Source organism: Lemur catta, chromosome 3 (assembly GCF_020740605.2).
Source record: "Lemur catta isolate mLemCat1 chromosome 3, mLemCat1.pri, whole genome shotgun sequence".
Classification (NCBI taxonomy): Eukaryota; Metazoa; Chordata; class Mammalia; order Primates; family Lemuridae; genus Lemur; species Lemur catta.
Window position 1 is genome coordinate 6048857 of NC_059130.1, and position 288358 is coordinate 6337214.

The following is a 288358-nucleotide window of genomic DNA, read 5'->3' on the forward strand; positions in this document are numbered from 1 at the left end:
TATTCATCAGTTTTATTACTTAAACAATAAAAATTCAGACCCTCGATAAAGAGCACAAAAGATAAAACAACATTACTTTGGTTTTGGTCAGGGGTTCTATTTTGTGTTTAGAAATTCATTCTGAAGATCTACAGTGAAAAGCAAGAGCTGGGAGATGGTCCTTCCAAGCTGCCGGAAAGGAAATTAAGAACAAACATTTGGCTACCGCTTAGCTGGAAGCTGGGGAGAGAAGTGGAAAGAGTTTGCTGTGGAGGTTACTACCTAACCAAAGATTTAAAATATAACACAACTCTGAAGGAAAAGGAAGATCACAGAAGTAAAAATAATGATGAAATGCTTTATTTGGTAGTGATCTTTCCTGTGACTAACGCTGCCAACTCCAAGGTAGAATATCAAAGGCAGAATATTTTAGAATATCACTATTATAATAGCTAATGATAATAATTTCATTATAACCTGGAAAGATATGAAGAATCAATTTTGTAGATTTATTTTTCAAAGTTTAGTTTGGAAGGTGACCTGCTTATAGATAAATATTATTGTATGTCTCTTTTTTTGTTGGTGGTGGATATGATGGTTTTTTAAGCCATGAGGGAACTGCTCAATAGTCAATTATGTTTCTTAAGGAAGTTTAGGAGATTAACCAGATTGCTATAGAAAAACAAGGTACACTTGTATAGCTAAACCACAAAGTTGTGTCATGAAAAGTGTAAAGAAAATTAGGAAAGTGTATAACACAATTTAGAAAGTCTTAGTGAGGGATCTTCTTGAGGAAGATGAGAGAGACCAAATTTTACTCAAGCTTTTGAAATAATTTTTCAGAGTACAGTTTCTAAGTGTGGGTTAACTTGATCTAGCCTGCATTATGTACAGATCATCTGAGAATGGGCTAAAAATTCTGATGCTATTTTGTATGTATTCTAGAATTAAGAAAGTAAGTAAGTACTTTGTGGGTACGAAAGCCAGTGTTCTCAGTGTTATAGAATTACAAATATGGAAAGGAAAAAAGCCTAGAATAAATACTATAAAGTTGAATACAAATTGGAGGGTTCATAGGGATTTATGGTATACCTTTCCAATAAAAGGAAAGAGGAGAAATAGATGATTCCAAGGGTAGGGGAGAAAAGTATAAGATGATTCTGGAATATTTTATGGTGGCAGAAAATAAGAACATGCTCAGAAAGTGATGGGAATATGTCGAAAGGATGAAGAAAGCAGCTTGAAGTATATTCCATCGGTCAAATCTGGGTAATCTGAACTACAAAAATAAATAAATAAATAAAGTGACATATTACAATCCATAGAATAAAATAAGTATGCATGAGCTTATACTGACATAAAAAATAAATGAGGATCAAGTATGCGCTTGTAGAAAACATGGTAAAAATAGAAAATTATCATTTGGAGACTCCTAAAGCAGTGTTCAGACCAGAATCATCAATGGATGCTAGCATTAGTGGTGAAAAGTATGATTTGAAAAACAGAATATTTGCATATTTTTAAAAGATCTCCCCACAATATACTTATTTATAAAAAGAAAAATAGTAATTTTCCATTGGAGACAGAGAAAAGACACCAAGGTAATGGAATCAGCACATGCAACGTTACCGGTGATAGAGCAAATCCACACAGGGCTCCTTCTGAATGTTGTAGCTGAAGGAACACCGCATCACTTTTTGGTCTTCCTAGCAAATATCCCCAACCTAAATCTCATTACAAAGAAAATCAGACAAATCCAAATTACAGGACAGCCCAGGAAATTATTGCCCTGAACTCTTCAAAAGTTTAAGATCACAAAAAAATGTAGAAGGATTATTCTAGACTAAAAGAGACTAAAAAGACAAGACAACTGAAGCACTTTGTGATCCTAGACTGGTTTCCAGAATAACTGGTGGTATTTTAATAAGGCCTGCAGATTCCATAATAGTAATATCTCACTGTTAATTGCCTGAATTTTAATGATTTTGCTGAGATATGTAAGACAGTATCCTTGATTTTTAGGAAATCATTCTGAGGTGTGTGGGGGTAAACATGTTTGCAGCTTACTCTGATGGAAAAAAGCTAATGCCTACAGAGAGTTAGAGGATGAACGACAACACAAATGTGGTGCCCTTGGCAAATCTGGGTGAAGAGAATTCATAAATTCTTTGTGGTATTTGTGTAAGTTGGAATTGGCTTTTAAAATGTAAAATACATCCCAAACCTGGGAGAGTGTAATTTGTGTACCTTCGGCTATGTTCCCTTGGCAGGGTTAGGGAGTAGCTGAGGAAAGTCCTGGGGGGAAACTCTCCCCAGTAGCACAGGTATGCAGAAGGAATAGTGCCTGATGGAACACATAAGGGCTGTCATTGACGAGTGGGGCAAACGTCACTTCTGAGGCCAAATAGCAAATGTCTCCCACAGAGAGAATGTCTTTATTTCAGTTATTTGATAAACGCTTACAAGATCAACTTGCGGATGAGGTAATCATATTTAGAAACCACGAATATATAGTTATAGTTTATGAAAGATGGAGCTGTAAAGAATATTGATTCTTAGAGATTTTTTTCTAATTTTAGTGTAAATTGAGAGGAAAATTCTTGTACTATGACAGAAAATTCTGAATTTGACACAGGGCTGTTCAAACATTTTGCTGCAAGTTTCATTTTGAGAATTGTGTGGCTGTCACAGACAATATTTTGGTTGACACAGCTAATATCTTGGATTACATGAATTTAAAAGGATCATAATTGAAATATTGTATAAAAATATAAAGAGCTCTGATAATAGAAATAGATATAATCATTCTTTTAGGTTCAAAATAAAAATTGAATAAATACAGAAATAGGAATACTCACAGGACACTGACCCAGAGACGACCCAGAGAGAGAGAAGAGACTTTAAAGAGGCTAAACACCCACAAAACTCCCTTCAGAATATCCATCCAGGATGAAATGTATTTCTCTTTATTTCTCCTACGTATAATCATGCCCTCCTACATTCCTGGAATAGCTCAAGGGAAGACTAAGACCCCTCTGATCTACTAAAAAGAGAGGACTTTTATTAACCTTAGCATTTTTACGGACCTCGTGGAAACAGTGTTTCAGAATGACTCTTTGCTTCTGAGTTCAGATGGGGCAAACTTTATAACTCTCAGTTTTATTTTCTCTTCATCTTCTATGGGACTGCTCATTTAAGAGCTTTCGTCACTCTGGCTGTCAGAGCAAGGGTGTATATATTTGGAAGCAACACACAAAATAGGAAGCAGGTGGTATAATTTTTTGTCTTCCTATCTCATTTCTTTACATTAACACAGCATCTCCAAAACTCACAAATATTTCTGAGGGAATAGAGTGAATGTGTGGTAAACATCAGAGTAAGCACCCACTAGACATTAGTTTGGAGGAATTACTGATGAGCAGACTCAGCTGTCAGCTGGAACACTGGGATGATCAAGGAACACCTGTCCCCGCCATCAAATGGGGCTAGATATCTGGTTTGGCATATTTTCTCTCAGAAAAATGAGTTGGCCTATGAATGTGACCTTCAAACTAAATCAGGAACAAATGCCTTGTCCACTCATCCGTGGACTCATCTTCTGGTTCTCGATCGTATTTCTTAGCATTAAAACAGTGCCTGAGTAAATCTAACCACATATTAATTAAAATTGTGTATGCCATTCTAATAACTGTCAACACTCAAGTTGCTTAATTCACATAATTCTAATGCAAAGAATTAGATTGTGTATTTCTCATCTAAGAGGTGTAATAGCGTCTTCCTGGGAGAGTTCATACTTAAACATGACTTTCCACAAGTTTCTTAAAATAGAAGATCGGGTTAAAAAAAGATCGTGTGGCTCGAAAACAGGCAAAGACTGAAGCACTTTTAAGCTGAAAATGGATATTCCATACTGTTCAATGTAACTGCATTTCAATATTAATCTGTTTAATTTATTAAATTCACCTAATAAATTTATTAAATTTCACCTATGCATCCAATGGTGTCTACGCCAGTGATGTGTACACGGGCGCGTGCACACACACACACACATATGAGTCAGCATCAGAGAACCCTGTACAAAGGAAATCTTTGTTCTATCACACTAGGACAAGACATCTCAACTGATGCACAAGGCCTCTTTAAAGACAGAAAATTCTGCTCCCGTATGCAACTGCCGTTCCTGCCGTTATCAGATTGTAGCAGAAAGTCCTGGTCAGCATCTTTTAACCATCTGGGAAATACGTTATTTATTTCTTACCTTTTTAACTTCTTCAATGCCAATTCTAGCAGCTGAAGCCTACACACACACACATACACACACACACACACACACACACACTCACACAATCTCATCTTATCAGGAAATACTCTGCGAACCTAGTGTTTATTTGATGTTCCAATTTTCTTTAAATATTCAGATTGTCTGATTCAGTTTAAAGGTACAGAGGTATTTTATACTGCAGATCATTAGCCGATAAATGGAATAGAAATCTATCCACTGACCACTTACAGGCATTAACATTTGTAAAAATCTAATAAATAAACGCCAGGTTTTAACAAGAGGGCTCACCTTTGAAAGCGTAATTTATGGAAATTCATACATCTCAAGCTTTGAAACCCGTTTGTGTACCTAAGAGCTAATTAATGGAAATAAGATAAATGAGTATAAGATTGATATTATTTTAACCTAATGCACTACAGATGTCCACTCAAATTCATTAAAAAAATGTTCCACCCCAAGAAAATACATCCAATGATATAAGTAAAATTATGATGAGGAATAGTTATTCTGGAATTATGTAACAATGTGTTCTTGTTTTGCTTGTAAATAAAAGATACCATAGCACAGTTGATGATTGTTTAAACTTTGCATACAAATATGCATGTTGCCAACTGGATTCAATTTATCCTGTCGTAATTTGAATTAACTTGACGGGTCTTTTGACACATGCTGAACAGACTAATTGTTGCTTATTTGGGTGCACTGAATCAGTGCACAGGGCAATCAGCATCCAGGCAGATGTTCATAGTTTCTTTGATTGCCCAGAGCCTGAGGTTGCAAAAGAAGAGGGAGAATCATTTTGCTGATTTACTTTTGTTAGTATCTGTCAAGGCACAGACTGCATTACAAATACAACTGTTAAAATAAGCAAAGTCTGCTAAAGAGTTGTGAAGAACAGATAGGAATACTAATTAAAATTTTATCTTTTGACACATTTGAACTTCTGTAGTTCCTGTTATCAGGATTTGGAAATGGTAAAATTGCAGCAGCACATTTATCTACCGCTTCCCTTATTTTTTCCAATATCACCATTTGTTTTAATGTTGCTATTAATTTATTATGATCTGTTTCAAGAATACAGAAAACTTTAGAGTGATTAAAAAACAAAAATGTAGCTGCCACCTTTACTGCCCACTTTGTTGAATTTTGTATTATGTACTATTTACAACATGATTTTTTAAAGAACTGAACATTACAGATTCCATTGTTGACTCCTGTGAATGAATGGGAAAGATAAGTACAGGTTAACCAACTCTATACACCCATTAAATTCTTGTTTCCCTATTATTTGTGTTATCAAGTAAGAGTAGAATTGGCTGTACAAATCAGAAGAAAACAAAATAACAATGAATGACATAAAAAGAGTAAAAGAAGTCAAGAGTTAAATAGTTCTGAAGTTATAAAGTGACTTTTTAAAATCGTCAGGGATCCATTTTGTCACTTGTTCTGGTTCATTTATATTTCCTATTCTATGATTTTTTTCTTCATGCTTTGACTATTTTTCTATTAGAGATTCCATTACTGTATTTCAAACTGACTTGTAGAAGATCTTTACATTATACATTTTGGATACCAGTCTTTTGTTGGTTTAATGTATTGAAAATATTTTCTTACAGGTAATGGCTTGTTTTTCACCTATAAGACAGTAGTCCTTGCTGAATAGAGATTTTTAATTTTTAATGTTGTAGATTTTGGCATACATTTCCTTACAGAGGTCCTATATTTAGTCCTGTTTTCTTATAAATGTTTCCAAGTTTGGTTTTCATCATTACAGTTTTTTTCACACTGAGAATTGACATTATGTGTGATGTAAGATGTAGTTCCAGTTTTTCTTTGCATAGAAATAATAAATTATCCCATCTCAGTTTGGTCACATTGTTCTCAACACTGTCTTTTTGCCCTCCTTTCTATCTTCCCCTTACATTTCCTATTAGACATATATGAGATTTTCACAATATTTTTCTCCATATCAATATTTTTGTTTTTATTTTTATTTTTATTTTTATTTTTTGAGACAGAGTCTCACTCTGTTGCCCAGGCTAGAGTGCCATGGCATCAGCCTAGCTCACAGCAACCTCAAACTCCTGAGCTCAAGCGATCCTACTGCCTCAGCCTCCCAAGTAGCTGGGACTACAGGCATGCGCCACCATGCCCGGCTAATTTTTTCTATATATATTTTGAGTTGTCCAGCTAATTTCTTTGCATTTTTTTAGTAGAGACAGGGTTTCACTCTTGCTCAGGCTGGTCTCAAACTCCTGACCTTGAGCGATCCTCCTGCCTCAGCCACCCAGAGTGCTAGGATTACAGGCGTGAGCCACCACGCCCGGCCTCCATATCTATTTTTTTCTCATCATTTTACCTGTTTATTCTTTATTCTGTGTAATATTATCACACTTATTTTCTGGTTCATCAATTACATTTTAAGCTGTGTCTATCTAATTATCTATTTCTATGTAAATGTATTATACAATTATATTAAATTATGCATTTAATTCTAGTGAAAGTGTGTGTCTCTTGAACTCCCATAAAGTTTTTTCAAAAGTTTTTGGTCTTATATTGTATTTTCATCTTTTTGTGGACATAATGTTATTTTTAAATATAGTCCTGTTATCTTTAGTTATCATGGTGCTAATTCTGCTATTCATTCCTTCTGTCTCTTACAAATCTTGACTTCTTTCAAAAAGTTTTTCTAACTTTGGACTGACAAGTCCTCTCCAGCAGATCTTGGTTGTAAGAATCATGCATGTCTTGAGTTGTGAATGTGTCCCACGAGTCAACTATTGAATTTGTTTTTGCTTTTGCATCCAATAGGGTAGGTGAATTGCTGGTCTGGAATAACATCACATTAATAAATTTCTAGTAGGGAAGGTCCATAGTTAAAAAGTTTCATAGGGACTATTTTTTTTTTTTTTTTTTTTTTAGCATGTAAAGAGCTCAGGTCAAAAAAGCCAAACTTTCTTGTTTTGACATCTGCTTTTCACAGAAAATGTAGCATTTCAAGGTCTTTAAGCATATGTAGTGACCTCAGTTCTAAATTCCCAACCCATGTAGATACAAGGCTCCATCTCCTGATCCCAAGTGAACATCAAAACAGTGTGGATATTTTAAAAGAAACAGACACCTTAAACTTGATGCTAACAGAAAAATGCCATGAAACAATAATGTTATTTTCTCTTAATCCATTTATTCTGGGGGGAAATAGGTAGCATAACATAATGTTGATGTTTTTTCTTTTGCCAATTATTCATGGGAAGTTAAAGTAAAGGTTTTGAAACAGTGAGAACTAAGTCATCCACATTTTTCACCTTCAGTATACAGTTGATCCTTAAACAACGTGGGGTTTAAAGGTACCAACTCCAGCACAGTTGAAAATCCTCATAGAACTTTCCACTCCCCCAGCACTTGACTAGTAACCTACTGTTAAACAAAAGCCTTATCGATAACATAAATAGGTGATTAACAAATATTTTGAATGGTATAGGTATTATATATTGTATTCTTACAGTAAAGTAATCTAGAGGAAAGAAAATGTCATTAAGAAAATGTCATCATAAGGAAGAGAAAATATATTTATTATTTATTAGATGGAAATGGATGATTGTAAAGATCTTTCTCCCCATCATCTTCCTGTTCAGTAGGCTGGGGAGGAGGAAGAGAAAGAGGAGAGGTTTGTCTTGCTGTCTTGAGTGGCAGAGGCAAAAGAAAATCCAAGTATATGGGAATCTAATGCCTGATGATCTGAGGTGGAGCTGAGGTGGTGATGCTAGTGCTGGGGAGCGACTGCAAATACAGATTATCATTAGCAGAGAGGTTTGATTGCACAATAAATGCAATGCACTTGAATCATCCCAAAACTATCCCCCACCTCCAGTCCATTGAAAAATTGTCTTTCATGAAACTGGTCCCTTATGCCAAAAAAGTTGGGGACCACTGGTTTAAGCCACACAGTCTGTCGTATTTTGTCATGGCAAACCTGGTAAACTAATACAGAAAGTACTAAATAAGAATATTGTATAAATGGGAAGTTAAGGAAACAGGATGAGGTGATGATGAATAGTGTCTTGAAACCCTCAGAAGTCTTTTGTAGCCGATGAAAAGTATCAAGGGCATTGAGACAGAGAAAATTGCTTACATAGGAATCTAGACTTTATTCATTTATTCAACAAATATTTATTTAGCCTATAATACTGCCTATGCTGTTAGGATGCAATCGGGTGCAAAAACATATACGGCCTTAGCTCTTATGAAGTCTGCGATTTGTGGAGAAAGGTATTTAGTAAATAAATCATTGCAAAAATATGTTCCTATAAGCCAAAATAAGTGTATATAGCAAAATAAATGTATATAACATAGAACTAATGCCTTCTCTTGAGTTGAGTTTTTAAATTCTACTTTGTTTCCACTACTGAATTATTTATAACTTTAAAAAATTATTGATTGTCCTAAGGTTTAAAATATACATATTTAATAAGTCAGTCTCTACTCACAAATAATGTTATATCTCTTGATGTGTAGAGTAAGCTGCCTGCAACTGAACATATCAATTATTCCCTTTAATCCTCTGTGCCCTTGTGTTTATACATTTTACTTTAACATAAGCTTTAAATGTATGTTATATAATGTTGATATACATATTGTGTGATGTGTTATAATATATCAATACTTTTGCTTATACAAAATTATTTTAGAGAAATTAAATTTAAAAATAAACTGAATTTTGTGCTTTTCTTCATTTATTCCATATCCAGCAATCTTTCTTCTTTTTTGTATGTCCAGAATTCTGTCTGGTATCAGATTCTGTCTGCCTGAAGAAATTCTCTAATAACTCTTTTAGTGCAGATCTACTGGCCAATAAATTATCTCAGGTTGTGTGTGTGTATCTGAGAAAGTAGTCATTTCTCCTTCAATTTAAAAGGAATTAGGGGAGGTGTATAGCATGTTTTGTTTGGAAGATCCTTTTTTTCTTAAAGTTCAGCACCTCAAAGATGCCAATCCATTATTGTCTGGTCTGCATGATTTCAGATGAAAAGTCTATTGTAAATCTCACCTTTAGTCCTCTCTATGTGATGTGTCTTTTTTCTCTGGCTGCCTTTAAGTTTCACATTTTCATTTATTTTCAGCAGTTTGGATATAATAGGCCTAGGTGTGTGTGGGAGTATGCATGCATGCACATGTGTGTGTTTAATGTCTGTCACTAATTTTGGAAAATTTATGGCTATTAATTCCTCAAATATTCTTTTCCTCATTCTCTTTTCTTCTCCTTCTGGAATTCCAAGAATAAGTTCAATACACCATTTGATATTGTTTCACAGCCTTTGGATTCTCTGTTCTATTGTCTTGTCCTTTTTTTTTAACCTATCTTCAAAGTCACTGAGTCTTTAATTGGCTGTGTTGAATTTACTTTAGTGCACCTTGAAGACATTCCTTATCTTTGGCACTATTTTTCATTTGTTTCTAGCATTTCCATCTGATCTTGCATGCTACCCACTTTTTCCATTAGGGTCCTTATTATATTTATTATGCATATTTTAAAGTTCTACTGAGAGCTTTCCAACACCAGTGCCATATATCTACCTGGTTGTATTGATTATTTTTTTTCTCTTGGCAATGTTTTGTGTATTTCTTGCTTTTTATAAACCTTGTAATGTTTTTTGGAAGTATTCCAGATACCCCATATAAGACAGTAGAGACAGAGATAAATAACTTATTTGGGGAGTGGGCTACCTGATACCCATTAATTTTTAGTCTAGTGACAGAGTGTAAGGGAATATTCTCCATTGTTCGTACTAAACCTCCATCATATTCAGACACTGTGTCCCTGACTCTCACTAGTTTTGCTTTCTCAGTGTCTTCACTCCTATGCCAGCTGTAGTTCTTGACCATTATGTATTCCTATGTCTCCCACATGCCTTCCTTCAGCAATTTTCATTAATGTCCAAAGGCCACAGTGTTTGTTGCATTCTACCATAGTAACTTCTGTAGAAGAAATTGTGAAGTGTCTGAATGGGACCTTGTGCCCCTCCTGAAACTGTTGCCATTCCTCTTCTCCAAGCCTGCACCTTCAGGGATCATTTCTCACAACTTCAGTCTTTTTGGGAATATCTTGAGAGGTCTATGCAGAAGAACCTGCAAGGGAATGTAAATTCCCCCAGAGATCTCCAAATGCTCTTACTAAAGCACAGTCAACCTCTACCAATTTTTTAACAACTCCAGCTATATATAGTCGTGTTACCCAGGCCTGATTATATCATCCTAGGTAAGGACGTGTTTGCATCCTCTCTTTCTCTTGCAAACTCCAGTATCTCCTTAGATTTTGGACTAGCTTGTTGTCCTACCACCCGAGTTTTCTGATTCAAAAAAAGTCATGAACTTTCAATATGTCTTAATGTTTGTGTTTATGAAAGGGTGAGAGTGACGCTCTTTCCAGCTCTCTGCATTTCAAGAAGTCAAAAAGCCAAATTTTTTAAGATAATATTTGAAAGATGAATTAGAGTTTACGAGATGAAAGGGAGTATGCCGGAAGAGTTTTCAAGTTAAAGGAAACATCATGATGTGACGGAGCATGATAGTATCAAGGAAATGGAAAAGGAGCAATGAGAGGAGGGAGACTGAGCACAGGTAATGAATATGAAGGTGTGAGATTAGAGAAGTAGGGCAGGTCCCATCATGCCAAGAGCTTGTTTAGTCCTTATCCTGTGAGCAATAGGAATTCCTTAAAGTATTGTAAAAGCAATTTTTATAATTTTGTTTTGAAATATTTACCCTAGATGCACTCTAGAAAACTAATTTAAAGGCATATAGATTAAGCAATTGGGAGATACTGCAGCAATACAGGTAGAACAAGATGGATTCTTGGACTAGGGAAATAGCAGTGGATGTAGGAGGAGGCAGGCAGATGATCCTTTATTTGGAGGATCTGGCACATATAGAGAATGGCAAGGCTATTACAGAGGTTAATGGTAGGGGTCATAGGAGATTAGGCTGGAAATGAGTTAGGATAAGATTGTGGAAAGCCATGTAACTCATGCTAGGTAGCCTGTGTTGATTTATTCTATAGGTAATAATGAGATAACAGTGTTTTAAGCTGATCAGTGACATGATCAAATTTGATTTGAGGGGAGATATATCATTAAATCATAATTTATACAAATAATTTATATTCTTAACAGTAAATGCAATATTTTAAAGCCTATGTTAGAATTAATGTATATTACTATAAAACTAGATAAGAATTGTCTTTACAAGGAAATGAATGTGCTATTAAGACAAATAAAATTTAGTTTTATTACCACTCCTCAAACAATAAGTCATGAAGTAAGAATCATGGTCTACATAAAACTTGATCCGAAGGTGATGAAGATGAAATGGTTGCTAGATAAAAAAAGAGGTTATATTTGTGACAATTTATCCTTTTATTTTGTGGTTCAAATAAAATCATAAATACAGAATACATTATACTTTATATCACAAATTTATAAATCCTGGTTTACAAAGTAAGCATCCATCACATGCCCTTTTGCTAAGGTTTCAAATGTTAGCTTATTAATATATTCAACTATCCATCTATTTGTTTATCCAACTTTTCAGTAAACGCATATGGAGTACTGAATATTGTGTTAAGTACTTTGGATGCATGGATTCCAAAAAATTCAATGGCAAACATTGTGTTATCAAAGTATCCACAAATGAAACAAAGACATTGCAATGCAGCAGGGTACAAGCAAATGAGTACAAAGAAAGGATTAAAGTGCCAAAATGAGGCAAGAAAGAGACAGTATAACAAAGTAAGGCAAAATTGCTTGATATGATTTGTAATGCATTTAATTTAAATCAAATCAGCAAAGCATTAGTAAGTTCTATATACCAGGCTTTGTGTTCAGTGCTTGGGCCACAGATAATGATAAGATATAATCACTGATTTCAAGAAACGAATAATCCAGAAGAAAAATGGACATATTAAAAACCCACTGTAACGTTAAATACTAATAACAGAAAAAACTAAGTAAAACTGGAATCTAAAAGGAGAATGGTATCACATACAAATTCAGTAGAAGTAATTAGGAATGAGATAGGAACGGTAAACGATACTTCACCAGACACTTGCTGGCAGAGGAAAGAGCACGAGAAAGGGCACAGAAATTATGTTTTACTGAGCACTCACTGTGTACATACTTTGAATCAACATAATTCAAAGGAATAGGCAATACAACTTCTTTTCAGAGGTGTTGAATTTCTGGCCCAAAGAGCTAGGTAGCTTTTCCCAGATATCTCAGGCTTTTAAAGCTGAAGCTATCTTGTGTAAATGCCCATACTGTTAAACATGATTCTGTAATGAGTGAAACTATATGGCATGACAGGAGACTGTAAACAGCTCAGCTTGGGTAAACTGTATGTCAGAATAAGCATATCTCTCTTCTCGTCATAGCATATTGTTCTCACGAAAATCCATCCATTGGGTTTTCTGGTTTAGTCTCCCACCACTTCTTCCTTCAGACTGGTCATTGGAACTCCATCTCCACCATCTTTTCACATACCGACAGGTAGCAAAATTCAGCTATTCTACCTTAGTTGGGGATGGGAGCAGTTGGTGGGGACAGCCCAGTAGGACTGCTTCATGGGTTCCAAGTGGCCACACCACTGCTTCTGGCCTATCTGGATGGTGCCTTCTCTGGCACTGTTGAAACTTTGCTCTTCAGATTTGGAAATGCTTCTTGCTGCAGACTCGCTGTGGGCCACTCTTGTTAATCCTGCTATTTCAGATCCTTCCCCCTACTAGCCTGCTGCCTACTGCTCTTCCTTTCTCCACTACTTCTCTGACATTGAACTCCATCTACTCATTTCCCAATGGAAGATTGCCCCTCTAATTATGTCATCTCAATAGGAAAAAGAAATATTTCCATTTTTAAACCGTGAATTAATGGTAATACATCTGAGGTATCACATTGATTATCAGGCTCTGTTTTATTCTACTATCATACGCACACTTACCAACCACAATTTGATCAGTAATTTTAACATCCACAGCTACCTATACATTGTCCAAAAAAAAAAACCCAGTATTTTTAAATAACAATTTTATTTGTTAAGATTTTGAAGTCTGCAATTTCCCTTTCCTCATTTTGAAACCTATCCCATCTGTCTTTCAATTGACTCTAGAGCTTGCAGAACAAGATGATACCCAGTACCTTGAAAATGAAAGAAAAAGAAACTTCAGTAATCCCCCTTCCAAGAAAATTATTTTTCCCTACTAAATGAGATCATCTGTCATAACAGAGTCCTCAAATATTTAATAAAGATTCTCAAATGTTGTTTAAAATTAGATTCTGCCTGCATCTATTTGAAGTGCACCCTTGTATTTTAATTCAGTTTTACTTTCCACATTGCATTGCTTTTTCCTTAACTAGGGTCATTGGTTATTTCTTTGTCACTAGCAGTTTTATTGTTTTACTTCAATATATATAGATGTTACCCAGGTTTTCACAAGCCAATTCCCCTAAATCTATCAAAAGCAACAGAAAATATAAAAAGATAATATTATGGATAATAAAAATTATTTCACGTATTATAATTTTAAATTTTCTCATAAAGTTTGTGTAAAACAATCTATATGCAACTTATATTTCAAATGGTCCTATTCTTTATACAAATTCATATATTATAAAATCCCAGTTAGATTCAGCATATATTTGTTACAATTCTGCAAGCACCTCATGTGGTGCAAAATTTCAACTATTTGAATCAAATAAATTTGAAGGAAATAAAATATGGCTAGCTGAAACCTTCAATTTTGAATCTTTATAATTGAAATATTATCATATAGATAAAAGACTACATTCACTCAGGAAAGATTAAAGCTACCAGAAAATAACCTCATTTACAAAAATTGTTTTCCTCTATTCCACTTTTAAGTATTTTTGTATACTATAACTTTCTCAGTAATGTAATATATCTCTATTATATTATTAAAATATTTAAATCTATATATATATAATCCCTCAAACAGAAAATGCAGCCAATTTCAATCATAAATCCAGAAAAACATCTTTCTGTTAGAAAAAGTGGAAGGCAGTCTGTCAGGAACTGTGAGCAATTCAGAGGCCTCAAAACCTGTGGTCTTCTGATAAAAATTTGAATGAAAAATTTTTTTTCAAACCTTTTAGCATTGAGGAAGAACTACTTGATAATAATTATTCAGATTATATTGACATTCTCTATTCTGTCCTCCTCCACTCTAATGGATCTCTATTATTTCTAGAAAAATCATCTCTCACTAATCAATTTTATGTTGAAAAAGAAAAGTGATTTTAAACAACCCATTTTATAATGACACTTTAATTCAATTTTGTCAAAACTGATATCATTCTGAATCCTCAGCCATTATGGCTCATCCTGGAAGCAAGGCTCATATCTGTATCTGTCACAAACTGAGCAGCTTAAATTAACACATATTTATTGCCCCATAATTTCAGTGGATCAGATGTCTAGGTGTATCTTAACTAGGTCCTCTGCTTAGGGTCTCAGAATTGCTGCAATCAAGGTGGTGGCTAAACTGCATTCGCATCTGGAGGACTGAGGACTAGCTGGGGAAGAATCCACATCCAAGTTCATACAGGTTGTTGGAAGAATTTATTTCCTTGCAGTTGTATGACTGAGGGCCGTGGCCCTGGCCCTGGGATCCTGGAGGCCACTGCAGTTCCCTGCTATGTGGTCCTCTCCATAAGCAGTTCACAACATGGCTGTTTGCTTCTTAGAGCCCAGCAGAAGAATCTCTGGCTCACCAGTCTGCTAAAATGAAATTTCATATACCATAATGTAATCATGGGATACATATCTTACCATCTGTGCCATATCAAGTATTCTAATCAAGAGAGCGATATCCTAACACTTGCACTGTACTGTAACCTCTGCAAGCAAGGCAGAGGTCCTGCCCACACCAAAAGGGATGGCATTATACTTGACATAACAACAAAGGGTAGAGATTATTAGGACTGTTAGAATTCTCACCACCACACTTCTCCAATGTTCCATCCTGGGTAGGTCAGATCCACCTACCTATTTTAAGGATTAATTTTAAAATTTTAGTTACTTATAAATGTACCAGTAGAAAGGTTACATTCTGAATATAAGTAACCTCTGATATTTCTAAATACAAATTTTGCCCCACTTGGTCTTCATGTATTTTTATAAACAAAGAAATCCAAAGGCCAAAGCCTTTCTCTGCAAAGAAGTAAATTTAGCAAGGCTATTTTAGAAAGGTTCTCACTTTCAAACTTTAACTTTGGACAATTCTCTCCCTTGGTCAATTTTTCATGGGAGTTTAATGAAAAAGAAAAAAATCTTTTGCAATGGCATTTCCTCTTACACTGGGAATATTTGGCATTTCTCCAGTTTCCCTTGGTTTGCATGCCCTAGAGATCTAACCCTTTCAGGTAATTTCTTCTATCTTGGAAGGCAGAACTCCTTCGGTAGAAGTACTAGTTGGCTTTCCTAATTACTTTTTTATTCTCTTTAGTCTCTTTAACCTCACCAAATTTCTCAACTGAGAATTAGAAGCAGGACCCAGGTCATCTTTCAGAGATTTTTACCTTAAGGGTTGTAAACTCTTTGCTAATATATTTAGCTATCATGATTTTTAATGTCCTGAAATATAGGATTGGCTGTGCTAATCAAAAGAGGGGGTTCTGCCTCCAATCTCTATCACCCTAGTAAGATTTATAATCACTCTGTTCATTAACAGTAGATTAAAATGAAGCCTCTCTTCTTCCTGCCTTTGTAGGATTCCTCTTTGTCTTGGCAAAGATCCCACTCTAATTATATTAACTATGTTAGATTCACTTTCATTTCTACTTGCAGAATGGCCTGGGCAACAAAGGCTTAGTGAAGGACTGTTAAAAGTTGTTCTCTTTGGCTTATTCTAATTATCCCAATATTTTAACCATAAATTTGGTAGCATCCTGCCTAAAACAGGTAGCATCCTGTTTCATTCCAGCTTCCCAGCTTCAAACAAAATCTTGCAGAAGAACTCTGCTGTCCTAATACCCCAACTTGTAAGATATTTCCTTTTTCCTAAAGGTAAATATTTCCTGCACTTGTGATTTAAATTCTTTCAAGGAAAAGAGAGGTCTCTCCTTCCAATGTCAGGGAACTTTTCAGGAAGTCACAAGTACACAGACATTTTGAAAGAGTGGGAAACAGAGAGAGAGAGAGATTGAGCAATATCTCACTGGGGGAGAAGAGTAGTAGTTCTGTGTGTAAGCTGAGTTGCAAAAAGTTATGTGGTAAATTTATGTAAATATTTATAATACTCAAAATGATGCTACACATATGTGTGTGGGACTAATGTAAAAGGGGATGGACTACAAAGGGGCTAAAAGAACGGCTTTTATCAAAAAGTCCCAAGACAACAAATGTTGGTGTAGCTGTGGAAAGATGGGGACACTCACACTGCTGATGGGACTGCAAACTAGTACAGACTCTATGGAAAGCAATGTAGAGATACCTCAAAGAACTAAAAGCAGAACTATCATTTGATCCTGCAATCCCACCACTGGGTATTTACCAAAAGGAAAAGAAAAAACATTCTATAAAAAAGACACCTGAACTCAAATGTTTATTTTTTTTTATTTTTTATTTTTTTTGCAAAGATGAGGAAACCACCCAAGTGCATATCAATACATGAGTGGATTAATAAAATGTGGTGTATGTATACCACGGAGCAGTACTCAGCCATAAAAAATGGTGAACTAATATCTCTTGCATTAACCTGAATGGAGCTAGAGCCCATTCTTCTAAGTGAAGTACTACAAAAATGGAAAAACACCACATGTACTCACCGTTAAATTGGAACTAATCAATCAACCCTTATGTGTACGTATGGAAATAACATTCATCAGAAATGAAGCAGATGGGAGGGGGAAGGAGGGGATGGGTAAATGCACACCTAATGGGTACAATGCACATTATCTGGGAGATGGGCACATTATAATGTTGACTCAAACTGTACAAAAGCAATTTACATAACCAAAACATTGTACCCCCATAATATTATGAGGAAAAAAGTAAAAGAATTGTTTGGGATCATAGATATGTTCCGTATCTTGATTAGAATGTTGGTTACATAGGTTTGTTTATTTGTCACAGCTCATCTAACTTTACATTTAAATTGAGTGTATTTTATTGTTCGCATATTGTACCTCATCAAAATTGACTAAACAGCATTCTCTATAGTTTTTAATTACCTATATTTGTAAACAAATGTATACCCACGTGTACAGGAAAATTAGAAAGGTAGAGAAATGGGAGGAAGGAACATAATATTTCTGTATCTATATATTAATATGTATTAAAACTGGGATACATAATTACTTTCTGCATTATTCTGTTTTTCATAAAATGTTTCAAGTTTTTAGTTTTTAACTTTTCATCTTGCTGTAAGTGTAGATTCATATGCAGTTGTAGGAAAAAATACAGACATAGCCTGTGTACCCTTTACCTAGTTTTCCCCAGTGATAAAATTTTGCAAAAATATAGTTTTATATCACAACCAGGTTATTGACACTAAAACACTCTAGGTAATATTTCCATCACCGCTCTTTTATAGTCACATTCATTTCCTTCCCACTTCTGCTCTTTCCTCCTTGTTATTTCAAGGCTGTTATACAAAGGTAAATATATAATATAGATCATCTGGAGTTGGGTTTTCTTCACTCAGAATACTTCTCTGAATATCCAGGTTCTTTTGTGTATTAATAGCTTGTTTTTTTTTTATTGGTGAATAGCATTCCATGGTATGGATGTACTGTAGTTTGTTTAAACCTTCATCCATTAAAAGATGTCTGGGTTGTTTCCAGTTTTTGTCTATTATGAAAAAATCTGCTATAAACATTAGTGCATAAGTTTTTATGTGAACACAAGTCTGAATTTCTCTGGAATAAATGCCTACGATTGCAATTTCTGGGTTGTATCATAGTTGCATGTTTAATTTTTGTTTAAGAAACTGCCAAACTGCCAAAATGTTTTTTGGAGTGGCTATAAAATTTTACATTCACACCAGCAATGTATGGTTCATCCACTTACTCTGAATCCTTGCCAGTTTTTTGGTGGTGTTATTTTATTTCATTTTATTTTTAGTTATTCTGATAGCTACATAGTAATAGTTCGTTATGGTATTAATTTGCATTTTAACAATAAGTGATGTTGAACATATTTCATGTATGTATTTCCACTCACATGTCTTCTTTGGTGAAATGTCTCTCGCTGTTTTCTAATTGAATTTTTTAGTTTATTACTACTCAGTTTTGAGAGTACTTGATATATTCTAGATACTTGTCTTCTGTTGCACAAATGACTTGCCATTTTTCCTCACACTTTTGAGGTGTCTTTTCATCCTCTTTTCAGGGTCTTTCACAAACAAAGGTGTTAATTTTTGTGAGGGCCAATTGTTCAATTTTTCCTTTTTTATACTGTTTTTGTTGTCATACTTAAGAACCTGATGTCTAGCCCCAGATTTCAAAGATTATCTCCTATATATGTTTTTCTTCTAAAAGTTTTATAGTTTCACATTTTATGTTTTAGTCTCTCATCCAGGAGGAATTAATTTTGTATAAAATGTGGAATTTAGGACAAGGTTTATTTTTTTGCCTATGAATATACAATTGCTTCAGCATTGTATGTTGGAAAGTTTATCTTTCATCCTTTGGCTTACTTTTGTGCATTTGTCAAAATTTGCTAGGCATAGTTGTGTCTATTTCTGAGTTCTCTATTCTTTTTCATTGATCTATTTTTCTGTTCTTTTGCCAATATCCCACAGTGTTGATTACTATAGCTGCATAATAAGTTTTACAATCAGGTAGACCAATTTTCCCACTTTATTCTTTTTCAAAATTGTTTTACCTTCTAGCTGTCTTAGTTTTCAATATACATTTTAGAATAATCTTGTGTGAATCTGCAAAAAAATCATGCGTGGATTTTTTTGTTTCTATATTATATATTTTTAATATAATAGACATCCAAAAATCTATGAGTGCAATTCTTTACATTAACAGATTAAAGAAAATGCTATATGATGATTGTTATTAAGGTTTCTTTTTTATTTCAGAATATTATAGGGGTACAAAGGTTTTGACTACATGGATTGCTTTTGTACTGCTTGAGTCAAAATTGTTAGTGTTCTCATCACCCAGGTAGTGTACATTGTACCCGTTAGGTGTGCTTTCACACATTCCCTTCCACGCCCCCACCTGCATGATTTCCACTGAGTTTTACTTCTATCTGTGCACATGAGTGCTGATTGATCAGTTCCAATTTAATAATGAGTACATGTGGTGTTTGTTTTCCATTTTTGTGAAACTTCACTTAGGAGAATGGTCTCTAGTTCCATCCAGGTTGTTGCAAAAGGTATTAATTCATTTTTATGGCTGAGTAATATTCCTTGGTACACATATACCACGTTTTATTAATCTACTCATGAATTAATGGGCACTTGGGTTGATTACACTTCTTTGTGATTGTGAATTGTGCTGCAATAAACATTCTAGTGTAAGTGGCATGCTTGGATTTTTGTAAGATTTAATTAGACTGATATAGCAATTTTAGGAGAATTGGGTAATTTACTATGTTACTACTTCAATCCATGAACACAATATGTCTCTTCATTTGTTTAGATCATCTTTGATTTCTTTAATCAGTGTTGTGTAATTTTCACCTTACAAGTCCTGAAGTTGTTTTTTTAAATTTACACATAGTTCAATTTTTTAGCAATTTTAAATGATACTGTATTTTTAATTTCAGTGTCCATGTGTTTATTGCTAGTATATAACAAAAGAATTGATTTCTGTATGTTCAATTTATATACTTCAACCATGCTGAATGAATTTATTAGCTTGAAAATTTTTTATTTTTGTAGATGCCTTTTGAATTTCTACATAAGCAATTATCTTATTTGCAAATAGGAACAGTTTTATTCTCCTTTTCCAATCTCTCTCTGTCTATGTAGACAGTCCCTGGGTTACAGATGACCTGACTTACAGTGTTTGGTACTTACAAACTAGTTTCCAAGGCTCCCCATAAAGATAATTTATAATTAAATACCTAAATTAATAATTTGAGAACTGTTTTTTTCTGCTAATATAAAACACCTGTACCTGTGTGTTCTCTTCGTGTAAGGACTCTGGTCATATTGGATTAGGGTCTACTTTAATCCAGTATGAACTCGTCTAAATTTGATTTCATCCACAAAGATACAATTTCCTAGGAAGGGCACATTCTGAGGTTCCAAGTGGACACGGTATTTTGGGAGACTATTCAACTCATTACACCTGAGTTTTCTTTTGCCTCATATATTCCAGACTTGGAGTTGAAGAAGCTGGCAATCCAGAAATGCCAACAGACATAGATATAAAAAGCCCAAACACAAGCCTGCCCTCCCTACCCAAAGGGCCAGGAAAGGAGAAGCCTAGCAAGGCAGAAACTTCCTTAGATAATAACTCCTCTACTGCAACTGAAATCCTGTGGCCCTACCTTACTGACACCAAGAAAACCTCAGTGAGGAACATGAACTTCTACCCCTGTGAGGTTTTAACAAGGCTCCCCAACATCCCTGCTGGGGTAGTATCAGAGAAGGACAAGTAAGGTGCTGGGGCTTTCATCCTCACTAACTGGTAATGAGCTCTTCCTGCTGGTATCAATGGAAACCAAATGGAAGCCTGAACTTCCATCTCCAATTGGCAGGGAGATAACAAGGCACCCATTTCTCTCCCCTGGAGTGGTGTTGGAGGCCCCATAGAAAGTCAGGACTTTCACTTTTGCCCAGTAGTAATAAGATCACTCTCGCTGTGGTATCAGTAGAGACTCAGGGCAGGGAAGGAGCCCACCTCCATTCCAGTAATGAGTCCCCCCACCCACCTGATCTCCTTTTTCTTTTGACCTTTCAGAATCTTCTATGTTTGTTTTACATAAAAGGTACAGGGTTTTTTAAGTTGTACTGAGTGGGCGGAATAAGGAAAAGTATGTCTACTCCATTTCCCTAGTAGTAGAAGTCATCCTACATTTGATTTTAAGAGGAGTTTTAGAAAGTTTTCTTGTTTAACTTCCTCATAAACATTTTCAAGATATCTTTAAAAGAGACATAGTAAAAAAAAATTAATTAAAGGCCAGGCGTGGTAGCCCATGCTTGTAATCCTAGCACTTTGGGAAGCCAAGATGGGGGGATTGCTTGAGGCCAGGAGTTTGAGACCAGCCTGAGCAACATAGTGAGAACCCCATCTCTACAAAAATTAGAAAAATTAGCCAGCAGTGGTGGTACATGTCTATAGTTCCAGCTACTCAGGAGGCTGAGGCAGGAGGATCACTCAAGCCCAGGAGTCTGATGTTGCAGTGAGCTATGATGATGTCACTGTACTCTAGCCCAGGCAACAGAGCAAGAATGTTTCAAAAAAAAAAAATTCAATAAAATAAAAATTAGCAAACTGAATGTAGCACCCCCTCCAGATCTTCAGCACAGGTGGTTTTGTGGAGCATGGTTCCAGCCCAGGGGCATAATCGTCAACAACAGTCAACCAAGCTGTTTCTCCTACTCTAGGCAAAGATAGTTGCTTTTGTCTGTGCTCTTCTCAGACAAGTCAGCTGTTGAGGATGAAGGTAAGGACAGAGAGAGTAGTCTAAGCAGTTGTCCCTAGATTGCTCCAAAGTTTTACCCAAGAATCCAGGAGAGTATCTGTCTGTTTTATTCCAGGTCTGAGTTCTAGATTTCTGAGGCTTCTTTACAAATAACAATGATTTTTAAAATTTATACTGACTTTACCAGAGCCTGAAGGAGTGACAACCATTCAGCAGTACCATGAAGCCCTCTAGAGTACAGTAGCTCAGGTTACCATATGAATGGAAGTCATATTTTCTCCTTCATAATGTCACACTTGGTCTTTGCTACAAATCTTCCCACATTCTTCCTCAGACATGTGATGAATAGCTAACTAAACCAGGGATGATCCAACCTCAAATTACTGATAATTTCATTTGCAAAATATGTTTTTTTTTTTATGATCCCATTTTATGGGTTTAAGGCAGAGAGATCCTAGATACAGATTAAGTTTGACAGAAACTTTTACTCTGATAAGATCTTACTGTGCTCTTTGTTGGAGTATAAGCCATCCCATGATATAGCCTGTTTTATTGCCTTCTTTTTGCTCCTACTTCCATGAGATCTGATTCCCTTTTCTCAATAACTGGCTAATCTGCCCAATTGCTTCTGAATTTATTAATATATCTCTTGTAGACTTTTGCTTTTTTCTGGACAATAAATTTCCTCTCTAGTCAACATTTCCTGATCTTCATCCTCTTTTGCTCCTTTTTTTCATGATATCTTTTCTGTTGTTATTGTTTAGGACTAAAATACCTAGAACGGCCAGTCAATATGAAGCAAACCAGATATAAGCAAAACCACAGGGAGTGCTGGAGGACAAGGCAATTAGAGAATGCATGCTCTCATCTAAAAGATGCAGCGGGCACTTATTTTCATTTTATCAGAGCCTCCAAATTTGCAAGAGAAGCCAAAACTTTGGGGTTTTAAAGGTTAGCAACTAATTAAAACAAAACAAAAAAAAGGATATATGTGTGCCAATATTATTTAGACCAAACAACATAGGTTTGAGAGCCAGATTTGGCTCTTTGGTCCCCAATTTAGGATTCTACTGCAATTTCTTTAATGATTTCTCCAAGGGGTACCAGGGGTTATCATGCAAATAGTCCTTCTGGAGCTTATATTAATATTCCTTAGGTGGCTTTGGAGATCAGGCCAATTTAAGGCCTACTTATGGTGGAATCATGTCTCATGTCTTTTTTCAGCTCCATCTGGCAAACAGCTCCCCCTGGCTCAAAGAATCATTGTCCAGCTGACTGCTGGCAACAGGGCAGGGCCCCCTCAAAGAACAGAGCCCGGGATATCTGCCCAAATCACTCTGTCCTGGGGATGAGTGTCTATGCTGAATGGTTTATTATGCCACAAGCTGGTATATAGCTGTGCAGCCGCCTCTGCAGTGGCAGCTGAGTGCATCTGTCATGCGGAATATGCAGGCATCAATACCATTGTTATCTTAGGCACTGGGATTTTATTTTCCTCAATGCTTTATTTACTTCATCGAACAATATTGAATTTTCTTCTGCCTGAGTTAGGCTGTGAGACTAAATCATCAGCAGGTGTTTTAAATCGTTCTCTTGATGATTGCTTGTTTCTATTTCTGGTACCGTTTTATCTCTGAAGCACTGCTTTGGATTTTCAATTTTGGTGGTCAGACCTGTGTTCCTTCTCACTGCAGAAGTTTAAGCAAGTCTCTGAGGCATGTCTTATTATTTTATTCCTTGTTTCTAATGTGTCAGGCCAGGCTGGGCAGCAGCTTGCCAGAGCTTCAGCCTGTTTAACAGAAAGTTTCAGAACTGTACTCCAGAACTTTTGGGTGTGATAAGAAAAGGAAGGAAAAGAAAGCCTTTTTAGCCATACTACACAAGGAAAGGAATTCTACTCAGTCCTTTTGTTTGCCAAGATTTTTCCCCAGAGTTATGATATAATCATTATCTTCCCTTCTCTTCATGCATTTTCTCTCTCTCACTGACATTGAGATGGAAATTTTCTATATATTTTTGGGATCTCAGACTAAAGGTTATTTTCTCAGAGATATTTTCCTGGGTTCCTAATCAAGGTTAGAGCCCTTGCCATAGATTATCCAGGGTCCTATATGTTGCCTATCATAAGATCCATTGCTCATTGTTATTATTATTGTAATTGTTACGATCTGTGTTGTTGCTATTACTGCTTCTCCATTTTGTTAATTCGTGGCTATCTTAAAGGTGAGGAATTATGTCTATCTCATTCATCACTGGATTCTCAGGAGAAGAAATAAAATAAATATATGACTCACCAAACTTAGTGAACTTTTATACATCCTTATTCACATTCAATTTATAATTTCATACACTTTATTTACGTTCAGCACCAGTTTGCCAACCACTATTTTATAGTTGCACAGAGCAAAATTGCCCACTTGACTCTCCAAATACAATAGCTGATGGTCTTTCTCTTTCTTGCTCTGTGTGTTCTCCTCATATCTGAGATACAAGGAAGAGAACACAATTAGTTTACTGGTCAATAGCTCAGTTTCAGGAGATAAACACTGGAAGCAAAACCTCTCTTGTTTTATATATTGGAAATATGAGATTCATAAACTTTAAGTTCCTAGCAATTCAGTCAAACTTTCTCCTCTTTATGAACATAGAATTATTGGTTAATACTCATGAGTCTTTTATCTACTCAATCAAATAATAGCAAATATTTATTTAATAGCTTAGGGCTGTTCTAACAAATTAACACAAACTTAGTAATGTAAACAATCGAAATTTATTGTCTCACACTTCTGGAGGATAAGAGTTAAAAATCAAGATATTAGCAGGGGTGGTTTTTTTGAGGGCTGTGGGGAGAGGGTCTGTTCCAGACCTCACTCATTGGCTCATATATGGCTGTCTTCTACCCCTGTCTCTTCACGTTGTTTTCCCTCTACCTATGTCTGCCTCTGTGTCCAGATTTCCCCTTTTTATAAAACTTCAGTTGTGATGGATTAAGATCAACAATTTTGATTTCATTTTAAATTGATTGTCTCTGTAAAGACCTTATTTCCAAACAGTCACATTCTGTGCTACTGCAGTTAAGACTCTGACATAAAAATTTTTGGAAGACGCAGTTCAACCCATAGCATAGCTACTATATAATTAGAACTAATATTTAGACTGCAAGAGATGTGTATCTTTACTGTTGTTGATTAGACTAAACTAACACTCATTAAAGAGCAGTATATGATACAAGCAATTATACAACCAAGGGCTGAAATTGTTTAGAACGCACGTTTATATTGCAGGAGTTCAAAAATAAAAATAGCAACATGCATTATTCAGAACCATTTAAGACTTTAATAAAATATTGAATAAACATAAACTGGACTTTAATAAAAATATAATTCAGATAAGTATAAAAGATAGAAAAAGGCATTTAAGGGAGGGAATATGGGTGAGAGCACAGCAGCAACATGCAAGGGATGTTCATGTCAGAGTAGATGCTCTGACTCAGGGAGAGGAAGCACATTGAGGAGAAATAGAAAAGAAGGTTAAGTTAGACAAAAAATGAAGCTTAGGCTAGTTGGAAGCAGTATTTGGATATGAAATCTTGGGAGCAGAGTTTGTACTTGATCATAATATGAAATAGGTAGTTATTGAAAGTTTTGAGCAGGAGATTGACAGAGATTGTGGTAGAATTGGGAAATCAGCACAGTCTTTCATTCTTTCCTATATCCATGTACTTTGCAATGTAACTTTTCAGTTCCTCCCGTTGGGGAGGATAAAGAGGATAGGGACTAGTCCTCTTTTCCAGTGACTTGCTTCGGCCAGTAGAATGTGCCCTAGTTAACAATGTAGCAGGTTTGACCCTTGGCTTCAAATGAAAGATTGTGTGCACATCTCTTTTTCTTTCTCTCCAGAGGCCCCTTCCAATTGCAGTCACCATTTGAAGAAGTGTGGTCTATGGAGTATGAGAGACCATGGAAAGGAAATCCACCACAGGCAAGACCCTTCTGGCCTGCCAGCTCCCCCGGCTGACCATCCAACTGCCTGCAGACACACGAGTGAGCCCAGGCAAGATCAGTCTAGTCTGGTTCAGACCAGAAAAGCCTCTCACCTAACCCACATAGACCCATAAACAATAATAAACATTTAATATAGGCCGGGCGCGGTGGCTCACGCCTGTAATCCTAGCACTCTGGGAGGCCGAGGTGGGTGGATCGCTCGAGGTCAGGAGTTCGAGACCAGCCTGAGCAAGAGTGAGACCTCGTCTCTACCAAAAATAGAAAGAAATGATTTGGACAGCTAAAAATCTATATAGAAAAAATTAGCCAGGCATGGTGGCGCATGCCTGTAGTCCTAGCTACTCAGGAGGCTGAGGCAGGAGGATCGTTTAAGCCCAAGAGTTTGAGGTTGCTGTGAGCTAGGCTGACGCCATGGCACTGACTCTAGCCCGGGCAACAAAGCGAGACTCTGTCTCAAAAATATATATATATATATATATATATATATATATATAGAAACCACTGAGCTTTACAGTTGTTTGCTAGGCAGCATTATTGTGGTAGAAGATAACTCAAACTGTGATATTTAAGTAATTAAAGGAAAATAAACGTGGCAGTAATATTAGTAAGAGTTGAAGTGTTTGTGTGCATATTTGGAAATGAAGGTGGGCACTTACAATAAAGAAGACTAGTTAGGAAATTGATCTAAGAAAGCGCCCAGACTAGAATACTAATAATTGAGTTGTGCAATAAGGGAGTCATGAAAAACATTTTGAAGAGAAGGCTGGCAAACCTTGTGAATAAAAAAGAGAACAATGGGGAGAACTAAGGAAATATTTGGCTTTTTGTCAAGTATTATAGCTAACCTTTTGCCTTTCCTTTAAAAATATTTCTAAAGTAATTTCTTATGACTCAAATGAAATATTCTTAAACCTTTTTTTTTCATCAGTTCATCAAAATATACCTAGTCATTTGTGGTTCTAAAAATGAGAAATTAAAAAGAAAATCTATAAAGCATGTGGTCACTGTTAAAGCGTTCAGAAAAATAAAAAGGCTTTGCTTGAGATGACTGGTTAAAATATAAACACCAAAGACACCCTGCTGCCATACAGAACAGCTTAGCTCTTTGATAAGAACTTGCATAAGAAGATTTTGGTCTTTCAGTTAGTGAGATTTCCACATGCTCCAGTTCCATGGCCATATCAAGGATAAAGTCAGATTAAACATTTTCCTGTCTTGTTTCTTGGCTTTCTGCCAGTCTCACAGTGATTTCTTACACCTGCCCTCTAATTTAAACTAAATCTTTCCCATGATTGCTTTAAAGGATGTGCCCTCCAAGGGGGGAATGATCTTATAAAACAAGTGTAGGGAGTGCATCTGTTAGGTAGATAGTGAGGGACTCTGGGTCTCTTGGGGACAAAGGCGGGTGCCCTGCTTTGCCACCACCCAGAGCAATTGCCACACCCGAAGGAAGAAGGAACGCCCTGTCAATGGGAACTCAGCGCTAACCACAGGGGATGCCACAGACCAAGGACCAAGGAGCGCAGGCACAGCTGGATCCGGAAGGTGACCTAGAACTGCAGCCCCCACAGCAGAAGGTGGGCGACAGGCAAGGGAGCGAAGCTTCATCTGTATTTACAGCTGCTCCACATTGCACACATCACATCGCTGTCTGAGCTTCGCCCCACCCCTCCATCTGTGGAAAAATTGTCTTCCATGAAACCAATCCCTGGTGCCAAAAAGGTTGGGGACTGCTGACCCAGAGTAACCAAAGGCTAATTATCATGTCATTAGCTTAAATCTCCATTGTGGCTTTACACTGCCCCCAGTGGTCATGTGCGGTAAGACTCGGGTTATATGACTCCAAGCTGTCCATCAAAATGGTTCCATGGTGATGTTTCCATCATGTATAGCAGGAAGAGCCCAGCCTCGGCAATATAAAACAGGACCTCAGACCATAGTTGAGGCCTCCTGATTATGACAGGGGCCCATTTGCTGTCTGTGGCAAAAATATCTTGCTTTGTTCAATAAATTTTGCCTCTTGCTTGCCTTGCTATCAGTGTGTCTGGTCATTCTTCAACCAAGAGTGCTTGGACAGCTAACACATTTTACATATGTAAAAACTAAGAAAACATGGATAAAATTCCAAAGATTTTTTTAAAATTTTGCTTTAATTGTTATGGGTAACAAGAAATGAAGATAACATTTTGAATATTTGAATAGGTTAATGTTCATGGTTGTATATTTGTTAAGGATAAGAGAATGGCAATCTTAGGTCATTTTAAAAATATCTCTTATCAGTAACCAGGTAATTTTATTTTGTCTAGGTTTATGTTAATATGTATAATGCAACGTTATTTTACTAAAGTTTCTTTAGAAAATTTTATTTTGCTCATAAAAAGCTCTTCTCAGACACAGCATGCATTAAAATGGAAGACGTTAATTTTAGGTAAAAATTAGTGAGTAAAGAAGAATAGAGAAAGTATAAATGGTGTCTTCCTTTTCTCCCTTTGGTTCTTTAGTTCTTATAATTCTCCAAAGATCTGTACATCTGTACATCCGCTTTCTTTTGTTAAACAGATGTGTTACTTAAAGACAACGAGGAGACTTCAGGAATCCTAATGCTTCTGATAACAATGCATGTGATTTTGATACAGATTGGCATCCCTGTGAAGGATGCTGGCTGAGAAGGCTCACAGATTAACTGATGCACTATACAATACTAACCTACCACTGAGCCTGCCTCCAGCTGCTTTATTTGAATGAAGTTAACTAGAATTAGCCTAAAGATCTTCTGTTTTTAGCTTTTTATTTTATGATTCAACTCTTCTTTTGTGTTACAAATGAGAATTTTATATGGAAATAACTAATTTCCATGACAAGACTAGAATATTTGTGCAGCTTGTTCCCAATGACATGAGATGATTAAAAAAGCAAAAGAAAATGAAATAAACTGAAGCAACATTTATCTTCTGTATATGCAAAATCACCTATGAAACATGATGTTTTCTAGACTTTTTGAGTTTTTTTCTCTTAGAAGTACATTAAGAATAATATCACGTCATTTTATTTTCTAAACCTGACTTTAACAACTTTATCATTCACTCTACAGATGTAACATATCTTTTTAAAGCCAATTTGCTAATAGTAAGAGTTTATATTGTTCTCATTTTTTAATTGATATTGAATAGAGTATTGCAGTGACCTACTTTTAGGTAAAATCTCTGTACATACAATAGGGCCATGCAATTTAACTTACATTGTAATGTCAAGTTACAGACTTATGAGACCTTGGGCAGAGCTAAGTTATCAAGTTTGGCAGAACTTTGCTCTTCGGTATGAATTTATCCAAGGATGATCGTAAAAATATAGTCAGGAAAGCATCTCAAAGGACCTTATTCAACAATTTCAGGTGTTTGATATATATTCCATTGTTTTCAAGATTAAATAATTTATCAGCTTCATAAGTACAAGTAATATTTTCTAAAATAAAACACAGTACCATAGAATGGAATATTACATGTTAGGGTGCATCACAAACAGTATGTTTACGAAACATTATTGCAGTTTTGTGTGTGGTGCCTGTGGATAAGAAAAAGAGAGGAAGGAAAGGTTGTGTAATGTATTTTTATATATATGGTAAAATTTAAAAAAATGAAAGTCAGCATAGTAGGAGGGAGGAAGCCATTGAGGACATTTCTAAAGGGGAGTGACCAGCTTTCATCTGCATTTCTCATAGAAAAGTCTTTTTCTTAGTATGGAGGTTAGATCTGGGAATAAGGGAAGTGAAAATCATACAGAGCTGTCAAAATTGTGTAGTGAACAATCACCACTACACAAACCTGGTCGGTGCTAATGAACATAAAGGAAAAGGAACAAGTGTGAAGGGTATTTCAGAAGGAGAATTGAGAGAAATAGATGACTACCTTGAAAGAACACCAACAAGCAAATAAATGTCTTTGGCCTGGGAGAAAATGTGGATGGCGATGTCATTAAATGAGAAAAGGAGCACAGAAAGGGGAGCACGTTTTGACATGATGAGTTGTCATCTCTGAGAAAATGCACATTAAATTTGGGGAATATTTCATTATTTGCAATGTTGAAAATTTTCAAAATAGTGGAGGGGATTAATTCAATTGTACCAGACTGAAGAGTAAATGGTGAGTAAGAAAATAGGGGACATATAGATATATAGATATAATTTCTTCATTTACTCATTTAGATATGTAAATATATATTGAATGACTATAATACCTGAATCTCTTTCTAGCTAGATAATACTTTTCATGTTATGGATAATTATTGCCAAGACTGCCAATCTATTATATTTAATTATTCCTTATGTGCCAATTTTTACTTATGAAAATTGCAACATTAGCAGACAAAAATATATAGCTAAATTTTAGCTATTAATTTTTCTATAAACATACGTCTTCTGTGGTTGATAATGTACATACACTTTTATTTATACGAGAAGGGCACTTGCCTACATCATAAGCATGTATTTGTTTAAACAATTACAACTTACTTCTATATATAATTTCTGCAATAGTATATGAGATACAATAGGAGATACAAAGCCAAATGACAGTATTGGACCAGATATCATTTATGTCACTGAGACTTGTTGGCTCTTCAAATTTTAGTAAAAATAAGATTTCTTTTCTATCTTGTTATGATACATGTTCTAAAAGGCTGGTCAACTATAACTTATTTTAAAATGTACCCAGTGAATGACTCTGGAACATTTAAAAATGATTAAAAATGTCATTTTTTTCTTAAATTTATTTTATACTTGTCCCTTCATCCTAAATGATCCAGGTATCGTTGCCATAATCCAAACCTGCATTATCACCCGCTTAAATTTCTATAACAGTTTCTTGGTCCATTCAACATAGGATGCCTACTGTGTAGATTCTGGAAAATCTGCCGACATAGTGATTCTAAACATGACTTTCATTGTGACTTTGCCTTACTCAAGAACTAGCGTTCATTATTATCTGCTGCATAATATCCAGACACCTTTGAGTGATTTTCAAGCTCTTGTAATCCACACTTAATTACAGATCTTGGCAACACAACACCTCTGCGTTCTCTGCTGACTGGTACTTCATCAGACTCCTTGTCCTCTTCACGTGCTATCCCTGAATGTGCTTCTGGAATTCTCTCACAGATTTTCTATTTAAAGTGGTCTTCCTTCTCTCCTCCACACACACCCATCCAAACCTTACAAATACTCGGCTACTTACCGTCATCTGCATGAGGTACACTTACAAACCAGCACTTACTGCTCTTTTAGTTCTCTGAATCTCTTTATAGTCAGAACTTTGATAATAAACTGTTATTTTAGATCTGATGGATTTATCTATTAGATTGCAAATAAGAATATAATGTACATAGTTCTTTTGTGAAGTTGACCTTTTTTTGTAGAAACCTGTACTCATCATGATGCTAAACTATATCATTAATCCTGGATTAATTGATGATTAACTGACCATCATGTTTTCTGGCATTAGTATTATGTAATTCAATGATCCAAACCTACTGATTCTATCTTTAGAAAATATTTTCTTAAAAATATTGATGAAACTTTCAACTATTTAGCCAAAATCTAAAATGAAAAATCAACATACACTAGTCATATCACTTTTTCACTTTTAGTAAAATAGTTAATACTGCTAAGGTTTTTTTTTTGTTGTTGTTGTTTTTGTTGTTCATTGTTTCTTTTCTCATTCTTATTTCTGTCAGTAGTGATGGGAAAACATCTAAAGCTCTGTGGAGACAACTAGATAGTTTAATGTTATCTAACAAATGAACTTAATTTCTTCCTACATAGGCAAGAAATTTTAAAGATACACAAAAACATAGGTCAGAGTTTTGAAAATATGTTTTAACATATTGAATGGTAGCTATGAGAGAGCTTTTTATTCATTAATTTGTAAAACCTATTTATTTATTTTTATCTTACTTTATTTTATTTTATTGAAATAGATGAGATACTAAAACCTGTGTTATTAACGAATTGTTTGCACACAACTTTGCAGTGTTTTGACCTGAGGGATCTGCAAACAAGTTTCTTTCTTAATGAACTTGTTTGTTCCACTTAATTCAAAGTCTGGACATCCCACATAGGGTGAGCAAAGACGTTTCTGTCAATTCAATTCATTGAATTTTCCTTTGTACCCCAGAAAGAGTCATTTCTCTCTGTGAGGCAAAATATAAACAAACATTTTGCTAGCACCAGAGACCCTAATATGATTGCGAATTAAGCTAGTAGGCTTGTAAGCTTAGTTTGTGCTGTAAGTTATCACTGGAATAAGATTGCTAGTGAGACATAGGGTTTACTTTTTAGTTTTGGCAAAAAACAAGTATTTCAATTTTGGAAAGAAGGCCTACTTTATGTCCTTATAGACATATAGAGGTATTTTAAAAATAAGAATCAGTGTTGTTTTTTTTTTTTAACTCATAAGTTGTATTATAGGCAGAAACTATAGGTAGAAATGCCATCATTAGGTTATTATAAGTCCCAGTTACTGTAACATGAAACATTTCGGAAATCATTTCAACTTGTGGTTTTAGAAGAGAAGAGTTAACAGTGGGTCTATAACTCTTTGCTCCTACTTGTTTTTTACCCTGACCAATCTCCTTATAATTATTGACTGATGGATTTACTAGATAGGTAATAAATAAGAATCCTGCAGGAGATGTTAGTTACTGATTACTGAGCTTGGAATGCTGTAATCAGGATATTTTTCTGTAAAATATTTTATTGTAAATAATCCTGCAATCTCTGTATCTCTGGGCTGCAGCTTCACTGAGCAATGATTAATCATATAGCCAGGATGGGGATATGAAACTAGCAAAGTATCAAAGTTGAGAGACCCCAAAACTATTAAGCTCATCCTCTGGGGAGCAAAACACATCCTGGTAAAGAAAAAGAAGACTAGAGAAGCTACATGTGATGAATTTGGATGGCCTGGATATTACAATGGCTTACGTTAGTTCTCCTTTTTTGTTTCCCCTGCAAATCATTTTTAAAGCTTGTACATAAATCTCTTTGAAAATTTGGGCCTATGCGATCATGAAATTTGTGTAACATCTTATTTCTTTAAATTGAATTTTAATAAAAGTTTTGTGATGTCAGTAGCACATGTATTATTGGCTACATTTTAGAAAGGAACTTATACTATGGTGGTAATATTAGCAAGTAAGAAGTCTAGCAGCTATTTCTTTAGCCCTTATCAACACCAGAGATTGTGCTAGGCCCCCAGTTACCTCATGTGTTTTGCAATTGCCCAGCATTCAGCAGACTATTTAATAGGAAACTAATAAAGCTTACACTTTAGGACACTCTTTTGCATGAGATCCATTTAAGACCCCTAGAAGTGTTCTGGAAATATGTTCACCTGGTCCTATAATTGGTAAAATTTGCCAAAGTAAGATACTTTGACCATAATCAGTTAAGGACATTGTTTTTCCACTCCAACTTCTCTTGTCATTTTTTGGTTTTGTTGAGTGGTTTGGAAAGAGCCAGTGAGAAAGAATTCAAATAGGGATTCTTTTATTTGGGGTTTGTATACTATATTTACATGGTGGGGTATAATTATATGGCTTGAAATTAATTTTATGTGTAAATAATGTCAGCAATCCTAATGTAGACATGGCTTTCTGAAATAACCCTATCACCCATTGTTATGACGACCAAAGTTGTAAGAACAGAGTTTGTACCATGGCATGCATATGTTTTATGGTGCCCTGAATGTGAAATCTATTAATATTAAGAGTGGAGGAGAAATAAGGTTTAAAATGTACAGAATCAGATTTTAGTCTGTGGAAAATTCTCACGATTTTAATAGTGTATATGTCAAAGAAATGTAATAGAGCTTTTCCTAAATTTTAATATAATCTAAAAAATTTATAATACCAATAAAAAGATGTGAAAATTGAAATATTTCTAAGATATCAATAATAAATAATACCAATAAAAAGATGTGAAAATTGAAATATTTCTAAGATATCAATAATAAGAAACTTTTTGATCTAGCATGTTAGAGAAACTTACTTACTGCATTGGAAATTAAATTCTCTTATAATGAGACACTCAACAAGATTGCAGACAAAAAATATAAATATAAGATAAAAGCATCACAGAAGTGTTCCAGAAAGTTAATTATTAATAATAACATGTTATTTTCCCAGATTTTCTGATATTTTTCATATGGGTCCATTCTTTTAAAAAAAATAATTTATTGTAGTATATTTACTCATTCTGAATAATCATTTCTGTACTTTATTTTGTATTTGTAATCTTTTCTTAAAGAGAGTTATATCAAATTTTATATGCATCAGGTTCACGATCCACCCCTATCTTCAAGGTTAGTATTATTCTCCATATTTTTCATATAAATAATTTTATCTGCTGGGGCCAATAAAGAAATGTCATCTAATACGCTTTTTCTTTCTATTGAGATTTCTTTGATCCTTTGTCCAGATCAAATCAGTCAAAAGGGAGAGAAGAAAATCTGATGTCATATACAAGACCATATCCATATATGAAAAGAAGAGAAAGGACATTCAGTTATCCATTCATTCTATTGAGTGCAAAATTTAAAATTAATTTTTTAAATGGACACAACACTGCATCCCTGATGTGGGCTAACATGCAAATTATTCTCTTATTGCTATACATTCATTAAATTGTCTGGTGTATAGAATCTCTTTATAAAATAATACAAATATTATTTTATGTATGACTTATACACTATACATCAAATGAAAAGTTCCAGGTATACTTTTACTGCTGAAATTATAAAAACATGTTTGAGACATCATAAAATATTTAATTATGATATGTTTTTGAAATTTTAACTATAATGTATATTTATTTTATAAATGTAGAATTACCATGTGTTGTTTACTATTTTACTCATGTGGGGGATTTAAACAACTTATCTCTGAATGGTAATATGTTCATTCAAAAGTGTAAAACTGTTCTAATCTGGATGGTCAAGAAAGAGAATCAAAAGCCTTTTCTGCAATAGTGAATAATTTGGAACCTATTTAAGAAAGAGAATGACCAATCCAGGTAGACAAGACTTGAGTTTATTTATAGGATTCATATCTCCCTTCTTAAAAGGACATTTACAAACTTGATTTCAAAAATAAAAGAAATTCTGAATGACAAATGTTCACGTTTTAATTTCAATATTACAGGTATGCTCTTTTGTGATAAATTACCAGTTGAAAATGTTCCAGTGGAATCTGGTATCAATTAATTTAACACTTTATATAAGAAATAATAAAACATTTATTTTCAAGTCTTACATATATTACTTAAAATAGATACAAAGTTCAGTTTGTAACTTTTAAGTTTTACTGCTATTTCAAACTACCTGAAAGAAAATACCTTAGTGGAAAAAAATGTTTTGATTGCCTTGAATAAGTATGACTTTTAAAACAAATACTGTTAGTAACAGTCCACCCATGTTATTTAGCAATTAGGTAGGTCAAATGATTCATGAAATTATCTTTAAAGGAAAGAAATATTTGTTGGGCAGGTAAAATAATATTTGAGACTATTATAATATGCAACTTAGAATCAAATTCAAGAAGTTGATAGATTTAAAAAATTTAACATTGCACAAATTCATAAATAATTGCTTAATTTCCATCTTTAATATTAACCTGCATTATTGAAGCACACTGAAAACAATGAGATGAAATAAGGTAGAAAAAATTGTACATATGATCATTTGCTTGGTGGAAGCATTGGTTTGTTAAAATTGTTTCTCATACATACTTCCCTGTCCAAAAATATAAACTTGCTTGTTTTCCATATATACAAGTATCCTGTGAAATCCTGGAATCTGAGGAAAAAAAAAAGTTTGAGGTATAGCATTGAATAAAGCATCACAATGCATGATATTTTTGGCTGAAATTCAGCAAAGTTACTGTTATCAGAGAAGAGTTGATCGTAGTGTGCTTCCAAAAGTCTTCCAGGTTTTTGCCCTCTGAAAAATTTGTTGGCGACATCAAATAATTGAACTCTTCAACATCAATATATACAAAGGCATTTTATTATTAACCAAAGAAAGGGAATTAGAGTCATCAGAAATTACAACTTTATTTTTTCATAATACATATATTTATTGCCATGATAGTTCTGCAATTGTCATAAAATTAAAGTCAGATGAAATTTAGAGACACGTGCAAGTTTTGGAAATGGACACATAGATAACAGTATAGAACTGTACATAAAATAATTACAATTTATCAAACACACTGTTTTAGCACATCCTTGATGGATGGGAATGAGCACCATATTTTTTACGAATATATATTTTTTTCTCTTTTTTTTTTTCTACAGCACCAAAGAAATCCAAATAGGAAAAGGAGAGATGAGAATTGGGAGTCAAGAAGCAACTCTGTTTCCATCTCAGCCACACTATCTTATATTTTTATAATTTTCAAAGCTTTTGTCATGTGATTCTGCTCCCACAAGGACATCAGCACTTCCTTAAATGGTACATATATATGCAACAAGTTGTTTTCTATACCATCCTTATTCAAAACTTGCATGTGGCATAAAATGGGCTGGTGGCACCAAGGTATATTTTCTGTTGGTTTCATATGTTCTTTGTCCTAATCTTAGCCAAGAAAACAAACAGGACCAACTTCAAATCCAAACTTCTGATTCTGATCACCAAAGTCATTGATCATGACATCAACAATAGGTACTTGATCAATTTTTGGTGTGTTGATTTCAATCACAGTTTTTTCATAGCCTTTTCTGGACTGTAAAATTAAGCAGAAATAAAAAGTTACGCAATCACTTAACATTTTTCAGTGTTATTTTTTCTTAAGCTTCTGAATAGAAGTATGAAAGTGAAAGAGAAAAGAGTAAGAAAGCAAATTTGTCGTTATCTATGTAATAACTCTTCTTGTCATCATTGACATAGTTTTAAATTTTGAATGTCGAAAATTATATTTAATATTTAGCTGTATCAACTATGATACTCCAATAAATTTCACAGCTAAACAGAATCTTATAGAGTTGATAAATACAATTTAATATGAAAATTGATGTTGGTATTGGATCCTCCTATATAAATACTACATCTTTATCATTATATCTATAATTTAGATACATATGCATAGTTAAATTCTTATGAAAAATTTGAGTATACTATCAGAATTATAATACCGAATATCAAAAGTCAAAAGCTATGTATTAATTTTATGAATATTTAACAATATACTAATATTGGGAATGCTTTCCACAACTTTTGTTCCATCATTAATTTGCTTTATTTTCTTTCTTTGTTCTTCTTGTACTCTGCTCATTTTGTTCAAAGCATGGAATCATTTATTTGTAATTGTGACTTCTCTTCAGTTATCAATACTCAGCTAAAGCAATGAGCTGTTTAGGGTGCTCTATGAAGCATTTTCTTATATGGAATTCCTATGTGTTTGAAAAAGATAGTTCTAGAGTAGAAATGCAACAAAAATCATAGTAAACCCCAAACTGTTGTACTATAGTACCAATTAACAAACTCTTTATAAACAAAATACAGGGGTAAAAATTATCTATGGTATAAACAGTATGATAGTGATTCCTTTATCTGTAATTTCAGAATCACTAATTAAGAAGGCAAACGGCATAAGGTTTTTTATTTTCTTTTTCATTTCAAGAATAACTAGTTGGAATACAATTCAAATGTAGGGAATAATAACATATGATCCAAGAATACCTTTTGCTATGGTTTTAAAAATGTGTCTATGTGTATGTTGCAGAGTTTCTGCATGTGAACATTAGTAGTTTCTAATATACCATAGTTTAACATGTCAGTGTTAAGCATCAAATCTTTATAACAACTGACATCCATTTTATGAAGAGAAATCTGGCTTTGGACCCAGCCAGGATGGTTACACACTGCCTCTCATGGCTGGGAAGGAAGGCAAGCAGAGGTTATACTCACCGCACAGCCATCATACAGTGCTTTGATGTAAGGGTTATTGTCATAGGACATCTCCTCATCATTTGATCCCAAGAACCGAAGTGCTTTGTCATAACTTCCTGATGATACATCATACCAGGCTGCTGACTGATGGCAGTTGTAGGTGAAATTCTGCCGAGCAGAGGCAGTCAGAAGTTTCAGGAATGTCATTTGCACCATGTTAATGGCATTTCCTTCAACGTCTAAATATGAAAGCTGGGAAAAAAAGAATAAAAAGACACATAAAAAGTCTTTTTCTCGTTTATGCTGTAAAGAATAAAATCACTGTCAACAGCGAACTGTGATGACAGAATCATGTAGATGAATCAACAGACCCATTTAATTAAAAAAGTGAATATTGAAGCCAGAAGACCCAGAGACAGAATTTTATGAAATCAGGATTACATCCCTACCTGAGTAACTAACCACTGCTTATCTTTGAAAAAAATCACTTTATCTCTATTCTTTCCTAAACAGCAAACATTGCAAAAACAATGCCTTAGATTCCAAGATGTTTCATTATATTTATGTATCTTTTTAAAAAGCAAGATGGTACAGTATCAAGACAATGAAACCTGGGGAAACTCAGAGAAATGTAAATGTTAACTGGTTTTATGTTGTAGTTTGATTTTGCCTACTCCTTTCAAAAATTTCATAATGTATCTACTTTATCCAGATCTTTAAATATGTTCCTGCACTTTTGATTTTTGGGGCTATAGACCTCTATGGTATTTTTGGCCTTCTAATTTTCAGTACAAACATGCCTGTTTGTCCATTCTTAGATGACATGTGTATTTATTATTGTATTGCCAGCACCAAGCATAATGCCCAAGACAACAAAAGTAAATATTTGTTAAGTCAATACTTATTCTGTAGATGAAGCAGGAAAACAGTCCTAGTTGTAAATTATTAAAAAATGTCTCATAACATCTTCATAAATTGTTTTATTTGATATAATTGAAATATCTGGGCTCAGCTGAAACACATAACTTAAGAAAAAAAGGTAAGGAATTCACCCAGATTATAGATTAAATCAATGTAAAGGCAGTTAGTTATCTGTGATTTTCTTTCTTATAATTGATTTTACGTAGTCATACTGAATAGCAGGTCAGATGATGAGGATTCTTGTAAGGCTTAAGAAAAAAGAAAACCTATAGGAGAAACTCAATCTCAGGCAAACAAAACAGAACAACAACAAAAAACCCCAAAACCATACACATATACAGTTCTGTGTATGTGTTTTTAAATTCATACACAAATAAGAATATAACATGAATATTTAATATGTAACTTGAAGACTATACTAAAGAATTAGAAGTGGAGAACTTCACAATGTCATTAATTAATATGTGTAGGTGTATATAGAAATAACAATATAAATAATCATCAGTGTAAAATAATAGCTTTTTAAAAACATTAAACAATTGAATAATTAGCTGAATAAATGGGAAACACTCCAATTTGAATAAATCCTAGTTAAAATACTTTAAATACATGTATATTTTAAACAGCTTTTAAATATGACTTTAGTTTTGGCAGGTAATCTTAAAATATCTTTAGAAAATTAATAAATGAACTGGCAATTGTATGAAAATCTTTAAGTAAATTTATGCTATAATACAAATTAAGGGTCAATAAGTTCACTATATTTCCAAATGTAACAATCAGAAAAAAAAATTGCACTTTCCTAAAGTTCTTACTGAAATGGAAAACAAAGAACAAATTAGGTTTAACCTAGACAGAAAATGAAATAGGAGCCACAGATACTAACTGGATATTATATTCTTTATATCTTATATTTTTAGCATAACCTATTTTTAGGATATCTATGTCAGGTACTTAGTGAACTGTATATGTTATTTGATCATATTTATTCAGTAAATTTAGTACATTTTCATTTACTTAAAAAAAATTTTAGACTACTTTAAGATACCACAGTTGTCTAAGAGATATTAAGTGGAGCAAATTAGAGACCACATGGAATCCTACTTAGTATAATTTAGACTTTCACCGTCAGGGTGTAGAGATAAATAATTTGAGCTTCACTTAGGAAGTCTGAGATAAACCATTTCATGTTGAGGTAATAACATACCAGTTTTCCTCTCTTAAATTCACTATACCAACTTCCTGGTTTCTCCTTAGGCCATGATGAAATTCTTACCTGTTTCAAAGGAGCAGAAAAATTAGAATGTAGGTGAACATTATGAACAGTATTGTTTCTGTAGATATCTGTCATTTTCAGTATGACTAGGAAGCTGAAGAACTTTTAAATTAATTTTAAACCTATATAAAATAAGATTATATAAAACAATTACACAAAATTATACAAAACGAGATCATACAAAATGGATTATACAAAATTTTAAGAATGATCCTTTGAATTCCATGCAGTGAAGACTGAGTCATTTTCCTTCCCGTTCTCTTTACTGGCTCAAAAAGAGGAAGGGAGAAAACAACCTGGAAAAGACATACTAAGGGCTAGAGAAGATACTGCTAGAACTGAGGGAGTGTAGAGAATTTCACTCCAAAATATGGCTCCTCAATATAATGGGTATTTTGAATTACAGGTTTGTAGAAATGAACATATGCTGGAAGAGACTTTCCTCCTGTCTACATAAAGGACTTGAGGGACCCACCAAGGAGAACAATTGTTTTTCCTCCTCCTCTTGTTTCTGAATTTCTGTGTCTCCCAAAGAACAGGACCAAGTTCTCTGAAGTTCCTTTATCTGCCTGAAGTCTGGACCCACCAAAGAAGAAAGCAATTACCTCTGGTCTCTTCCCTGAGTTTTCATTAACTGAACTTACATGGCAGGAAGAAAGACTGAAGTCTGTCAACACACCTGGACAGATTTTTGTCACAAACCACTGTCTACTGTATAGGTCCTACACACTGTCTCAGGCCATTGTATGTTCTTCAAGCACACTGAATTCCTCTAAAAATCAGTTACTACACTCCCCAAATCATTCACATTTCCCCATCTCCCTTTCCCTTGAGAAGTAAGGTATATAAGCCTTTATTCCCCATTGGGATATTGGGCAATCACTCTGTGATTCTCTCCCAAGGATGCTAATAAATTTTAATGCCATTTCTCCTATTATTAATCTGTCTTTTGTCAGTTGATTTTTCAGTGAACTTTCTGACGGTAAAGGGGAAATTTTCCTTTCACCCCTAGAGATCACCTAGTAATCCCTTGCAAAGAAAACCCTCAAAATACCAGTCATCATTAGCCAGCAAGGCAGGTGTCATCTGCATTCCACAGCCAAAGGAAATATTTGAAAATATTTAGCCAGTAACTAAGGAGGGGGGACACTATAGAAAAGTCACGGACAGGAAGCAAGCCTAATCATTCCCTTCTGGGAAGAATATTGAGAATCCTTTATAGACTTGCATTTATTGTTTTGCTATGTAAAGATCAGCAAAATATAAGGGTATATAAATCCTCACTATTGGGAATTTGAGTAATCAGTGTAAGGGGAGGCATTTTCCATTTTCCCACATTTCTCTGGGGGCTAGAGGAGCTTTATTATGCTTCACCACATGCCAAGTGGGGTTGGGAAATGGAAGTTGCTTTTTCTCCTGCTCCTACTACCCACTCTTTATTCACAAACTTAACTTTTCCCCTAAAAACATTAGCCACACATAAAGCTACTTGCTTTGCCTTAAGGAGCTCCATGTGTCTCTGTATGCCCACATCACTTATTGGGAAGAATGGGATTTATTACATGAATGCAAACAAAGACAAAATGCCTCACATAAAATGTTTGAAGAATATAATTATACTAGTGAAAAATATTTTCTTATATTAATGATTTGCATTTAGCTTTAAAGATAGAATTCAAGTATTAATATTGATACTGTTGGGTGAAAATCAAGGAATCTGTTTAAAGAGACTAAATATTCAACAACATATAAGTACAGGGAATACTCTTATATAAAAGATTGATTCTTTATAAAATTGGATATTTTGGCATAATATGCAGCTGTGACTTCTACCAGGTGTCAATTGGACAGAAGAATACTATATACATGCACTAAAATTTGAGATTCAGCTGTGCTGCACCATGGAAAGCCGTAGAATTTTAGAGAGCAAGCAGGTGCACAAAGAATACATCTGGGTAAAAAATAAAGGAGAGAAGTATTTTTTAACTCTGTGCATCTCGTTGGTGCTTTATTCATGTTTATGCAAATGAAATGCTCTAATTACCCTGTAAGAAAAGCAGATAAATGAAAATATGACAGTATAATTTTCGTGTTTAGTTCAATATTGCAAAAACATGGCAGAAACTGTCAAGATTCACCACCAAAACAGATTGGTACTTACTCCCTCAGATTTTTTCTCTGGATAAATACAAGTCTCACCACCAGATGTGAAATTACAGTAAACTTTGAAGGAATCTCCCGAACAACCTTGGTTGGGATCAATCCAATATTCACCTAGAAGGTAGCAAAAAACATATCATATACAAATTCACTGACATCAAAATTAAATGCATTAGATATTAAATTATATTAGAAACAGAAATAAGGAAAAATGTATATTCAGAGATCATTTCCCTTTTATGCTTTTGGTCATATCAGGGTATATGTTTGAATAGTTAAAGAATGAGCCTCTGTGTTGTCTGCCTCAAACCTTTGTGAATGCCCCACATACCCTATCTGGAGTACCCTTTATTTGTTCTTATCTTGCCTATCACTTTTAGGTTTCAGCTTAAATGTCATCTCCTAAAATATTAGCATTCTATTTATCTATGTATAATAAACTATGCCCATTGGATTCAGATATACCTGATTCCAAATCTCATAAGTATTATTTACTACTTAAGTAATTTGATTATAATATACGTTCTCCCAGTTTAGCCTCAGGGATCATACATTGCTTTCCTTTATGGCAAAAACTTCTTGTAGTAAATGTATTTTCTTTTTGAATGAGGTCCGAAGAAGGACTACTTTATATACTTAAATGTAGTCTGCTACTAATGCCATTATTGAAATGTTACAGAACAAATTTTATGTGAACGACCATAACCATTAATTTGGTGTTATGTGAGTAAAGATGGTAAATAGTGGGAGTAACATTAAATAAAGTTATTCATTGAATAATTGATGATATGGTTTGTGTTAACAGAAGTTACTGGGAGCCAAAATTGATATATATGTGACCATTACTTTGCTTCACTCTGTTGGAACTCATAAAAAGATCCCCCAAAATGAAGGCCCGAAAAGCAAAGTTTCCCTTGGACATTCTGCCCTCCTGTCTCGCGGCCCTCATTCTCTTCTGAGGCAAGTCAGAGAAACTGGAATCCCTCTTCCCTAAGGTGAGTCACACAGAAACTAGAACCTCTTCCCCCCAAAGACAACCACAAAACCTAAGAATATTACTCTAACCTTCCCCAATCTTTCTATGTAACTGCTGGCCATAAAGAAATTATGACCCTACCCCATACCTGGGAGAAAAAAATGCTATAACAGAGAGGCCAAGAAGAATCTGAACAGAAGGCCTTGTCAGGTTTCCCCACTCAAACTATTACCATTAGCTCATACCATTTTTTTGTCCAATAACATTTCTATATAGCTGCCCTGCTTCATTGAACCTAAGCCTAAAATCAGATAACGACCCCTGTATCCTTGGGTCCTCATTCTGAAGGCTCCTGTGTCATGTAGAACTATGATCAAAATACATGTGCTATGCTTTTCTCTTGTTAACCTGTCTTCTGTTTCAGGGTTGTCAGCTGTGACCCCTCTGATGGAGAGGAAAGGAATCACACTCTTTCCTCCCCTCTACATCCTACTAGTTTTCATGCTGCCACTTCATTTCAATATTAATTTGAATTATATTAATCTTCTAGTTGTGAAATTTAACATTTTAAAAGCTCAAATTGCTTATTTTCCACTATCACTTGTATATAAACAGGGAAAGTACTAGTCAATAAGCTTCTGTTTGTCAGGTAACTTGGATATCATATTTAACACAAACATTTATACTTTTTCTGATTGCACCATCAAAGCGTTCATTTCTGAAACAAAGTAGAATTCTCAAGAAAAAAATACAAGAAAATAAAAATCATCTAAGATTTTACCAACTACAGATAACTAGTATTAATCTTTGATATTTCTAATATGGTTCTTAGGGGTATATAATTTTGTATCATATGGAAATGAGAAGCATCATTTTTATCTTGCTTTGTTGAGTTAATATTATCACTGAATATTCTTTCAAATAATATATTAATTGCTTAATTATTAAGACACCTTCATTCAGTAAAGTGGTTCAGTATCCTATGGATACAATGTTCAATTTATCTTAAATTTATTCATCTCCCATTTCTCCTGTCACCTTCCTAAATTAGGCCACCATCATTTCTTGTCTAAATTAGTCCAAGAGCTTCTTAGATTCCTTTGATTCCATTTTGCTTCCTTCCAAATAGCTTCAATTAATTTCCCAATGTGCTCATTGTTGTTCAGCCATAGTAACCTTCTTTCGGTTCCTCGAAAATTCCAAGACCCCGTCTTCTTCAAATCTTTGCAAATGTCCTATATCCTCTGCCTGGAATACCCTTTTGATTCTTAGCATGGCCATCTCTTTAGGATTTCAATTTAAAGACCAACCCCTCACACATTAACATTCTATTTATCCAAAATAAAATAATATCTTAATTCTCTAAATACCTAGTTTTTTTTCATACTATCTGTAATGATATGCTATTATTAATTTTGGGAGGTTTGCCTGCTCCACCATGAGATAATATACTTATTATGCCCAAGGACATTATTCTTTCTGTTCATCTATGAATCTCTGAACAATGCCTGGCACTGCTCAACAATCAATACTTAATATCAATTAATTAATTAGTACCTTAAAGAATTAACAAAGCTGGTTACATAGGAACAACTGGGAACTATAATCCACAGTTAACTTACCATTCCCAAAATTTACGACATTTTTTTGGACTGCTCATGTTCTAATTAATCATATGTTGCTTTACAACTCAATACATGCTGCCATCTCTTACATTTGATTTTCAATTATGGATGATGGATTATCTTATTCATTCAAATCGGAAGTGCAAGAATCATATCATACTGTCATATATTTCCTATATTCTTGTCTAAATGTCATATAAATGCAATAGAAATTCTCTGATAGGCCAAGATTTAAATTCAGGAGAAGAAGAAATTTTGTGGAACAAGCTCAGACTAAGTCATCTAAGTCCTTTCCTTAAATAATAGAAGTTAAAAGTAAATCTCATTACAGATCACTGAACTAAACATATCTTTTTCAAATAAACACATTATAAATTTGAAGATCTTGGATATCAGTTTGTGTAGGAGCTCTAATAATTACCTGTGTTTTAGTTTTAACAGGTTGTGCTTAAAATAAGATTTTAAGTCATTCTTTCTTTATGGTAACTGTTTCTGAATTACATTTAATTTTCCTACCCACACTGAGTTATTTAGATCTGCATTCCCCAGCCCCCAGGCTGCAGACTGGTACAGGTCTATGGCCTCTTAGGAACCGGGCACACAGTAGAAGGTGAGCAGAGGAGGGCAAGCAAGTGAAGCTTCCTCTGTATTTACAGCCATTCCCCATCACTCGCACCATCACATGAGCTCCGCCTCCTGTCAGATCAGCTGCAGCATTAGATTCCCATAGGAGTGTGAACCCTACTATAAACTGCGCATGCAAGGGATCTAGGTTGTGTGCTCCTTATGAGAATCTAATGCCTGACGATCTGAGTTGGAGCTGAGTTGGTAATGCTACCATTGGGGAGCGGCTACAAATACAGATTATTATAACAGAGAGGTGTGACTGCACAATAAATGTAATGTGCTTGAATCATCCTGAAACCATCTCCCTCACCCACACCCCGACAGGCCATGGAAAAATTGTCTTCCATGAAACCAGTCCCTGGTACCAAAAAGGTGGGAGACCACTGATTTAGATCACAGTTGTACCATTCATGATGTGACTAATAGGCCAAACAACATTTTCTTGGGAGTAAAAGAGGAGGCAAAGTATTTCAGTATAAAATGGGAGATTTAAAATCAGATAAAGAGATGCCCCTTGCTAGTTTAGTGATTGTACGAATTTGGTCAGCTAAGACTAACTTAGCATACTTGAAACTCTTACCTTCTCAGAACAATAGGTATGTGAAGGTTTTGTCAAAGAGTAGGCATAATTAATTATTCTGATTATTATTAATACGTAAGCAATTCATAGTTGCTCTGGTTATTTGTGGATCAATGAAAGATACATTTTTGTCTCAAGCTATTCTAATTCTTAAATATTCTGTTTGCCAAAGCATTGCTAAACTGATGGATCAAGTATTCATTAGTTATGTTATTTAATCATAACCATATTATTCATACTAATGTAAAGTACTAATTATAATGATACATTAATATTAATTAATCAGTGCATTCATCATATTAATGTAAAGTAAGTTAATAATAATATAGTAATAGGCTCATATGTGTTAACACATAATACCCATTCTATGATAGTTACTATAAGGTAAAATACATTTGTGTTAGATATAATCATCCAAAAATGATCTTGTCATAATTTAATGAAACCTTATTTAATAGACCAGGATTTTCTAAAGCAAATCTTGAATTGCACAGTGTAAATGACTTTTTCTGTCTACAAGATTAAAATTAAAAATTGTTTAGTTTTATTTAGAGACTATATTAAACATTTAACTAGAATTAATGAGGTGACAATGCACCTCAGTAATTCAGAGGCTTCGTACGTTTGCCTTGTCATGTATCATCAACCTACCATCTGGGAAGTCAGGATGGCTGAGTTGCAGGTCTTTGCAAGTTCGGGCTGGATTAGTTTGCGTACCCATTGGAAATTTCATATGCTCGATGTCTTGTTTCAGGGAATTGAGGGAACCAAATATTTCCTCCATTCCATCCCAATAATCCAGAATATTATCATCTGCATCTGCTTGCATGCCTTCAGTATGCCTTCTTGTTTTTTTGGGTGACAAGATTGGTAAAGGCTGAATGACTTCACCAGGAGGACCCTGCAAAGAAGATTCTAAGTATGATTGTTTCATAAAGTAAAATATTCTGTAGATATTAGTTATTATCTGTTATGTTTTTGGTATAAGAAATTACAGTTGGTTTAGTTTTTCAGTATCTAAAAAATATATGACATATAATGTTTATATATATAGATATATAAAAACTTTATAAGTTCTTTTACAAAAACCCTAGTGGAGATATTGAGGTAGGTACACAAATCAGATGATTTCTGGTCCTTTATTTATATATTAATGTAGCAAAGATTTGTGTAGATATATGTTATGTATGTTACTTTGTTATTTACTAACCAGTCTTCATTTATATGCCCCATCTCCACACTCAAATTTTGAAGTCTCTGAGGATTAGAATAGAATTTTAATGTTCCTGTACTATCTAATAAACTATTTTACTTGATAATAATTTATATTATGAAACATTAAACTTTAAAAGATATGCACATATTATCTTGCTTCAAATATGTATAACTTAAATCTTTATAAATAGCAAACTTAAAATAAATGCAACCAGACTTGAATTTACATTAAGAGTAGAACTACACCAAATAGTTAATCCATGTTGTTATGGATTGAATTGTATCTCCCAAAACTTCATATGTGGAAGTCCTAACTCCCAGTATCTCAGAATGTGATCTTATATGGAAATAAGGTCACTGAAGATAAAATTAGTTAAGATGAGGTCATCAGGATGGGCCCTAATCCAATATAACTGATAACTCTTATAAAAAGGGGAAATTTCAACACAGACACACACACAGAGGGAAGATGATGTGAAGAGAGACAGGGAGAAGACAGCCATCTACAAGCCAAGGAGAGAGGTGTGGGGAAGATCCTCCCCACAGACCTAAGAAGAAGCTAAAGCTGCTGATACCTTCATCTAGGACTTCTAGCCTACAGAATTATGAGAGAATACAATTAAACGTGTTGTTTAAGCCATACATTCCCTGGTACTTCTTTTAGTTTGCTCCAGCAAACTAAAACACATATTGTTTTCAAGAAAGAAAACTAAAATTTTCATCACATGGATCTATATTTTAATTCTACACCTTAATAATTGTGTGAAGCTTGGAAAAATGTCAGTATTAATAAATGTTAGCTATTATGATTGCTTTTATTGTTTTTATTATATATGCACTATGAAAAAAAAAGCCATTTACCTGAAGTTCTTGATTCCTACAGTCAGATATAAATTTATGTCTGTGGCATACAATCAGTTAGTTTTATTAACATGTGGCATAAAATGTGTATGATTCTCTTCAAAATCTAGTAAAAACCAAGGTTATTATAATACATAAGTAAGGTATCTCTATATTTAAAGAGTGAAATCAATTAAAAGAATAGTCTTGGCCTGTTGACCTGATTACTCAATTGATATGGTCACTATTTCCTATAAAATCTGCACTTTTGACAGAATGTGCTTTTTTGTCTATCTAATAAATTCAGAGAAATCATTGGCAGTCTCCAGATGTGAATTATCAGAACATCACTTTTGTTAACATGCACTTACCGGAGGCCCAGGAGGCCCTGGAAGACCACTGTCACCTTTCTGGCCAGCAGGTCCCTGTTAGAAAGAAAAAGGGAGAGGATATAAGTAGAGAAAAAGAAATTAAGTAGGTTTCACTGAAAAATTAAAATGCCCAAGTAAAACGTACTTACACTAGAGCCTTTGTTACCCTTTGGGCCTTGAGGACCCTAGAAAACGCAAAGGTAAAAGCACAGATAAAAATCTAGAGCATTTGTTTCACTTTGGTATATCTGTAACTTAAGTGAACCTTGCAAGATTCTCTGGTCTTGTACTTACCGGTAAGCCTGGAGGACCGGGTGGACCTATGGGACCAGCAGGACCAGGAATTCCCTAGAAAGAGAATCATTCCATTTAAATAGCTTTCCTCAGTAGTCCATTGTCACGTTTAACATAACAACACACATTCAAAAATTTAGAGAATTCAGAAATACCTAAGAATAGCTTAAAATTTTTCCACTGGGAGTCTAAAAAATAACTTTTGCGAAATAATCTGAAATTTTTCCCCATTTTTCTGTAATGTCTATACTTTTTTTATTTTAAATACACATATATGTATGTGTGTGTGTGTGTGTGTATTCCTGCAACCCTCAGAATAAGATTTACATGTGATAAGAATTCAATACATGCACCTTTAAGCAACTACTAAACCGTAATTTTTATGAGTTCTATCTTAAATCATATTTTTAATGTATTTGTTCTATGGTTTTCAAAAACAGTACTGACATAGTAGATTAGGAAAGATACTTTAAATTACTTGTTTGATCATGTTTAAAGGAATGTGTGCAAATATGTGTGTGTATGTATTATTCAAAAGGAATAGGAAAAATTATCTGTATTTTTACTCACCCCATCCCCTTTTGCTCCTGGAGACCCTTGAGTTCCAGGGAGTCCTCTGTCTCCCTTTTCCCCTTGTTCTCCTGGAGGACCAATCAGGCCAATTAAACCAGGATGTCCCTTTGGAAGGCAGAGAAAAAAAATTTTAATAATATTTAAATTACAATCATTATTAAATTCTAGTCATAAAATATTTGGACATTAAATTCATGAAATCCAAACATGAAAATTAAAAATACACATAAACACATAAAATAACCCTTTTGAGTAGAATATAGCGTAAAGAACCAACCTCCTCTCACCCAACTGGCTCATTTACTGCTACTTTAAAGCGCAGCTTTATTAAGGGCTGAAAGTAATAGGGAACAAAATGCTTTCTAAAAATATCATGTTCAGTGTTCCTGAGGAATTCCTTCAGTTAAAAGACCAATAATGATCATAAATAATATGGGTGAAATAAACAATCAAAAACACATTTTTCTAATTAGCACTTCATTTAATATGGATGATCTATTTTTCAGAGACTTTGTAGTCTTTTAAAGACATTCAGAGACTTTAAAATAATACAAACGATATTAATACCATTATAAAAAAAGCTTATTTTTTCTAACTGGTACAACTCAGCATAAATTCTTGGAGATCAAGTTACTATTTGTAAGATATTTATAGTTTAAAATTTTTATTTTCATGTTTAAAAACATAAAATGGGTATTTTGTTATTTCATCTGTTTATTTTCTGAATAGTTATTTTAGTATAACCATACGCTTTCTCCATATGGTTCCTAAAAGGGAACATTGAGAAGATATAGCACTAGATTTTCATACATTTTTCACTATTTGCATATTTTCCCTTCTCTAAATACTTCTGAGAGGCCAAAGATTCAGAGCTTTTTCCATGGTTAAAATGACAAAGATATTGTTTTAAATTCCCTTTTGAGTGATTTTAATCCACAAAAGTTAACGGCCTCTGCTATTAGTACATCAAAATTGTAACACATTCTTTTATTCTTACCTTTTCACCCTTGGAGCCAGGGTCACCTTTGAGACCTGGTAAACCAGGAGGTCCCTAAATAATAAGAAAAAATAAACAAAAATAGAGTTGGCATTAATTAGAGTATCATATTACTAGTCACAGTGCTAGTTTGGTTTTGGAAATATGGAATTCAAAAATAGTTAATGATGAGTGTTAATTTTTTTTTACAGGATTCTAACTAAATTTATATGTTTAAAATATTATAGTTTAATTTGTAACTATAACATTAAACCATAATATTGATAATTTTGGTCAAATAAACTGAAGTTAAAAATAAGACATGGTTTATTATGGCTTTTCAGTCAAGAAGTATAAATTTTCAATTACACTAATTTTAGAAGGGATATCCAAATTATATATCCAGTCAATCAAATATTTCTATGCTAAACAAATTTCAAAGGTTACGGTATTTTCAGTAAAATTTAAAAGACTCAATAAACTTTTGACTGTCAATTGATTTTTGATAACCACAGAAAAAAATTTGACAAAAATTTTAATACACTGTTTTGTTTATATTTCAATAACAGCTATATTCATATGTCTCAAAATGGTGGCCTGATATTCTACAGAATAAGAATACATAACTTCTGTATATACAGACTTAAAAATGGAGCTGTGTACTTCTGCCAGGCTATGGTCAATTTTCCAAATTCTGATTTCAATTCTTATTCTTTGTTTTCTTGTAAATAGACATACTTTACTATTAATATGATTACTAGACAGATGTAATAGAATGTCTAATAATCCTAATAACATCTTGCATGTATAAGGTAACCCACAGTCTACAAAACTGTCTAATAATCAGTCTTCAATATTCACAACAATCCTGATGAAGTAGCTCTTTGTGTTCTTTTTACTTGTGCGAAACTGGGTCATTTAACTTCTGAGTACCAAAACTGCGATTCAAATTTAGCACTCTGGTTCCAAGTCTAAAATTCTTTTAGCCATATGATTTTGGACTACTTAGAGTGACAGGAATAAGCAAGGAGAAGATGGTGGTACTCCGGTAGGAAACACAAAAGATATTCCAAAAGAACAGTAAGACAATGTAGCAAACTACCAATGAAGGTATGTCTTTGAGGAAGTGGGCTGATTTAGACTCTGAAAGTTTTAAGAGGGAAAGGCTTCTATATAGAAGACAGTGGAGTGAGAGAGGGCAACATTCATGGCATGACTGGGCTGGGAGGGATTTGGGAAGAAAAAGAAATGTCAAAACTTCTTGAGTCTTGAACTGAAAATCCCTACTACTGAGCCAGAAATGGCCTTAGCAAATTATAACATGAGGGCACTTGTCATTGTATAACTATTTCAGAACATATGGTATTTGATGACTTTCTTTCTCTTAATAATTTACTGTCATCAGAACACTTGAAATCAAGAACACCAAAAGATCACAGGACTAACCTCATGATTAGGTTTCTAGGCTGAAGATCCTAGAGAACTGGTATAAGTTATTCCTGCTCCAGATTCTCATAGAATTTTAGGTACTGACAGAGTTTTAGAAATAATCAAATGTGATACCATTCCTTTTATTAACAAAGGAACAGACATTCAGAAACGTATTAATTTTGTGAGATCACAAAGCTTGCCAAAGGAAAAAGCAAGGAGTTGATCCCATGTCTTATGACTTGACCCAATGTTCTTTCCATGAAAAATAATATTTTCTTCTGTCATCACATTACAAAATAGGCACATCCAAAGGTGAAGTTTTTTTTTTTTTTTTTTTTTTTTTGCTGATTAGTTAATTGGAGTTCACTCCTGGTTGCTCAATGGAGTTTTGCACAAAAATTCTTCAGTTTTTAAAATTTGTGTAATAGTTGGGAGAATTAGCCTTTTCCAAATTACACTCCCAACAGGGCACTTTTAGCTGTAAATTCTAAATTGATTCTCATATTTAAATGATTCATAATACTAATAATAAAGAAAATTATTTTCTTCATGTAAATATACCTCTATTTCAATAATTTAACTTTTTTATAGTCCAAGGCTATAAGTTAACTCTTTTAAGTTATATTTTTATGAAAATTATGGCATGACTTTAGCAGCTAACTCTTAGCTCTGCCCTCCTACCCATGGATAACTTTTGAACAAACATTTTAATCTACAAATTGGTGTACTCTAAAGGCAACAGAAAATAAGGTTTTGCTCTAAAATTACAAATTAAACAATGCAGGCAACAGATGCTGTCAGAAGAAGTATAACTGACATTAAACAATGATTTATATATATGTGACTCATGAAATTAAGGGCAAGGTAATTTAGATAGGTCACTACTGCCTGCAACAAGTAAGGCACCAAGCAACAAAGGCAAACTGTTCATATGGTTTCTCCATAAGTCTGAATTATTTTGATTGAATTATTTATAATTCAAGCAAATTATTTTACCTTTTACTAGGCTCCCTCATGAGACATCACCATTGTATCTTCTACAAGGCTACCGTGAATAATTTCTTCCTCCATCTAGGGATACTTTGATTCTTAAGCACGAAGGAGCACATTATATCCCAGTCCATAATTTTTGTGAATATAAAGTATTAATAGCCATGGATCTGATCCAAGCAGTGAGATGCACTATGAAAACTAGTATGGGTTCAGAATAGATTAGGCCTGGCATAAAAGCCAGACTCTTTTATTAACAATTTAAATTAGCTAAACAAAGAGAGCTTCATTTTCTCATCTGCAAACTGGGGATTATTTCTATCTCATAGGGCTGCTACAAGAATGAGTAGATGGGCCCTTTCCATTTCTTAGTTTCTGGAGCCTCCTCCTCTAACTGAAATTCTGAATATCAGGACAGATTAAGAATAATGTTAATATAAATTAGTCCTTGTGTAACAGCAGAATTTTGGGCTATTATTTTGGTATATTTATATTTGTTTTAATTCATGAATGAATTTGAAATTCTCTAAGTATTGATGTAAAAGTGGACAATTTTCTTGCATTGTTCTATTAACAACAGACATAAATTATTTTCACAGGAAGTATGTGCAGTTTTAAGTGTAGATATGCCTCAGACAAAAAGACGAATGTAAGGAAATTACCAAATTCACTTTTAAATATATAGTAACTCCCTCCCCTTCTCTGTGGTTTCACTTTCCACATATAGACTGTATAAACAGTGAAGCATAATACAAATGTTAACTATTAGTTTATTAGTTTTAGATATGCTACAGATGGATAGCTATCAACTTTCTCATCCCATTCTAATAGTATAAGCTAAAATGGCAAACAAGAAGAAAGAAGAACTACTAGTAATTCTGTTTTAGGCTTAGTGAGAAATATACTAGACATTATTTGTGTTTTAAATGCATTTTAAATCTTTTCTATAAACGTTATTTATGAAGGAGTTAGGGATAATGAGTATTAATTCCTCTAAACTAATAATCTCTCATGAAATTACAAACTACATCTAAGAATGAATCTGCCAAACAAAATCAGCTTTTTATTTTTCACCATCTGGAAATAGAAACTGGTAACATTATGATATTGAGAGCAGTTATAAATAACCCTTTGAACCTGAAGCAGATCACAAACATCGACTCTGCATATTAAAATCTTATTCCAAGTATACATATTTCCAATTTTCTCTTTAGGATATTGTTAATTGAAAACCCCTAGAGAAATACATAATTCATAAGTAATAAAGTGAAAAGGAAATAGAGACAATACATTCTTAGATGTTTCAAATGCAAGCCAACATTTTCCCCTCTGGAATATTATGCTTTGTGCAATATTTACTTTGATCTATATCTCCAAACTCTAGTGCATTCAAGTTTAAAGAAACTGCAGATCCTACACTTTATTTAGAAGATAAAATTGTAAATAGCGTGGAATCTGATGAATGGCAAACGCTTTGTTATTTAAAACTTTTTTATCATTATAGAATGCTACCTATCTCAAATCTGTTTACAGATAGTTTAAATGTAGCATTAAAAAAAATCAAACTGTAATTCAGTATTCTAGCCTACCTTTTATTCAGTCTTTTATAGTTTGAAAAATAATGCTATCAGATATTTCATTTTGTGAAACGAAGGAATATATGATAATACTAAAGTAAACTTATGCAAAGATAAACGCTAAATAATTTTTCAGGTGCATTACAACAAATAAGTTTTTAAAAGAATATAAAAAAGAACAAAATAAAAGCTTAAAATTAAACAGATGTTAATTCTGCCTTCAAAAAATCAAATAAATATTAGATTTTAAAATTACTAAATCACGTTAATTTTGACTTTGCAGCAGAGAACATAATTTAGCCATCATCACTCTTTAAAAAGTTCAATCTTACTCTCACTTAATGTTTGTTGACTACTCAAAGAAAATTCTAATAAAAATTTTTAAAACTTTTAAAAATTCAGATAAAATTCTAACAACTCTTGTGGAGTTCCACTTAAAAGAACTCTATGGAACTCTTCATACAGGCTCATCACTCTTCTTAGCTTTCTGTTAGGTCCCACATGGGCTATTTATCTATCCTCAGTTCCACGTGGTGATTCTAAGTATACGTGTATGTGTGTGTGTGTGTGTGTGTGTGTGTGTGTGTGTGTGTGTTGAATTCATACATGTAAATAAGTTTTACCAAGTGAAATATTTAACTTTTAAAGTAAAAAATAAATACTGCGTCATATCTGATCTTTAGTAGAGCTGATAACATAAAGTGGGCACATACCTTGCAGAAATCATTTTGAGAGCTTTAATATGTTTGTTTTACTCTATTCCAAAGAATTTCATCTCCAGAAGGGTCCCATAGAATTGTTCAACTGCTATCTATATGGGTAATGGATGCTCTGTTAGATAGAGTTCAATTGTCTAATTAGGTAGCTGCCAGTCTGGAAAGATGAAAGTAGGTAATTTGTACTTACTGAATAGCTAAGTTGTATTTAAAAGTTGGGAAAAGGGGAATGTCTTGGTAGCTTTGTCTGATCAGTGGAGCAATACTGTAGGAAGTTACAGGCAGCTTCTAGAAGGGGAAAAGAGACCCAGTAGGTACTTGTGGAATTCTAGTGATGAGCGAATTGAAGCCTGTGTAGACTCGGATGTGGGTATGAATATATTGGAAATTAGAATTAGTAAAAATACATTATGAAGAAAGTATTATTCATATAGCTTTCACACGGATTAATTTTAGAGATTAATGCAAACCTATATGTTTTCAAATCTCTGCTAGTCTCACCACCCATAACTTATCCACATTTAAGCCTCTCTTTCCCTTCTTTAATAATCTTATCATATTTCTAACAGGGAATGGTCCCTGGAGGAGAAGACATTTAAATGGTCTTACTCTGAGTACACCTACCATCCTCAATGTGATTCTATTATAGTACTTATATCATGTTCTGACTGCTGTCAGTGTTAATTGTACTGGTTGATCTCTTACATTTGATTGAACAGCTAACAACTTGCAAACAGGTTTATTGATGATACACATGCATAAATGAGGTGAAATTTAGTTACTTTACATCAAGAATATGAAATTGGTTATTTTTCAAAATAAGTCTCATTATTTCATTCATTTAATAGTTATTCGTTTTGTGCTACTAATGCCAATCAACAGTTTAAAAGTGCTTTACAAATAACTAATTTAATTAACATAAGAACCCCATGGAGTAGAAAATATTAATATTCCAATTTAGCTCATTTAAACATTATAAACATTCCGATTATAAGTACTCTCCAATAAAACAGGCAGTCAGAAAATGGAATGCACCCCCATGCAGCTCGCTTCTCTCTTTGATCATCTCACTCTGCCTAACAGGGTTTGAGTTCTTCTGCCTTCTTGCACTGTAAATTCATATTTACTTAAGAGTCAGAAATACAAACTTTTGCAAGCCTGAATCAGGTGGTATGTCTGATGATTTTATTTTTAATATCTGCTGAAGGAAACCTCCAGCGTGGTGCTTTTTATTTCATCTGCAGAAAGGTCAGAATACTTATTGGAAAATCTGAAATAACAGGAAGAAAAATCTCTGGCAAATTTTAAGGTGACATTAAGGCAAAGTAATTTTTCTTCCAGGCTCTGACTCTGCGCAGTAGTTCACCATATCTAAGGAGAATATTTGTAGGTATCGGCGCAGATGTGGAACTGGTCCTGCTTCAATCAAGGGCCTGTTCCTATGCTGATGAGACAATGTGCATAGTTGCTAATCTTCTGCTTGAAGTCAACCAAGATTTGATAACTTTATCTAGTTACTAAATAAGTTATCTTTAACTTTTTCAGTAAAATTTTAAAGGTAATCTCATTAACACTGATGAAATATTTGGCAGAAATATTAAAGGAAATTAGTGTGGCATCTTTATTAAATTGAATGGTCAAAATTCTTCCTGAATAATTAAGATTGTGAACTCAGTTTTGACGGCTTTCTGAGTATGTATATACCTCTGAGATAATTGATATGTTGATGATAACAGGAATTTCAATAAAGTTTAAATTACTATATGGAGGGATTTGACTGTTTAAGCTAACATGCCTCACACATGCACAATGTGCTACGTGTATTGTTTGCTGCTTTGATTAATCACTTTACACATATTTATTTCTGGACAATGAAGTTCAAATATCTCTACCATGAAATAGAATCTGTTTATACAGCAAACAAGTCACCTAGTAAGTAATAATTTTAAAGAGCAAGCAAGTCTTTCATTCTCACTTTCTGCCCAAATTTTGTAGCAAGGAGAGCCTTGGATCCTATAATAAACTCTTATCTATGAATAGAATGCTGGTCAACAAAATGCTTTATTGCATTTCTCAAGCATGCTATTTGTACATAGAGTTTATGATAGCGACCAAGCTTCAGTGTTGTAAGAATCATTTTTCTTCACTAACGGGGTTTATTGTTTTATATTTCAGCCCATATGACTCATAAAAAGAACAATTTATTTGGTCAAGAAATCACTGTATGTGTGTGCCAGCATTACTCTTTTAAATGTAGTGCCAGGAAACTAAGCGTAACTGCATGCATTTGGGGAAACTGTCCATACTACGAAAAGGACTGGCTGGGTCATTAGTGGCATTTTATTCAGAGTGGAAATATTTTTCTTTTTCAATCAAACGGTGCAAGAAAGGAAAAATCTTCTGATCAAGTAGCACATTTACCACATACCTATCAGGATCATTTTTATCTTTTCAAGTATAAGTAATATACTTTCTGGGAAATTGCACAAAATATAAAATAATTTGATAGCTAAAATTTCAAAAATTCTAGCTTATAAACAATTTTGTTTTAGAAATTGTCTCTTAAATGATGAAAAAGATCCTACTCACCAGAGGGCCAGGTGGTCCATCTTGGCCTGCAGCTCCAGGAAGACCTTGTTCTCCCTACAGAAAATAGAGATGATTGATTTTTTTTTAATTACAAAAGAATACATACTTCTTTCTTTTTGAAAATTTTGGAAAGACAAAAAGGAAGAAAGAAAACATCACCTATGAATTCCACCATAGGGAGAGCATCTAGAAATATTATAAGCAATTTTGTGTCTTCTTATTTTGTGTATATGTCCATATGCACATACATACCCATATATATGTATATACATATACGTACAAACACACACTTTATATCATTGAGATCTAAGGGTTTAGTTTTCTATTCTTCCTTTATTAATGTTTCACCATAAAGTTATTAAATCAATGACATGCTTAGTTTAAGAGTATCTGGTTTTATATATAATATTTACTGAATTCCCATAGAAACAGCCACACAATAACTTATGAAATAATGCTACCATAAACACCTTCATTAACAACTTTTTTAGAAATAAATGTTCTTTTCAAAATAGCCTCTTTCAGCACAGGTGCTCACCACGAGCCCGGGAATGCCCCGAAGACCTTCCGGACCAGGCTTCCCCGCAGGCCCCTGGGGACCGACTGGGCCAGTTTTCCCAGAAGGACCTTCGGCACCTGCTTCTCCCTGTTAGGAAATAAGACATGTGAACACATGAATAATGAGAAAATATTTTGTTATTTATTAAATGTATTAGAATAAATATTGTCTGATGTATGCATGAGATTTGCAAACATAATATCTATTATATATGTAAATACGTGTGTATATTTTACCTTAGCACCTTTTTCACCCTGTCTTCCCTCTGCCCCTGCAGCTCCAGGAGGACCCTATAAAAATAAAATTGCATTTAAAAATGCATCACATGTAAAAGTAGTGAAACTGAGGACTTATTTATAAATACTCCAATTTAATTTGTGACAGACCAACAAATTGTTGTTTGCTATTGATTGCTATTTGGTTTAAAACACGACGAGTAAAAACAAATCGCCTTTTAAGTATCAACTTCACACACTGAGTAGACTACACATAATCACTTCACATCAATGTAAGGAAACAGTAAAAATAAAGTTTCCAAAGAAATATGAATTAAAAGTCACCCTTAGTGTGTTAAATACTTGGATATCATTTTTGTTAGTAGAGATTAACCGAATTTATCAGATTTCACTTCCATCCTTATTGTGTTTTAAGAGTCGCCCCTTACTTAATCCTAGAACATCCATATGTTCTTGTATGCTTATAAGATCATGTTCCAACTAAAGAAAGATTTTAAATCATCATGGTCAACAGATAGAGTATTTTCCTTTTCTGGAACTACATAATTCATATAAATCAGGAGCATTAAAACTGCTATCACTTTTTAAAACCTAGTATTGGAGAAAAAATAGAAAAAAAAATCTCTACACTTAAGATGTCATCCAGAACCACAAACAGAACCACAAGCACAGAAAGATTAAAAAAGCAACTTAATGATGTCCAAGAAATTGCTTTATATTTTTTCCCAGACCCTCTCATTTTCTTTTATTTACTTCAATTTTCACAATAAACTGCACTCAAAATCATTAACTGAGATTGGGGCTGAAGGTTGATGTTAATTGGTGAGAATAAGGTAAGACAGAAGGATGACTTTCTCTTTTTCAGATGCTATATTAATATTTTAATGGTGAATACATGTCAGCCTTTCATATATGGTCTTTTAAATCCACATTTAGTATGAGTTATCAAGGACTTCATCAAACGCAGAGAATTCTGTGAACTCATTTCATCTCTGAGTCAGCAAAAACATCTTTAGCAATTATTTTCTGAATATCATCCCTCATCTGTTATTAGACAGTCAATGTACCTCAACCCAAAGATAAGAAATGTATAAATTCTATATGCAGTTTCTTGAGGAGGCAGCAATATGCTAATAATAACAAACTTCAAAGTGAATTTCTTTTCAATTTCACACTATTTATGCAAGAGGAATTCTGTATTGAAGCACAGACTTCAAATTTTTCCTAATGTTAAAATGTTGAGTCATAAATTATCTTGGTGTTATATTTAAAATACTAACTTATTCAAAGTAAATACAACAAGCAAAATTGTTATTACTTTGTAAATAGGAATAATGAAATTCAACAGAATAATAGCTTTTCCTTGTTTGATGAAGGTTTTTCCTTAAACTAGTGACATAAGTTTATGTGCTTTTAACCTCAAAAGGTTGCATTTATACACATGAATTTTATAGTAGAGAAGATTTACCAACATCTCACTTTAACAAAAGCAAGCCATCCACTGTCTAAAAACAAAACAAAAACACCACCTTTACTCCAAAATAGAAAAGACAATCCAAACTTGAAGAGCCCAGAAAATTTTAGCACAAATAAATTACAACACAGCCACAAAATTGTCATTAAAATAAAGGGCTTCTCCACCCCAAAAGAATTTCTTCCTTATGTGAATAAACATCTATCATGGTAGAAATTCTTACTAAATGACTTTGTTCTCTTCTTTTTCTCATTTTCCCAGTTTTATTTATTTTTTTATATATTTTTTCCAGATGACAAAAAGAAAAAATTTAAGAAAAACTAAGATGAAAGCAAGTAACACACTTTTTGTAGGAGAGTGGAAAGTTTCCGTTGGAAAAAAACTCCTAAGACCTGCTATAGTTTGACTACATCCCCCAAAAAGCATGTTGGAAACTGAATCCCCAATGCAACAGTGTTGAGCGTAATGGGAGTTATTAATATTTAGATCATGAGAGCTCCACCAATTAGAATGCCTGTTATAAAATGCCTTGAGGCTGCAAGTTCGATTTCTTGCTCAATCTTGTCCTCTCTTTCTTCTTTTACCATGGTTGACCCTGAAAGAAAGCCCTCACAAAATGTGGTCCCTCAGTCTTGGACTTTCCAGCCTCCAGAACCATGAGCCAGTAAATTTTTGTTCATTATAAATAACCTAGTCTGTGGTATTCTGTTGTAACATCACAAAACAAACAAAGATGAGACTATGGACACATTCTTGTCTTAGTCATTTGTTTCGCACATGTTTGCATAAATAGAGGGGCAAAGTGTTAATCTACTGAGCTACTAGCTGTACTTCCATGAAACAATGAGTATTTTTACTGGAAAATGTTTCATAAAAACATGACACAATAAGACAGGCCCTAGTTAATTCTCTACCAGTAGTCGGTATTACAACAGATTTTCCTACCCATGAGAAATATTCTTCATATAAAATATCAATATAATCTTTCCACTTCAAGTTTTATTATACCATATGATTATCTATATAATTTATCCATTCTTCCACTCATGTTGCTAACATTTAAATATTCCTTATGCTCCAGAAATGCGCTATGCATGTAGAATGAAAAAAAATAATAATAAAATTAAAACCCTAAGGAATTCATGAAATTTGTTTACAAAGACAAACATAAAAATTAGCAAATACAGGACGTTGTAAAATATACAAAGATGAGGTAGGTGTACAAAATAGGTACAGTGTTCCAGTTTAGGAGTAGAGAAGATTTTCCTAAAAATCTAACGTCTGATCTGAATCTTACAGTGTAGGTAGATGAGGGAGGGATGTTTGTTTCTAACACTTTACCGTCTTACACTCACATGCATGCTTAAAAGCATAAGGATGGAAAGTACATAACACTCTTTAGGGAGCTGCTGGTAGTTCAGTTAGGCTATTAGTGAAGAGTCTGTGCATTTGTGTAGGTGTACAGAGGCAGAACATTAGGGTGTGTAATTACTAACGTGTGGTGGCTTGACAGTTGAAGAGGAAAGAGGAAAATTGGAGAAAGGCAAGGACTTGAGAGGAAATACTGACTAAATATTAGCAGAATGAACTATGCCAAGTTTAGTATAAAGTTAAATAATTTGGGTAAATATTTTCACACACATTAAATGAACAAGTGTTCTCACTTTTCACATTAAAAAATTAGGACAGTTTCTTCCAAACAATGTTAAAACTCACTAATATTTAGCATATTTAAAAACTAAAGTTAAATAAATGTAATTCAGGATTTTTCAGAATCTTTAGTACCCTTCCTGAACAATGAATCTTCAAGATGGGTGTATAATCTGCAATGGTTCCCAATTTAAATGCAGACTTTGTTTTCATAATGATTTTCCTTGGGAGGCATAGTTTTCTACCAAACAGAAATTTTAGAGAATTTACAATTTATTTTATTATTACAATGTATTTTCTAACTATACATTTGTATAAGAATTTTTCAAGAACCTTTGTAAAAGCAAATGTCTGAATTTATAATTGGACTTAATAATGTATATATTTCTCTAATACTATAAATATATGTGTATATACACATACACATTATGCATATATAGGGTGTATATACATTAATATATATACATGTACTATGTGTTATATGTGCTGTGTGTGTATATATAAAGTTAAAGCTTCATTTGTCTTTGTAATCAATTAATAATATCAGTTATTGTTTTAATTTTTCATTGTGAAATTTCCTTTGGGAATATGAACTGAACTCCTTAAAATTCCAGTTACTATGTGCATTTTCTAGGCTATAATGTTTAAATTATTTTAGTCAGCTCTAGAATATTTTTAAATAAAAGGGCATGGAACTAGCTAAAATGATAACTTGAGTATTAAAATTCCATGGCTTATTGATAGAAGCTGCACAAATCTTTTAGTGCCTTAAGGAAATATACATTTATCCTCAAGTATTACAAATGCATGAAAGAAGATACATGTACTACAAATGATAACTAAATTCTCCTCCTTGTTCAATAACTATTAAAATGTTGTTTCTCAGTATCGCTGCCACTCACAACATTGTGATCAATATTCTACCAGGAAGTTTTATTATCATTCTCTTGTAAGATTCACCCACAGAAATAAGTGGTAATTCTTTTGAACACATTTCTAGTCATTGCTACTTCTGCTATGAGATGTAGCAAATTCTTATTTTTCTGTTGCCTTCAATGTGGGGAAAGTAAGGATAGGAGAAATGTTAATTTCCATAAAATATATGCAAAGCTAAAGTAAGACCACATGTTCTAAACAAAAATAGATGGTAGGCAATTCTGTATTTGACCAAATTTTAAGCCTGTAGATCACGTATTATCATATTTCATAGGAATATTTTCTTCCTATTTTCACAAAAATGATATTAAATTGACTACTGCATCCGGCACTGCTGGATGAACCCAAAGGTTTGTAGACACAATTCTGAATTTAGTTTCAATTCATAGAATTCACTCTGCACTGTACTTCTACAGAATTAGATGCTCTGTGTTCACCCAGTGTATAAACAAAGTGATCTCACATATATGTACAGTGCATAAACACAGTGATCTCACTTCTGTCAGTCTCACTTTAAGTTACCAAATACCACCTTCTCAATTAACTCACTGTTTCACCACTTCATTATTTCTCAAACTGGTTCTAAACTTCTGTTGTTTTGCAGATCCATTTTATTAAAAAAATATATGTAGTTATCATGCATTTAAACACTCCCTTTTTTGGCAATATTCTCACAGGAAATTCCTTTACTATATATGTTACATGAGAAATAAATCGTGAATAACTATAAATTTCAATAGAATTACAATATATTGCAATTTGAAAATGTAATTAAGTAATATTTGTATATATTTTGTATGTTTATCACCTAATTAGTTCAGTATTATTGATCATTGTAAAACTCTAATGACAAAGCAAAATTCAACAATAAAGTCTACTTATGATGTTACGATGAATTTATTATTAACACACTTACCTTTCACTTCTACAATTGGGAAATTAGATGAAAATATTTCAGTCTTTCTGTTACCTATATGTTTTATTTAATACTAAAATTCTTTAATTTATAAGTAATACTACAATTTAAAACTCTTAGTCAATGTTTAATAGCATCCACCGTTTGAACAGCTGATAAATTCAGGCAATAGGCTTGGTGCTTTAAATATACATTTTATTAACTTAATTTATTCCTCACTTCATCATTGATAATTAGTTATTATGCAAAATGAGAAAATTGAGATGCAAAGAAATTAACTTATTCCAAGTTACATTTTTAGGTAAGTAAAATAAGGATTTAAAACCATTTCTGTCTGATTCTAATGCAACAACATTCTGGACTACTTGGTGCTAATATTAAGATATGGAAAGTATCAGTTTATAGATTGCAAATTGCCTTAGTAAATAATTTGTGGTTTCATTTTTTTCTTTTTAGTTAAACCACCTATTTGCTTAGGCTAAGGTAGAGCTATCAACTAAATTAACTAGTTTGGTTGGCTATAATATAAAAGAGTGCACGCATTAATTGCTAGTGTTGAATCAGGAAAAAAAATCATAGTTTTCATAAGATTATTAACATTAATTTTTCACACCACTACAATATGTTTTACTCTGATGAAGAAAATAGATTATTGTGTTAAACAGATTAGCTCAATTAAGCATGCCAGTTTATCCAAATCTAGAATAGGAAACAATTTAACACATTGTGTTAAATAGCTTTCAAGTTCAATTTAATGATGCCACGTTTAAAAGAGAAAAACCTGCATATTATCGCTCAGTCAGGCTGACCTAAGGTTGATTTTTCTTCTATATCAAAGTGGATGTGAATAGCTTTGTAAGCAATGCATAGTCATCACAGTTCTCATGTCATTAATAATTCATGGATACAAAGACTTCTAAGTTTGTTTATAAAGTGACTAGAATGGATTAAAAATAGCTCATCATATTTGTATAAATTGTTATTTAAAAAGAGAGGACAGAACATTGCTAAAAATTTTTATGAAGTTATTTTAAAATAATTCATCAAAAATCAAAGAGTGAACTCCACTAAAATACTTTCTAATACGACTAAAGAAAAAAATGATTTAAGAATGACTCAGTTAAGTATTTTATTATCTTAGGCTGTCAACATAAAAATGTATTACATAATACAGTGCAGTATCAGTAAATTGGAAACTTCCTACATGCTACTTGAAACTACTGCAATCCACTTTCTCACACAGAGATAACTACCATCCTAAATAGTTGTTAGTCATTGCCTAACTTTTCTGTATCATTTTTACCAGTCATGTTTGAATGTTAAACATGTTTTAAAGTATTTTTTCATATTACATAAATGAAATCATATCTTTTCCAGTTCAACATTTTATATAGATGTTATATACATATACAAACACACCTATATATGTGTATCTATACATTTTGCTTGATATTAATTTTTTGAGATTCATCTGTTGATCCATGCATCTGTAATGCATTCATTTTTATTGCTATGAACTATTTAAGTTTATGAACATACCTCAATGCATTTATTTTTTTCTCCAGTTTTATTATGAACAAGGATAATACAACCATTTGGTTTTTGTTTGTTTGTTTGTTTTTCTAAGACAGAGTCCCGCTCTGTCTCCCAGGCTAGAGTGAAGTGGCATCATCCTAGCTCACTGCAACCTCAAACTCCTGGGCTCAAGAGGTCCTCCAGCTGGAGTAGCTGGGACTACAGGTCCATACCACCAAACTCTGCTAATTTTTCTGTTTTTTGTAGAGTTAGGGGTCTCACTCTTGCTCAGGCTGATCTCGAACTCCTGACCTCAAGCAATCCTCCCACCTTGGCCTCCCCAAAGTGCTAGGATTAGAGGCATGAGCCACTGTGCCTGGCCTGTATAAGCATTCTTACATGTGTCCTTTGGTGACCATGTGCAATATATCACCTAGATATGCACTTAGAAATAGAAATATCAGTTGCTAGGAAAAATTCATGTTATATTTTACTAGATGACATAGAACTATTTCCCTAAAGGGGCTGTACTACAGAACTCGCAGCTGGTGTGTATGATAATCTCCATTGTTTTTGAAAATATCCTTTCTAGTATTTAGTTTGTCAGAGTAAATTTTTATCAAATGGTGGATATGAGATGGTATCTTAATGTGATTTTTAGCACACATTTTCTTGATTTCTACAAATAAGAAATTTAACAGTGATATGACATCTCTTTGGTTCTCCTGGAGAGAGTTGGAACCCATTATATTAAGTGAAGTATCCAAAGAATGGAAAAACAAGCATCACATGTACTCACCAGAAAAATGGTTTCCCTGATCATCACCTAAATGCACATCGGGGAAGGATACCAATTGGATATCAGACTGAAAAGGGGGATGGGTGTATGCCTACATGATGAGTGCGTTGCGCACCCTCTGGGGAATGGTCATGCTTGAAGGTGCTGATTTGGGGAGGTGGGGGGTGGGGGGAGGGGATGGAGGTATGACTATATGGTGAGTGCCAGGCGCACTGTCTGGAGAATGGACGCGCTTGAGGCTCTGACTCAGGGGGATGGGCAGGACATGGATAATGTATATAACCTGAGCTTTTGTACTCCCATGAAGAGCTGAAATTAAAAAAAAAAGAAAAAGAAAAAAAAAAAAAAAGAAAAATTTGTGGGGCATTTGTGTCAAATAACTTCTCACATATTTTGTTTATTTTTTTCCATTGTTTTTTCTTTTTTCCTTTTTTTCCTTCTTAATTTGAAAGAACTACTTAGGTATTCTGGAAAATGATTCTATTCAAGTTTTCTCTATGTTAGAAATATTTTCTCCTAGTTAGATCTTTTTATTCAATGTCATTTCAGTATTTTTGGATAAACAAAATTTTTAAATTGTAATTTATTTGATACATCAATCTATTCCTTTCTGATTACACCTATGTGACCAGAGTTTATGACCAGAAGTAAAACATTTATTCTCCAATAATTTTTGCTAAAATATTCCAAAATTTAGCTTTCACATATGACGATAACACAATTGGAATTGAGTTTTGTGAATAGAGATTGGTAAGGTCCATTTTATGTTTTTTTCTATAGAAAATTAACTCTCACAGCACAATTTATTCAATATTCTATCTATTTTCTATTGATGTGCAATGTTTAATTTGTCACAAATGAGGTTAATGTATATCCTTATGTCTTTTCTGGGCTCTCTCTTCAATGAGACCATTGTCTACATATTCATAAGATCAATTATAACTCTGCAAATACATTATCTTAAATCCTACCTAACTCATTGATGCACTTAAACATACTTTTATTTTTTCAAGTATTTTTATTTCTTTTAACTAGAATAATCAGATTGTCTAGTTAGAAATATTGGCAAAAAAGAGTGTAACATGATTTTCCTATTCTCTAATTATATCTCATATTTAAATATAAAGAAGAAACTTACCAATTGCTTTCAACTTATCAATATCGTGTAATCTTTAATTTTGAATTAAAAAATACATTGGTTATGCTTCATATTCTTAAAGCCACAATAATTAAATTTTAGAGTGTATAGTATGTTTCATTAATGTGCTATTAATATTTTATAATATATTTTATAACAAATTATTTCTAATATATGAAAATGCATCCATATTCTCATTATAAAGAGAAAGGAATTAAGAATTAAAGATTAATTAATGTTCTTAAATTATATCTCATCTCACTAGCAAATGCAGAGGTTTAACCCAGGTATAAATGAATAAGAATGCAAATACATGAGCATTCCACTATACAACACTGCCTCAGAGTTGTAGAACGAAGATGTAAATTAAATCTCTGTATGTGTGCCGAATTTTCTATGACATTTTCTCAATTCTATAATTGAATGGTAGTCTTTCCATAAGTTGGAGTTATCCATTAAAATTATAAATGTTGGCCAGGCGTGGTGGTTCATGCCTGTAATCCTAGCACTCTGGGAGGCCAAGGCGGGCGGATCGTTTGAGCTCAGGAATTCAATACCAGCCTGAGCAAGAGTGAGACCCCGTCCCTACTAAAAATAGAAAGAAATTATCTGGCCAACTAAAATATATATAGAAAAAATTAGCCAGGCCTGGTGGCATATGCCTGTAGTCCCAGCTACCCGGGAGGCTGAGGCAGGAGGATCGCTTAAGCCCAGGAGTTTGAGGTTGCTGTGAGCTAGGTGGATGCCACGGCACTCACTCTAGCCTGGGCAACAAAGTGAGACTCTGTCTCAAAAAAAAAAAAAAAAAAAAAAATTAGAAATGTTGATAATTACCCATTCCAATATAATAAACACAAATATTTAAAAATCTATCATGATAAAGATAAAAAGTTTCTACATTATATTAGCAAGATTAAAAAATTAGTAAATATGAATGGAAACATTTTAAAGTTTACATAGCATCAGTAGTATCAACATTAACTATTATACCAAAATACTCGGTTTTATACAATAGCTTAATATGTTTTAAAATATGATTTTTTATATAATAGTTATGTTATAGACTTATGCATGTTTTAATAATAATCATATTATTAATACAAAAGGAGCATGTGATACACTGGTTCACTCCTATGTATCCCTTTTTTTTCATGTTTCTGTTAATAGTCTCTAGTAAATTGTTTTTATTCATTTACTTTTTAAAAAATTTCAAAAGTATTCAGTTGCTTTCAAAATGAGTAATTCCCATGACCCACCACTGTATGGCTGAAGAAATGAATTCATCCCAAAACTCTGTCACCATGTTGAGAATCCATGCCAGATATCAAATGGTAATTAGCTAAATTTAATAAAAATTATAAATGAGTAATTTGACATATTTTAAAGTGAAACTCTCAGCTGAGAGTTTGCCTTTCAAAAGATCTGACATATTGGAACAGATATGTATGCTACTAGACAGTTTTAAGGGCTGTCAGACTGCAAGCAAAAAGAGGCCAACAGATCTCAAAAATCATATCACACTTTGTAATTATTTTCTAAGACTAACAGCCTAATTTATCCCAATTTTGGAATAAATTTATTTCTACTAAGGCTATGCTTTGGGGTTTTAGAAAATAATAATAATAATAATAATAACAACAACAGGTAACATTAAAAAGTATTTGGCCAATGAAGAGTAAATTATATTAAGAGAAAATATATATTACACAATAAATTCATTTCTGCCAAAGAAGAATGTTTGCTTGTAAATGTTGATTCAAACTTGTATTGCTGAGAAACAAAAATAAAACCCACTCACATTCTATGTTCAATATGAGGATGTTCAGTGGGAAAAATTCCCTTAAATTCCTAACATTAGAAAACAGAAGTGGCTCCCATTTCTCTACGATTTTGGATTACTGAAGAGGAAATCAGCCCAAGAAATATATTGTGATGTTTGGTACATATTTTCTTCATGAATAAGTTGGAAAATAGACAAAAGGAGGTATAGAAGGACATTGTAAAATGATATAGCTGCAAGAGGCAGATCTACAGAGACAGCTTTATTATGAAAATAGTACAACAGTAAGGAAGGGACAGTAAAGTAAATCTCCTTGTGTCTACTGCGGCCAATATTTTGAACAATAACTATTCATTTATATTTTGTTACACCCCTTCATTAAAATGTTTCCAAGTCAGAGAAGTCTAACAATGCAAAGCAATTTAACATTATATACTGATTCCTGAGCTCATTCCACTGATGCTGCATTCAGGCTTTTGCAATGTTTTAAGCTAGCACTGGACTATTGACATCTCATCCCCAAGTAGTACCCCAGGAGTTAATGTTCAGGAGACCACTAGAGACTTTTTTAATAGTCTACTACATTTGCACGTAGAGGAGATCTAAGCACAGAGAAGTGGAAAACTCCATAAGTAGGAGTTGTTCTTTTTATTTTTATTGTGACAGTGAAATGGTTAAAATATGTTCTATTTTAGTAATTACTTTGACACATTTAAAAAACTATTCTCTAGGACTTATGATATTTTTGGCATCCTTGCAACATGCTGCCTACAGCTTACATACATTACATAAATTTATACATATGGTGAATAACGAGTAGATGTTTCAAATACAGAATTAGAGAAACTTACTCTTTTTCCAGGAGGACCTGGTGGACCAGCCTCACCAGACGGACCAGGAGGACCCTATAAAATGTGAAAGATACCTTTTAAGGAACTGGATATTATTTTCTGGCCCACATAATTATTTGAAATCTAGACTAAAACCAACTTTCTTCATTCCCACACATCTATCTTTCCTGGAAAATCTCAGCCCCACTTCAGATCTCTAAACTTCCTCTCGATATCTATAATTAGAAATGATAAATTCATACGGTAAAATTCTTCATAACTAGAAGAAAGTCAATCAAATACCCCCTATGAAAAACTGTATCCTTTTACAAAGTGCTAATTTATATATTGTAAGCATCCAACAGTCATGCTAATTGATATAAACATATGGTTAATAATTTTACTCATATCACATAAATTTGTGAAACCATAATACTATTACCTTTAAATTTCTTCTTGTACAACACTAGCATTTTTATGCCAAGGTGTACACAACATGCTAGGATATGTTTCACAAGTCTAATCTACACAGAAGAAGCTTCTATCTCTGACAGCAGGTAGCCAGTGGAAATGGCCCTAGAGAGAAAATTGTGTTGGGGGACAGGTGTCTTTGGCTCCCCCTTAAGTTAAGGACCTCCCTTACTTCCTCCCTAAATATAAAAACATGTGGCCAAAGCACATTCCTGTGTCATTCCCAAATAGTAACCAAAAAGGCCTATACTGTGCAGAGTCATTAAGTTCGAAATTGAAATAATTCATGTTAATGACAGGCCAATAACTTGGCTTTATTCCTTTCAGTATTATTTGTTTTTGAAACGATTTTTTGTTATCCAATACAAATGATACATAGTTGAATTTGATACAGTATGACAAAATCATTACTGTAATAAGACTACATTTTTTATTATGAAGAATTTCCTTATATTTCTTAATTTACATCAAGTAGACATTTGCTGTAACATTGACTTTTAACCGGAATTCAAACACCTTTGATAAAGTTTTTCAGAAAAATGTAGACACACACATTTGTGCTTTTGAAAGGCTGATCGTTTCCGATTATTTCTTTAAAATGCTTTGAGACTATGTAGAGATTTAAAAAATAGATTTACTTACTGGTTGCCCAGGATCTCCATCTTCACCCTTATCACCACCAACACCATCTTGACCCTATTATAGGCAACAGAAAATGAAACCAGCTATATCTCACTATTAAGTTATTTTTATCAGGGAAAAAGATATGGTGGACTATCTTGGGATAAATTAATATCAGATGGAAAAATGAAAATATCATTTTTTTTGGTTTTTTTAAGATTATAGTACTTCTCACTCTATCCCTAAAAAAATTTGTGAAATTACTACTATGTGAAGTTTTACATATAGTTCACTCTTGATATAGGGAAAGGAAGAAGATGTAATCAGTGTACAAGGCCAATGCATTCTTTTACCATGAACAAATATGGGGCAGTTTGAAAGAGGATTTGCATTATACAAGAGACTGAGAGAAAAGCAAAGATCCAGTAACTTTCAATAATAATAACGCTGTTATTCAGACAATTTGTTTGTACAGCCCAACAAAGTCTAGAAAACTAATCCAAATGAAGAACATAATCTTGCAATGTAGGCTTCATAGTATCCAACTATACCAATTTTCGTGTAGTTATGGTTACTGTGTATGCTTTTTTCCTTTTCTTTCTGTTTTTGGTATTCCATCTAAGTATTAAAATAATTAAGAATTTTCTCTAATTATTAACAATAGAGACACTGGGAACATTCCCAAGAAAATCATGCCTTTATTTTTCCATGATACTTACTGCAGGGCCAGGTTCCCCAGGAGGACCAGGATCTCCAGGAAAACCAACAGGACCCTAGAATGATGTTTTTAAAGGAAAAGAAATAAATGAAAAATCAATTTTTATAAAGTTATGATATTCTGAAGTACAAGAGGTAAAAGTCATGGCAAAACCTGGTAAGAATATTTCTCTTTTTCTGCTAGAAAATTTCTAAAAAGTGATATCATCTGAAAAGGCTTCTGAATATACACAATGATAAAGTCTGCTTTACCAACTTTGGGTCTGAGTCTCACGATTTCTAATCTTTCTAAGAAAACCTCCAAAGTGAGTTTGGCACTAAAAAATGGCACTTCATTTTACTTTTTTTCATGTATAAAAATGTTTATTGGAACATTGTTTGTAATAATGACAAATTGGAAACAGTCCAAATATCAGGCAACAGTTGAATCGATAAAGAAATTGTAGAATATTCTTATAATGAAAAATAACAAAGTAGCAAAATAAATGGCTAGATCTGTATCTAGCAGAATGAATAAATTGCAAAAACATAATGTTACCTTAAAAAGTACAAGTTATGTAATGATCCATGCTATAGCATGTCACTTGCAAAAGGTTTGAAGATATGAAAACTAATACTGTATATCACTTATGGATATGTACAAATCAATAAATGGAAACAATTATGGGTGTCAACAGTAAACATCAAGTTCAGATAATAAACACTTCTGGTGAAAAAAGTAGGATACCGAGATCAGAGAAGCATTTACTCTGGGACCTCACATCTGTTCGGGATGTTTTGTTGTTTTTACCATTTTAAAGCAAATGCTTTAAATCAGTGACCACCTTTTAAGATGGACATTTTCTTACACAGCCATAATACTAATATCAAATCTAACAAAATTATCAATACGTTTTGGTATCACCTAAAATATGCAGTTCATATTAAATTTCCACAATTGTCTAAAAATATAACTTTTCACATTAGACTTGTACAGATCAGAATCCAAACAAGTGCCACACATTATGCTTTACTTTAATGTCTCTTAAATTTCTCCAAATGGAGAGCAGGACCTCTTTGCCCTCACCCCCCATCACCAGCCCTAAATACACATGCCTCTTTCATATTTTCCTTCATAGAGAAACTAGATCAGTTGTCCTTTAGACTGTCTCCCATTCTGGATTTATCTGTTTGCTTTTCCCTGGTGTCATTTAAATTGTTTCTTTCCCCTCCATGTTCCCCACAAAAGAAATGTGTGTGAGATTTGCTTAAATTCAGATTTAAATTTTTTGGCAAGAAGACTTTCTAGGTTATGCTGAATATTTCCACTGCTCCAGGCACACTATGTTCTAGTGATGGCAAAATCGATGAAGGTGGATAAAGATGGGGCAGCCTAATCCTTCCATTGCAAGGGGCCCCAGCAACCTTTTGTTTAATAGTGTCAGCCATTGATGATTATTGCTATGTGGGGTGATGACTTTATTAGAGTTATAAAATGGTATTTTTCTAATTTTACTTTCTTAGACTGAATTCTTCTGTTAAAAAAAAAGAATTTTCCTTCATCTACAAGGGCTAGTCATCCTGAAATGTGGTTCACAACAAGAAGGAAGGAAGCACACTTAACTATTTCCTTTTAACTACCAGTTTTCAGAATTAGGAGTTGGTGCCCTAATGCTTTCTTTTACAGAAATGGAAGAAAAAAAAAGAAAAAAAATCTAGCTAAATGTTAAGATTTTGTAAAGCTGGTGGTAAATATTTAACTGTTTTTGTTCTTCTCTAAACCTTTCTAAAGTTTTTAATCTGACATGTTTGAACAGAAAATAAAACTATTTTGTAAAGGGTTGTATAATTAAAATGTTCATATGATATTAAAAAAGATACTTGACCTAAGCTTTGGGGGGTATAAGTTATGTAAAATTTTAGAAGGCCTATTGAAATTTGCTTAAGAAGTAGAATAGAAAGAAGAAAGAAAAAAGCTAAAAAGATAAAAAGATGAACCACGAGAGAGAGATGGCACGAAGCCAATGTAGCCACACAGCCCCAGTGGGGAATGCAGCGAGAACAATGCCATCCAGTGCCTTGCCCAGGGGAGTCTCTCTGTGGTCCAGGTGCTTTTTTCAGATCAGAAGAGGAAAGAGCAAGCAAGCAAACAACAAAGGTACTAAAACTTTTCTACAAAGGCCGGACTCAGGAGCAGAGTAGATACACAGTGGGCTTAGGGGCCCACTTAGGGGCATGAGTCTACAGTGAGCTGGGAGGCTCAAGTGCCTCAGGGGAAATGGTATACCAACACGTGCCTGGAGGGAGCATTGGTAGAAAACTTAAGACCCTAAGAATGCATTCAAGGGATTTCTATTTAGGGACCTGGCTACCCTACTGGCAAATGCTGAATCTGGATTCAAATTCTGGTTTTCCTGACAGCTTTTCAACCCTATTCTGGTCTCCTTGCCTTTCCTCAAGTTTCATCTGAATACAGTTCAGCTTCACTAAATTTGTTTGATTTTATTTTCAGAAATGTCACTTTAAAGGGAACCAAACTAACATACCGGGTTACCCTTAGGGCCGTCGTCACCTGGTGGTCCCTTAGCACCAGGAGGTCCAGCAGCTCCAGGTGGACCAGCTTCACCTTTCTCTCCTCTTTCTCCTTTGGGGCCCTATACAACGTCAGAAAAACAATAGTTATCTCACAAGTTTTAAATCAGAGCTTCTTAACCTTGGAACATTGGGCCGGACAATTCTTTGCTGCAGGAGGCTGTCCTGTGCGTTATAAGATGTCTGACAGTATCTCCGGCCTTTACTAACTAGATGCCAGCAGCTACCACCCCTCCAAGTTTCACAAACAGAAATGTCTCCAGACATTGACAAATGTTTCCTGGGGCCAAATTCACTCCCAGTTTAAACTAATCTATGTTAGAATAATATAGTCCTGATGCAATTTATAAGTGTCTATTTAAGGTAGCAGTAGTGGGTTTTTTTGTTCCTTTTCTGGATAGTCCAACAAAGAGAATGTATACAATAAACTGCTTATAGATTTAATGTTCTCACTTATGCAAACATGATCTTTTTTCAGCTGGTATATAAATCAAAATATGCAGAGGGTATACATAGTTATTAAACAATAAGGCTCTGCATTTGTGATTATTCATAATGGGATGGAAAGCAAAAGTAAAAAAAAAAAACTGAATCACAGCTAGGAGTTAAGTTACGTGTTTAGAAATGCTCTGAAAGAAATTCCTAAACCAATAGAACCCTGTATGACAAAAAGACAGCACTTACTCCCGGCCCTGCCTCCCCGGGAGGCCCAGGGTTCCCGGCTTCTCCAGGTTCCCCCTATAAAGAAAAGACCAAATGAGTGTTAGAACACAGAAATTATATTTTACATTGGTAAAACTGCCTTCAATTATGACTATACCATTTTAGATTAGCCCTTCAATTATTATATTATTTAAAAGGCGTTGAAAAACTTTAATAAGAGGAAGGCACTTTTTTCTATTACTGACCTCAGTATTTTTGTTTCTCAGATGGGGAGACAGAACCAGATAGGCCTGATCCTACAGTTCTCACTGGCTAGTTAGGAGCCAGCGTATCAACCCAGGTTACCACCAAACCATCAGAACAGACATCTAAGTGTTTCCTAACAAATTATGCATTTGGACTCTATCAATATTCATATTATAATCAAGTTTGTTGATTAAACAATTTCAAATCGTTTTCCACTAAAGTATGAATTCATTTCTCTTTACAAATTAACAGACAATTTGGTAGTACATATGTTGATATTCTCATAGAACATGCACAGTAGATATCTAAAGAACACAGAGGGAAGATTATAATTACGAGATATGTAAAGGTACTTAGATAACAATTAAAACTGTTCCATTTGAGTATATATGTTATAAATTTGATAGTCCTTATGATCTTCTTGGTTAGCTATGGATGGCTATTTTCTAGCTCAGCAAACTAATAGATAAATCTCCTAGACTAGTAAGTTTTAGCTGTGAAAGTCTCTTGCTAATGCCTCCTACTTCAAAATGCATAAATATATAACATCTTATCCAAATAATCATTTAAGTGAGTAACATAGCATTTCCAGTCAAAATCAGTGATACTAGCAACTCTCAAATCAGTGGTCTTAGCAATTCTGAGGTGGAAATTATTCTTGTAAATTGAAAAAAAAATGTGAAGCATGAATATCCTTTAATTTTTAACTTTGATATTTCCAATATTCCTGGCACAAACCCACTGCTCCTAAATTAGTTTGAAATGTGTCAGATTAAATATAAACATAATTCCAGGGCACAGACTATTTTATGTACATATAATAATTTCTCAGTCTTTGAGAACATCACATATTTTTAACTTCTTAAATAATCTTCATAATGTTGGAAGTCATCAAGTACTTTCCATGAATTTATTATAGTAGTACTGTGTGTAAATTATTTCCTTTCTCAAGATGAACAGCAAATATTTTTGTATTTTTAGATAAACCTTACAAGTAAAATATTGCATTTACATTGTTTATACAGAGAGGCATCATTCAGCTATCCCAGCATGATGAAATGATATATTAGTAATATCATGAGCTATTACATCTTTAAAATGAAACAAGTATTTTGCCTTTCAAATCAATTGTAAAATGCCCATATTAAATACTTCATATAAGAAATATATATGACATTTATTTAGAAATATGGGAAATCTATTGCACATGTACAAAATGTTTTTTTATGTACCACATTAACCTATGGTACTATCACAGAAAGAACTACAGGAGAAACAGCTACATTTTTAGTTACTCTCTCTGTTTTGTTGTTCCTTTTTCATTCTTATCAACTGCAAAGTTAAACTAATGGAGATTCTACCCAAAGTTATAAAATATGTATTAAATCTTATCCTGATATATTTCCTTGTATTGAGAAAATTATTTCAGTGCAAAAGCCACTTATAGCAAATATACATTACATGAAGAACAGGGTAAATATATTTAAACAAAATGTATCATGACTAAAAGATATTAGCTTTTTGTTTGTTTGTTTGTTCATTGTTAGTAACTGGGAATAAATCTTCCAATATAGAAATGAGGATGCATTCAGCCAGAATCAAAGCTGATGTCAGAAATTTGTATTCTATAGCAAATTTTATTACCCTAGATTCTTAAGAAAAAATAAAGATAAAAGTTTTACTTTTATCCTGCTCTTTGCCACATAGAATTTTTTTTAAAAAAAGAGCAGTCTTAAAACTCCGTGTGTTTTTTAGTGTAACACATTTTGCATCAAGTACATTTAAATGTAAGAGTCAAATCACCCACTCGATTGAGTGAATCATTCTCATAAGAGTCAAAGTTGGCAGTGTTACTACAAAGGCTTTGAACTAAGTGGAAGCAATGTGGAAGGGAGCTCCCCAGAACCCCAAACATCTGGCATCTACAACTATCTTCGAGCGTAACACAAAAGAAAAAAAGCATAAAAGAAGCAACTGAAGTACTTAAAACTGTTCCATCTGCATCCAAAATATTGAAATAACAAGTAAGGAAAGCTGAAAAGGATAGTAAAACTTGAGACTACCTCCCACAACTATCTAGTCAGTATTAGAGGCAAAAAGAGATGATGCAGAGAGATGAGGAAAAGGTGTGAGGCTGACGTCATTTGTCCAACACAATAACATACTCAGAGATCAGTGTCCTGTGCTAGTCTTCCTGGGACAACTGCACTAAATGAAAAACGTTTTTTTCAATTCTACCCCCAACTACCCAAATAATTTCAACACACAATTTATAATTTAAGGATATAAAAAAGAGATAGTCAAAGAAACTATACTTATTTATGCAGTAAGAATTAGATTAACAACTTTGAAATTTTTGAAGGAATTAAACTATTCTGAAGAGTTAATCATAGAGGATTTTATTAAAATCAAAATGCTAGAGTGTGAGTGTTCAGCAGAAGTAAACCTCAAAATAACATATTCTAATATTTTTTATTTCTTTTAGAGATAGGGTCTCTCTCTGTCGCCCGGGCTGGAGTGCAGTGGCACGATTATGATAATAGCTTACTGAAGCTTTGACCTCCTGGGCTCAAGCAATCCTCCTAACTCAGCCTTAGGCCTGGCTAATTTTTTAATTTTTTTGTAGAGACAGGGTCTTGCCATGTTACCCAGGCTGGTTTTGAAATCCTGGCCTGAAGCTATCCTCTCATCTTGGCCTCCCTAAGTGCTGTGATTACAGGCATGAGCCACAGCACCCAGCCCTGATCTTCTAATTTTATCACAGTTCTTTTTTCTGATGGTTAAATGCTTTAGTTAAAATAAGTCAATTTAAGTACAAGACTTGAGACTAAGGAACAGAAGCATTTTTAAGATTAGGATAAGTCTACACTACTGATATGCTTTAATAACTAGCAAACAAAGGACATTTTTACATGTTTTCACTGCATAATATATTATGGTATAAAATTTAATTCTTTTCTCAAAACTGGTAAATAATGTATTTTTTAAATCAAGAAAATATCAGTGATAATTCTCTTGAAAATTTTACTAAGAAGTGAGCATGAATACATAAATAAGAAATCAATGAATCATTTTGACATTTTCATAAAAGGAAGAGCAGATTTTCGAAATGAAATCATGTTGACAAGAAAAGAAAGCTATTCTAAGCCCACATGTTATGGCATATGCCAACTATTTTAAAAAGTGCCAAAGATAGGTCAAGAGTATTAGTAATGAAAGATGACAAAAATGAATGATTAATTCTTTTGTGATTTGAAGAATCCTTTTTTCCCTTTAAAACATTTATATCAACCAATTTCTTCTATTTTCACAACTGAGCATTGCTAGACATTCATAGACTGAAGTGGATCCTGACTTCATCACTTTCTAATGAAAAACCTTGATGAAATTACTGAAGTTCTCTAAGCCTCAGCTTTCCCAGCTAACACATGTGGATGATAACAATTCCTTTGCTGTGACTAAAGGAAATAATCAATGCACACTATCCAGCAAAATACCTACCAATCAAAAATGTAACATTTCAAAATGATTTTAACTTTAATTTTTGTAACTACTAGATATGAATCATATAACTACACATAAGATGCTTAGAAACACAATAACATTAGAAACACTTGAAATATTTACTCAATATTATTACAGTCCTTAATTATTATCTTTAATAATGCTATTTCAAATTCATATGACTAAGATCTTTACCTTTTCTCCAACACCACCAACTGAACCAATAGATCCTGGGGGTCCCTGTGGTCCCTGTAATGTAGGAAAAGGAATATAGTCATCCATATTCTTGTAATGAAATAACAAGTTCATAAACATATAGTTGCTCTCAAAGAGAGTAATATATGCAACAAGTCTTCTAAGTCATTTGAAAGATGGGACAAAATGATGCCTTTTATTGAGTTGTCAAATTTACTGGATAGGAAATAATTTAATATATTACATTGATTTTCACATTCACCAGAATTTCTAAGATAAGTAGGAGACTTTTCAGCTCTAGTCGTGGCAATTGATACTCAGAACGTAAGTTCAATCTCTCTACCCATGGAATAGTCAGGTTGGTTTTAGAGGATGATTTTGTGGTGAAGCAAGATTATGACTCTGGTTAATTACATAATTAATGAAAAAACAAACCCCTTATAAACAAATTTTTAGTCCTTAAATTACTTAAGGGGGACTAAAATATAAAAGGTTTTTTTTTAATTTATCTGCCCCTAGTCTATTCTACTTAGTTCTGGTCTGCCAGAATTAAAAGTAGGCAGAAAAGAAGAGCAACAAAGATAAGCCAGAGGAATGAGGAAAGCATGGACTTCCTCATTCTGAAAAGGTGAAGTCAGAAGAAGTGATTATCATCAAAGCTATTTATCCATTAATGGTAACAAAAAGAAAGATAGGGCATTATGTATCCAAATCCAACCATACTGGAATGATTTTTAAGTTTAGGGAATTATCTTTTTCATACAACTAAGAGACAACATTTTACATAGTAAGAAGTACACTTATGCACATATTTTTGTAACATACTTTATAGACTGAAAGTAGCAATACAAAATACAAAGCTTTTAGATGAAAGCCCTGATAACACATGTATATATATGTAAAGGACATTTGGCGTACAGACCTAGACTACTGCAGTCAAAGCCAATTAAAAACTCTCTCTTCATGTCATTATCAGAGATAAAGGTTAAATTTAAAAGAATTCAGCAACTATTTATTGAATAGCTATCATATGCAAGACACAGTGTAGGTATGCTGGTCTGAACAATGTGGTTTATTATAATACATATGATACCACTAATATATCTCATTCATCAGTAAATATATATCGAATGTGAACTGTGTACTTATTTTATAATTGTGGTGACTTGTTCCCTATAAAGCCCATTTCTTTTCCTGTATAATAAAGTAGAATAAGTAGATGATCCTTGAGTTCTTATATACTTCTATTATAACATTAAACAATAGTGTGATTATCTCCATCATATCTCAGAAAGCATCTGCCATGAAATTCTAGCAACACCTATATAACTTCAAGACAATTAACATATATTTCACAGTTCTTACATCAGCTCCATTGGGACCTTGAGGGCCTCTTGGGCCTGGAGGACCAGGTGGACCCTGTAAAAGATGAATATGACAGTTTACAAAGACGAAATTCAGATGCATTTCTAACATTTTCATTTTGTGATTAGGAAAACTACAAGAAGTTTCAGCCTGTAAAATCACAGTCAGTGAAGCATATCAGGGTTATAAGTCATTCTTGATGGATACAACACTGTGTTAGCAAATGATCCTTTACACATAGCTGTGGGGAAATTAGGACTTCAGGAAAAAAACTTGATTAGAAAATGGGCAAGAAAGTCTATCGCTACTGTCTGGTACAATTTATTCATAATACAAGTAGAAATATTTTACATAAAGGGGACATAAAATTTAAAGAACTTTAAACTTTAGAATTCTAAAGATTTAGAATTCATTTACTCAATGAAAGTGTTCTTTATCTCTGTTAGTATGTATTTTTGCTTTTTCTGTATGTAAACTCTCATGTTCTACATGCTAGAATTAGAAATAATAAAAACCTATTTAATTCTTTCATAAAACAAAGATTTTCTCTACTGGCAGTGCATTAAAATAAATTTGGGGCACTTTTTATAAAGTTCTGATGGCCAGAATTCCTTACCTCAAGGTTGTGATTAAAATAGTCTATACTGAATACCAAGACATTAATATTTTTCAAAAGTCTCAGTTTATTCTAAAGTCATGGTTGAAAAGATTTTCTATTATTACCTGTTACCACAAGATCAGGGAGAATGTATCAATGACTCAGGGAACCATAGCAACCATATCTAGAAAGGAACTTGCTACATATCTGATGCTTCTTGGAAGTTTTGTAATCAGTTATTTGAATCAGCAATGTTTATTATGAATTTCTTACATTTTGGTTTATTAATGATAAGAATTATCTGAAAAAATATAATAGATCTAGGAATGGTCCCTAAGGAAAATAAATTCTAACAGATGTGTTAAAATTCAAAATATGTATTCTGAAGGAAGTAAAAATTTGGGGCAATGTTGAATGGAAGGAGCAATTAAGACATGCATTCATCACATTTCATTATATATTTCAGTTACCTTGACTAATTATTTCCTTATCTAAGGTAGTGCTTCATAAACAATTATACGTATTACAAATTAGCAGTTGAGTTTTTAAAGTAGAAAGCCAGAATCAATAAATGCAAATAATTATAAGTCATAGCATTCTAATTAAAACAGAATATTAAGAATTTGTTTCAAAATACAACTAATTTTTGATTCTGTATTAATATTTGCTGATTATCCAAATCCTATGTGAATATCTATTCCTTACCTGCTCCAGATCAAAGTCCAGAGCTAAAGACTAAGAAATAACTGAGTGTGGCAGTTGATTATGTACACCTCAATACTCAATGATATATAAACAGAAATAAAAAAAAATAACAACTTACAAACCAATGAATTCCACTTGGAGTATATAACATTACTCCAAAGTGAGAAAGAGAAAAGATAGAGAGATATTCAAGGTAATATTATCAATATTCGGTGGTTGCACATGGAGGTTGGATGGGAGAAAGGGGAAATGTCCATGTAGGAAGTGAATACAGTGGCATAAAATCCATCGAGCTTACCATGGGGCCAACATCTCCATTTTCACCTTTTTCACCAGGTGGGCCTGGCAGACCCTAAAAATACAAAAAACAAACAAAAAAAAATAATAATAAAAATCACTCATGTATTTAAAAAGATATGTTTGATCAATTTCTACTATAAAACCAAAAATTAAATATAAAGTTAAATAAGTACATGAAAATCAAGATTCACAAACTAATATTTGTTAAAATATTTACAATGCAAGTGTTGACCACATGTGATAAAATCTTAGACATACATTTACCAATAAAATTTATGCTTTATATAATATTATTTTATCTTTAGTTACAATAACTAAACACATAATTTCATTTGGGAGTTTATGAACATCTAACCATTTGCTCCACTGCTGTAGTACAGATTTCTGAAAAATCTAGGCCCAACTTATTTTACAATACCCTACCCAGGTGAGGTTTTTATGGTTAGGTTCCATCCAGTTTGGTAAAACTCATTTGAAAATAAATATTCCAATATGATTTCAGAGTTATAAATATCTTCTTAATTTTTGACCCGCTAATTCCATTTCTGAATCTTAAAAATCCATAAGGGCATGAAACCTGCTACAGTGTACTTCCTTTATTCTCTCAAATCCATTTTTATTATACTCAATTGCACTGCAATTGCTATTTAGGAGAGGCTCTGTGTTATAGTATAAACCCAGACAGAGAGGTTGCACTCAAATTTCACCTGGCCATGTCTATAAGAAAATTATTTTATTTCTTCTTGATTACTTACTTGATCTTCCCAACTAATTGTCCCCTGAAGAATTGTTTATATTTCCTCTTTCATGTCACAACAAGTCTTTGTACATACTTGAACTGTATGCTTATAAATATGCTCATGTCACTTCTTCATATATTTATAATCCTGAGCTACTTGGGGGCAGCAGTCTTTTAGGAGTCAATTTTTTATTTCTAGGAACTAGCAGAGGGCCAAGAAAAAACTAGAGACTCAATGAAATACTTGTTGAATGAATGATGAATGAATGAATCTTAAGCAATAAACCAACAGTAATAGCTACAATTGATAAAATGTTTTCTGTAATACTAGCTATAATACTGAAAATTCTCAGTTATTTCAAATGTTTAATCTTAGGAAAAAAAGCTAAACAAATTTTGTTATATTAACTATTGGAATATTATGGAACTATAACGTGATACCTATTAATTATCTAAACACCAATAGTATTGTGACAAGTAAAAAAACCAATGTGAATTAATATGCATGTTATAAATTTAACTAACTGTAAGACAAGTATGTAAAATAGGTATAATTATTGGACAGAAATTGTAAACATGGTAATCATTTTTAATACTATAGAGTGTTTTCATTTTCAGTGTTTTTAGTGCTATAATTATATATATCTTATACTCTTTAGATAATTTATTTTTAATACACAATAGCATTGCAGATATAATCTATTTAGGAAATAAAAAATACAAACAATGCAAAAGCTCTAAATAACTGCCAGCACTTAAGTGAAATTATTGACTTCTTGGTACTGCATTGCAATTGCTGAAAATTATTTGACCATGAACACTGTAAAAAATACATTTTACTTAATACCCCCAGCCATGTAGCTGAAACACAAGTTTCATGAAGCAATACTTATCCTTTTGCATAAATGATAGTCTTTGATATTTTTATTCTATTTTACTTCATCCTGCTCTATTTCATTTTTAAATGCAGGTAATAACCCACTAAACCGTTTATATGATCTACTAAATCCACATGACTCTCAGTTTGGAAAGAAGGTACTTTATTGAATATAATTATGAACTTTTAAAATGTGGCATATATTCATCTTTATGAGAAAATATTAATTACTAATTTATAATGGACAATATATACCTGTATCTCATTTATTTTTTCTTGAATGCCAGTGAGATATCTAAGAGAAGAAACTGCTGTATATACACTTCCCAAACTGTTACCATCATCTGATGGTAGTTTCTAGAATTATAAATGCAGTTCCTAGAAAGGAATAAACAGGTAATGTTTCCCAGATTCTAGTCTACCTAAAAACTATCTGGAGGAGATTGCAAAAATTTTAGATTCCAAGGCCCTCACCTTCAGAGATTTTAATTCATTGGTGGAACAAAGGAACCTAAATTCTTAAACATGCAAGTAGATTTTAATACAGATGAACTAAATATTTCACTTCATTTTCTTAATTAGTATGCATTGGAACTTAAACATATTTAAGTTCTTGTAGAGACCACAAAACTTAACAGTCACATTTCTTATCTTTTGTCCAGGTTTTCACATTCTTTTAAGATAAGATTGCATCTGACTTATAGGATCCCCCAAATTGCATGGTATGTCAATATTAGTTCACAGTTTTATTTCTATTAGAAGCCCAGTTCTTCACTGTCATCTTTCTTTATGTATATAATTATTCCTATTAGTTCAACAGGAATCTACCAATAGAAAAAATGGAAATACTTATTTCTTTTTTTTAATTAAGTTTGATGGTAGTTTGAGTTAAGACAGAATGTTCTTACTATTAAAATTAATAGAGACATAATGAGTCAAATTCTCTTCTTGCAGGGAACTAAACATGCTGACTGGCACTCCCAAGTTAATCAGTTTTCATATGTCCTAACTTTCTCCAAGGGAGAAATTTATGCGTGGACAGATTCTGTTTTAATGTCTCTCAATTTAAAATCATTTGCCAATTAAACGATGCAACCAAAAATGAATTTAGGCGAAGAACATTCATTTTATGTATATAAAAATGCATATATATATATCTACTTTATAAGTGGATGAATAGTAAATATCAAGTTCAAAAATCAAGTCATTTAATCTTAATATTAGATTATTATTATTTATGCCTACTATAATTGCTGATATCCATTCTGTCATAAAGACTCAATTAAAGGATGCAGATGCAATTGTGAACATGTTAATTACATTACCATCTTTTCAGTTTCCTGATTTAAAGAGGTAGCTGTGGGAAAATATAATCAATTTTTTTGTAATGAACTGATTTCTTGAGTCACCCTCATCAAAGAGCACATTTCTTACTTTGTGGAAATGAAGATAATTTTATTGAATATTTTATAAATGTAAGCTACAAGGCACCTTCTTTAATCATGAGAACTAAGTTTCTAAATTATAGCCTTATAGGATTTAGAGCAATCAGTTAAATGAAAAAACAGAAAATGAATAGTAATGTGTCTATTGACAATCTAATTTTAATGCCTTGTTGTTTTCAAATATGTGTGCTTCTCACACACATTGATATGTGGTACTTAGGACTGCTTATTTATCATTTTCTAACAAGTATAACCAAGTTAAACACAACAAATTTGAAAGTACAGATTTTATGCTTTCCAAGTTCAAAAAGAAGTATTTTGGCCTTCAAATAAAAGCAGACAATTAGAATATTACATTCACTGATAAACATTCATTGAGTGTTTTAACAATAATAATACTGTAATTCATTATATTGTGCTTATAGCATAATTTATACAATTATGTACCTAGTAGGCCATTTAATATAAAAATACAATACTGTTGTAATTTTATTTATGAAAATAAAGATAAATATTAAGTTTATATAAGTTCCACTTATACATATTTTTACAAGTTCACAAATTTTTAGGGTCGGTGAACCAGACGACTTAATTTTACTATTTCTAAAGCTCCTAATTTGGCATAAGTTACACCCACATGGTACCTAAATATCATTTAAATGAAATTTTATAATCTTTCAGAGGATCACTAGGTAGGCAAAGGATAAGCAAGAGGAAGAAGAAAGCTAGATGTTTCCAAAGTTTGTAGGATGCAGCAAACATCAAGTAGAAGGTGGAAAATAACCCAGAATAGATGTCTGCCCTGTAGTATTTTGTCAGAGTCCAGTTGTAAGACATATTTGAACAAAACCTCTACTCTGTAATGTTTTACAATTTAATATTTTCTTTCCTGAATATGCTTCATAAAATTCAAATTATAATTTAAAAATATGAGCTATTTTAAATGGTCAATTTAATGCTAATTTGCTTATTTTATCTATCATTGTTTAGAGCTTGCTGTTGGCAGTGGCTAGTGGCAGGATGCTCTTTCTCAAAACACTTGTAATTTTGGTTAGCCATCCAAATTACTAACTTTTCTAGCTATGAGACCTATGAAAGAACTCTTCTAACATCTTATTTTTAAGTATCAGACTTAAGTAAGATTGTAGTTTATTTTTCAAAGAAAATGGCAATGAAGAAAGGAGTTTATAATACCCAGGGTGGGGCTAAATATACTCCAGAAATAGGAATCAGGGCTGATACACCTTCAAAAAAATTAATAATACTTGATAAAAATCACTTGAAGTTCAGATATACATTTAAGTAAAACAAGCATTATGGTTAAATTGTATCTAAGTTCTTATGTAGAAAAAAGGGAAGATGCTCTGTTTTCGTCCACCAGAAAACCTGGTGAGAGACGTAGGTGGAAATGATGGAGTAAACAATGATGATGGCATCTTACCTGAAGACCTATGGGACCAGGAGGTCCAGGGAAACCTCTGGCACCCTCGTCACCTTTTTGTCCAAACATCCCCTGCTGTCCTCTAGGACCTGGTTCACCATCACCTCCCTAGAGAAGAGAAAGAAACAAAACAAAACATGATCACAAACTGGAAAAATCACTAAGATATGAATTATAAAAATGTGGCCATTTCTAATTTAATCCAAGCACATCTATTTGAGAATAACTAAGCACACTATAGACTAAATTCCCATTATCTGCTAAAAATATGCCATTATTTGTTTTGCTTACTTTCTTTGTTTCTAGAGCATGACTGATTTTGATTTGATCATGTCTATCAAGTGAAGTAAAAGCTGTCTAACAAGGGAAAGAAATGTTCAGAATTTATTATATATTAAGTACTTCTCAACTGGTTATTATCTATTTTCAAATGAACTCACAGTGTGTTTATAAGAATCAGCTTATTTAGCTATATTATATAATTTTAATTTGATTCAATGTTAAGCATACAAACAAAACTTTTTAGCCCACAAAACAGACTGGTTATAAGACAGCTCGTAACTTTAATCAGGGAGCTGTGAGGATTTAGATTTGCTGGACGAAGTGGATTACTTACAGCAATTCCAGGGGCGCCAACTGGTCCTTGAAGACCCGGGGGACCGGGAGGACCCTGCAGTGAAATAAAAATCAGTCATTTTGAAACTAAAGCCAGAAGAGACTCAGCTATATAAAGTAGAACATTTGGCTGATTGAAATCTATTAAACAACTCTACCCTCCTTGAGGAAAAGGAAGCATCAATTAGAAGTCTTTCACATTTAGCCCAACCATTTTTGTTTTACTCCTGAGACTCAGACTTCCATATTTGAAAGTAATTTTAGATTGGCATTTATTGGAAGTACTCTCATCTGCAATATTGCAGGTATTTCAAAATATATTTTTTGCTAACATAAATCAAGTAGAAGATTCACATTTGAAAATTTTCAAAATATTCCTTTAATGAGTTATATATGAATGGGAAAAAGTACATGAAAAATTTGTCTATATACTATCGTTTAAATGAACACCAAAGTTCTGAGGATTCTATACAGATAGAATGCAGTAATATATGAGAATTTAGACTTTTCACATATGCACACCCATGCAAACTTAGTATTATCATATATGTTAAGTATAACAGAACCCCTTATTTTGAGCACTAGATTTCAAAAGATACCATGAGTCTTACATGCACAGATATTTCTTAACCGTCTTATTTTCTTATGTTAATAAATGGTCAGGCATTATAAAAGATTAAGAATAAATTACAAATTAAGTCATTGTATTGTATCATTCCTTATCAAAACTTCCATATTTGTGTCTTATACTATATAGACATTTGCACTAATGCTGCAAAAAAAATGGTGGATAAAAATGCTGGTGGATTAGTCCCACTAATGTTTGTAGCTACCATTTGTAATATAATCCATTGCATTTTCATCACAACGTACTCTCAGACAACAGAAAAATGGCTGTTTCACTTAAGAATGTTCTTGATGAAGCACTGAAAGTTATTAGTTTTATTAAATACTGACTTTGAGTACATGTCTTTTGATATTCATGTGACAAAATGTAAAACAGACATGAAGTACTTTTGCTTCATACTGAGGTACAATGCCTGACTCAGAAAAAGCACTTGGACTGTAGTTAGATTTGCAAGCTGAACTTCCCAGCTTCCCAATTTTCTTAAGATATTGATATTCTATATTAAAAAGTGTCAATAATTTGAAGACCTTATCCAGTCAACTGATAATTTCCAAATGTCCAATGAAAAGATATTGCAAAATTATGTATGAATAAAAGTCAAAGTACAAGAGAGAGCTAATGGATGTTAATGTAATAGCACAATAAGCTCACTGTTTTGATTTCAGATTCTGTATTCCAATTTACTGTTAAGAAAAACTACCACTTATCAAATTTTGATGTAGAATCAGAGAATATACACAATTATCTGAAAAGGTATTCAAAATGTGCCTCCCTTTTAAACCTACATATTTTGTGAGCTTGGATCTTCTTCATGCTTTCAAACAAAACAAAATGTCATTACAGATTGAAGTAGATATGAGAATATAGCTTTATCTATTAAGCTAGATACAACAAATTTAAAAATGCTACTAGCACTGTTTTTTGCTTGAGAAAAACACAGCTACTTTTCATTAAAAGAGCTTTGAGCTTGCTATTCTTAATTCTAAATGAGTTCATACATAATATTAAGATATCTCAGTTTCAATTCATATGGACAAAAGCTTTTGGGGCTCTTCAAAAAATTTTAGGAGTATACAAGGGTCCTGAGAGGCAAAAATATGTGAGAACTTCTGGCTTAAATAACAGTCTTGCAGTCATGTTTAATTATAGCTTTTAAGGAAAAAATAAAAACTTCTTAAAATATGGCTTTTGTCTAGTATATAAGGTATTCTAATTAGACCAATAGTATTTACTTATCTTTAGGAAATCCAAATGGAGTCTAAAGAACTTAATTTGCTGCTATAGTAATTTGATTCATCCCCACCAAACCTCATGTTAAAATTTGATCCCCGATGGTGGAGATTAGGCCTAATGACAGGTGTTTGGGTCACAAGAATGAATCCCTCATGAATGGCTCCCTGTAGTGAGTTCTCCTTCTCAAGAGCCTGGATTGGTTCTCAGGGAAATGGATTCGTTCCCCTCCCTGTGGCACCCACCCCCCATCGCCCTTCCCGCCATCCAGAGTGGGTTGTCATAAACCTCTTCATTATAATTTACCCAGCCTTAGATATTCCCCTATAGCCACACAAAATAGACTAAGACAGATACTAAAATAGAATTTGTAAATTTATAGTCAATACCAAGTGCACCAAACCTATACAGCTAGTTTTCTGTACACAATTTCTTGTCATAATTTTACAGCATAAATCCAGAGTATCAGTGTTGTTGTTTATTTTCTAAGGTTTTGTTATACTCGATAAAAAAAGAAATCAAGAGGCTATTATACATTAAATACTGCAATTACCTGAAAGATCTTTCTGCTCTGATTCTAGAGTGCTTTCTTTTTAGTTAGAAATATTCAGCTCTCATAGTCTTTGGTGACTATTAATACTTAGTTTGAGTTTCAATCAATTCTAATAAAACCTCTTTTCGATGTAAGGTGTTAAGGTATGCAGTAATCCCAACCCTAAAAGCATCTGAATGACAGATGGATCCTAGGACAGAACCAGAATAATCTATTATAATCAAACTGCTAGGGATATAGCAGGATATATAAAGTTCTACACTAGGTAAAAAAAAAAATAAATTGAGGACATATCTCTACACTCCCCCAGTTTACATTTCTACTGGATAGCAAATATATGAACACTTAAAGAAAGAAATAATGTAAATAAAGAACTTAAAAAAAAAAATGTCTGTAGATGTTCTTCAAAGAGTATAAATTAGTAAGGAAGTGCTGAGGTGAAGTACGTGAGAGTATCATTATCCAATGTGTTTAATCTAAGAAGGATGAAAGTTTTTAAATATTTAATTTAAAGAGAATGCCAAGTGGTAAAGAATGAAGAAAAAGTTATAGAGGTGAGAGTGAACACATCATTTGAGTGAGAAACCAAAATTGTTTTGATAGTTTTATGATTTCAGAGAAAAATTCTAAAATAAATATTTTATTTTATATAATGGGAACAGATTTATCAATCAGTATACATGTAGAATATACTAATAGTATTAATTTTGGTACATATTATTTATCATGATCATATGGAAAAAAGATTATTTCATTATATTATTCTTTCATTTGCTATCACAGATTGATAAATGTGGCCTATAATCATCATAATTTACTTAATCGCAGAAAGAAAACCTCACAAAATTGTATAGAATTGTATAACCACAGAAGAAATATAGTATCACTATTATAAGCTTTGGCTAGTTAAGTAGTACAACATAAAAATATCCATAGTAAACAGTAAAAAATGTTAAACGAATAATGTTCCTTCAATAAGAAGTAGGAAACTCACATTTTCTCCTTTGTCACCCTTGCTGCCTTTTTGTCCGGGTTCACCAATTTCACCCTGTATTTGAAAGATTTGAGTTAAAATTTATCTCTAACATGCCACACCTACCATTGAATTGTCTTTGTCATTATCAAACTGTTAAATTTTACCTTTAATATAATCACATGCTAGTGTTTAATGTCACTGTTTAAAATGTAAAATGTTGGGTTCCTTCTGCTTCTAGCTTTCTAGTATTGGATAATATATACACAAACAAAAGTCAACTTAATATCAAGGAATACTGCAACTGGATTTATAACCAAAAAATTAACTTTATCTCAATATAACCAGTGTAAACTGATAATGAAAGTACACTGATGTATAGAAACTATAATTACACATTAATCAAAAATTACTTGTCTTTTCTCCTAGTTTTCCAAATACTAAAATGTACATTATTGGAGTGCTGATTTACAAATTTTTACAATATTTTACAATAAAATATTAAAATATATTAGATTCAAACGCAACAACACAGCCATACATTTGGAATCAAGAGTTTACAGTCTTTACTTATCTGTTGGTAAAAGATAACATGATTATCAAGTATGTAATGCATTCTTAAATCTTACTGTGCAATATCCAAGACATGAGAGTTAATATATATGTGTAACTAATTACCTTTATATCATTTCAGAAGGGCATTTTAAAAATAAATAAATTTTGGCATCTACTATTTTTTCTCATTACCACTCTTCTTTTATTCCATCTTCCTGTTTATATCCCCCATACTGTTTTATGGCATACATACTAATTCTCAACTTTTTAAATAAAACTTTGCTAGAACATGTTTGAAACTTTGAAAAAGGTGACCTTTCATCTGGCATCTAATCTTAAAAAAAGATTAATTCTAGAATTCTTGAAAAAAAAATTAAACTTTCTCACAGGATTTACGAACATTAATAAAGAACACCAACCTTGTCTCCGTCTTCGCCAGGGGAGCCAGCAGGACCAGCCGGCCCTGGGAGACCCACAGGGCCTTGTACTCCGTCTCTCCCTGCAGGGCCCTGGGGACCTTTTTCTCCCTGGATTGAAAATCCAACAGATCATTAATTTGCTGTAAGAAACCTATAAATTAACTGTTTGCTACCATTTTGAAGTGCAGCTACAACAGTCATAAGGTCCCTTCTATTAATATATTTGACAAGGAAATTGTTTAATGTTTCTAAGAAAAACTATTTTCAAGTAACAAATGACAACACAAAAAGACCCCTACATTCATTAGTGACTAAGAATGACGTCCTTTTTTAATCCTTTATGAATCTCAGGCTATGGACCACAAAAATAATTAGGACTCAAATTAGAATTTTTCTTTCAAACATGTACTTGCTAAGCAAGTATTATATATTGACAAATCGGATGCCTCATGTTTGAGAAAACTTGATGAGCCTCTACTGTCCTTCATTAGTGACACTGAAATAGATGTGCAGTGGGTCCTAAGCTTTAAAAACCGCAAAATGCATTTACTCATATGTCCAACTTTACAATATGCTTTATGTTTTATATGTAACTTTCCTATTTTTAACAAATGTTTCATGTGTTTTCCTAGATTTTGATATTTTAAATCACTGCTGCTTTCACTGATTCGAAATGACAAGGCTGTTGTTAACTTTTTGTTTTGGTTTTGGTTCCTTTGGTTTCTAACAATGGCATTATTTTCCTGTTTTTAAATTTACCTATATGTGTAATTTAAAAAAAAATAGTCCCTTGATAACGAAGACAACCTCTATTTCACATAAAACATCCTTTCAGAGTTTAAGATAAATTATTTTCTAAAAGTCAAAATTTTCACCAGTTTTGCATAAGACAGTATTTCTGATTGCATTCAGGGGTTCTATTTGTTCTTGTCACATAAAAGGGTAATCTACAACTCATTAGGTCCTGCCTTTGCGTTATCCGACTTCCCCCCACTTTCCTTACCCTCTCCTGCTCTTTTATAATGACTTGGCTTTGCTTGTTTTATCTCCTGATTATCTCTTGAATATATTCACTTCACTTTATCTTCACCACTGACACCTTATTCCAAAATACTAGTATCCTTTGTCTGACATATTGAAATAACCTCCTGCCTTTCCCCACATTGATTCTTACTTCCTTCCAATCTATTCCCCATTCTGTACCCAGAGAGCCAATCAGATCACATCACCTATACTTTTTAGGTCAATTTACTTGTTACTGTTCCTAAGACAAAGACCAAAATTAGTGTGGCTTACCATGATCTGGCTCCTACTACCTGCCCAACCACATCTGGCCTCTTCTAAGTCTTGCTCTCTGCATGTCAACTCTTGTGGATCTTTTTTTCAGTCCCTTAAATCTGATGCCATGCCCTCTCCTGCCATATGGCCTGATCACATTTTGTTCCTTTGGCTTCCTCATCTTGTACATGTCACCTTCAATGTATTGTCCAAAGAAAGCCCCCAATTCTAGCTCTGATCTCTCTGCTATAAACTGACATATACCATTGCATTTCCTTCATATCAATAACCAGATTTTGTAATTATACATATATTTAATGATTCTTTATTATCTAATTTCCCCACCAGACAATAAACAGTGTGAAGGCAGGAAATGTGTCTGTTTTTGCATTTCATTATATACCTTTGGCCTGCAGCCCAGAGCAACCACTTAAGGAGCATTTGTTGAGTTAGTTAATTAATGACAACAAAAATAACAAAATATCTATAAAACAAAGCTAATTCATTGATCCTGATTTATTACGTGCCTGCGTTTTATATGTTCTTGTTTTTCAAAACTGTGCCATAATTATCATATAAAACATACCTCTGATGTCACTCTGGAGACCTTTCATTTCCTTCCATCAAATATTATGATACCTATCTATACTCATAAGATGTGCTGTGCTGTTCACAGTAAACTTCACTACTTTAAACACAACAGCTGTTTTGAATATTTCCCCTTAATTTGAATTTCCTTGCTACCCTTAATTCCAAAATTCAATTCTTTTGTACAACGATATCTGTAAATAAGATCAATAGGTTCCATCTGCCTTCATTATAGTACATATAATCTCTGGCCAGGAACTACTTGCCATTTATTATATTTCTTCTGATCCTGGTCTATGTGGAATCAGAAGAAATCCCTCCATGGATCTGTAGCACTCTACATTTAGATTCGCCATTTATGACTCTTCAAGATGACATAACGCTCCCTCCATTAGGTATCTCTGGGCCCACCACCTACACAACAACTGGAAACATCCATCTCTCCTTACCTAGTAAGTCTTTCTTTCACCACTTCTACCCCTCCATTTACATTAGTAACTAAATCTTACCTTAAAAAACTGAGACATAGATACACATTGCCATGTCCTTTATCTGACTTGGCTTGGTCTTATATTTAACCTATCCTCATACCCTCAACTTTTATTACAATTCACAAAGCCATCCCTCCTTACTTAAAAGCTGATTTTTATATATTTTTATTTTCAGTGTATTGTTCCATCCTTCTTTATAGCAAGGCTGGTTCACACACTGATGATGATGATAATGACGATGACTATTCTGAACATTTACCACAATTCTGCAGAGTGCTTTAGAACTGTAATTTTATCTAATCTTCACAAAATACTGATTATCTTCTTTTCAGAGATGAGAAAACAGAGGTTTTAATGTTAAATAACTAAAATCATGAACTAAACACATGACAGAGCTAGTTCCCAATCCAATTCTCATTGTCTCAGAGCAGGCAGCTCTAGTCTGATTTCCTTAACTCCCTCACTTTTCACTAATTATTTTCTTATTATTGGTAAAGTAGATAAATACATGTACAATATAATAGTAATAATAAGAGGCATTGCATTCCATTACATCCTGCTAGTACTTCCACTTACTACTCATTCTTCTTTTGTCTTCATGCCTTACTTGGGGTGATCTACATTCACCTACTCCACTCCACTTCTTCATAGTTTACTTTCTTTTTGAATCTCATAATTATCCTAAAATTATGAATGTCCACAGGTCAAATCTCAGCCTCTTTGGTTTTTTCAGCTTTCAATATTTTTGATCTTTTGCAACATCTAACAAAAGGGGACTCTCTTCTCTCTTGGCCTATTTGATAGCATGCCTCTGGAGATTGTATCTAGATCTATCTATGTCTGTCTGTCTATGTCTATGTCTATATCTATATCTATAATTCATGGACTCTTTTACTCTTTCTCTCTTACTAGATCCTTCAGAACTCACACCCATTATAATTTTCCATAAAGAATGGGTCTTTGGCCGGGCAGGGTGGCTCATGCCTATAATCCTAGCACTCTGGGAGGCCAAGGCTGGAGGATCACTTGAGCTCAGGAGTTCGAGGCCAGCCTGTGCAAGAGAAAGACCCTGTCTTTACAAAAAATACAAAAATTAGCTAGGCATGGTGACATACACCTGTAGTCCCAGCTACTTGGGAGGCTGAGGCAGGAGGATCACTTGAGTCCAGGAGTTTGAGGTTGCAATGAGTTATGATGATATATTCACTGTACTCTAGCCCAGGCAACACAAGGAGATTTTGTCAAAAAAAAAAAAGAAAGAAGAGAATCAGTCCATATTTCTGTTCTCCTCCCTCCTTAACATTGTATCACATGGTAATCAAATAATATGGTTCCAAACATCACTCTTATTCCAAATGACTCCCAGATTTACAGTCCTGGTACTGATCATTCTCTCCGCAAATATATGTTTGAAATTGTAAATAAGTATTTGGAGCATAATTTTTTGAAAATCTCTAACTCCTCTTGTCTAATTCATTTGTGGTTAATGTATTGGCTTCACCGTGCTTTGGATCTAGCTGTACCTGAAGCCACCCCATTCTACAGCTATTCCCCAAATAGATGCATAAGTAACATATATTCCTATCTGTAATCCTTCCATTCAGTATCTCTCCAACACAATTAATGGTTTTCTTTAAGAATCATTCTCCCTGTCAAGATATTTCTGTCAATGCAATTAAGTCGAAAGAGGTTATTAACTCCCGTCTTACCTGCTTTCCAGCCCCATCTCCAAGAGCTTCTAATCTGACCGATTCATTTGGGGAGCCTGATTAAACCACACTTTTGCCATAATAGGTCATGTAAATATTCATGACTCTTGTTTTCCACTTTCTCCCTTCCAAGAAGCTAAGTTGAAGGGTAGATGGACCAAGAACTTGTCTTCCACTGGCCCAGTCTTGTCTCTCTCTTTCTTTATGCAAGCCTAGACCTACTGATAATTGCATAATATTTTTATAACACAAGCTGCTCAGAGGAGGTGAGATCCAAAATTTATATTTGGGAAGAGAAAAAAGTAAAAGGCTGCACTTAATTTGGTTATTTCCATCAGTTTTTATTAGATCTGTGCATGGATAGCTGAGGGTAGTTTCACCCAACGCTCTTACAATCACTTTATGCTACTATCCCCTAACCAGACACCTCCCTCAAAAGTACTACTTAATACAGCAGCTAGCACTTAGTTACTTTAAATAACTATTTGTTGAAGACAAGCAAAATGGAATGAACATCCTGGAGCTGGTGGTGGTGGTAGAGATAACTGAGAGAGGTGGATGAGCAAACCATTCCCTTTTGGCTTCCCTAGTCATGGTATCATCAATTTCCAACAAAACCCAGGTCCAAATCCTAGATCTCACAAGGGCTCTGTCAATAATTTCTCATCTGTCCCACCAGATTAATTTCTTATTAAGAATTTTCAGTGCTTGTCTATATTCTGATCTTTGTTTCAATATTTTAGTTCTTCATAAAACCAAGGTATGTTTTCATTTTAAAACCCATCATTCAATATATTATCTTCACAGAAGTTGTGACTTTTCTGAATAGTATATTCTCCATTTGTATAAAAGCAATGTATATTCCTTTTCTCTATATACACTCTTTATGATATTGTGCCTAGATATATGTGCCTTAGATTTTTAAAAGAACTTGTATTGAAGTACCTGAATCTATTCTCTTCCTATTTCTTTCCAGTGCTTAGCACATTATAAAACATTTGGCTTTAAGAAAAATGCTCAGCATGTTAAAAGTGCTTTATCTGTCACCCCAAAATTCTACCCACAGGTTATGGTATAGCCCCATTCCTACATTTTAACTGTTTCTGAAAGGTAATTGATTACAGAAAAAGATCTTTTTTATTTGGAAATTGCTACTGTTTGAATGTATCACCCAAAAAGCATGCATTAGAAACTTAATCCCAAGGCAACAGTGCTGGGAAGTGGAGCCTAAGAAGAGGTCATTAGGCCATGAGAGCCGAGTGAATGAATTAATGCTGCTATTGCAAGAGTGGGATCATTATAAAAGGGAGAGATCGTTTCTCTCTCTCTCACCCTCGCTTTGCTCTCCCACCATGAAATGATGTGGCGAGAAGGCCTTTGCCAGATGCAGCCCCTTGATTCTGGACTTTCCAGCTCCAAAACCACGAGCTAATTAATCTCTATACATTATAAATGACCCAATCTGTGGTATACTGTTATTGCTGCACGAAATGAACTAAAACAGAAACATTGGAATAATATCACAAAGTAATGAGAGAAAATGCATGGACAATGAAACCAACCAACTTGCTAAACTGAAGTCTTAATGATAAAAAAGCATTTCGAATTACAATCTTAAACTGAATTGTGTATGTCAAGACTTACCAGTATACAAAAGTATTAAACATATATTTTTGTGTATCATAGCCCACACTTTTATCTACATTTACTGAATCAGTTTGTGTTTTAATCTTGTAAGATGAGAAACTGTTTTTTTTTTTAAATCAGCATGATTAAATGAAAAGCAGGGACAAAAACAGAGGAGAAATCTCAGCAAAAAAACATAAACCTAATGAATAGCGTCCAAAGTCATTGAAGTATAAAATTTTAAAATCCAATAAATATAAGATGAAATAATTGGTCCGATGTTTCCCATCTCACTCACTGGAGATCAAAGCTCAAATTACATGAGCAGGGAGTCGCTTTCCATGGGTTTCATTTACAGACTATGGAAACACCTGGAATTGAATTTGTATTACTAGACATATGAAAAGTTCACACTTTTCTAATATAAAGCAGCAAGGTATAGTTTTAATCAAAACTCCCAATTTTATTTTTTAAAAGGAGCAAAATGAGAAGCCCTTTACATTAATAATATCCAACTCCCTCACAGGTATTCAGGTTCCATAAACCGTGAAAAAAGTTATCTCATTTAATTGAATTTGAAATTTTCTCCATTATAAATATAAAAGGAGGTCGTGTTCATATGCCAGGCACATATGCAGAGAGAATGCAGTGGGGTATGAAAAGCTAATATTCTTGAATAAAAAGTCATACGTGTGCAGGGTAACAGCATAATGTATTTTCTCCTTGCATTACTTACAGGGGCACCTTTCTCTCCAGCTGGACCAGGAGGACCCTGGGGTCCCGGCCGCCCCGGCAAACCAATCGGGCCAGCTGTACCTGCGGATCCACGCTCTCCTGGTGAGCCCTAGAGAACAGGAAAGGGACATTTTGTTATTAACGATGAAAAAAGTGATACTGGCTTAAAGAATCACTTATTTAAAAATAGAATCTTACAGTCTAGCTAATTATGTAAAAATAACCTTTAGAGAATTAAGAACTCAAAGAGGAACAATTGTACCCGCTATTTGAGATATTAATTTCTAGCCCCAATACTAAGCACAGATGCTGAAGGTAGAAAATATCAATGAGATAAAAAATACTTCAAAATTATATGCATTTAATATTTTATAGATGTTATCTTTTTTCATTTAATAAAGTATTCATAATTGTGCGCAGTACTTTGTAAAATATATATCTGATATATAACCTCCAATACATTGATTTCCCTGTATTATACTGAATGGGCAGAATACATTCCCTAGACCAGTATTTTTCTTGAAGTGATTCCCGGGCTTCACTTCAAACTTATTGAATCAAAATTTCAAAATCCAAAAAATTAGTTCAGAAATTCTCTGCATTAATCTATTAATATAATTTATTACATAATAATATTTGATGATCACTATCCCACATTTGACCTTTTTTGACTTGGAATAAGACCTTAAATTTATCGTACAGTCCTCCAAGGACCGTTGGTTCTTATTATGAACTCTGGTAAGATAATTCACATTTGATTAGGTTTTTCCACTGAGTCACAAGAAAGATGTCACATATTTGCTTTTAAAAAATTCTCACATATTCGCTGGGTGCGGTGGCTCACGCCTGTAATCCCAGCACTCCGGGAGGCTGAGGTGGGCGGATTGTTTGAGCTCAGGAGTTCGAGACCAGCCTGAGCAAGAGCGAGACCCTGTCTCTACTAAAAATAGAAAAAGAAATTATACGGACAGCTAAAAACATATATATATAGAAAAAATTAGCCGGGCATGGTGGCGCATGCCTGTAGTCCCAGCTACTCGGGAGGCTGAGGCAGGAGGATCACTTGAGCCCAGGAGTTTGAGGTTGCTGTGAGCTAGGCTGACGCCATGGCACTCACTCTAGCCAGGCAACAGAGCGAGACTCTGTCTCAAAAAAAAAAAAAAAAAATCTCACATATAAAGTTTTTTAGAAATAGCTATGTAGGCACAGCGGCTCATGCCTGTAATCCTAGCACTCTGGGAGTCCGAGGCAAGAGGATTGCTTGAGCTCAAGAGTTCAAGACCCTGAGCAAAAGATGACCCCATCTCCACTAAAAACAGAAAAAATTAGCTGAGCACAGTGGCAAGTAGTATCTGTAGTTCCAGCTACTTGGGGCAGTGAGATCACTTGAGCCCAGGAGTTTAAGGCTACAGTGAGCTATGATGATGCCACTGCACCCTAGCTTGGGAGACAGAATGAGACTGTCTAAAAAAAAAAAAGAAAGAAAGAAAAAGCCATGTATTGTAGATACTGCCTTCATATGAATTAACTATATCAACAATTTAAGAAAACATTATTTAAAGCAAGAATAAAAGAAATGCAAACATATTTACTAAGTTATGTAAAGCTCAAGTATAATTCATTTACTATTTCCAATTCTGCTTAATAAAAGATAACAAGGATACAGTTTTTGAATTAGATTCCTAGATGAGTGATTGTTATAATTCACCATTTTATTTACTAACTGAACTAAATGTGGAATATTAGGAAATATGATTATTAATACTTTTCCTTAATAATTAACATGTTTAGATAATATCATCATTTCAAAACTTATAGAAGAAATTATATATAAAAGCTGGAAAATACATTACTTGCACACACGTTTTCTAATATTACACTTTCTATATCTTGGAAATCAGATTATCATATAAATATAAATTATTGAGTTTGTTCTAATTTATATTTTTATTAGTTTAGGGAACTAATTACATATGACCATAAGAACAATGGTAATCATAGCCACAATTTGTATTTACACAGTGTTTCACAATTTGCAAATCAGTTTCGGTTTCATTTCATCGTTTTATTCCCATATCAATGCCAGGAAGTTGATAGAGCAATTGTAACATCTTAGTTTTAAAGATGAAGAAACTCTAGTTCAAAGAAGTTAACTGTCCTTCCCATAATTACATAACTAGACGATGGACCCCTGACCATAGACTCAACTCTGTGCTTTCTCCACAAAGCCACTCATTCCTTCTCTCTAATGAGGACTTCAATATTTGCAATTTATAGGGTGCAACTTAGGAGATAAATATAATCTGGAGAAACTTTGTCAAAAATATAGTTAAAGAAATTGTAAAATTTGAACCTGACATAAACAAAAGTAGAATTTTGACTATAAGTAAATAGATGTTTAAAAGCCAAACCAGGAGATGTTCTTCATATTGCATAACAATTAATTAATCAAGAGTTGTGTGAAAATTACATTTTCATCAATCAAGTATTCCAAATACTAAAGAGGAGGGTACAATTACAGGGAAAATCACAGTTCATATTTTGTAGATAATAAACCTACTCTTCTGTCAATGTGTGTGTATTCAATTTAAGAATATGAAAATATTTTTATGAAGAGAATAGTCAAGCGCAAGCGATATAACTGTTAACCAGCTAGCAGACATCTGGTGAATGATTCCAGAGGCCAATGCCAAAGAGAAAAATAATTGTAGAGTCCTCTAAGTATTTTAAATTCAAGAAGTCAGTTCTAGAAGTGAAAAGAACAAAAAGTTTGCCTCTCATCATTACAGAGAGGGAGTCACGAGGGAAGGAAGGAAGGAGAGGAAGGGGATGGGAAGGGCAAGAGCAAGAAGAACAAGGTCTATGAATGGAGGGCAATGCAAATATGTTTCTTGAATCACTAAAAAGAGAGAAAAGAGAAAGTTCAGTAATAAAGATACTCCTTTTTTTGGTAACAGAAAAACATCAACAGAAGACAATATATAATGCAACTAGGTTTGTTCTGTTTTATTCAGGTTAAAATTAAAACCCCTGAAGATGACTCTCCACTTATCTGAGAAGCTGATTTATCAAGGATCAATGTACATACAATGTGACTGACTGTATTACATTTTGTTTTAATATTTCACTTGTAAACCTCAGAAAAGGATTATTACCCATTAGTTTTTTCAAATCTAAAATAAGCATCCGATTTAAATGCTGAGGTATTTTATTTGTTATTGACTGTACCAAAAGATATGCAATTTTCATTTGTCCTGACATGACATTTTTGTTTCTTTTTTTTTTTTTCCTGATTAAACCCCACTATTCAAAGACTACCTGAGGAAGATTATCACACCAGATTGTGTTGAAGCTGACAGCTATGACACTAGAATGACAAAAGGAGAGAATCACCAGAAAGCAGCTCACATTAAAGGAGTTTATTTTCCAATATTGAGCTCACTATGTAACAATTATCGTGCTCAGTACTTTGCATATGTAATTGCTGAATAATTTATATATGTTTCAGGTAAAAGCCATAAAGCTCAAGGTCTGGGTGCCCTGATTTGCTACAAAGTTTTTTCCTACAATGCTTAGTAGCTTGTAAATGGTGAAAAAAAATTTCCTGATCCATACCCATAAAATTCATATACATTGCATTGAATTTTAATGCATAGAAGAAATACAGCCAATTAAGAACAGGCTTATATGGGTTGAACACTCTCTAAAATGAGCAAACTTAAACGAATTCATGGAAGAGCTTAACTTCTTTATCAAAATAGTCATTCCTTATCATTCGTTTAGTGCATCTGAACTTCACTGCCCAGTTTATTTTTAAAGTCTCTGCTGTTTGCCACTATTGTTTATATATTTATTTGTAATTTTCTACAACATCAATGATTTATTTTCAGTTTTGATAGCAATTCAACACATGTGACATCTGAGACAATACAGGACTTTTTCCTCATGTTGCACTCCTGCTTTTAAAAGTAAAATATTCTCTCTCATCTATGCCGAACTGTAAAATAGTTTGTGTTAATTCACATTTTTGAGAATATATTTATCCTGGATCATCCCAGAAAAATACTCATACACACATACTCAGCGTTTTTTTACTTTATATTTTAGCATTACACTGTGAACATTATTTTCTCTTAAAGTATTACATCTCTAACCGTCCCTCTAACACAATATGCCCATTTTTACCTCTGAATATTTGGCCACACTTATCTTCTGACTTACAAAGTCTTTGATCTTTTCCAATACTATTAGAATTCCAGCCTCTTTTTAGGCCCAGGTCAATAACCATCTTACCAAAAAATTATATTTCTCTAAAAATGAGAAACATGAGATGTCTTCCAACGTATCCCTTATACCATCTATCATAGCAATCTCACTTCTCTACCATTATTTTCTGAATGAATTAATGTAGCATTTGGCACTGAATTTTGGGTGGTATCTTCATATTCTCTTCATTCATATTCCCAATGAATAAAACAAATTTACTGTATGTATTAAACAACTATAATTCATTTGTGTTTTTATAAAGTATGTGAACATATTGGAAAAAAAATTAGGCTCTGAATATAGTCAATAGAAATTTTCCAAATTTGCAGGAAAACATCAATTGAATCTGTATTTTCCCCTAGAAGATGTGGGATCAAAATTAAAAGAAATATATATTAACTTGATACATTATGACTGACATGTTACATGAAAATAACTCATGACATTTACTTAAGAAAAGAATGCCTGTTAAATTTACAGGAAAACGTGTGTATTGAAATTAAAATATTTCGAATAATTATATTAATGTATCTCAATTGAAAGACTGTATGTTGATTTGAATCTATGGCAATGCGTATAGTTTATAGATATTATATACTATTTTTTATTACAAAGCTTAACTATTTTAGTTTTTCCCTTGGAGCAGTCATAAGATTAAATTTCAGATTGGCATCTTGCTTATGGAAACTACATTAAAATTAATAACGAGTATATATTACTTTTCTGTAGTTAAGATATTGCTCATGATCTTGTCACAGCTCATAAACTTTGAAACACTGGATGAAAACAAGAGGAGATTTTTTTTTCAATGTATATTTGTGCTCTAAAGTAAAACTTCAATTTCATTTTCTATTAGTTATTTCAAACATTCTGTAAGGCTAGATATTTCTAATAACAGCATGCTCTGAAGTGATTCTATTTTATATATTTATAAATGAAAAGTGAAAATCTCAGATGGTACCTACCGATTAAGCAAATGATACAGCAAACTTGCAAATCTTATTTCAACATTCTCAGGCCAACTTTAAAGGAATAAACCTATGAATCCTTTAATCCCAATTGAATCATTAGAGAAGTCCTACTTTTTTTAATGAAAATTTAAACCTAATATTAAAAGAAGGTCCCACTTACACATTCAACAAAAATATAGTGAGAAACTACTCTCTTATGACACTGACTCTGAATACAAAATGCATCATGGTAGGAAACAGCCTTTGAGAAAATCACATTGGAGATTTTTTTTTTTCTTTTTCTTCTTTCCCATAATGAGTAGGCATTTATAGTGAAAAAAATTTGCATTGCTCTGTAGCTGGCTATAGTAAAGAACAGAGGGCTTTATAATTGTCAAGTAAATAAATAATTATATCTAAATGAATGCTTAGGTTTAAATATAGGTTAAACAAATAATGATCAACTTCACAAAGCTAGAGGTTTTTGCTTGTTTTTTTTCAATGATCCCCAGCACTTGGGGTAGTTACTGGCATATCCCAGGCACTAAATAAATGCCAATTGAACATGCAATCTTTCCCTTTCCGGCACTGGAACAACTAGCTTTCTGATCTTGAACAAATTCTCTATGGCTCACTTTTCTTGCCCAAAAAATAGGGATAGTAATAGTTTGTCATCAGGTTTTTGTGATGTTTAATATGATATATCTAAAGTTCTTTGAATAATGCCTATTAAAGTATGAATGCAATAGATGATAGAGAACTGTACAGGAACATTTATATGTTTCAAAAATAGATACGAAAATCTCAAATAATTATAGAAGTGAAATTTTATAGAAGAGAAAATTAAGATCCAGGAGGTTATATGGTAAATCTAACACATACTATTAAAAGAACTGTAGGGCTTTTTCCACATAACACGATTATCATTAATCCTAATTTAAACTACTTGTGTACTTGTCTCTCTACAGCAATGATGAATATTTTACACATCAAAAGTGCTTATCTGGAAACAACTTGAAGAAGGAGGAGCTAAAACTGTAGAAATATCATTTTCTTAATTTGCGATCTAAATAACAATGGACACATAATAAATTTAAAGTTTCCCGAAGACAATAGTACATGTAGAATTATGTAAACTATAATGACCATAATATCACAAGTTCTATTTCATAGTAAAATTAACAACTACAGGAAATATGTATTTTCTTTCCTCTTATTTTCAACTGAAAAGTGAACATTTACATGTTTTTAAAAAGGAAGAATTTACATTTCTCTATTTAGTTACCTTATTTTTACATTAGCTTTGTCTCTTCCTGCAGCCCTTCTCTGAAACCCTGCTATACCTTCCTCTTAAACCTTACAATGGTAATGAAACAAACAACAGCATCAATCTGTATTCTTGGAACAATGAGAATAGTAGATATTTCTGTAATCCTTCACACTGAGGAGAATGCCCAAATAAATATTTTATTAGTTACTTTCACTGGGTGTTTCATATTCTGAGGAGCATTTGTAAAGTAAAGGAAAGTGGTAAACAGACAAATCATCTCATCAGCATTCAGTTAAAATGCAGCCCACGAGAGAGAATAGAAACGTAAACACAAAAAGTTCTTATGAACCAGAGCTATAAAACTACAAGGCAAAAACGTGTCTGCCCCTGTCTTTCTAAGGCCAGGTTGGCCTTCACAGCAAAACTAGCATGAGATAATTCCATGTCCTAGATGACATATATTTTATATAACACAAGCTAAAAATTCCGATAAAATAGTTAAGAATCAACAGAATTTAAAACATAAACTTTGAATGATCAAATCAACGTCTCACAATACCTCAAAATTTGGTCATTGGTCCCTACCACCATCTGCATGTGTGGCTCATTTCTAGTTGAATGCAACGACAGCCCACTGAGACCTACCTGGGTCACAGTGGAAAAAATGTGCTTTATCTTGAAAAGTACAGCATATGACCCAGTAAGTCAGTAGGTGTCATCCTCCTAAACAATTGCTCCTTCTCTTGCTTGAAGAATAAGTAAAAGCCATTGAAAAGGTTCTCAGGAGTATGATACAGTAAAGGAAATAAGAATTATGACAGGAAGGGCATGTAAACTCTTAAAGAAGAAAGGACATGAAGAAGAAATCATAGCACATGAAGAGGAAAACAGAGTCAGAATCATTAGGGGACTGTCATGAAAGAGGAATCATAGGAAAGAAGTGAAGACTGCTGTATTGTACAACTGTGAAATATTGGACACCCTGTAGCAGGGATCTGTCTGGCCCCTCTCATATACTTTGTCAAACACTAACTCCCACCCCTCCTGGGGGGGAAATATAACTGTGGTTTTAAAGATAGAAGGCTTTTACTAAACACACTACTATATTTGTTTTAATTTCATCATTTTTAGAGAAATAACTATTGGCAATGGGATGATTCTACATCAGAAAGAATATTTGGAGGAGAGATTATTTAGGGACAATATTTTGCTAGATCTTGTTTTATGAAAATATAGGTGTTAGCTTAAAGCGGAGAATTTGTTGCATGATATATTTGCATACGTTACGTGCTTACATGAATATAGATCGCTTATCCAGTTTATGTTCAACCTGCGGAAAAACACTGCACTGCCTTCCTCGCTTGATGTTCAGTCCCTTGCTGCTTTCTGTCCCGTGTGTGCATCAAGACATCTGCTTAGTGAGTGAATCCCCTGAGATCAGAAGACATGCCTGTGCTTTGACGGGCATCTATTACCAGCTCTTGGATACAACATCATGCATACAGTGAGCACTTGGTTTTTGCCAGACTTTAAAAGCTCAAAGTCATAGCAACTTGTTGGTATAAGTTTGTTTGTTGGTAAGTGGTCGCACTACAAAATGTTTCACAATATACATTTATTCCTAGGAGCAAAACCTTTAGAGAACCATGACTTTAAAATACCAGTTCTTTACTTAGAGGAGGAAAACAGTGATGAGCACTTCAAGACTAAATTTAGCACGCAAAAAATCTACTTTTCATAGATAAAATTGTTCTTTATTTGTGGCTTCAGCTCCAACATAGTTCTTTTAGGCAAAACTCATTGTTTCCACCTTTGTGTTCTCTATTCTATCTTTTAGCATATGTCTTATTATTTACTATGTTATTTTATCTATTTCCGATCTGTGTTCCTCAGTAAACCATAAGCTCTTTGCAGAAAAGTTCATTTTATGAATCTATATAACTTCAGTTTAATAGGTTGTCTAGTATATTCAGATATTTACTTATTTATGGTCGTTACACAAGAATCAACTTATAGCAGCTTATAGAGTATACATAAAATGTAAGATGATATAAATAAGAAATAAGTAAGCAAGAAAAACAAGCAAATATTTTTTTATTGGCATAAAATGAGCCAATAATATCAATAATCTAAAAAAGCATGCTATAGACCAAGTTTTTTCCCAACTGTAGGTCATGGGCCATTGGGCGGTTATGAGATCAATATAATGGATCTTGTCCAGTACTTTAAAAAAAATGACTAGAATAAAATATAATAGGCTATATTAAAGTATATAATATGTACTTTTTTGCAGTAAGTTGTGTTCAAAAATCTATGAAAATAGTCATAAAGTATTATCTTCTGTATTGTCTCCCAGTTTTGACTCTGTAATTTCTTTAAGCTAAAGCAAAAATATAATTCTAAGTTTCATAATTCGTAATGACAAAAGAAAAAAATAAACCAGTTAATTGCTCAAGAAATCACAAAAAGTAATTTTTAAAAATTATATGAAAAGCATACTTGAAAAAAAGAAATTACAAATATTCCTAAATCTATTAGGTTGGTGCAAAAGTAATTGTGGTTTTAGCATTGTTGATATTTGCCGTTTGATATTGGAATACATTCTTAAATAAATGTGGTTATATTATACATCATTTTAATGTGCATTTCTTGCTTTATCTTTTTTTGTTAATGACTTATTACTTGTGGTTTATTTTATATTTATTTCAGACTATGGAAATGATGTTAGACAGAAAGCAAATTCGAGCGATTTTCTTATTCGAGTTCAAAATGGGTCGTAAAGCTGCGGAGACAACTCGTAACATCAACAATGAATTTGGCCCAGGAACTGCTAACAAACTACAGTCAGTGGTGGTTCAAGAACTTTTGCAAAGGAGACAGGAGCCTTGAAGACGAGGAGTGCAGTGGCCGGCTATCAGAAGTTGACAACGGCCAATTGAGAGCAATCATGGAAGCCGATCCTCTTACAACTACATGTTAAGTTGTGAAGAACTCAATGTCGAACATTCTAAGGTGGTATTGGAAGCAAATGAGAAGGATGAAAAAGCTTGATAACTGGGTGCCTCATGAACTGACCGAAAATCAAAAAAATCGTCATTTTGAAGTGTCATCTCGTATGCAACAAGGGACCATTTCCCTATTGGATTGTAACATGCGATTAAAAGTGGATTTTATACAACAACCAGTGACAACCAGCTCAGTGGCTGGACTCAGAAGAAGCTCCAAAGCACTTCCCAAAGTCAAACTTGCACCAAAAAAAAAGGTCATAGTCACTGTCAGGTGGTCTCCTGCCAGTCTGATCCATTACAGCTTTCTGAATCCCAGCAAAACGATTACATCTGATAACTATGCTCAGCAAATCCATGAGATACGCCAAAAACTGCAAGCCTGCAGCCAGCATTGGTCAACAGAAAGGGCCCGATTCTTCACAACAACGCCCGACTGCACGTTCATTGCACAACCAACGCTTCAAAAGCTTTGTAATGGTTCCTATTTTAATTAATAAAGATGTGTTTGAGCCTAGTTATAATGATTTAAAACTCAAAGTGTGAAAATGCGATTATTTTTGCACCAACCTAATACAATTAATAAGAGATTTCTTCTGAGGCTATCCATAAAGAGGAACCTGCATAAAGTAATATCCCATATCTATAAACAGATCCTTTTGGTTTTCCTGTTCTATACATAACATTAATAGTTTCTCTGAACATAAGTCCATGCAATCACACACAGACCTAGCAGAGTACAGCAAATCCACTTCTATAAGATGTCATAGCAACGCAATGCAAATGGTCTGGGCTGTGTATCTGACTGAATAACACGAATTAAGAGAACAGATGCCAAATATACTCATAAATGAATAGATAGGCACATGGATGGTTGGATTGAGTATTAAATATTTTATTCTTATGCGTTATATAGAAAGACAGTATATAAGGTACTTAATTGTGACATATACAAACTTTATAAATTACACTGTAAGCAATAACTGCTAACTGGTTAAAGCTCTGCTTAAGGCTTTCAGTTTTAGTTCATCAAGATTTTGTGCAGTGAGGGAATTTGTTTATTTCTCTAATAATCCTGAAATACACAGCACAACTACATTCTTACAAATTGTGTTCTAGGAGAAAGAAACTAAGGATTCAGTAGTATACTGAAAAACATCTATAGTCACTAATGATTCAATCTGTACATTAAACAGCTTAATATCTGATTCTTTCAAAACAAGCAATAGTCATAGGGAATCTATAGGAATATTAAGCCTAGTTAGCTGTAACATTAGCTCTTATTTCTCTCTTCCTTTTGGCAAAATTTTCACAGGGGTATAGAAGGGTCAAGAGGACTTGGAAAATGCAACCAGAGACAGAGAGAGAGAGAGGTGAGAGAGAGAGAATGAAGGTAAGCAGATATTTGCAGAGTGAGATCTACATATCTGGAAATGAGTTTATGTAAACTTCTATTGTGGATTTTCTCTTCAGATAACAGATAACTTGGGCAAACTATTTACCTTCTCTAAGCCTCAGATGTTTTGCCGTTAAAAGTGGAATGATAAAGTAGGATGATAGTATCTACCATACGAAGTTGCGAGAGTCAAGATAATGAACATAAGTGCCAAGCATAAGGGTTGAAAGAATGCTATAAATATTATTTCACATTCTTTTTCTATTTCCTTTAGATTCCACATTCTTTATTCACATTCTCTTCCTCAGAGAAATCATCCCTTTAATTAATTTTCCTTAATAAGAATAACTACTGAATATCCACCCCTCTCTACTCCTGTGAAATTTCTGTCTTGCACTTACCATTATTTGGTTAATATCCCAAAGGTAAAGTTAATATGATATTGATATAAACTCAGAAATATCCATTATAAAATCAAGTGCTATAGGGTATTCTTATACCTTTATTCCTTATGATTCTGAATTTCATCATTTCTCATCAACTGACCAGATATTTCCTTTTGATATTTCACTGTTACTTTTCCAATCAACATTACAAGATACAACTTCTTATCTTTCTTGCCAAAGAAAGCTCCACTCTTGATTCCTTCTTTTTAATATTAATCACAAGGTAAACTTATAATAAGTTTTGAACCTCAAAAAGTAAGAATTAACAGGAATTAATTTTCTTGGTAAGTTATAATGCACATCTAGAAAACCAACAATTTTTTGTTTTAATCTTTGTTATGTGGAACAAAAAAATTTCGAAATCAAACTTCACACGTGTGGAATTGCTTTAAGTGGAGTAACCTGAGGCTTGTTTAGTCTTGTATGGACTAGACCCTCATCATAACTCGCTTTACTGTATTTTGCAGCAATTATAGCAAAGCATTAGGAATTAATAAATACAGATGGTGTCTTTCCTTCTAGTGAATCCTCCTCTATGAACTTTGAGGAATAATTTTAATTGGTTGATACTTGCATATTGGATACATGAATTTATTATGAGAGTAGGCATTGATTCCAAATACACTCACAGTGAGCATCCGTTGAGCATTTCTATTAGCAAAGTACAACAGCCTTTTTAAATCTTTTGTGACTGTCAAGAGGTTTTGAGTTTTTGTGTGTGAATGGTTTGTGTGTTTTGTTTGTTTCTTGTTGTTGTTCCTGATAAGGTAAAATTGTTCTAGGCATGGAAGGCATTATTCCTTCAGAGACACCAGCTTGAGGTCATCATTCAGTTTTTATCTTTCCTCATTGCTCATACCCAGTTAGTAATAAATCGTCCTCTCCTGCCTCTTCAGTGTTGGTTACTTCTACATGGTCCTTCAGTTCCCCACTGTCCTAGACATTGGTTGGCTCTAATATCAAGACATTGCTCACTGAAATTTCATGACATCTATTCTCTCCTGTTTCTGTTATATATTACACACTAATGATAGATTTGTTTTCTTAAAATTTTAGTTATTTTTTACTCATTCTATAAACTTCAAATCTTCAAATGACTACAACCTGCCATTTTAGAGCTTCAGTAATCAAATGATGTGTTATATTTTTTGTTTAGCTTTATATTATGTAAAACAGCAGAATGCCTGGTTCCCAGCAAGAATTCCACAGATTTTAGTCCTTCTCCCGAAGCTTGTTCCACTTGGATATAACCACCTACTCCCTAAACACTATATCCCTTTCCTAATATTTTCTTGCTTTTAAATTATTTTTATAATCTTCTGTAATCTGTGAAGCCAAGTTCAAGGGCCACCTCCTCCATGCCCTTCCCTTCTCTTCCTACCCCTTTTTCTAGAATTAACATTTATTGTTTGTTTGTCCTTAGGCATTTAATCACCAACCAACTTATAGTGCTGTTAAGTCTCGATGTGTTTCTTTCCAAAATTGTTTATTCTATATTTAGTCAAGGGATATCTACAGGGTGCCCAACTGTATACAGCAAAGGAAGTAGTAATTTAAGTAGTAATTGTCAAATAAACAATTGTTGAAGTTAAGGAACTAAATAACACTAGTTTTCATACTATATTTTATATATTATTCTGCATGTAATTGTACAATTAATTAATAACTCGAAAATTATATCTCCTGGATGTATTATGTACCCCACAAATATGCCAGTTTCAACTGTTCCAAACACCTGAGATAGCCTGCTTGGTTGGGCCCCAAGAAATAACTTAAAACAACTTAATCTTTGTAGTCACAATTCAGATTTCATAGGTTCAATGACCATTAATCTTAAAAAATCATTTATTCCTAAACTAAGATGTCTTTAGAATCTCAGAGTCTCGGTAATGGATTGCATTGTACTGAAATTTTTGAAGATTCTATGCCCAAATAAGAACTTTTGTCTTACTCAACCATTGTTCCTATTAATGCTACCACTACTAATTTACAAGAATTTAAAAAAAATATTCTACATAATTTTATGAATTCTATGGAAAGTCTAATATAGTTACTGAGTATGTTATTTTCTTTTAAAAAGTCTTTGCCCCATGTCTATAATTACCTTAATCATAGTGATATGATATATCAGTGATATATATGGTAGGTATAACATTAAACAATCTGAAAAATGCTATGCTTACTCTGTTCTTAGTGTTAAGTTATGCTACCAAACTTTACTCTTATATCAGGATTTATAATTCAAATAGGTAGGTATGGAATGATTACTGTGTGTTAGCCACTATCCTGTGAATGTAACCAAAATAATACAGGGAATTCAAAACTTAATGAGAGACACAACCAATTATATTCCAACATACTTTCTAAAATAGAAATCAAAACAAAGAGGACTGAGTAGGAAGAAATTTTACTAATAAATGAAATGGAGGCAAATTGTCCAAAGATAACTTCATAGAGATTGAACATTTCAGCTAAATCTCTATGGATGAGTAGGATTTTTATTAAGTGGAGAAAGGAAAAATGCAGTTTCCTGGAAGAAAGAAAGGGAAATGTATAAAGTATATTCTTTTCAAAGTAGAAAATGTCGTGATGGTTTGAGAAGCAAGAAGAAATTCAGTGCATTAAATTGAGTAGAATTAAAGGAGATGCATGAAGGAAATAAAATAGACTCTAGTGACTGGGATCAAATTGTGAAGATGACTTGTCGGCCAGGATAAGAAGTTTGCTTTCTGAAGGCAATGTGGACCCATAAGATGTGTATGAGCAGAGGAATGGCATAGTTAAGGATGTGCACTGAACTTCTATTTTATAGGCAAATCTGACTGGAGAGGGTAAGAAAATGGAGTCAAGGAGATCAGTCAAGATATTATTAGTCAAGGAGAGAAAGAAAAGAGTGTGAACAAAGGTGAGGGTGGTGGAAATGAAGAAAAAGAGGACAAATTAGTGAGACATTTGGAGGTGGAACTAATATACATTATCATTTTGTGAGAGGCAGTGCAGAGGGGCTTTAAGGCAACTTTCTGCTTTTTAGGTTGGTGAAGTAACATGGAGAACGAGAAGAGGTCACTAAAGATGGCAGTTAGGCTGTTACAGTGAACTTTCAGGTACAGATGAAAAGGAAGGTAAATTTACACAAAAATGAAGGATGTATTCAATTGGTTTCTGAGGGATTGTTATGTATCTCAAGAAAAGGCGAGGTAAAAATCTCATATTTACTCATTTGCCAATTATTTCATAATATTGATTGACTAAAGTAATCTGGATAATATATAAAATGGATATATGTCTTCTATGCTTATGAGATTTTTTTTTTGTAACTGACAAATTCAAATCCTATCAGTACTTAGAAACAAATTATGTATGTTTTATAATAAATGATGATAGAATATGACATACAAGAAATCAAATCTTATTCTATGACTACTTTTAAAATGAAAGAGATGGATAAAGGAAAATTTTCAAACTACAGCGTCCCCAGGCCTTCCATGACCATGAGTTTCTATTACTCATAATTATGATTTATTTATAGCTCCTTTTACCTCCTGACAGCAGCAGAGGCAAATATTTCCAATCATCTCAACCCTTCTGTTTCTGCACTCATTAGTGCATGCAATTAGTAGAATCCAGGCATTGACTGATTTGATTGACATGTGTTTATTTTCTTTCCCACACACTGTGGAATCACAGCATGAGAGTAATGAAAGAAGAGATGTAATTTGCAACCACGGATAGCACGGCTATTTATTATCATCATACTTACAACTGGACCTGGTGGGCCCTGGGGACCTTCCCCTCCTTTCAGTCCAGGTGCACCCTGGGAAGAGTGAGAAAATAAAGATAATGAATATCGATGTAAATCAAAAATAAATAAATAAATAGGAGGATGTTTGATAAAATGAGACTGTCTAAAAGTGTTTTTAGGCATAAATACATATATATAATGATAATCAAATGCATATGTTTACATATATCCCCATAGTTACTCACGACTTTTTTGGTACGTTCTGAGAAAAATGCGTCTAAGAAGCAATTTAATGCACATGCTTTACATATATTTACTTTGATCATACCTGAGCTCCAGGAAGACCTCTTTCACCTGGGAAACCACGCAGTCCTGCGGGTCCATCCTTCCCTGAGACACCTTGAGGACCTGGGTCACCCTAAAGAATATCATATGCCTCCATCAACAGAAAGTAATTTCTATACATGTTTCTACAAACAAAATTGTTATTACCTCTAACCCACGGTAAGTAGATGGTGGGAATATTGTATGGAATGCCATACACATTAAAATGAACTAACCACTACCAACATTTAAGAGTAGATATAAACGATACCTTCATGGCCAACGGTGCTAATGGGTCTTATGTTATTGTTCAGTAATGTCCTGAAGGACAATAAACTCACACTGAATATTATCCTGACATACCTTTCTGAATATTCATTTAAATATTCTGCCAAAAATGTAGAGAATCTATTGACAAGTAGCGGAGAAATAAAGTGAAAAGCAAATGGAAGTTTTGAGCCAAGAAAATTTCTGGAGCATGTTGTACCTTTGCACCTTCTTTTCCTGCAGCACCAGGAAGACCCTGTTCCCCAGGGGGGCCAGGGGGGCCCGGATGCCCACGTTCACCTATTGGGCCAGTCTCACCAGTTGGTCCCTAAATTAGATAAACAAAACCAAATTAGATTGCTCTTTTATTTTAACAAAGATAAGATGAACTCAAAATAAATATTACTCCCTTTCACAAAAGTTTATCATTTCCATCATTCTCATTCATTCTCCTAGTATCCTACAAAACACTTTAGATAAAGCACTGAAAGTAGCATATCTGTCAGGAGTCTGAAAAGACTGCATGCAATCTTGGTTAGAATCTGAGTATAGAAGAGAAATACATAAAGTCCAAAGAGATGTTTTCTTTGCTTAATACCACAATTACTACAGAGTAAGGCCAATCCAAGCATTGTTAAAACTGTGGTTTTTAACTACAGTTTCATCTCATCCTTCTTTTTATATAAGGTGTCAAATCAAGTTAGGAGTAAAGAGGCATAGGAGCCACATTGGTGGCTGCTCAGTGAATCACTGCTTGAAAATTAGACCAGGTCCCTGAAAACCCAAACAACCAAAGTGGTTCTCCTTGGAATTTCAAGGGACTGGAGCCCTCCCAACTGCTAATCTATAATCATTTGACAAAGTCTAAGGAATAAGGCAAGGGGATTCTGAAAGCAGTTGAGTTTGGGCTGGCAATTCCTCCCAGCCAAAGGCTATAACAAATAACCAGCTGCTTTAAATTGCAGCAAATGCCAAAGTGAAAAATGTCAGGTCATTTACATGTCCCCTGAGTGGTGCTGTTTTGTGGAGCTAGAGTATAACAAGCTTTCAAGTACAGATAGAGAAAGGTGATCCGTTGCTGTCCATCTTCACTTAGAATAAAGCAAAATGAAGGATTTAAGTCAAAGATATATAAAGAAAAAATTTCTGGATGCTAAGGTTGTTAAACAGAGGAGAGGAATGGGTTATTGAAGTTGTTTATGGAATATTATTCTCTGTTATTTTTCTAAAAATACAACATATTCTTATGTTTTAGTCTTGGAAAAGAACATACCTGTTCCAACTTTAGACATACATTTCTAAGTTTAAATTCCTTTAATTATGTAATTGCTGAAAATCCTTAACTTACCATTAATATGCAAACATTTCCCCACAAAGAAATATTTTTCTTAAATGTCTGGACATTAGAATTTCAATAGTAAGGACCATAAAATCGAATAGCTATCACCACTGAGACAAAAAATGAGCAGACATTCACATAACTATACAAAGAAAAAAGTGAATATGAAATATGACAATCCATATTGTTCCCATTAAAACAACTCCTTTGTCCTAATATTAAAGATAGTTACATTTAAAATAGACAGTTTGATTTTCTTTCTTAAAGGGACCAATAAAAAAATAGCTCAATGAAGATGCATACTCAATAAAACACCTGCTGTTGTTACACCTTAAAGTAGGGGAACAAAAAGGAACACAGGTCTCAGAAGTTTTAGATGTCCACATTAAGCAGAGATGCATTTTCAAAAGGTATGAGGTCCTAAAATATCCAGGTAAGAACCGTAATGTTTACATTTTAGACAGACTCTAATTTCATTTCCATTCATGGATCTTAAATGTAATAGGGATCATTCTTGTGATTAAATTTTCTAACAGAAAATAGTTATGAAATTGTTTCAAATAGCAAAATGAAAGTATATTTGGAGGAAGCTTTCTAATCATTGAAGGAGTATATACATAATTTTTAAATTAAAATTGATGTGCAGTTAAAAAGAGGCCTTCATGTTTATACACATGCTACGTTTCCTTTACAAAGAACCAACATTTAACACTTCCCTTGGCTCAGGATTAAGCTCTGAAATAAAATGATCAACCAATCCAAGAATTCTTCATTTTTGCTTCTATTACATATATTCCTAGAAAGTAGATGCAAGTTTTTGTTTCTGTGTGTAAGAGTTACTATTTATTTTGAGAACTATTTATAGGCTGAGAAAAGACTATTTAAAGCAATTAAATTGTTAAAACGCATATTCACCGCTCTTGCTCCTTTGCTGTAATTTTTCAATAGCAGGGTAAAATTCCAGCTGATCAGACTAAATGTGTTCTGCCCATTCAATATGCTTTACCAGAGAATAAAAATATTATTTTCTGTTACCATAAATTATTCTATAGTTATTTAATACCATAATTCAGGATACTACATCAATTTTTGAGACTGTTTCTTCCGCCTGTCTTGAAAGGGATACTTTTCTCAGATCTTCTCTCACACATACTTAAAGTAATATTTTATCCTTTATGTAATTCATTATTATGAAGACAAAAATTTTAAGAAACATACAATATGTTACAAATATTAAATTTTTATTAATAGAATGCTGTGGTACTCTGAGCTTTATATTTCTACTATATTATACTTCTAAATCTAATTTGTACTCAAAAACCTGAAGTCATTTTATAATTTAAAATTCTCCAAACGATAATAGCCAATCTATTTATAAAGAACTTTTTTTAAATTTGTAGATGGTGCTATGGTCAGGCTTTACTGTTAAATTCAGTGTGAACTTTCTGACTTACTTTCATTGCTTATTTTTTTCTTCTCTTTTATTGATACAGACAATTGAAAAGTTGCTTAAGTTATAGTTTGCTAAATTTCATTTGATGTAAGCAAGCTGCATATATTTAAATGTGATGTGAAATAAAAAATACATAATTTGAATCAAAATAAAATGGGCAGATTTTACACAACTTAGGAAGGTAAAAATATAAACAAAAAAAGAAATCTTGCTAGGGAAATAAAGTAAAAGAACATACCTGTGGTCCAACAACTCCCCCTGGCCCAGGAGGTCCAGTCTTGCCTTGAAATCCCTAAGAAAGAAAGTATAATCTATAAAATCCATACATAACACAAAGCATAAATTAAAATTCTATGAAATAGTTGAATATGGCACATTAAAAGAAAGTCACCTTTTGGCTAAAAAGCAATATTTTCAAATGCTTAAAGATGAGTTATTTTATTTCAGTTCTCTTTAAAATTCAAAGTTTTCTATCTTCACTCTTTCATATTATAGTACAATAATTACTTTCAATAAACTTAAAAAAATAAGATAATAGAATGAAGCTGGAGCAAAAAATGTGTGCTTAGCCCTGTCCCACCAAGTCAAACAACATACAGAATTTTAATCTAGTAATGTTACGGATGAAATAAATGATGATTTAGACATTCTTTGAAACAGTCCACTCATCCTCTATACAGAGATAAATTCACAGTCTATGATATTAATGCATTTCTCTTTACTGAATTCTAACAATATCATAAAATAAAACAAGATATAAAAATATACTTATAAAAATAATGTTTTGCGTGATTATCTATGTTGCAAATAATATAGTCATTAAAATATAATTTGGTTGATGTGAGCAAAATGTACTTACTAAATAAAGCTTTGGGGCATATATTCTGATATCTATACTTCTCTACACTGTGGTTATTCATTCTGTATAATTGTATTATGATAGGCATTTTTTTTCATGTGAGTTGAGTTACATTTAATTGTTGGAGAAGTATATAGAAAATATTGGGAGAAAAATCTTCCAAAGAAATGAATCAAAGCAAATGGCATTTGCAAAAGTTTTATTCACTATAACATCTAATCAGACTAGAAATAATAGGGTTAGAGAGAAAAGGGTAGGAACTAATAATCTCACGTTCGTATCACAAACTTTGAGGTAACTATTATTGAATTATTTTCAATAACAAAATTTTATAAGTAGATAAAAGGAAAAGAATCTGTATTTGCAATTATTGTAATTGATGTTACGGGAAAAGAAAATAGATTTCTCCTGTTTTTAAAATCCATTAAGTCTTAGGACCATCAGGGTCTACTTGAGCTATCATTATCAATAGCAAAACCAATCAATTCTGGGGGAAATATAATTTATTTAGCATTTTGTAAACAAAAGAGTTTGCTTTATTTTAACTTTTCTGCAATTGGTTAGTTTGGGAATCTGTAATCAGATTTACAGATTGACACACACATAGAACATATACACATACATATATAAACACACATATACATACATATGTAGAATGTATATGCGTGTCCCTGGATTATCTCAACAACCTCTGTGAGCACAATTGCTGTCACAATTGCTATTATGACGAACTCCTCCACTCCAAATTATTTCTAAACCTCTGTTGTGTACAGAGCCCTAAAACTCTATTAATAAGTGCCTGCTGGAGATTTCCAATTATATATCATGTTCTCTCTTCAACATTCTCAACATGGAGCTTGCTGAATGTATCCTCTCTTTTGATTTTCTTTCTATGTTCTGTCCTTTCTTAATAGAGTGTCTTCAGATCCTAGGATTTTCTTCAGTGCTCATACTTAATCATTTAATTCTAGTGTGTCATTTGAGAAAAATCTCTCAAATACAGCATCTTCTCTCTTATCCTAGTAGTCCTGTCTTATTCAAACCATAATCACCTCTTTCCTTCACTGTTGCAGAGTTTTTCAAATCAGCTTCACCCTCTTGTCCACATTAGCCAGAATCACCATCTTACAAAAGCAAATCCAGTCAACCTATTGTTAATATATATCAGGCGACACTGGTGATAAAAGTTTAACGATCTGGGCCAAGTCTGCTACTCTAGTCACCCTTCACTTTGAAAATGTGTCCTAAATTCTAGCCATGCTGATCTTCTCACCTTTCTCTGAATAGCCACCACCACATAGTTGCATGACCTGTTTACTCTGTCTGCATTACCTTCCTCCCAATTTTTGATCAGTAAATTTGACATGAAGAGGTAAATGCAATTCTGAACTTAAAAAAAATAGAGGCTCATACAGCTTTTTTTCTTAGTAAACATGAGGACTGGAATAGCACACACACAAAAAATGATTGCAATAATAATTAATGATTAAAATTAATTGATTACAAATCAATGCTTAATTGAGGAAAGCTCATGGAAAATTTACAACCCAGATTTGCACTCATGAATCCTAAGGGGAAAGAGGAAATCTTGGCTGCTAGCCAGCCCATTTGTGTGGGTGACGGACTTGGGAAAAGCTAGAAGAGAGCATTGCCTATATGTCTGCTCATTCAAAGCATGCAGAATGTTTGCGAGTATCTAACAAATTTGACTCTAGGGATCTTACAAATAAACTACACACAGGAAAATTTTTACAGTTCAGAGTGGAGTGCGCTTGTTCAACAGTATCATATAAGACTACATTTGCCATTTAATTTTAGAATAATTTAAGTCAATTATGTTTTTCAAAGTCACTGAAAACTAATTTGATACATTTATTGGTAGTGTGAAAAATCTACTGTAAGACCCAACAAAATCTCTTATTCTGATGATCTGTCAAGAAGTAAACTAATTTTAAGATCAATACAGGATACTTCTGAGACAAATTTGGGTTTTTTCAATATAATAGAAACTATTTCTAAAGCTTTTTAAGACCATCATGGAAACTTAGAAATAGTTTCTATTATATGGAAACAAGCCAAATAAACATAACATGACAGAATTAACCCTCAAGGATTCATTCAAAATACAAAATTTAAAGATTTCTGACTTGAGACAAATATGAAATATAATAAAAGAATTTCTTGATTGAAATAAAATAACACATATATAGCAAAGAATACTCGCTCTAGATTCTGATCTTATACAAAACAATCTTTTGAATCCAGGTCAGCACAGACCCAGGTGAAAAAGAATGGTTTCCTGGCTTTTGGGTGATTCACTATTCTCTTAAAAGTGAATGTGAACTTATGTGCACATATAATAATAACATTCATTGGGTGTCGGGCAGGTGGGAGGGGGGAGGAGGGGATGGGTATATTCACACCTAATGGGTGCAGTGCGCACTGTCTGGGGGATGGACATGCTTGAAGCTCTGACTCGGGTGGAGCAAAGACAATATATGTAACTTAAACATTTGTACCCCCATCATACGATGAAATTAAAAAAAAGTGAATGTGAAATTAGGAATACCAGTTTTTCAGAAATAATTCTAGCCTCTATAAATGATGAACTACTAGAAGGAAACATCCATTCTGGAAGCATTAGTTAATATGCTATTTTCTTTGTCTAAATCTAAATGTTATGCATAAAATGACATAAGCGATTTTATAACCGCAATTCTCAAGGTATCCTTCCCTCAAATGACATTTTGAAAATGTTCTAGAGTTATTCTCAGGAAGTTATACAATGACTTCATTACAAAACGATTGGCTTCAAGATTTGAATGAGAATGCATTCTCCTTTAGAGAGTTTATTTTTGCTCCTCATATACATGTCATTCCTAAGAGGAAACCCAAACAATTTATTCTTTGGTCTTAATAAATCATATCTTGATTCTGCTTTTGAATCTAGGACTTTGAAGTTTCCCATCTGGCTAAAACGAAAAAGTTGTTAAACTAAGAATTGTTACTTGGTGAGCAAGACAGGAATTGGGTTGCTGCTGACAGATTGTTATAGCAGAAAATTCATAATGTTTTCAGATTTGTTATCATGTACTGCTATGCAACTCCAAATTTGTCTTCAGGCTGGCTGAATGCCCTAACATGATTTTGAACCACCTAGTCAGAGGTAGTCTGTGTTGTGGTTTCCTTAAGAAATCTGGATAAATTTAATCAATAGTGAAAACCAAGAATTGATTCCAAGGACACATGCCAACCCATGATGATTTCTAATTAACATAACAATCCATTGGGATAGCCAGATACGTGGTTTTGTAACAGTGGCAGAATAAATAAACAAATACACCTCGATCCTTAAGGCATATTTGGGCACAGTTTCCCCTCTGCCCAAATTGTTATACACATGATAAATTGTTCAGTCAATTTGTTTAAGGTTATATTCCATATAATTTGTAAACAAAATTAAATGACGTTTTCTGATTTACATTTTCCTACTTGACATGAAACAATGCTTTTGACAATGTTCCTGACCAGTTATAGCCTATGGTTCAAACACCAGCAAATATTTCATCCTTCGGTTCTAGAGAGAAGACTGTTGTATCACGTGCATAGCTTATTGTAATCTGTTTAATTTAGAGAGTGGAGGGGAGATAGGTAGGCATGGAAAGTATCTGTAAACTGCCGTGAAAGGGTCAAGGTAACAATCTTGCTGAGGTATCCAAAACAGAATGGTGTCTTCTCTTCCAGCTTATCCCTAAAGTGATGCTATTGACAGTAACAACAATCATATCAACTAACATCCTATTTTCTCAAGTACATTCATTTAGGTACCAACATGGGTCTATTTATGTATTTCTTTATATATTTTATTGAAAGTTTCAATACAATTAATTCCTTCATTGTCCTGAACCTGGTAATTGAACAGCAATAATAAAGTAGCTTTCTGTGAACTGATGAGGTGCTAACACGGAAAATTTCAGTTAGAATAACAAGGTTACTTACGGTCTCCCCGCGTTGCCCAGGGTGTCCTGGCAGTCCGTCCTTCCCAGGTGGTCCCTGAAATCACAAATATTAAATATCACACGTCACAAATATTCCTTGAATTATTACATAGTCTAAATGTAATTAACATTTTTTTCATATTTTCATTACATATTGTATTTCGATGTTCTGTTGATTTTAAATGGTGGTATGTGCATATATTTCTTTAACATAATTCTGCAGCTATAATTGAGACCAAGAGAAAATTGTAGAATTCTATTCTGAACACTTTACAATTTAAAAGATTTATTATATTTTGTTTGCAATCTATATTTTTAAAAGTACATTTGCATAGGTTTGCATGTTTATTTCCACAAAATTATTAGTTTTTTAGTAGTTAACAAATGAATATTTTCTCTGTTTTTGGTGATCTGTTCCTAATTCAATTCCCTGTGCATCGAAACTTGAATAACAGAGAGAGGTAGTGCCCTCTAGTGGTGATCTGAGATTATAACCCACAAGAATGCAAAAGAAAGACAAACTGATAGAAACAATGGAATTTTACTTCTCAAGTTGCTTCAGTAAAGGAAAAAAAATGTTATGCTCAATTCTAAGTCATCAGGACCAGTTTTTCCCAGTAGGTTTTCTCACATATCCTTTTGGAGGCATAATGTTTATTAAGTAGTGGAGAGCAAATCTACTATACTATCACTTTCTGTAAAGGATGCTGTCTCTGTTATGTCTGAAGAAATAAATGAAGCAATTAACTAAGTACTTAAAGTAAACAACTCTGTGAGGCGCCTATATTTTAAATACTTAGTAGAAATAGATTGCTTCCTTAGTCTGCCTTATAGATTATTCATTCTACTCAGAAACCATTAAGTAGCAAGTTCAAATTTCAAACCATGGTTAATGAGTATAGACCGAAATATTCTCACCCTTTTGGGTAAATGGAGAGAAATGATCATTTTAATAATGACATTTTTAATGACAACAGACACACCTCTCACTATTTAAATATCTATTTTCAATCATCTTTTTTTATATGTTAATAGAGAGGCAGTTTGAACAAAAGGCTTTGTTTCAAAATGATATCATTTTCATACACAGCTTTCTTGGAACTGAGGAAGACTTTTTCTAGGTTGGCTAGCTCCTTCAGGAGAAAAGATCTTGGCAGTGCCATAACCATCTCTATTCCCTGATCTCATCTGTACTGACACCCTGGATGCCCTATGAATAACCAGCCCTAATTAAACACTCTTATAATATTTCACAAGATCATGGCTTGCTCAGTAATTTTCTTGTTTTCCAGGACCACCTTGGTGATTTTAGTGCCATCCCCTCCCAAAAGACCAAAACTGGAGTGTTGGAGTATTTTCAACCAAAGGCCCCAAACATTCTTGGATGTCATTTAACCATCCCTTCTTTCAAAACATATATTACATACATATGTATTAGTCAATAGTAATGTAAGACTTAGTTCTGCCCTCAGTTTAGAGGTGAAACACAGAAACGAGTAAGTTAATTGACAGTAAATGTCATTGAGGTCCAGTTTTAAGAAATAGCAAATAAAAAGCAATATCAGTGCCTTATCTCTATTTTGATAACACATATTATAATAATAAATGTGTAGTCATTGTGGGCCAGTGATAAAGGTTTCACATAGAGGATGACAGCTGGAGGATAATAAATATGTTGGTCTTTTTTCTCAACTTATGTAAGTGCTTCTCAAATGATGTTTTGCCATTAGTAAAAGACATGTACACGTTTTCCAACAAAGTTGTAAATTTAAAAATTAAATATCTCCTATTTGCTGATATAGATAACACTGTCACTGCAAGATAGTCTAATCCTTTAAAGCAGTGATCTTACTTCTAAATGCCGTCATCCTGGGATGAATGCAACATGGTTTTTAATGGCTTTCTCAAGGAAGCAGGGTTAATGGACTATACACAAAATTGGTATCATTATTATTTTACCCGATTTAAGTACGTACTTATAATATATCAAGCGATTATTCCTAAATAATAATAATGGCTCCACATTAATATCCAATAAAATAAAACAGACTAATTGCTAAATAAGTGTATGACATTTATTTAAAAATAATACTTTTTTAAATCAAAAAAGGCTGCCCTTTGGATCTAGTTAGTACAAGTCAGAAGAAATTTATCTAAATGAGGGTGTGCATATATGATAAAGCAATTTGTGAAAAGACACCTATAAATAACTGTTCAAGGATTTTTTTTCACTTCTCATTGCCTTTTCCTCTTCTATAAATAGAATGTTTCTCATAATAGTCATGGTATAAATCTTAATCACCTTAAGTTACTTTTTTTTCTTAAATGAATGAATACACTGCCAAAATATGCTGACATTGGCATGAGATTAACAGAATCTTAACAGAATATTCCAAGCACTCAACCCATATGTGTATCTATGAATATATATATATATATGAATTTTTTTTCCTGGTATAATGAAGATGAGCCAATTAATCTATAGAAAGAGACTAGATCTATATATCCACCCCAATTTCTTTCTTTATCAGACAGATGAAGGCATTTCTTTCCCAATCTTCATAAAACTACATACCAGAGAAATGATAGGTATTTTTATTTCACGCTCTAGTGTTTCATTTTGTCAGAGAAACACTATAAAAATCATTTTGTTTAGCAGTGTAAGGAATGCTCATTAACAGTGTCTTGTCTCTCCAACTAGAATGCACGCTTCTCCAGTGTAGGAATTTATTATATTATACTTCCAATACCTCTTAGAGACAAAACACACGCATAATCAATGGCTCAAAACTTGTTTAAAGATACATGAGAGAATTGACTGGAAAAGTCTGAGAAAAATGAGTCAAATGGCTTTGACAATTAAATTATATAATATAGGAGAAACAGTTCTTAACAATACATACAAGTATAAATGGTATGATAATGTTGAGGTTATACATATCACTGGATTTTATTTTGCTGAACACTGATGTATGCACATGGCCTAAAAATACTTATGGAAATGTTTATGGAAAAATGTGTAAAATCCCTTCTGGAACTGTGTTTTCACCTCTCCATGAAACTCTGCAGGGACTTAATGTTACATTTGGAGCAAAACAGAGATTGTGGATAAACAATATTACACGCAGGTAGTATCAAGATTACCTTATTTTTAATACCAGTTATTTCTATTGATTCTTTTTAACACACTATAATATGGATAACAATCCTTTCTTGGTATGTCTGCAGTAATATAAAGCAAAACTGTTTAGTGTTAAAATAATACTTTAAATAGTGTCTAAAAATTATTACAAAAAGTAAGAGATTGCATCAATATTTAACATGTAAGTAGGTATTTCAAAGTAAATAATTCACCGAAATGATTTTTATGTACATTAAAATTTGGGTAGTATAGTCTAGACTAGAATAGTAGTTCACACACTTCAGCACGCATCAGAACTATCTAGAGGTTTTGTGAAAGCATGAACTAGGCCCCTCTCCAGAGTTCTGATTAGGTAAGTGACACTTTGCATTTCTAACGATATCCCAAGTGCTGCTGGGGGCCAGGGACTGTATTTTGTGAACCACTATCATAGACAGATGGGTAGGCAGATTCTAGCTCTCATAAAGAAAGTGAAGAGGTTGCAGGAAAAAAAAAAAAAAGAAAGAAAGAAAGGAGAAAACCTTGAGCATGCCCTATGTTCCCACAAACATTTAAATATGAAAAATGTATTTCAGTTAACTTTGGGAAGATGCTTGAGAAAGATATTGAAAAGAATGTTGTTATAAACACACTTTATAAAGGGATATGATTCAATAAGAATTATTATATTTTCTAATAAGAATACATCATAGAGACAAAATAATAAAAATAAATAAATCTTAATATGATGTAAGTAATACTAGGATGTTAAAGGGGGTTTTGGAAGTGATATTTGAAGGATATATCCAATGATGGGAGATAACAGAGAAAATTCTAATATACCAAATATTTAGAATTTGCTGAGAGTTTTTAATGTCATCAATAATATTCATTGTAGTAGAGGAGTAGTTGAGAGAATAATAATCATGTTGTTCTATAGTCTTTTATATACTTTGAAAGAACACTTAATAAGAGATGTTTAAATTATGCTCAGATATAATCTACGAAATTTACAAATTGAAAATATCTACATTCTGTGACATTAATTGCAGTTTCACAGGGATTTTATCAATATGATATTTAAAAACTATTTAAAATGTAAATGATGACTCTCAAAAACTTGAAAACATTATCAAATGAAAAAAGGGGAAGAGAAACTGTAATACTTACAGGAGGGCCTTTTGGTCCAGGGAATCCAACTGGACCCTGAGGTCCTTGAGGACCCTAAAAAAATAAAAAGCAGTGGAGAAAATTTAACAATATGTTTATACTTGAGGTTCATTTCTACAGATATAACACAATGGAGCATACAGCTTATCACTATAGTGACAAAACTATGGCAATACAACATGATAATATGTGCTAATCTACAAGCAAAATGGATGATTTTTCACACTATTCAGTACTCAAAACTGTATATCACATCAATGTTCTTACCTTAGGAGCACTTTAAATATTCAGAATTCGTATTAAAAAGTGAGTAAAACATGTAAGTATAGAGAAGTTCTGCAGCTTCTTTACTTTCAACATTGGCTAGAAACATTTATAGAAGGAGATATTTTAATTCAATTCAATCCCATAGTCCCCAAAAGAAAAATTACTTTTAAAATTAACTTCATAAGTGATCTAGATCTAGCCATACGGAACTACAAGGAAATATATGTGACTATTACAAAAAGACCATTAGAAGATACCTTTAGTCTCTGTATTTATGATATATTTATTTTTGAGCATGTCAGTGTCTCATTTTACTCATGTATAAACTTCCTTTGCAGATAAGATGAAAAGAATTGTATAATCATTCTTATCAACATTCAGTCTAAATATACATTTATATTATCATTTTTGGCTTGATGCTTAATTAACTATATTATTAATCTCTCATATTTACATATCTTTAAAATGCATAAAGTAGACCCTATTACACTGGCTATGTTGGTGGCAGAAAAAGAAACTGATAAAAGATAGTCCTTTATATGCTCAAAACATAATAATTATATTTCTATAAGAAAGATACATAAATGGAAGATAACATACATAAAATTTCTTCATACAATTAGGTTAGGATTTATATATTTTCTGATCAAAAATAAAGTGTACTGAAGTTGGTCTTTAATAGAATTTACTCTTTCAATTTATCAATCTAGCCTTCCCAAAGAAAATCTCATTGCCATTCTTAAGCCAATGCTAGTTCAGAATCAATACAAGTTTTTACTATTATCAGCACCTTATCTTAAAGTCAAAAAGAAACTTCAAATTTATATATGAAGTTTAAAAAAGTAGATGTCACATGAAATTATCAAAAGCACTCAGCAAATTTTAGGAACTTATACATTTTTAAACTCTTATTAAACTATGAAATTATTATTCTTAAATATTTACCCTAATAACTTAAGAAAACTATAAGCAAAAATTCATTTTAAGTACAAAATTTTAAAAATAGTATTTCTTCAGGTTATGTAGCAAACTATTTTCTTACTTTCTTAAAATGTCATTTCTTTGCTTTCTAAAATTTTGCTGCTTTTCAAATAAGATTTGATTTTTGAATTTAAATTTCTTTAAAAAAGAAATATTTTCAAAAATCACTACTTCAGAGAAAATAAAGAAAAAAAGTGGGTCTTTATAAAATTTCACAAAAAAGCATTTATATGTTCTCTTTGTATTAATCAAAATAATTTCCAGGTGAGATAAAACATACCTGAAGTCTCAGTGTAAACATAGTGTTGAAGCCTAAGTAGGGTACAGATAAAACACCCAGTGCCTAGCTAAATTTGAATTTTAGATATATAATAAGTTTTAATGTATCCTAAATATTGCAAGGGACATACTTATGCCCAAAACGACTCATTGTTTATGTAAAATTCAAATTTAACTAAGTGTCTTAGTTCTGTTTATTTTTTGTTTTTGCTAAATTTGGCAACTAACTAAATTTGGTAACTAACTAAAAGCTGTATTAACTAACTCTGTAATAACAGGTATCCATGTCTTGAAAATCTTGATTATGAGGTATTACATTTAATTTGTAGAATATCTTAACAAATATTTACATATATAAACATTTTAAATATAACTATATGTAGTAAAATATAAATATATTGTTAAAAAAGGAGTTCATTGAAATGGGCAAAAATAGGTATTTCTTTTTCTCATACAATGGTACTACAAAATTCTCTCCCTGAACTTTCCAACTCATATACTTTGAAGAAAATATTTTGTGACATTACTTCTAATATTTTTCAGCTGTGTGCTTAAGACGTTAACTAAATAGTTCACAATACTTAAAAAATGTCGGTAGCAAATGAGAGCACATTAGGGGAAATTTTCTCATCAACTACATGGAACACAAGAAATATGTTCTCCCTATGTAGACATTGCATAAATGTTTATCGAAAATGGATTTCTAGATCACGTTTAAAAAATTCTTTACTTTGATCCTCAAAATGTAGTTTTTTCACTCTCAAAGTGTTTTTACAATTACAAATAATCAGCATGTTGGTCACACTACCGTATTTCAAATTAAAATGCAAAATCAAAATTGTATTCACTTATAAAGAAATATGGATCATGGAATTTTGGAATATATAAACAAAATGTCAGGAGAGAATAGTTTGTGCTTTAAAAACAAAACTGATAGTTGTGCTTTTATTTGTCAAATTGTTCTCTCCATTTAATGATTCAGCCATTTTAATTAATTTAACTGTATCTTCTTATTAAAATGACTTCAACCATAAAATATTTCAAACGTATGCATTATTTATGAACTCAAAATGTGCAGGATGAATAGACTTAATTTAGGAATAGTTTATCAAGAGTAAGAAACATTTAGTGGAAAGTTAAATTTAATTAAATATGAACCAAAAGCCTTAAATTAACACTAATGTTTGTTCTTAGGTCTCATCTACTCACATTTTTGTCACAAATAGAAACCTAAGTTATACTTATTGTTTCTTCTCAAAAAAAAATTACTCGTTCTCAGTTTTAAGTTATACACCATAGGGTGTTTCTGTTTTCCTTTTTGTTAAACAGGTACTATAAATTTCAAATAATAATATACAAAAATATATTAACATAACTATCTAATACTGAAAATCATATAGAATATGAAGAAATGATTTTAATTTCTTTGAAGGTAATACAGATTTTAATATTTAAAATTCTTTCAAGAGAATAGCTTTCAAAAAATCCAGCTAAAAAATGCTGTGTTTTGCCAAAAACCCCAAACAAAAGGCATGCTTGTACCATCTGTGTTTGGTTGTACTTTATATCAATTAAAAATCCATTTACTAAATAGTTTTTCTGTTTACTGGAATAGATGTTTCATCCTGAGTTGAATGTATATTGATTGTGGCTTAATAGGTGGTGGTATTTTTCCAGCATAATGCTTCTGCCAACTCTGTGGATAAAATGAGCATCAAGATGGAAAACAAGAGAACTGCATAAGAAGGCAAAGGCATTTTAAGCACATTTAAAATAGAAAATTTATTGTGGTTTAAGTTTAAAGGTTTTACCTTAGGCCAATTACACACATTATTTTTCTCATTTCTATAATAATAAAATTAGTAGCAAATAATCAATTAAGATTTTTATTGATGGAGGCGAGTAAATGAAAGAACAAGAATTTTTTAATGCAGACTAGATTTTGTGAATGAACATATACCTGTATTGCAGACAAATGTATCATTTCCCAGAAATATAAACGCTTGCAAAAATATTAATTTTCATTTTATATTTTGTGGCTGTATCATACTTACTCTTTCACCAGGAGGGCCAGGAGGGCCATCACCTCCTGAAGTGCCCTGGCAAGAACAACAACAACAAAAAAAATCAGTTTTGATTCCTTCTCACAACATCCATCTGGAAGAGAAACTTATAGCAAGCCCAAACGGACTAAGTGCAGATGATACCTTTGCCCCAGGTTTCCCAGTGGGACCTCTTGCACCTCTTGAACCTCGAGGACCCTGTATTTGAAAGCAAAAGATGAAATTGATCTACTGTCAAGCAAATCTAAAGGCACTGAACCAATTTTTATTTTTGAAGCAAAATTTATCTTGGAAAACTAAATACAAAAATGCAAAATGCAAATAATGTTTTAAGTCAAGGTACCTACCGTTGGACCACGCTGACCCCGAGGGCCTGGTTTGCCAGCTACTCCCTGCCAAAGATAGTTCAAACAGTTTTAGTATTCATCATATCACTGTAAATTATGAATCTGATGCTGAGAGATGGGCGCTCATGCAAGAATATTCATATTAGATCAGAAAAGTATACTTATATATCATACCCGTGCACCTTTCTCTCCATTAGCACCTGGAAACCCAGGAAATCCAGTGGAACCCTACAATAATAAAAATAGTAAACAATGAATATGGTAATTAACATTTTTAGATACAAGCTGTAATTCTTTTGGAACACAGTGATTCTGACACAGCTGGTATTATTTAAATCAGAAATATAATTGAAAATGAACTTACAATGACATCTGAAGTCCTGGAAACATTGAAAGCATGAATTGATAAAATATATTTTAGTTTTTAACTTTATAAGTAAAATAATCAAATATTATTATATCCCATATTATAAAATAGCAAAGAAAGAACATTTTACAGAAAATATATTTTAACTTCTAATTCTACTTAATTGCTTCAGCTCTAAAAAAATTATATTTTCAAAAGCATGCAGTAATGTGTAATATGTCTAGCAGAGCCAATAGTAATAGGCATGCCAATTGCACACACTTCTCCATGAATGAGGGGAAATATAACAAAGCCTTCTTTGACTTGAATGCATTCCTTGCACTCATTTGCACTATCTACCTCTAAAAATAATGTTTTTCCAAGTGATAAATGGCTCCTCTATATCAGGATAAATGACTTCTCTGAATCAGGATAATCTGGAGTGGCTGCTAAAAATAGAGATTGTCAAGTCACACTCCAGACCTACTGACACTGCAACAGACTCTGACAATGAGGTCCAGGAATCTGCATTTTTAACAACTTCTCCAAGTGACACATACTGTGAAGTCTGAGAAGTCCTGGAAGCTGTATTCTTAGGTATTTCCAGTTAGAACAGCCAGGTGTACAGTATTACCTACATGCAGGAAGTAACCATTTAGCTCTGTTCCCACTTTGAAGGTAGTGAATATTACACACTTAGCAGGCAGGCAGGATGCTACCAATTTACATTCCTCCACAATGCTATTAAAGCAGATCAGGAAACTTGTATATGACACCTTATGGTAATTAATGGTCAAAATAATAATCCTAACTATGTTGCTTTTAATGACCCTTTTCCCAATATAGTCTGATTCATGACTATAAAACAAACTTGTGATCGACCTGAGGACAATTGTTAGGATGTGTAATACTCACATACTGGGGGGGAAAGTCTGCAAATTACATTTTTTGAAGGGCTTTCAAAAAGGGCTTTCTTTTTCTCTACAGAGAAATCAGATGAAGTTATATCTGATCAAATATTACTATGAGGCTATTCTGGGAATTTGACAGAGGATTATAATCCAGTATGGAAATAAAAATTTGGGGTGAAACAAATATCTATTTCTGTCCTTATTAGAATACACAACAAATCATATTTACAGATACTGCCTTTAAAGAAATTGCTCTCATGTGTCAATTTTAGTTTTTTATAAATTTATTTTTTTACACAGTTTCTGCTCTGGGAAATTCATAGAAAACATGTGAAAATATCCAATCCACCAATTAAACAGTTTGTAATACATGGGAATATTATTTTTCTTTTCCATATGAAGAATTACCACCTATATGTTATAGATACATATATTTATAAGAAGTCACTTCCTATTTTTACATGGAAAAAACAAACAAAAGGCCAAAAGTCAAAGGTTAAGTGTGAAATTGGCTCAGTCAATAAATGTAAATCTTTCAAAATTATTTTACATGCTGTTTGAAAAATAAAAGCATCCTACCTTAAAATAGATTTTACTTTATGAAACAGCTATCCTTTTATAGTACATTTGGTAGGTGTCTTTTGAATACCCTTATGGTTTACATTGCTACTAAGACAACTGGATAAATTACAATGTCCAAGTATAGTCCTTAAACTGCTTGTAAGAGATTAGCAATCAAATTTCACTTTTAGTACGATAAAGATTTAAATTGATTAAAAATCCACTAGCTAACACATAGGAAAATAATGTGAGGCTATCTTTGATCTTTGAGGTGCTCATCACTTTTTGTTTTAGAGCTAAGAAACCTAAGAGCTTTTTGATCATATAAAAAACTTGAATCATAAAGAAAAGCAACATAAAAATAAAGACCAAAATTCCAGGCATTGTGATAAAAGAGTTAAAAAAAATGTTGGATTCCTTTAGGAAGAAACATTCTGTTTATTCTGATGCATTTTGTAAATAAAATGAATTCAAAGAGTACTGATCAGAGAATTGACTTAGGAAAAACTGGAAAAAAGTCAGAATTTCAAAGACACTAATAAAATTGTACTCATTCAAGTAATAGTATGAGAGTTTTCTGTTTTTAAATCAAAACAAAATAACACTACATTTGCAATTTAATCAAGAATTCATGAAGTAATCTCGGGATAGCTTCAGGTCCTGGGATATGCAATGAATGCCTTCTTTTACTCATAATATTTGTGAAAATGCTTGACATTTGAAAACAAGGGAACTGGGAGGCAGAGAAATATATTAAGACAATACTTAAAAGTTAAAAATCATTAACTAGTGTTCTGAATGTAGCCAGAAACATTTAAATGATGTTTGTATTATTTTTAAATTATAGACAGCATGAATCTTATTTTAGAACGGCTCAATATATTTACCCTCTTCTACACAAAGAAATACAGATTTTTTTCAAAGCTCAACGAAAAATTATAAGGCAAAACTCCCCAGCAAGCCTAAAATAAAAGCCTAAAACATGACAATGAGTAAACACAACTACATGCAGTTCACCTTTGTCAGGGGGAAAAATATTTTGTCTCCCACAATTATCTGTGAAACTTATTAATAAACATATGTTTAATAATATTATATAACCAGGATTTGCCCTGCGTACCCTATTTCTTCTGTTTGAATGGGTCAAATCTGGATAAATAGGTAGTCAATTGATACAGTCTCATGCATGTATAAGTAAAAGAATGATATAACTACTCTGTTATTAACAATGAACATTTATATATTAATTTATTTAACCACCTTAATATAACTACTCAAGGCATCAAGTGAAGGCTTAACAAAGTTTTACGATTAGTTTGAGAAAAATTAGTACACTGAGGTAGGTAAACATGCATTTTTAAAACCATCTTTTTATACTTAAAATATGTATATTTCAAATAGCTGAAAATGGTATTTGAGTGATATAGTGAATTGAATGGAATGATCTCTCCATGTCCAGATCTCTGGAACCTGTGAATGTTACCTTATTTGGATAAAAATTTCTTCCCCAATGTAATTAAATTAAGGGTCTTGAAAGGAGACCATTCTGGATTACCTAGGTGGTCCCCAAATCCAATGACAAGTGTCCTTATAAGAGACAGAGTGGAGAACACACAGAGACACTGAAAAAAACGTGAATATAAAGAAGAGGCAAAGACCAGAGATATGCAGCCACAAGCCAAGAAACCCTTGAAGCTACCAGAAGCTGGAAAAGGAAAGGACAGATTCTTTCTCAGAGCCTTTGCAAAGAGGGGGGTGGCCCGTCACACCTTCGTACTTCTGGCCTCCAGAACTGTGAGAGAATAAATCTGTGTTGTTTTAAGTCATTACATTTGTGGAGATTTGTTATGGCAACCCTGGGAAATAAATACATACGGAAATTAGGATAATAGAGGTATGAAATTTTTTTCTAAAAAAAAAAAAAAAAGGAAGTGGTAATTCAAACGCTTAGGGTAATAAAAAGGAAATCAGAAGCTGTTATCCATTATTATACCCACTTTAAAACTTCCAGATACACTAGAATAGTTCTACTTATTCCAATTACAAGGAAGTAACAAGTATGCCTTCCTTTCAAGACCCTGTCTCCTAAAATACTCCGATCATTAACCATCTGGGCTCTCTGAGCTCCCCCACTCCAGGTACCCATTCACCCTATCATTTTCCCTAGTGAAATTATATTTTAAGTACTCATCAGCTCTGTGGTGCAAACTGTAAGGTAATCATATGTGATTCACTTTAAGTGTTTTTACAAAATGTTGATAAACCATAAAAATCCAGCTAATTGTTTTACCTTTGGACCTTGTCTTCCTGGGTATCCTGGCAATCCTGGAACTCCAAGTTTCCCCTAAAGTTAAAAAAAAAAAATGGTAATAAAAGTACTCTAAGTTGAATTAAGTTTAAAAAATAATTTTAATCATTTTTCTACATATTTGAACCACGCATTTGCTAACTCAAAAGGAAGATTTGCAAGTTTTTACCCTACTTTACTTTCGCTATATTTCTTCATGTGAATAGAAAAAGAAAATTGCTGCTTCCAACATATTTCTAATGCTATAATGCTGCCCAATGTCACCTCTGTTGTATAAGTGATAATGCCTTCTTTGGAGACATAGAACCTTGAGCTAAAGAGAACTCTAAACCCCTTTGTGAATTCTGAAGCATGACTAAAAAAAATTCCTTAGCTTTTTCAACATTAAATACTACTTTAAGTTAGTTGATGTACTTGGAACTACATTTAGATTTTACCACTCCAACTAGACTAAATTTTTTTGATAAAGTCATTTTGTATATCCCAGTTGAAATATAAAGCAAGTGATCATGGGCTATTTAACTTTTTCTCAATGAATAATAAAATTTAAATAGATATACAAAGAAATTTGGAACCAAATTTTGAGACAATTTTTTTTCTTTTATGCAAACATCTGGAAATATCTTGACTAATAAATATAATATGTCTTGAGAGCTATAGTTAATTATAAAGATTTTTTGTGTAGTGTTAATTCCTCCAGGTGAGTACTTGAATATACAACTAATTTTGTTCCAGTGCAATGAAATTACCTCTTACTTGAAAATGCTAGAATAAAATTGTAAGTTATAATGAAGTACAATGATGTATAACAAATACTAAGCAGTTTAAAACATTATAATAACAAAATTAGCCTCCCAAAATTTCTTTTTGAGGAAAGCATTAATAAGAAAATACAGGCAGAAAGATAAATAAAATAAATTAATTGAATAAAATATTTTTTTGGAAATTTACTATACATTATTTTCCTTTATAAGATACTTATAAAAGCATATTTCATTTATAAAATATTATTTATTAATGTCTCAAACAGTAGCAAGCATAAAGAATCAGTATTCCCAATGTATATTTAAAAAAATAAGGAAAGAAACAAACATAAGTCCAAATTAATATATGTAATGTTAAAAGATGAGTAGAACTTTATGACTAAATATTTTACCGGATGAAGAAAGGCAAGAAATTAAGAGCATATTTTATGAGGTTGTTATTATATGTTGAACTAAAAAGTTGTCTGAGTCATGATCAACACTGCATAGATAAGTAGTCTTCAGATAGAAAATATGCAAAAAAACTCTTAAGAAGCATACTTTTAATGATGTCCCCTTGGATACATAGAGTTATCATAACTTGTTTTACGCCATCAATTTCAAGGCTAAGGAAATTAATTCTCTAGTTATGATCACAAGCTATTGTGTTCTATGCTAACTCCTACATTAGAATTATACTCTTATTCATTTCAGAGTCATTTTAAAATAAATGCAGACAGAAAATTTATATTTTCAATATGATGATAGGCACCTGCCATAATGGGACAAATACCAAGGAAATGTCATAGAATAAGAATTGTGAAGCAGTTTAAACTCCTGATGTCTCAGAATAGTTTGTGTGAACATTTACACATGATAAAGAAGGGCTCAGACAGCAGGAAAGTCCCAGAATAGCCTGGCAACTGAGCACATTAAATGGAAGGGTCTAAAGAACTAGGAAGCCCTTGTTTGTCCCTGATCTTTTCACCTGCTGCTTATACAGTATGACGTTGGTCATCAATTCACAAATGACAGCTTTGTCCAAGTGTGAAATTCTAGAAGTTTCAAGATGTGAAACTGTATAAGAACTGTCACATCAGATAATAATGACATGAGGAAATATTTTTATATTTGTCTATTCACAATCTCTATATAATACCTATATAATATATTTGCTTTCTGGGATTGAATGCTAGGAAGCGGGCAAAATTATAATTTTCTTAAATAGCAAAGAATTCATCTTGTAGAATAATGACATGATTACTGTAGAAAATGGAAACATACATGTAAAAAAGGGGAACCATTCAAATTATACCAGCAAAAGATTATTATTATTTATATTTTGCTTTAGTGTACGTAATGGGATAACACTTGCCATAGACAATTATGGTTTTTTTTTTTCCTTTAAAATCACAGTACCTTACCAATAGTTTACCGTATCACTAAATAGTCTATGAAGGCATAATTGTAATGTTCTTTAATATTTTATTTAGATGTAATAGTGGCAAATATTGTTGACTTAATTCATAATGCCCAGTGTCTCTCAAATCAATGAATATTAGAATTATCTGGGGACATTTGAAAACATAATGATGTCTGTGTCAACAGAAGATTAAAGTCTTTTGAAGTTGGGTCTGATGACAGTATTTTTTAAAACACCTATCCTGTGAAAATAGATGTTTAAGTGAAAAAAATAGAAAAATGTACATTTTGGTTAGAGGGGCAAAGATAATTTTACTTGGTCCAAAACCATAAGTAGATCATTTCCATTTATTCTTTCATCTTTTAACCACACTCAAATTCTCCAGTGTGGAAGAGCTGTAAGAGTGGGTGATCTTGCGTGGCCTAGGATAGCAGAAGAGACTAGAAGGGATAAGTCCAAAAAGATAGACGTACCCATCTTCGCAGTATTTAATAGAAATTTAATAGAATCCCCTAGAGTTCTGACATCAGTGATTTAAACCATTTTAAAATGATAATGGTGCATCATCTGCCAGAGGACCCGTAAACTTGAAGTCATTTACTAACCTTTTCTCCTGCTTGACCAGCAGGGCCAGGGTCTCCAGTTGGGCCTGCTCGACCCTTGGGGCCTTCAGGGCCATCTTCCCCTCTTGGGCCTAGTTGACCAACTTCTCCCTACATAACAGAATAGCATTCTTGTGACTTAGAACTTAAAAGATTGAAGGGCATAGATTACATCATATCAGAAAGTCAAATTCCTCAACTCTTGGTCTGTTTTCCCATGTTTTGTTTATGACAAAGAAGTTTCAAAGTGTTTGACTTCATCACTCTCTCTGTTATTCAATAAAGAAATGGGCCGGGTGCGGTGGCTCACGCCTGTAATCCTAGCACTCTGGGAGGCCGAGGCAGGTGGATCTTTCGAGGTCAGGAGTTCGAGACCAGCCTGAGCAAGAGCGAGACCCCGTCTCTACTAAAAAATAGAAATTATCTGGGCAACTAAAAATATATATAGAAAAAATTAGCCGAGCATGGTGGCACATGCCTGTAGTCCCAGCTACTTGGGAGGCTGAGGCAGTAGGATCACTTAAGCCCAGGAGTTTGAGGTTGCTGAGCTAGGCTGATGCCACGGCACTCACTCTAGCCTGGGCAACAAAGTGAGACTCTGTCTCAAAAAAAAGAACTGAACCTAGTCTGATATTAGAAAACCTACAGAAGCCTGATGCTACCATATATGACATTAGTTGCTTTTAATACATCTGTGTGGCATGATTTATTAAATATGATTAAATATGATATTAGTTATAAAACAAATCTTCCCAAAAAAGTATTTAATTTGCCTTATGTAGCTCATATTTTGTTTTCCAGAACTCATTCCCAGAAAAAATATACTATTTCACACTCAAAAATTCAAGACCACCGTATAATGAAAATTCATGAAACTTTCAGACATATAGTTTCTAGGCAGCATAGCTCACTATGTATGAACAAAATTTAGAAATAATTATTTAAAAGAAATAATGTGATCATAATTTTCTAAAATTGTGTGTAGAAACAATAATGCATGTGCATGTGCATGTGCATACACATGTGTCAGTTATGGAACTTACGGAAATAAAACATCTAAAAAACAATTAATACTACACTATCTCCACAAAAATTTAAATGCTCACTCTATATAAAAACCTAAACGTGGGCAGGGCAAAGGCAATATATGTAACCTAAACATTTGTACCCCTGTAATATGCTGAAATTAAAAAAAATCCTAAATGAGCAAAGTCTCAGATAGAACTAGCTTTTTTATTTATCCTGTGCTTGGTATATTGAAAGATAAGAAAAAGAAAACAATACACACATGCACGTGTATATAATTTTATGTACTAGTGCATTTTTTTTTACTTACTCTATCACCTTTAAGACCCATGTCACCTTTGAATCCAGGAAAACCATCTTCACCCTAAAAAATATAAGGAATAAAATAGTTTAATCTGTTATTTGGAATAATCTAAAACATGGCTAAATAAAATATGAGTGCTGATAATTACGGGAAATAGATTTTGAGTCATGTAAATCCTAGTTGTGTAACTTCTCCATATTCCACCTCCTGCCACATACTCTCATCTCTACTATCCACAATTATTGGCTATAAATTACTCTAGGAAATTCTTTACAAATGTGTCCATTAAATCTTCTCTTTTATAATCTTTTATAATAACATGTATTCTATGCTATTTGAACAAAAAAACACAAATATTTAAATAATTATCATTTTAACTTTGGTTTACAAAAGCTTTGGACTACCAAATAAAATGATGGTCCCCTTAATTTAATAATTTATATCTATGAATTTTATATCATGTATTTTTTATCATGTGCTTTCAATAAATGCCTTCTAGTGCAATTTATTTTCTGTCTTACAATCTCTTTTCAGATGAAATTAATTATTAAAAAATGCAATTAATAACATACTTTACATTGTGGTACTATAGGCACAGAGCTATGATGCTGAACACTGGGCATCCCTTTATAAAGAGAGAAGAAATTTTGGCTATGGAAATATTTCCTACTGTTCTTACTGAAATCTGGACTTTTAAATAAGTAAGCTTCCTAAACAACCTCACTCGCTCTTAATTTCAAGAAAAAATTAAGTTCCTAAGGAATAATCATTCGTGTGTTCAATAACATTAATTGAGTAATTACTCTGTTGAAAATGCAGTGAAGTATTTTGAGATTTTTGTTTACTAACAAAAACAAAGTGGAACATTTGTAATCATTTTGGTACAGATGATGTAGAATAGGTGTTCAGAGAAGACAAGATGATGATGATAAAGATGATGATGATGGTGCTGGTGCTGCTTGTGGTGAGGAAAGAACTGAATGGGGAAAGGTTGTCGGGGGAGTTGTTACTTCAGTTGGTGATAAGAAATGGATCTGACCTGAAGATTTTCAGGAAAGAACATTGCAGGCTGAGTATAAAAACAGAGCTAGGAAGGACAGGCACATATACCTGCACATCCTACTGTAAAAATGACCCCTCTAAAACACAAAACTGATATCTACTTTTACTTTAAAATACCTCAATGGTTCCAAATTGCTAACAATTTATATAATTCCCCTCCCCGCCCTCCATGTCTAGCCCTTCTTCACCTCTTTAGGCTATTGTCTTGAATTCCCCTTCACCTCCACCCAAGACTCTGGGATTGAGTTCTAGAAAAACAGGATTATTTTTATTTTCTTTGGTGATACATGTGCAAATCCTTTCCCTTCCCTGTCCATCTAGAGATACTTGACTCTTCTTTCAAGACTCAGCTCATAATTCTGCTATGAAGTTTTCCCTGACATCAGTCATATCCTCCTAAAATTAACCTCTCCATCCTGTGTGGCTCCATCAAACATTTATTATTGCAACAATATTCCATAATGCATTCAGTAGATCATAGGTTGCTTTGCTTCTCCTAAATGGTAGAAGAATCACGCCTAATCTTTGAGTCTCCAGTGCCTTAACACATTTTTTACTTTGGATAACTATGATGTTCAATAAATGTTTACTAAATGCCTAAGTGTGAGTTTAGCAAGGTATGCTAAAGTTCAGAAAATACAAGGTAATTATGGATATATGAGCCCTAAAACTGGAAAAAGGGATCCAAACTGGTATCTCATCTAACTCAAAGAATTCTGACAGGCCTAGAATTTTTCTTCAAGAAAAAAGCATGATGTTCTCAATATTCTGGTCATAAAGTGTCTTTGCAAGGGCCAAGATGCTGTCTGCACTGCATGCAACTGGGCAATGGCAGAGGCTTAACAGCTGAAAATGACCACTTACTTTCTATTGACTATTGTCTTCATTATCTTATCCCCAGAGAGAAACGTAATTACACAGTTGCCAGGTTTAGTTTAAAGAATACAGCGCTCTGTGTCTAAAAATCACTAAGAGTTTTTAGGATTGTTTCAGACAGAGATTTCTCTACTTATTAGTTTATTTATTTATTTGAGAACCCAGTGGACAGGATGCTATTTCTGTCTTGTCTTTCTTTTCAACATATCCACGATTTAAAAAATTAATTGAATGATTCCAATTAGGTATATCCTTACAACAGATGTCATTTCTTAACAAGTGACATATCATGTTATTGATATTCTCAGTACTAAAATGATCAGATATGAAGTAATCTGAAGGATTAAAAAAAAAAAGAAATGTAGTTTTAGAAGATGTGTAAAAGAAGGATTCACCTATGCCATTTGGTTTATTGGGCTGTGTTGCTCCAGGTTTAAGGGACAAATCTGAGACTAAAACATGGAAAATTTTAAGCATAGGGTACTAGCTTGCTATTTCATCTTTAGTTAACACTGTCATCATTGTATATTTTTTAAAAATTTGAATTCCTTCTTTATCTCTTATGAGATAAATAATCGTTTATCTTTCATGCTAAGAAAAACAAAATAAATAATGTATACTAAAAATTCATCAGGACTTGATCTTTCACAGAGTCTGAAAATGGGGAAGATTCTTACCATTAAAAAATTTCCATTAATATTTATATAGAATTTCTGTAAATCTGTAATTTGGAGATCCAAACTGCATTCTGTAATATGATGCCATTGAGTACTTAATGGTATATTAAATAGAAAAAAATGGTGTAGCTGAAAAATACCTTGGAGATGTTCTAAGGGTATCACTTCATTTTACAGACTTAAAAGGAGGCTCAGAGAATGTAATCTCTTATTTTACACATCTAGTTAGTATGAATGAGAACCTAGAACTTTTGACTCTCAACTTAAAATTTTAGTTATTTTCCTCTATATACTTGTTTCTTCTGAGACCATACATACTGAAACATATAATCTCAAGATGTTTTCCTACATACAAGCAATATATGTTTATTTTTTTCCTGTTTCTCCTCACATATGTCTCATCATCTGTCATTTTATTTACCTCTGTCCCTTTGCAACTATCCCTCCTCCCAGCAAATTCACAGCATCCACACCACAATTAAACACTTTTCTTTTAAACACTGTCCCTGCCCCACTAAAACCCCTTGGTGGGCACTAATTCCAGAGAAAAAAATTTAATTGATACTTAAATGTCTTAACTAAAAAAATTCTAAACGAAGACAGTATTTTTTAGTACAGGCAATCTACAACTTAGACGTTAAACCCTTCCTGAATCACCATTGTGCTCAGTTGTCAACTCAGCAAGATACTGGCAGTCCTCCCTTGCTATCCTGGAGGGGGGACTGATCCCAGGGCCACCTGCAATTACCAAAAGCTGTGGATGCTCAAGCCCTGAATACAAAATGGCATAGTATTTGTGTGTAATCTGGTCACATCCTTCTGTATACTTTAAATCGTCTCTAGATTACATATAATAAATATCTGATACAATTTAAATTTTATGTAAATAGGTGTTATACTGTATTGTTATTTGTATTATTTTTATTGTTGTATTGTATTTTTTTTCTTTTATTGTTTTCAAATATTTTTGATCTGTGGTTGGTTTAATACATGAGTGCAAAACCCACAGATACCGAGGGCTGACTGCCATTATGAAGTTTGGCTACTAATACAATAACCAGTGTGACTTGAGATTACCATAAAGTAGATGAGGTAACACAAAACCTATAACATTTTTCATATAGTAAAACTGACAACATAGTTGTATACCTTTAGTGTATCCCAGTAGTTTTTTTCAGATAAACAAATTATAACGGATATAATAAATCCATCACTCCTTGTTATCCACCCCTTATTGTTACTAAATCTAAACAAGGGGCTTTTCATAGCATTATAGCTATGAAAATAAATGACTGTCCATGGTATAAATATTAATCATATGAACAATAACAATAAAATTACTATTCAAATATACATATATCTCACCAAATCTACTAACATCTATACTATAAACCTATGTGTTGTTTTAAATTTTGTAATGTCATTTTGTAGTAAGAATTAATCCAATACTGATTCTTAGTAATGCCATTCTCTTTGCATTTTAACATAATATTTGAAGAATTTGGGGCTCTAAACTCATATTAAACATTTACCTAAAAAGAAAATCTGAATTTCATGTTTTTTGGACAAAGCTAATTAAATCAGAAATGCCCTATTTATTCGTAGTCTTAAATACATTCTTTCATATATCTCTGATTTTAATTTTTATCTCTCTCTTAACACTTTTGCCTTATGTGTAACATCACATAAGAAGACGTCTTCTTTTCCCAGTTGGTTTAGCGTAGTACTTCTAATTGTCATGTTTTGTGCTGCATTTCCATTTATAAATTTTGGGGATTTCAGTAGAGAAAAAAGGAATAAACATTCCTCTGTTATGCATTTAACTGGATAATGTCCAAATCCTGTAGCAAATCCACTCATAAGGTCAATCCTATGATGTATTAAAGTTAAATACATGTAAAAACAAATGGGGTAGGGGAGCAGTAGGCATCCAGGACTAATTCTGCTTATGATATATTTTAGCTTCTATTTTATAATTTAGTCCTTACCTCATAATACAAGACATTGTGTTTTTTAAAGTTTTTAAGTTTCCAGAATACAGGGTTCAAAATTAGACTAGCATTGTGTAGTATGAAAGTGATCACTCCATATATTTGAGAAATGAAATATCTGTTGAATAAATTTAAATTTTGGTATAATAGAGATACAAAAACCTAAACAATCATATTTTACCTTTTCACCTTTAGATCCCTTAAGACCTCTGACACCATCTGCTCCCTAGGGAATAAAGTAAAAGTATTAAATAACTATAACATTTCACATTGAAAGTAAATAATGTGAAAACAATTTAACAATTACCTTTACTCCCCGGGGGCCAGGGTAGCCAATAGGACCCTGTGGGCCAGGAGGACCCTGAAAAAGATTCATTGCAACTTAAACATCTAATACGTTGAAAGAGCTACTAATTCATGTACCTTAATTTTAGCAAATAATCAACAAAAATATGGTATTTTTCTACTATTAATACTTGGTAAAGATTTCTTGGGTAATTTTTCTTTTGTTTCTAGAGTCAGATATGGTGAACAAACCATGTGACTAGCACTACCCACTCCAAACTTATTAAATCATATATTCATGCTAAAAATAGATATTTAAATGAACTGAGACAAATAAGTATGTAAAATAATGTAAACAATTATATAATTAATAACTAAGGTTTTAACCTGAAAAATATGCTATGCTCAATGTCTACAGTAAACAGTTATTGATTAACCACCACCATCAATAGTTTCTAACAGAAAATTTGTATAATTTTATAGAATTCACATCATCAAGAATATGATCAAAATTATGTATATTTTCCAGAGTTGGCTTTATTTCTCTAGACTTCCTAAAGGAAACATTATATAAAATATAATTTACAATTTCTGCAGTAATGCTGAGACTTTTAATGCTATTTTAAACAAATCCCAAACTAATAACTCTAAACAAAAATGATCCTACCCCTGCTACTATAATCCAAAGTCATCCTAAGTGAATACGCTTTTATTATATTTCACTTAGATAATATAAAACCTATTGTTCCTAAATGTAATGTCCTCTCAGCTAAAGGATACCAGAAAGTCATAATCAATAATAAAATTGGGGTAATAATAAAATTACCTAAGCAGTTTAATGATATTTGATAATTCTTATCCAATTTCATTGTTACATGATGTTATCATTTACTCCACATATAATATATACACAGAATGTAGACCTATTCCTGATCATGAGGATATTTCAAAAAAAGTAAAAACCACAAGCTAATTTATAAAATTATTAACACAAAATTAAAAATTATCTATCTAAGGCACATGTGTTTATTATACCAAAAATATATCAATTCCTATTTAAATGTTAAGTTCTTTAGAAAGCAGACATATATATATAGGTAGAGATAAAATATTTTCTAGTGTTTATTTTCTATTACATCCCTAAGTGATCAAAGAAGAATATATGTATTATAGAGATGACCAGATTAACTCAACTGTCTCTTAAAGATAAGTTGACAGGACACTGAAGTGGATACTTTGGAACCTACCAGAGCACCTTTTTCTCCAGACTGGCCTTCTTTTCCAGGATGACCCTATATTTAGCAAAAATATATACTCATCAGATGCAATATTAATGGTATTTGATAAAACTATGAAATGGTTCCTTTTGTTTTAAGTCTATTTAGATCTTATTCTTTAAGTTTCAAAAAATATTGAACACTTTTGCATCAGTATATATGGCTTAAAATAACATTGAAAACTGTGGTATTTGAAAGTACACATAATAAGCTTATATTTGATGGATGGATGTTTCATCAGATTCATAATGCATTTGAGAAGGCTTGGAAAAAGTACATAAAACAATACATACCATTCATTAACAATTCAATCTGTCTCAATTACAGTCTTACATAAAGGTAATTAAATTTCTCTTATGTTTTGCATATTGAGCAAACTGTTTTACATGCACCTTCAAAAGGAAACTAAGGCATGTATATGGGACATCTGAAAATATAGCAAGATCATAAATACTAATAGTGTTAATAATCAACTTATTGAGATTCAGTTAATAAAAATTTACAGTTATTACAATTATACTCAATAACAAGTAGAAGCAGAGTGAAAAATTTTGTCTCCTAGCTCTCAAAAATCTACATAGTTTGAAGAGAAAAGAAATCCATAAATCACAATTTTTTTAAAATAACAACTATAGACATTACATAATTATATTATTTATTACTATGTGAGGAGAAATAATAAATGTTGCTATATTTCCAGAAAAGGAGGAAAGGCTGAGGAATTTTCATGGAAGATGTCTGAGGAAATTTATGAACGGTAAGGAACTTCACCTGGACTCCTAGAAAGAAAACAGGTACTTGGGAAAGGAGAAGAGGTTGGAGTTGGGATTTCTATGGAAAAAAACAGACACATGGAAAGGCGTAGTGACAGAAAATTTAGAGCATGCTGAGAAAATGTGATTGGACCTATTTTCCTGCAGCTATTCGTTCATGAGACAGTAGGAAAATATGAAATTCTGGAAAGGTTCTGGCCTAGAGTGCCAGATTGAGTTTATGCAAAGGCAACTGTGGGCTCATTAAAGAATTTGCAACATGGAAGTGATGTAATGGTATTTTAGAGAGATCATTGTTTAATTATTGGCTCAATTTGTTTTTACTACTAACTTCATACATTCATTTCTAAAACATAGGTAAAAATCTATTTTTGAAGATAACATTTAGAAATTTCAATAACTAGGTAGCTGTTACTTACAGGAGGCCCATCGGCACCAGGAAGTCCACCAAGCCCTGGTTTTCCTTGTGGTCCCTTATCAAATAGAGAAAGAGAATATTTTATTTAAAAAAATGAAAATAATGAAAAATTCTGGTTTGTACATATACTGCTAATAAAATTCTTGAGTCACTAACTACTATTTATAAGTGACAAAAACTTAAGTTTCAACATATTATGTGGAAGAAATGGTATATAAAGATAATTGAAAACCAAATTTAACATGCCAAAAATATGTCTTTTTAGTCTGCTTAGTAGTCTTAAATGCATCCTTTTTTTAAATTAATTTTTGAATATCACAATAGACCTGAGCTTAAAGAATAAACAGGAAACAATATACGTCAGAAATCCATTGATTTATAGCATTGAAGAGGTGACCATTGGATATTTCATATATATATATCAATAAGTGCAAATTTAAAAAATTACATAGTAACACTGATTTAAGAAATATGTTACAGTGTGATAGTTATTCATAGGACATGAAGAAAAATAAATCTAGGCCGGGCGTGGTGGCTCACACCTGTAATCCTAGCACTCTGGGAGGCCGAGGCGGGCGGATCGTTTGAGCTCAGGAGTTCAAGACCAGCCTGAGCAAGAGCGAGATCCCGCCTCTACTAAAAATAGAAAGAAATTATATGGACAACTAAAATATATATAGAAAAAATTAGCCAGGCATGGTGGTGCATGCCTGTAGTCCCAGCTACTCGGGAGGCTGAGGCAGGAGGATCGCTTAAGCCCAGGAGTTTGAGGTTGCTGTGAGCTAGGCTGATGCCACGGCACTCACTGTAGCCAGGGCAACAAAGCAAGACTCTGTCTCAAAAAAATAAATAAATAAATAAATCTATCTGGATGTTAAAAGAACATTTCCTAATATGCATCTAACAAATAATAACAAAGTACTAATTCAGCAGATCACTCCAATCCCCGTTTAACAGAGGATTTCAAATCTCATTTAACTTTCCCAATGCTAATTTTGGACCATGGCAAGAAATGCCATTTCAAGAAGTAGGCCCTTCCTTGGGAGAAAAGTAGGCAGTCTGCTGAGAATGTTAACTTTATCGCTTTCTCAATACCAAAAGCATTATTGTTTACTGGTCAAGTTATTAGCCAGGGTTTTGAAACAATAGAAAGGGCAAGGATATTTCAGCAAGCATAAATTTTCGGCATGGTTTAAAGTTTTTCCATTCTCAGAGAGTATTTAGGATAAGCATTGTATTCACCTTGGCTAATATTACAGAATTTTACAAGCCCCAATTAAATCAGTATAAAACAAACAAACAAGCAAAAACTCTTAAAGGTAAACTTTAAATTGAACAATTCAGATTTATAACTGAAATTAATTATATTTCATTTAAAGAACTTAAAAATTTCAATCTTCTTCACCAGTCAGCAAAGTCATATTCAGTCAAGTAACTTAATACTATGTAATAATTATTATACAACTTTAAGTTTTTGATGGCATCATTTTGCCTGTCACTTACATTACTTTTTGTTCTAAAGACAACAGATTTATCTCTTCAAAACAAAATGCAATGCACTGTTACATTAATCATTATTATCAGCAGATGTGATATTTTTATGGCAATAACCTTGTGGGCAATACTACACAAATTTTTGTGTGTTGTTATATATTTGAGGGTAGACAAGAAATGTTAAAACTTTTGTAATATAACATGATTTTTAAGTCAAATGAAAATCAATTATCTCTTTTAGAATAGAAATTCACGACAACAGAATGGTTTGTCTGCTTTCTTTTAGAGAGAGGAATAAAATTGAATGAATGTCATAGTTTTTAGATTTTAACAAAATAGTAGAAATTATTGAGTGCATCTATGCCCTATGATAAACAATTTATGTATTATCTACATTCTCAAAGAGTTTCTTGAAATATTATCATCTAAGAGTTTAGGTAAATTAAGCAATGTTAATGTGTGAGAGTGTTGCAGTCTGAATGAACCCAAGTCTACACCCAGGTCTTCAAATTCCCTTCCTTTAGTATTTATTTTGTGTCCTGCTATTTCATACTGGACTCATAGAGTTATGCAACATCATTTGTTTTCTGTAAAGCAATTAATGTATGAATGATATAAATTTTGAACTCATAAATAACAGAAAATATTCAGTATATTTATTTTTAAAATAAAATGAACAATGATTTTGTCACATATGCACTAGATTCAGAAAAAAACAAACAGGTGTCTTATCGATTTTCATTAACTTAAACTTTATGAAATATTTTATAACAAATATAATAAAAGCACAGGCTATAATAACTTAGGACAAAATCCATAAAAGTTTTTGAATATTAAAAATATATGACATTATTTAAATTATATTTAGTTTTATATCATGATATAATTTTTAAAAATTACTGTTCCCCAAATCTTGGGAGACAAGATTCTTTAGCCAGAATAAATAGATCATAGATTATCATAAAAATATAAAAGTAATAACTTTTACATTTTAATATAGATGCAATAAAATACAAAATATATACTATAGATGCATTATAATTAAAAGATGTTTCCCTCATGTTCTTAAGTTGCTTTATCCTTTTGATGGAAAGAGATTGTCTTTGAACCTACAAGCTTAATATATTCAAATCTGAGACAGAAGCAGTATATACTTAGGGCAGCTCTCTTCTTACCACCATTAAGCACTGTGAACCAGATCCTATGTTTTATCTCTGGCTCAGCAAAGGGAATTGAAATATAACAATTTTCCCTAAGAGCAAATTCTTCTTAATAATCCAGTGCATACATGACAAAATCATGGTGAATAATTTAATAGATGCATGTTTCAAGTATAATTTATGATAAATATAGCATGCTTACGATGAGCTAATCTAAAATACTAGATTGGTCCAGATTAACATCTTTGATCTAAAGCAAAGATTTAAAATTAGCTTTAGAATCAAACATCTGAAACTATATAGAAAACATCCCAGAAAAAGGTACTTTAATGATCATTTAAATCTGGTACATTAACTCTTACAACTCAGTAATAATTTATTATTAGAGTATTATCACAGGATTTGAATAAATATTTTACCAAAGAGGTTATAGAAATGGCCAATAAGCACATGGAAAGATGTTCAAATCACTAATGATCATAGGGAAATGCAAATTATAACCACAAGGAGTTACCATTTCACACCAAGAAGAACTGACATAATGAAGAAAACAGACCATAACAAGTTATTAGTGAAGATGTGGAGAAACTAGTACCCTCACGCATTGCTGATGGCAAGGAAAAAATGTGCAAAAACTTTGAAAACCAATTTTGGAAACTTCTTAAATTTTAAACATAAGTTTACTATATGACCCAGGAATTCCACTTCTAAGTATGTACCAAAAAGAAAATAAAGCATATCTACACAAAGACTGGAATGCAAATATTCACAGCAGTACTATTTTATGGAGAATAGCTAAAAAGTATAAACTACCCATGTGCTATCAACTGCTGAATAAGTAAACAGGACCTGGTGTATCCAGTCAATAGAATACTATTAGGCAATAAAAAGCAGCAAAGTACTGATATATGTATACTACAACATGGATAAACCTCAAAAACATGCCAAATAAAGCAAGCCAGATATAAAGGTCACTTAACTTTATTCATTCATATGATTAAAACAGTGTATTAAATTCATTCAGATATTTCATTCATATGAAACATTCAGAAAAGAAAAATCCATAGAGACAAAAAGTAGATCAGTTGTCTACATCTGAGGGTGGAAACGGGGACTGCAAATGGACACAAATATTCTTCTGGAGTGGTATAAATAGACTAAAAGTTAGATTGTGGCACAACTTTGTAAATTTACTATAAGTCATTGATGCGTGCTTCTGAAACAAGTGAAATTTTACAGTATATAAATTATACCACAGCAAAGCTGTTAATGGTTTCTAAAAAATTGATATGTTCATAGAAATCAACAAAAATGAGTCAAAAAAAAAAAGTGTTAGAAAGAGCCAGCTACCAACTGTGCTGTAACTACAGGAAACAATATATTACTCAGGGAATTTGGCAGAGGAGATCAGGGAAAAAGACATCTCTTTAATTAAAGATTTATTCCTGTTTTGATCCAGACATTGAGTTATTAACAAGAACATTATTTGCCATTCATACATGAAAAAATGGTGACAATGACAACCTCACAATTTTCCCTTAATCAGATCTTGCTATGAACCCTTTGTCGCAAGCAAACCTAATTACATTTTTCAAAGAATGAGAAAGAAAAGAGAAGCAAAGTAAAGACAAAACATCCACTCCTACCAGGAGGTTTTTGAAATTAATATAGCTGAGAATGTCACATTTGGAAGCTGTCCAAAGAGTAACTCTGAAATTTTATCACTCATAGTTTAAAGATGTATGAATGAATTCTCCCCACACTGTACTCACATGGTTGAACTCCAGATTAATTTCTTATGTGCTGAGCCATCTAGATATCTTAACAGAAACAAAAGGCAGGCCTTACACCTGCCTAAGGTTGTTAACCCCAGACTCGTTTATCAGGCATTACCAGAACAACAGAGTAACTTACTTTTTCACCAGGGGGACCAATGGGACCTTGTGGACCAGGAAGACCCTATTTTAAAAGAATTTATTTTATATGTCAGGAATCACATCACAAGAATACACTTTTAAAATAGTAAATTATTAGCTCTCTATTGCATGTGACATTAATTATAAAAATCTCTATATATCCCCCACACTCCCGGAAGAGTTTTGGAGCACTATGAGGAGCTTTACACAAGCTAATCTTTTTGCAAAGGGACTGTAAAGTGATGCTATTCGGAACTCTCCTGCAGGTGTGGCTACTTGTCCTAGCATTCCCTAAACACTAAATGAGTCATTTTTCTCTTGGAAAAAAAGGAGGCTCTGTAAGTTTGCTCAAATTAAAAAAAAAAAAAGAAAAAGAAAAAATATATCTTCCTATGGTCACATTTTAAACATTGTTATCCATACACAGAAAATTTCTTGAGGCTGTCAATTTTCTTTTGAATAGATAACCATTCTGCCCCTATGATTTCAAAGGAGCTCTGATGGGTTAGACTTACTTGAGGTCCTGGGTTTCCTTGCTGTCCTGGAGGTCCAGGCTCCCCTTGGGGACCCTGCCATAGGAAAATATAAAGAGTCTTTAATAGGGCTATTTCACAAAATGTGTTTTTTTTCTTCTCAATTGGGAAATAGTCCCCAAATCAGTTTTCCCTCAAAGGAATTTGGAAAATATCGCAAAATATTAATGCTAGCAGTAATTAATATATTTACCAAAATGTATGAAATCTTTAGATTTAGGATCAAAATGGTCTGTTAGTACTCAGATTCAAAGATGAATTATGTTATAGACATTTGCCACATACCATGTTCCCTTTTGGTCCTGTGGGGCCATCTACACCAGCCATGCCCTTCAATGAAGAAAATAGTATGTATGGTTGTTTATAAATTTAGACGCTAAAACAGAAAATCAAAAAGACTAATCCAACAGCATGACACCCACTAGCCTAAGATGACTAAAAATTATTTTAGGATTTAATGGAAACATGCAAATGACAAGACCTAGCCTCTGCTATCCATGTCCACATTGGAGACAATCTAGCAACATCTCCCATTGCATGCTGGAGATTCAACATGAAACCAATAAGATAGATAACCAAGAGGGAAAAAACACAAATGGGGAAGAGAATGATCAGTTATGCAACATCATTAGATCTTAGAATATAACAAGGTAGTAAACTCTTAGCTATCTACTGAGAACATAAACGACCTATGAGCTTTAAAGAGTTTGGCAACAGGTTTTCCCTAGAAAATCCTGAATCTCTAGCAATACATACAGGCTGCCCTGGTGGTCCCGGAGTTCCCCTTGGTCCCAGCAAACCTCGTGGACCCTAGGATGAACAAGAGAGGATGTCTTCATAAGAAATGGCCTCAAAACATGCCTTTTCCTCTGAAGAAATTATAAGGTAAAGTTTGGAGTAAAAATATTTGCATATCTTCTCTTAACACTCTGAAAGTGATATTTAAAATGCCATCTTTACGAAACATAAATATGTAGTGTTTATACTGATCCAAAAGCCAGTCTTTGATACATAAACTGTGTATCTTTTAGTTTATACATTTACACACGCATCACCAAGGAAATGTTTAAAATAGGAAATAGTTTAATACTTTAAATAAGGCACTTTTGAATGGCAACACTGAATCTTAGTATTCAGTCAGATAGACAACACAAATAGAATAGTCTGGAATCTCATTTATTTTACATTTAGGCAAATTCCATCTTGAGATAGCATCCATTGAGGGATAGAAACAGACAGCTGGATAACTATATATGCAGGTTAAAGAAAGCATTCTCGAGAGAAGATTTCTTAAATTATTACTATTTACACGTCCTCTCTCTTCCTCTTTTCATTCCCCCTCCTCCACCTGCTTACCTTCTTTAACTTCTTTAGAAAAGTCAATACAATAATTTACTGTCTCTCCCATTTGCTTGAACCTATTTGACTTTTTAATTAAAGATGTTACATTCCACATTCTTCTTTCAATTTTCTAAGGTTTTTCTCTATGACAAAAGAGGAGTTCTCTCTCTATTTTTTTACATGACAATTATCTGGTTAGCTTAGGTAAGACTGCGACATTTACCTGAGTTTATTATTGCTTTTATATGTATGATACCAGACACAATTACTCAAAAAAAGAAATATTGTTATTTAAAAAGAAACAGAGAAAGTTGCTTACAGCTTCACCTGGAAGGCCCCTTGGTCCTATTTCTCCATCTTCTCCCTGTCATTGACAAAATGAACAGGAGGGTAGAGTGTTTAGACAATGTACCATTTCAGCACGATTTTGTTCTCTTATGTTTTAATTTTAAATATTTATTTAAAAAATGGCAAAAAGTCTTAATATACCCTCATTCCATCATCACCAGGAGGGCCTGGAGGACCTTGGGGACCTCGTTCACCCTATTAAATAAATATGAATATGATTAGCATATGAAATAAGCAGAATGTTTACAAATCTATCAGGTAGCCATCCTAACCAAATATAACAGGGCATTTGGCAAGAAAAGCTTATGTTTTATTTGCTTGCCTCAGAGCACTTCACAGATTAATTATAATTTCACAACTTCAACTGGCTTTACATATTAGTATGCTAGGAAAAATATTCCCTCAATTTTCAATGCAAAGAGTTTATAAAAAATAAACACCCAAAATAATTTTCAAACATTTAGTTATTACAAGCTAAACCATTTAGAAATTATTTTGCTAAAAAATTGTTTTAAACATGGAAACACTTTGGTAATTTTGCCTTAAATATTTTCTACTTCTAAGTAATTTATATTAAATCAGCACAACTCACAAGTACTAAAGGAATTTTGGATTTTTTAAAAAAGACAAAATTATATATTAATCTTGACGTGTTAGGCATACACTAGATATTTGGCTAAACATTCATAGAGTTCTCTTTTCTTTTTCCCTTTTGTCCTTCTCCGATTTACTTGAAGTTTGTCTTAACTTCATTCTTAACTTCTGGTAAAGAAAGCAGTGAAAATCCAAAGCTGATCTTTCTTTGAGAGATTGTCTCTTTAATTCTCCACTAAATATATCTACTGGATTGCTATTCAGCATGGTGCTTTGTTTAGTCTTAGCAAATTATAAGCTCTGGCATTGGACTGAAAGCTCATATCATCAAAAAGAAATTATATAGTGTCTAGTATATTATTATATTAATGACAGACTGACTACAGATGTTTTCTTTTGAGTATATTTCCACAGACAAAATGTAAAATGGAAATTAAGACAATTAGCAAAAAACTAGAGTAAAATTAAATATCCACAGTTGTTCTTCTATGAATGTGATTATTTTCCACATATAGGTACATAAAGATTCTACCTCAATTTATGTTTGTGTACTAGGAGTATTTTAGTGTCTAAAAATAATCAGACAACTTACATTGATGGCACATGTGTAATTTTACCTTTCTCCAAGTATCTATTAGATATTATAATTTACTAAATGGATTGACAAATGTAAAAATTAATCTTCTTCTTCTTCTGATTTCTTAAAATGTATCAATTTTAAAATATTTCATAATATCCCAATTATCAATATCTCTGGACAAAAAGTAATAGGTGTATCTTACCCTATGACCTTTGTCACCAGGCAGACCTGGGAGTCCATCAAATCCTCGATCTCCCTGTAAAACCATAATCATCATCATTGTCACATGCCCAGTCTAGATATGTACCATAATTTGAATGCGATGTATTCTTTCATACTCAGACATTTTATTGTAAAATATAAAATTTCCCAGGGTGGACTGACATAAAAAACCTGAATATGCAAAGATATGAGCTCCTGACCTTTGCCCCAGGTTCTCCTGGCATTCCTCTTCCTCCATCAGCACCTGGACGACCCTGATAATGTCAAGAACATCATTAAACAAAAGGGATTCTTACCAGCAGAGAGTAAAAGACAACAAAATAATTGATCATTGCAGATGCCCTCAAAATACACAATGAAAATAAGCCATACCCTCTTTCCAGGTTTTCCCGTTGGACCAGGAGGACCCTGGACACCCCGAGGGCCCTATATCAAAAAATCATAATTAAATCATATTATAGATTTCTTAATCAATAAATTCAATGACATTAAGAGAGCTGGTTTCAGAAAATGTTATTAATATCTTCTTAACTTCACCTTAATGATTTAGACATAGGAAATTATTTTTGTGTGAAAGTTCAGATAAAGCAAAAAAAAAGGCATCAGTTTTTTCTAAATGGCGTCTTATAAAGAAAGATCATATTACTTATTGAGTCCATATGTAGACATGTGATTACGTTTAAACAAAAAAATATAATGGGGTATATTAAACTTTAAAAATATCCTCAATTACTCATTTTATTCTCAAAATCTTGGGGTTTTACATTTTTCTTGACAGAACACACTCTCAATCATCCATCCCATTTCTCTTCTCTTTCCAATCCCCATTCCTTCACCTTTTTCTTTATATTTTGGACATTCTCTCCTCGATACTTCTTCTTTTGTTGCACTTACCATGTTGGATTGCAATCGCTTTTTCTTATATGTGAATCCCCTGTTAGATTGTTAACTGCTACAGTCTTTGACTAAATCCGGTTTTTTTCCATTATATGCCTACAATTTAGCACAGTGACTGGTACATGTTTCTTCTACCATCAACAAAATTCTGGAGGATAATTTCTCAATCCCTAAAGCAAATATTGACTGGCACCATGCTATATCATACTGAAGGTTAAAAATTCTTAACGCATTATTTTTGTCTTCAGTAGCGGTACAACATAATGTATCAAAATACACCTTATGTGGGGATCAAAAATATATGTTTTAAAATAAAATTACACAGCTAATAATAGATCAAATGTAGTTCCAGTATAAATATTATTACTATATAAGCCTTTATATTTAACTAACTGCATACTCCTTTTAAAGTTAATTTAAACGATATGCATATAGTGAGCATAGCAGAAAAATGAAACCCACATTTGAAAATATAGATTATTTTTATGACCACCATAATCTGTTCATTCTAGAAATAAAAAATAAGGATTCTCTAGGAAATACAGATTAAAGAGTATAGTTTTTATTTTTTATTTGTTTATCTATTTTTCTAGACAGAGTCTCACTCTGTTGCCTGGCTAGAGTGCCATGGTGTCAGCCTAGCTCACAGCAACCTCAAACTCTTGGGCTCATGAGATCCTCTTTGCCTCAGCCTCCCAAAGAGCTAGAACTACAGGCATATGCCACCATGCCAGGCTAATTTTTTCTATTTTTAGTAGAGATGGGGTCTCATTCTTGCTCGGGCTAGTCTTGAACTTCTGACCTCAAGCGATCCTCCTGCCTCAGCCTCCCAGAGTGCTAGGATTACAGGCATGAGCCACCGTGCCCAACCAAGAATATAGCTTTTAAAAAAATTATTATAGTGAGAAGACTCTACTCCAAACTCTAATTGGAAAGCAATGGGAAACAATAAAAGGACAAATATTTTTAATTTTTAATGAAAATAATTCATCATTTGATATCACATCTCTTTCTTTGCATTTAGGGAGTTAGGAAAAACTGCAAAATCCAAGAAAAATACTGCAGCAGGTTTTCAGTTTCATCTGTGTTATAAAGAAGAGTTTGATCAAAAAGTTCACAAACTTTGCAAATGAATAAGCTCCCTAGATTTTCATGTAGTGTAATTTCAATATTTTTATGCAATTCCCAGTTAACCTCCAAATGCTTTCCATCCTTTTATACTAATGTTAATCAAGCATAAAAAATAAGGCTGCCACATCCCGCATCACCCAAACACCTTTATTAGTTTTCTCTGGATATCTTTCGTTTCAAAATAAATTGTGGCGAATACATACAATAGAATACTACTCAGCAACAAAAAGAAAGCTCTATAGACACATTCATCAGCTGTGATGGATCTCAAAGGCTCTGTGCTGTGTCAAAGAAGCCAGTCTGGAAAAATTACATAATGCATGATGTTCCTTTTATGGTATTCTTAAAAAGATAAGACTGTAGTGATAAAGAACGGATCAATGGTTGCCAGGTGTTACGGACTGGGGGAAATGTCACTGTACAGGAGTGACACCTATAGAAGTTAGTGTCATACAACTATTCTCTCTACTGACAGTTGCTGTGATGATTATAAAGAATATATATACCTATTTATATAAATGTCATAATTCAATTTTCTTATAATTTTCAAAAATAAAATTAATTTGAAAAGAAGAAAAGAATTAGTGGATGGTCACTTGAGAGGCCCAATCTGAATTTATATTTTTTAATATATCAGGAAGCATTTTCATTTAAAAATAAATGTATGTTAAAAATACGTTACTTTTTGTTTTTCTGTTTTGTAGAATAAGTATGTTCCATAATGTGATGGCTCTACCTACTTATCATCATTAAGCAAAAAAGTAGTATTTTTAATTTGGCACCATGAAAATATAATCTAAGATCATCTCTAAAATTTCAGCTTAAATGTTCACAATTTCTCTTAATTTCCTCAACTCTGTGAAGGTTCCTTTAAGTATATACTAAACATCCTTTATAAGATAACATGCTACATTTACCCTCCACAGAAAACATGGCTGTAAGGCAGAACTGGTATAAGTACAACGACAGTTGTTTTGCTCTGCTCTGCACAATCTCCTGCCAGTATAGAATTCTGAAGGTCTATTTCTTCCAGGCCTGTCCTACTCTGGTTTATTATCTTCTTGTTGTTTAAATTAACTGTTATTGGCAGTCAACTGGTCACTCAGGATTTTTTAATTTAAACAGGTGATGTGGGTTTAAAGATAATGTAAATAATTCCACTACTCATAAAACAGATAGGAGATACTTCAATTGCCCTACTAGATAAAATAAAAAATAAAAGAACATTTTTTTTTCTTTTTTTTACCTGTGGACCTGGATCACCACTCTCACCTTTGGCCCCAGCTGAACCAGGTCCCCCCTGTGGAGAAAAACTCAGGATATAATACTTTAATTTACCAATTCCCTAACCACTTTGATCCTACCACTTTCATATGAAATAAATAAACATTATTTAAAATATATTTAATCCTATTAATATCTTATTCATACAATAAAATGTTCAAGTCCTTTGATTAAAGTATATCTCTTCTCAGCATACTAATGGTATTCCTGTCTATGAACTATATTTAAAGGTCTATATTTTATGTTTAACTATACAGAAGCCAAACTCATCAAATCGTATTGAAATTTTCTTTAATGGATATCCCATGAGACACTTATGATGATAAGGTACTGTGGTGTAGTACTAGAGTAACACATTTTTTACCAAATCAGGTATGCACTGAATCAATTTATATTATACAATAAGAATTTGACAAAATGTTACTGTTTTTATACTCAGATATTTCTTAGACACTGAATTGTATAGCAATAAAATGGCAAGAACAAATGCTTTTGCTATCATTATAATTGTTCTGAAATAATGTCAAAGCATTTTTTTCCCAGATTGGTTTGTTTTTCCCCCTGGGAATCAGTCTTTATAACAAACATCTCTTAAAAACATTTACATAATTTAAAAGTTGCAACTAGGACGTGGCACCTTAACTAAAAAAATATACAAAATTGCTTTCTAAAGGAGTTGTGAGTTTTAAAAATAAATACTAGGCCATTCATATCCCCAAAACACTTTAGAAAATTAAAAGTGAACATGGTGATTATAGTTACTTCATGCTGAAGTACTATGTGTGTTTAAAACGTTTCTGATTTATTTAAATCCATACACTTTCTATTAAATTGTGCATTGTATAAAAGTATTATATAACAAAGATTAAGTTATGCTAAGTTTGGAAATGTTACCATCTATAGCCTTCCAGTGGCTCCAAAGTAAAAAATAACTGTTGATATGACTCCCAAGAAATACATAAAGTCAAGTAATATGAATTTTCTAATCTTAAAAATTAGAAGAATGATGACTTTTAACCTCCTAATCACGAATTCTTGCAACTAAATTACTGTAAGAGAAAAACTACATTAAATCAGATTATTATATATCTGAATTGAATGCAATTACAGAGCACTCAAATTTATTTTTAATTAACTGCATTATACCCTCTGTATATAAGCAGTACCTACTCAACATTATTACACAAATAATTAACATATTAATGATAAATATATAAATAAAAATACTAATGAATAATAAAACATTAACACTCAATTACTGAAAATAATTACTTTGCCCAAACCCTTATTCAAAAAATTGTCACACAAACTTGACAGTAACAGAACAGGAAAAAAATACTATTTTCTACATTTCCTGTATATTTTATGTTATAGTCCTCCATTTGTTTGTAAAAATATTTGTATAAAATAATTTTTCATTGGAAAAATGTACATTTTTATGTCGAAGTATTGATGTAGACTTTCTTTTCTAAGTCTGAATGTATACAATATTTTTAGACTCTATAATTAACATATTTGAAAGACTAATAATTTGATATTTTGACATAAACATCAAACATGCATGTTTTGGAAAAAAATACAAGAGATAATGTTGAAAAAAATATGACTTTTTTCTCTCAATACCTACCTTTCATATTTAAGGAAGTTAAAACTTTCCATAACGAAGAGCTAAGTAGAAAAAATTAATCTTGGCTATAACATTGAGAACGTGTACACAGTTGTCAATGTTTTCTCTTTGCCAACATATTGTGGAAAACTGGCCCTTAATGGCTATTTGGTAAAAACAAGAACTACTAATACAATGTGCATCTATTAGTTTTGCTTATCACTGCCCTTAGCCTCTATAGATCCATTTGCTTGTGTTGTTAAGATAATAAATAATGAAATTCCTTTGGATAATCCAGTTTCAGAGATCCTTGACTGATATTTGAAATTCTATAATATATGGCAGTGTTTCCCAAACATAGTTGGCCATAGGAATCAACCTGGTGCATGCATTAAAAATATAGTTCCTAGTCCCAAAACTGAACCTACATCAGAGTCTCAAGTTCAGGGCTCCAGGAATTCTTATCCTTAATAAAATACCAAGGTAACTGTTCTCCCCCCAAATTTTGTAGAACAGTAGCATACTGCTTACTTTCCTCAATTATGTAAATTTAAGTCACTAACAAGCAATTAAATGTTGACTCTATTTCCTCATTTGTTAAGTGTCATAGAATCTTCCATATTCCTTATCATATTTTGAAAAGCAGAACAGTAAAAGTACATGATAAACACTTGATAATGTGTTTAGAACTGTGTGTAATTTAAATTATGTGAAACATCTTATCAGAACATATGTCCTACATGAGCTCATAGGATTGAATGTAGAGTCCTTCAAAATACACAGTGTTATGAAATTTCAAGACTGAATTAGGAAAATATGTTTATGGAGAACTACATATCAAATGCTTGAATAAAATACATTAAGAAAACTATCTGTCCTCCTAATATGATCAGTAAAGCAAATTAAATGATTAGAAGACTAAGTAGTTGATTTACATTTGAACACTATAGTTTTGTTATAAGTATCTACTAAGTACATCACAGATAAGATTTTAACTTTCAGAGTAATACAGCCTATAAATAGATTTATTTGCATAAAACATACTGAAAGCAGATGAAATCATATGAAAGTATAGTAGGAACAGCTGTTTATATTGAAAATTAAATAGTTAAAGAAGAAATTATTTATTCCATTAATTCTAAAATATATGAGAATCCTGGTTTGAATCCTACCATGTTCTTTCCTCAAGAAAAAATATGGTTTCAAAAGTATCATTGTGTTTTTCATGTACACTGTTTAATGTTTGGTAAATTTCAGTATATTTGAAGATATTTTAGAAAAACTATTTGAATTACCTTAGCTTGTTATCATGCTTGTCAGGAAAAGATAATACATTGTCATTTTACAAGAGTCTCTAAAAGAAAAAATAATTTTTCTAATATCCGAAGCATCTCATGGCATATGGAAACAATTTGCAGTTTAAACCAAGTATCTTGCTTGCCCCTAAGATTGTGTAATGATTTTCCCTGGCCTCAAATATATTTTTTAAATGAAAATTCTGTTTAATATAATTAAATCTTGAGAATTTAATGTAAAATTACATTTTGGTAACTGGATAATAGGCAAATAATTGATAATTGTAGTTTGAGATTAATAGTTTGACATGGGACTCAATTATATTTTTTTATTTTATTTACTTGATTTAAAACTTTTCATTGAATCCTTTTCATACTGAAAACTTAATTGAAAGAGATTTTTTTTTTAATGAAAGCAATAACATGAATAGATATAGGCATACTATTTTTCACCAGCCAGAGATACTCACAATACCTAGCAGAAGTTGTACAGGGAACTACTAATGTGGAAATTTTAAAATACATTATTTTTTTTGGGTAACCTACCACAGGACCTGGTCTTCCAGTTAGACCCATTGGGCCAGGTGGGCCCCTCAGAGCAATCTAGAAAATAAAACATATCAAGTTCAGTAATGTGCCCCTGGAAGAGCATATTAAAGCACAATATTCATCTGCACAAACTGTCCTTAAATAACACATGATCAATACAGGTATAATAGCTACATGCTAGAAAGAGTGCCAGGTTACAGGAGAATTACAAGTTTCTAGAATGGCAAAAGATCTAAATAAGGATCAGACATTTTTTACACTGTTTTAACTTATATACAGTATTATAACGTATATAGTTATGATTTAATCAATAATAAACTTTAAGAGATTTTAGAACAAATCTGACAATATTTGATAATTTTCTATTCTGAATTTACTTCAGAATAATATATAGTCTTTTTCTTTTAAATGTATAGGCACAATTCTCATATAAAATATTTTTAGAGGTGAACAATTTGAGGTTTAAGTAAAATTCTTCTAGGAATAGTTTAGGAAAAATTATAATAACAAAAGCCAGACAGCACAAAGCAAAATTGGTCAGGATGTGTTATGATAATATGTGCCTTTAACAAATCTCAAATGTAATGCTATACAGAAGAATATATTTATTTTGTATAATCATAGGCATAATAAATGGATGACATGCACTATTGTTACACTGAATATTAGAAATGTGAAATTAGCATACTTGAAAAGCTGAAACACACAGTACAAAAGATAAAAATTTGATAGATGTTAAATTAGTATGGTGTGCTATTTTCAAATATTAGAGAGCTCAAAAGATGAATACTTAGATTTATCACAAAAGATATCAAAAATAATACTGTAATAGAAATAAATGCAAAATCATATTAGAAAGGTGCACAAGATGAAAACAGCAGGATCTCCAAAGTTTCACTACTGACTCACCATGAGATTTTTGACAATACACTTCTTAATCCTTGAGATTAAATATCTGAAAAATTGGAATTATAATGCTTGCTACCTATTTTTCAAGTAGGTTAAGAGGACTAATAAAATGAGGAATTCAATGGCCTCATAAAATATTTAAGTTCAAATAATTTACCTTAAAATTGTTCAAAATAATGTAATTTATAAAATAAATGGTAGAAATAACTGGTGAATTATTTTAAATATTTTTAGATATCTATCATGCCAAGTTCTAATAAACAAATATTTAAAATTTTCATTATCATCATACATAATGTAACCAAATAATGATATCTTTTTAGATTAACAGACTTAGGAAATACATATACAATATTAAGAGTGAATTACAGTCTTCACTTATGTTTTCAGATATTTTATACATGCATAAATTCATGATGATGAATAAAAAGTTATTCCAGAAATGATTTATATTGGTTAGGAAGTGGATAACCATATCCGTACCAACCATATATCCTTCATTTCCTTCTTCCTTAAAAGGAAAACCGATACTATGAATAAAAGTATTATATGACTTTCAATTGCTTTCTCGTCCATTCTTAAGTTTCTCATGTACATTTTAGTTGCAATGAAGTTAATTAAAAGACACAAATGTAATTATATGTTTTATAACTCTACAGATAGTGGAAGCTTTCAACTGACAAAGAGTTTTAAACTGAAGATGTGTCCAAATTAACTGAATTTTGAAAAAATGTTATAGATTATAAGTATTAAAGTTTTGGATATACATTTGAAGGTTACTTTCATATACACAAAACTCTAAGATATTTATAATAATTTTCTGGATTATTTGAGATATCTTAAATAATTCAGAAAATTAAGAGGAACAAATTTATGTCAAACTTTATTCTCTTAATTATCTTAAGTCATCAGTTATTGACATGCATTAGCAGAGTAAAACTAGATGTGAAAGATAGGAAGTATTAGTTGTAAATCATCAATTTTGAAAAAAAAAAAATAGAAATTTTGTGTGTTGTGGTGGGAGACTGCCAGAGTTATATATGGTAATATTGCAGGTGTCAGTTCTTTAACTATAATATTCAGTTAATAAATGCCACCACTGGAAAAATACATATAATTTTAGCATGTTTCCAATTATATAATCAGTATACTATTCAGAAATAAGTGTCCTGTTCATAATGGTAGTATCTTCCATACACATACAAACATACACACACACACACATACACACACACATACACACACACTTGACACGGAGTCAGTTTACAGTAATACATCTTTATCCTTTCTTACCCGAGCTTGCTGAAGAATTGCCTGAGCCTGAGCTTCCTGAGCAGAGATGGTTGGTCCTTTGGAACCATCACCACCATAACGAAACTTGGAAGAGAGATAACATAAATAAACTCAAAATTAGCCGTTATCAAATATGTCAAATTTGGTGCCTTGGTCACTAGATAAAAACCACTTACTTGAAATGATGGGATTTTATTAAAGTCCAAAATCCATAATGTCGTGAGACCTAGATTATTTTTCATTTTTCTTCTACCTCTTATAGAAGTTTTCTACCCTATATGTTCTCATTTGTAGAGGAAGAGACTGGAAATTCTTTTCCAATTTTAAAATCTATAATCTCTGAACCTCTGGAATCAACCCTCATGACTTTTTTATCTGTACAAATATTACCCACATTATTGATTCATTTGTAAACATTCTAAATGTACTAAGTTCAGTCATGGTTATAGATCAATCTCTATTTTGTTTATCAAAACTTTTGGAATCTTCATGAACACAGATGAAATTTTCCTTGAGATATGTTTATTTTGTTCACCCATTCTTAAGTAATTATATTATAAAATAGATTCTTGCTATTATTACCCCATAAAATTCTAAAGATCTATTCTAATTTTAACTCTAAACGCAGCACGAGTCATTTTTTTCACTCTAAATAGTTATTTCTTGAAACTTTACTGCATTTAAACTGATAAATACATTTTTTCCCAGAGCACTAGGCCAACAAAAACTTTGCGAAGAAATCTTATGGTAAAGCAAATAAGTTTTGAGTAATAAAAACTGACACAATAGATGTATCTTCTTTAAAAAGATTCAACTACAATCTATATAGTGATAAATAGTATAGTAATATTTTGTAAAATAACATATTAAATTCCTGTTAATGATATAACTCAGTATAAACCACATGACTATTAATATTAAGAAAAATTCTTTTGCCCAAAGTGTAATCAAATAATAAAACCTTAATTCTAATGTATAGAGTGATATTTACCAGAATTTTGTTTGGTAAAATTTCCTTTAAGTTTTACAAGCTCAAAGGCTGCTTGATTTCAAGTATCTCTACCTCACAGAATGGATTTCAGTTGACTGCTCTGTAATATAATTCAACAACATTTTTCAGAAATAAGATGACAAGATATCAAGTCATCTTTATAACAATAAAAAACATACCGGTAGCATCAACATGGTGCCAGGAGGACCAGGCAGACCATCAGCCCCTGGTAAGCCAGGACGTCCTGGGGGGCCCTAGATAAATAAATGAAATAATCAAAATAAGTAAAAATAAAACAATAAAATTTATTAGAAGTAAAATAACACAAGTCTACATTACCTAATTTGCATTTGCCCTCTCCACCTAATTTAATCTCCTTTTAGTGAATATGCCTAGAAAGGATTGTATTTCATTGCACTAGCTTTAGATAATTTTAGTAATGCTTGGTTATTAATGTATAATCAAATCATGATATGAATCTTGCTCAGAGATTATTTATAGCCTTAAACTGTGTAACACAATGAGTTCATACATATTTGGGGGAAGTCAGTGTGAGAAAAACAAGTAATTCAAGTTTGGTTTTTACAGTTAAATAATAACAGAATTTAACTAAATAATAAAAGTTTTATTTAAAATTAAGGAATAAGTTTAAGGTATATTTAAGTATTAAACAGATACTTAAGTATTATTTATTTAATAGATTATTTAAATAGATAATTTAAGTAACTATTGTCAAGATAGATACTTGAAAATAATTACTAATCTTCACATGTTAATTTCAATCATAGATAATCACTAATTTATTCTGAATGCTTACTGATGAAATACACTCAGAGTGTGTATATATGGAAGCATATATGCATACACATGTAGAAGTTTACCCGTGACTGTGGTGTCTAGAAATCCAAGTTCTGTATGTGACTACAGGGATTATTAAATATATAAAGTATGCACCTGTGCATGAGTATGTGACTCATAGATACAGTCTTTCAATGTAAGGAAACACTTCTACATAGCTCAGTCATTCTTGAGAGAGAGGGGGAAAATTCTAAAATTAATCAATAACTGGATACAAAAAGATACAACTCAAACGATGCACTTGATATAAAAAAAAAATGCAGCAGCACTTTTCAAATGTGAATTTCTTATAAAAGTTAACTCTTCGAAAAAAGCTAACATTGATTCTAGACTTGTAAGATTATATTTCATGTAAAATATTATATAGAGAGATTTTCTACAGTCTTTATATAACTGTTAAAGTAAATTCCAAAATGGCTTCTATAAACAAATCACTATGTTAAATACTAACAAATCTAGCTCAATAGGTAAAATTTCTCTTTAATAAAATATTTTCTAAATATGTAACATCACTTGTATATATTTGTTAAGGCACACTGTAAAGAGATGAGTTTATAACAAAAAATAGGGTTTTAAAGTCAATAAATTACAGAATACAAAGAGGTCATGAAAATATGGTGGAATTTAAAAATAAGAAAATATAAACTGAAGTGACTGATTACAAATAAATGTCTCTGTCAAATTGTATAGGTGAGATTAAGAAAGCAGACCATGTAAGAAAAACTAGTCTTATAAATTTTATTTTAAATAAAAAATTATGCAGTGTTTGCATAATATACTACTCATGTCATTTAACTTTAAATAGCTCTCAGCCAGACTAGGATTTCTCAAATATTTTAAAATCTTCCTTCCTTAAAATTTAAATTATAAAGACTTTTTGCCTTCTTTAAATTGAAAATATATAAAAAGTATAAGCCATTTGTATCACTGATCTGCTATTTTTAAAAGAGCAAAAGAAAAAACACAGCACAAAGTTATTGGCTACACAAGGATGAGAAAAAAAGGGGAAAATATTTTACAAGAAGAGTTTGGAGAAACTCAAAACAATGAGATATTTCACCAGGTAATCCAGGACTTGACCTTCAAAGTAGACTTTGGGTTGATTAACTCATTCTAACAGCATCAAACTAAATATCAGTGGGAATGACTGGAAAGTATGTCTGGAATTCAAATTTGAAGAATGGAATCTAATAAGTTCATATCAATACAGAAATCAGCTGAGAACAAATGTTTGCTTACTAATTCTACCAAAGATAAATGCACATTCCTTACCCTCACTTGAAAATAATAGTTTAAAAAGTTAATCGAAATGTGCAACATTGATTTCATAGCCTTCTCATCCATACCCCGCCCACCTCCAAAAAGGGTAACGTGTTAAATTCGTGGAATATTTTTAAAATCTTTTAATCTGTGTTCCATGTTTTTGTAAGAAGATACCCTTTCACTCACCCTATCGCCGGGATCACCAGGGGGTCCAGAGGGGCCTTGGAGACCTGGAGGACCCATAAGACCCTGTAGAGAAACACACCATAAACTGAGTCAGATTCCTAATCTCACTAGTTCTCAGGCAAATTCATCTTACTAAAATCAAATAAGAATTCATTTATATTCATAAATATACACTTGTCTCCTAAACAACTGGCCTATTTCTCTTCCTCTGAAAAGACATCATATAGAAATCACTTTGTAGCTAGCTCCTCCTCTCAGAAAGGAGGCAAACATTCCAAGAAAAACAGGAAAGGAGAGCATGCCAATATAAAGTCCCTGAGTATTGGGACTGGGAATTGGTTCCCAGTTCTTACTAAAGAAATGGTACCCTCATAAAATTAGATCTCAAAAATAGACAGCAAAATTGAAAATGTAGACATCATTTAGCTTGGAGCCATTTTTATATTTTCTTTTATAAGTAAAAGTATTTAAAGGTATCAGTATCATATATTATTTCAGGTGGCAAGAATTTAATTGATGCCACAAAAAGAGGATGTCTTACAAGGTCCTATCAGTACAGCCACCTGAGAATAAACACACCAAGTAACATCAGCCTCAGCAGGAAATCAATGGAATCTGATAATCCCTCCATACGGATGTATAGAGGAGGCAGCTACAGTCTACCTAGAATTCCCAATTCCATTCATTGAGCTGTAACCATACCTCTGCAATATAAATAAGCACGGCTTTTCTTCACTGTTACAATTTTCAGGTGGAAAGATGAAAATGAGGTTAGAAGATGCAGAGATATTTAAGCAACAAAAATATTTAAAACAAAATTTAATTCCAGTGCACTTAAAAGAATATCACTTGAATAGACATCTTAGAAGGCAGTTCAATGCTACCAGCTCCTCTGAATCAATGTTTTCTCTATAATACTCAAATTAGTCTAAAATATGCAAATTAAAATGATGTGACAGAAATCTTATATCTGAATATAAAAAAATAAAGATAAAAGCCATCATAAAACATTTACATACTGCAGGTCCTGCTGGCCCTGGTGGTCCTTCAACAAGCATTCCCTATAATAAAAAAGGATAAACATCTTTACCAAGGAAATATAACCCTCAGTTTATTAACTAAGTCACTGTAAGAAAGAACTATATCATTGCATGTTAAAAAGTGAATTGTCTCTTCTTACCATATAAAATCAATTACAAACATTTTTGCATAGGGAAAGGAAGAAATTTAAAATGAGGGAAAACATACTCCCTGTCTTCAGAGAATCTGTGAACTAACTGAAGAGAAAATAAATATTACGGTAAATAATATTACAGAGGAGAATATACAAAGTGCTCCCAAGAAGGGTAGACAACACATTCTCTCAAGTTTTCCCTAGCACCCAGAATAATCCCTGGCACAAAGCAGGAACTTAGTAAGTATGTGCTGTGTGAATGAATGAATGGAAGTGACACTTAAACACTTTAATTCAAGGAATTGGAAGAAAAGTCCCGTTAAAAGAAATATAGATAAATGTGAGATAAGCTCTTAATAAGCAAAAGAATATAGTACTCTTTCAGGATAAGAACTCAATTCTAAAAGATTTATGATTTTACTGCAACTTTAGACTGCTGAAAATTGTAAAGTCATGTTAAAAGGTGGTTGTAAAATTTTCTAATAAGAACTGATTCATCCTGAAAAAATATTTTTAAAGCCTTTGGTGGGCATGGCATGATTTTGGAATAATGGAATAGATAGCCAATCTGGTCCTTAAAACTGTATCTTTTTTATCTTTATATTTATTCTCTCTCTTTTTCAATTTTTATGCCCATGAAATTTCTGAAGTGTTTTTCATGTTGACCATGAAGCAAACTGTTAAATAAATATACTACTTTTAGTTCTAACACAGTTTTCCCAAGTTTCTGATTAGGGGAAAGCAATAGTAAAATTGTTTCCTAGTAAGAATTTTTCCTTGCCAATATCATGAGTAGTAATAACATTAATATAAATTTTAAAGAATCAATTTTGGAGTGAATAAGAGTTTTTTTTCCATGGATTAAAAGGAAGTGAATTTTAAAAAATATTTTTATATTATTGCAGGATGCAATTTGGATATGTAACAAATACGTATCTGTGTCAAATAACATATTCCTAATAATGTCAAGTTACAGAGATTAGAGGAAAAAAATCATTGAATTGAAAGCTAGAAAAGCTAAATTCCTGTTATATATTAATGGCCAAACATTTAAAACCTCAAGAAAGTTATTAAAACCCTTTAGATCTCAGATTCCTTAGGTTTAAAATGAGAGAATTCAACAACAACAAAAAAATCTTAGCCATTTTCAAATTCTGAAATTGTGTATATCTATAATGTTTTGGTTTACTGAAATTCCACTTCTCTAGAAAGGGTCTTATTAACTTATTTATTTGTGGCAAATTATAAACATTTGGAAACCAGGATTGCCAATGTTAATACATGAACATACATAAAAACTGAATGTGATGATGGTTCATAATATAAATTTAACAATTTTACCAACCTTTGACATGCATTTACACCGGTACTTACGGGCTCAACCACTGCTGGCTCTCCTTTCTGTCCTTTTTCTCCATATGCACCGTGGCCATTTATCTGTTGAGTGAAAAATTCAAAACAGCCTCAATCTCTGTAAGTTAATAAGGCCATTTCCATTTTTAAAAAGGAATTTTAGTAATCTAAACATATTTAAAACAACCTATTAAAATGTGTTTTTTTTTTAAATACAAACCTTTTAAAGGTTTAAATAGGGGAAAAAAATAAAAAGGAAAGCATAATAAACATTAATACTGAATCTTGAAAGAGATTCTGCTTCTTAAAAACACACTACAAAAAGATAAATGTATCTATCGACCTCAATTATTACTCCAAAGCATTAAGAAATGTCATCAAATTAAGTTTAATGAAATAGTCTAAAAATCAGAAATTAGACTTGCTACTCAGAATAACAATGACTATATTTTAATCTTATTAATGTTAATAAATTTTTGATGCAATTCTTTTTAAGATTGTATTTTTCCAGTAGTATGGCCAGATATACAACTGCTGAAGATTTCCATATGGAAGAATCTATTAAGGTGTTATAATTAGTGACAAGTATTCATAATTTACATAAGAACTCAACCTATATTTTAACCCTGAAACATCAATATGAACATGACAATATCTCCAAAATAAGACACACAGTGACACAGAGCGTAATGTCAACTTACGCTTGTTTCTGTAATATCAGTTTCTGCCGGTACACCTGGACCAAATTCTTCATTAGGGGGGCTTGTTGGTTTATCTTCATATTCTTTATATTCATAAAAATCATATTCGCCTAAATCTCCATCTACCAGAAGATCAGAGTCCCTGTCGTCTATATCTTTGTTTTCATATAGTGTATCCTCTGAATTTTTCCTCTGGGAATCATAATCCTCTCCAGTTAGATATTCTTCAGCAAATACTTCTTCAACTGGATTTGGCTATTAATTTAAGTTGCAAGGAATTGGAGAACACGAAGTTTACTGTTAGTAAAGCAAGGTAAGCATTTGGAATTACAGTTTGATGAGAAGCAATTGTATTCAAGCGACTCTAAAGGCCTAGAAGGGTAAGCTTTCAGTATTACTGAAAGAAATACATTTGTACATTGGCATGTACAAAGAGATATTGCTTTCAAAGCACTTTTCCCAATAAACTGCAAATATTCACATGGAGTCAACATGTGTATTTGCTTGTTCCATTGAAAAAGAACTTGTTAGTCAACTTGATATTTAGAGTTTAATATTTGAACAACAAAATATGCATATAGAAAAAGCTTTGCTTAATTTTTAAATCTCACAGAACATTATTATAGAATACACTTGCTCTACATGATAAGCCATGTAAGTTTGACTCTCATCCTATTAATAAAATTATAATGCAAACATAAATTGAGATTTATCATTGCAATGATTATGCAGAGTATTTCACATGTAGGGATGTAGTATTTAGACAAAGCAGTCTTTAAAGTAAATAAAATATAAATTATAGTTCTCAAAATTTAAGACAATGAAATATAACATATCACTGTACAATCTTATGAAGAATAGGGAATAAATGTTAACTTAAAAGTAAAAGTTATATGAATAATACTTCCTCAGAGATATAGAAAATAAACCTGATATAATTTTCTTTTTCTCATAAGTAATTCCTCAACAATAGAATAAATTTGAATCACATTTATTATGTTAATTTTGTTCTTATTTTGATTTTGATGATGTTCAAATCAATTTATATTGCTCCTTTTTAAATTTCATTTTGAAAGTAACTTCCATGATATAGTGAGTCTAGATCATAGAGCAATATTGAATAAATAAGTAGTATAACATAAAATCATGTGAATGAAAATATGTGGCTAAATGATTAATGTAGCAATTTTTAAAATAAAATGTCCAGTAACCATAATATGGATATTTTAAGACTCTTAGATTAGGAATATATACTGTCTATAGAGGTTGCATATTTTCTTTCATCAGAATATTATTATAGTCATTGCTGTGAACTAAAAAGCTGGATGAATTTGAGTACGTAGATAAATATCTCGAATCAATATATTCATTTTTGGAAGACTACTAATTTAAACTAAAAGAAACTTAAAATCCATTCTCACCCTAAATTTTTACTATTCTAAGTTTTGTGTTTGCCTGTAAAGCACTGTTTATTTATCTCAATGGGACACATTTTATATAAATTTTCTGATAACTATATTACTCACATAGTCATTATATTCATTTTCTGATAAAATTATAAAGAGATGTATGCCAGATATTTAACAAAGTTAAACTAAATCATATGCTGACTTTTTAATGATCAGAATGCATGTGCAATATGAAATTCGGTAAGATTTATTTTTACCTATATATAAATATTTTCATAGAAAATAATAGCAAGGTTAAGATAAATTTTAACAATAATTAACATTACGCTCCTAACAAGTTTGAAAATGTAGGCAGGATGAGGAGGCTAACGCCTGTAATCCTAAAACTCTGGGAGGCTGTGGTGAGAAGATTGCTTGAGGTCAGGAGTTTGAGACCAGCCTGAGCAAGAGTGAGATCCGTCTCTACTAAAAATAGAAAAAATCAGCCAGACATGGTGACGTGCCCCTGTAGTCTCAGCTACTGAGGAGGCTAAAGCAGGAGGATCACTTGAGCCCAGGAGTTTGAGGTTGCTGTGGGCTAGGCCGATGCCACGGCACTCTAGCCCAGGCGACAGAGCAAGACTCTGTCTCAAAAAAAAGAAAAAGAAAATGTAAATAGTTATTAAAATGCACTAATGCTACATTTTCTCCAAACGCTTGCTGTCATGAAAATGCATGATTATTTGTCAGATGAAATAAATTTTAATTGTATCATTTCATGATACAATTTTCACTTTAGAGGATTCCTCACAGAAGGATCATGTTGTGAGCACCCTTCGTCACAACATGTTGAAAAGCTTGCTTAATTACAAGAGCAATCAACAAAATGTTGACAAGCCAATTCAGTCTGATCAATTTAGCATTTGCATGAAGCGAAGAGTCATGCAAAACCTGAATTGAAACTGATTTCAAATGAACTGTTTTTAATAATAGTGAACCAATGCTATTGTTTCTCTTAGTAAAAGAAAAAAAAAAATCAGACGTTTGAGAGATTATAGATTTTTCCAGAGTGAAGTATATTAAAATATATTACAGACTTTAAAAAGTTGGCCTGTGTTTAATACCATCAATGGGTATTAATTACCTCATTTGATCCAGATACACGCCTAGGAGCTTCTGTCTGATAGCTTTCCATTGTTCCATAGTTGTAATCTTGAAAATCATCAACAATATTTGCCTAATGATAAATTCAGAAGAAAGACAGTTAGTAAACATGTAAAGTAATCCCAAATATATGGAAATCATGATTTAATTGGGTTATAGTATTAGCCAAATGAGTATTTATCTAGTTGGGTTAAGACTATGACTCATCATCAGAGATCTTCCAGCTTATCTAGGATAGATCTTGATTGCTTTTTCTTGGCTACCTTTACCCCTAGTTTGGCTTTTGCTGATGCTTGATAACTTTTCTTCTTCTTGGATGAAAATTTTTCAGATTTGGGGGGTGTAAACTTTTTGGACTTTTCCTTTGAGTTAGTGGCCACTGTCCTCGTCTTCTTTTTGAAATTGGATTTCTTTTTCTGTAAAATGTGGTGAAAGATGGAATGGAAAACATAAATAAAGTGAGAAGGGAAATAAAGAGCACGGATGAAAGGAAGGGTAAGCAAAAGTGAAACAGGCATCGTTCTTCAGGACAGCTACTGTCAAATAAAAACCACAGTTATTGGTTCAGAGAAGTAAGACGAATGAAAGGTTTATGATAAGTGTGAGGAATAGTCAAAATAAGGAACCACAGGATGATGAACAGCAGGACACCACAGATAAAGGCACTGCTTTGTTTTTACCTCCGTTTGTGCTATTGTCTCCTCAGTTACAGGGGGTCCCTCTGTTACACTCTCAGCCTCTTTATATTCTGCTTCCCCATACTCATAGTCATATTCGATTAAATCCTCAGGTGCATACTACATTGCAAAGGAAAAAATATCAGGCAATGTTGTTAGTTGCAAGTAATACTATTAACAAGGTGGGAGTCATCTTAACTATTACTTGTTGTAAAAGTTAAGAGACAAGGAAATACTGTTATTTAAAGTCATTTTATATTACATAGAAGTATTATACTGTCTTATACAGAGTATAATAACATAGGAGTAACAAAGCACGCATCCTATGTGCAGAATAGTGGTTAGAATCTTGAGAAAACTAAAAGTTTTGAATAATAATTCAAACTTTTAATTAATGAATGTTAATTCAAATATAGCAATTATGTACTTGGACATAGCTGTCAAATATTCGTTTTACTTCTGATTTGTGAAAATTCCTGCCCAGTGTTCCCCTATGAGTTTTTACATCATTAATGGGTACTTTTTTTATTATTAAACTACATGTTTGAAAATAAAATGTGGAAAGTATTCTTTTCAAGTACAAAAGGACTTTCATATCTATTATGAGATAGGAAAGGGGAGAGAGGGAGGGAAAGAGGAACATGAAATAAGTCTAGATTCCATTTGAAACTCTAATCAATGGAAAAATAAAATCTTAAATGTATTATCTAAGATCAAAATGTGCACAAAATAATTGAGACATTAAAAGATTTAAAATTAAATATGCTTATAACTAACACATTATTTCTATCTTTGAAATTATTGCTTTTTTTCTTTACTGAAAAAAGATAATACCGCTTGGGCATCTTAAACTACTTAAACCGAATTCGCATTAGAAAATAGTATTTTATATTAGATTTTTTGGTATTGAAAGAACAAAATTGGGGAGAGGTATGTTTCCTAACAGAGGAAGGTAAAAGATAATCATACCTATTGAATGATAAGAAAAATAATATGTTTAACTCCAAAGCTAAATATCTTTACAAAAATTATAATTTTTAATCAAGAATGTAGATATTATGAAATATAAATAAATCTTGTTTTAATCAAAATAGCTAAATACACTAAGATCATAATAGCATAAAAAATTAAGTAGCAAACAAGCTGAAACTCTAAAATATATACATATAGATGCTAAAAGCAACCTATATATATAAAATTCCTTAAGTACTGTATTTGGTAATATTCCAATTATGTCCCAACTGGACCTCTCTTCTCTAATGTCTTTTAATCTGCCAGCAAAATAACTGTTGGCCACAAATCTTTTAGAAAATTGTGATCAGAGTGCCCTCTAATAAACTCTATTAGGTATAGCAATGAAAATGAATGCCAATTTCACAAAGACATAATGATACATATCCAAAACTGATCCTGTGGCAACAATATTATACATCTTGTCCTTAATGATACCTCCCCACTAGAGTGAAGTTTTCTAGATGATTCAGCTGAAGGTCATATTGATATATTAACTATAAACACAGACATGCCTTTAGTGTTCTTTAAGAGTGTAAAAACTCCAATTTAATATAATTAATAAACAGATTTATAATTTTATCCCTCTAGAAATAGCTTCATTATCAATGAATATACATTAGAAGTAATTCAACAAAGCTTTATTTTTATTAGAAATTATATAGAATTTGGTAAAATAGAAAAGTGTATATATATATATCACTTTAAGTATTTCCATTATATCATACCCTTGCAAACAAAACAAAATGCCAACTATTTCCAGGAAATTTAATTTAAGCATTATTAATAACATTATTAAGTAAATAAAACAAGTATCAAACTTAGCTTCATATTAAATAGACATTTATGGAGACTGAATATTATCTACTGAGCAATTTTTCTGAGTTATAGTCACCAATGTTGGAATAAGAAATATTGGATTTCTATAACTACCAGCTGCCACCTTGCAGTAAAATGTGAAAAAAAAAAAAGATTTTCCAGTTTATTTTATGCTTTAGAATTTTAAAATTAGGCAGACTTTCAGAATCATGTATATTTACAATGAATTTTAAAAACATAAAAACAATAAGTAAAGGTATAAAGGACTAATTTTAAATATGGACAATTTAAATGCATTTTAAGTTGCTATTTAGGCATATATATAAACTTGCGCCAAAGTAGCCAATTAACTTTATATCATGTTTTTTTCTTGCAGGAGGAAACCTCTTCTAACCTCCATAATTCTCTCTCTTTTTTTTTTTTTTTTAACGCTTTCCAAATGAAAACAAACCAGACTGGCTGTGGAAGAATGGAGGAACTAACATGCTCACCTCCTCAGGCACTAAAGTGCATCTTTAATCTCTTAGAGTTTATTCAGGAGTCAATGAAGAGATCACTGCTTTTGTTCTCCTGTTTATCTGCACAGCCTCCCTATTTTGATGGTATTGAGTATACTCAAGACATTGCTCATCTACATGAAGCCTAAAAACCTATTTTTGGAGATGATTCTCCCGTCTCACTATGGAATTTTGAGGATGGCTTAGGACAGGTAGAGAAGAAAGAACTAGCTATAATGAATCAGATGAATATATGCAAAAAAGACATGCAGTAATGGAGTGATTTGAACTTTGATCTGTGAGTAGTCTAGCAAAAATCAGAGTACGGGAGCAGAAAGTATCGTCTTCTGTAAATGTCATAAGGTCTGCTCTTACTTAATTTGTTGGAAAAATACTTACATAAGTAAAAACCTGTGCATCTGTGATAACTAGCATATATGATAAATTTTAAGTGAAATGACAATTAAGGTAATATATTTGGGGAAGTTAATTATTATTTTAAATTCCTTTATAAAATATTATCTTTCTTTGCTTTATTTTCCTCTTTAATCCTTTATAAAAAGGTATCAGTCGCCTACTATATATAAGGCATAATATAGTATCGTGATACTAAATAGGAAGGGATTATCTATAGATTTAACTTCTCATTTCTTATAGAAAGATCATTTAACTTGATGAAAAAAATCTCAAAACCATCATAATTTTAATTAGTCTTCTATGTAAATGGCATGTGTGTGTTCAAACAGAATTAAAATTTGATGATGTTATCACTGAAATGAAAGCTGTTTACATTATACATCTCTCACTCTATTGTGATGATGCAGTGTTGTGCCAAGCATATAACCATTTGAATCTTAAGAATGGATTAGGATAAGTTATCTAAAGGATATTAAGTAGAGAAGATTACAAGTTGGAAAAAGCATACTTGGATTAATTCATTTAAAAAATTAACATATTTATTAATCCAAATTAGAATAATAAATATGCAGTGTCACAAATTAATAAAAAATTAAGCAACATAAAGTACACGTATGGTTGATGCTCCATATTATACCTTATGTTCTTTATTCACCGGCAAATAACAATTGCATTACTATTTTGTATACGTAAAACATCTGAAGATAAAATATTAAAATGTGTATTTGTAATATAACATATTACCGGATAGAATTCAAAGTTAATATAAAGACTGCTTACTAATTTGATTAACTAGTTGTTTATACTAGTGTAGAATTGTTATCTTATTATTGAAGCATCGATATAATTTAGAGTTAGGGGAAAAAGTGAGAATTAATTATTTCTTAAAATAAAACTTTTTTCATTGTGACACATTCAATATAGAAATCTGTAACAAATGCTGTTTATTACTGCATTACCCAACCAGATTGTCATGCAGTTTCTATTATAGATAACAGTGTTTCTCCCATTAAATGCTTCCAGTAAAAGCAAGTTTCATCTCAACAGCATGTTAAATATACATATCAACGACTAAAATTGTAAAAGGCCAGTTCACTTTTAAATGAACTTAACAAGATGGATAAAAATTACCCTGATTTAAAATAACTCAGCTTACCTGACATAATGGCATTAAAACATGGGAACAAAAAAACTCAAGGTGGTATATTAAGAACGTAAATCTTTCTTTCTTCCAAAAATCAGAGCCATATCTCTTGCTAAAAAACATAAGCCTTATCTTTCTTTAAAGAGCAAAGGTGCAAAATAAATCTCATCAATCTTGAGCATGTACACTAAATCCTATACATTTTGAAATTAAGTCATCAAATAAAGCCTCAGATATAAAAACATTAAATCTGATAGGTATTTTACCTATCATATCAGAATTCACAGAAAACATATTTAGTGAATCATGAGGAAATTTAAAAAATAAAGCACTTGAGAACTGTGAAACAGGCAAATAAAATATCCAAGTAATGTCTCTTTGCTCTCTCATATTTACTTTCCTCTCGGCTTCTTAAGACTTTACCTGTTTAAAAAAAAAAAACAAACAAACTAAAATGAAGTCATGGGAAAGATTTGTGCAACAGAATTCACTATTATACCTTAAAAAGTAACGTAGTGTCAAAAACATATTTCTGGCATTTAAATTGCAAAGTACAACCTGAATTTACAGGCAGAAATAACAATAATTTAAAAAATAAGGTTAACCTATTCTAAAAAGTAAAACTGAAATGGTGGCATCTAATAGCATGTTTAAAATGGAAGAAAAATAATATTTGAGCTATTTTTTGAACAGTCTTGCTGTTTTTTAAACTTTTACCCCTACTTCTAAAATTTAACACTCTAAGTCTTGAGGAAAAAAAATCCAAAAATACAGTTTTGCTTCCAATTAAAGCCTAAATCCCTTCCAGTTCAACTACTTTAAAATTTCTCTGTGTGAAATTTTTTTTAGCTCTCTCTAATTATTCAACATAGTCTAAAAACTTTAAGATAATTCTAATATCACTTTTCCATCTGTATGAATTGCCAAAGGTCTAGGGCAATGGCAAGCACCAGAAGACAAGTTAGTCTTACCTTAAAGCTGTGCTAATTATTTAAATGCTGAGGGCAGAAATACAGCTGTCAAAATTATCTTTTTCTTACCTGCCCCTAAAATGAAATATCCTTATGTATACAGTATCCAAGTAAGGGATCTCTATTTCTAATAAATTTAAGTAACAAAATGCTTAAACAAGAGGAAAACAATACCAAAGATTTTCAAGTCACTTCTTCCTAGAAATATTAAGACACTATTAAATACAAAGTATAGTTTAATTAAAATTGAATAGGTATAACCCCCCCAAACTGCAAGTCTACATCCACATCATTGCAAACAGAAGACTGCTCTGATCTTGTCCTCCTCACCTCATCGATCTGAGGTTCCTGAGCCTGAGCAGCCTTGGGAGCTGAAGAGTCACAGTCTGGACTGTAATGCTCACAGTAGTCATATGCTGCCTTGGGGTCACCTGTGATCAAAAACTGTTGGATGTCCCCCTGCAAAGAAACAGACATGGATGTCGTCAGCGTACTCAAAGACACATATATCCAGCGCAAGATTTATTCAAAACAATTTATTTTTAAGTATCTGAAGAAGAAAAATCACTAATATTTCAATGTTAAGAATAGCCTTACAAGATAAAGAGAGAAACTCAGACCTATTTTACATATCATCTGTAAATATTAACTGTTTATTCCACATGATTTTCTGGTTCAGGATATCTATGCTATATGCATGCATCCATGTGTCAAAACTCAGTTTTACTGCATGCACAGTTTAATTCTGCATGGTAGAAGACAAATGAAATGTAAGTAAAAGGCTGATAAAAAAAAAAAGTCAATACTAATTTTAAAGACTGTAAATATATAAAAACAATAATGTGATTCTAATACTAAATAACTAAAAAGCTCAATTAACAAACTGAATTGTTATTGTTAGGCAAATTTATGAGAGAGTTTTAAAGTAAAAGTATAGATCCAGTTATTGTGCTTTGTTAGAGGAATCAGTATTAAAGGAAATTACTATCTACAAAGATGAATAAAAAATACCGACATACAAAAAATTCAAATTGTAAGCAAAAAAAAAAAACATAGGTTTGGTGAATTTTTATTTTAAAAAAGGACTTCCTAAGCATATATTAAAAATCACTCATTCTGAAATCTGTATGATTTTAATAAAATGACAAAGATTAGTAATATTTAACAATAGGATTATCTAAAGAGTTTTAATTTCAGGAGCTTTTGGAACTTGTGTAAAGAAAAGAAAAATCCAAATATTCTCCTCTCAAAGCAATCTGACTGCTTCCACCTGGATTTATTTCAACCTGAAACAAGTTTGATATAAATCTGTGGGTCATGACAATATTAATTCAGAATTATACCCAGGCTCAGAGGAATATCTAGGCTGATACTCATTCAACTTAGAGATTCAAGTCCCTGTAAGTTTGAGCACATAAATCTAATTCACAGAATTTCTAATTCCATTCTGAATAATTTCAAAGTCATTCCAGTTTGCTCTCTATCTTATCAACAGAATTTATTTAGGACCTGATGAATATGTGGACATAAAATTATAAAAATCTGTAAAATCGAGGACTAGGAAAAAATTCTTACCACATTTATATCACAACATTCATTTACTCATTAACAAAAGTTTGCTGAAGAATTATTATACACAAAATGTTGAACTTAGTACAGCAGGTACAGAAACATAAACTTGATGTAATCTCTGCTCTTCGGGGAGTGAAATCTAGTGTTTAAGAATATTTAAAACTGTAATAAAATGTGTAACAAAATTCATAACTTGAAAAGATATAAGCAAAATGGTATGTGAAATGCCAAGAAAGGAACATAAATTATTTAATTCTGGCAGTCAATCTTTTATTAAATACTGTGGTTACTACCTGTGGTATGGCAATATTTTTATTTGCATTGTTCTTTCTTCTATCTAAAAAAGTATTATATTCTCATCCTTAAAATTAGTGTTTATTCTGATGGTTCAAAAATCTATACTTCCATTCCTACATTTCTCTTTTAAAAAATAACAGCTCCATTGAGATATAATTCATATATAAAATTAATTCTTTTAAAATTTACAATACAATGGGTTTAGTTCATTCACAGTGTAATACAACCATCACACAACCTAATTTCAGAAGATTTTATCACCCCTTTTGATTGTTTGATTATGATATGCCTAAGTATAAGTTTCTTCAAGTTTATCCTACTTGTAGTTGTTCGGAGTCTTGAATGTGTAGATTAACATGTTTCATCAACTTGGGGAAGTTTTCAGACATTTTTAAAACATGTTTTTTGCCCTTTATTCTTTCTGGGACTCCTATCATACCTATGTTGGTATGTTTGATTGTGTCCCAAAGGTGTCTGAGGGTCTGGTACCCTTTTTTCATGTTTTGCCTTTCTTTTTCTCGTACTTAATTGATCTATCTTCAAAAACACTAATTCTCTCTTCTGTCAGCTCAAATCTTTTGAGCTCCTCTAGTCAATTTTTCATTGCATTATTATAATTTTTAACTCCAATACTTCTACTTGGTTCTTTTTTATAATTTCCATCTTTACTGCTATTCTGTATTTGGTAAGACATCATTATCATACTTTCACATTTGGTTCTTTAGACATGATTTTCTTTAGTTTTTTTAACATATTCATACTTGCTGATTTGATGTCTTTTGGGGGTGAGTACAATGTCTGTGCTTCTTCAAAGATGGTTCTTACTGTTTTGTTTTGCTTTGTTTTTACTTTGTATAGTACATAATTTCCTGTTTCTTTAGTTACCTCATAATATTGAAAGTTTTGTGTTGAAAGTCGAACATTTTAAATGACAACACCAAAATCAGATTCTATCCTTTTCTCCTCTAGCCTACTATTTTTTTTTTTTTTTTTTTTTTTTGGAGTTGTTGTTGCTTGTTTTTTTGGTGACTTTCCTGAAGTAATTCTCTAAGTCAGTATTTTTTGTTGCCTATAGCCACTGAGGTCTCTGCGTGGTTAGGTTAATGATAAGCAAATGATTAGACAGAGATTTCCTTAAATGCATTGAACCAATTAGTATCCCAACAGGTTTTCTGTATGCCTTGGAGCACACCTCTAAGACTCCTAGAGTTTACAGCTCTGCCCTAGCTCTCATTCCTTGCTGTGCAGACCCTCAAGGTCAGCCATGTGTGAAATATTAGGGCCTCCTTAGGTCTCACCTGGACAGTCACACAGGTCTTCTAGATCTTGAGAATAATGCTGGGATTTTTCAAAGCCCCTCATGGATATCTCATTTTTAACCTTTTCCTTTTTGGTGGTTTTCCCTGCCCCATTTTTGCTCCATTTTCTTACATTTAAATCACCATTTACCAATTATGTGCCAGTAATGTTCATCTAGAATGTCTCATTATCACCAGAAAAATGAGCAAAATTAAAAAGTCAAAAACACAAATCCACCAACAAAAAATTCATTGACATGAAATATTACAATGTTTAGTCATCCTTGTGATAGATTTTGTTGAACTCAGAAATTTCTCCACTAATCTTTCAGATTTTATTAAATCTATTCAAGTTATTTAGTCACTTCAGTCATTAATTCGTTCATTCCACTCAATCAAAAAGTGCTTTAAAAGTACATGTAAATGGTAGTGTGCTCAGGTAACAGCCAAATAAGGAAATACCTACTTTATTTCCAGTGAAACATGAAATAGAGCAAAAGCAGAAAATATCCATACAGGAAACTACATGGTTTAAAACAATCATAATTGTTATTAGAATTTCCAACTTGAAAATATTTATTTTCATATCTCATGAGGCAATGTAAATAATTGATTAATCAAATTAGATTGTTTCTGAGATTTTTTTCCAACAATTTTGTAAATAGGAGAGTCTCTAATATTGTCTAATACCTAATTATTTTAAGCAGCCTCAGAGCAAATGAATATAAGTTCTAAAAATATATTGATGGTATTTTTCAAACACCAGCTGATCAATTTAGAACACTGAGTAAACACACTTGAATTGTTATAAATGAATAATAACAGGTAACAAAAAGAAATTTAAATACACAATTCTTCTTTCTGATGTTTAGAAAAACAATAATGAGGCATCATTGAGTGTATCATTGAGTAATGGAATAACTGAGGGTTTCAATTAGAAGCCCTGCTTCCTAAATTTTCTCCCAGGTTTGCCATTAACTACTTGGAATTGTGCATCACTCAACCTAATTTATCATTTGTAAGATGAATGCTTTGAGAGATCTAAGGTCTTCACCAGGACTAAAAATTCTAGAATTCCAAATTTAATTATATAGGAATTACAAAGGACTGAGCTGAAACACAAAAAATTTGCCTATCTTATAATTTTAAAAATAGTAGATTTTTAAGAATACTACTGATTCCCTAAGTACCTCTTATTCTATTTACAGTACTCGACTTCATTAAATGGAATCCTGACAACTTTTCCACTATAAATTCTTATTTCAGGTGTTTAATAGTTAGCCATAAAATATACTGCCGGAAAGAAACTGGAAAATTCAGTAAGAAATCTACAATACTATTTTCCCCAGAAGACATTTTTTAGTGTTTTATGTTAATCCTACAACATGCTGTGAGACGGTCTGTAGATAAACAAAAACATTGTTGCAGGTTGAATGAACTGTAAATATTTAGATTCAATAGTTTCATAAAATTTTCCACAGGTGAAAAAAAATGAAGTTGCCAAATAAAACTGGCATTTGTAGACATGAAAAAGCCATCCTTCTCTACTAATGATCAACAAAGCCAAGATTAAGATCGAGTTGTTACAATTACTTTGCAATCTACAGCTGTGTCAACCGGGTTTGTACTATAGTATAGTTTGTACTATAGTATAGTACAGACAGTATTGGTATAGACGAGGAAAGCTAAGCGAATGTTAGAAAATTAAATAGAAAGTGTCTACATAGATGAGTTTCTTCTGTCACGTGCATTGCAAAAGTATTTCACCACATTTTTTATCAATACCAGTTATATAAGTTATAGTTTATACTTCTTTTAAAACCAAAAAATAATGCATGTGTTAACAATTTTTGTTTCTTTTTTTTACTTTGGTTTGCATATAACTACATGTAAACACGCACACATGCACATTTATTTACACAGAGAGAGAACATCTTTTCAAGGCCTAGCTATTTCCATTTTCTGTGCTATAAGTGTAATTACATAATGTTCTATGAAATACACAAGTAAAAACAAATTTAGCTTTGTGTGTGTCTGTAAAGCATCACATTTATTGAAAAAGTATGGTACATAAAATTGGTCTAATATCTTATGATCACATGTCAACGTGTCAATGTTAAGCGTATAAATTTTCTGATTCAACTCCTGGTCCTATGTGAAGCCAACCAGTGCTTGGTTCATGTCAGTTCCCAATCTGGGCATCCACTGAACTCTACAGCACAGCAGCTGACTCTAGAGAATGAGCAATGGAAAACCGGGCTCTGATAAGCTGTCGTGTTCAATTCCATCTGATTGAATAATGCGACCTGTGGATGGATTATGTGCTTGGAACGTAACAGGATCAGAAGAAAAGCAGAAGAAATTCAGATACAATTAAAATAGCTAGTGCAGATGTTGGATCATGTTCAACTATATCTGAAAAACAATGGTCTCTCTTGAATGTCAATCTAGCAACTAATGACTGTACAATTCCTTAAGGCTTTCAACTCCCTTCTAAATCTTGGAAGATCTAAACTTTTAGTATTAAAACTTGGAAATATTTTATATTCTAAGTGAACAATTTACTTTTGGTAAGATCTGGAAAAGAAGACTTCAAATAACTGTTGACTGTATGCCTCACTAAATTTCAGAAATTTCTAAGATAAGATATTTCATCTCCCCCAACACTGGAGTAAATCACATAGCTGCAATTTTGTTCCATAAAATCATCTAGCTTCCAACTTCCTGTAGCACATTCTTGTCTCCATTAACTTGCATCATGTGGGTATCTCAACAGGAATGAACATATTTATGAAATGGTTTTTGGAACAATCTTGATGATACTTTATGAGCCAATAGGAGTTAGCTGCATGAAGAAGATGGAGAGGGAAATAGCATTAAACAGAAAAAGCATTTTAAACAAAACTTTTGAGTCATGAAACTGTATGACAAATTGAAAGAAGTACACATAAGTGATTCAGAGCTGGAAGGAAGGGGGAAGGACACAGTGACGATGAAGAGTGAAAGAGTGGAAAGTGATAAAGATTTTTAAAAATAATAAGTAAGGAACCGATTTAAGACATACCCCATGGGTGAACTGAATCCTGAAAGTTATGGTGTGTCATTCAAGGACGCTGATCAATGAAACAAACTGATCTACGTTGTATATTAACACAGTCACTTTGACAACAAACAGAAGGATAATTTAGAAGCATCTGGTCTGGAGTCAAGGGAAACAGCAGTCTATTTCAATAAAGTGTTGAGAATTGAAACCAAGTCAGCAGTACCAGGAATGGAGTAGATCAGAGACATATTAACAAAAAGCACCTGTGAGATTTGAAGACTGGATGCTGATGATGGAGTGGGATGGGAATGACAAGGAGAGATGGAGGAAAGTGTGCTAAAGGGGAGAGTAGGGTAATTCTGCAGGTTCTGGAGTAAGCAATGGTAGGACGGCAAAGCCATTTACTCAGATAGAAACATAATAAACGTGAAAGATTTTGGGTGTCAACTTCTGAAGCCTAATAAGGGAACTGATAAATAATGGTCATAAATTAATGATAAATAAATTTCTGGAATAAATTCAGTTTTTCATTTAGAAAAATAATCTTCATTTAATCTTGAATTGCATTCCTCCTCTACTAGCAGACTATCAAGTTTTATCACTGAAGCCAAACCAAGTTACAAGAATCAACAAGAATCAGCAGTAAATTTCCCTTTAACCTGACAGCTTTTCTATAGCAACCTTACAACTCTTTTTTTCATTGATAATCAAGGACAAGAAGAACTTGTCCAGACTGAGTACTAAAGGCTGAATTCTGTCTGCCAAAATTTATGTGTTGAAATCCTAAGCCTCAGTACCTCAGATTGTGACTGTATTTAGAGACAGGGCCTTCAAGGAGGTAATTAAGGTTAAATGAAGTCATTAGAATGGGCCCTGATCCAACCTGACTGGTCTCCTGTAAGAAGACAGATTAGGACACAGACACAGGGAAGATCATGTAAAGACACAGGGAGAAGATGCACATATACAAGCCAAGGTAAGAGGCCTCAGAAGAAAGCAACCATGCGAACACCTTGATCTTGGACTTCTAGCCTCCAGAACTGTGAGAAAATAGATTTACATTATTTTAGCCATTCAGTCTGTGGCTAAAATTATAATGGCAGTCCTAGAAAAGTAATACAGACTGAGTTCATAATAGATTGCTCTTATTCCTCTCAAATGTTGTCTTTATAACAGAATAAAGGGCACTGCAAAAAAATAAAAACAAAAACAAAAAACAAAAAAAAACCTGAAGACTCCAAAACAGATTTTGTTTATCCATAATAGAAATAATAACTGGCTATTTTCAGGGCCCAGTATTAAGTAGATGCTGTAGAAATATGGCTGATCTAATTTGGCAATTAGCTAGAACTCAGGGTAATCAGAGGTTATACATTTGACAGTATCATCATCATAAATATCACTCAGTCCATTGGAGATAATGGAAAGTAAAAGTGATAACAAAGTATTTGACTCCAAGTATAAGCAAAGATTTCAGAGGCAACAAGTTTTTAAGTATACTTACCAGAGGTTTCTAAAAACTTTATCAACTTAAATTACGCTAGAGTTGATACTAAGCTTAAACATCTACTTATATGACTATTTTTTAAATACATTTCATTGTGCTAGTAAAAGATTAAAACCATTCTTGGTTGTATCATTAGTTCCATTTAATCAAGTTATATTCTAATCCTACTTCATGTCAACAATGGAAAAGAAAAAAGTTAGAAAACAAATCACCATATCTGAATTTTATATGTGTGTGTATATACATATATATACCATATATATACCTCAGAATGACACTTTTTTGTATTTTCACTTCATAATCACTTCATATTAATGTAAATCAAGACTAAAACAACATACTTAGTTCCTTGTTGCTTTAAGAAAATTCTTATGTAAAAGTTTAAATTACAATTCTGAAAAAAACTAAGAGATGACTCTCAAATTACAAAAGGATTTTTCATTTCAATGTTTCTTTAAGTAAATAACATTTAAAATTTGTCACCACAATTTGATCCCTGCCCAAAATAAATTCATTCAATACTTATTATGAACATCTGCTGTCCAAAATAATATAATTGAAAATAACATTTAAAAAAATGAAAATGAGCATTATAAAACAAAATGGAAAACACTTTATAAACTTATTTTTAAAAGTCAACTTGAAAAAAACATTCCTATGAAAGAAAATACTAGTCATCATGTAATATTTTTTATTTTTAAAAATTTTTATTATAAATTTTGCTTTTAACTCAATATGTCCAAAACATATAATTAATTTCAACATGTACTTAATATAAAAAATATTAATTATTATTCCTATTGTCTTTGAAAGGTGGTATATATTTTACATTTACAGCACATCTCCATTTGAATGTGAATTTTTTATAATAAATTTCTGATCAGCATTTACTTTTTATATGCTTTTATACTTATTTTTAAATTTTTATGTGACAAGTTAACTTTAATAGTTAAGTTGTATTTTAACATTTAGACTCAAAGGAGAAGTTCATATAACTAATATCAGCATAGGTAATTAGGTCACATGACTTTCCCTGCATGTCACACAAGGTTAACAGTACAATTTGACACTTACTTTATATTTCAAAGTCATTGACTTAGCAGTAAATTTTAGGCTTATTTTTAAAGTAATCATTGTCTTTGGAATATGAAAAGAAATTATAGACTATTTGCACCATTTCATAAAGAGTTTACCAGTTGAACCGCCACATTTATTCCTTCAACCCAATACTAAATATTTGGGGATCAATTTTTTACATATCAATTTTCAGTATCATTTTTTTTTTTTTGCTGCCTATTCTTAGATCCCTTAGAGAAAATGTCTGTCAGGGAAGGAAAAGAAGTAATTGGTAACAGCATTTCTACACATTTATTGTTCTAAATTTACATAAAATGACACTGTCCCAGAAATAACACACTTCTCAAAAAATATTTCCTTATTTTTACTCTGTTGCACTCCTCTACTATCTAACAATGAATGAAACATCCTTTAGTGAATGAAAATATCATTAAATCAAAACTGGCCATTTTGTGAAATATATAATTATAAAAGGATTTTAAAAGTATGTATATACATATATATTGTAAAGTAATTGATCCACCTTTGATTCTTTTTTAAAGTTGAAAACAAAAATGTTTTCTTAGTGTCAAATGTGAAAACTTCTTTGCTCCACAGAATATAGTCAGTCTGTACATTCAACTTGTAATGTCTATTGAACAAAGATAAGTGGCATGCTCAAAATTGAAAGCTAGAGTTCTCTATTGAAATGAGAGTATTTGGAAAATGCTATATTTTGGTTGAAGGCAAAAACAAATCTTTTAAACAACATTCCTACATTCAAGAGGCACCATACGACATTATTTTAGGACAAGCTACATTTTTTTCAAAACAAAATATTTTTCTTTTACGTATGGTCATAATTTAATAGGCCCAGATACATTATAAATAAGATAATAATTATATTTCTTCTGTAATTTTTAGGTCTAAATTGCACAAGGAATTTAAAAATAAGATTGCTTTCATAATCAATCATTCTACCTATCCATTTATTCAACAGATATTTATAGAGACAAAGTATCACGCTGACACCATGGATAGGAGGAAAAGGAATAAAGGGGTAAATCAGAAACATCCTTCTCTCAAATAGCTTATAGCCTGGTCACTGAGATTATTATACACAAATAAACAATATATAACAAACATATTTCTTTATCACCTACTATATTCCAATTATGAAGAAAAAAGTAATTTGGAGGAAATGAGGAAACAACTTTCATCTGAAAAAATCAGAGGAATTATCTGGAAGTGCTTGGTTGGCATAAGTGAGATAATTTATAAGAAAGTGTTCAGTTCTTCTTTTACATAAAGGGACACTTGGTATTCTCTGTTGATTCCCCAAATCCTGTTAATAACACTTCCATCCCTTAGTCTGTGCCCAGAGAATCTCAGGTCTGTAGCCTCTATCACCAGATGCTCTTGCAGGTTGATGTCCAGTACAGACAATGGAAGTTACCACCTGGAGTTTCGAAGGTGGGATGAGAAAAAGGCTGGGGTAGTTTTCCCCCACATGTTCCTGGCTTGTCACAGTGGTCTGGAAACCTTAATACAGCTCCCACTGGTGGAAAGTACTTCTGCAGGACTCCCGCTCTCACTGAGCTCTGTATTATTTCTGCCCTTTGTCCCTTTAGCCCTAGAAAGGTAAGGCTAAGTTTCTTAGCCTCCCTGCTGACAATTCTAAAGCCATCTGAGGATAGTTCTATTTCCTGCTGGAACTCAGAGTGAACTCAAAAAGAATGTGAGAAGTCAAACAAAGAACATATATTTGAAGGCCTGAAAACAGCAATTGGCATCTTCCATATATTTATTTTTTAACTAAGCTTAAAGATTCAAATAACCAGTATGTGTGTCACTTGCCAGGAAAGCACAGCATCTCTTCTAGAAGACAAAAAAGTATAATTTATAGTCTGGGGTCCTCTACTTAACAGGTCAATCTATTTTGTTCAATTAAATTCACTGGAATACAAACTTCGTGAGAGCAGGGACTCATCTGTTTTGTCTGAGGCCTCCACAGTTCTCAGATGAGACCTGCATACAGTAGGTACTTAATAAGGGTTCAGTGAATGAATCTCCTGGCACAAAAGTTATGCACCACTAAGACTCTATGTCAACACCTGTAAATTAAGAATACTACTACTTGTCTTGTATTTCCTCTGAAATTCTAAACACAAATAATACAGACTTAAGCTGTTTTTAAACAGGCAAGTGTACACAGATATAAGGTATTTTTAGTCTAGTATTTGGGGAAAATTAAAGGAGAACTCTCCTTTGAATGGTAGACTTCTAGGCAATGAGTGTATCAGCACTGTAAAATTTAAGGAATGTTGCTGCAGAATCCAGTTATAATTCTTCCAAAAATAAGTTCCAAAAAAGTTTAGTTTCAGGAATCCTAAAGTCATTATTCTATAAATCAAGTCCATGAGGAAAAAAATGTACTAATAATGCAAAAGAAAGAAAAATACGCTTAGCTAAGCAGTCTAGCATGCACCACTGTATAAGCAATAGCTTATAAAATTCTATACTATTTCCATAAGGTACTCCCTAGACACTAAAATTTCTATTCACATTTGATAGTAGAGCTTTGACAAAAAATACGGTGGGTCTTGGCAGAGGTTTTTGATTGTATATCCAGAAACAAGGCTGAAATTAAATCTTAAACATGGCATAAAATTCTTAAGAAGTAACTACCATCATCAGAAGATTAATTGAAAACCTATGCTTCCCGTCTACTCATACTTCTGAATTTGCCAAGGCATTAACTCTCATCACAGTTTTTTTTTTCCAAACATTCCATACAGTTAATGATTCCTTCTCAACTATTTTGTGTGGTAAATGAAAGCTGCCAAAATGCTTAGAATTTTAGTGTAATCTAAAAAGGCATCAGAGATTGCATCTGAACCATAATTTAAAGGAAAGAATGAAGGAAACCACATAATCACAGACAGAACTGCTACCCACACAGCACTTTTATTACATAGAATCCCAAAACCAGCTTAAGAAACCAGGTTTAAGAAAATGAGTAGTGTTCTATATTACTTGAACAGACTTCTATTACCAAGTGTTATAAAAAATGCCTAAAGTTGGGTAAAACACTACCAAAAAAAGTGCACATTTATGTTACAATTTCTAAATTATCAATGTTAAACAAGGATTCTTACTAAAAACTACCAATATGGCTTGATTCCATCATATAAATAAAGAATTAAATTAAAGGGTTAGAAAGGGGTAACAGATCTTGCCTCCTGCTTCCTTGTTTGCCATAGATGGTATATATTTGAATTAATGAGTGCTAGAAAATATATTTATTCATTCATTAAAAAAATATTACATGTCAAGCACTATTCTAGATTTTATGGATTCAGGCACAAAGCTCCTGCACTCTTGGAGCTTATATTCCAGAGGAAGAATCAAAACGAACAAAATGTAGTATATCAGAAAGTGATAAGATCTCATAAAGAATACAAGACAATAAAGGATAAGGGTGGTGTGTCAAGAAGTAAGATGCTGTATTACAGAAGTGGGATCATGGAGTTTCGCTGATTCAGAGACATTGAGGTAGGAACACCTGAGGAACTGAGACAATAAAAAATGTAGATATCTAGGCAAAAGGCTTCCAGGCAGAAGGACTAGCGAATGCCCAGTCCTCAAGGCATAAGCAGCCTCAAGGCAGGAGCATGCTTGCTACATTTGTTCAAGGAACGTGGGCCAGGAACCCACAGGAAGCAACGGGGAGAGAAGCCAATGATGGAGTCAGTCGAGGAGCACAGGGTGTGGTATGGATCACACAAGAGCCTGCAGACTATGGAAAGAAGGTTAACTCTCAATGAAATGAAATGCTCAGGAAGGTTATGAGCAAAGAGATGACATACTTCATTCACTCATTCATTCTTTCAGCCAGGCACTACTTGACAGGAATAGACTTGCTATTCTAGGCTTTCTGCCTAGAGATCAAATTAACAGATGGGAAAGACAAAAGCAGGGAGATCAATTAAAATGCTCTTCCAATTATCCAAGGAATAGATAAGACTATTAGTTATAATAACAGACAATACTTAGCACTCACCAGTTACCTGCCAGTCTTCTAAGAACTATGGACGGTCATATTATAAACAGAAATAAACTCTGGACCATGCCTTAAAAAAATTAAGTTCTAAAAAAAGCTTAAACAATAATTTAAATAATATCAATATTCTCATTATACTTCTTTTAGCTAATAATAATTTCACATTAACTGTATTTACTATAAAACTCAGGAAGTGTAGACGAGATGGTGAAATAAGATGCTTTTGTCCAGGATAATCTCATGGCCTTTTATTAACTTGAATCTTTGTTAAAAATATATAGTTCATAAATCACAAAAAAGAGAGTTAAAGCCCTTCAAACTTAGCTAAAATTCCAAATAGTCCATGTCTGTAGGAAGTAAACATCACCTGTTTACACCCTATGTGTCAGTGCTAGAAGCCTAAAGTATTAAGTCCCTCCCACGCTTAACCCCATATATCCTAACAGTCCCAACACCTGCGAGCTCCACCCCACATCAGCATACTATAGTAAGCCCTTCTGTACATTTCTGTCACCATGATCTTGTCTCTAAGTATAATACCTTTTATTTGAACTAATATTCAACATTTTATGTTTTCATCTCTTCCATCAGGTTCTTCCGATGGTAGACTAACTCCTTCCTTCACTTTCACAAAAAGCATTTTTTAAAAATGTGAATGCTTAATTCCTCTTCTTAAAGAAACTTCTCTTGGCCCACAGTTTAAAGTTCAACCCCCTTAGTATACTGTGAAAGGCAAACAGGTCTTTACGCACCAACCAGGTAGTCTCCCAAGTGTCCCCAAACCACCTTACGTTTCACAGAACTACCATGTTCATGCTAAACTTTCATCTTTTGCAAATGTGTTCTCATCTTTAAATGTTCGTTTATTTTTCAGTATTATGGATCCAGCTATTATTCCCTCTCTTGAATATCTGTATGTCTTTATTATGTAACACAATCATATTTTATTGCAACTATTTATTTATGCCTCTATTTCCCTTATTCAAGCACAATATTTTACATTATAATATCTATGGGGCTTCAACAGAGAATAATCAACACTTAAGTAAACACCCACCTTTCAAATGACATATTCTATTTTAGGGCTATCACCACCCTTTCTACTCCCTGACACCTCTAACAAAGCCTTAATCATTTCCAAGTAAAGCATTCATTCATGCATTTACTGGTCTTCATTAACTATAAACATTGTGCCAAACTTTGTACTTAATGCAGCTCCTGAAATATATAAATTAATAAGATATAAATCCTGCTTTCAAGGAAATTATAGTCTAATAAGAAAGCTATATGTTAATAGATAATTATAAAACAACATGGTAATACAGACACAAAAACAAGAACGTAAATGCAAGATGGCTTATTCTTTGAAAAGCTAATAAAATACTACAGACTAATAATAGACCTTAAAAAGGAAAAAAAGGTAATCTATACAGAGACAAAATTTATACAAGTGACAATATAAAATGTGTGATACTTTATGGTGTATTGCTGGCAGATCCACTAATCAACAAAGTAGAGAACTGAATCAAAAGGCAACGCTTCTTTTAGAGGACAAGCAATATCCTATATACAGTGGTACTTTGGATTTGTATAGAGTTCTGAAATCTGAGACTGCCTCAAATGCTTCATTGAGCTTCTTGAAATAGTTTCAGCCATAAATCCTACTACATATATAATTATAATAGAAGATCAATAAAGTCCCAACCAACAGCCTATTATCTGCATATCACAATCCATGATGCAGATCTGATCCCAGATGGTCTGACTGGGAACAGGATACTCTGAGGCTATTATTGTATAATAAGGTACAGCATCTAGAAAGGAGAACTGAAGAAATGTACTACAGAATCACTGAAGAGTATCATAAATAATGTAGTACATTTTTGTGTATTGTTCTTCACCACACTTGCCAGGCTAAGTAGGTGTGCAGCAATAAGGAATGTAATTACACATCAAACAGCCCAAAACAGATGCTCTTTTAAGTTAGATTCTCAAAAAAGGATTAAAGTAATGTGGCTTGATCTACTCCCATGCATGTGGTCAGTAGTGTAACTTAAATATCTCCTAAAATCAAAAAGGTTAAAGGGGAAAAAATTCATATTTGGAATCTCAATTTGGTAAATAATTGATTAACACTAAGTCTGGATAAAATCTGAAAAATGCTAAACTTGCTACGGTAAGAAAAAAATCTTATGTTTTATAAAACTACTGCTACAAGATACTGCCATGTAGATACGTTTGACTATTTCTTCATGAAAGCCATAAAATTTCCTTTCATAAAAGAACTGCACATACATATTGTTGTCTTATATTAGAGAAATTCAACATGTTCATGAGTTTTTAAATTACTGTTGCTGCTGAATTCTAATATTACCTGGGTGTATTTTAATATTACCTGGGACACTCCCCTGGGATTTTAACACTAATTTGCATTAAACTTGTGTTTGTTACATGCCAATTTGGACTTGGATTGTGTTTGAACATCAAATCTACCAAATTTTACCTCATATTTGCTATTCACAGTTTGTTATTTCTCTTAAAATTATACATTATTTCTTGGTTGGGTGCGGTGGCTCACACCTGTAATCCTAGCACTCCGGGAGGCCAAGGCAGGAGGATTGCTCAAGGTCAGGAGTTTGAGACCAGTCTGAGCAAGAGCGAGACCTCATCTCTACTAAAAATAGAAAGAAATGATTTGGACAGCTAAAAATATATATAGAAAAAAATTAGCCGGGCATGGTGGCACATGTCTGTAGTCCCAGCTACTCAGGAGGCTGAGGCAGAAGGATCGCTTAAGCCCAGGAGTCTGAGTTTGCTGTGAGCTAGGCTGACACCATGGCACTCTAGCCAGGGCAAAAGAGTGAGACTCTGTCTTAAAAAAAAAAAAAAAAATTGTACATTATTTCCTGACATCTAGAAAATAAATGATTTTGGTGACTTAATACGTTACAAAAAAAAACATGAATCACAACACTGATTCCAGAAAATGCTTTCAATAATTTCAAAAAAGCCACAGCTACATTCCCAAATGTGCATGTTAACCAAAGATTTACAGACAAGAACAAAACTGAACAACCATAAGTAAACTCAAAGCTTTCTTGTTTTTCTCTTTTGCTTATCCTATGCTACTACAGCAAAGTAGTAAAGTACCATTGTAGAATAACATTTTATTTTTGCTTTCAGAAAACTAAGTCTCTTAGGAAGCCAAATGTAGCTCCTATGTTAACCATATCTGCTATTTTCACCTAATTTCAGAAATAATCAATGGAAAAAAGTTCATTTTTTAAACAAACACTTATAAAACAGTATGGCAATGCACAGATAGCAATACTTTATAAACTTTAACTTGTTTAATCTTCAAATGATGCTATGAGATATGTAGCACTGTTATTCCATTTTACCGATAAGAAAAAAGAGAGGTGGTGTATCTTGTCCATGATCTGCAAGCTGGTCAAGTTACAAATGGAAATATGAAGCCACGGCTGTCTGACTCCACAGTCAATATGGTTAACTACCACCATGCATGTGATTTATAAATCCAAACACTTAATTATCATTATCATAATCTTTTTCATTCAACCATTCCTGCACTTGTTAGAAACTAAATGATGCCTCTGCTTTCATCTTTCATTTCTCAAGAAAAACTATGGAAATTATATTGTCATGTGTGCCCACTTACTTCCGCTATTCTGTTTGTAAAGTTCATATTTTATGAAAGACCTTCTATGTATTTGTAAAAAAGTTTATAAAAAAGATTTAAAGAAATGATTCATGGATACAGCTTTCTATTTTAGAATCTAGATGGGGAGCATATAATAATAAATTTTTAAAAATAGTAACAGCTTATTTTTTTCCTCTTTCTTAAGTAAAGAAGTTCCACAGAGAAACCAGGGCAAGAGGGTTTTAGAAATGAATTGTGAGATAACAGAGTTATACCAATGTCAGAAATTTGAAAGATGAGACTACAGCAAGTAATATGCTTAAGTAATATGCTTAATGGTATAAATTTTTCCTGCTAAGAAATTAATACTTCTAAAATGTTTTTGTCTTGGGAATGTCAATACTCTTATGGCAGTGAAAACTCCATACAGCCCAACCTTCTGCTGATGACAACTACAAACTTTAAGCAAAATGCCAAAAACAGCTACCTGAGAACTACACAAAAGCAAGCAGATTATGGAGAGAATCAAAATTTAGAGAAGTGAATCTACAAGTGGTAAGTTACCTATGGTTGGTACTGTTTGGTTTCATATTTTTTCAAGGTTTTGCCCCAAGGGGGAATCCAGTAGCTGAGCAATACAATAGTGCCGTGGCTAAAATTTTCAAAGAAACCCTGTGTTTCTGGACAGAGGAACCAGAGGGGGAAAATGCAGGTTAGAGAGTATACAGGGAATCTGAGATGAGGGAAATCACCTAATTTTGGTATGAACCACACAATCCTCAGACCATCTTCAGAATTAAGCATATGTAACAGACCCAAACCAACGTAGGAAGAACTTATAATTGAAGTGAGATTAATTCTACTTATGCCAGTCTCAGAATAGCTCTTGTACTTACTTTATGTGAGACAAACAAAACCAAAATTCTGAGAGTTAAAAATTCTAAGAGTTAAAAACTCCATGGGGACCCAGTGATGGAGGACTCCAAATTTTGTGAGTTTTACTTGCAGGAGCCCTATAAGGTCTTGACAGTGAATATCAGAAAAAATATCCCCTCATGCTTCTAGAAAGAGGAGGAGAAAAAGGAATTATTTTAAAAGTCACCAGAACATTCTATTCTTCTTAACAAGGCATGCCCTCAGGAGAAACTATTTATTTAGAATCTAATCTACTGGGATTTCATCAAAGCTTAACCTAACTTGAGAAAGAAAAAAACAGGCATACTTAGGAGATAGGGCAAGTTTGATTCTAGACTACCACAATAAAGCAAATACTGCCAATAAAGAGAGTCACACAACTTTTTTGGTTTCTCAGTGCATATAAAATTCATGTTTATACTATAATGTAGCCTATTGAGTATGCAGTAGCATTATGTCTAAAATCAGTGTGCATACTTAAAATAAAAATACTTAAAATACTTTATTGTTAAAAAATACTAATGATCATCTGAGCCTTCAGTGAGTCGTAATCTAATCCTTTTACTGGTAGAGGGTTTTGCCTCCATAATTGATGGCTGCTGACTAATCAGGGTGGTAGTTACTGAGGGTTGTGGTGGCTGTGGCAACTTCTCAATTAAGATGACAATGAAGTCTGTCACATCAATTGACTCTTCCTTTCATGAAAGATTTCTCTGCAGCATACAATGATGTTTGATAGCATTTTACCCACAGTTGAACTTCTTTCAAAATTAGAGTCAATCCTCTCAAACCCTGCCATGGCTTTATCAAGGAAACTTATGTCATATTTTAAATCCTTCGGTATCATTTAACAATGCTCACAGCATCTTCACAAAGAACAGATTCTATCTCAAGAAATCACTTTCTTTGCTCATCCATAAAAAGCAGCTCATCACCTGTTCAACTTTTATCATGAGATTGCAATAGTTCAGTTATTAGGTTGGTGTAAAAAGAATTGCAGTTTTAGCATATTGAAATTTGCTGTTTGATATTGGAATGTATTCTTTAATGAATGTGGTTATGTTATACATCATTTTAATGTGCATTTCTCACTTTATTTTTTTTTGCTAATGACTTACTACTTGCTGTTTATTTTATATTTATTTTAAATTATGGAAATGATGTTAAATAAAAATTAAATTCAAGCAATTTTCTTATGCAAGTTCAAAAATGGGTCCTAAAGCAGCAGAGACAACTCGCAACATCAACAATGCACTTGGCCCAGGCACTGCTAAAGAACGTACAGTGCAGTGGTGGTTCAAGAAGTTTTGGAAAGGGGACGAGAACCTTGAAGATGAGAAGCGCAGTGGCTGGCCATCGGAAGTTGACAACAACCAATTTAGCAGTCACCAAAGCTGATCCTCTTACAACTACACAAGAAGTTGCCGAAGAACTCAAGGTTGACCATTCTATGGTCATTCGGCATTTGAAGCAAATTGGAAAGGTGAAAAAGTTCGATAAATGGGTGCCTCATGAGTGGACCGAAAATAAAAAAAAATCGTCGTTTTGAAGTGTCGTCTTCCCTTCTTGTAGGCAACCACAGCAAACCATTTCTTGATTGGATTGTGACGTGCGATGAAAAGTGGATTTTATACAATGACCAGCTCAGTGGTTGGACCGAGAAGAAGCTCCAAAGCACTTCCCAAAGCCAAACTTGCACCAAAAAAAAGTCACGGTCACTGTTTGGTGGTCTGCTGCCGGTCTGATCCACCACAGCTTTCTGAATCCTGGTGAAATCATTACATCTGGGAAGTATGCTCAGCAAATCGATGAGATGAACTGAAAACTGCAACACTTGCAGCCGACACTGGTCAACAGAAAGGGCCAAGTTCCTCTCCACGACAATGCCTGACTGCATGTGGCACAGCCAACACTTCAAAAGTTCAACAAATTGGGCTATGAAGTTTTGCCTCATCCGCCATTTTCACCTGACCTCTCGCCAACCCACTTAGACAACTTTTTTCAGGGAAAACACTTCCACAACCAGCAGGATGCAGAAAATGCTTTCCAAGAGTTCCTCGAATCCCAAAGCATGGATATTTATGCTATAGGAATAAACAAACTTATTTCTTATTTGCAAAAATGTGTTGATTGTAATGGTTCCTATTTTGATTAATAAAGCTGTGTTTCAACCTAGTTATAATGATTTAAAATTCAAGATCCGAAACCACAATTACTTTTGCACCAACCTTAATACACCTTCAGGCTGTACTTCTAAATCTAGTTCTCTTGCTATTTATATGACATCTGCCATTATTCCTCCACTGAAATCTTAAATCCCTCAGAGTCATCCATGAGGACTGGAATCAATTTCTTTCAAAATCTTGTTAATGTTGATATTTTGACCTCCTCCATTTAATCACCAATGTTCTTCATGGCATCAGGCATGCTGAACCCTTTTCAGAAGATTTTCAATTTACTTTGCCCAGATTCATCAGTGGAATCACTATCTATGGACAGAAATAGTGTTATGAAATATATGCCTTAAAAAATAAGACTTGAAAGTCAAAATTACTCCTGATCCATAAGCTTCAGAATGTAGGGATAGCAGGTATGAAAACAACATTAATCTCCTTGTACATTTCTATCAGAGTATTTGAGTGACTAGGTGCATTGTCAATGAGCAGGAATATTTTGAAATGAATCTTTTTTTCTGAACAGTAGGTCTCAAAATGGGCTTAAAATATGCAAGAAACCTTTCTGTAAACAGATACACCATCATCCAGGCTTTTTTGTTCCACTGATAGAGCACAGGCAGAGTAAATTTAACATGATTCTTAAGAGCCTGGGATTTTTAGAATGGTAAATGAGCACTGGCTTCAACTTAAACTTATCAGCTGCACTAGCCTCTAACAAGAGAGTCAGTCTGTCCTTTGCAGCTTTGAAATCAGGCATTGACTTCTCCTTTCTAGCTATGAAAGTCCTCAATGGCATCCTCTTCTGATAGAAGGTGGTTCTGTCTACATTGAAAATCTGTTGATCAGTGTAGCTACCTTCATTAATTATCTCAGCTAGATCTTCTGGATAATTTCTACAGCTTCAACATCAACACTTGCTGTTTCACCTTGTACTTTTATATTACAAAGATGGCTTCCTTCCTTAAACCTCATGAATCAACCTGTTTTAGATTCCAACTTTTCTTCTGAAGCTTCCTGACCTCTCTCAACCTTCACAGAATTGAAGAGAGTTAAGGTCTTGCTCTGGATTAGGCTGTGGCTTACAGGAATATTATAGCTAGCTTAATCTTCTAGTCAGATCCTAAAAGTTTTTCCATATCATCAATAAGGCTGTTTTGCTTTCTTATCATCCATATGTGGACTGAAGTAGTACTTTTAATTACCTTCAAAAACTTCTCATTGCCACTCATGACTCGGCTAATTGTTTGGCAGAAGAGGCCTACCCTTTGGCCTATCTTGGTTTTCAACATGCCTTCTTCATGAAGCATAATCATTTCTAGCTTTTGATTTTAAGTGAGAGACCTGTGACTCTTCCTTTCACTTGAAAACTTGTAGGCCATTAGAAGTTATCAATTGGCCTAATTTCAATATTGTTGTGTCTCAGGGAAGACTAGGCAGGCCCAAGGAGAGGAAGAGAGTCAGAGAACAGTCAGTGGAGCAATCAGAACACACACAACACTTATCGATTAAGTTTGCTGCCTTATGTGGTCACAGTTTGTGACACCTCAAAACAATTACAAATAGTAAAATTAAAGATCACTCATTATGGGTCACTATAAGAGATATAATAATAATGAAAAAGTTTAAAATATTGCTAGAATTACCAAAATGTAACACAAAGACAGGAAGTAAACACATGCTGTTGGAAAAATGGTGCCAATAGACTTGCTCAATGCAAGGTTGCCACAAACTTTCAGTTTGTTTTTTTAAAAAAAGTATCTGCAAGACACAATAAAGTGAAGCACAATATAACAAGGTATGCCTGTACCTAACTCCATGTATTAGCCTTCAGTGTGACAGAAAGAAAATACCCAACTACAGCTCCCTCTATCCTTCCTGTAGAAGAAGGGAAATACATAACCCCATCCCCCTCCAGCCACCCTATTCCACCTGTGGATGGGGTGCAGGTCTAAGAAGCACTGATAAAGTTCACAGTTCAGAAGCTCAGCCTCACCTAAATGCTAGAGATCAAAAACACTGTAACATAAATGAAGAGTGCCATTGAAGAGCTCATTAGTAGACTAGACACTGCTGAGGAAAGAATGTAATTTTGAGGATCTGAAAATAGAAAATTCCAAAACTAAAAGCAAAGAAAAAAGATTGGGGAACAAAACAGAAAAGAATATCCAAGAACCATGGGACAACTACAAAAGATGTAATATACACATAATTGGAAAATCAGAAGAAGAAAGAGAGAAAATAATAGAAGCAACATTTGAAGGAATAGTGACTGAGAATTTTCCTCAAATTAATGTCAGACAAAAAAATTACAGATCAAGGAACCTCAGAGAACATGAAGCAAAATAAATGCCAAAAAAAATTACATCTAGGAATATCATATTCAGATATCATAAAAATTAAAATAAATTAAAAATCCAGAAAGCAACAAGAGGGAAAAAAAAAAAGCACCTTAGCTAGACAGAAGCAAAGATAAGAATTATATTCATCTTCTCCTCAGAAACCACACAAGGAAAAGAGGGTAGAGTGAAATATTTAAAGTGTTGAGAGAAAAAGACCGCCAACCTATACTTTTGTAACCTGAGAAATCGTCTTCAAAAGTGAAGGAGAAATACATATTTTTTCAATTAAAAAATGTTGAGGAATTTTTTGCCAGTAGACCTACCTTGCAAAAAATGTTAAAAGAAGTTCTTCACAAAGAATGAAGATAATATAGGTGAGAAACTTGAATCTACATTAAGAAAGAAAAATGATTAGAGAATAAATAAGTGAAGGTAAAATAAAATTTTTTTCTTAATCTGAATTGATCTAAGATGTAACAGTTTATTCAAAATAATAATAGCAACAATGTATAAATTATTTATATATGCTTATGGTAAGCTTATGTATAAGTGAAATGAATGACAGCAATGATAGAAAGAACATGAGGGAGGCATTAGGAATATTTTGTTTTTATAAGGTACTTGCACTACCCATGAAGCAGTATAGTGTTATTTGAAACTTGGCTTGGATTAGATGTAAATCTACATTGGAAAATCTGGGGCAACTACCAAAAAAATGTTCTTAAAAAAAGTATAATTTAAATGCTAAGAAAATAGAGAAAATAGAATCACATAAGATGCTCAATTTAAACTACAAAAAGTAGAAAAATTGTGGAAGAGAAAAATAGAAATGAAGACCAAGAAAAAGGAATAGAAAACAGTAACAAATATGGTAAACCGTACTCCAACTATATCATTAATCACCTTAAAATTCAATGATCTACATAAACCTGTTAAAGACAGAGACTGTCAGAGTGAATCAAAAAATAAGATCCAACTACATGTTGTCTACAAAAGACCCACTTTAAATATAGTGGCACATACAGAGTAAAAGTAAAGGTATGGAGAAAGGTATAACATGTTAATACTAATTACAAGAAAGAAGGAGTAGCTAAATTAATTTCAAGCAGAGCAGACTTCAGAAAAAGGAAAGTTATAAGGGATAAAGAAGAATATTACATAATAAAGTGTTCAATACTCCAATAATACATAACCACCCCTCATGCATATGCCCCTAAAAACTGAGTATCAAAATACATGAGGCAAAAATTCACAGAACCACAAGGAGAAATAGACAAATCTTCTATTACTTTTGGAGACTTTAATACCCTGCTATCAGAAATGAACACATACAGCAGGCAAAAGTTAGTAAAGATATAATTGAACTAAAAAGCACTATCAATCAACGAGATACAATTGACATCTACAGACTAATACATATAACAATAGAAGATAACTCACCATTCAAAAGCTCACGTGGACATCCACCAAGATAGAATACATTCTGGGCTATAAAAAAAGCCCTTGACAAATTTAAAAGAATACAAATCGTACAATGTCTGCTCTTAAATAATAATGAAAATAATCCAGAAAACAACAAAAAAAACAGGTGGGAAATTCCAAAATACCTGGACATTAAAATGCACATTTCTAAATAACAAATGGGTCCAAGAAGAAATATCAAGAGTAATTAAAAATATTATGAGAAAAATGAAAATAAAACTTAGAGAGAAATTTATAGCATTAATTGTCTATATTAGAAAAGAAGAAAGATCTAAAATCAATCATCTAAGCTTCCATCTTAAGAAACTACACAAAGAAGAGTAAACTAAATCCAAAGTAAACAGAACAAAAGAAAAAAAAATAAAAATTAGAACAGAAATAATAAAATAAATAACAGAAAGTTGCTACAGAATTATCATCAAAACCCAAAATGGGTTATTTGAAAACATTAATAAAATTGATAAATGTCTAGCCAGGTTAACTAAGGAAAAAATGGAGAGGTTACAAATTGCTACTAGCAGAAATAAAAGGGACATTATTAGAGATCCCATGGACATAAAAAGGATAATGAAGGAAAATGAAAAACTCTAACCCCACAAATTTAATAATTTAGATGATGTAGATCAATTCCTTCTTAGATGCAATTTGTAATAACTCGTACACAAAAAAATAGAAAATCTAAAAAGGCCTCCATCCAATAAAGAAATTGAATCAAAAATTAGTAACATCCCTAAACAGTAAGCACCAAATTCACTGGTGAATCCTACAAAAGATTTAAGAAAAAAATTATACCAAACTTCTATAATCTCTTTCAAAAAATAGAAGCAAAGAGAATAATTCCTAACTCATTCTATGAAGCCACATCATCCTAATACCAAAACCAGATGAAGACACTACCTGACTTCAAGACTTACTATAATGTTACAGTAATCAATACAGGATTGTATTGGTGAAAGAATTAATAAAGAGATCAATGGAACAGAATAAAGAGCCTAGAAAAGATCCATATAAACATACTAAATTGATCTTTGACAAAGGATAAAAAGATATAGTGGAGCAAAGATAATTTTTTCAACTAATAGTGCTGGAACAACTAGACACCCACATGCAAAAAAAAAAAAAAAAAGGAAAATAGAAACAGACCTTACACCCTTCACAAAAATTAACTCAAAATGTGTCAAAGACCTAAATATAAAACACAGAACTACAAAACTCCTAAAAGACAGCATAGGAAAAAACCTAGATGGTTTTCACAACAATATTAACCAGAAAGTATAGAGAGTTCTCAATACTCTCTGCACCCTAGCCCCAACTACACAATCTTCCCCACTATCAACATCCCATACCAGAGTGGGACAATTGTTTATCAAACACTAAAATAATGTGTACACAGTACCATTTCTATCTCCTGTCATTTTTAGTTTAATTTCTACCTACATGTTCACTTGGAAAGATTCCAAGGTTTATATAGGCACCATAATACAAACCAAGATGAACAGAAAAAATACTACAGAAAATTTTAAGAAAAAGATATATTAATATCAAGTATTCAATAGAATGAACTAATTTCATAAAAGAAGTGAGAAATTTTTATTCTGATTTAAAACTGTGTTTGAATCATTTATTTTCTTCCAGTTCTATTTTTAAGTGGAAAGAGACCAAATTGTTCTTTGAATTTTATATATCCATACGATAATACAATTTTGGAAAAGAGATCTTAATCTTATGTCTGATGACTGGATGTGTGAACTAGATAAATACAAAATTTCATCCATTTCCAAGAATCTTGCTCTAAAGTCTTCTCAATATTTTATTAAGTAAAAAGAGTTTCTCTATTTAGCTGGTAGAAGATAGTAAAAGATAAACCTGATAGTGAAAATTTCTGTGTTCCTTTACATTTAAAAAACAAATTTCACTTCATAGTAAATAAATGTTTTATAGAAAACTTCATAAGGTTTCATAAACTCCAACAGGCAAAGTAGCTTAATAAACTTATTTTCTACCATTTACTGTCATATTCACTATAGGTTTCATTAAAGAATCTTTTCAAAATTATTTTTCTTAATATTTTAATAGTTTTCCCAAATAGACAACTGAAATTTCTCCAGGATTTAAAATGTAGGATATGATTTTATAAAGTTAAGACTTTTTTTAAAAAAAGAAAAATTGCACTAATATTATTCTTCCATATTACTCATTTATGTTCCTGGAAAATAAGGTGTGTGGGTTACAAAGATAAATTTGTCTGTAAAACTGATGTTTATGAATAGTTTTATTTTAAAATAAGACTTTGCCAGACTAGAAATTGTATTAATTGTTAGTAATATTCATTCACCTAATAAATAAATAGTTGTTTGCTGTCATGCATGTGCAATCAATGCATGACACTAGAAGATCTGAGTACATTACTATTATATAATACCAGAATCAGTTTATCATTTACATAATTCAGTATGATATAATGAATTAAAATATTCTATGTAGATATAAAGGCTTAGGTACACATTAGGGAAAAAAATTAGAAACAAATAGCTTCCCAAATAACCTGTAAATGGCACAAATGTCAATTATATTTAAAATTATGCTGTAAGTTATGTATAAAAAAACAGAAATGCAGTTGTCTAGCATATACTCTGAATTTACGTTGTTCTTTTTATGAAAACATATATTGTCTCTGCATATATGTGCATATATGTATATACATGACACATATATATGTTCACACATCAACAAAGTATAGCAAATCTCCCATGTAAAACATATATATTAATCTGTACTATATCACACAGCTTTATTTTGTTGCACCTTAAAAAATAAATGACTCAGAAATTATTTGAAAACAACCACCAAAATAATGAATATCTCAGGGTGTATCCCTTAATGGAGTCAGGACTGGGCTCTGTTTCTTCTGTTAAAAATTGACTAAAATTAAAGCATAAGTTACCAGATCTGATGATAGAAGGATTATAAGAATGTGATTGTCACAATTAGTGAAATGTATTTGGAAGGAAGCTTCTTACCATGAACTTCATATTATTTTTTTTAAAGTGATTTAAAAACTTAAAGTTCATCTTTTGCAATAGGATCTCTATTTGACCTTGGAAATATTCACAAAGAACAGAGAAAGGCAAATGTATGACTCGTACATTTTTTGAAATTAATCTCCCACAGAAGGAAGTGAAGAAAATGTTCTTTTCTCCAAAGAAAATAATACAAAGTACTAAGAGTGAAGCCGTTTGTCCTTTCCAGGAGAACAGCATGCCTGTGTTCAAATCAACCAATCCCTGCAAAGGTTTCCCAGGAGTTACAGTCACCATTGTCTCGTCATTCTCTTACTGAACAATAGAAAACATCACCCCTACACCCGCAGAAGAAGAAAGTAGGTCACTCTTTAGAGTTTTCAACTTTGCTTTATAACATATATTGAGTGTTACTGTTATTAACCCAGTTGATCTGATTTAACATATTCAGCTTAAAGTTCGATTTGTTTTTACCTCAAAAACTTCTTCATCCAAAATCCTTGTTCCAAAAACCGTGATTCCATTGGTATCAACAATTGCTTTCTCACTTCTATCAAGTGGTTTTGTGGTTTTCTTCTTACAATCAACAATCATTGTCACAGTTTTCTTCTCCACGCTGATTGCTACCCGATGCCACCTAAAAAAGCCAAGTAATTCTTTTGTAAGCTTCAAAGACATTGGCTGCCAAACCGTTATTCATGTTAAAATGCTGTGTATTTTAAATTGTAAAAGTGAGCTGAAATCATACAAAAATGTAGGCTCATTTATTAATCAATGGGTTAATAGGTGACTACTTACTGTTTACCCAGGACAGTGCTAGATACTCAAAAGGACACAATCAGCATAAAATACACAGATTAACTGTCCATGCTGATAAGGATGTGCCCATCCTTGGCTTCGCTTTGTGTTGTAGCAACAAAAGCTTAACCTCCCTGTGTCCTGATGAAGGTATCTGATAGAGATTAGGGTGGGATATGGGGTAAGTAATAGTTTCCATGTACGTAAATGCTTTCTTCCAAAGTGGAATTCCACTTAAAAAAAAATTCTGCTCTAGTAATCCCCTGAGATTGACTGTAAAAGGGTTATGTCTACTAATTGAATGACTGCTCCATCTGGAGCAAATGAACATTCTAATTGTAAAACACAATGTGCTGCTCTGTTTTTATTCACATTTATTTCAAGTGCTTTCATTTTCTTTTTCCACTTTAATTTCAAGACAGTTATAGATCACTGCTGTGGGCAGCATCCAAGACTGAGACACAATATCTCTCCTTCTTTCCAGAGTTGGCAGTAAGTGGGAAAACAGAAAGAAAGCATAGTCAACGCATGTGTGGAATGAGAGTCTCAATTCACTGTGCAGCTACTGCTCCAGCTAATTCAGGGCAGTGATGACAGGCTTGGCAGAAGAGACATGGCCAGAACTTTGGAAACTACATTCCCTAACCATACTGTAAAACGGTGGGTTTTATTGACAATATATGGTGCTAACATAAACCACTAAATGAAGCTCACTTGGATTCTGCAAGCCAGTCTGGTTTATATTTTATTTTATTTTTCCAAATTAAAACTGCTAGATTAATATTCCAGAAGTGCCTAAGACTAGATCCATAAAATAAAGTACCCAAAAAGTTGCAGAAGCCTCTCTAAAATGTCTGTTTCATGTGACTTGGCATGGCAGCTGATGAGGACCAAATATATTTCCATATACCCTTACTCTTTGCTCTTTCCACTAGCACATTCAACTGGCATAGGTGTCTGCTTGCTTTGAATTCAGCAAAGATTTATATAAGGAGCTACTTAATACAGTGAGAGTAAAATTTACACATACTTCATGCCAAGAAGCCTGTATCTTCACTTAAACCATTCCTAGTATTTGTGGGTATGTGTTTTTCATTAACAGAAAATAAAATCGATTTTAATAGTTAAAAGCTGATCAGAGTTCTAACTTGCTATTTTTGTTGAATTAATTTAAGCTGTGATAATGATATATCATGATCATGGTATCATAATATTCAAAATACTAAATTAACAGTCTTGGAGTCATTCTTAATTATTCTCTTTCTCTCATACTTATACATTCATATTATCAGAAAATCCCATCACTTCATATATGCAAAGTATAAACAGAATCCAGTGTCCCTCAACTTAGTTCAAGCTGCCATCTCTCTCACCTAGACTCCTAACTGGTCTCTGCCTCTCCTCTAATGCAACCAGAGTGACCTTTTTAAAATCTAAGTCAGATCAAGTCTTTGCCTTGCTAAAAAATCTATTAAATACGGTACAAAAAAGCTGAAGTCCTCATTCTACTTCACAGGGGGGTCCCCTGACCCTCTCTGCCCTCATGTCTGACTTTTTGTGTTCTGACTCCCTGCACCCCAGCCACAAGGCTGCACATGTTGTTCACTCTGCCTGGAATGCTCTTCTTCCATCTACCCACATGGCTATTCCCCCACTTGCTGGGTGACTTTACTCAATGCAATCTCATCAAAGAGGACTGGCCTATCTAAAACAGTACACCCTACATATCTTGCCTTGATTTATTTCCAGTTGTATAACTATTAGTACTTTGTATATTAAGTATTTATGTGTCTATTGTCTGTCTTTTCTAATAAAATTTGAGCTCCAGAAGTGGAAGGATTTCACCTGGGTTGTTCACTGCTACAACTCTTGTGCCCTGAAGACTGCCAGCCAAGTGATGGCTAGTAGATAAATCCTTATGGAATGAATGGCCTTTCATGATGAATGTCATGATTCTTCTCAACAAATGGAAGTGTGTTTAAATACCGATCTTTTTTGCATTTAAATTCGAGCTCAACAATATGTCACATTTTAGCAGTCTCAAATAAATAGTGTAGTGCCTGGCACATGTTAAGCATTTAATAAATTGTTATTGAAGGAATATATGAGTGAAAAAAGAAATGAATAGTACTAAGTATTGATTTTATTCAATATATTGTCAAAGCAATATTTTACTAGTTTGATATGTAAATATAACTACTTATTCTGTTTGATAATCAATAAAATATTTATTGAGCATTTCCCATGTTTTATTTTAATGACTTATTCATACTAAACACTGCCTATTATTTTCAAATAAAATACAGGCTGCAATAAGTTGATTCTTTTTTTTTTCAGTTACAAGAGCAGGATTAAGGAAAATAAGATTTGGATAGTAAGATGAATTCAAAATGTTTTCTACAATTACTAAATATGGACTAAAATTTTAGCGTGAAGTTTGCTAATGGTCAGAAAAAGAAGTACAATGTGATATTACATTTTATTTGTTTATAGGATAATAATGTAAATTACTTGTGAAAGCCTGGTTTTTCCTGGCCCTGAAACTTAAAGGTTTCTCTGTGGTCCTGACAAAGATATTACAATGAATATTCTTTTTTCCTTCCATCTGCACTGCTATTTCCTTCTTATATTTGTACCCAAATGTCCTATTTCTGATAAAGCTATTTTGAGAGGTCTGGATTCAGCAATAAAATATCAAGTAAATTTAACAAGCGTTTATTTGTATTTAGCTGCTCCATACGTGAAAGGCAATGATCACAACATAGCATTCAGAATTCAAGATGATTTTAGAACAGTGTATGGAGTGTGAGCCTGACTATCTGAGTTCACACTCCACTCTCTGCCACTTTCCAATTATGTGATCTTAGACAAGTCACTAAAACTCTGTGTGCCTCAATTCCCTTACCTGGAAAATGGATTTATTAACATTAGTTTCTTAGAAGAATCGTGAAAAATTAAGTGAGTTAATAACACATAAGTGCTTAGAACAGTACATAGCACATATCAAGCGCTATGTAAGGCTTCCTGTGATCACCAGTATTCTTATTATTTGTAAAAAACAAGTCAAATCAGATCACTGTTCTGCTCAAAAATCTGCAGTGACTTCCCATTTCACCGAGTAGAATCCAAAATTCTCACATCCTCCTACAACGTACATATACCTTCTGCACTGCTTCCGCTTCTCCACCCTCATCCTCCCACTCTGCACCTGCTATGCTGGTGTCCTTGACGTTGCTTGGAACAAGTCAGCCACACCCTGGAATCAGAGACTTCATATTTGCTTCCCTCAACTACTGGAATGGCATCCTTTTAATTATCAGCATGGCATGCACTCCACCTCTTTTATTTTTTATTTTTATTTTTTAGAAAGGAAGTCTCACTTTGTGGCCCAGGTTGGCCTCAAACTCCGAGGCTCAAGCGATCCTCACCCCTCAACCTCCTGAGTACCTGGAAGACAGGCACCAGCCACCTAACGTGGTTCTCACCTCCTTTACACACATTACTTTCTTAGTGGGATTTTCCCTGATCTCACTCCTTAAAATTGCATCCCCCACTGCCATTCTCTATCATCTTTACTGCTCTTTTTCTCTCTAATTTTCACTACCTGATATACTATTAATTAGTAATATATTTTTAAATTTTTTATTGTTCATCTGCCCAGACTATAAAGTAAACTATGTCAAGTTAGGTATTTTATTATTTTGTTAATATTTTTTATCTCCTGCCCATAAAAAAACTGTATCACACTTCGTAAATATTTGTCGAATGTCTGAATGAAAGAATTGCTTTTAGCGTAGCTAAAACATTTAATTATCATGTTACTTACTTCCCATCAGCGATGTTAACAGTTCTGAAGAGGGGATAGTCTTCTGGGGCAGGTTTTCCAGTGTGGTCTTCAAACAGAAAAACAGGTGATCTCCCAACCTCAACACCAACTTGCTGAATACCATGCTCGTTATATATAGATAAAAGGAAAGACTGAATTCCTTTTTTGGGTTTTACTGTAAATAATATTGAAAAATCTTCTGGAAAACTTCCACCTGAGAAGAGAAGGCCAAAGAATTAGAAATTCCCAATTTCCAAATTGTTCTTATATAGCTATGTAATTTTTAAACTTTCTATGTGGCCTTAATAAATCACTTACTGTTTAAACAGTAAACAAATTAATAAAACAAATGGGGAGGAGAACTCTGTTAAGCCTTCCCTGCAATATTGATCCAAGCTATATTCAAATTTTAAAGCCCCTCATTTAAAGTACAAAGATTACATGAAATTGCATCCAAAGTTAGAAAACAAATATCAAACACACAGCAAGCATTGTTAAAACAGTTATGTAAGTACTTCTTTTGGTACAAGGTTTGTATTTTCTGGCTTTGTTTAGTCTATAGGCATATATTCTCCTTTTAAAAAGAGACATACATAGATATTCTTTTCATCACCCCTTCAAAAGCTAAAAAGTTTGTGGTCAGTTATTCCTATCATATAATGCAGTTTCACTAGTAAAAAGCACATGTCATTATAAATCAGAACTATTAAGTAGTTGGCTAACGTTATTCTAAATTCAAGAAGGCAGACCATTTTTTTTTTCTTTTCCCTCTTGCAATCATATCCCAGCATACAGCCTAATCTACATAGACGCTCACTAAGCATCTGTTAAATATATCAGTTAAATGATTACAATAAGTATATTTCAAATAGTTAAGTAATGACTACTTATTATATTATAATATTTTTTACTAAAATACTGAAGATTAAATTGTGGGTTTATTTTTCAAAATAGTTTTAAAAATATAACTCATTTGATCCTCTTACTACGCTGGCCTAAAAATATTATTTGAAGGATGAGATTCCTTCAGATAAAAAGTTGCCCATTTGCAACACTGGTGTGCATATGCAATCAACAGTGTCTAGGCCAACATCAAGACCTTCCTTATTCAATCCATTCATTCCAAATTCTATTACAGGGAGTAGTATAAAATGATAAATGCATTATGAATATGACTGTCATGGATTCAAAGTCAAAAGATTACAGGATATTAGCAATCCCACTTCTATGAATTTATGGGGAAAGGATCCTTACATGTAAAGATACTATGCTGTCAATTCATCAAAGCACTATTGTAAAAGTAAAATGTTAAAGTGAGCTGCAATGGTTGAAGCTGCTGAAATAAAATACAAAATATCTAATAAATGGAACCCTATATGCAGCCACTTAAAAGTAGTAAAAACATGTTTTACGAAGTGGAAATTAATAAAAATGTACTATAAAAGAAAAAAAGCAAGAAGTATGAATACATTGTCATGCTACAAATATATGCATAGAATGTTTAACTAGAAGGCAGTACAGTATCTCAATTAAAAGTTCTGTATCTTGTCAGATTATTTGGCTAAAATCTCAGCACCATCACATCCAAATGAAAATACATCAAACTAAAAAGCTTTTGTACAAGCAAAGGAAATAATGAACAGAGTAAAGAGACAACCTACAGAATGGGAGCCTATATTTGCAAACTGTACATCTGATAAGGGGTTAATATCCAAAATATATAAGGAAATCAAACAACTCAATAGCAAAAAAACCCAAATAACCCAACTAAAAACTGGGCAAAAGATCTGAATAGACACTTCTCAAAAGAAGACACACAAATGGCCAACAGGTATATGAAAAAATGTTCAACATCATTAATCATCAGGGAAATGGAAATCAGAACCACAATGAGGTATCACCTCACTCCAGTTAGAATGGCCCTTATTGAAAAGTCAAAAGGTAACAGGTGTTAACAAGAATGTAGAGAAAAGGAAACCCTTTCACACTGTTGACATAAGTTTAATTAGTTCAGCCATTATTTAAAATAGTATGGAGCTTCCTCAAAAAATTAAAAATAGATCTAGCTATCCCACTACCGCGTATATATTAAAAGGAAATGAAATCAGTATATGGAAGAAAGACCTACAATCCAACGTTTACTGCAGACTATTCATAATAGCCAAGATATGGAATCAATCCACCACATCCTTGCTATGTGCACTTAGCCAATTATTTAAAATCTCTTAACTGACCTTCCCATTCATTGACTGGGCTGATAATTTAACCTGTCCACAGAGCTCTTGTGAAAATTATATGAGAGTGTGTCACTAAAAAACAGTCAATTATTATTGACTATTTGGCTCTTATCCTTAAACATATATATTTAAACAAAAATTAAACTAAACTCCAAATTAAAAAGCATTATTTTTAAAAGATTCTCACAGCTAAATATATGTGTCTATATATATAATTTTTTTCAATTTTATTTGTATCACAGAGACATCTGATTATATATTTATGAAAATCAGTAGAAGAAAAATAATCAAAGAAATAAAGTGGAAAGGTAAAAAAACATCAATTAACAAAATGCTTTTCATCTGCTTTTATTATAAATATTATCTGCTTTTTATTATAAATATTTATTATAAATAATTCAGCTTATTGTTGAAAAAGGTCCATGGCAAATAAATTTTTCTTCAAATGAGTAGCTCAGAATGCTGAGAATCATAGGAATTCATACCCTAAAGGTAATTCAATTTTTTAAAGATCTCATACAGTGAAAGAAACAGTGCTAAAATATCATGAGCTAGAGGGACACAATACCTTTTCCCTTTTGCAAAAACATTATGAAAAAACATCCACATAGAGACACTAAGGAAATGAAGAATTTCAGCAAATAATATATTCATATGACTAAATGATTTATTAAAAATTTTAATTAATCATCTAATTTGTACAGCATAACTTTGGAAAGTTTCCAACTTTTAACTACATTAATGACTAAAATCTTTCAATTATAGAAATTTTTCCCAATTTAAATGAACAATAATATTTGAATTATGATTGTTCAGCTATGATCTTTGAAAAAGAAAATTTAGCTATCTAAAAAATTATAATGATGACAGAATTTTCAGTCTAACCTAGGCACCCTAGCTTAATTTCATTCCTATAAGATGCTAATCAATGTTATTCATAACAGAATGAATTTATCAGACAGAATTCACTACATTAGTTCAACAGAAATGAAGCCTCTTAACACATAAAATTTTATCTAAAATAGCTGTGATCAGCATATTTGGAATAGATAAAACATGGAGTTTTTCAACTTAATTCATATTCTGAAATATATAAACATAACTTAAGAATAAATCATGTTAAATGACTTGTTTAAAAATGCTATTACTACCTTTGCTATGTGTGTATATATAAAGTCATATATATGTAATAATAGCATAACAGATTCAATAGTGATTCTGAAAATGGGCTTTGAAGATCAGTAGTTATTGCATCCATGAACAAATTTGATATGAAAAAGGCACAAAAATTTGGTTATTTGATTTTGATATTTTCAATTGTGTCTAATGCTTTTCCATGCAGAATATATCTCTAACTGAAATCCCTTTCTGATGTAGGTGGAAATAAATCAAAGCTGTTGATTAGTGTTGGATGCACATTTGTGCCTACATGAAAATATTCATCCACTTAGACCATGCTCCACTTATTAACATCTGTACCCAGGTGCTACCTCTGTCTAGACGCAAATTTATCTAATCTCTCCAGGTTACTTTGTAAATAAGCAGTAGCCCAGGAAAGAAGTACCACTATACAAACCTGCCAGGTCAAGTCTAAGAAAATCTCTAGTCCCTGAATTCCCAATAACTGTGACAGCTGACTTATTATATTTCAGATAAGAACAGCATGCAAAAATAATGCAAAATTAACATCTACCAAGAAAATGTTTCCTTCAACAAAAATGTCTACATTAATTTTAGGAAAACATGCACTAAGTATGCCTAAATCTGTATTCCCATTAAATTAATCTAGGTAGTCATTAAGGGTGAGGTTTCCCTCCTACTCCATCCACAATAATATATTCTATATGATTATATACAGAACTGTAAAACATGTAAAATGTTGTCTTCATATGCTATCATGTTGAAATAAGATAATGCATTATTTAAAAGTTCAAATAAGTGTATTTTCTGTGATTGTGCTGAATTAAGACTGGCAATTATCAAATTATTGGTTACTTTCATTATATCACTTTGGTGACCACAATGTATTTGGTGTTTGATATATGAAAGAATGATATTCTTCCTTATAACTGGACAGTATTTAGCATGATAAAAATAAAAAATAATAATTAGCAAAGAAATAGTAAAATTAGTATTAGTAGTAACAACAGTAGTAATAGCAGTAATAATTATGATAAAATGAACATACCTGGAAATAACTGTTTTGTTGGGGCACTGAGTTGTGCTTGCTTTGAAACTCTGTAAGCAGTATCTGAACCTTTAGAATTCTTTCTGTTTGTGCAAAATCCTGTTGTTTTTGATATTCCCTCTGGAGAACTGTGAAAATCTAATGCTTTTAGTACGTCAACTGGAGCAGCTGAAAAACAAAAAATAAGAAAAATATAATTGAACAAATAATCTAATATAAAAATGAGTATTTTTAACACAGGAAATGGTATGTAATTCTATCCCTCAAGTCTATTTATCACTTGCCGTGCTTCTCTAACATTGGGTGGGGATTTGGGGCAACAGGTAGTAATATAAACCATAACAACATTCCCAAATACAAAATATCTCAAATCTGGATTCAAATTATGGATAAGCAAAACAGAAAGTACACGTAAGTACGTATGTGTGTGTATGTGTGTGTGTGTGCGGGTGGGAGTAGGGGTGCATTTAGAATTTAATATGGCCTATATATGAATTTACAAATATTCAGATGTATTTCAATTACAATTTATACATTTTTTAATAATTCCAAGTAATAACATTATTTGTAATTAAAGTGAAAGTCAGCATCTGTAAATAATTCCATTATTTTCTAATAAAATGGCTATTCAACTATTTACAATCTAAACAAAGGTGATTTTGAAGATTCAAATTGACAACGAATATTATATATAAATATTATAAAAAGCGCAGTTACCAAGCCATATTTTATACACAAAGGGAAGTTGAAAGAAAGATGTTAAAAAATAATAGGTAGCACCATATAATGTCTTGTTTTTAGTGCTTTCCTATGTTAGTTATGCACACGATATATAAAAGTACATATATGTGTGTGAAGGTGCATGTATGCATGTATGTATCTATATAATTTGTTGATTTTTACTCTCTAAATTTGCCAGTTACTTCATGGACATTGCTCCAATGTTTCACGATTTATACTGAAAGTCCCTAGAGATGAATAATCAAGTAATTGTGCCCCCTGGCACTTGTATGTAGCCTTAGTGCATACAAGTAACACGGGCCTATTTTTTTGGTGGAAGCACAAATTTCCCAAATCCAATTCATTCCAGCTACTTCCGGCTACTGTGAAGTGGTCAACATAAATAAATTTGGAACCTTAAACTTTTTGTTTTAAAGGTGACCAGTTTGTATAAACAGCTTTATTACCCATTTATCACCCATTAAAAGGGTACAATTCAATGCTTTTGGGTGTATTATACTTAATTTTTTTAATTGTGGCAAATATATATAACCTAAAATTTGCCACTTTAAGCATTTTTAAATGTACAATTCAATAGTATTAATTACACTCACAATGTGCAATTATTACTACTATTTCTAAAACTTTTTCTTCAGCTCTAACAGAAACTCAGTGACCATTATGCAGTAACTCCCCCTTCCCCCGTCCTCCTAGTCCCTGGTAACCTGTAGTCTACTTTCTACCTCCACAAAGTTGCCCATTCTAGAAATTTCATTTACGTGGAATCATACAGAAGTGCGATATGACCCATCAATTCCATTCCTATGTATATATCCAGGATAATTGAAAACTGGGAGCTGACCAAATAGTTGCACAACCTTGTTCTCCCCAGCAATATTCACAATAGGCAAAATGTGGAAACAATCCAAGTTCCCACTGACAGATGAATGGATCAACAAAATGTAGTATATGTTATATAATTATTCATTCATAAAAGGAAAGAAGTCCTGACATATGTTACAACATAGATGAACCCTCAAAACATTACACTGCTTGAAATATGCCAGATAGAAAAGGACAAACTTGATTATTTTTAGGCCCTCAAATTCCCTGGTCCATAATTACATACCTATTTAATTTACTAAGCAAGTCAAGACATGAATAATGTGGTGCAAGTATCGTTACAAAAACAAACTTTAGAACCCATATTACCCAACATAGCTTGAAGTCCTCACTGAACATCATGGATAGGTTCTTGGAAACTGTGATTTTAGGTGAAAAGACTTTAATGAAACCGATTTTACCACAGGATAATTGATACAAGCAAGAGTTACGTTCCTATGGCATGTTTCTGGTCACAAAAACATCACCAAACTTCTCAATAAAGACTTCTAATTTTTAGAATTGAACTAAATGTGAATTATACATACATTTAAGAAAGATTCATAAAAACAAGTAAGACAATTATTTACTCCGTTTTTGGTGAATCAGTGAGCGACGGCAGTCATAGGGGCGGCGGGTTAAATGGAGGAATGAATGTCTGCAAAGTGAAAATTGTGAAGGGCCCCTCCTAGCACCAAGCAGTTCAGAAACAATCACAAACGTGGGTGCTGTTCTCAGACATCCCTTATTGTCGAGCATTTGGATGATTACTGTAGAGCTTATAAATTTTTATCTGACGATAATATTTATTCATTGTCCAATCTGCTTAATCCAGTTCAAGGTCACAAGTGGTTGGGGCCTATGCAGGCAGCTCAGAATGCAAAACAGGAAACCCCCTTCACCAGCAGGAAGCCATTTCATCACAGGGTGCACTCAACACACCCACCCCCACACACTCCTTGGGATCATGGAGACAAGCTAATTCACCTAACTTGCACATCTTTGGGACGTGGGAGGAAACTAGAGTCCCCGGAGAAAACCGACACAGACAAAGGGCAAACCTTAAACAGACAATGGCCCAGGCTGGGAATCAACTTTCTTTTTTTTTTTTTTCATCAACGTTATAAGAAAATGATGTTGAAGTAAATAAGGTTATTTAAGGCCTGCTGTTCATACATTGTATTGGCTGTCTATCTGTATTCAAAAATAAACTAAATATTCAGAGCAGACCACGTGCTGGCCAATGGATCAAGGAGCATGCCTGAGATATAAAATTATAAGGGTATTTGAGAAGATATTTTTCCTGTTTGCAATGGCTGACTTTTTTTAGGCCAATGGGATGATATTTGACCATTTTTACTGTCTTCTCCTTTCTTATCTTACAACTAAGAAAATAATTGTAATACCTGGCATGGCCAGAGAGCTTAATATGTGCCGGTCACTGCCAAGTCCTTTATAGGAATTAACCCTCTCAAACCATATGTGCTTATCCCCACCGTGCAGAGGAGGGAAGTGAGAATCAGAGGGCAAAGGAAAATTACTCTTAAGGTCTATGGAAATAGCAACTCTATGCTCTTTCCACTTCACCACCCTCACTACTATACCCTCAAATTAAACCTCTGCAAAAATAGACTTAAAACATTGCTATAATACATTAATATTAAAACTATCTCGAACTAGTTAATTGATGCCTGATGTTTATATTTATTTTAAATTAAACTCAATTCATGTTAGGATATAAACGACTTTGAAGGAGAATATTTCTAAAAGCCACAGCATCTTATCTGCTTATTTTATCTTCTTTTCTTGCTCTGAAGCCATTCTCAAATGTAAAACTGAATAAAGACTCCAGGACAGACATGAACACAGCTATAAAGGCTGTAATTCTTCTGTGAAGAAAAGAATGCAGCCCCATGGTCATGGTCACAACTGAGCACAGGTCAATAACATATAAAATGGACCACAACTCTCCTTTTCTCCAAAGTATCTTTCAACACGGTGACCTTTTCCAAGAACATATTCCTTAAAAAGATAGTAAAATAGGGACATAGAATAAAGATTTCAAGTATTTTTTTTTCTAAAAAGGCATGCCAAGTTACAGAAAAGTAAAATTCAGTTCATCAAGTCTTAAATTGTTTTTCTCTCAAGTAAACTAAATAATAAATTAAACCACTTGGAAATTCTGCTCATTATTTGATCTCATAATCTTCATAATCATAGCATTTAATAAACTGTCACAATATAGATTCTATTGTTTTGCATACATATACACATGGATGGAGGAAAACTATTTTGTATATTTTGCTAACTGCAACTATTTAAAGATTAAAAGCACTAATTTATTATGGCTGAACGTAATATATCAAAACTGTATAATTTCCATATTCAAAGCAATTCTTAAATGCCTTTAATATTCTCATTGTTTCTATGTTGCCAACTGGTGGCACAGACCACGATTAAGCATTTCAGATGTATCCAATTCAGCACAGTAATTTTTTCAGTAATATTTTCTTGTATTTTATTGCATACTTATAGGTTTAGCAACTGAGACAACACGATATCAGTGCCCAGTCTGCTACTTCATAGCCATTTAACTGGTTTGCGTGCCCTTGCCCTTCAATCTGCATGCCACAGCTTGACTGAGCTTCCAGAAATCCATATCTCATGTCACTCTGCTGCTTCGATTCCTTCAGAGAACTGGGCTGACTTTCAGAAGGTATTCACATTCCTGGCATACACAATCTTGATAATCTGGACACACCCATTCATCCTCCCAGTCTACCCCCACTGCATGTCCATTCTTATCTCTCATTACCGCTAATTCCGTCCTCACTCAGTACTCACTCCAGACTGAACTCAGACTTCCCAGAAACCACCACGCGCTTTCGCCTACCTCTGGGCCTTTGTAAGCCCTAACTCCCCCTGTCTGAAACACTTAGCCCCTCTTCACCTGAAAAATGAGTAGAATATAACTGATGTGTTATCTTCTCCAGAAAGTATTCCCTGTCTCCCATAGCTATTCATAGATTAGATGCGATAACCTCTATTATAGCACCTTTCATTCTTGGTTTTAATTATTTCCTACCCTTGCCTTTTTCCCTTCAAACTAGAAGGAAACAGATATACACACATGCACACACAAACACATACATACAGAGTATATAAAATGTTAGTTGAATGTAAAACACAATAATGTGAAAACAGATGGGAGCAACTTCTGAAGTTCACAGGGCCCTCTAATGTTGAAACAAAAATTTTTGAGGTCCTACTGTGTACTTTCTGTTGTATTCTCTTGACCTTTTGAATGCCACCACCCATTTACTGATCAGTTTGATCCCTGGTCTTTGATCTTTCTCCTCTGTTGCCTTCATCATCCACATGGATTGCTGATCTAATATCTCACAATGCTTTGACTGTTTCATCTCTATTCCTCCTCCAAGCATCTCTGCTAACTCCCATGACCAGTAGTGAACGGCAGCATTACATCGCAAGCAAGACTGCTTCTGAGCTCCACCCCTCCCACTTAGCATCTGTGTAATTTGGACAGATTACTTAACTTCCCTGTGCCTCAGCTTCCACCTCTGTAAAATGAGAACAGTAAATCTATTTACCTCAAAGAGTTTTTGTCAGAACTGAGTTGGCATGTGTAGCAATGCCTTAGAATGGTGGCAGGGAAAACTATGCCAATTGGCTAAGACCCCTTTGCTGCCCATTTTTATATGGTACGTGAGATAATAATGGTTTTACACTTTTAAATGGTTGAAAATAATCAAAAGAAGAATACTTCGTGACACATGAAAACTATATGAAATTTAAATTTCAGCATGCATAAATACTTTTACTGAAACACAGCCACACCTATTCCTTTATATACATCCATAGCTGCTTTGGCACTACAGTGACAAGAGTCACATGGCTGCAACAGAGACAGCGTGGGCCACAAAGGATAAAATATGTACTATCGAGCCCTTTTAAGCTGAGTCCTGGAGGATGAATAGGAGTTCATTAGTGAAGAGAAGAGGGAAAGAAACAGCAAATATGGCAGCACAGGTAGAAGAGAGCACAGATTTCAAGGAAAGCAGTCACGCTTGCCAACATATCAATACTAAACAAATTTAGTTTTCCAAATTCTCCCTGGATGTACCATGGCTGCTGAAGACCTCTGGAGAAAAATCCCATCTCTGTCAGGAATTCACTGCCATGAACTCCAAGAAAGCCATGTACGATAACACCTACCCACTTGCCCACCTGCCAAATTTATTGCTCCAGTTAGCATAAACTTCTGTCAGTTTCAGAAATGTACCTTGCCCCCTTTATTTGTCCTCCCTCAATTGGCTGAAGACAGCTGACTGATTTTTCAGCCCTGTCGTTAGAATAACCTGGAGAGCTACTAAGGCGTGTAGATGTCTGGGTCTCACCGCAGAACTAATAAACCAGAATGACTGGGATGGAGCCCAGACATCCACTTTTTCTTTTTTTTTTTTCTGAGATGGGGTCTCGTTCTGTCACCCAGGCTAGAATGGAGTGGTGTCATCATAGCTCACTGCAACCCAAATGCCTGGGCCCAAGTGATCCTCCTGCCTCAGCCTCCAGAGTAGCTGGGACCACACGTGTGCACTACCATACCCGGGTAACAGGCATCCACAATTTTTAAAAGTTTCTCAGTTGAGTCTAATTGCAGCCAGGGCTGAAACATGGTGGATTCAGATCTAGCCAACATTTTGTTCTAAACCTAAGCATGACTTCTTCCAGGAAATTTTTCCTTATCCCTCCCAGGTAGATTATGTGACCCTCTCTTATGATCCCACGTGATCTGTATTCCCCGTGGATAGCCCCACACTCTATTTTGTTTGCTTGCTTAATTATGTCATTCTGGCACTAGACCCTATGCTCTCAGGCACAGTGTGTGTCTAAATGATGGTCATGATTTTCCTGTCACATATTTACGTCACCTAATCTCTCTCTCTCTCTCTCTCTCTCTCTCTCTCTCTGCTAAGCATGTAATTTATTGTTTAGCATCTGCCTTCCTTGATAGACTGTAAACCCTTTGAAAGTGAACATTAGAGCTATTGATGTTCACTGTTATATTTCCAAGTCTTAGTGGCTAAAGCACAGTAAATGATCAATGAAGACATGCTTAATGAATGAATACAGGGGTAGCTACATCTGGTTGAAGCATCTTTCCCACCAATCTGAGAAGGGAAAGAAGAGAGCTGCAAGTGACCTTTACCAACAGCTTGAAGAGCTTTCCAAGTTTGGTTGTTTCCATTGTTTGATTCAGGTATGGCAAGAACACAGGCACGAAGTAGCCTTTCTAATATAGATGCTTTCCAAACTTCCAGAAAATCACTTACCTTCACCTTGTACCTCACATCAAAGACCACATAAGAAGCATACCATTAGGGAAAGAAATAAAAAATAAAATAAAACAGAGAAAAAGTTATCAACCATTATCCATCCAGTCAAGAAATGCTTTATGGTTCCAGATGAGTATCAAAAAGCCAAGATTCCTCCTTTGAGCATGTGGTAGTGGGATACAGGACTGACAGAAAAAAGACGAAAGAGAAGTGACTATTTATTGCAATTTACCTACTGCCAATACTTGCATATTTCAAAATCATGACTCTTAATAAAGAGTCTAAAAACTATAATATGGCAAGCACATAAACAACAAATAACTCAGTTTCTGCAGTCAGAACTGCCCAACTTCGAACTTAAATTCAGTATTTATTATCTGTATGACTTTGAATAAGCTACTCACCCCTCCAAGACTTAGTTTCCTCAACTTAGCCCACTTTGAGAATTAAATGCAATAAGGAATTTTAACCTTCAGATAGTGTCTAATACATAATAAATATTCAAAAAAATAATACCTATTTAGTTATTATTCCCTAAAAATTTCAACCTTTCTGAACATCTTCAACAGTGCCAGCGAGCACCATCCACATCTCCCCAGAGCTATAATTAACTCGATCCCTGTTATCTGTTTCCTCCAACTACCTTGGGAAGCCTTTTTGCAGTACAGCAGAATACTGAACAGTTTTCATCTCTAAAATGTTCACTAGATATCATCCATGAAAGTTATGTACTGCTTAGCAATCTCTCCCGCGTGCTCATATGTTATTCCAGATACATACAACCTCAGGAGGTTTCCTGGAACTTAGCTTATGCAACCAAATGGGCCTCAAATCTATATTTTCATGTTCACCACTCACCCTGTGGTATGATCTGACATTAATACACTGATGTGATTAGCATTTTTCTCTTTTCATACTTTTTTCTTTTCATTGCAGAGAAATTGATATATAGCTTAAACACAGTAGCCCTGATAGTTATATATTAAAAGGTTTAAAAATCTAATATTGTAGGCTCTTTCCTCTGACTCTACTCTTCCATTTATTTTAAATATGTATATGCCACATACCAATCATGTATTATAAACCAACAGGAAGTACTAGACAATTAAACATATTGACCTAAATTCTCCCATATTTAAATAAGTATAGGAGTTCATCTTTAAACAATGATGTGACGCAAATAATGTCAATAAAAATCACATATTTTTCTTACGTCCCAAAAGAATCATTTTAACTGAAATTACCATACATTTTATTTGTATTTTGCAATCTAATCTTTATAGTTAAAAAGTAAATATGAGAAAAATTAACTGCTTAGATGTATTAGTAAATTGTAAATTATATAAGAAACCACGATAGTTGTATAGTTCACATTAAATCCTCCTGGACATGGGCAGTGTTCCATAACACTATTTAAAGATCAATTTTCCCAAAAAATGTTCTATAATCAGCTAAAATATATTGCCATTAATAATACTATGTCTACTTAATATATTTCTCTATACATACACACAAATAATGCAAATAAAACAAATGTAAGCATCTCAAGGCTCAAGATTTAGATGGGCATTACTGAAAAAAATGAGTATTTCATGTTTGAACAATGAATAATATCAAATTGAGAATGACATGGACAAAGACAATATAAACCAATAACCTGGAGTTTTAGGAATTTTATAGTTAATTTCATCAAACCAAGCACCTAACAAGCCTATTGCTACTATCTTTTTAGAAAATAGAAACCTTGGCCAGGTGTGGTAACTTATGCTTATAATCCTAGAACTCTGGGAGGCCAAGGCAGGGATTGCTTGAGGCCAGGAGTTCGAGACCAGCCTGTACAACATAGCAAGCCTGTCTCTACAAAAAAATTAAAAAATTAACTGGGCATGGTGGTCTACATCTGCAGTTCCAGCTACTTGGAAGGCTGAGGCAGGAGGATCATTGAAGCTCAGAAGTTTGAGGTTGCAGTGAGCTAAGATGATGCCACTGCACTCTAGCCCAGGCAACAGAGCAAGATCCTGTCTAAAAAAAAAAAAAAAAAGGAAAAGAAAACAGAAAGCTAATGAACAAATGCAAATATACTTTGTTACAACTCTGTGAAAATACTAGCTTAAAAAATCAATTGCATAATAAAATTCATAATTGTAAAGGTTAAGAAAAATACATAGTGAAATATTCTGAGGTAGAAAATGGAAAAAATGTGCCCTCAATTAAAATCAATTGTATTCACCTCCCATTGTTGACTGTTTATGATTTTAATACTGCCTTATTTAGGGATTATGAGAAATACGGTTGGCCCTGAACAAAAGTTTGAACTGTGCAGGTCCATTTTCATGCAGATTTTCAAAAATAAATATATTGGAAAATTTTTTGAACATTTGTAACAATTTGAAAAAACTGCAGACAAACTACATAGCCTAGAAATATCAAAAAATTAGAAAAATTTATGTATATCACGAATGCATAAAATATATGTAGATACCAGTCTATTTTATCATTTACTACCATCATTGACTACCATAAAATATATATAAATATAGCATAAAAATTTAAAATTTATCAAACTTATGCACACACAGACCATACATGGCACTATTTGCAGTAGAAATGTAAACAAATGCAAAGATGTGGTATTAAATCATAACTGCATAAATTTAACTGTAGTTCCTACTATATTGTTATAAAAATCTCATAGCCACCTCCAGTTGCTATTGCAGTGAGCTCAAGTGTTGCAAGTATTCACTTAAACCGCTTTGTGATGTTAATCATAGCCGCCTGAGCAGTTCATCTCTCTAGTAAATTGAGTATCTCAGAAAAAGGCATCTCTTGCAGTTCTCATGTATTTTGCATTTGTGTTTAGTACAATACTATAAACCTTGACTAACACCATGGGACCCACATAAAGTACCACTAATGTTCTGGAAGTGCTCCCAAGAAGCAGAGAAAAGTCATAACATTACAAAAAAAGCTGAATTGTTTGATATGTACCATAGATTGAGATCTGCAGCTGTTATTTCCAGCCCTTTCAAGATAAATGAATCCAGTATTAAGGACCATTGTAAAAAAGGAAAAGGAAATCCATGAAGCCATCACTGCAGCTACATCAGATGGTGCAAAAATCTTGCAGTTTTTGCAAAACACCCTTTTTTTATTTTGTATTGAAAATGCTGTTTTTATGTGGATGCAGGATTGCCATAAAAAAGGCATACCTATAGATTCTAATATGATTCCAAAAAAAGCAAAGTTACTATATGATAAAGCAAAAGGAAGGTGAAGAGATCTAAAGCTGGAGACTTTAATGCAGCAAAGGATGGTTTGATAATTTTAGAAAGAGGTTTGGCTTAAAAAATGTCGAGATAACAGAAGCAGCTTCCACTGACCAAGAGGCAGCGGACAAATTCCAAGACACCACTAAGAAAATCATTGAGGAGAAAGGACAGCTGCTTGAACAAGTTTTTAATGCAGACAAAAGCGCCCTCTTCTGGAAAAATGCCACAAAGGACATTAATTAGTAAGGAAGAGAGGTGAGCATCAGGATTTAAGGCAGGAAGGGATACCCTAACTCTACTGTTTTGTGCAAATTCGGTCAGGCTTATGATCAGGACTGCCCTCATCTATAAATTTGCAAACCATGAAACCCTGAAGGGGAAAGACAAGCACCAGCTGCCAGTCTTCTGGTTGTACAAAAAGAAAGCATAGAAAACAATATCCTTTTTTCTGGATTGGTTTTATCAATTCTTTGTCCTTGAAGTCAGAAAGTACCTTGCCAGTAAGAAACCACCTTTTAAAGTTCTTTTAATATTGTACAATGCCCCCGGCCATCCAGAACCCCCTGAGTTCAAGTTCGAAGGTGTTGAAGTGGTCTACTTGCCCCAAACATTACATCTCTATTTCAGCCTCTAGATTAGGGGATCATAAGGTCCTTTAAGTCTCATTACATACTGTACTCTAAAGATTGTCAACGCTATGTAAAAAAACCCCGTTAGAAAGAACATCAAGAAAGTCTGGAAGGATTACACCATTGAAGATGCCAGAAAAAGACATGAAAGCCATCAAGCCTGAAACAATCAATTTCTGCCAGAGAAAACTGTGTCCAGATACTGTGCACGAATTCTCAAGTTTTATGACAGAAAGGAAATCATGAAAAAGATTGCTAATATGGCAAACAAGGTGGGGGATGAAGGGTTTCAAGATATGGATTTTGAAGAAATTCACGAGCTAACAGACACCATACCACAAGAATTAACAGAAAACAAATGGATGGAGATGAATGCTTCCGCACCAGTGCCCGAAGATGAGGAAGAAGACATAAAAGAAGCAATGTGAGAACACAAATTGACTTTAGAGAATATGGCAGAAGGGTTCTGATTATTCAATATGCTTTTGACTTCTTTTACAACATATGCCTTTCTATAATATGAGCACTGAAATTAAAGAAAACAGGGGAAAAAGAATTGATACCATATAGAAACATTTTTAGAAAGACAAAAAAGCAAAAAACATCAGACAGAAATTAGGATGCATTTCCATAACATTACACTAACTGTGTCTGCCTCCCCTTCCACCTCCTCTACCTCTTCCTCCTCTGCCACCTCTGAGACAAGAAGACCAACCCCTCCTCTCCCTTCTCTTCCTCAGCCTACTGGACATAAAGATCGTGAAGATGAAGACTTTTATGATGATCCACTTCTACTGAATGAATGGAATAGTAAATATATTTTCTCTTCCTTTTGACTTCTTAATAACATTTTCTGCTCTCTAGCTTACTTTATTATAAGAATATAGTACATATACATATAACATACAAAATATGTGTTAATCAACTTTATGTTATCAGTAAAGCTTCCAGTCAACAGTAGGCTATTAGTAGTTAAGTTTTTGGGTGGTCAAAAGTTATACACAGATTTTCATTTGTGTGTGTGGTTGGCTCCTATAACCCTCACCTTGTTCAAGGCACAAATGTACATAAAATTAAGGATCCTGAATTTAGCCTTGATTACGAACAATAAATAAATTTTCTTTGAATATTAACATATTTATACATTTCCTTGACAATATCTATTCTATAATTGCTTTTTAGTTCTGCAGCTGGGAATATCTCCCATTTACTGTCTAGATAACCATCACCATTGCTCTCTTAAACTAGTGAAACAAAGTGTAAACTCCCATTACCATTCCTACACAGGTATAATCTGCTAGAACATCTGGATCAATATCCATAGTGTCCATCAAATAAGAAAAATGCTTTATTATGTGGGATTTGGTGGACATATCAACTATGTGCAAATAGGTAAAATGAAATGAAAAATTATGGGAATTATTGAATACATCTGGCCTAGATGCTGCTAACATCTGAAAGCTTAAATAATTATCTAATTCTCCAAACTTATCTAATTCTACATTTTTATATAAAGCATTAAAACAAAATCTGTATCTTTAAACACATCATTATTTTCTATTTGCACTATTTTATTAGTGCTAAGGAGAAAAATAAATCATGAAAAGAGTACAGGAAGGGTTGCAGAGGCACGGATTATAATATTAAAGAAAAAGAACAGGAAAGGCTTTAATAAGAAAATGATATTTGAGCAAAGTCTGGAAAGTCAAAGGCAGCTCCTCTATCCTGATCTTTTTTCAGAATATGATTCTAAGCAAAAGGAACAACAAGTGCAAAGAACAATAGTTGGCCCAGAATGTTGAAGGAAATGCACAGAGACAAATATCTCTCCAGCAAAGGGACTAGGAAGGATATAAGATATGAAGTCAGAAAAGTAAAGGTAGGGTATATTGAAAGCAGATTGTATAGGTCGTGCGGGATCTTCAAGGAGGTTGGATTTTATTCCAAATGAAATGGAAAACCATTGGAAGGTTAAGAGGAGAAGGGTGATGTGAACCAACTTACTTTTTATGGCTTTAACTTTTTAGAGCACTTTTAGGTCCACAACAAACTTGAGAGGAAGGTGAAGAGATTTCCCATTCAACTTATTTTTTCAGACCACTGGGGCTGGTATGTTGAGAACAGACTACAGGAGCACTGGAGTGGAATAAGATGCAATCCTCCAGATGTCAAATGTTGCTCTCTTGGACTGAGAAATGAAGTACTGGGGCAGATTCTGAACATATTCTGAAGGTAGAACAGACAGGAGTTGCTGATAGGTTGCATATGGGGTAGGAGAGAAAAGCAATCAAAGCTGACTCCGAGGTTTTTGGCTTCAACATCATGATTGATTTTGTTGCCATCAAGTGAGATGAAGAAGACTGTGCAAGGAACAGTATTCAGGAGGAAAGTTCTGCCATTCAGTTTGGGGCATACTAAATTTGAGATGACTTAATAAATGTCTTAGGAATCTTCAAATAGGCAGTCAAGTATGCAGGTCTGGAGTTCAGGAGAACTCTAGGCTAGAAATAAAATTTTAGAAGTTGACAGCCTACCAATGTTATTCAAAACTACAGTTAATTAATGACATGATCACTTTAAAACTCTATTTGATATAACTTCCATCCAAAGAAAACTTTAAGACTTAAAAAAATAACAATAAACAATTTGTCCTCTCAAATAATCAAAATAGAGATCATGGTCCAATATATTAATCCTCAGAAATGAAAATCACTATTTGCAATTCTTGTTCTAAAAGATGCTATGATTTGGGTGATAACCTCACCTAAGGTTTAGAAATGCTAAGTTACTACTTTGTCTTACAGCAAATTTGATAAATACATAGACACATTTGCTTCATGTACTCTCTTATAAAATAGAAAGATTATTTACTTATATATTTTACAAGTCTATGATGACCATAACTCCATATGAAGTATAACTTTAAAAAACTGTTTGTCCTACTTTCATTATAGCATCAAAAATATTTTATGACAAATATTTCAGTTTGTAAGCACAGTGTGCTTTAGGATGTTATGCAAAACCAACTGCCCCAGTCTTCATGGTTGAAGAGACATATTTCTAAAGGAGATAATATATAAATTCTGAATAAAAAACAATGTTTAGCAGAGTGGCAGAGTGCTTAGGGTAGAGGTCATAGCTTGGCCTCTGGGTAAAACAGAGACTGATATTTTCAGGAAATCACAATAATATCAGCAGAAATAGGTTCAAGATACTTCTGTAGTCATTGACAGTAACAGATAAGCATAACCACATATCACATGTCAGACTGTTAGGTTATTGACAAGTCATTAGAGCTGTCACCAACACCCTCACTTCATTCAACAACGATTTTTCAAATGCCTAGTCTGTGATGGGCTCTGTTCTAGATGCTCTGGACACACTGAATAAAACAATAAAGACACCTGTCCTAGTGATTTTAGTGTGACTAAAATATACAATGGATAGGAATAAAATATAAAACTATATAACTTTGTTCAAAACAATTCTACAAATTCTGCTCTCTATTAATCTCATTAAGCACTCGAAGCCTTATACACTTCTCATTTGAAGATGATACTTCATAATATAATAACACTAATATACATAACATACAAATTGCTTTCTAACAAAGAATGAGTTTATTAAAATAATCATATAGCAATACATATATACATAGACAAGCCAATACTTCTATAGTTGTCAAGAAAAGTCAGACAATTAATCCCCAATAGCACAGAAAATTGATATAAAAAGTTCAATAAATGAATACGTGACAGGAATATTTCCAATTATCACTTTTAACAGATTATAATTCTTAGATTAAATTTGCCCTTCTTGCTCAGCAACAGGAAAGTGAAACAATGATTTATGCTTCTGTCAAAACAAAAATACCACTTCCTATCTTAAAGTAGAACACAATTTGAGAGGTAATATAATTCAGAGGCATCTTTGGAGAGAACATGCAAAACTGTTTTCCAGATGAAAAAGCTAAACTCCAACTTTTTTACATTTAGAGTAAGTTAAAAAGGGGCAGGGGGAGCTAATCACTACTAACAACATGATACGAGGAGGTCCTCAAACTTTCATTTCACACCATCCCAAGTTAGCTCTATTTTTATCTTGTTCCAGTCTGCTGGGTAAAAGCAGAAGATAACTGATCATCAAAATAGTGACTACATCAGATACTGTGCATTCTGGCACCATGGTAGACACTGGGAACACAAATAAAACTAGATTACAGTTATTACCTTCCTAGCATTTCCTAGACCTAGAGGAAGACTGACATGTACATGAGTACTTCTTAAAATAATGATGATGTTTTATTTTTTTGCAAACCACGTGCCTTCTAATAACATTCTCCCAGTTGAGTACATTCCAAATAGCTTTTAGGTAATCAGGTCTGACATTTTTATACTGAAACTCCCGTACATCAGTCCCCAAAAGTGGAATCAGACCCAATGTTCCTTGCAATGGACCCTAATTAGAACTAGCAGTGATCTGTCAGGGTCCTTGTTACTTAATGAAATCAAGACAACCCCAATTGAAACCTTGAACGCCAATGGATACATCTGTCAACTTCTCCTTAAATTAGTCAAAGGAACCAAAGTAATATTTGATGGCATCCAGCAACTCTCCTTTAAGTGCCCCACCACCACTGAAGCTTAGGCTTGTCCCTAACATGGTAAGAGTGATGTGGCTTCCATCATTGAACTTCAGTGTAATCGAAGAGCCACCTGAATTATAACATCACCCGTGGCCAGGGCCTCTTTATATTTGGTATATACAGGCCTTGGTAGCACTCAAGTTTTTCACACAATTGATGTGATACTTTCTGTGGTGCAGCTAAATGATTTGTGTATTAATGTTAGGCCCCAGAGCACCATAATCATAACACAAATCTAGAAGGTTCTGTAGATACATTAGAACACCCAAGAAAGTAAATATGAACAAGTAATCAAAAGCAAGGGCTCTGGAGCAAGATTGTCTGTGTTCGAACTCTGGGTCTAACACTTACTAGCTATGTGACTTTGGGCAAGGTAATTAATTAATTTCTCTGTTTTTCAGTTTTCTCATGAATAAAAAGTATTTCGATATCAGCTTACTTCCAGGACAATTATCACAATGAAATAAGATTCTATATAAAAGGTGCTTACGACAGAACCTGGTACATACTAAGCATGCACTTAGTATTAGCTCTCTCTATTATATCTGCCTGGAGATCTAACAGAACGTTTTATGGAACTGTGACATTTGAGTTAAATTTTGAAAGATGAAGAAGTACGAGAAGGTGTTTGTTAGATGAATGAGGAGAGAACAGATATTCCAGGGAAAGCGTTCAACGACAGGTGAGAATACAGGCAAGAGGTTGAACATGAAGTGCAGGGTACATGGGAGGAGGGCTGAGGAGGTTTGAAACGGCTGGTCATGAGCCTGGACATACAGAGGGGGCCACATCCTGAAAGCCATTCTACATCATGCTAAGCCATTTAGACCACAAATGTATCCTCAAAGCCAGTGAAGTACTGCCAAAAGTCATTAGCATTCAAAAGGAAGAGTGACACCAGTAGTAGGCAGTGCTCCACTGTGAGACTCCAGTCCAAAGAGGGAAGTAAAGAAAAGATGCCACTTTAACATTTATGGCTCTTCTTTTCCTGCAAAGCTCTCTAGAAGCACCAAGCATGAAAGTGCACTAGAGTTCTCACTAGCCTTGTCAAGGATTGCAACTACAGATCTTTCTGGCAGCCATCCTTTCAGGAAGTCCTATGTGCAAATCTGTATGAGGAAGGAAAGCCAACTACCTCACACAGTCTAAGGTTCACTCCTTTAAGCCCGGATGTCAGTTGACCAGTCAAACAGAGGAAGGAAGCTTCCACTGATACTCTATGCGCTCAAGTTCTATGAATAGGGACCTTCATTTGCCTGTACAGTACAGGGCCATTCAAGAGCAATTAAATTTGGTTAAAATAAGAAAGAATTGCTTTTTAAGAAAAAAAAAAAAAAGAAGGTTTGAGGGAATTGCAAAAGTTGATTGTGCTAAAGCACTTTTACACAGGTTTGTTTTAGTTCTCAATTGTCAAGTCGTATTTAAGCTGGTCTCTTACTCTGAAATATGATAACCTTTCCTTTCTCTGAGTTCTTTCTCCTAAATTAATAGCACTGTCTCTAATTCCATGCGCAGCAAGCAAAGAGTTTATTTTACCAGATAACAGTAGGTCTGGTGATCAGCCAATGTCTAAAGAACCACTAGCCAACTCAGTAGTAGGCCAGAGACTGCAACTGATAAATAGATATAACTCACTAAATCACTTTAAAATTGTCTTTCATCTTCTCTATGAGCTAATATTATTCATGTTGAGTTCTGACACATCTGGAAGTAGGAAGAAAAAAAAAGATACTTGCCTATAAAAATAAAATCACTTAGAGTTTTGAAAGGAGAAATAAATATATTAGATGCATTCTAATATTAATAGAAGGTAGTTTAAAATTAAAAAAAAAGAAAACCTTCAGGTTTTAAATTAAATTACAAGACAAATTAGAGAAAAAATGTCTAAAACTAGAGTATATTAAAAATTATGCTGAAAATTGCATTCTTCAGTGAGAGAATTTAGGGAACATTGCAACTCTTTATAACATCTGTGTATACGTCTCTTTCTTCTTTGCTAAGGAACAAAACATCAGTGGTCAAAAAAAAAAAAAGTTTGGTTTCCTCTCACCACTCCTAGCTCAGGTCACATTTCCCGAGTATTAAATGAGGGAAGTGGAGGAGTAAAAGGAGAAATGCAGACCAGCTCTCATTCCCTGTTTTGCAGTTGCCTTGAAGTCCTAACAATTATACCAATTGCCCTTAATTATTTCGCCAAAGGTAGGGAGGAAAGAAAAATTTATTTAGGATCCAATAAAATACTGGCTTTTAAATACCTAAACATAATCATTAACAATTACACAAAATGATAAGAGATGGCACAGTATTTATAAAACTCTATGCTTATATAAATTGTTGGAGCTAATCCTAAGTATAAAAATTAATGATAAATGCTTCCATGGTATCATCTGCAGGACCCTAAGAACATGTATTGCTTTTCCCTAAAGGTAGAAAGACTCTTAACTTGGTAGAAATAGTACACTTGAAGACTGGACTTCTAGAAATAAATGTTGAGATATAAAATTGAATTCTTCCTCCCTTACATCCTCACTATTTCACATGTGGTAATAAAATTTGTCACGGTTGTTGACAGCACAACAGATATCATGGTAATCCATTAACATTGAGCATTTTCTATAAATTAGCTGTCCATTTATTCCTGAAGGAAAAAGTATTTATGTAGTCTCAGATGCTTTGACAATCCAAAATAACAACTTTAATTAGAATTTGCAAGTTCTCTTTTGTTTTTCCTCAAGTTTGCCACTTACTTGGAAAAAGATTCTTAAACAAACACACATGAAGTGTGTCATAATGATTACCTGACTTACTAATAAAAACAATATTATATATGACATATATCAACCAATCAATTAAATTTACATAAAAATATCAGAAATTTGTCATTATTTTCCTTATTTGAAATAAATATATAATATTCTTAGCTTCTTAAAAATTCAAAGTTGACCCTGGTCTTCCATTAACAACCTTACAGAGAATACAAAAGTATGTTCTTAATCCAACAACAAATGTATAAAAAAAAAAGGAAATTTTTATGCTTTCTACTCTGATGCAGATAATCTTACAGAATCGCATAATTATGTATAAAAATGATCAAAAATTACCTTTCTCTAAATTTATGACACTAAAAATTTCTTAAATGCATTCTATAACCCTGTTATCCAATTTTCTTTAAATCAAGCATTTTCACTTAATCTGCCTTCTCACTAATCTAAACTTCAGTATATACACATTTAAGTACTATCTGGTAATCTCATCAAGTCTCAGACTTCTATTATTTAAAGATTTTTTAATCACTATTATAGTCTCACTCAGAAAAATCATGAATACCCTAAGGATATTATTATGTCTTTATGAGAGTGTTCAGCTGTTTCCTCATTTACTAAATGAGAAGGATCGATTAGCAATTTCTATCATCTTTAGCACTAGCATTCTCTTTTAAGAAAATTCATCTTAACATCTTTTTTCTTTTAAAAACTCAGCTTTTTATTACACACTCTCTACTAAGCTTGATTTGAGTCTTTGCTCATTAAATAGGCAGCGACTCAATAAATTAACCAGAGTGAAGAGAATTTATTTCAGAAATAATATTTTTAGAAAGGTGACTATTTACTCATTTTTGTCAGATAGAAATCCAACACAAAAATTTGAAAAGAGGTGATCTATGACTCACTGTACTTTATTGATTAACTTGTACACCAATGTGGTCCTTCTATTTCAGTCACAAATTGAGAGAGAGATAGAATCTAAAATATGTAATTCATTTATAAGCAATCAAACTATCTATGTAAATACATTTCTCATTTTGCAACTTCATAATTTTGTTTAAAACTATGCAGATACCTCTTAGAGAGTAACTTTTATAAAGTAGCAAATTATCACTTTAAGATATTAATAAGCCTAATTTCAAAACTAATAGGCAACTAAGTGAAAGAATCTATAGTAAACTGACTATATGTGTCCCCTAAACTGAGGCTGTGTGTACAAAGCCCACAGGAAGGTGTTTCTCATGAGCAATCTATTATTCTTCATTGTTTCCCTACTACAGACTTTGTCAATTTTTAATGTAAAAAACAGAAAGACACAGTATTAATAATCTTAGCAAACACTGCATTTGTTATCAGAGGCATATCTGATCTTTTAACTGATTTCTGATTAAATGACCACAGGGATAGATTTGATCTCTTTGCAAGGTTGGATTAGCACATACTCTGGAAGCCAGCACCATTTCACCTGCTGATCCCGGGCACTCAAAACAACACTCCTGCAGGGCTTCCTACAGATTGCTGACTAGCTTACAAAGTGCCTCCCAAAACCGATCAACAATTTGCAAGACACAATATTGGCTTAACTGGCAAAGGCTGAATATCATTTTAATTAATAAAAGGACAATTCAATTGGATACTATTTTTCTTAGTATTCAATTATTGCTAACTTTTACTTAAACTGTTACTAAAAACCCTTTTATAAAACCATCTCTCTTAACAGGATCATAATGTAGTCACAATGTATTCCAGGTAAATCCCAGGTCCCATGTATAATGGACTAACTGCCAAACAAACAAACAAAAACCCATAAATTCCTGAGGTAAATCATTTATGTTAACCATTGCAAATATACAAAACATAATATTGAAGGTTAATGTAATTAAATATTTGTAAAAATTACACCTAAACGTTTTATTCTAAATCATAGTAAAAGTTGAAATTTTTTTAAAAGTATGGTAAATATTTCCAAGTTATAGTTTGAATTTTCAAAGTAAAATATGACTATGTGTTGGCATAAATCCTTAATCCATTCACATCCAAGAACCGTTCTCTGTATTATATTCTTTAGAGTCTAACTTTATTATTAACCCTGAACTTTTTAAGGCTTTAATGTTTTAATTTTATATGAAAATAGGCTCTATCTTAAATTATCTTTGGGTTTAGCAACCAAATCATACCACTGCATCTCAGTGAAATCAACAGCATAATATCATGCTGAGAGATAATACCTTTATTTAGAAACTGGTATAATATACCACTCATTACTTCAACTACAAATCTAAAGGCTAGTATTAGACTTGACACTGGGTTTATTTTTCTCTCATGTGGTGATTCACACCTTGAAAGCCAGTGTTCTTGTTTTAAGCATTAATACACTATTGTTTCCTTTTTGAAGTTTATTAGGAGACAAGAATGTCTACAAAAGTAGGTTTAAATAAATATGTGGCCTCCCAGTAAGCAATAAGCACCAAAGCAACTTGATAAAACAAATACCCAAATCTTACAATACGCATACCTAAACTATCGCATGACTTTCAAAACTTTTCATCAGAAAAAGCAAGCAGAAACCCAACAACATCTGATCCTGACACTTTGCTATTTCTCACATCACTTGGCTTTATAACAATAGGCAAAGTTATTTTTCCATTTTTTTGATGTGGTACTGAAATGTTTATTTAAAAGTGTTTCAAGTACGTAGTTAGATTGAAAATAGAACATTATGCATTAGAAATGTAGAAATTTGATTTTTTATATTCTTAGAGCTTTACAGAAAGGTCCAATATAGAAAAGAAACATAAATATCTTCAGTGAAATAATCCCCGAATTCATACAATGGTGTCCCTTGAGCTTATATTTCCTCTGTCACTAAAAAAGGAAATCTCAGTTTCTCTATTTTTAAATAAATTAGCCGCCATTACAATACTCTTGTCTGTGTGTGTGTGTGTGTGTGTGACATGCTGAAAAAGAAATGGTATATCCCTGCTTCCTTCATCAAGTGTCTTTTTCCAGTGTCACTGTAGTTAGAGGGACATTAACTATGGCATGCACTATGGCAGAAGCCTGAACGCCAAATAATAAAGAAAACCAGCAGAGGGCAGAACTGCTGGCAGAATTGAGCAATCCAACCGGTGCCCAGGTACCAAAGGTAAAATGCAAACTTTTTGATGGACCCACTTTCAAAGACTTTCTCATTTATCCTTGCAAATGTGAAAGTGGATGACTCAACGTCAGTAACGCAACTCATTTCAAAATTCAGATACGGCCCTGATGAAGCTCGGACTGTGCCCAACAGGGACAGTCGCCCGGGGGCATAAGCCGGCGCTGCCTGCTGCTCGGGACGGCGAGAGCCATGAGCGAGGGGAAGGGACACACACCTGGTGGCAGGGTCCGGCTTCGGGGAGGACGAGCTCCCACCAGAGAACCCAGACCTTGGCATCGAGACCCGGGGCCGGTCTCGGGTTTCTGCTACCGCCGGCGCCTGCGGGATTGACAACTGTTTGCCCCCCACCCCCAGCCCGTCGTCCCCACCCTCCTTCCTAGCCCCCAGCTTCTCTCCGCCCTTCGCTCCAGGTCGCACGGGCTCCCCGGACCCCACGGGCGGTCGCCTGCCGGCCGGGTCCACGGCCCCACACGGGCCGCCCGGGCCAGACGCCTTCCCGGGGACCGGCGGGCGGAGAGGAGGGAGGGGACGCAGGGGTGCAGGGCAGTCGCTCCCCGTCCACCCCACCCCCGGGTACTGACAGGGCTGCAGACTTCCCAGCAGGTCTGGTCATTGACTATTTGGTGGTGCCACGTAGGAACGTTCCTTACCTCTCTCCTCCCTCCTCGCCCCACGCCCCCTCCCCTCCCCTCCCCTCCCCTCCCATTGCCTCCCCCCCCCTCCCCTCCCATTGCCTCCCCCCCCACCCCATTTGCTCCGCGACTTTCATCAATCTCCAAGTGACCGGCACGACCAACCTGCAAGAAGAAACGGGGCAGGGGGAGCGACTCATAGAGGGGAGGAGGGGACTCAAATGCACGGGAAGGTGTCCCCCCTACCTTGAACGCGTTCCTAATAATCTGCCAATTTCTGTCCACTTAAAATTGCTTAAAAAGCCACCCCCACCTCCACCGTCCCCCCGCGCACACACACACACACAAAGTGTTCTTAATCGTCTAGATTCATCCCCCTGGTTTCTCTTATATCCCCCAAAGTAAAACGGCCTGTTTCTCACTTTGTTCCAGACAAAGAAGTTTATCAAGGTACATTTTATACCCTTTCTCTATATTTTCTCCTCGGCTCACCCTTAAAAAGATATTCCCATTAGTTAGAACCAGGAGAAACCAGAAGATGTGTTCAAAGGGCAGCCTGAGGACTGTTCCCCAAACAAAAGCTCTGTACAACTGCCCTTGCGTTCGAGGTAACATTTTCCTCTTTTCAAAGAGGCTGAAAAGTGGGCATTTTCAGCAGGCTCTGTGCCTGACAGATCTTTTTTTTTTCCTGCTACCTACCTCCTCCCCCACTATTGTCCCGCCTACATCCATCTCTCTCTGTCTCTCTCCAGTTTCCACTTCCAACCTGGTAGCAGCTACAATCTGGATTTTATTTAAGGGAATTTTTTTTTCCCCTTGGGGGGGCGGGGAGGAAGGGTAAAGAGGGGGAGGGGCGCAGAAGGAGAAAGACCGACGGCAACCTCCCACCACCCCAAATCCGCTTTTTTTTTCTTACCTCCTCTGACCTCTCTAGCTTGGAAGAGGAAAGTCAACGCGAGGGTTGTTAGGGTGAAATCCCAGAGCCACCGTCTCGTCTTCCACCTAGAGGACCAAGGCTCCATCTCCGAGCCCCGCGCTCAACAACCGTGAACTCAACCCACGAAATTGCGACTGCAGACCAACGTCGTCCCTTCCAAGGTGTCGCCGGGGATGTTCGCTACGCAGCCATTGGGGAGGGCGAGGGGGTGGGGAAAAAAGTCAAGGGGCTTTTTTCTTTTGAATTTGATGGTTTCCTTCCTTCCTGTCTGTCGCCCCCTCCTCTCCCTCTCGGTGGGCCCCGCCGGCCGGGACCCTCCGATCCGTGCTCCGCAGGGCCCTGCCTTCAGACTGCAGGCGGATGAGGGGCTTCAGCCAACAGGCGGAGAGCGCGGCGTGCCCCTAAAGGCTGCATGCCGCCAGTGGGCCGGACGAGGGCCCCCGGGCAGCCCCCTCCCCCGCCCACTCCCCCCGCCCCCCCCCTCCCGGGCGAAACTGACAAGCAGGCTGCGGGTCGGACCCAATCACGCTCCGCCCGGGCGGCCCCGAGCCCGCCCCCCTCTCTGCCTCGGCCGGAGAGTCGGGACTGCTGGCAGGCCCGGCCCCCCGGCCACCCCCCACCCGCCCGCTGCTCTCCTCCCGCCTCCCCTGCCCGAATCCCGGAGAAGGAACGGGGGGGGGGCGGAGTTCCGCGGGACGCGCGCGTGGCTCCAGCGCTCCGGGCAGGAAAGGAGTTGCAGGAGAGCCCCGGGGCGCACGGGGTTTCCAAGGAGCTTCTGTGCTCGATAAAAGCAGCTGCTTGTGTCCTTGCGCCCGTCTGTTAGCCTCCCGATCGTCGGCGGGGGCGGGGAGCCCGGCGTCTGACCCGCCACGCACCGCTGGAGTCCCGGGCTGGCAGCCGCAGCCGCAGCCTTACCCTGGTGCAAAGTCTGCTTCGCCTGGCAGGCGTGGGGCTCCCTGCGCTGCCTACTCCGAAAAAGTATCTTGATTCTTTTTTAACCTGATAATTAGGAGAAAGGAATGAAAGGGGCACGGAGGGACCCTAGAGGTCAAAACCCATGAGTTTGTAGGGAAGCTCTCCTGGGAGAGGTTTCTCTAGCAAACGTTTAAATTCAGCACTAGGTTCATTCCGGGGCTTGCCTCTCACAGAGCTGAACTGTCCTCTGAGGGCGGAGGAGAGAGAAATTTATGGGAGCTGACATTAAGGGGGTGAGTAACTTGATTTTCCAGCTGATTCTACCCTAATCCTGGATGAGGGAGGCAGAAGAGGGAGGAGAAAAGGCAAGGAACGCAACTAGCAGAAGTCTCCGAGCCCCTAGGCCCACAGCCCTGACCCCGAGACTCAGGAGCTGGAAGTGTGGTCACTCCCCAGTGAAAGTACTGAGGAGAAGCGGGTTTCTAAATTCCCTCTCTACTTACCCCATCCTCAAAGTAATCCTCTTAAACCTGGAATACAGAGTCCCAGGTCATTTTTTTCCACGTTAAAATTATTCCATCCTATTGACTCCTTTGTGTTCCTTACTATTTCCAATGATGTTTCTCTCAAAGACTTTCTGGAACAGTGCCCAACAGGGTGCCAGCAAACATTAGCCACTCCGTAGAGATATGTTGAATGAATGAATACGTTTTTCTGTTGACAAAGACTACAAGCGTTGGCCAGGGCCTACTTTGAGTCCTCAACTAAGTTTATTAGGTACATACATCTAATGCTATAGCTGCCGCTAATCTTTAGGAGCCCAATTTTCTATTTGTCATCAAAATAGGCCTCATGAGCCAATAGATTATATCACAGCTTCTTTTCATGTGTCTTAAGAGTTAGAAGAAAGGTGATCAGAGACTAGATTGAGCCCCAAGATGGAACTGTTTAATAACATCAATAGAGGCATATAAAATTAGGAATGCAAGTAGAAAATACCTTCAACATGAATGTTACTTTCTGGGACAAAGAACCACTCTCTCATCAAGTTTATCTATTAGAGTACAATAAAGGTACAAAAAATACTTTGTAATGCTGCTGGCAGAACGTTTGGGATGCCTTAACTCAGTTGCAGAGAAATATCACTAACTAGCTCTTCAGATTACAACCTCAAGTTGTAACATAATTTAATAAAATAACTTAATATCATGTTTCATTTGCACCTGGAATGTACAATTACAAAATAAGAACCTTACAGTGGAAATACAGGTAAATTTACTAACTTCATTATCCTTCATCTTCTCACAAATAAAAAATCTGTATGTCTTTGCCATTTCCAAACTTTTTTAAAACATGATTCTTCTGTCCAATTCTTTGTATATTTTAAAAGTTAATTTCTAGATCTTCTCTTCAATGTAAAATAGTGAAGTGCATACAAGTTTAGAAATACATATTTGTAAGGCTGCCAGAATCCTAAATCAATTCAATAGCTAGAGAGAGTTACTGTGCTTGCAGCAACATGTAGAAACGGTGTTCCAAATTGTTTCTTCATAGCTCTCCTGATTTATTAAGAGTTCCATGGCCTGATACTCTTCTGGAAGGTGAGAAATGATGCAGTCAATCTCGCAGAACCTACTTTCTGGTCACATCTCAGACCTACTCACTGCAGTGAAAGGGTCCTTTCAGGCAAAGTATCTTGGGTAAATAGAGTTATTACTACCTTATGCTCTCTGTACTCTGTGGTCTGAATTCCTCTGGCCTCTGCCCAGCTAGGCATAACCTGGTCTGAATTAATGCCTCTGGAAGGAAACATAGTAGATTCATGGTGAGGAATAATTATGTCTAACGCCTCTATCCTGTAGCTAGCTGCCAGATCTAGAGCCTCCCAGGGACCTGCCCATGGATTTACAGTAGATGAACTTAATGAAACGAAAGATAAGACTGAACGACGAAAGGGAGTAGCAGAAAGCCAGAAGAGATCCACCTTGGCAACCTTCGACTTCCCACTGGGGGAACTTCCAGCGCCATTATTTCCTGGACCACCTTTCAGCCAGTCTTTGCGAATTGTTTATACATAGCTTCAAAATGTAATAAAATATGACAGTTTTCCTGACATAAGTCTTCAGTTTAAAGCACAATTAGTGATATTTCTTTATTTTATCACACTAAAAAACAATGTTCAAAGATATTTTTTTCAACTTTGTAGACTTAGTTCTAATTTGCAAACCTTTCAAAAACAAGGTGGAAAAATCGGGCCAGTAATCCTAGCACCCTGGGAGGCCAAGACACAACGATGATTTGAGCTCAGGAGTTAGAGACCAGCCTCAGCAAGAGCCAGCCCATCTCTACCAAAAATAGAAAAGTGAGCCAGGCATGGTGGCAAGCATCTGTAGTCCAAGCTACTCGGGAGGCTGAGTCAGGAGGATCACTTGAGCCCAAGAGTTTGAGGTTGCTGTGAGCTATGATGAAGCCACCACATTCTACCCAGGGCAACAGAGGGAGACTGGAAGGAAGGAAGGAAAGAAGGAAGCAACGAAGGAAGGAAAAGAAAATATAGTCACTTCCTTTGTAGCAATATTTTATATTAACCAAATATCCATATTGGCTTGTCAGAGAAACTGAGATAATGATTTGACAATTGATTGAGAGGTCAGATTAGGGAAACGTAAATGTTCTAAACAATCTCCAGTGTCCATGGAGCTTTATTAAACATTGTGAAAAGTTCATAGATTCCCCTTAATATCTTCACAAATCTCTGGGAATCAGGGGATCCAGATTCAGAATCAATGTTTGAAATATTGAGACTTCAATAACCAAAGGGAGACTGAAGACACTTTGTCCATTGCTAAATGCCCCTAATACAAACAGTATTAAAATATCAATTGAATGAACTCTGTAACAGTCCTTGAATTACAATAGGTAGAATTAGGGGAAAGAAGAAGTAGATTAGATAGCAAGATTTTAGAAATGATGTATCATCTTTTAGATCACTTGGTATTTATTCATCTTTTCTCATATTGATGTTTTAGCCTTCCTATTTTTGATATAGATAGATAGGTATAAGTAAAGATAGATAGATATAAATTAGACATTTTCTCTAAACATTTTACTATAATTAAATTACTGCATCAAATTTTATTTACTAAATGATAAGTTATGGGGGAGAGGACTCTTGTACACACGAGAAGTACTTAAAATATTTAAAAGAAAATTGCTTTTGAATGTGATCCCTCTTTTACTATGCCTAATGGTTTGCCTGTCTTGCCCTTTTCTGAACTTTAGGTCAATTATTTTAAGAAGGAAATGACTAAGCAGTTTGACATTCATTTTACAGTTTTTCTAATACATGAGTGGCTAAAAATTAGTCTCTGTTTAAAAGTGGAGTTAGCCCCTCTTACCTCACAGATGGACCATTGTATTGTAGAAAGTGTGGGTGGAGAGGGGCAGAGAAGTTTATTTCCATAGTCTAGCCTAGCTCACAAGAACCTCACAGTGATTGCTGGGTATTTTTTGGCAACTTTACTCTGAAATAACTTACAGAACTTCAGAGGAATCTAAATTTAACCCAGTTTCCATGATACTACAAAATCTTCAGATGAAAATTTTCTTCTGTTGGAGTATTGAAAGAGCCAACTCAGAGATGACAGACCCACCTGTTTAAATGAACCTAAAATCAAATCAAATCTGAATAAAACCCTAATAAACAAGGAATATGGTCTTAAATGTTCACGTATATCTCTCTTAAAATTATCCTTTAATTAGCTATACTCACAGTAAGCTATCAGAGTTCCTTTTCATAATTGTCCAATCAAAGATAGAAGGGAGAAACAGAGAATAGAATGATTCAGGATAAAAACTTCAGTATTTTTTTACTTTTGTCAAGATAACTTTACTCCCTGTATCCTTTTTTTCCCCCTTAATTGAGTGGGTTGGGTATTTATTAAGCTCTTGGGATATCCTGAAAATATGTGTGTCAGCAAAAATATAACAAGACTTTTTACAAAGTGGTATAGGACAGAGCAACAACTCTATCAGTAGAGGTAGAGGAATGGATTTTAAATATTTTGGTGAACCACATGCCATAGTTAAAGGAAGTAACATACTACTAATATGTAACCATGATGTTTTACTGTATATAGTGTACCAACTATCACTTGAGTAGTATTGTCTTGATTCACACTGGCAATTCCTAACAAAATCAAATTTGAAGGTAAGGATTTTATCATTTTTAAAGGGATAATTTATGCTTAAGAATTTACTCATAACAATTTCATAATTTTGTAAAATTTAATTTTGCTAATTAAATGAAAATATACAATTAATTTTCCTTTGACACTCTTTCATAACTAATAAAAATACGAGATGGCAAGTATACCATTACACTTTTTGAAATAAGTAAGATCCTCTCTTCCACTTCTATCATGTCTTCACAGATAGATCCACACCAATGGCATTGACAGTATTCTTGACTTTAAATGAAGATTATTTCCAGACAACCATATGTAAGTGGTTTGTATCTCCACCATTTGTACCAAATCATTTAATTCTGAAACCAAATGCATGTGCTTTAAAACTCTGGAAACTCACACAAAACAGATATCTGAATCATATGCAATAGGTCTGTTATTTTTTATATGGCAGTCTTACACGTTCCACAACAAATACCAAATATAAGGTTTAAGGCTGGTGAATATGGTTAAATATCAAGATAGATTTGATTTTTAAAACATCTGTATTAAATAACTTCAACTTAATATGTTTTACAGATTTTCAGTGTTTAATAACCCTCCCAATTTTATATTTTCTGCCAGTACTGGTATGGTCAAATTAGTGCACATTCAAATGCTGAACAAACAATAGATACTATTTCAAAACTTTTCAAAACCTAATCTGCCAAGACTGAAAAATGACATATGGATATAAATTATTGCGTTGCAAAACCGAAACATTTAATATGAGAATATTTTGTTAAAAATAAAATGCATTTGTCACTATAGGAATATTCTCTTTTTTATTTAAAATACTTAATGTACTTTTTTGTTAGTCACCATAACATCTTCATGAGGAAATTTTGGCAATTTTGGCAATTTTAATAGTTTCATTTTAAGGTTGAGGTCTGGGACACTCAAAGTTCAAACTAGGAATAAAGAAATAGATTGAATATGTGAAAAACATTTGTATTTTTACACATCTGTTCTCATTATTAATTCTGTCCTTAAAAATTATGCATTTTTAGAATATAGTTTATATCCTTATAGTTTAACTATTGAAATGAATGATATCTCTACTACTATAAATCTTTAAATAAGGAAAGGTAATATCAGTGACCAAATTTAAAGCTTTAAACATATCTATGAATGTAGTTAAAGAGTTACATCTGTGGATGCATTTCTATAAAAAAAAAAAAAAAAAAAAAAAAAAAACGTTGTTTTAAAGATAAATAATGGTGAGTGATTTTTATCCCAATGCCAACCCCCTGGTTTCACTCCCTCCTGAGATTTTAAAGTCACTTTATATCCTCTGCAAAGAGAAAACACTGCTAAAATTAACCCCAAGTTATTTTAGACTTTCCAAAAAGAAAAAGAAAAATAATGATTTCAATGTGTTAAAGAGAAGAAATATAATCATAGTTCTATTAACATTTTGTAAATACATGGTAATATCTTGAAAGCCATAAGCACTGTGCAAGAACTTCTAAACAAAACATAAAAACTTTGAGGCGGAAGATATATCAAGCCTAAGATAACTGTTTCTTTCTAGACTATAACTTCTTTGAGAGCAAAAACCTTCATTCGATACCGTATCTTTAGTGTCTGGTTTCCCCTTCTCATTGTGCTCCACATAATTTTGATGACATTTATCTTAACATCTCACTTTAATTCTGATTTAAAGCACAAATGAGTCACTTTAAATGATTTTGCCCATTACTTTAAAGCACTGGATCTTCAGACGTGATTCACTGTGTTCCCGAGGCCCAAGCTTGAATTGGAAGCCCAGGATGCCACTGGTAATACACTGGGGCCTCTACCTCCCTGAAAGGAAGACTAAACATCTGCACCACCAGTGAAACTCACCTTGAGATGTGAACAATCAAGACAAGTCTGACATTTCATGTGGCACAGTTCACTGGAATATTTAACTAAATCAGAGTTCAAAACTTCAAAAAAATCAGTTCTGTTGAAGCAAGTCTCACCAAATTAAGATCTCTTCCTCATCTTTACCATCTCATGACAATAAAAATCTTGCATTATTTGTGTCTAAGTTTGTGTGAATTTTGATATTGACAACCAAAAAGCACTGCTTCCTGTGGCCTCCACTGTCTTCTCTTGTTATTTTTACACAATAATTCTTGAAGGATATCTGAATAAATTTTTGATAAATGGGTAAGGATGAAAGGAAAACAATATCAAGAAATTGATACTAGGATTTCAAATTTTGGGATTATAAGTAATAACTCAAAGATGTTTATGTTTATTTTATATGCAATCACATTCATATCATAGTAACAGCAAAAATAGTGAGATGAGTTATCCTCAAAAATATGTCATATACGTGGATAGCAATTTCATCAATATTTGAATAGGACACTGGCCTTAATTTTAGAAAATTATTCATACTCTAGTACAGAAAGGAAATCTATTAACAAGTCAATTAATTACCTAAGAGATTTATTAATAAGTCAACTAATTACCTAAGAAAAAAATCTCTGTAAAATTGGAAGCAAATTGTGATTTCTTACAGAAAGTGATTTTTGTACAAAATCTACATTCTTTAGAACTGTCTTAAATAGATCGTTGAGATTATAACAAATAAAATTTAATCATGTGCTGATCATAAATATTTTAAACACACACACAAGAAACACTTATCTTGTTAGCTTAAATACACTACTGAAATGTAAACATTATCCAGAAATTTGATGATGAATATTATAATGTTTAAAATTAATACATAGTGTCTTATTTAATCTCTAACCATGGAATAGAAATAATACTTGTTCTTTTTTTAAAATCCTTGTTTAGTCTCTATTCCAACCTAGTTTTTAGCAATATTCCTGAGGAATATTCATAAGAAATGTCTTTCCAGCCATATATTCCCACAGTTTATGGAGAGCTTTGCTTCCATTTTTATTCCAAATCTATTATTAAGATATTTTCCTGAATCTTGCATTCCCAGAGAACTTTATTCCTCAAAATCTCTGGGATTAGGTCAGGGATAAAAGTGTGAGTGTTTTCTTCAAGAAAAGCAATTTCCTTGGGAGAAAATTACACCTCTCAAGGGAAAATGCTAGGGCATTGGTAGAAAAAAGAGATGAGGAGAGGTAACATTGAAACAGAAAAAATGAAAACACTGAACATTGTTAGCCATCTTTTTAAATGAAAAGTATTGAAGAAAGGGAGAGTTGTCTAAGAAAGTGTTTTAAAGCACTGCTCTGTGATGCATTTTCTTAAGTATACTCATTCTTCTGCTTCAAGGAGAAACATTTAGTTGCTGAATAGTTTGGCCATCACAGAACTTGAGACTTCCTATTGGAAGGAGGTAACTTTGACTAAGAGTGGGATTATATAATACCATAAAATATAAAAGCTGAGTAGAGGGTTCCATAAGCAGCCAGCTGGGTACGGATTACCCGTGTCAAAGGAATTACAGGTGAGAAACTCCCAGCACCTGAGTGTAAAATAACCCTCACTATCATTCTGTGTCAATTAGCTAAGAAACATGACAAACCAACCCATATTTTAGGGACGTACAACATTTTTTAAAAAAATTTCTTATGATTCCGTGGTTTTGTTAGGCTCAGCTGAGCAGTCCTACTGCTTATAGTGGTGTTACTCAGAGTCACTCATCCAATTGCAATGAACTGGGAGCTTGGCTAGTGCTGAAACATAAAAGATGGATTTATTCGCATGTCTAGTGCCTCAGCCAGGGTGGCTGGAAATGCTGGACACCGACTGGACCCTTCTCTCTAGCAGGCTAGTCAGGATTCCTAAATGTTAGCACAGGGCTCCGAGAGAGTAGAATTGGAAGCTATAGGCCTCTTAGACTAAGCTCAGAATTGGCACAATCTCACCTCTGCTGTGTTTTGTAGGTCAAAATCAATAATAAAGCAATCCCAGATTCAATGGGAGGAACAGAGTAATATGCAAGTACAGGCATGATAGGAATTAACAGCAGCCATCTTTGGACATAATTTAACACAACCCCCCTTCTGGCACTCATACAAAGTATACTGACCTCCTCATAATCCCCCCAAACCTCATCCAATTATGTCTTCAGACATGCAAGTAAAGAATTGCATGATCTGAATAAGATCCAGATGAAGATGAGGTATAGAGGTGGATCCTGTCTTGATCAGGAAACCTGTGAACTAAAAAGACAAGTTATTTGTCTCTTATAGTAGACATTCTCATTCGTAAAGGGGGGAAACAGAAGGCACAGAAATCACTAGTCCATAAGGGTTATGAAATTCAGCCAGACACACTTTGCCATTTCTCCCTGGGAACTGGAAATATTCTTTGCTTACGGCCCAATTATGCTATCTAAGATGTAACTGGTAATTTGTTATTCTCTAAAGCTCTTGACTCAGCCTTCTGGGTTATGTTTATGCCTTGTGAGATACACTTCTTTTCCCACAAGAAAAGGCCCATGTTTGCAGCTGACAGCATTCTGAGTCTCTCTCTCCAGATAGGTAGGATTGGAACTGTATTAAATTGTAAGAACACCCAGTTGGTATCCATTGGAGAACTGATCGCTTGCTTGGTGTGGCGGGGGTGGGGGGGGGGGGGGCGGGGGCAGTCCCACACATCTGGTATCAAATGTACTGTGTTAAGAAAAGACACTTTGGTTTTTCCTACACGTTCTCACCAACAAATCGTTATCTCTTCCTAATTACAGAAGATGATGGTCTCCCTAATTTTCCACCATTACACAACCTGGATCATCCTTTCTCCAGCTTCCCATAGCAATTTGCTCACTGGTGTTTTATGTTTAGTAGATAGTTTCCTTACTATCCTTCCATCTTTCAGCTGACTGGTCCTAAAGTCAGCTGAAAGATGCCAGATATTAATACTTTAGGTTTGTGTTACCCAGCACCCCACTTTAAAGTACTAATTAAAATCAACCATACTTACAGAAAATGAGTGCCAGATTACAAATTTTTGGATTATGTGAACATTTTCAGTCTCTTTTCACCTGTACTTCCATCTTTAAAATCAGAGAAAGCCTATGCAGTGCAGCAGCTACTGAGTGGGGCAGGAGGTAGAATGAGAGATTGAAGCAAACCAGATGCCCTTCGTCCACTAAAAGTTTCCCAGCCTGACTTAGGCCTGAGCTCAATAAGTGATTAGCATTAAACTGAATGAGAGTTTGAAGTTTTAATAATCCACAATGCTGAGTTTTTGATAACTGAAAAACAAGAAATTAAAGCTGTGTGTAGTTTCCAGAGATAACAGCTGTGAACTGAGAATATATTTTTTAGTTACAGAAAGAATAAATTGGCTTTATAATTGCATCTTATCAAAATCTACATCATTCAAAAGAGTGAGACACATCACTGACAATGTCCAAATACACCCAAATATAAGACTTAAAAATATCAAATCCTAATATTTAAAATTTGTTGTGACTCTCTATTAACCATTTTCAATTTTATTTCCCTTAACACTATAGCATTTTTCTACTTTAGGCAAAGCCAATTTTTTAGTACTTTTGATTACCTTTTAAACTTTTGATACACTCAACTGCTCTAAAAACTCTTCCAGAAAGATTTGATATTATTCTCCTTTCTCCATATCACCCAAAATATTTCTTTAAAAAAGACTTAAAAAGAACCATTATTGGTGGAATGATACAAAAAATGAATTAAAGAGCACACGTAGAGAAACCGATTTTTATAAAACAAGTATTAGAGTCATTAAATTATTACTGCTCCATATATAACTACACTATAATGACAATAGAATACAAAGAAAATTTTACTACATTGGCAAATGTAGTACAAACAGATATTCTACTCTCCAAAGTAGTATTTGAGGAATGATGTATAGCTGTATGATATAGATGTAGCAATAGATTTATATTCTAGATCTATTCTACTATTAACAAAAGAATTAACAACAAAGCAAAATTTAAGAAAAAGAATATTTTTTATTTAAAAAAATATGTATGTAATTTCAAGTAAAACTGCAATGATATGCTTTGCTTTTGTTGATAAGGAATTAAGAGAATTTTGAAAGAACAATGTCATTTATTGCACATATATAGCAAAGTAAACTGGTCATCTTTTGGTTCTCTTGTAAGATATCTTATAGTACATGCATCAGTCAAGTTCATTGAAACCTATGTTTACTGCTTTTGAATGGTGATCTTTGCTGATGAAAAGCTTAAGTTATTTCAATTTTCCAGGCATAGTAAATTAAACATCTATAATAGAAGAAAAAATCCAGTTTTGTCAGAGATGTTTAACTTCTAATGACAATTATATAATTACCAAAAGTTCAACAAACCTCTTGTTTAAAACCACTTTTGATACTTGAAATTTAATAGTTCAAGGCAAAAACTCATAGAAAGATTAGAGGAGGTTAGCAAACATGGCAGAGCAAACAAATCCAAAGGCCTGTGTCTCTACAGAACGATCAAAAAATCAAGCAAAACTGTCAGAATCAACTTGACTAAGACTGAAAAACAAAGGTTCACAGAAACAAGAGAATACTGAATCAAGAAAAAAGATAATATGAAAATGATAAGATTAGCTTTGTGACATTTTTATTTTCTTTTTCCTTACCCCTTTGTTGGGTTAGCAATGATCTTAAAGACCACAGCGTGCATTCCCAATGTACCTGGCAGAGGGAGCAGAATTGACTTTATTTTCAAGTCATTTCAATTGACTTTATTTCAATTCCTTGAAATACTTGAAGAATGTGGGAGATACTTGAAGAATTGAAGAAAAATGTTACTCTTTATTTTGTCCAACTCAGAACGCACACTGGACAGAAAAGCAGCAGGCTTTTCTCAACCACATTATAAGGCAGAGGAAAAAACTGAAGTTGCCTAGAACAAAAGATTAAGGTTGGAGAATACAATAGAGTGCCCAAAGGCTAGGAGGAAAAGCTGAGGAAAGAGTTTCTTTGAGAAATTAGAGCATTTGAAAGCAACCCTACATATGGGAAAATTTAGAAAGACACAGCATATGATTAGAGTAAGACATGAGAAAAAAGACCTGAGAAGACCTTAACCTTTTACACATCTGGCTGGTACCTCATCCCAGTGCCTGCAGGAAGGGAAGGCTAAACCAGAGATGTAAGTGGCCTGGCTAAGCAATAAGGAGTTCTCCAGTACAGAAGCAATCTGCAAAGACTAGGACAGGTGTATTCTCAATTCTCTCTCCCTCTTCCTCTCCCTATCTTATCTTGGTTTATCAGGAAATCTCTATCAAAGCACTAGCTAAACACAAGCTGAAGAAACGGAGACTTTAGAGACCACACATAAAGAGGTTATAGACTTCCAAAAAGAGTTTAGGAAAGGCACTAAACAAATAGCTAAAACCTGTGTTAAAGAACAAACAAACCCTGAGAAAGATAAAAATCTAATTTGCAGAGTAATCACATCATAAAGTGCTAAATTTTTGGTTTTCAGCAAAAATTATAAAGCTTTAAAGAAGTAAGAAAATATGACCCATTTGAAGAAGAAATTAATAGAAACTGTAACTGACAAAGCACAAACATTAGACTTATGAGACAAAACTTTCACTGTGTTAAAAAGTACTCAACAAGCTGAAGGAAATCATAGAAAAAGAGCTCAAAGAAACCAGGAGAACGATGAAAGAACAAATGTGTAATATTAGTAAAGATACAGAAATTATAAAAAACAGAAATTCTTAAGGTGAAAAGTATAATAGTTTAAATGAAATACTCACTAGAAGGTTCCAACAGGAGATTTGAGTATGCAGAAGAAAGCATCAGTGAACCTGAAAATAGGCTAAGTGAATTTATATAGTATGAGGAACAGAAAAAAAAAATGAAGAAAGACGAATAGAACCTAAGACACCTTTAGGATGCCATCAAGCGTACCGATATATGCATAAAGGAAATCTCAGAAAATGAGAGAGAAAGGAGCAGGAAGGATATTTTAAGAAATTCTGGCTGAAAACTTCCCACATTTGGAAAAAATGCATGAATCTATACATCCAAGAAGTTCAACAAAATTCAAGATACATGCAAAAAAGATCCGCCCCTAGAAAGGAAGGAGCAATTAAGACATTCCTAAATGAACAAAAGTTGAGGGAACTTGTTGCTAGTGTACCTGCCTATAAGAAATGCTAAAGGAAATCCTTCAAACTGAAATAAGGAAACACTGGACAGTAACTCAAAGCCATGCGAAGAAATAAATAGGTCTGACAATGGTAACTACATAGGTAAATATAATATCCAGTATTATTGAGTTATTAGTTTGCAAAAAAAAAAAAGTTATCCAAACTGGAAAGAAAAAAATAAAACTATATTCACAGATGATATGATTCTACATATGGAAAATGCTTAAAAAGTCCACAAAGAAACAACTAGAACTAACAAATGAATTCAGCAAGTTTGCAGAGTCTAAGAGCAACAGAAAAAATAAATTGTGATTCTATATACTAGCAACAAACAATTCAAAAAGGAAATTAATTCATTTATAATGGTATCCAAAGGAATAAAATACCTAGGAATAAATTTAACCAAGGTGATAGACATATATACTGAACACTACGAAGCATTGGTGAAAGAAATTGAAGAAAACTTAAATAAATAGAAATGACATGTCCATAGACTGAAAGATTTAGTATTGTTAAGATGGCAATCTTACTTGCAGTGATCTACAGACTCAGTGCAATCCCTACCAAAATTCCAATGGTCTCTTTTGCAGAAATGGAGAAGTCGGTCCTCAAATCCATACAGAATTGCGAAGGGTCCTCAATAGCCAAAACAATACTGAAACAGCAATCAATGTTGGAGGACTCAAACTTCCTAGTTTCAAAATTTACTACACAGCCACAGTAATCAAAACAGTGTGGTACTGGCAAAGCCTAGACATGTTGACCAATAAAATAAAATGGACAGTCTAGAAATTGACCCATATATCTATGGGCAATTAATTTTTACAAGAATGACAAGACCCTTCAATGGGGAAAGAATGGTCTCTTTAAAAACTGGTGCTGGAACTATTGGATATCTATGTGCAAAATAATGATATTGGACCCTCACCTCATATCATATGCCAGCATTAACTTAAAATAGATCAACTAAATTTACCAACTAAAATGATAAAGTGCTTAGAAGAACACATTGGAGTATTCTGCATGATCTTGGATTTTCCAGTGCAATCTTAGATATGACAGCACAAGCATGAGCAGAAAAAGAAAAAAATAAAGAAAATCCCACTTAGTCAAAATTAAAACTTTTGTGCATCAAAAGACACAGTAAAAAGAAAGTAAAAAGACAACCTACAGAATGAGAGAAAATATCTGCAAATCATATATCTGATAAGTATCTGGTATAGAATACATAAAGAACTCTTACACTCAACAACAAAGAAAAACAACCCAATTTAAAAATGGACAAATGACTCAAGTAGACATTTCTCCCCAAAATATATACAAATGGCCAAAAATCACATACAATTATGCCCAGCATCATCAGTCATCAAATAAATGCAAATCAAAACTATAAAATGTGGTATTCCTTCACAACCATTAGAATAGCTACAATTTTTAAAAAATACTAAGTGTTGGCAACAATGTGAAGAAACTGGAGCCCTCATACTTGACTGGTAGAAATGTAAAATGTTTTAGCTTCTGTGGAAAATAGTTTGCTAGTTCTTCAAAAGTAAATTCCACCCATAAGTATATACCCAAAAGAAATGAAAAGAGGTAGTCAAAAACAAATTTTTTTTGTCACAGCAGCAATATTCACAATAGCCAAAAGGGAAAAATAATCTATGTCTATCAACAGATGAATGGATAAATTGTAATACATACATAAAATGGAATATTATTCAGACATAAAAAAGGAATGAAGTCCCAATATGTTACGGTGTGGATGACCATTAAAAACCTTATGCCAAGAGAAAGAAGCCAGACACAAAAGGTTTCTCTATTACATGATTAATCTACATTAAATATCTAGAATAGTTAAATTGATGGAGACAGAAGGCAAATTTTTGGTTGCCCAGGGCTGGGGAGAGAAATGATGAGTTACTGCTTAATTAGTATGGGATGTTCTTTGGGGGTGACGGAACTATTTTGGAGCTAGACAGATGTGGTGGTTGTACAACATTGTGATTGTGCAAAATACCACTAAATTTTTCACTTTAAAATAGTTGATTTTATGTTATATGAATTTTACCTTTGTTGAAAAAAACTCATACCATTGGATAAACTTTTTTTTTCTCACTGTACTAAAAATTGACCAAATTTTTCTAGGAAAACAATATGGAACAAGGACTAAAATGTATTTACTTAGCAGCAAGTATGTTAGAAGAAATAGAAAATACTGCCAGAGATTTGGAGGAAAAAAAAATTAAGGCAAATTACATAGCACAAAAAACATAGAGGTTTTCTGTTGAAGGAAAGAACAGATGTTTCTAACATGTCTCAGGTTATGATTTTGGTAGATGAACTGCCTTGGTAATAAAACAGCAAAGATAATTTTTACTTGTGTGGTCAGTAAAAGAAAGATGTACTGGAAAAATTTAAAAGAAACTTTAATAAAATAATTTTTCTTGGAAAAAACAATTTAACCATTTCAGTGAGCCTACTATGAGGGTAACAAAGAAAAAAAATCAGTTATGTTGAGAGATATTACTACATGAAATACTCCCCAAACTATTCGCAAATATTGCAGTAAAATAGTAGTAGCTAAAAGTCACAAGGATGTCATCAATTTGGATAATTTTATTTTAAAAAATACTTTTAAATACAGTGAGCTACAGAATATACCATCTCTTCCTCTCCTTTGCTTGCAACGTATACGAAGCAAACCTCTTAAGTCATCCAAACATGGAGGGATAAGAAAACCAAAGCCCACCTGTTTTTATAAATACAGTTTTATTTGAACGTATATAATTGTAGCTGATTTATTATACTACATAATGAGAAGGGAAGTAACCATAAAAATACCTTGTGGCAAAATTTTCAAGAGAGCAGTGAACACAATTAAAATGATACATCTTTCTGTTATCACCACCTCAAAAAATCTTCTAAATTTACTGAACTTTTTTTGATAAGTGGCTGTTGATATTGTTTAATCTAATAAATATTTTAATTAATTCTGCATATTGAAATATTTCTTCAAGGTCAAGAGGACATTTTAACAATGAGTAAAAAAGCAATGAATTTTCAATGGAAAATTATAATATGGAGATAGCATTTTAAAAATGGACATTTGGAAATATTTCTGTCATTATGCAATCTCAATGCCCCAAAACCACGTGTTACCTACAAAATTCTCATATCTGCATTCAACAATAAAATGGGATGCTATCTAAAACCTTCCAAATAAAAATTTTCACTGGGTTTGAAGTCATTTTTTAAAACACACAGCTTTACACTTCTGAAATTTGCAAGAACGTTACCAATTTTTAGAAAAACACTTAGGTTATGGATAGGACTGAGTTAATATCATGATTTGTTACGGACAGTAGACTCTTTCCCCTTAAAGCCATTGGAACAAAGTATCAAGATATAGTAAATGTAAAACCATATCTTTGATGTTTTATATATCAATATGTAAAGTCAAGATTTTCAAAAATAATGAATCAACTTCAATGACATGTCTCTCACTGACAATACTGTTAATTTTTTATATTTTAGAGACCAAATATTAAACAATAGCAAAGAAATTTACGATTAAGAAATAATAAAACTTAATTTTATTGCTTAGTCTGTTTAATCCCTTTCTCTACATTTACTTTTGTGTATATTCAATATAGAATAAATAAACATACAGTATTAAGATTTATATACATATATATGTATATGTGTATACATACACACATTACTAAATCTGTGTACGTACACTCACATGGCTCAGCAGAGGTCAATTCCAAGTTGGTACCTTATCTGTTACCTTCAAAAGACTATTCCATCACTCTCTCAGGCCAGCAAATTTAAGTGATGTAATATGTGTAGAACTGGTGGATTTCATTGTCATGTGTTCATTGCCAAATTTCCTTTGCTGCTATAAAGTGAATTTTTAGTCTGCTATAATGTTATGCATACTGTGTTGGTAAATCAAACACTCCATAATCTACCTGGTGCCAAGTAGGCAGGAAAGACAAACTTTTACCTATGGATGTGATTTGATACAGTCAAGAAGATGATTCGGGCTTCAGTGTACTGGTGCCACTGTCCTGCGGAGCCCATGTGGTCCATTAGCCCAGATGCCTGAGGAAACCCAAACCCAAAACCAACCGATGGAGGAAGAAGAGGTTAAGATATTTGCCTTTCAGACAGAAATTGCCCAGTTGATGTCATTGATCATCAATACTTTCTCCTTAGAAAGATATCTTTCTGAGAGAGCTCTTTTCAAACTCATCCGATTGGAGCCTATGGGTCATGGAACAAAGGCTATCCTACATCTGAAAGAAGACTGAACTGAGTACTTGGAGGAAAGAAGAATAAAGGAGATAGTGAAGAACATTCTCAGTTTATTGGCTATCCCATCACTCTCTTTGTGGAGAAGAAACACGATAAAGAATTCAGTGATGATGAAGCTGAAGAAAAGGAAGACAAGGAGGAGGAGAAAGAAAAAGAAAAAAAGGAGTCTGATGACAAACCTGAAATAAGAAGATGTTGGTTTTGATGAAGAAAAGAAGAGAAGGATAGGGGGGGAGGAGGAGGAGGAGGAGGAAAAGGAGGAGGAGGAGGAGGAGGAGGAGGAGGGGGAGGAGGAGAAGGAGAATTAAGGAAAAGTACATTGATCAAGAAGAGCTCAACAAAGCAAAGCCCATTTGGACCAGAACTCCTGATGATATTACTACTAACAAAGAGTATGGAGAATTCTACAAGAGCTTGACCAATGACTGGAAAGATCACTTGGTGGTGAAGCACTTTTCAGCGGAAGGACAGTTGAAATTCAGAGCTCTTCTTTTTGTCCCAAGACATGCTTCTTTCGACCTATTTGAAAACAGAAAGAAAAAGAACAACACTAAATTGTATGTATACAGAGTTTTCCTCATGGATAACTGTGAAGAGTTAATCCCTGAATATTTGAATTTCATTAGAGGAGTGGTGGAGTCTGAGAATCTCCCTCTAAATATTTGCCATGAGATGTTGCAGCAAAGCAACATTTTGAAAGTTATCAGAAAGAATTTGGTCAAAAAGTGCTTAGAGCTCTTCACCAAACTGGCAGAAGATAAAGAGAACTACAAAAAATTTTATGAGCAGTTCTCTAAAAATATAAAGCTTGGAATACATGAAGATTCAAAATGGAAAGAAGCTTTTAGAGTTATTATGATACTACACATCTGCTTCTGGTCTTTGTTCTGCCATAAACTTGAAAGAGATGGTAGTACTTTATTTACTAGGAAGGAGGCCTTCTGGATTTTTTGCATAATTGGTTAATTGATGACTAATCATCTCAAACCTAGATTTGCATTTTTTCTAATATGTAAATTACATTCAGCAACAAACCATCCAATTTTGTAATTATTACTTCTCCTAAATGTCTGACATACCTAAGATACTGCACCTGTCTGTGTGTTCGCTTCTACCAGTATCTCAGCCTAGTTTATCACAGGTGAAAGTTTTAACAAATACAATATTTACATCATGTTACTTACTATCAGTAATGAGGTCCTTGTTACCAGAGGACTATCTGGTGGTTCTACTCCAAAATGCCATTTTGATTCCCAATTCCTTGAACCATTCTGATATCAGCCTTCTTAGGTAAGTTACCCAGGAACAGACCGAAACAGAGATATGCTTGTAGGATGATTGCAGACTGCCTTCAGTATAAACACTTGTGGAATAATGAAAGCTGTAAGATTGGGCTGGCAGAGTTGTTAAACTGCTGTCCCATTGCAGCAAAGAACGCAGATAATTCTCCAGGGAACTCTGGAGCTGGGATATACTTTATGAAGTGCCTAGAATTGGAATAGTGTCACATTTATTGGATGCAAGTTACCCATGGAAAGAAGGAGCTCTTTTGTGGGTGTCAGAGAGATCATGACTTCAAAGAACCTCAAGAATTGGCAGAAATCTTGCAAAGCACATATGATTACTACAGGGTATGCCATAAAGCCTCATTCTGGAACCTTAGGGTCATGGAAATCCCTAATGATATATGGATTGTATGTATCTCCCTTTTGATGTTTTTGACTTCTCAAGTGTACTTGAAGAGATATATTATTATTATTTCCTTATAATTAACATTATTTTAGCAACTTCAAAGAAAAACATCTCAAAATTAGGTCTCAAATAATAGCATTCCTTGCAACGTGATGATATTTGTTTGTCCAACTCCCATAAAAACAACCTATGTGTATATTATAATTAAGTGTATATCATAATTTTGGGGGGGAACCATGAAAAACCTTTATCTACAACTCAGATACAATTCAGATTTGAAATATGCAAAAGAATTTCATACTGAGAAAGGGTACAAATTTCTAAACATTGCCTTCCATTATGTTATTTTTTTTCCTGCATATAAGAGAATAAATGTCTCAATGAGCTTCAAGGTCGCAGGCAGAGAAATTCAGCATGAAAGTTCATAATGGACCCCAGATTTCCTGCTTCTTGTCCACATGTTCCAATAACTGGATTGCCCTGGTTTCCAATGTGTCTTAATAAGCATTAAATTGTTTTAATAAATACAAATTGCTCCAAGATTTGAGATAAGTCCATTAAATCATTCTGACAACATTCGAAACTAAATAGTTCATATTTTTAAATTCTTTAATTCTTACATTGTTTTAAGTAGACTGGTTTTAAATATGTATAATGAGCAAAATCATGCATCTCCCATATATTTTTGGATTGCTAAGAATAAATTATATAAAAAATGTAATTATTAGTCCTTTTTATTTCTTTTTGGTTGAAAGTTCAGTTTCTGTCTATTGGAGTTTCAGGGATTTTCTGTTTTCTTCACAGAGGCTTTCTCCACTTATCAATACAGTCACACCTTAGTGTTTATTGGTGTGATGGTCTAATAGTAAGAGTAGCAATATTAATAGTAGTAACACTCGTGGTAGTATTAAAAGAAGTAAAGTAGGACTAAGGGTCCTAAAAGTTACAATTAGTGCAGAAGCAGAAGTTATTGCCATGTAACAAGATTTCCTCCCACTTCCTGTTTTCTAATTAGTATTCAACAACAAAACAAAAGTTATTAACCTTTGTCAGTATAGAACTGTTTTATGAGTTCTAATAGTTTTTCAGATATCTTGGGTTTTCTGAAGGTATAGGATCCTTTCCAAATCTGTAATCCTTTTTTTGTTTGTTTGTTTGTGCTGGTTCTTGCCAGCTTGCCTTCAGATCCATCTCTTTAGCTGTTCTTTGTTTCACAGGATGAATGACCCCCGTAGATACCATTTCTTTTTTTTTTGAGACAAAGTCTTGCTCTGTTGCCTGGGCTAGAGTGAGTTCCGTGGCATCAGCCTAGCTCACAGCAACCTCAAACTCCTGGGCCTAAGCGATCCTCCTGCCTCAGCCTCCCAAGTAAGCTGGGACTACAGGCATGCATCACCATGCCCGGCTAATTTTTTCTATATATATTTTTAGTTGTCCAGATAATTTATTTCTATTTTTAGTAGAGACAGGGTCTTGCTCAGGCTAGTCTCGAACTCCTGACCTCGAGCGATCCACCCGCCTCGGCCTCCAGAGGGCTAGGATTACACGCGTGAGCCACCGCGCCCGGCCAACACCATTTCTTAAGATCCTCTATCAACCACCTTCTGACTGGTACAGTCAATGGTAGACATTAGCCAAACTTGGAGGATAGAATATATGGAGAAGCCAAGGTATTTTTTTCTCCCCTGTCTGTGGGTATCCCTGGAATTAGAGACAGCACCATCAGTGGCTGCCAATCTCTGGGATGTGTATTGAAATTCACAGGTCTTCCACCCTTTTGTAATCAATTTCCTGAGTTGTATTCTCTCTCTTTTAAATATTTAAAATGGTTCTCTTATTTGTTAGACTCAGATTGACAGAGTGTTTGGTATATTGTTGCCTTGGCTAAAAATATTTAAACAATTTTAAGTTGTGCTGGTTTCAGTGTCAATATCTATATTGCCAAATTAAGTTCCACCCAAGCTAAGTTTACAGAAAATTTAAGGAAAATATGTAAATATGTAGAAATGCATTGTGTGCCTCAAATGCTTTTTAGAAATAGCCAGGATATGAAACAAAACACTGTTTCAAGAGGCTGTAAGTGGTGGCTCTCAAGCCACTCATGAATCGCATTAAATTTTACTCGAAATTATTTCAATCATGCCATAAGTGCATGAGAAATTATTAATACATGACTTTTGATATTGAAGTTGATTACTATTCAAATTTGATATGTCAGTAACTAAAATTCTTCCATAAAGAGAGAGTAAAGAGCTTATTAATGAAATCCACCGCTTTTTGCCTATATGGAAGACAGCAAAACCACTAGCAAGGTTAGCCAAAAACGACAATAATAAAAAATGTGAGCAGTTTGGAGATGCAGGTGGGAAATACCACATGAGATAAAGCTTGGAAAAATCTGCACCCAAATTGTGTATCTCTCATGCAAGAATCCTAGATTTCCAATTGAAAACCAAGTTTAGAAAACAAAAAACCAAAATGAAATGTAATAAAGAAATAAATGAAGATAACTTTTAAATGACTCAAAGAAAATAATCCATTTCATCTTGAGACTTTATATACCAAATAATGTTATAATTGCATTGCCAGTTACCAATATCGTCTTCACAAATTTAGGGGTGTTTCTGGTATACAGAATAATGTTTGAGTTCACATCTATTTCCCTAGAGCAGAAACAACTTTCGCAATTGTCAGAGTCATTACCTGGGTGGCAGTTGTAAGATACAGACACTGAAAACCTGGAGAAAGTTTCACTCTATAGAGAAAGTTGATAAATCTTTGGACAACAAATCCACAAATATAACAACCAATTTAGGTGTTTATAAGAAATAATATAGTGAGAAGTATGAGAGGAGAACTTCAAATGGTTAGAAAAAAGGCTTCTGGGAAATATTTAACGAGATAATTCAAATCATATCTGTAGATGAAACACTGAGGTTAGAGAGAAGGAAATTTTATTTAAATGCTTATCAATGAATCCGAAAATACTATAATAAAGATAACAAAAATTTAAAAAGGGTAAGACAATGTTAAAAGTCTTTACAAGCAATTTTTGACATTCAATTTATAATTTTATATCATAAATTTTATTTTTAGAGTATTATATTTCACTATTTCACACCTACTTCACCTGTCATGTATCTCCATAATGAAATGCTGCTTAATTCAAAAAAAGAAGAAATGTTTAATCTTTAAAAATAACCACTGTCACATAGAGAGGATATATTTATCCAACATGTTCAAAGGGATACCAATATACCTGTCCATTTATTAGAAAGAAATCAACTCTCATTCTCTTTCCCTTGTGCATGTGCACACACACACACACACACACACAAACAAGCATATAGATTTTTCAACCTGAGAAGTGCAGATTAAAAAGAAGAAGTTGTCTTGTACCAGATTAATATTTAAAAATTACACATATGATTCAGGTTTCTCAAAGACAACTTTTATATTTTGGATAATTTCAACAAAATCATCTTTGAATCTGTCCACAGAATGTTCTTAGGTATGATGATAGTAAATATTGTAGCATGCAGAAAAAGAACAATTTGTGCTCTATTTCTTAGAAATGAAAATGACCTTTACACTGAAATGTCCAGGTACTGTCATTCCAAATTTTTGAGAAGCTTCTCCAGAAATTCTCAGGCCTTTCTGTTGAACTGTATCAATTTATACTATCTATGTATTCACGTTAGCATTCAAATATACAATAGCTCAGTATTCATCTATACTAATTTATTTAATGTATGTCCAATAACTGTATCTAATCTCTATCACTATCTCTATGTTCTTGCCTCCCCCTTATAATGCTCCCCAATGACAGAAACCGCACGTAATCCAAACAATATAAAGTTACTAAGTACCATGCACCATAGAAGTGTTCATTAACTTTCTGTAGATAGGATAATAATTTTTCAAAATTATAAAGCAGACACTTAGCTAAACTTAAGATTTCAGATAACTGTTACTTAAGTAGCTGTGACAAGCTTGTCAGCTTGAAAAGGGCACGGGAGAAACACTCTCTGAGTAATCATTTTCCCCTGGAAAGAGAACTGAAGGATTCTAAAGAAATAAAAGAATAATTTAGTCAGAATGATTTAGCACTTTGAGCTTGAGTTTAGCAAGATACTGATTTCTTTTCAATAGTTAGAAATCTGAATAAAGGGCTTTGTTTCATTCTACCATTTATTCAAGTAAAAGCAAAAATTCTAAATGTAAATTTAAAGTGGAAACATTTTCATCCCCATAAGCTCTAATAATGAGCTCCAACTACCTAAAGGATCTTAGGTCTTTTCCACTAACAACCACTAATGTTCTATTCCTTAGGGACCAACAACTATTGTTTTTTCCTTGTGACAAAGTTCATATTACAAAAGAAGCAACTCATGTTCTTCTCATGTAGAGCATTCCAGAGCCACTGTTACTCCACGGCCAAGGAAAAAATTTGACTACTAATGGACTTTTGCACTACATCAGAATTACATTCCACTTTTGAAGATATTATTATTTTACTAGCCCTGTACCTATCCTAAAGTTCATGTAAAATAATATTTTTAGTAAATACAAAATAAATACTTGTCATAAAAAATTCACACAATAAAATAAAAATCACCCATAATTCCACATTCTCTACCACTATTAACTTTTTAGTGTTTTCTTTACCTTCTGTTTCTATGCATGTTTGTACATAAAGCTGTAACCTGTTTTTAAATAAATTTTGACAGATATTGTACAAACTAATGTAACTTACTTTTTGACTTACCAAAATGTTTCCCATGCCATAGTGTATTTTTCTTCAATAGCATTATAACTACTACACATTATCCCATTATTTCTGTGTGCCAGGATTTATTTATCCATTATATTATGGACTACTGATTATATCTTTTTTTAATTTTAAAAAATATTATCTAAAATATATTTCTAAAACTGAAAATCATAAGTCAAAGGGTAAGATCATTAAACAATATTTTCTTATGTTTCTTATATCAAGAATCTTCCAGACATGAAGAGACACTACCACCAATTCTGTCAAAGAGAACCCAGTTCATTGTATCCACAGTAAAAGTAGATATAGCCGTGCTTCTATTAAGTCTCTTTATCATATTGGTGTGTTAAAAAAAAGGGTAATACAGAATTGCTTTAAGATATAAATCTTTGGTTAGTGATAAATTTGATAAATACCGATGTTCACATATTCATCATTCTTATTTCAACTTTTTAAATTGTTCCTGTTTGCATCTATTGCCCAGTTTTCTCAGAGGCATTGGATCTTTCTATTGATTCATAATAAGTTTTTATAAACTAACATTATTAACCTTTATTCTTTCTTAAATATTTATAAACATACTCCCAGTTTGTCTTCCTTATTAGTTTTGTCCATGATGTTCTTGACTGAACAAAATTTAACACTTTTATACAGCCAAATCTATCCATTGTTTTTTTGTCCATGGTGTGTCCCAAAAAAGCCTACCTCATCCCAAGATCAAGATTCACATATATCAATATCAACTTCTTCAGTGGTTTAATTTTTAAACAATTTTTCTCTTTATTAGACTTCATAATAGTATGTGATATAAGGTGAAGATCTAACTAAATTGTTTTTAAATAATTATATGTTATCCAAATACTTTTTATTCCTTAGTGTTTTTTATTTGAAATGCAACTTTATCATATATTCATAACTTAAACATATTTGGGTGTGTTTGAGGCTTTATATCATGTTTTATTACTTACATACTCACTTCTATTTTTAAAATTTTATTCATTCATTTATGCTTCAAATACAAAGTGCCTGCTTTGTAACAAGCATGATTTTAGTAGCTTGAGATAAGTCAGTGAATAAAACAAACAAAAATTTCTAGAGTTAAGGAAATTTATAATTTGCTTTATAACGTATTAGAAAATCTGTTCTTAGTAATGTTGATGGGCTATGCTGTATCATTCTTAATTTTCTACTTACAGTTAATGATGTAAGCAATGACTATATATATACACATATATATATGGAGAGAGAGAGAGAGATTGAGATCTACTTCAACAGATAATCCTAAACATAATTTGTAAATATTCATAAGCCAGGTAATTATTCTGTACACAAAGTTATACAAGAAAGTAATTGGTTGAATGATGATTATTTAGTCTGTGTATGAAAAAATATTTAAAATAAACCCCAAACTGAGTCTATTTTATTCAGTAAAACATAACCTTCTAAGTATTAAGTGGTTTATAGAATGATTTTATCAATGTTAATGATCAATGGTTCTCCATTTTCATAAATTACAAGGTAAAACAAGAGATTTCAATTTTGATAAGTTTTTACATAAAAGTTATGAAGCACTAGAATACATCAAAAAGATAGGAAAAGTTTACTGGAGATCGTTAAGCACTGGTTTAATAAACATTTATGAAATTATTTGGACATAGAATGAAAACAATGCAAATTATTAAACTATATGCTCTCTCAGTGTACCTGAGTTATGATTTCAGTTACTTTCGATGTTCACTTTCTTTTATTTTTTGCCATTATCTCAAATAGTAGTTGTTGAATATTATAAACTCTCCATAACTTTTTACCCACCCTTCAATAAACCATATTTATAATCTAATAAGGAATGTTTCTGTTGATAAGTTTACCATTTTGCTGATAAGGTTTAAATTTCCTTTTTTTTTTTTTTACTGTTTAAAAAAGATTATTTATTTATGTTTTTCAACATTAAATAATTTATCAACTTTCTAATTCATCTCATTAACAGATTAAAGGAGAAATTACATGTAAGCTTCTCAATAGATAACAGAGATCAAATAACAATTTGTGATACAATCTCTTACCCAAACTAGGAATAGAAGGGAACATCTTTAGTCTGATGTAGCACATTCACAACAATCTATAGAGGCCGGGCGCGGTGGCTCACGCCTGTAATCCTAGCTCTGGGAGGCCGAGGCGGGTGGATTGCTCCAGGTCAGGAGTTCGAGACCAGCCTGAGCAAGACCCCGTCTCTACTGAAAATAGAAATAAATTATCTGGCCAACTAAAAATATATATAGAAAAAATTAGCCGGGCATGGTGGCGCATGCCTGTAGTCCCAGCTACTCGGGAGGCTGAGGCAGTAGGATCGCTTAAGCCCAGGAGTTTGAGGTTGTTGTGAGCTAGGCTGATGCCACGGCACTCACTCTAGCCTGGGCAACAAAGTGAGACTCTGTCTCAAAAAAAAAAAAAAAAAAACAATCTATAGCAAACATAATATTCAAATGTGAAATGTTATTAATACAAAACTTATTTTAAAATAAAATAAAAACTACAAGGATACATGCTAGCACCACTTCGTTTTAGCATCACCTTGGTTATTATTATTTTTTTTTTGGTTACATTTTATGTCTTTGCCTCACCCAAGCGAGGTTTAGAGGCATGCCCTTCCCCTCTACAATGCTCACTGTGCCCATTAGTTGTGAGTTTACCCCCCCAATCCCTGGAGAATATTAAAATACAATAAAGATAACATTTAATTTCAAAAGTCAAGGCCCCCAGACATAATTTAGACCAAAGAAGAATAGACAGAAAGTTAATTTGGTCTTCCTAATAAATCTACAGAGATGGGGTAGCGAGTCTCCCTTGGATATTTATTTACCAGGTGAAAATTGAGGTTAACACTTGACACCAGAAAGGAGAAAGAATGGGGGAGGCCTCAGCAACATAATGGCGGGCAGGTGATGGGGTAATGTCAGGCAATATTACATTTCTCTGTGGTGGAAATGGTTCAGGAACTTTAAAAAGACCAGGATGTATAATATTCAACTTTTATTTGGAAAACCCAATATTCCCTAAAAAATTGCTAATCATAGCAGGCAACGAGGTGGTTTCTGTGGTGGAAAAGTGTGCTGGAGAAGAGGAAAAAGCCACAACACTAGTAGTACTGATGAGAATCTAGGAAACTTCAGAATAGAGTTTGAGAGTGGACTGCTTAGATACAAGAGGTATTCCACCCACACTCCTCCCCTGTCCATGCCAAATATTGAAGAGGGGTCTCCCCTTTCCATTGTACAAGCAAGGAAGATGGCAGTACTTCTTTATGTTTTTGAATATTTAAATAAAGGGTCACTCCTGGAAGACTTGAAAACTTTGGACTACCAAGGCATCTTAACTAAGCTTGTTGAAAACTAAAGCTACAAATATAATAAAACAAGATCATTTTATATCTCCAGGAGTCTCCAATCTAAAAAAATACTTTATAACAACTTTCTCAACTACTTTTAGGAAGACACACTATTGCAACTTAAATGAGGACATAACAATGTGAGTCCACATGAAAGAATTCCGATTTCTCCAGATAAACCAATCATATCAAACACCCTTTAAAACACTAAGTGATGGTAAAACACATTATTATATATTAAATAAATAATAAATTTTAGCTGAAAAGCTTAACATTGTATAAGAAAATTAATCCTTGAGATGGTCAAATATCATCTAATCCTCCAGAGAAGAAGCAGAATATATATAACGTCACAGGATATACAACAGACTTACTGAAAATCAACCCTTCTCTGTAGATCTAGGCTAAAAGAGGTACAGTTTCCCAGATAATATTATCAAATTTTGGGAAACCTTGATCATATTTTTCAGAAAAGTATCACTACTCCTTTTAAATGAGCATATTTTAAAAGGTTTACTGCATTCTTGTAGTATAATTTAGTCTTTTTCCTTTTGGTCAGAGTACATCTCTAAGCTTATAACTGAAGTTGGTACTTCCTAACTACATTTAAGGAAAATCTGCCTATGGGTTTCTCCCACCCCTTTTGCCAATGTTTGATGAACGAATGAAAAACAAGCTGTAAACTATGCTGGAGCCACATAGGAGTGACATGAATGTGATTATGTATGTACAATACATTTACAGTTGGAGCTACCAGTATCATAGTTATCTTTTGATGAGATAAAAAATTAAAGTTTTCTTCTCACATTTTCCGTGGGAAGTTCACAAATATGTCTTGGACTGAAAAGACTGAGAGACACCGATTTACAGTCATGGGGAAACTAAAAGTAACCATATTTGCTTCAAGGTTTTGTTCTCATGCAGCCACTGGGAAAATGTGATTTAAATAAAGCAACTTATTCCTGTAGTTATTTTTCTTATAAAGATGTGTGTGTGTATGCATGTGTCTGAGGTAACTATATGTTTGTTTTGCTAGTTTGTGAAAGGGAAAGGAAAAGATTTTCCCATGGTAGAAGGTACACTAACATGGTTTCAAAGAGATTTGGATTCTAATTCAGGCTCGTCAATTTAAGTTGTTATATAAGTGAATTTCTGCAACACCATTAATTAATCTAATGCTCATTCTTTCATTTATAAAGTAAGTTAATTGAATTTTCAAAATCTTCAATATTCTTTTAGCTCTAAAATTCTGTGAAAACTGTAAATTCTTTTGTTTCCAATAGCAATCAGCACAAGAATGGTCAAATGCTACATTCTCAAAATGTCTACCTTAAAAAAATTATAGAAACTTTTAAAATTTATTATTCATTCAAGCATTCAACAAATATTCATTGAAGACTTACTACTATATGTCACACACTGAATTACCTCCTATAGATAAAAAGAATAGGAAAACAAAATCTCTGCCATTTCAAGTTCACAGTTTCTTGATATCCTGCTTGGCAAATTAATTTTAACATAGTCAGAAAATCCTTGTCAAAATACATCACAGTTGAAAATATTACAAAAGCATAAATTACAATGGAAAAATTATTTAGTCTTGAAATTAAATGTATCCTTATGACTGGATAAGCCTTAAAATTAGCAAAGTAGAGTTGTTACCAAACTATAGCATCTAAGCCGGTAAGGGGATATGGAAAATTCCACCCAGGATGAAACGAGCCTAGAAATTTAGTCCCATTGCTTCAAAGATGAATTATTATGGGACAAACCTAAATATGGAGGAAAAATCTTGATCATGAAACCAAACTAACTCTTTCTTTGTGACTAATATTCTATTTCTGGAAAATATGCATTTCAAAGCATCATGGAGAGCTGAAATTATGAAAGAGGAATTCAGAAGTTTCAAAGCTCAGCTGGTCTGAGGTGAGGAAAAGAATGTGAGGTCTGAAAACCAAAGTAAATTACTCTGAGCATGAACTCTGGGAAATCAAGGGCCGTACCCTGGAACGACCCTTTTCAGGTTCAGTATGCACTGAATATTACTATTTATGATTGTTAAACTTAAACTTTATACCCTTTATTTTTTAATTATAGTGTTTTTCTTCTTTTGGGTGGAAATATCTAGTTTGAAAAGACTTCATTATTTTTCAAAAAGGAAATGCATTACAATTTACTAGTAACTAAATTCTTGATCGTACTTAGTATTAGCATAAGCGTAATTACAGAAACATGACACACATTTTAAGAATAAAAGCAACGGTATGCAATAAAGAACCTTTAAAAATATCACAGTCTCTTGGAACACTAACATGAAATTATTGGTGTTTGGTATTTTGTTGAAATTTAAAAAATTTATGTTTAATCACTTGTTCCACCTGTTTTCAAATAGTGACAAATATATGCATGATCATAGAGAATTTTATTTTGAATGGTTAGCCTTGAATTAGACAAATATTTTCAATTAGTGCTCCGGGAGTCAAATTTCCTGCTTAATTTAAATTGGCATCATTAAAGCTATCATCTCTGTCAGAAAAAAAAAAATTAAAGTTAGCACATCTACAAGGCAATGCAGCTCACCAGTCCCACTGTCTGCAGGCAGGCTGCCCACACAAACAAAAAGTAAATAAATAAAATAATTAATGTCACTTTCAGCTATTTGTGCTGAAGCACAGTATTACTCTTTGCTTGAATGGTGCTAGTGGAAGGAGTTCGAAAACAGGAAATAGAAGTGGAAAAAAGAGGCTCTTTCATGAATTACTGAAGCTCTAGACACCAAATTCCCTTAACTTCTGAATTCTCTGCTTGGAAAATGCTAATTTACCTTTGCTCTGGAAAAATAAAAAAATATGTTATAAATTAATAGTTTGATATAACTGAAAATTTAAAAGTTATTTTTATCTTTTTAATAACTTTACCCCATCAAGGCTTGTCAGGGAATCTGAAGCAAATAGGCTTCTTATTAACAGTGACTCTCTAAAAAATACAATTTCTCAAAGAGATGAAAAATAGTCTGATTTCATGCACAGATAAAAAGTGTCTATACTTCTTTTTTAAGAGCTCCAATATTTTAAAAAAAAATAGACTGGTAGTAGAAAACTACATTTTTGATTTCTAATTTCCATGAAATTTCTTAAATTATTATTTTTTTAAATTTCAAGGTCCTTACATGGAAGAAAAAAATGCATTTTTTTAGTACATGGCCTGTTTTTAATTTTTCCTTGCTACTTCAGTTGACTACAAGCATGAAAGGAAACCAAAAAACTATTTCACACTGAATGTACTGTAGGAAGGGAGTGGTGTTAGTGGTTAGAGAGTGGGACTTGTAGCTCAATTTTTTGAGTTCTATTTCTGGCTCCATCCCTGGCAAATCCTCTGGTTTTGTGATAGTTTCTTATATGGTCATATATGGGTTTGCCTATCTGAGAACTGGGTGTTGTGAATTCTTTGCACTTCTAAGTAAGGTTACATAGAGTCTTGCATTCAGTTCCCTACACAATTGGAACTAAGCCTGTATTTTAAACTGGTCACCTGACTCCATCTCTTGCAGTATAATCCTTAAAATGTTTTATTTCCAGGTTTCTCTTCATAATGTTCTCTTATACCTACCACGTGCAGCAGCTACCAGATATTGAAATTACGTCCATCCTTCCATATTCAGTTTGTAGCTCATTGTATACTAATTACTAAAATTCATTTGTTTGTTAGAAATAGGATTGTCCTCTAGCTAACTTAGATCACAACAGAATTTATTTGAAAGGGTTTATCAGTATCTCTCAGAATCTTAGGAGAAATTGATCAATCAAGCATTAGAAAACATGGAAATTAGAGTAGTTTCGGGTCCTTAGCAGAAAGAATTCATGAATTGTTTCACTGGGGCACTGTCAACAGGATGATTCCGATTCCATGATTCCATATGTCCTTTTCTCTCAGTTCCATATCCCAACTTCCCAGAGAAAGATTGTGCAGTAATATGGAGAGTCCCATCTCTGGATTAGTTCTGTGAGGTCTAGGTTAAGATTTTTTTATGTAACAGAATGGCTGTCATAGTAGCAGTGTGTATAAAAGCAAAGAAAATTCTTGGCCGGGCGCAGTGGCTCACACCTGTAATCCTAGCACTCTGGGAGGTCGAGGCGGGTGTATCGCTTGAGGTCAGGAGTTCGAGACCAGCCTGAGCAAGAACGAGACCCTGTCTCTACTAAAAAATAGAAAGAAATTATCTGGCCAACTAAAAATATATATAGAAAAAATTAGCCAGGCATGGTGGTGCATGCCTGTAGTCCCAGCTACTCGGGAGGCTGAGGCAGGAGGATCGCTTAAGCCCAGGAGTTTGAGGTTGCTGTGAGCTAGGCTGATGCCACAGCACTCACTCTAGCCCGGGCAACACAGCAAGACTCTGTCTCAAAAAAAAAAAAAAAAAGAAAAAGAAAAGAAGAAAAAGAAAAGAAAATTCTCAGAAGTGAGTTGTGGAGTCGAAAGTATAGGTCTCCGTTATACTCAACACTTACCCACTCATTCAACAAATCTATCAACTTCTTAGTGTGAACCTATTATTGTGATAAGGGTTTAGAACACAAAACTAAATATAATGGCATTCCTGCCTCCAAAGAATGCCTGGTCTATTGGGGCAAGAATAAATAACAATACGTTGTACATCTACTGTAAGACAAGTGTGAAAAAAATTTGAAATGAAAAAGTATAAAGAGGGGAACAATTAATTCTCCCTGAGAAGAGCATGAACATTATATCAGCTAGAATTATCTCAAGTTGCAAGTAACTAAAACCCAAACTACAGCCAGTTGACATTAGGTCAGCCGTTCAGTGAATGACGTCAAGCTCTTTCCCTCGTAGTCACAGGGTGGCTGCAGGAACTCAGCCTAGAAGTCAGCCAAATCTGTTTCTTTTTGTCAAGACAGCAAAAGCTTTCTCCAAATACCCCAAGCTGGCACATGTTTGTTTCTCATGGCCACAAGATCAACTACAGATGTAAAGGAGGCTTAAAAAAAGAAGTGACTATTTGGCTTCCTTGAGACCTTTAGAGACCACACTACTGATACCCCATACATAAGGGGACCATTGAAACTGTTTCTTCTAAAATCTTGCAGGTAGTTTGGCTGTGTGCACCTCCTACTCCAGTGTCCTCTGCTCGTTTGCCAAGTTGCATTCATATTAGTGATCTATTAACATCATGCATAACGTTTCTTTGCATGACCTCCAGCTGCTCCTCTCCTTCAGTCTCTACATTATGCTTATGCTCTTATGAACTCTGTTTTCATGATATTAGAACTCTCCTTCATCCTTGACCTCTGCAAAAAATATCTTTCTCTCTTTGCCTGACTGAAATTAGGTTTCAGATATTTCCATGCCTTAGAACCAGGAGGGAAGGTTAATTTTCTCTGTGTTTCTCACTCATTGCTTGGAGATCATTAATTCTCCATCTTAGCATTAAAAAAACTCATGTATATTTGAGGCTTTGACTTTATAGCTGTTTGGGTCTCTATTGTTCCTCATTGTTTTTCTGCTTCATATCCTGATTACTGAAGATATCACAATTAATTTAGGATTTTCTCTCCACTTTACTCTCTGCCCTCGTCTTGGAAGGATTGTAAGAGCCAAATGAATAGCCAATCTAATACATTGGTCTCAGTTTTCTGTTTTTCTCTTCTTTAATAGTATAATAATTATTACAATTAATATAATTTATAGCATTATATAATGTATAGTATATAACAATATTACTACATTAAGTTATTTTCATAAACTATGAATATTATGTTATAATAATACCAAACTCATAAAAATATTTAAGAATAGAGAAAACATAATAAATATACTAAACAATGTACCTGCTACATAGGCAAAACTAATGTTAATGCTTTCTTTTTTGATCCCTAGATACCCACTTCATGGCTCTTAGACCTTCTAAATGTGCAAAGCTGCTCACTTTTTGAAATGTTAAATTTAAACATCCCAGCTACAAGCTCCTGTTTTCCGTCTACTTCCTAAAGCTTCTGTTTCTACAATTTATTGTACTTTACAGAAACTTTGCATCCCCAGATCTTCATATTTTGTCTCCATTAATCCTTTTTTGTTCATCTTAATTCTCCCCTTTCCAATTTAAATTTCATGGTTCTTTATCTGAACCACACTTTCCAATATTCTCAACACTTTCTCAATTTTTTGTGTCATTATAGAAAAGACATAAGCAAAGATTAATACAAGTGTCTAGCCTCTTGCACGTCTGTAACAACTTTAATCCTGTCTGAAATTAATATGGCTACTCCAGCTTTCTTTTGATTAGTGCTACATAACATCTTTGTCCATTTCTTTACTTTTCTTCTTACGTGTATCTATATTGAAACTGGGTTTCTTATAGACAACATATAATTGGGTGTTGTTTTTTGCTCCACTCTGACAGTCTCTGTCTATTAATTGGTGTATGTAGATCATTGACATTCAAAGTGATGATCAATATACCTTGATTAATATCTATCATATTTTTTGTGATTTTCTATTTGTTGCCTTTTTTTTGTTCCCACTTTTTTTCTTCCACTCTTTTTATATCTTTTGTAGTTTTAATTGAGCATCTTATGTGATTCCATTTTCTCTCCCCCCTTTTTTTTTTTGTTTTACTCTTTTAAGTGGTTGCCCTACAGTTTATAATATACATTTACAACTAATCCAAGTCCACTTTCAAATAACTGCTTCATGGGTAATGCAAGTACCTTGTAAAAACAAATATTCCTAATTCCTCACTCCTGTCCATATGTCATTGCTGTCACTTGTTTTACTTGTACATAAGCCATAATTATTGAATACATTGTTGTTATTATTGTGAACAGTTATCTGTTATATGAATTAAGAATAAAAAATATTTTATTTTCTCTTCACTTATTCCTTCTGTAATTCTTTCCTTTCTTTATGGAGATCCAAGTTTCTGACCAATATCATTATCCTCCTCTCTGAAAAACTTCTTTAAACATTTTTTGCAAGGAAGGCCTTCTGTTCTCTCCATTTTTGCTTGTCTTAGAAAGTCTTTATTTCTCTTTCACTTTTGAAAGATAAGTCTACGGGCTACAGAATTCCAGGTTGTCAGACTTATTTTCTCTGAACAATACATATTTTGCTCTACTCTCTTCTTGCTTTCATGGTTTATCAGAAGAAGTCAGATGCATTTCTAATCTTTGCTCCATGTATAAGGCTTTTTTTTTCTTGCTAAGATTTTTTTCTTTTGCTTTTTCTTTTCTGCTGTCTGAATATAATATGCTTCAGTGTAGTGCTACTTCATTGTGATGTTTTGTTTTTATCTTGCTCACTGTTCTCTGAGCTTCCTTAATCTTCAGTTTGGTATCTGACATTAATTTAGGAAAAATTCTTATGGGAGGTTTCAGACTTCCCTTTTGTCTTTGTTTTGGCCTCCTGTTTTGGCTTTGGAACTTGCTGTGTGCAGTTCCATAGAGACAGTCTGTGTAATCCACTGTTATTATACCAGAGTCTCATTAGTGCAACAGTAGGTGTAAGGGGTGGAGTGTGCTCTACAATCTCCTAGTTAACTTTAACATTTAGTGGGCTCTCTCGGGCCTTCACGTCTTTTTTTTTTTTTTCTTGAGAAGGAGTCTCTCTCTGTCACCTCAGCTGGAGTGTATAGGTCTCATCGGAAGCTCAAGTGATCCTTCTGCCTCAGCCTCCTTAGTAGCTAGGACTGCAGGCATGTGCCAGTGAACCTGGCTAATTTTAGTAGAGGCAGGGTCTCACTCTTGTTCAGGCTGGTCTCAAACTCCTGACCTCAAGGGATCCTCCTACCTCAGCCTCCCAGAATACAAAGATTACAAGTGTGAGCTACCGCACCTGGCCCTTCACACGCCTTTCTGTCCTGCCTCCTGTGTCATACCGTTTATTTTTGCTCTTGGACCTACTCCTTTACTTTTCTTCAGTGTTCCCAGTCTGTTTCATTGGAGCATAATTTGCTGTTGATTTTATTTTTCTAATTAAGGAATGACCAAAGGCTAGAGAGGTTAACGAGGGGAGTAATTCCCTTCCTTCAGATGGTAGAAGGTTGTGCTTTGGTGAAGTCTTTTCCCTGAAAAATAGACCTTTGCTTGGAGAAAGCAATGGATGTGTTTAACAATGCTTACTCTTCCCTCCTACTCGGCCAAGGACACCAGGGGATCTTTCACAAATTCTCAGTGAGAACCCAATAGAGTTTCTGGAGAGAAGCCCAAGAAAGAGGGTTGGACTCCTTAAGACTGTGCACACAGGTGTTTCTCACATTCATATTTGTTCACTCTCAGTCTTTGATTGTCAAAATTATCATTTAGGTTTGTTTCTTAAATTACCATATAAATGTGTTTCTACAAGTTTGTAACACCAGTGGTTTCTATTGCAAGAAAGCAAATATCAGTTGATTTATCCTTCCCGATGTGCCTATTGAAAGAAATTAAAATATTTTATTCCAAAATATATTTTTTATACATTTTAGGATGGTTGTCAGAGAGTTAATGAACAGAAGTAGTCCTAGAAATCTGTCTTTTGTGGGAAAAATTTACATCTGTAGAGAATCTACACTGATACAGTCAGGTCTTTCCTTGCCTAGATTTAGAAAAAACTTAATTGAAAGGCTGACACCTTTAATGGTTAAGAAGAAAAAAAGAAAAAACAATTGCCATCTATTCTCTCCAAGAGCTGTTACCTGTGAGGTTTCATCCACACAAGACCACTTCTGTTAGCTATATCTCCTCTTGTCTCACTCTTACAACCTGTCTTGCCACTATAACCTAATTTACCACCATAACCTGTTTTTGGTCATACCGTGGGCCCACAATTTTTCTGTAATCTCAAAATGGTGTATAAGCTTCTACACCATGTGGGGGGTGTGGGTAATCATTCTGTGATGCTCCCATGTGCATGCTAATAAATTTTATATATCTTTTCTCTAATTCACCTGCCTTTTGTAAGTTGATTTTTCAGAAACGTTTTGGAGAACAAAGGAGAAGATTTTTCCCCTGGCCCTTACAGTTTTGGGACTGTGAGCAGGATCACCAAAGCCACGCCGGTCCTATGGAAGCTGCAGTGAAGGGAACCCAGGGCCTGATCAGCTAGCATAAGGATAGGAATCTCTTACCGGTCTTCCAGCCTCTCTGTCTCTGGACAATCTGCTTGAACAGATGATAAAAATCACTGTTTCCTCTACAGAATTTTGGTTAATGAGAGAAAAGTATTTGTGTGACTAGTCTTGGTATAGTGACTACAGTGCACTTCTTGGTACTTTGTGTAATAAATATTCATATTATTTGATCCTTTTCCCCCCAGTAATGTGTTTTCCTTTGTCTTTGTCTTGCTTCAGTGTTGTTCCGTCATAAAGAAGTGTACTGGAAAAAGTCCCCTCTTGTTTTATGTCCTTGAGAGCTTGACTTGTTACCGAGCACTGTGTCTTGGTCTTCACCATTCAGGGGATATTTTTGGGTTACGTCAGGTGGCCAGTAAGAAAATGGCTGAGCCTGAGTTTTCTTTATTGCAAGTGTGTCATGCTCTCGGGAGGTTCATAAGTCTCATCTATAAAGGGCCTTTGTAGTCTCAACTCTGTTGGCTAGTCAGTGCTGAGAAAGTCCAATCCCAAGAGAGCCTACCCAGAGTCACATATTAATGGGTCTGTGATTGGTAGCCCCCTGCAAATTTGTGGGTTACCGGAGACAGCCACCATCCTTAACCATCTGTGACAAGAGTCTTTTGCTATTTTAACCTATTCCTAGGAGTAAATTTTTTGGGTGGAAATTTTTTGGATTGCTTCTGCCACTCCCTCTCCAAAAAAAAACACCTCTTTTTCTAAATCTAAAAAATTACATCCTGGACTTTCCATAAAGAGGCTGTTAGATTGAGTCACTATTCAAATAAGTACATAATTAAGAATGGCCAGAAGATGGATCCTTTAAATTAGAATGCTAAATTTAAAAAAAAAAAGATTTTAGATATCTCTTATTCTAATAATTGCCAAATTTATATTTTTGAAAAGATCAAATTTTAAAAAGACGCATAATAGTGTCATGACTAGCCTTACAAATTCTCTTGACTAAATTAAAAAACAAAAATCTGACCTGAAACAAAGTTAAAATCCTACTCAAACTGCCTACTTTAGATTCCCTGTGGGATTCACAGCAGAGCCTACTCCACTTTATAATCTAGCTAAAATTCCACAGTTTCACCACAATGGCTCGTGTTCAACTCTCCGTCAGGGAATCAGTCCTTTTTAGTTTGATATATGTGTGACTTCTGGCTTTTTTGGGGGACCCATTCAACTCTCAATACATTCCTTGTGTGTTCTTAGTTAAGTCTTAACTTTAAGGCTTATCAGTTTCACTTCAGAGGATACCTCTGGGTTAAAAAAAAAAAAATCAAAAGCCAGAAAATATCAGTTATTTGTCCCAACTAAAATATAATAATAAAAAATTTTGAAGGATTAAAAAAAAGCTCTATAGTTAGAAGTCAGCTTAATGAAAAGCTGATATTCAAGTCGTCTGTGTGTGTGTGTGTGTGTGTGTGTGTGTACACATATATAATTTTAAAGGCCTTTGTACTTTTTCTCTTTAAATTCTGCTTTTAAAATGTTTTTAATAGACTAAAACCTTTTTTTGAAAAAAAAAAAACACTTTATATACTTAGGCCCTATACTCACTTCCTTTCTTAAAAATGTTTCTCCCATGTACTTCTACTTCACCTCATTTTTTCTTCCTATTTACTACTTTCAATGCCACATAAAAAGATCTAGAGGGGACATCTAATGACTTAGATCCCTTGAAAAACAGAAAAGGAATTGCTCATCACCTTTTGGGGGTTTTCTGTCTTCTTGTAGAGTTTAAAGGGTCATAGACGGATTCCTCTTAGACCTGAAACTCTGGTCTCTTATATCACATTACCTAACCTATTTGGTTTTAGGGGTACCAGAGATTACTTTGTACTATAAAAAAACGTATAACCTTTGTGTGTGTTATGACTGGTGGGTCACTGATGAAAACTAGAGTTTTAAAGGTGACTGACAATAGTTATTTACAATAAATAATTATTACTACAGGGGGCTACTCATTTCTTTGTGCTTTTAAATAAAAACTACACAAACACTTAATAAAATGTCTTTAAGTATACTATAAAAACATTACATGGCCAGGTTTCATGGTGTTTTCCTCTTATGGTTACCTAAAATTAAGTATAAAAATAAAATTCTTAATTTTTAAAAACCTAAATACTCTGCCTTACAACTGTGTCTACTTTTCATGTTTACTTTGTTGGCCTAATACTTTGTTGGCCCTATTCCTTAGTGGACTCCATCCTATGCTAAGTTGTCCAATTAAAACACAGAGAATAAATTGAAACTACTTATCTAACAAAATTAGTCTTCTTTTAAAATCCTTTAATAAATTCTTGTCATTTTATATTACTTTAACATTCACTTGTAATCTTCCTCTAACACATCCAAACTCCTTAAAAAATCTTAAATTCTCTCTCTATATATGCTTTAAAATATAAATTACTACCCTATTTTCTCTAAAACTCATTAAAGGGCTTGACCACGTGTGACAAATTAACTTGTTTCATTTACAAAGACACAGTTTAAATCCAACTGCCCTTTTAAATTAACAAATTGTATGGGTATCATGACTAAAATTTTAAAATCGAAACTATAAAGCTTTTATTTTTGTCTGTCTATATTGTTATGCGTGCTTATATACATGTCTATGTTTCTATATTGTCTAAATTATAACAAATTAACTTATAAATAAAGGAATACTTATTAAACAGGCCTACTTTTCAAATTCACACAATTTTAAAAATCTTTGATAAGTAAAGATATTTTTAAATTATGAAAAGAAAAAAATATTTAAAATTTAATTTAACTTAAGCCTTTAAATTCTAAAACCTAAACAAGTGACCATAGTGAGGTGTGGGGACAATACTTGGGCCTCATCCTCACTAGCCCAACTGTGCCTGTTGGCCAAAGTGAGAGGAATTAAATCCTCCAGACATTGTCTTCACAGCTCTGCCATTTGTCCTCGACACTACATCTAATACATAATTAAAATTACTTACTTCCTAAGGTTTTCACTAAAATTAAGGGTTACTAAAAGTTAGTATTTATTATAATTAACATATACAATTAAAACTAAATATAGAAAACAATTCTATATATAAAATATATTAAAAATAAAATGTTTTAATACAAAAGTTATTAAAGACATAAAAATATAGTTTTTATTAAAAATAATTTCATCTAGTTTAATGAAATTTTTAAATTGTTTTAAATTTTAAAAATAAATAAAACTAAATAAATATAAAAAAGTTAAAAAATTATGAGGTTACAAAAAGGTTTATAAAAATCTTATTGTGTATGGTCAAAATTAAAATTAAATAAAGCTGTTTATAAAGTTTTATTAAAACTAACTTTAACAATATATTATGCAAAAAATAAAATTTAATTTTTTGTTTAAAACAAGACTTTGCTTTTTTAAAAAACAAGACTTCCATATATATTAAAAAAAATAATAAAAAAATTTTGTTCACCTTTTAAATAAACTACAAAAAATAGGAGGAAAGAGGGGGAGAGGAGAGAGGGAGAAACAGATTTTATTTTCCTTATAGTGTCCTTATTAGTCCTTATGATGTTTTGGGAAACAGTCTCCTCTCTATCAAAGAATAAAGGTTTTCCTTTTTAAAAGTCTTTAAATTATCACTTTTGCTAAATAAATGACTATTATTTTACAGTGACCTGTGATCCTATTTTGAACAAGTATTTTAAATGTTTGATATTTGACATATTTTCCAAAATCAAAATTTCCAACTATAAATTTAGCCTTTATGACCTCAAACTAGCTTTCTGGATACTAGGGTCCCTGGAAATTCAGGAGAGACAACTTAGGCTTATTTGGTATGTTAAAATCACATGGGAAGCATTGTGCAATGAGAAATGGACAGAAATAATCAAATTTCCTTATTAATTGTGTCTTTAACCATGACTATCCCAGAACACCTGTCATCCATAGACAATTATTGTTTTACTTTGATTCTTTTCAAAAAAGTCAGTTTATAATAGACTACAGTCCAAAATTTGCTTCTTAAAAAAAATTCATAGAAGGATCCTGACAAGTACTCCCAAATAGAGGTTTCTGATAACTTTAGAGGTCTTACCATTGAACTAAAACTTCCAGAACTCTAATTAAAAAGCTGATATGAAGACACAGTTTCCATGCCAGAGCCCCTGAAGAATAGGAGGGGCCTAGGGAGCCCCACCTTGTCATGTACCACCAATAAAGTGCCCTGTACTCGAAAAAAAAAAAAAAGTTGATGTGTTCATGAGAATTACTAACCCAACATCAAGCAAAGCAAGAATTAATTTCATGGGATTGAACTAACAGAGGTCTAAAATAAATTTTATGAATTTTTTTGTTTTATATTCCAGCATCAAAAACTCTTTCCTTTTGATCTATTTGTAACTTACAAAAATTAGGTAAAATATACCTTTGTGAACAAAATTAAAACATTTGCCTTTCTTTCTACCTGATTTCTTCAAAATCTATACTATTTATAAGTATTCTTAATTTATGACAATATAGTTATTTATATTAATTCAATAAAAATGTTTTCTTTTGTAATAGGACACAATGAGAGATACGGGTTATTCTACCAAGACTTTGACCAGAATGACATATTTTCAAATATGACCAGACTGCTTTGAGGAACTGAGCTTGACTTTATAGAGCTGATAAAAATCCCTTAAAAAGACTGGCCTGGTACCTGTCTACAGGGTTCTTTTACAAGGTTCCTGACCTGTGATAAGTAAAAAATGTCACCTTCTGACAGGCCCAAAAACCTCAAGTTATTTTGGGAGCTCGAAGAAAGTGGAATTAAACCCATTCATACAGGTATTACAGGCATAGTCTAATGACAAAACGTTGGCTTGGCTTTTTAGCCTCCAGGTTTTAAAAGTCTAATCTGAGCTTCCTCTTTATAAAAAAGTTTCAACAAAGCCAATTTAAAAAGAGCCTATATGGCCAATAACTATTCTTACTATACTTTATACAAATAATCAGGCCAAGTATACTAAACTAAAATTTATTTTATAAATAAATTAGTCCTACTATGATTGGTCTTTGGTAAAAACAGAAGACTAGAGAAAAATATATGTTTCAAGAGAAATGATAGTACTCCTGTTATTAGATTCTAACCTTGTCCATTGTTTTTGAGTTTTTATTATTTGACTACAATTTAGACTAAATCCTAAATTGTTTCCTGACTACAAGTCTCCAAACTAATATTTTCAAATTTTTCTTACTTAAAATCACTAAAAATTAAAACTGTGCTTTTCTTGAAGCCTTACAAACTAAAACTAGGTAACTTTTGGGAAAAATCAGAACTTTCATACATAAACAGCCACTGTGCCTGCTAGTATATATAGACTACTCAAAAATTTCACTTAAACACCTGATACAAGCTACAATCCAAAAACTATGTCAGATTGCCACTCCCATCTGGAGATATTTCAGAGACTCTAAAAAACTAGTCTAAAGACTACTGCAGACATTAACCTTTGTTTTTTTTATTTTTTCTGTTTGCATAAAGAATACCTCTTATTAAAGATGTTTGCCTATACCATATGTAGAGGCCTAGCCTAACTAAATATCACCTTCTAGAATGAGACACAATTGTTTAACCAAGTTATTCTCAAGGCTAAGAGACTGATCCAAAAATATCTGAGATGATATATTTAAATTTATTCTTGTCTACTAACCCCAATTTATTTTTTTCACTCTTTTGTCTAACTCTGACAACCTCTAATCCAAATCTCTCTGAAGCTATCAGACTGAGTTTTAATATACAAAATTTTTTAATGTTTCAAAGTGGAGACGGAAGGAAATCAAAATATTTTACCCCAAAATATATTTCTTTGACATATTATGAGATGGCTGTCAGAGAGTCAACAAACAGAAGTAGCCCTAAAAAGCTGTTTTTTGTGGGAAAAATTTACAACTTTAGAGAATTTACATTGATACAACCAGTCCGTCCCTTGTCCAGATCTAAAAATACTAACTTGAGAGTCTGACAGCATTAAAAGACTGACAAAAATATTTTTTTTTCTGAGGGCTGTTACCTGTGCAGTTTCATCTACATGACAAGACCACAGTTGCTAGCCAGTCACTTCCTCTCTCCCTCTCATAACCTATCTTGCTGCTATAACCTAATTTACCACCATCACCTATTTTTGGCCATACTGTGGCCCCTCAATTTTTCGGTAATCTCAAGATGGTATATAAGCTTCTGTACTTTGCGGGGGAGTGGGCAATCACTTTGCGATGCTCCCTATATCCACATTCATAGATTGCATATGTCATTTCTCTAATTAATCTGCCTTCTGTGAGTTCATTTTTCAGCAAATATCCAGAGGACAAAGAGAAAGTTTTTCCCTTGGCCTCTATACTATCATTTCAAAATTTGGGGTGACAGTTTGCCTTGTGCACTCAGTTCAGTCCAAGAAAAGTTTTTAATTTTCAGGTGGCGTTTTTTTTTTTCTTGTTATAATGGGGGAAATGACAACTTCTAAGCCTTTTATGTATTGTAGCTGAAATCAGATATTCAGTGTATTTTTCATCTCATATATTTTAGTTTTCATCTCTTAAAGTTTGACTTGGATCATTTTTATGTACTCCATATCTCTAGCTAGTTTTGTAAACATTTCAGATACAGTATCTAACAATTATTCTTGTCTGCTAGTTTTAACATTTGTATCAATTCTGGCTTGGTTTTGATTTTTTTTATTTTATTCCTTATGATAAATTATGTTTTTTCCTACTTCTTTGCATGTTTGCTAATGTTCAATTAGATGCAAGAGCTTATGAATTTTATAAATTTTCAGTTGTTGGATATATATATTCTTGAGTTTTGATTTGTTCCACAGTTATTTTTGAAACAGTTCAAGTATTTTATGTCTTGTGTTTAAAATTCATTAGACAGGATGAGATCAGCATTTAGTTTAGGGTAAATTATTTCCCCACAACTGTAGTGACCAAATATCCAGGTTTGTTTGGACTGTCTTGCCCCCTGTTGTAACAGGGGGTCTGTTCATTGTCTGTGGTGAACGTATGTTGCTCTTACTCTGTAAATTCATCTTGTCCTTCCTCAATAGACTTCATTTCATGCTTGCCTTGCTTTTGGTGTGTCCGGTCATTCTTCAGCCGAGAGCACACCAAGAACCAAGAACAGACTACAACCCGACAACTGTACCACTACCAAGATAAGATACTCTCGCATGTTCTACCCGATGTCCCATGGATCTAGGTTTCCCACTCTGGCTAGTGGGAACAGGCACTTTCTCTCTGACTCTCTCTCATCTCTAGCCTTCTGTCTTGTGAATTCTAGTGTCATATTCTCTGTGGACTCTCAACTTTTTTTCCTCAATTTACTGGAACTTCCTCATTCTACCTGTCTTTACCCTTTCATGACATTGTGGGGAAACATTCTCCTAACAATTATAAGAAATAATCATAAACCATACTTCATTTGTTTCCGTCTCTCAGGGATCACTATCCTTTATTGCCTGATGTCCTAAGTCTTGAAAACTTTTGCTTCATTTAGTTTTCTACTTTCTGATTGATTCAGGTAGGTGGGTAAATTGGATCCTTGCTGTACCATCTTGGTTGAAAACAGAAATTACTCTAGTGGTTTTTAATATAATCTTTGAAAGTCTTGTTCACATTGATGCTCACCATCAAATGATTCAGTCTTCAAGAATAATTTCAAACTTGTGTCACATGGAAATATTTCTATTTGTACTCATTCCATCAGTTAGCTTTTATAAGCTTCTCAAACTAGCATTGGATGATATCATTCAGGCAGGATCAGGCCTAGGGTGAGGCAAGGGAATCACCTACAGTACAAAATTTAACGAGGTATTCTCTTATATAAGTGCAAAACCTGGAGAGTTAATGGCTTTCAAGATGAGTATGGGAGAAATTGATTCTTTTATCATTTCTTATGCAAATATAAGGCAGGTACCTATTCATTGGAAGTCCTGAAAGCCCTATAGAGCCATATAAAGATCTCATATACTGTTATGCTTTTAAGTGCAAATTGGGTATACATATTTTCCAAAATTATGACCTGCAAAGGTAGAGAAATATGCTTTATTTACCTTCTCCAAGCCTGGATTAAGATTTTTTTTTCCCAGCATCTGAAGATTACTGATTTTGTTGTTGCTATCATTGGTACTTGTTACTTATTCCAGCAGGAAAGAAGGAGAATAAATTTAATAGTTGAGATAGGCAGCTTAATTTTCAACTTAATTTGAAGTGTAGGAAGGCCTGAACATAACTGGGCTAGGCTTGGTATGATGTGACTTGGAATAAACTGTGAATTCTCCAGGCTCTGAGTACATTAGATGTTGGGAGTTGTATTGTCAGACTACTGTCCAGTCCAATAAACACTTATGACTTTTGGGTCAGGGCCTCTAAAAGAAGGTACTTCTGGCAACAATTTCAAAGTCTTCAGAAATAACTTGCTAAATGTCACAGCTCAAAAACTTGTACTGCATAGAATTAGAGATGCCTTTTCAAGCAAGAGCCCAGTGGTAAGTGTACCTTTCATAAGATTGGAATTGGTGTATCGTCAAGGAATATTAATGTTTATTAGCAATCACATAGTTACTACCCTGAGCCATGTATTCAAACAGTCTCTGGATGTCAACAAATGTTCAAGAGACATTGCCAATGCCTGCATGGAACTTATGGTCTATTAGAGAAAGAGATCTCCTGAAAATACCATGCAATAAATGTAAGTGCTATGCAAGAGATGTGGCTGTTATGATAACTAAAAAAATGGAAACATTTCCACTGGCCAGGGTAGGTATCCCTAGGAAATGATATTTAAAATGAAATTGAAAGTAGGAGTAGGAGTTACCTAGGCAAATGAACAGGAATAAAATTCCAGGAAGGGAGATCAACACCTCACTGGAGGGAGAAAAAGGATATAAAAGACTGAAAGAAGACTGGTATATCTTGACTGGGAGAGAGACAGAGAGGATATGGGGCAATCAGCCTCTGATAATACCTTAGGGATGAATTATATGAAAGCCTCTTGGTCAAGTTATTATAAGAGCATGGAAAGCCAATTAAAGACTTCAGATGGGGTGTAAAAATGATCTTGTTTACATTTCAAAAACTTTGCCATGGATGTGGTATGGAAAATTGTTTAGAGGTGTGCCAGACTGGGTGTTTGAGACCATTTAAGTAGTAATTGAAGTATCTATGTCAGAGGTAATGTGAGCTGAAAGGTAAATGCTAGTGAAAAGAAAAGAAAATGAATAGATTCAAGATCTGTTTTGAAGGCAAAATTGAACGTTTTAACTTATTTTGTATTCATAAGTTAGTGAGACTGCTGACAAAAGAACTACACATATAACTGAACCTCTATGGAGGGAATCTTTGTGAGAATATATATATTTTTTTCAGTACTTCATGGGGAATGGAGGATTTTGATATATAATCTGGGACCAATCTTGAGTGTAGCCCAGACCAAATTCATAAGTAATTTAGGAGATATATCAAAAAATACATGGAAAGAGGTAGATAGCAAGATGAGGGAAGGAGATTTTATGACATAGTTTTTTTTTAAAGAACGTTAAAAAGCGTAGGATTTACATTCAAAAGACTCAGAATCAAGTTCTCCAGCTACCACATACTGGCTCTAAAGTCTTGGGAAGATCACCTAACACCTGGGTCTTAACTCAGAGATACGTGGGAAGAGACTCAGAACACGGTAAAATAATTAGGCATGAATTTAACGAAGGAGGTGAAAGGTCTGTATGCTGAAAACTGTAAGACATTGATGCAAGAAATTAAAGAAGACATAAATAAATGGAATGATATCCCTTGTCCATAGACCAGAAGAATTAATTTTGTTAACATGGTCATCCTACCCAAGGGAAACTATAGAGTCCATGCAAGCCTTATCAAAATTCCAAGGGCAGTCTTCATAGAAATAGATAAAGAATTCTAAAATTTGTATTGAACCACAAAAGATCCTGAGTAGCCAAAGCAATCGTGAAAAAAAACAAAGGTAGTGACATCACACTTTTTGATTTCAAAGCGTATTACAAATCTATAGTAATCAAACCAGTATGTTACTGGCATAAAAAAAGACACGTAGAACAATGGAACAGAGTCGAGAGCCCAGAAATAAACTTAATTGTATATGGTCAACTAATATTCAACAAGGGCACCAAGAATACACAATGTAGAAAGGATAGTCTCTTCAATAAATAGTGTTTGGAAAATTGGATATCCACAGGCAAAAAATAAAATTGCACCCCTATCTTACACCACTCACAAAAATTAACTTCAAATAGATTAAAGACTTAAACGTAAGTCCTGAAACTATAAAACCAGAAGCAAAAAATGTATGGAAAAATCTCCTTGACGTTGGCTTTTTGGATACACCAAAAGCACAAGCAACAAAAGCATGAAAGGAATAACACGCACATGTGCAACTGAGCTTCATGCCCCTTCATAGGTCTCATGTACAAACAAATGGTGGTGTTAGCATGATCCAAGGGTGGGATTTTGGGCCCTCTGATGTCAAAATGTGAAGCAGAGGACACAGAAACCCCTTGTGCACGCCCCCGATAGGCTGGCCAGAACTACTCCATGATCAGTGGTCTCTTACCAGGAAGGAACGCTGGCCAGTTTTAGTGCCGAAACCATAAAAATGGAGCAGCAGCATCAGGCAGTTGACTGAAATCAGCAGTGGAACAAGTCTTTCCAAAAGCTCGGTTCTCTTTAAACCTTAGGGAAGAAAGCCTAATGGCGGTTATCGAGAGAGGGGTTACAATGAAAGGTGCCTGACACCCCCATCCTATCATGGCTGGGGACTCAGTTTTAAGGTTTCTCTGGGGTCCTCTTGGCCAAGAGGAGGTCGATTCAGTCAGTTGGGGGCCTTGGGATTTTATGTTTATTTCTCAATGGTGATGACTGCAAAGTTTTGTGAATATACTAAAACCTCTAAATTGTATACTATAAAATGGTCGATTTTATGATGGTATATAAAAAGCATTAATCAGAAAAAAATTTATGACAAAGTGAAACTTTGATTTTTCTTTGTGGTTTTGGTAGACTAAAATAACATTTGTTTGAATTGTGGGGGGAATAATCTATTAGGTTTTTAAAAACCATTTTTACTGAGCAATCCAATATTATAAATTCATCACCATCTATGAACTAATTAGCTTTTAAAATAGTTTTATAAGTCATGTCTATTCAGTCAATTGACTGATAATTGCTATTAATGTAAAAAGCAGCCATTAAAAATGGACTAATTAAAATGTCAAAAATGTCACGTAAAAGTCAACGTATTACATTCCATAAAGAAACATTTGAATAAAATGTATTTATTTCTAACTTAACTAACATTTTGCATGTAGTAAATATGTAAACCATAACTTCTTATTATATTGAAATTATATTAAATCTAGAGAAAATTCACTCTGTCCCTAATATCTCTGCCATTTTCTCATCTTTCTTAGAGCAGAAGAATAAAATCATCTTATAAAATTATATTAATTTCCATAATGGTCTTACAAAACCATAGTTTTTGTTTCCTGAGACATACCAACATTGTCAAGAAAACAGAAATATAAACCTGATGTTGAATAATCATTGAAAAAAATTGATCAGCTAATGAAAATTAAAGACCCACTTAATTTAGAAAGGAGCCTTTAAAGGTTTTTGGTGTTTATTATTTCATTATTTATTCAAATCACCACAAAATTTAGTATAACGCCAAATAGCTTCAATAGGTAGGAATTTAAGGTGGACGTTTTAAGTTCGATACAAAGGTCTTACCAAGAATAATCTAAACAATAGTATTAAATAGTATGATCTTGCTTCAATTTTTACATGGTAATTTTTTCTTAGGCCTAACAGCTAACTTTTGTGATTCCTGAAGCATCCCGCCAAGTCCCATGGTATAGGCACAGACAAAGTCTCATCAGAGCAGAAAGCTTTATTTGGGGTTTTCATACAGTACTTACATTGCACTCAGCCAAGGTAAGCAAAAATGTGTTTCATTTCAACGCTGTGTGCTCAGCTTAAACTGGCTGCACCGCTCTCTGGCTCCCATATTTGTGGTCTGCCATCCCTGTAGCTGCAGCCGGGTCTACTCCTCTTGGCTAATAATAGAAGGCAAGTCAACTATAAATTTTGCTATTTGCAATGGAATCAGCTTTTGCTAGCTCAGGGAATTAATTTTAAATAATTTCTTTTTCAAACTAGCTATGATGAGGCTTTAGTGTCAACTAAAATGAAAGGTATATGCCCTCAAGATATGGGTACCCCCAGTTCTCCCCTAGACCACAGTGAAAGCGTTGGCAAGTAGGAAGCTTCAGTGTGGCTCTTGTCATCCCAGGGGGAAAGCCTGAAAAATTTAAGGATGCCAAGCCACAAATTTAGCTTCAAGAGATCTGTTTGTTTTATTTTAGGTATCTATAAATATAATGTTCCAAAAATATTTAAAGAAGCATTTTATAGAAATACATAAAATATATAAGAAATACTTTAACTGTAATGGTCCAGTAAGAAAAAAATACACGCACACACACACAACACATATTTAGAAGGGAGAACATATGTTTTACTTCACTTCGCTCACTTATCCGTATATATAGCAAATCACTTACCCAGCCCCTAGGCCCACAAAATTTTTGAGACAGGTAGGTAGAAAGTCTTTAGCAGAAAAGACGCTCTAGCAGTCCTGAACGACTGTTCTGTCCTCCATTTTCTGTGAAACTGTTGCAAAAGCTTTCTTTTAGAATTAATAATGGGAAATGGCAGCAGCCATCCCAGAGGCACAATCTCAGGTATGAGAGATTCCTTCCAGAGCAAATTTCATCTCACCAGACATTGAAGTGTTTCAAGGTTGGTGAGAAATTGTGGTTGTCTTTTCTGGTAACTCTACAGATTTTATTTTATTTTACTTTCTATTTTTTAAAATTTCTTTTCTTCTTTTTTATAATTTTTTATTTTTTTTATTTCAGCATATTACGGGAGTACAAATGTTTAGGTTACATATATTGCCTTTGCCCCACCCAAGTCAGAGCTTCAAGCATGTCCATCCCCCAGACAGTGCGCACTGCACCCATTAGGTGTGAATATACCCATCCCCACCTCCCCCTCCCACCTGCCCGCCACCTGTTGAATGTTACTACTATATGTGCATTTAAGTGTTGGTCAGTTAAGTCAGTTAATATCAATTTGATGGTGAGTATATGTGGTGCTTGTTTTTCCATTCTTGTGATACTTCACTCAGTAGAATGGGCTCCAGCTCTATCCAGAATAATACAAGAGGTGCTAGATCACCATTGTTTTTTGTGGCTGAGTAGAATACCAGCTGACTAGTGCCTTAACCCTGTAACACACAGGTTCTTGCTTAAGTCTAAATCCAATAATTCTAGGACAAGAGAGTTATTTTTTGGTTTCTCTTCCGTTGTGTCTATGCTAAGCTAGGTAAGATGGTTATGGAAATATGAAAGCTTCACCAGGAAAGACCATAAACAGTGACTGAACTTTGTGTCTTTTAAATAATATTGATTTGAAACTGTAACATTAGATTCTATCTAGCAGAATGGAGAAAAGAGAACTGGGCTTAAAATGTAAAAATGAATCTATTTTTTAATCTCAATCATGCTATTTACAATTAATTAAGTGTATCACTTAATGTCTCTGAGCCTCTGTGTCCTCATATAAAATGGGAGTAATAATATGTACCTTGGTATGAATACTAAATGGAATAAAGTGGATTAAAATAATTTTTAAGATTCTATGTACATATTAGTGTAGTATTATCTTTTGATCCTACTTTCCTATCCTAAATCAACCAGACTCATTTTCCTTTCTTTGGTCTCCCACACGTTTATATGTTACACTTTTGCCATAATCTTTGAAAGACAAAAACCTAAATTTCATGCTCAGTTATAGTAACTACATAACTAAAGATTTTGGTCTTTTTTGGTCACTTTTTAAAAAAAGTATCTTTCAATGGTTTTAATATGAGTATATTGAGTGTAAGTTGCCTCCTTATGTATGTAAATCACTGAGGTCTGAATTAAAGAAATGCCACTCAGAGTAATTTAATTAATGTCAAAAGGATAATAACGTATGAGTGTCAATTTTATAATTGTCTAGTGGCTTGGAGTTATTCTAATTTACTTGCTAAAGTAATTAATTATAAATTCATTTTATGACTTTTGTTGATATTTCTAAAACCACCCTTATGTCTTGTACCGAGCAAGTATAAAATAAATTTATTAAATAAATATTGATTTTTTTATACTTGCTCCAAAAATATTTAAAACATTTCTATAAAAATACTTACAATATTTAAGAAATATTTTAACTGCAATGGTCCAGTGGGGCGAAAAAAGACCTGTTGAATCAATAAATGAATGACAGTGAATTTACAAGTGTCAAGTAAACTGTAGGGATTATTTAACATAAGCGGTACATTGAAATCTATTAAAAATTTTTTTAAAAATAAGGTAATGCTATGCAAACCTCATTAATAATAAATAACCTTTTGATAGTAAAGCAGAGACCAAATCCAAAATCTGATTTAAAGAAATCTGTGCTTTTTTTCCCAAGGAAATCTAAAATTCTTCCCTTAATAGTCTATGGCTATATTTACATAAGCAAATGAAATGAAAGTTGAACAAGTCACTATTTAATTCAAACTGTATAGATCAATAATCTGATTCATCATGTTCTCTTACCTGTTTTTATGTGGAAATTTACTATTTCATTTATAAAATTTAATTGCAAGACAATAAAATAATTTTAATTTTTCTCTACTGTTTCATATTTCTCCATCTGGCATGTCTTATGAATGTTTTATCTGGGAGGTGAGTATAGCATTAATGAAAATTATTTACAGACCCATGTTTATGTGTTTATTACATACGTAGAATCAGCCAGTGCAAAATTATTTATTGTTCACCTGACCATGCCAGGACTCTTCCAGGTGCTGAGGATGCAGCACTTAGCAAATATTGTATGTGCTTCCTTGAAAAAATATTTCTAATAAGAAAATGAAACACCACATAATAGAATGCTTTTGTTTATGTACCATCTTTTCCCTAACATGTTGAGTTTTCACCACAGACTGTAATCAATTATAGACTCCCTAAAGTCATTTACTTCTTGATTATATTCTCTTATATCCATTCAGGCTCTGTTAGTGTTTCTCATAATTTTAACATCCCAGAATTCTAGCTCCCCCATTTCAAATCTGATCCCTCTTAAGCTTGGTCTCCACTTTGCTAAATTGCTGCTGGCTCTTGTGTCTGAATCTCTTCTGGAATTCTGCATGATTATAAAAATATAGTGACCGCACAATGTGTTTTGATACAACAAAGAACCATTTTTTGTGGTGTTCTATGTCAGTTTAGAAGAGCAAACTTTCTATTTCAATATATTATTTTGAGGTATCATAGAATCATTCTATTCTCTTACTCTGTGACAACACAACTACAGGATTTTTTAACATAATCTTATTTTAATTTAAATAGATGACATTATTTATCATAGTAATGAAGAAGTGGAAACAAGTGGATCGCTTGGAAATGATAAATATATATTTATTAGAAGGAATGTTTTGAAGCCATTAAAATATTTATAATATTTATATATTTATTGGAACTTTAAAGATGCAAGAATCACCCATGACACAAATATAGATATAAAACAGGAAAAATAACTATATAAAGTTGTATGACATTAGAATAAGATACACCGAAACAGTAATAATTTATATTATGTCATATAAATTTATCTTCACACTTTCTGATATTTACAAATATTCTGCAACAGGCATATATTAATATTATTGTATAGAACCCTAATATTATTTGCATAATAAATAATAATCCAAAGGTCAAATCATTGAAAATATATTCTTTTATAATTAGTGGCATTTTTGAATAGGAAAAGGTGCTAGTTAGGAACCAATCTGCAACCAGTACAATTTTGACTTAACAATCAGTCGATCTCATACGAATATTCATTCATTCAACAGATGTTTACTAAGTGCCTACCATGTGACAGGCACTATTCTAAGTGTAAATGTATACCAGTAAACAAAATAAATAAAAAATATCATAGAACCTATGTCCTCAAAGAGGGAAAGCAACAAAAAACAACTTTATAAGTAAAACACATAGTGTGTTAAATGACAATTAAGTGCTCAGGAGAACAACCAGAAGAAAATAGTAGACATGGCTATAGTGAGGGACAGTTTGGAAAATCTAAACAGGGTATTCAGGGAAAGCCTCAACCAAAATGTAACATTTGACCTAAGACTTGAAGTAAGTGCCGGGGTAACTGTACAGCTATTTGGAGGAAGACTATTCCAGGTAGGGACCAAAAGCCCAAATCCTGTGGGTGAAGCATGTCTAGTATGTTGGCCGGCATGTTGGTTAACTGTGGATGGAGCACAATGAGGGAGAGTAATGGTAGGAGATGAAGTAAGAGGGGTGAAAGGAATCAGAAAAATTAGAGCAATAATCCACTATATGGACTTTTATTTTTACTGTTAATTACATTTGAGTTCATTAGAGGAGTTAGGATAGGTAAGTGATGTGATGTGACTTACTTATAAAAGGATCACTCTGGCTGTTCTATTGATGATAGACTATGAAACTTTGGAGAATTTCACAGGGAATTAAAAAACTGAAGCTATATTAAAGCATGAGTGATATACTCTATATTAATTGTTTACCTAATAGAGATATTGCACATACAAACATGATTACATGTTTTAATAATAAAAATTGATATAATTATGATAGGATTCTAATATTATTTACCAAAACTTTCTTACTATGTAAAATTTTTCTATACTAGTTCTAGTGTATGTATTAATTTTACTGTATTTTTTTCTCTTCTTAGATTGGCTTCTACAATGTCTACATTGTTTCTCTCTGATTTGTGCTGCTTATTTACTTGCAACAAGAATGATGAATAAACTGCCACAAATTCTAAGTCTCCCTATCTGCAATTGTATCAGAAAAAAAAATTGTTTGTCAGAAAAAAAAAAAAATAACATTCTTCGAATATGTAACTAAAGAGTTTAAGGGGCCATTTACAAATGTGAACCAGGTGAAGTGATTATCAGCCAGGACGTCAAAGCACCCTGCAGTAGCGACAGTGAGATGTTACCATCCCTGGGCACGAAGACAGAAGGGGAGGCAGCAATTGAAGCTGCAAGAAAGATGATTTACAAGATTCTAACCTTAATACACATACACAACTGACCCACAAGAACCCAG

At 33.3% G+C, this 288358-nt stretch overlaps 1 protein-coding gene and 1 pseudogene across 1 annotated transcript; one reads left to right on the plus strand and one right to left on the minus strand.

The window, feature by feature from the left end:
* Nucleotides 1-35914: 35914 nt before the first annotated feature.
* COL11A1 (collagen type XI alpha 1 chain) lies at nucleotides 35915-234941 on the minus strand. Its single transcript, XM_045546650.1, has 67 exons — nucleotides 234595-234941; nucleotides 211620-211787; nucleotides 207195-207408; nucleotides 203045-203207; nucleotides 176471-176599; nucleotides 171285-171401; nucleotides 170585-170677; nucleotides 168053-168307; nucleotides 167373-167435; nucleotides 165844-165885; nucleotides 164825-164887; nucleotides 162697-162771; nucleotides 161527-161610; nucleotides 159322-159378; nucleotides 155837-155890; nucleotides 152935-152988; nucleotides 152763-152816; nucleotides 152543-152596; nucleotides 151308-151361; nucleotides 151138-151182; nucleotides 150234-150287; nucleotides 149763-149807; nucleotides 149460-149513; nucleotides 148943-148987; nucleotides 144376-144429; nucleotides 143154-143198; nucleotides 141929-141982; nucleotides 141803-141847; nucleotides 137022-137075; nucleotides 135689-135796; nucleotides 132900-132953; nucleotides 128966-129019; nucleotides 128792-128836; nucleotides 128589-128642; nucleotides 128436-128480; nucleotides 124855-124908; nucleotides 120565-120618; nucleotides 115945-115998; nucleotides 113135-113242; nucleotides 112652-112741; nucleotides 112342-112395; nucleotides 97250-97357; nucleotides 90822-90929; nucleotides 89869-89922; nucleotides 86465-86518; nucleotides 85849-85956; nucleotides 81345-81398; nucleotides 79744-79797; nucleotides 78379-78432; nucleotides 74455-74508; nucleotides 73725-73832; nucleotides 71202-71255; nucleotides 70504-70557; nucleotides 69412-69465; nucleotides 58353-58406; nucleotides 58096-58203; nucleotides 57558-57611; nucleotides 50276-50329; nucleotides 49276-49383; nucleotides 48706-48759; nucleotides 48561-48596; nucleotides 48412-48465; nucleotides 46637-46886; nucleotides 42179-42291; nucleotides 39949-40017; nucleotides 37839-38072; nucleotides 35915-36654 (listed from the first exon to the last, which is right to left on the minus strand). Exons 1-67 carry the CDS (start codon nucleotides 234698-234700, stop codon nucleotides 36508-36510), a joined length of 5421 nt encoding a protein of 1806 aa, XP_045402606.1. The 5' UTR covers nucleotides 234701-234941; the 3' UTR covers nucleotides 35915-36507.
* Nucleotides 234942-251976: 17035 nt separating this feature from the next.
* On the plus strand, nucleotides 251977-253118 carry LOC123634566 (annotated as a pseudogene).
* Nucleotides 253119-288358: the final 35240 nt, after the last annotated feature.

Bases quoted from the DNA above. Each gene is read 5' to 3' on its own strand.
- COL11A1 (XM_045546650.1), bottom strand. From the start codon at position 234,700: ATGGAGCCTTGGTCCTCTAGGTGGAAGACGAGACGGTGGCTCTGGGAT. The intron at 211,788-234,594 runs GTAAGAAAAAAA...TTTGTTTTTCAG, and splicing joins AGCTAGAGAGGTCAGAGGAG to CTGCTCCAGTTGACGTACTA. The intron at 150,288-151,137 runs GTAAGCAACTTT...TGTTCATCCTAG, and splicing joins GGGGCCTTCCAGGTGAAGCT to GGTCCACGAGGTTTGCTGGG.